We start from the raw sequence: 288,358 nt of genomic DNA on the forward strand, positions 1-288,358 counted from the left end.
TCTCAAACATGTACTTGGAAGCTTCCTTCCCACCCCATTTTTTTTTTTTTTGTATGATTGGCAACAATTTGTGTAGCATGTAAATAATTTGTCACTTGAATGTTTGAAAGCACTTGCCTGTGAAACACTGCCTAAAGCAGACGTATTTTGAGGTACTTTCTGACAGTGTTAAATTGTCTCCTTTTCATTGATCTATTCAATTTTTCAAAGTTCTTGAGTCAATTTACATAATTAATATCTTGTTAAAAATTATTCATTTTCTTGAGATTTTCAAATATATTAGCATAGATTTGAATCCGCTTATACTTTAAACACCTTCTGTGTCTGTAGTTGTATTCATTTTCCCTCTTCTAATGTTTGAGTACTTTCATTGTTCTTGATTAAATTCTCTATAAACCATATCCTAGCTCAGATTCATGCTTTTATCTTTCCTCATCTTTTTTTTAAAGATTTCATTTATTTATTTGAGAGAGAGAACATGAAGGGGGTGGGGAAGAGGGGTGAAGAGAGAAGCAGACTCCCTGCTGAGCAGGGAGCCTGCCTTGGGGGCTGGATCCCAGAACCCTGAGAGCATCACCTGACCCGAAGGCAGATGCTCAACCAACTGATCCACCCAGGCACCCTATTTTTATCTTTTCTTAATTTTTATTTTTCCATTCTTTTCCTAGAATTCTGAGAAAACTTCTCATTTTTCCCCTTTACTCCTTCACTATTCTTAACTATTCAATCTGTTCCACTACAGCAATTACCGTCTTTCGTGAGTTTAAAATCACTTTGACAAAAACGGTTTCCTTTTCTATGTAACGTTTTCTAATTTCACACTATGCCTTCTCTGTAACTATTTCTTTTCATTTCACAGATGAGTTTTTTAGAAAGTGGCATAGATTTCCTCATGTTATAACACAGACGAGTGTAAGAAATACAGTTTCTTCATATTCTTCAAAGTATCTGAATGTCTTCATGAGCCTTCAACTGGTAACAAAGGAAATAAAATTACTGAATTTAGTCTAATCCCAAAGAATATGGTATCACTTATAATTACTGGGTCTTTAGGTAAAACGACTAGTCTTGTAGTTTCTAACCATTTTTTTTTCTCTTCTCCAAGATGGGATCTGAATTATGAGTTTATGTGTATAGAAGAGAGAATATGATATCCACATGTTACCTCTAGTTTTCCCTAATCCCCGGGAGGAGGATCTGTTTCCTATTCAGGTGATCTCTGAGCTACAACCAATCCAGCCCTTGCAGTTCTGCTCCAAAAGATGGTGTTCAGCGTTGTTCAACTTGGGGTCCTACTGTCTGTGTAGTAGTGGTTGCTTACACTAAGAGAATCTAAATTTAAAGTTACTTCCAAAAATAGTAGGTATTTATATCTTGCTGAATTAGAAATTTTCTGTAGTATATTTCTCATTTTTTTCAGAACATCTATTTTTCAGGAATATTATTGTTATACCCATATCTTAAATATGCCTGTGCATGTTTTTTCTCTACCTTATCTTTCTACAGTTTCATTTATGCTTTCTTCAGAAAATGGTTAGGTTATGTCAACAATTATAGCATATCGATGAGATGTTTATTTTCTCCACCCACACACTATCTTCTTGCTTCTAATAGTACAATTTCTTTCTGAGGAAGATTTCATTCTATATTGTGAGGGAAGCATAAGGTTGTCACTATTCCCTTGCCTGCCGTGAGAATGGGTAGTTGACCACAACTGACTGATAATAAGTGTGCCCCATCCTCTTACCCAGAGCAACTTGTACAGGCATGGATCTGCAACCCATAGCAGGCAGATGCAAAGAAGCATCATAACATTTAAGAAAGACATAAACTCAGGGTTCTTGAAGTTATTTCCTCAGCAAAATGGAGAAATTTATCTGCAGAAGATAAAAGGCAACAAACAATGAAAACAAAGTTGCACGGAGAAGAAAGTCAAGTCGGGGGACTTGGTGCTATTATTTGAGCTTCCATCCTCAAAACATCACACCCTAGGTTTGGCACTAAAACCTTATCTATCCACATTCTTTTCAATTTTTTTCTTTTTTTTTTTAATATTTTTATTTATTTATTTAGGATAGTCACAGAGAGAGAGAGAGAGGCAGAGACACAGGCAGAGGGAGAAGCAGGCTCCATGCACCGGGAGCCCGACGTGGGATTCGATCCCGGTCTCCAGGATCGCGCCCTGGGCCAAAGGCAGGCGCCAAACCGCTGCGCCACCCAGGGATCCCTCTTTTCAATTTCATACCAAGGGCACCAGCTTTTCTTTGCAATAAGGTAGTTTTAATTGATTTTTCTTTTTTTTAAATAAATTTATTTTTTTATTGGTGTTCAATTTGCCAACATATAGAATAACACCCAGTGCTCATCCCATCAAGTGCCCCCCTCATTGCCCGTCACCCAGTCACCCCCACCCCCCGCCCACCTCCCCTTCCACCACCCTGAGTTCGTTTCCCAGAGTTAGGAATCTCTCATGTTCTGTCCCCCTTTCTGATATTTCCCACTCATTTTTTTTCTCCTTTCCCCTTATTCCTTTTCACTATTTTTTATATTCCCCAAATGAATGAGACTATATAATGTTTGTCCTTCTCCGATTGACTTATTTCATTCAGCATAATACCCTCCAGTTCCATCCACGTCGAAGCAAATAGTGGGCATTTGTCATGGTTTATGTATACAATGGAATATTACTCAGCCATTAATTGATTTTTCAACACTAATAACCAAGAGAGTTCTCACAAATAAAGTTCTTTTATCTAACTTTTATAGAATAATGTAGGGAGAAAAATTATGATCAAATTTAAAGTCTTTTGCAGCTATTTCACTCAACTGTTTGTAAAATCTGGAAATGAAGTTAAATTGAGAAGGCAGGGCAAGTGGAAATACAGACCTTCAGCACTTTGTTGTATGTATTTTCTTTGTCTCCTTGGTGGAGCAGCCAAGAATTGCCTACCATTCACCTGTATGACTGGCCTTATTAATGACTCAACGAAGAAGATGCCTTTACTGGAGGACACCTAAGAACAAGTTGCCCATGTCAGAACTGGTAAGGAAGTCCCAGTGCAAACTCATTTTCAATATGGCTTCAGCACTAAGATGACTTCTTAGTATATTTAATGACATCAAAATATGCACCACTATTTGCCATGCCCTTGGCCCTCCCTTTGGGTTGTTTCTGAATAGGACTCTCTTGGTTGCCAGCACACTGACTTTTTTTTTTTTTTTTTTTACAGTTGGGTGTTTTCTGACAGGTGCTTTCTTCATGTTCCTTCTTTGCTATACTCTTAAAAACTTAAGTTTTAAAAATATAGAGAGACTTCTTTACAGGTTCACAGCACTGCCACAGATTTCTGACAATTTTTATATTCCATAATTCCTTTCAGTGAACAATTGAGAGAAAAAGATAAAGAAAAAATCAATTGTATCCAGTTTTTTTTTTGCTTTGCTTGGGAGTTCCCTAGAGCATTTTCAAGAACAAGTCTTGAAAAACATTTACAGCTACTTTTATAATTATTTGTCTATTCAGCTTTTTTACTTGTTATTGCAACAATTTGGGCAATTTATGTCTTTTGGGAAAAAACATTTTCATCAGGATTTTCAAATTTAACAGTACAGGGTTGCACATTTTATTTGCCAATGATTTTTGAGTCTCCATATTTATCCTCTGCTGTTAGATAGATAGATACACAGATAATCTGCCTATCTATTGATCAATCGATTGAGCTATCTTACTTTTCGTTTTCTGAAAGTCCCTTATTTCATGTTTGTAGATCCAAGTAGCCAACATGGTATCTAATTCATTAAGTTCTACTAAAATCCTGATCTGGAATTTATTTTTGATTTACATAAGTTTGCAAATTACATTTTTATTTCCTTTGATTAACTTTACTTTGTTTATTTTAAATTTTCTAAGTCTAAAATTAAGTTCCAAACTCCTCCAGTTTTATTCATTGTATAATTTTTATATACATTTTTATTCATTGTATAATTATGTCTTTTAGAGTCAGCTTTTTTTTTGGCGAGTGCCAGCATGAATCCAATTTATTCAACTGATCATCAAATACTTGATCACCTACATCATGCCAACTACACTGCTAGATGTTGGAATTACAATGACAATTGAATGAAACAGAATGAAATAAAATAAAGTAAAATAAAATAATAAAATGGCCTCTTTTTAACATGATGTTTCCGTTTCTGCAAAAGACAGAAATAAACTTATAAAGGACACATTGTTAGACATGTGAAGAGAATAAAGAGCACTATGGTGGGAATAGAGGGCTGGTTCCTAATTTAAATAGAACAATCTTCACATTATATCAGACAGAGGAAAAGTGCTGGCCTAAGGCTTGACCTGGATGGGACCTCCATAACAGAGAATTTTAAATTAGCATAGCTGAGGATGATGGTCAAGGTAAGTTTGCATGAGATGAGTTTGGTAACGTCAGCCAATCCACCTGGACCTTTAGTCCCTCCATGAAAACCCCTTACTCTCCTCTTCCTCATCCTTGATTTTCTACTCCAACATAGTATCTTCCATTATTGTCAAAATAGGAACATCACTTCTTATATATCCCCAGAAACACAGAGACACCAGACAGGACTTCTGCAAATTCCAGTAAGCACACTTGAAAAATGAATATCTTTGTCTCACTTTCTTTCAAAAAGGAGGGGATAGCATCTTGTGTGAAATGCTCATTCCATGTTTGTATGCCCACTTTCCTTGGAAGTCATTTCATCATTTTAGGACCATTTTGTCTTTCTTTCAATAGTCCCTCTCTTCTTGCTCTTTCCCTTCATAGTTAAATATACTAATGTGTCTCTCATATAAATAAAACATTTCTTCAAGTTCTCATTTCTTTCCAACTATTGCCTTACGTCTCTCCTCTCCTTCAGAGTTAAACTTTGTTTAAATAAAATTTTGGGGTATTTTATTAAACTCTCTCACATATTTTCAATATCTGCCCCCCCATTGCTAAAACCATTGGGAAATGTTCATACCTTAAAAATTACTTTATATGTCCATGGCATTTGGCCAACAATTTCTTCAAACACTCCACTCAGCATCTAGAATGCTGAGGATGTTCTACCCACCGTGATTTCTCTTAATTTATCTCATAGAGATTTTCTTCTTGATCACTTTGCCCCTTAAATGTTTGTGTTACTCATGGTTTTATCCTATAATTTATTCTTTTCATTTTTCAACTATTCTTTTCTGTCCACCCTTCTATCCACTAGATGATCTTTCTTCTCCATGGGCTTCAATTTCCATCCTTTTATTAGCACATCCTGCCATCTACTCCTGGATTACTCTTTCCATGCTTCTTTCCTGCTGTTAATTTTCATATAAAAACCTACTTGTATACATCTGAACTAGGTGCTTCTTGGGTACATCTCTCTGGGTGTTTCTAATTTTGCTGGAATCACCATCTTTCCACTACTATCTGCTTATGTTCTGGCATCCTGAATCCCAGTAAATGCCACCTTCATCTATGCTGCTTGTTGCACCAGAACCCTACGTGTTTTTTAAAAAGATTTTATTTATTTATTTGAAAGGGAGAGAGAGCAAGTGACAGAGAGAGTGTACGAGCTGGGTGAGGAGCACAGGGAGAAGCAGACTCCTCCCTGAGCAGGGAGTCCAATGTGAGGTTCAATCCTGGAACTCCAGGGTCATGACCTGAGCCAAAGGCAGATGCCCAAATGACTGAGCCACCCAGGTGCCCCAAGAATTCTGTATTTCCTCTTGCTTCCTTAGCCCACATGGTATATTATAAAAGCCACCCATTCTATTCCCCAAGTCCATGCCACATCACTTTGCAAAGTAAAGACTATAGCAATGTCCTTCCCTACCTTTATCATTTACTGATTACAAAATATTTTTTGAGAGATAATTATGTTCTAAACATTAATCAAATCTTGTGGATCCACACTTTAGAGGGGAGAAGGGGCAGTAGATAGTAAGTATAATACATTATTGAGAAGTACCATAGCACTTGGTAAACGTTACAGAAAATGAAAACAAGGTGGTCAGAGTAGGCCTTGGTGTGTACAGGACATTTGAACAAAAACTTGAAGGTGCAATAGAGTATAACTAGGGGAGTAGTGTAGTAGACAAAGAAGAGCCCATTAAAGGTCCTGAGGTAGAGTGTACCTATTCCACCAAGCCCTACGGAAATATGCTGGGAGCATAAAGGGAATTAGGACAGTAGAAGGAGATGCAGTTGAGAAGTCACAACTATGGGAATAATGGTATTTATAGCTTTTAACCATCATGAGAGTGTTGGACTTTTACCTTGCGAATTATAGGTCATTTCAGGGTTTGAGTGGAGTAGTGACATGACTGTAATTATGCTTTAAAATAATCATGCTCCTTGCCATGCTGAAGATAGATGCAGAGTGGTCAGGGATGGAGCTAAGGAGCCCAGTTGGGAAGCTCCTGTCACAATGCAGGTATGGGAAGATGGGCAGTACCTTGGAGGTGGTGAGAAGTCATCAAATTTGAATGTATTTTGAAGGTAGAGAATACAGGATTTTCTGATATGCTGCTACATGTGCTATATGAGTGAGAAAGAATCAGGGATGCCTCCAAGCTCTGTCCTCAGAAAACAGAAGTTTGCAGCTTCCAAAATTCAGATGGAAAAAAATTCTAGGTGAAATGGGTTCAAAGGAAGCTTGAAGAGCCTGGTTTTAAGTTTCTTAGGTTTGAGGTGCCCCCTTAGCTCTCCCAGTGGACAGGGAAGAAGTGTCTGATTCATGAGTCTGGGGTTGGTGGAAGAAAGGCAGGACTGGAAAAATATATTTGGCATCTTTGTCATACCCAGGTAACTATCTTCACTGCCTAAATCTTCAGGGCCTTCCCCTGGCTCTTGGAAGTAAGACTAAACTTCCTTAGAGTGTTGGCCATGGAGGAAATATCTATATTCTCTACTGCCTTCTCTATCACTGCTTCCATTCCAAAATCTAAACTTCAGACATTCCAAGTTATTTTGGTTCTCAGAGTCTTTGCTCTTTCTCACCTCTAGTTTTGTTCATTACTTTTTCTCTTCTGCCAAGGAGCTTCTTCCCTTAAACCAAATTCCTGTCTTCCACCTGTATGAAAACTCCCACATTTCCTCAGGTCTTGGCTTCCAGCTCTCCCCCCTCTGATTCCTGATATCCTTCTCTGTGCTCTTCTACCTATATGCTCCTGCTCATAGTTCCTCACACATACAGACAAATTGAATTTACAAGCCAGGACAATTGTAACAAGAAAGTGCAGAAGCTGTTTGTAAGAGCAAGATGTTTGCAATGATGGAGTAAAGAATCTTTCAGAAACAGAAAAAAAAAACAAAACAATTTTTAGCTGAATTTTTAAGTTGAAATTAAAACCTAGAATCCCACCAGCAAATCCCCTTAGAGAATCATTTTTAGAAATTAATTATATCGTAATGCAAATGATATTTAAAGTACATGTAAGTTCTTAGAGCATTTCATCTTTAAAAATGGCAGAAGCAATCGCTTTAAAATGATTAAAATGACAAGTAATGCAAGACTGTTTTGTTAAAGGATTCTGAAGGAATGTGTTGAGTGTTAAGGATGCAGAAAATGACAAAAAGTAGGTGTTTATTTCACAGGCAATACTATCGATATTCAAAATGGTGTGTTCTTCCAGAAGCATAAGAGTTCAGTGGCATGCATGCAGGTGTGCACATGCACACACACACACACACACACACACACTTCTCCATAAAATCTCATTATTCTTGTCCAGGCTGAAAGCCAGGCTGATAGAATTAGAATCCCTGGGAGAGTACTTCAAGTGTTAGTTGTTGTTGCTATTGTTGTTGTTGTTGTTGTTTTTAACTCCCCAGTGATTCTGATCTTAAGGTTGAGAACTATTGTGTAAGAGTTCTCAGCCTGTCAGCCTGGGTTTCACAGACCTCCAAAATATTTGTAACTTTGAATGGGGGGGAAAAAGACAATTTTTGTTTTCACTAACTTCTAATGGAAATGTAGCTCACCTTTCCATTACAAACTTAGACAGCTAACCATAGTACTATACCTAGTGTTTTGCTACCAACTGAATTTAAAGATAGATTCTGATTACATTATACAAGTTTTGCAGGTTTCTCGAGATTTTTATACTCATTACTACCCTACTATTTTCTTATTTATGATGCCTGCCACTATACACTTTTATTTAATCCTTTAATAAAGAACTGCACATTTTAATATCTATATAGTGAATTTGTTTTATGTTAACTTTTTGATAGCTGTTTAGACGTGCCTTGCGTCCCTATCTTAAGTATTTGTGCAGTTCTAATGTGCCTTAGTCCCCTATCTTAAGTATTTGTGCAGTTCTAACATTATTTTGAGAAGGGAAGGGAAGGGAAGGGAAGGGAAGGGAAGGGAAGGGAAGGGAAGGGAAGGGAAGGGAAGGGGGTCCATAGTCTTCTCCAGACAATCCAGTCTCTCTCCAGAGAGAGAATATATTAAAAACCACTGATCTGAAGTACTTTCTTTTTCTAAACATTCCTCATTCACAGATGGACTTGACATGGCCACACCATCTCCATCAGCAAAAGCATCTCCAAGCACATGGTAGTTAGCACTCTTGTCAACCCAGGAATCTCTATCTTGGGTTCACTGAAAGTGTTCATGTAAATTTTGCATCTAAATCTTTTTTGTTAAGACCTATTGTCTTAAATCTTTAATCATTTTCTGTGTTTCTTTTACTGGGTACCAATAGTGAGACATGTCCAGGAGACAATACGTATATTTTAGAAGTCAAACCATCAATTTTAATGGTCTGAGTTTGATTTTCAATCTTGTTTAGAAGTTCTAAGCAAATGTATTTTCAGGAATGCTTACGTGGTATTGCATTAGCAAGTTTATATTCCACAGGGCCTCGCTACTCCAAAGAATGTAAATGGAAAACCAGTAAAATTTGAAGCCCACTTTGAACTAAAAAGCAATGTACTTTCACAGACTGGTAGTAATACTGCTTTAACAATGTTTTCCTACATGTTTGATGGACCAGGCAAAATACATTTTTGCAATTTTAATTCTGTAAGGAAAGTTTTACCTTCAATCCCAATGGAGAACATGTCAGTGTGAAATTTTTCAGATGCTAATTTAGGCAAGGCCTCCATCCTTCAAAAGGAGTTCTAGTTCTTATCATTATCATTTGTTTGGGCCTTCTACAAGCTGCCAATATACCTGGGCATGATTTACTCTTCAAATTCTCCATGAACACACACTCACCTTCTCTGCCATGCTCACATGTGAAGTGTCTTCTCTTGGTCTGGGAATTTATAGCAGCCTGTCCCCAGCTTCTGTTTTGAAAAGTAACAAAATTTAATTTATAAATTCTAATGAATTATTAGTACCTTAATGAATAAGTTAATATATATTAATTAGGATTGAAAATGTCTAAACCAATTTCCTAAGATGATCCTTATAGCTGACCATGAAAAGATACTGAAGAAATTCTTTCTTCCTTTTACCTTCTTCCTTTAATAAGTCTCCAATATTTTAGATTCTCTTTAAAAAAACTGAATTCTCTCTTAAAATTAAGTAATTAAAAATATTTTTCCCTAAAGAACTTAATTCTTATCAGATACTAGAGATATGGAAAAGAGGGACAAAATGGCCTAAGGGGAACATACTAAATTTATCTTTAAAGTTTTTACTTGGTGTGATGTTTAATTTTATGTCCTAACTTAAATCATAGTCCAGATATTTGCTCAAACTTCACTCTAGATGTTTCTGAGGAAGTATTTTTTAAAATGAGCTTTAACATTTAAATCAATAGGCTTTGAGTAAAGCCGATTACTTTCCATAATGTGGGTGAGGCTCATGTAATCAGTTGAAGACCAGAATAGAAAAAGATTGATCTCCTAGAAGAAGAAAAGTTTCTGCCTGTAGACTGTCTTCATACTTAAAGTGCAGCATCAACTTTTTTCTGGGTTTCCAATCTGCTTATTTTGAACTTGCCAGCCTTGCCAATTTCATGAGTCAATTCTTTAAGATCTCTCTCATGTGTCCACACACACATACAAACAAAGACACACTTAAACACACACAGTAACTACCTGAGGTGATGGGTATTAATTAGGTTTATGATGGTAATCATTACATAAGTTATATCAAAAACAACAAATTGTTCATCTTAAATATATATAATTTTTTAAAAATATATAATTTTTATTTGTTGATCATACTTGAGTAAAGATAGAAAAATAAAAACAAAAAATAGAACAGAAATCAAAATCCTGTTTGGTTTGGTAATTACAGAAAGAGACTCTGTGGCATATCCTTATCCTCCTGTTAACCTTTGAGTGGTCCCCATTTTAGAGATCCCTATTTCACTGGTCTGCTAATATCAGCCAACTATTCAATTATTCACTAAATGACCACTTATTGAGAACCTCTTATTCTCATGTGTAGGCTCTATTTTTGGGGGTAGTAACATAATGAGATAAATCCAGACATATATTTGTGGAACTTATATTCTAGTTACAAACATAGACATTACCAAATAAACAAATAAGTAAAAAAAAAAAAAAGTAATTAGAAATGATGATGAGTATTCAAAAATAAATAAGCAAATTCCTGGGAGACAGAATAACTTGAAAATACTTTTTTTTTTTTTTTTTTTTTTTTAAGAGAGAGAGAGAGTATGTGTGCTGGGAGTGAGGGACCTAAGGAGAGAGAGAGAGAGAGAGAATCTTAATCAGACTTCATGTCCAGTGTGGAGGCTGACCTGGGACTTGGTCTCATAACCATAAGCTAAAATCAAGAGTCATATACTTACCCAACTGAGTCATCCTGGTGCCCCAACAGTATTTTAAACAGGTTGCTCATGGAAGGCTTATTTAATGGGAAATAAAAGTTAATTACAGAGGATGCAAAAATCCAACCACAAGCAAAGTCAAAGGAAGAACATTCCAGGCAAGTGCAAGGACCCAGGGTGAGGCAGAGCTTGACATACCTAAAGCTGTAGCCAAAAGTTCATCAATGATGGTGGGAGGCAGTGGCACAAGTCACAGGGCATTGTGAGGTATGTCATGTGAAGCAATTGATAGATATAAAGCAAAAAAGAGTTGTGGATCACTGCAAATTTACTCTGACTGCTATATGGACAACAAATTGGAAGAGGTTATGAAAGGGGGTTGGTTAGTTGACTACTGCAATTATCCAAGGAAGAAATGATGGTGAGCTGAGGTTTGATAATTAGCAATGGATTTTTATGGCACTTTTATTCTACAAAGTGCAAAAACTGGGGGAGTCCCAGAAATGCTCCTGCAGAGGTGCTGCTTACTGCTCTGCATAGTGTCACATCCAGAGAAAGTAGCCTAAAATCATGGGAGATACAAGAAGAGTAGACTAGGAGGTGTCTTAAGGCTTTCCTTGATTCAGTTAAATTTAAGGAATCAAGATACAGAATTAATTGATGTGTACTATAAACTTGCAATCTGATTATATCTGGATGATAGGATTAGCCAACCAGTATCAGTTAAGAATATGTCACCCAAAATGTGTGCCAGAAAACTAGTTACAGTGACTTAGACAAATAGATATTGGTTTTCTTATGTAAAATAAAATTCAGAGGTCAGTGACCATTGATTAAGTCAGTAGTTCAACAGTTTTTTAGCCCATGTACTCAGCCTTCCTCTCATGGTTGATGTGGTTGCTATAGCTCCAGTCATCACACCTATGTAAGTCTGTATTCAAATCATGAAAAGGTGGAAGGTGAAGAGGTGGACAACTGCCCATCTCATTGACAAAACTGGTGCTAATTTATCAATGTTAATTTATCAGTATTAAGAAGCTTGCAGAATGATTTCATTCTATTTCAAGCTATTTCAGTGTTCATAACGTTTAACAGAGAATTTTCAAAGAAGAAAAGAGATTTGGGGTACCTGGGTGGCTCAGTGGCTGAGCGTCTGCCCTTGGCTCAGGTCATGATCCAGGACCTCACAGGAGTCTGCTTCTCCTCTGCCTATGTCTCTGCCTCTCTGTGTGTCTCTCATGAATAAATAAATAAAATCTTTAAAAAAATAAGGAAAAAATATTTTAACACAACAAATCTCCAGTTGTCATACTTGAATTGACATTTTACTTCAAGTTAATAGTCCAATTTTGCTGAACTGTGTTTTTAGTATGGGCCACTGAACAAACCAGAGAAAAAGTTAATGTTTTAATAGTGATGGGGCTAGTTGCAAATGATAATCTGAATTTATGCAAATATTTCAACTTTTTCTTTTTCTTTTTTTTTTTAAGATTTTATTTATTTATTCATGAGAGAAGCAGAGAGAGGCAGAGACATAGGCAGAGGGAGAAGCAGGCTCCCTGAAAGGACCCTGATGTAGGACTCTATGCTGGACCCCAGGATCATGCCTTGAGCTGAAGGCAGAGGCTCAACCGCTGAGTCACCCAGGGGTCCCGATATCTCAACTTTTTCAAAAAATAATTCCCTCTCGACTTTAGTGTCTTACTTTACCCATTTTTAATAAGGAATAAAATGTGATTTTTATAACAGGCCTAGAAACCTAGAAACCTATTACTCAATAAATGCTAGATCTATTTTTCTTTTCCATGTTATCTAGATGCATTCCCAGTAATGTGTTTCTATTTTATAAAGCCATGTAGAGTATAAATGTAATAAAAGGCATAAAATACAGTGAAAGACTCAAGCTTAAAAATGGGTAAAAATATGGGTAAAACTCTTTCTGCACATGTTTTTCAATCTTTAAAATGATAAGCCTATGCTCAGCTATTCCTTCAATTCCTGGCAATTTACCTATTTCTAAAAGATTATTTCAAGGCAAGATAAAAGAACACATTTAGGAAGCTTTAGGACAATTGTATCTGGGCAGTGGGGTATAACAGATAATAATATTTGTTTGATGAATTTAATCCTAAATTTCTTGGAATATTCAGTAAAAAGAATAATACATTGTTTGAAAAAGGAAACTTATTTCCTTTGTCTTTGGATGCAATTATTTTTTTACTGAAATTGAATCCAAGTTGTAACAGATTCTGTGAGTCTTTGAACAAAAGAAATGAGAAACAGAGTGGGCAGTATCTTGACTGTATTTTTATAAAACATCAGAATGCGGTGTGATCGAATCTTAAAGAAAATATCCCTAGAGACAAAGAATTATCAAGAAATTGTAATGGAGTAAACACTCACACTGACTAATTCTAAACTTATTATGAAGATACCGTAGTCAAAAGAGTATGGCATAAGGTAGACATATGGGATAGAACTGAGAATTCAGAAATAATCTCATTCATCTATAGCCAATTGATTTTTTTGACAAAACTGTCAAGATAATTTATTGGGGGAAAAAACAATTTTTCAACCAAAGGTAATAGAAAAATTGGACATCCACAGACAAAAACATAACCAAACCAAAACAAAACAAAACAAAAGTAGGACGTCTACCTAACACCATGAACAAATAAACAAAATAACTCAAAATGGATCAACAACCTATATAAAAGAGCTAAAGCCATGAAACTCTTACATGAAAATATAGAAATAAATCTTTTTTTCCCAAATATTTCATTTATTTATTCATGAGACACACAGAGAAAGGAAGAGACAGGCAGAGGGAGAAACAGGCTCCCTGTGGAGAGCCTGATGCAGGGCTCAATACCAGAACCTCAGGATCATGCCCTGAGCCAAAGGCAGACACTCAACCCCTGAACCACTCAGGTGTCCCAGAAGTAAATCTTTATGATCCTGGATTTGACCGTGACTCTTAGATATGACATAAAAGCATGAGCAACAACAAAAAATAGATAATTTGCTTTCATCAAAATTAAAAACTATTTTGGGTATCAAAAGATATTATCACAAAATTGAAAGACAACCCACTGAATGGGAGAAAATGTTACATACCTAATAAGGGGCTAATATCCAGATTATTTAAATAATTCTTACAACTAAAAAATAACAAATACAAAGGATCCAATTAAAAAAATGAGCAAATGACTTAAATGGACAATTACCCAAAGAAGACATGTAAATAGCCCACAAGCACATACAAAGATGCAAAATATCACGAATCATTAGAGAAATGCATATCAAAACCACAACAAGATATCATTTCATACCCACTTGGATGGCCATCAAAAAACTGAAATGACAAGTGTCATCAAGCCTATGGAGGAATTCGGACCCTCATATATTGTTGATGGAAATGTAAACAGTTTAATCTTCTGTGAAGAACTGTCTTATAGTTCCTTAGACAGTCAAACATAAAACTATCATATGACCTGGGCATTGTACTCTTAGGTATATACCCTAAAGAGTTGAAAACAAATTCACAAATACATATATGTACGCATATGTTCATAAAACTCCTATTCACAATAGCTAAAAAGTAGAAACAATACAATATCCATCAATCAATGAATGGATGAACCAATTGTGGTATATACATACAATGGAATATTGTTTATCAATAGAATGAAACCTAATTCTGATGATGTGCTACAGTGCAAATGAATGCTGGAAGAGAACATGATGCCTAGAGTAAGAACTGGGAAGCAAAAGGTCACATATTGTATAATTATTTTTATGTCTTTAATAGGTAAATCCATAGAGACAGAGAACAGGTTGATGGCTCCAAGGTGCTATGTGGAGTGGGAGTAGGATAGCCACTTTGGGGTATGAGTATTCCTTGGGGGCTGTTGAAAATGCTCTGAAGCTTTCGGAACTGATTAGAAGTGGTAGTCATGCAGCCTGTGAATGTCCTAAGTGCCACTGAACTGTTCACTTTAAAATGGCTAATGTTGAATTTTACCTCCACAGGTTCGTTTTTTGCTTTTTGTTTTTTTGTTTTTAATAGGCAAAGGATCTGAACAGATATTTCTCCAAGGAAGAGATGTAATTGGCAAATAAGTGCCTAAAATGTAGTTATTCATTAGGGAAAAGCCAATCAAAATCATGATTAGATATCACTTCCCACTGGTTACTACAGTTGTAATAAAAGGACAGAATTATTAATGTTGATAAGGATATGGAGAGTTTAGAACCCTCATACTTTGTTATGATTATATAGGTAGATAGCCTCCTTGAAATACAGTTTGCTAGGTGCTCAGAAAGATAAACTTTGAGATACCGCAAGATCCAGAAAATCCACTCCAATGATAAACTCAAGAGACCAGAAAGCATAACACACAAAAAAAACACCCACATAGCTTGTACACAAATGTTCATAGCAGCATTATTCCTAAAGGACAACTAGAGACAATTCAAATGTCTATCAACTGATGAATAAATAAACACAATTGTATACATTCATGCAAAGAAATAGTATTCAACTCTGGATGAACTTTGAAAAATATAATCCAAAGTGAAAAAAGCCAGACACAAAAGGCAATATATTTCTTGATTCTGTCTATATTAAATGTCCAAAATAGGCAAATCCATAGCGACAAAATATAGATTAACGATTTCTAAGGCCTTGGGTGAGGGAGGAATGCTGAGTGCTGACTAATGGGGGTCAGGATTTTTTGGGGGGTGATGAAAAGCTTTTATGTTAGATAGTGCTGATGGTTGCACAGCTTTGTGATGAAACCAAAGGTCACTGAGTTACACACTTTCAGAGGGTAAATATTATGGTATGTGAATTATTATCCCCAAGAACATTCTCAAAAGAAAACATGGCACTAAGTCTCACTCAGTGGGTCAAATCCTCTTCATCACTACATTCTGAAATTGTTGAACAGAAAGACATATTTTAAAAATTCACAAGTTATTTGAATTCTGAACCCCTGGTGAGATTCTCATAGACTTCAAGGAAGCTGGCAAAGTTTCACTCAAGTATCCTCTTTATTCTGACTTTGATGATTAGCAGAACTCATTAGTTATGTCCATGTACATAGCACTGAATTGTGCAGTAATTTACCTAAGTACCATAGAATGATAACAATTCATTGAAAACAACAATCAGTGATATGGGGAGAAATCCTTTGTTTCTTTCCAATGGTCCGTACGTTTCCTGGTCAACCCATCCTCTCCGCCACTTCTTTCTCTTCCAGTCCATTGGTTGGGTCTATGGGTTCCTGACTATGCTAACTTATTCCCAGGCTCTGGTTCCTTTTCATTTTGATTCAGGTACCTCAACAGGTAACTGTTCTCAATAATGAGTCTTAGATTAAACACACACACACACACACACACACACACACACACAGAATGGTAGGAAGTCAACAACTGTGTTGAAATCCCTGCTCAGCTCCCTACTAACTGGATGAGTTCAGTGGAAGCTTTTAAACCTCTCTAATACTCCGTGAAAATACCCACCTCATAGACGTGTGATAAAACCGAATGAAATGTGTGTTTGGTCGCTTTCAGGATATTTGGCACACAGATAAATATTTCTCATGCCCTAGATTTACCTAGTTGAGTTCTGTGCAACATACCTAAATCTATGACATAACCAAGTCATAGAGTCGGCCTTATTCCTAATGCTGGTGTGGAAAACCGTATTAGACCTTGAGACTATAAGGAAACCAATGAATGCCCCCACCCTTGCCCAGGCTGTAACAGGACTATGGCCAAATAAACCTTCCTCATTCATCCTGAGGGCACCTCAGGACAATACAACAGAGAGAAGCCAATGGGAAGAGAGACTGCCTGGTCCGCAGCCAATTGTGCAGGAGCAGTTAATTACCAGAGCTGCAGGGACTGAGGAGAGGATGATGTTGATTTAGCCTTGGGAGCATTGCCAGAGTGAAGGTAGAGAAACTGAAGTGAGTTGACGCTTAAATCTGACGAAAGATTTCCATCAGATTAAGTTTCCATCTTCCAAATTTAGCATAAAAAGCAGCATGCTATTTCTCTGAGTGGGCCTTAAAACAGTATGAGTAAAATAAAATTTGCTTCACATCCCTGCCAGCATTCTAGTAGGTGTGAAATAGTATCCCATTTTGGTTTTAATTTGCATTTTCCTGTGGGCTAATTATGTTGAGCACTTTTTTATGTGCTTATTGGGCATTCCTATATTCTTTCTGGTGAAGCACATTTTGAAGATGTCTGACCATTTTTATTGTATTTTCTTTTTCTTTATATCATCCGTTTTCTGCGTAATTCAAAAGAAGTCAGTACAAGTTCTTGGAAATAAACACTCTGTTAATATCTTAGCTTAGTGTGTCTTTTTCACTTTTTCTGCTTTATTTTCTAATTATGGTAAAATACATGTAACATGAAATTAACCATTTTTCCATTTTGAACTGTGCAACTCAATATTAAATATATTGACATTGTTGTGTAATCAATCTCTAGAACTTTTTCATCATACAAATCTCAAACTCTATACCCATTAAACTTACTATTCTATTTTGAATTTTTTTGAAAAATTACCATACTGTTTTCCATAGCAATGTGTCATTTTATTTCCACCAACTGTGAACAAGGTTTCAATAAATACCCATTCTTAACTACACATATTACTTTCTGTTTCATTTTTGGTAACAGCCATCCTGATGGCTGTGAGGTGACCTCATTATGATTTAGATTTGCATTTCTCTAATGACTAGCAATGTTGAACAATTGTATTTGCCATTTGTGTACTTTCTTTGGAGAAATGTCCATGCAAGTCCTTGGCCCATTTATAATTGGGTTATTTGTTTTCTTGTTGTTGAGTTATTTATGCGTTCTGGTTATCAACTTCTTATTACATTATTTGATATATCATTTGCAAAAAAAAAAAAATTCCCATTCCATTAGTGACCTTTTCATTCTGTTGATTGTGTCCTTTAATTCATAGGAGCTTTTAATTTTAATGTAGTTGAGTTTATCTGTTTTCACTTCAGTTGCTGTGTTTTCAGTATCATATTCAAGAAATCATTGCCAAATCCAATGGCATAAAATTCTCCTTTTTTTTTTTTTCCTCTGAGGGTTTTATGGCTTTAGCTCTTATGATTTGGCCTGTGATTCATAGACAGTTTTTGTGTATGGTATAAGAGAAGAGTTCAATTTTGTTCCTTTGAAAATGGATATCCAGGTTTTTAAAAACCATTTGTTAAAACTACTCTTTCCACCATTAAGTGCTCTTTGACTCCTGTTAAAACCATTTGACGATAGACATGAAGGTTTATTTCTGTCCTCTCTTTCCCATTCCACTGGTTTGCATGCCTATCTTTATGCTAGTACCACATTGTCTTGATCACAGTAACTTTATCATAAGTTTTGAAATCAGGATGTAAAACCTCCAATTCTGTTCTTTTCTTTTTTTTTAATTTTTATTTATTTATGATAGTCACAGAGAGAGAGAGAGAGGCAGAGACACAGGCAGAGGGAGAAGCAGGCTCCATGCACTGGGAGCCCGATGTGGGATTCGATCCCGGGTCTCCAGGATAGCGCCCTGAGCCAAAGGCAGGCGCCAAACCGCTGCGCCACCCAGGGATCCCAATTCTGTTCTTTTCTAAGATTGTTGTGGCTATTTGTGATCTTTTACAATTACATATGAATTTTAGGATAAAACTTTCTATTTCTGCAAAATTGCCTGGGGGATTATTATAGGGATTGCATTAGACTTTAGATCACTTTGGGTAATATTGACATCAAAATAATATCAAGTCTTTCATTCCAACAACACTGGATGACTTTCCATTTATTTGTGTCTTAAAATGTTTCACCAATATTTTCTAGTTTCAGTGTATACATCTTTCACTTCTTTGGTTAAGTTTATTCCAAATATTTTATTCTTCTTGATGTTATTGTAAATGGAATTACTTCTTAATTTCCTTTTCAAGTTGTTCATTGTTAATGTGGAGAAACACAACTGATTTGTATATGTTGATTTTATATCCTGAAACTTAGCTAAATTTATTTATTAGTTCTAACATGTTTCTTCCTCCCTTCCTTTCCCTTCCCTTCCCTTCCCTTCCCTTCCCTTCCCTTCCCTTCCCTTCCCTTCCCTTCCCTTCCCTTCCCTTCCCTTCCCTTCCCTTCCCTTCCCTTCCTTCCCCTCCCTCCCTCCCTCCCTCCCTCCCTCCCTCTCTTTCTTTCTTTCTTTCTTTCTTTCTTTCTTTCTTTCTTTCTTTCTTTCTTTCTTTCTTTCTTTCTTTTCTTCTTTCTTTCTTTTCTTCTTTCTTTCTTTCTTTTTCTTTTTATTCATTTATTTATTTTTTATAATAAATTTATTTTTTATTGGTGTTCAATTTACCAACATACAGAATAACACCCAGTGCTCATCCCATCAAGTGCCCCCCTCAGTGCCTGTCACCCAGTCACCCCCACCCCCGCCCTCCTCCCCTTCCACCACCCCTAGTTCGTTTCCCAGAGTTAGGAGTCTTTATGTTCTGTCTCCTTTTCTGATATTTCCCACACATTTCTTCTCCCTTCCCTTCTATTCCCTTTCACTATTATTTATATTTCCCGAATGAATGAGAACATAAAATGTTTGTCCTTCTCCGATTGACTTACTTCACTCAGCATAATACCCTCCAGTTCCATCTACGTTGAAGCAAATGGTGGGTATTTGTCATTTCTAATGGCTGAGTAATATTCCATTGTATACATAAACCACATCTTCTTTATCCATTCATCTTTCAATGGACACCGAGGCTCCTTCCACAGTTTGGCTATTGTGGACATTGCTGCTAGAAACATCGGGGTGCAGGTGTCCCGGCGTTTCACTGCATCTGTATCTTTGGGGTAAATCCCCAACAGTGCAATTGCTGGGTCATAGGGCAGGTCTATTTTTAACTGTTTGAGGAACCTCCACACAGTTTTCCAGAGTGGCTGCACCAGTTCACATTCCCACCAACAGTGCAGGAGGGTTCCCCTTTCTCCACATCCTCTCCAACATTTGTGGTTTCCTGCCTTGTTAATTTTCCCCATTCTCACTGGTGTGAGGTGGTATCTCATCGTGGTTTGGATTTGTATTTCCTTGATGGCAAGTGATGCAGAGCATTTTCTCATGTGCATGTTGGCCATGTCTATGTCTTCCTCTGTGAGATTTCTGTTCATGTCTTTTGCCCATTTCATGATTGGATTGTTTGTTTCTTTGCTGTTGAGTTTAATAAGTTCTTTATAGATCTTGGAAACTAGCCTTTTATCTGATATGTCATTTGCAAATATCTTCTCCCATTCTGTAGGTTGTCTTTGAGTTTTGTTGACTGTATCTTTTGCTGTGCAAAAGCTTCTTATCTTGATGAAGTCCCAATAGTTCATTTTTGCTTTTGTTTCTTTTGCCTTCCTGGATGTATCTTGCAAGAAGTTACTGTGGCTGAGTTCAAAAAGGGTTTTGCCTGTGTTCTCCTCTAGGATTTTGATGGACTCTTGTCTCACATTCAGATCTTTCATCCATTTTGAGTTTATCTTTGTGTATGGTGAAAGAGAGTGGTCTAGTTTCATTCTTCTGCATGTGGATGTCCAATTTTCCCAACACCATCTATTGAAGAGACTGTCTTTCTTCCAGTGGATAGTCTTTCCTCCTTTATCGAATATTAGTTGACCATAAAGTTCAGGGTCCACTTCTGGGTTCTCTATTCTGTTCCACTGATCTATGTGTCTGTTTTTGTGCCAGTACCACACTGTCTTGATGACCACAGCTTTGTAGGACTACCTGAAATCTGGCATTGTGATGCCCCCAGATATGGTTTTCTTTTTTAAAATTCCCCCGGCTATTCAGGGTCTTTTCTGATTCCACACAAATCTTAAAATAATTTGTTCTAACTCTCTGAAGAAAGTCCATGTTATTTTGATAGGGATTGCATTAAACTGGTTCAACACTCATAAAACAATCAATGTGATTCATCATATCAGCAAGAGAAAAACCAAGAACCATATGATCCTCTCATTAGATGCAGAGAAAGCATTTGACGAAATACAGCATCCATTCCTGATCAAAACTCTTCAGAGCGTAGGGATAGAGGGAACATTCCTCAACATCTTAAAAGCCATCTACGAAAAGCCCACAGCAAATATCATTCTCAATAGGGAAGCACTGGGAGCCTTTCCCCTAAGATCGGGAACAAGACAGGGATGTCCACTCTCACCACTGCTATTCAACATAGTACTGGAAGTCCTAGCCTCAGCAATCAGACAACAAAAAGACATTAAAGGCATTCAAATTGGCAAAGAAGAAGTCAAACTCTCCCTCTTCGCCGATGACATGATACTCTACATAGAAAACCGAAAAGCCTCCACCCCAAGATTGCTAGAACTCATACAGCAATTTGGTAGCGTGGCAGGATACAAAATCAATGCCCAGAAATCAGTGGCATTTCTGTACACTAACAATGAGACTGAAGAGAGAGAAATTAAGGAGTCAATCCCATTTACAATTGCACCCAAAAGCATCAGATACCTAGGAATAAACCTAAACAAAGAGGTAAAGGATCTATACCCTAAAAATTATAGAACACTTCTGAAAGAAATTGAGGAAGACACAAAGAGATGGAAAAATATTCCATGCTCATGGATTGGCAGAATTAATATTGTGAAAATGTCAGTGTTACCCAGGGCAATTTACACGTTTAATGCAATCTCTTTCTTTCTCTTTGTTGTTGTTGTTGTTGTTTTGGTGTAGAATCTTGAGCATTTCCTACGTATAAGATCGTGTCATCTGCAAAACTGCAGAAAGAGATAAACCTATGTATCCTTTCTAATATGTGACTTTTATATTTTTCTTTCCTAAAGAAAGTCCTGCTCTGGTCAGGACTTATGATGCTATTTTGAATAGAAGTGGCAAAAGTGAGTATCTTTGTCTTATTCTTAAATCTTTTTTTTTAATTTTTATTTATTTAGGATAGTCACAGAGAGAGAGAGAGAGGCAGAGACACAGGCAGAGGGAGAAGCAGGCTCCATGCACCGGGAGCCCGATGTGGGATTCGATCCCGGGTCTCCAGGATCGCGCCCTGGGCCAAAGGCAGGCGCCAAACCGCTGCGCCACCCAGGGATCCCTCTTTGTCTTATTCTTGATCTTAAAGAAAAAGCTTTTGCTCTTTCACCATTTAATATAATGCTAACTATGAGAATTTTTCTTTTTCATTTTTTAATAGACTCTATTACTTAGAGCAATTTTAGGTCACAACAATATTGGGCAGAAGATACAAAGATTTCCCATGTGTCTCCTGCATAGCCTCCCCCATTATCAGCATACCCCTCTAGAGTGGTATATTTGTTAAAATTGATGAGCCTACATTGATACATTAATGTAAACAGTCCATGGTTTACAGAGGGTTCATTCACTCTTGGTGTTATATGTTCTATAAATTTGGATAAATATATAATGACATGTATTGATCATCATAATATCACATAGAGTAGTTTGTGCAAAAAAAAAAAAATCCAAATAATAAAACAAACAACAAAAATCCTGTGCTTCATCTATTTATCCCTCCCTCTTCCCTAACTGTTGATAATCACTGATTATTTTATTGTCTCTAGTTTTGCCTTTTTCAGAATGTCATATAGTTGGAAATATGAAATATATAGCCTTTTCAGGTTGGCTTTTTTCACTTAGCAATATGTATTTAAGTTTCCTCCATGTATCATGTCTTAACATCTTTTTCACTTTTAAACAATCTTTTATTTCAGCAGAAGTATTAAATTTTGATGAATTACTCATTTTAGATGAATTCATATATATGCATATATGAATGTATATTGTTCACATATATTTCATATGCATACACTAGATAGATAGGCAGGTTTTTGTGTCCTATCTAATGAATCTTTACTTATCCTAAAGGTTATGATCTTATATTCTGTTTCCTTTTAGAAACTTTACTGTTTAAGGTTTCATTTAGGGTTTTGACCCATTGCAAATTAAATTTTGTGTCTGGAGTAAACTAAGGTTCAAAGTTTATTTTCTTCCCTATAGATATCCATTTTTTTTCCAGCTCTAGTTGTTTTTTAAAAAATTAAAATAAAGACTTTCCTTTCCCCATTAAGTTGACTCAAAGTCTTAGTTGAAAATCAATAGACTATATATAGGTGTATCTATTTCTTTACTTCTTTTCTCTCTCACTGAGCTATAGGCCTATTATTCTGTCAATGATACACAGTTTCTATATACTTACACTTTAGCACATTATCTAATACATTTAACTTTGCAGTAATTATTGGAGTATGTTTTTTATTATGCATGTTTTCCAATGTTTTTACTTTTCTTTAAATGTTTTTGATTGTTTTAGATTATTTTCTATCCCATATAAATTTATTTTATTTATTTTTATCCCATATAAATTTAAATACTAATTTTAATGTCAGTTTCTTCAAAAGAGCCTACTTTCAATTGAGATCAATCTGATGATAACAAACTTTTTAACAATATTGCTGTTCAATTTGTGAACATGGTATATTTCTCCCTATCTTTAGGAATTTATTGGTAGTTCTCAGTGTATAGGGCTTACAGAACTTTGGTTGATATCTTTCTCTGCACTTGAAGTTATTATAAATGGAAATGTATTTATTAATTTTATTTTCCAAGTGGTTACTACTAGTATGTCAAAATTAAATTGGTACTTCTTGTATTAATTCTGTATCTTGCAAAATTTACTTATTATTTTAGAGGATTTTTTTAATTTAAACTTTTCTTTTTGAGACAACTTTTGATTCACACACAGTTGTATGAAAAATAGAGTTGTCATTTACTCTTTACCCAGCTTCCCTGATAATATCTTATAAAGCAATAAAATGGTATCATAAATAAGGATATTGACATTGATACAATCCCCTGATCTTATTCATTATTTTCTGTTTTGCTGGGCTATTTACATGTATGTGTAAGTGTGTGCCTGTATTTGTGTGCATCTTTGTGCACTTGATTCTATGCAATTTTATTACACGTGGTGTTCATGTATTCACTCTCACAGTCAGGATGCAGAACTGCTCCAGCGCCACCAGAATCCCTTGTGTTGCTTATTTATTATCACACTCACCCTCTCTCTCAGACAACCCAATCCCAGCCCTAACCTGGCAACCACTAACCCTTCTCATTTCTCCAATACATCAAAGATGTTGTGTATATCAACAATCCATTCCCTTTTCTTGACAATGTGTCACATTTTCCTTCTTCCTCATATATCTGCTACTTCTTATTGAACACTGGGCATTGTGGGGATACATTTTAGATTCTTAATTCAGTTATTCAGTTGTATTTCTCTTGAGTGTTAATATGTGTTATAGAAAGCAGTAAAATCACAAGCTGATGACCTTTAACTTATGGAAGTTTGAATTTATGTTTTGTTAGGGTAAGTCTGTGGAAAGCCCAAGGTGTTTTCCATGCCCCTCTGACTGGGAGAGATGTAAATTTCAAACTGTCATGACTTTAGTGGGCAGTAATTGAACCTCTCCCTGGGTTTCTCTGCCTTTCGGCTGTTTTATTCCACTGTACTCCTTATTCCACTGAATCTATCTCATGTTTGTATAGCTCAGTGCTCAGCCAAGGACTTAGGAGATTTTTCTTTATTCATTTTTGGATTACCTTCCTGTGGCTCCTCTTTTTCTGGAACTTGCTTCCATCCCAATTTGCATTCTCTCATCTCTCTTATCTCCATCCTGATAACTTGAAACAATAGCAACATGTATATGAGCTTGCTTTCTTATTCCCCTTTCAGCATGGGAGCATGGAAGTGCCCTTGGAGTAAAACTGTATGAACATGGCTTTTTTTTTTTTTTTGAACATGGCTTTTGATAAGATAGCTTCTCTTCTTTCTCTCAAGAAGTGGCTTTACGCCTGTTTCTGTTTCTTTTGTGCATTATCTATGATTTAAAATACTTTTTAAAATATTTGTCTAGAATTTATAGTTGTTTTGTGGGTGATTGATTTTGATAAAAGCTACTCTGCTATTATCAGAATTGGAACTCTTAAAAAAAAAGAGTAGAGTTCAAATTTTGCAAACAATTTGTTATTGCCATTAAAAGTTTAAGAACTGTATAAAATAAGAAAAAATTACTCTAATTCTCTTTCCTGAAGATATTATATACATTCCATACCAATTATATAAAGCAATTATATATAATATATTTACATATATATCAAAACAACTTTAAAACTGAAAAGACTTCAGAGATTTTTCTAATCTAAATCTCTAATTCTGTGGAAGATTGAATGAAGAATGGAGTCCTGAAAATATGGACACATTTGTCAAAGGTAACGTAGTAAGTGGAAGGAGAGCAACTTAACTACCAGTTTTTAAACCATTGATTCAGTACTCATTCTTCTGTTCTGGAGTCTGCTTATGGTCTAGTGTCTTCTACCACACAAATTAGACATATACCATCTCACAGAATCCTATGTATTCAGTCTTCTTAACACACAACACGTATATAGTATGGTTAGGGTGATGGGACATTCTAAAGTCATTTCAAATAATTTTCCATGACTCTCCCAGGAAGGGGTGGTGGTGGTTACTACTAATTGATGCTTATCAGTTGAGTATGGAAATGAGCTGAAAGATCTGAGGGAAGAGAAAACAAGGGAGGTCACAAAAAGTGATTCTCTTTTCTCTGTGTCCCTGACCACATAAACCCTTCCGAATAGGTCTGGTGTCAGTGGTGTTTCAGGGCTGTCATACAGACTCATAGAGATTAGCCTAGAAAAGCAGATTATTCAATAAGTATTTATGAAAAAGTTCGTTACAACCTAACAAAAATGAAAAAAGATGTTAAAAGAGAAAAAATATTGAAATTTTTTTTAAAAGATTTATTTATTTATTCATGAGAGACACACATGAGAGACATGTGTGTGTCTTGACTTGGCTTCTTCCGGGAAAAAGGCTGGGATCGAGCCTGATGTGGGACTCAATCCCAGGACCCAGGATCACGCCCTAAGCCAAAGGCAGATGCTCAACCACTGAGCCACCCAGGTGCCCCCTCAAGTGCTCTCCTTAATTCCCATTACACAATTACTCCATTCCCCCACTGAGCTATAGAGTACTTTTGAATGCTATAATCAAATAATATTTCTCTTTTTTGTATTGTTTTGTTTTATTTTTTAGCTTCTCAATTGCCTGGCTGCCTGCTTTTGATATATTGTATTTTACCTGTCTTTCCACCTTCACATAATCAGTGGAACTAGCATTTTCATCAAATTTGGGGGTAGCTAATTTTTACTAACAGAAAAATTACTGAAAATAATAAAAATTATAATAATAGCAGCTGGTATATATAGATCTCTGTAGTTGGCCTTGTCTATGATTTCAGTAAATAATTTCCAGAATCTTATATAGTAGACAATATTAGTATTATGATTTTTATTTTTTTAAAATTTTACTTATGCATTCATGAGAGACAAAGAGAGAGGTGGAGACATAGGCAGAGGGAGAAGCAGGCTCCCTGAGGGGAGCCCAATGGAGAACTCAATCCCAGGACCCTGGGATCACAACCTGAGCTGAAGGCAGACACTCAACTATTGAACTACCTAGGTGCCCCTAATATTCTGATTCTTAAAAAAGGGGAAATAAAAGCATAGTAAAATCTAGATCTTGCCTAACCTGATGGTTGGTGAAAAAGTTGGGACACAAATCCACGTCTTTCTGACTCCAACTCAATGAATCGAACATATGCTGGCATATGTTATGTGCATCCTTAAAACAAAACTTCTAATACCTTTGAATATGCCAGTATCTTGTTCTGACAGATACACAATTTTTTTTTTTTTTTTTTTGGTGATGACTCAACATCTCTCAACTCTTGAATGATGTCAGTTGCTGTCTCTGGATGGTCTTCACCAAAGAGCAGGAGGCAGTCAAACGTTAGTGCTTCCTGACAGACACCTTGATCAATATTCTCTGCAGAGAGCTTTTCAGAGGTAATCCATCATACTGGATTGATGCTCTTTCAGTAGAAGCATTTGTTCAGTGATTTGACCAGGTTGTTATTCTTATTCCTTCTAGCCTTAAGATTCTATGATATTTTAATTACAATGCATTGAATGCAAAGAGCAATTAGTTTCCCTAACTTAATATTTCCAAGCAAATTGATGAAAACACATTAACTCCAGTTGGATTCATTCATGGAGGATATTAGGGTCACTGCAATGTGAAGAGTTTGTTCATATATCATCGGTACAATCTACCAAAGAGGAATGCATATATGTAGATTTGATTGCATCGCTGTGTGCCAGTCACCTGCTCACTTTGAGATTTGTTTCTAACCCTGCTCTGCTCTTTATGACCAAGATGACCTCAGTAGGTGGATTTTCACAGACTCCCTTGGAAACTGAAATCCTTCTGGACCACCAGAAGAGGCACAGGCAGTAGATTGGAAGGTAGTAGAAAAGGAGATATTAGAGTATTTGTCCCCTTTCTTTTGTGCCCTGGTACCATCTCGGGCAGTACCTCTGTCCTCTGTAATTTTAGCACCCCATATGGTAGGCAAAGCCATGAATCCTGAGCTCTGATAACATTGTCTTCTCTCTTGTGCTGTTATCTTGGGAGGTGGCAGGATCTTTCCTAACCTCCAGGTTTCTTCATGCTTCCCTGTGTTCTCTCAGCAATTCTGTCATCCAGGTACCAAATGCCCTATGTTACATTCCTTCTGTTTGAAACTAGTGCAGATCCTGACTTCCTAACTAGGATTGATTTGGTGCACATCGCAGTTAATTTGAAACTCTTGAGTTTGGAGAATACCTGCTTTTTAACTGCCTGAAAGGTAGGATGCATGGCCAGAAAAGAGATGAGGTGGAAAATGGATGGAGCATCTGGAAAGCCAAGCAAAATTGACTTGTCTTTTTCCAGGAAGACTTGTGTTACAAATGTTTTCCTGACAAGATCATTAAGTAGTTGTTTTACTCTTGTAGATGTCCCAGGGCACAGTCCCAGGTGGTGGTGGCAACACCTGCTTGGGGGTGGTTGGTGCCCAATGGCAAAAGACAACAGGGAAAGGAGTGGGAATAGTGGGCCCAATAGTGATACCAAAGAAAGAACTCAGCAGAGGAAGAGAAACTGAAGAGTGACTGGTTCAGTGAGCCAAACTTAGCCTCATTTGAAGGAAAAGATGCTGAAACAGGGATCACAAATGATCATAAGATTGTTCACATTCAGAGTAGAGAAAGTTTAACTGGGGACATATAGGACCCTACAGGGAAGAAAGACCTGGTGCCAATACTTTGAGAAGTCCAGACTTATCAGTGCTTAGAAAGCCTCCATGAATGGATCAGTGTGGCAAGGCTGATGAAATTGGGGGTAAAGTGGGAATTCAAACAGAAAACATGTTGCATTTTGAAGGTCAGGTCCATCCTCCTAGGCTTTTTCTATAGCCTCTACCCTGCATAAGAATGGCTTTTCCATTTCAGCTGCCAATCAGTTGAATATTTATTCCATCTTCCCACTGAATATTATTTTTTAAAGCACTGAAGTATGGCAGGAGTGGAGAGCTTTTAAAATAGATGATTAAGTCCTAGAATTTTAGGAAGGTTGGGAAGTCATTTAAAACTTTCTCCAGAATTATTAATCTATCCCTTTAAAATATTGATCAGTCTAGAGTTTCCTTTGCCAACTGCAGTTCTGTTTCAACAGAGGCACAATTTAATGTGGAGTGCATTAATAATCCACAAATTCCCTCTTCTAGTCTGCACAATCCACATTCCCCCTTCCCTCCCTCCCTCCCTTCCTCTCACTCTCCTTACTACTTCCTTTCCATCCATCAACGATTTAGTACCTACAATGTATTTTGCCTGTAAGGTGACAATTATAAGAATAAATTAAATGATGATCTATTACCTCATGATTTCCACAATCTAAGGGCATGTAAAAAGTTGTGTGAAATGATTATAACATTGAAAAAGATATGCAGTGAAGCAGACACATGGGAAAATGATATAAAGTTATAAGAAAAACAGAGGGGGCTAGAAACTCACATATCTTTATCTACTCTAGCTCTGCACAAAGGCAATGTTTTACTGTATTTTGAACATCATCTTTTTATTTTCACAGTCCTAAAGGAGAAGTAGTATTTTTCCTATTTTGTACATAGAAAACTGAAGATCAAAGAAGCTAATTTTTTATGACTGAATGGAAACAATTGACAGAGCCAGAGTATGATCCTAGGCTATGTGTGGGCAACAAAAATGAATTCAGAGGAGAGGCAAGGTACTAGCCAGATATTGATTAGTATTAAGTGGCCACAAAGGAAAAGCATTCTAGGCAGAAGGAACAGCATCACAAAATGATGCTTTAAAATAGAAGAATGCACTTAGGTTAAAAGAATAGGAAAAATCATGCAGCTGACAAGCAAACATTAATTCTTACTACATTGTAATATGGAGTGGAGTGGGGTTATTTGTGCTTTATTGAGCTGATGATTTAATATGTAATATGATACCAGAAAAAAACTGTTGCCATAAAGAGACAAATGACTTTTGCATTTTTATAGTTTTCAGTCACTGTATTGCCTACAGATCATTCTAGGAAAGCACAGGGAGTCTTTCACTCTCTTGGAGCTTTTCATAAACTCTCCTCTAAATGCATCTTGTCTACTAGGGCCTAGAGCAAAATTGAAAGAAAGTAATTTATTTGCTGAAGCTCGATTGCTATTTAGAGGGAGCTTAATGCAAAACATCGAAATGAATCTCTAAACAAAGTGCTCTCTCATTGTGTTTGTCTATTGCTCCAAAGTTAAGAGTTCCATTCAGAATTACAGCATGCAGTCACAGTCACCATAGGGAATACCTGTAAGCATCTTTGCTGTAAAGTGATTGTATAATCTTTGGTGCCCAACTGCAGTGATTATAGCTGAAATTGAGTACCACTTTAAGATTAAAGCCTAGTGAAATAAAGATGTAATAAGATTTAAAAACAATAGTTCTCATGAATGGAACAACAAGAATGAGTTATGGTGTTTGGAAAAAAAAAAAAAAGAAGAAGGCTGGGAAGGAATTTTAGTGAGGGAACTGGATCACACAAGTATGCAAATTTGGTGTGGAACTATTAAATGCAGAAGAAATGCCACCTCCTGGACCTCCTAGGTCTGTAAGCTTTCTCGGTAAAAGACCAGATGGTAAATATGTTGGGCTTTGTGGGCCAGATGGTCCTGTTACAACTGTTCAACTCTGCTGTTCTAGCATAAAAGCATCCACAGACAATACTTAAATAAATGGGTGTGGCTATGTTTCAACATTTCAATAAAACTTTATTTATAAAAACAGGCCACAGATTGCTGACCCTTACCCTAGGCTACTTATTTCATTTTTAGAAATTTCATTTATTTATTTATTTATTTATTTATTTATTTATTTATTTTTATTTATTTATAAGATTTTACTTATTTACTTATGAGAGAGAGAGAGAGAGAGAGAGACAGAGGCAGAGACACAGGCAGAGGGAGAAGTAGGCTCCATGCAGGAAGCCTGAAATGGGACTCCATCCCCGGACTCCAGGATCACGCCCTGGGCTGCAGGCAGGTGCTAAACCCCTGAGCCACTCAGGGATCCCCTAGAAATTTTATTTAAATTCAATTAATTAACATATAATATATTATTAGTTTCAGAGGTAGAGTTTTGTGACTTATCAGTTGCATATCTGTATGTGCATACATATATACCCAGTGCTCATTACATCCTATGCCCTCCTTAATACACCCCTATTTCAGTTGCCCCCCCACTTCTCCTCCAGCAACCCTCTGTTTGTTTTATATATTTAAGATGAATGAATAAAAAAGACATGGTATTTATATACAATGGAAAATTACTCAGCCATCAAAAATATTAAATCTTACCATTTGCAATGATATGTATGGAACTAGAGGGTATTTTGCTAAGTGAAATAAGTCAATCAGAGAAAGACAGTTATATTATTTCACTCATATGTGGAAGTTACAAAGAAAGAGAATCATAGGGAAAGAGAGGGAAGAATAAAATATGACAAAATTAGAGAGGGCGACAAATCATAAAATAAGCTACATATTTCAAAGCTCATCTGATGCATGCATCTCATTTATGGCACTGTGGTGGGCTGTTACATTCATGGCTCCTGAGGATGCATATCCTGCCCATCCACTCTCTTCTGTATTCCCATCCAAGACTGATTCTAGGTTCGACCAACTCACATAATGGGAATTCAGCAAATATGTCATTAACAAAGACTTAATAACTAACTGTGCATTGGGATTTTTCTTTCTGGAACCTCTCAAATATTAAGAATAATATTAATATCAAGTTAAGCCACTCAATAATGAGAGATGATGTGGATAGAGATGCCCACCTAACACCTACATCAAGACTATAAAATTGATGAGACCATCTTAATTCAAGTGGCCTCAGATGAATCTCCAGATGATGATAGCTGCATGGGTGAGCCCATAAAAGTTTAGCTTGCTCTTCTGAGATTAGCCAACCCACAGAACTGTGAGAAATAAACCACTCAGTTTTGGGGTGGCAGGTTATGTAGTAACAGACAACTGATAAGTAACCAGTTATTATCATGATATTTCATGATAATCCTGAGATCATGTATGCAGCATGAAAATTGAAATGAATAGATCTGAGTTTGAATGTGGGGGCTGAACATCACCAATGGTTTTACCCAGAGTAAGGCTACTACCTCTCTGCCTCTCAGAGTTAGCCCTTAGAGATGTGAGTTTATTTGTAGGATAGTTTTATATAGTTGAAATGACTGGTTCCTGATAATATATAGCTATTTCTATAGATATAGGTGGGTATATTCTTTCTATCTATCTATCTATCTATCTATCTATCATCTATCTATCTATCTATCTATCTATCTATCTATCTATCTATCCTTTCAAATCTTACCGTATGACCTTCCAAAGTGATTATACCAATTTTTATTACAGCCAACAATGTAAGGTTTTCCAAACATTCCCCTTTCCTCTACACCATAAACTGTTTGGAAATATGTCATCCTGATAAGTGAAACATGGTATGTTGAAGTTCTAATTTGTACTTCTTTACATGGATTAACATTCCTTAATATATTCATATGACATTTTCATTTATTTTCTACCAAATTCACTTTTGAGTTCCTCAACACATTTTTGCCTAGGACTGCTGAAATTTCTAAATTGATTTTAAAGAAAATTAACTTTGTATAGATTGCATTGTGTCCCCTCATAATTCATATGTTGAAGCCCTAATGCCCAAGGTGACAGTATTTGGAGACAGGCCTTTGGGAAGTAATTAGGTTGTGATGAGGTCATGAGAGTGGGCCCCTCATGACGGAATTAGTGTTTTTATGGGAAGAGATACCAGAAATACTCTCTCTCTCTCTTTCTCTCTCTCCCTCTCTCTCTCTTTCTCAGTGGATGCACTGAGGAAAGACTATGTGAGCATAAAGTGAGAAGGTGGCCTTCTATAAAGCTAGAAGAGTCTCATCCGGAACTGAATGGTCTGGCACTTTGATCTTGGCCTTCTCAGACTCCAGACTGTGAGGAATAAATTTCTGTAGCTTAAGCCCTTTATACTATGGAATTTTGTAATGGTAGTAGAAACTAGTAGTCATATATATGATAGATAACTTCCCCATTTGATGTTTGTGTTTGACTTGATATTTTGTTCTTTGGACATGCAGAACATTTTATATGTTTTGCAATTGATTTTAGCAATATGTCCTTTTATGCATTTTTTGGCCCTTAGGTTCAGAAAGGTCTTTTCCATCAATATTTGCAATGATTATTCCTTGTTTCATTTTAGCTCTTTTATTATTTTGTTCTTTAATTTTTAAATCTTTTATTCATCTGAGTATTTTTCATGTAAGAAATAAAGGAAGAAAAATAGATTGGGATTCTGATGTTTCATGTATTTATTTTGGAACTTTTGGATACACCCCCACCCTGATAGCAGCTCCTTGTTTCAATGCTATCTGTTCTTTTCTCTACTCCTTATACTTATTTAGAAATATTTTAGGACTTGATATTCTATCCTACTGATCTATCTCTCTATGCCTAAAGTATGAAATTCTTCTAATTGCTGGAGTTTTATCACACTTTTGATAATTAATAGGCTTGTCTTCTCTCACCCTTTTCCCCTCCAATCTTTAAAACACTAATGCCAAGTATAGATTTTTCCATATGAGCTTGAGAATCAAAGCACCTGTTTTCAGAAAAGGAAAGAAAATTATTTTCCTTTTTTATTGTATAGCATTATGTCCACCAATTAGTTTAGAAAGAAATATCATTTTAACGATTTCAACTCTTCCCTTCCAATACCGAAACATGTCATTCCATTCATTTTTGTCTTTTGTTATGTTCCTCAATAGAATCCTAAATTTCATTCATGTGTTTTCTGAATCCCCAAAGTCCTGAAGATATTTGATTGTTTTTCCCCATTGTTGTTGTTGAAATGTGATCTTTTTTATTCTACTTTTGAACAGATTATTATTTTATACAGGAGCACCAGTGAGTTAGTATATTCATTATTTGCCAGACAGTATATTTTATGTTTTATATATTTTATATTTGCTCAGTATATTTTATAATTACTAATATTTGCCCTAATGTCAAAACAGGCAACAAAGTAATTAAAACCCAATGCCCCTATTTCCCTTCAACATAGGGATCCTGCTGCCTCTGGTTCAGTGGTGAGCACTTGAATGAAGGACATGGCCTGCACTCACAATCCTGTCTTTACAATGTGAGTTTCTTAACTTCTCATATGGTTTAGTTTTTTTCATCTGTAAAAAAAGAGGATAACAATAGTACTTGTCTCACAGGATTGCTGGACAATTAAATTAATGCTGGTAAAATATTTAGAACAATACCTTTTTTTTTTAGACAAATTCTTTACATATAATAAAGACTCAGTAGTTGTTCTCTCTGTTGTCTCACATACTAAATCCATAAATCACACAGCAATAGACTTGCAGGTTCTGGTGTCCCTGGAAGGGCAATTTAAAGGCTAAACGACGTGATATAAATGCAAGTGCCTTGCAAACTTACACTATTATTAGAACACAAAAGAATTGTAAACAGCCAGGTCACAAATGGATCCATTCATTCAACTAGCATTTACTATATGGTGGTAGAAGTAGAGACAGTCTAGAACTCAGGTTCAAATTTTATTTCATTTGTTAAGTAAGTGTTTTTTAAAAACACATTTTTTTTATTTATTTATTTATTTATTTATTTATTTATTTATTTATGATTTTATTTATCTATTCATGAGAGAGAGAGAGAGAGAGAGAGAGGCTGTGACACAAGCAGAGGGAGAAGCAGGCTCCATGCAGGGATCCTGATGTGGGACTCCATCCCGGGACTCCAGGATCACAGCATGGGCCCAAGGCAGACGCTTAACTGCTGAGCCACCCAGGCATCCCAAGAAAGTGTTTTTTGTTGTAGTGAAGGCTTTGTTAGAGTTAAGTCCAGAGGAGAGTGCTGAATTCATTCTCAAGATAATGCCAAAGAAACATATTGATGATGATTCTTCTTTTGAATACACCGATTGGCTCCTTGATTGCAGTCTGGTTGTGTAACCAGAGCTGGAAAGAAATGTGTTAACATTAGCTAAGAGGGTCTGGATACACATCACGTGCCAGATACTCTGCCAGCTATTTTATATTCACTAAATTAACTATTTCCACAAAACTTGGTATGTACCAAAAATATCTTTACAGACAAAAAAAAAAACAAAAAAAAAAAAACAAAACAAAACAAACCTTATCAGAGGTTTAAGTAAGTTACATGTCCCAGCCTTATATAACTAGAGGGCAGGGGCCAGGACTCCAGTACTCTGAACCCTGAAAAGCCTGTCCTTCCAAACTGCAGCCAAGAACCATGTAGCCCATTGATCTTATATCAGTGATGAAAAGCAAGAGATGAATTGGGGAGTGAGTTGGGAGAAGTACATTCAAGACAAAATCTATCCCAACTGCCGTACAATCTTGAGAAGGCACACAGTGGTAAAGAAACCTTTTGAGTGGTAAAGGCACCTTGTGAGTGGTAAAGGCTATAAGAAAAAACAAACAACCAGAAGCTGAGTACATCAAAGTTTCCATTATTGGTGGGATTTCTCCCTATATGGATTATCTAATTAAAGTTGTATCAATCATTCATCATAAATAAGGTGCTGTGCAGTAATAATCACGATAATATTTACAGAGAACTTTACATGAAGCACTACTGTCAGCACTTCATATTAATTAAATTGCACAATATTCCTAAGGCCTATGAGATAAGCATTGTTATGACTCTTCCTCATTTACAGATAAAGAAATTGATGTAATTGGCCCAAGGCCACACAGTCAGAAAGATTAAGTAATTGGCCCAAAGCCACATAGTCAGTAAGCTAGGATTTGTACTCAGTTTGTTCTGAGCCAACCGCCGTACCATATGCTTTCTCTTTTTAAGTGGCTTTAGTCTATTGTCTTGTTGTGTTATTGATGGTGATAAGGATGTTTTAAACATCAGCACTTTTGTAAACTATCCAGGTATCCTCGAAGGGAAACTGTTTAGCTCAATTAGATCTAAGTTTTCCACCATGTAATTTGGGTCTTCTTAGTTCTGTGCATTGTTTGGTCATTCACTGAGTATGATAAAATACATTCTACTAATACTGTTTTAATTTTGTAATTTTTTCTTGTATTTCCTGTAGTTTTCTGCAATATATATTGTAATGAATGATGATAATTGGTGCCTAAACATTTGTTAAATTCACCATTCGGTATTATGCCCCTTTTTATATTTTATAGTGTCTTAATCTCTTTTTGAACTGAATTTATCATAGTTAATATCTCATAGTCCTTGTATTCTTAGGGTTTGCCTTATATGTATGATCCAGTTATCTTACTGTGACTTCATCCTATCTATGCATAATTTTTATATGGATTGTCCTTACACTTTGTATTTTTGAGGCAAGAGTGATGACTTTCTTTTCCTTTTTTTTTTTAAATTGAGGAGTAAATCAAACTTAGTATAACATACTGCTGTTAAGTGTACACATTGTGTATACTTGTGTAACCAGACCCTACATCAAAATCCACATTTCTATCAGCCCAAGAAGTACCTGTGTGCCCCTTTCCGATCCATCAGAAGGCATCCTTAAGGCATCCACTATTCTTAAGGCATCCACTATTTTGGTTTCTAGCCCCACACATTTATTTTGCATATTCTTGAACTTATTAAATAGTATCATGCTTGCATACACTTTTGTATCTGATTTCTTTTTCTCACCAAATTGTTTCTTAAGCTCATGTAGCTGTACATGTGGATAGCTTGTAATTTTAAGTTGTTTTTTCTTTTTCTTTTTTTTTCTATTTTATTTTATTTATTTATTTTATTTTATTTTTTTATTGGAGTTCAATTTGCCAACATATAGCATAACACCCAGTGCTCATCCCATCAAGTTCCCCACTCAGTGCCCGTCACCGAGTCACCCCCACCCCCTGCCCACCTCCCTTTCCACCACCCCTTGTTCGTTTCCCAGAGTTAGGAGTCTCTCATGTTCTGTCTCCCTGTCTGATATTTCCTACTCATTTTTCTCCTTTCCCCTTTATTCCTTTTCACTATTTTTTGTATTTCCCCAAATGAATGAGACCATATAATGTTTGTCCTTCTCCGATTGACTAATACCACTCAGCATAATACCCTCCAGTTCCATCCACGTCGAAGCAAATGGTGGGTATTTGTCGTTTCTAATGGCTGAGTAATATCCCACTGTATACATAGACCACATCTTCTTTATCCATTCATCATTCGATGGACACCAAGGCTCCTTCCACAATTTGGCTATTGTGGCCATTGCTGCTAGAAACATCGGGGTGCAGGTGTCCTGGCGTTTCATTGCATCTGTATCTTTGGGGTAAATCCCCAGCAGTGCAATTGCTGTATCTAGGGCACATCTATTTTTAACTCTTTGAGGAACCTCCACACAGTTTTCCAGAGTAGCTGCACCAGTTCACATTCCCACCAACAGTACAGGAGGGTTCCCCTTTCTGCACATCCTCTCCAACATTTGTGGTTTCCTGCCTTGTTAGTTTTCCTCATTCTCACTGGTGGTAAGTAGTAGCTCATTGTGGTTTTGATTTGTATTTCCCTGATGGCAAGTGATGCAGAGCATTTTCTCATGTGCTTGTTGGCCATGTCTATGTCTTCCTCTGTGAGATTTCTGTTCATGTCTTTTGCCCATTTCATGATTGGATTGTTTGTTTCTTTGCTGTTGAGTTTAATAAGTTCTTTATAGATCTTGGAAACTAGCCCTTTATCTGATACATCATTTGCAAATATCTTCTCCCATTCTGTAGGTTGTCTTTGAGTTTTGTTGACTGTCTGTTTGCTGTGCAAAAGCTTCATATCTTGATGAAGTCCCAATAGTTCATTTTTGCTTTTGTTTCTCTTGCCTTCATGGATGTATCTTGCAAGAAGTTACTGTGGCCAAGTTCAAAAAGGGTGTTGCCTGTGTTATCGTCTAGGATTTTGATGGATTCTTGTCTCACATTTAGATCTTTCATCCATTTTGAGTTTATCTTTGTGTATGGTGTAAGAGAATGGTCCCGTTTCATTCTGCATGTGGATGTCCAATTTTCCCAGCACCATTTACTGAAGAGACTGTCTTTTTTCCAGTGGATAGTCTTTCCTCCTTTGTCGAATATTAGTTGACCATAAAGTTGAGGGTCCACTTCTGGATTCTCTATTCTGTTCTATTGAATTTTTTCTTTTTCTGAATGAAGTTCCGTTACACGACTATACCATCATTTTTAAAGTCATGCATTTGTTGATAGACATTTGAGTTCCCACCTAGTTCATGGCTATTTTGATGATTACTGCTATGAACATTTCCATACAGGTATTTCTGTGATTACACACTTTTCTTTCTATTGAGGAATTAACGTAAGAATGGAGTTCTTTGGACAGAGGTAAGTGCATATTTAACATTACAAGAAATTGCCAAGTAATTTTGAAAGGTGATTTTATTTTTTACCTCCTACCACCAACATGTGCAAGTCATGTTGCTTCATTCCTTCTTAACATTTGTTATTGTCAGATTTTCGTTGTAGTTGTGGCTTTTTGCCATTCTATGACTATGAGATATTTTCTTGTGACATTTTTAATTTGCATTTTTCTGGTGACTAAGCAGGTTATATTACCATAGATTTACTGGACAGTATTATATCTTCTCATTGATGGTTTATTCAAGTCTTTGGCCCTTTTACACCCATCTGGGTTGAATATCGTGGTAGACCTGAAAGAGATGCCATTTGATCCCTCTTTGGGTGAAGACATCAGCCAGCTCAATGTTTACTTTAGCTGCAGAGAGCTACCTGGCATGGGAGCACATCCTTCCCAGGGGCAGACTACCTCCAGTGATTGATAGAGTTTAAAGGCTTGACCATTTGGGCTTAATGTATCATATATACTTCAGAGTTCCCTGTAGGACTGGATGAGAATTTTCAGATCTGCATCACAGTTTGGCTACTACTTTGTCCAATCCTTGTTTTTTCTTCCTTCTTTCCACGTGTGTCAATTACTAATATATAACTGTACACTAAAATCTCTTAGCATCTGCAATCAGAGAACACTATCTATGATCACTGGTACCAGGAAGGATTTGAGAAATCAAGGGTGAAGACTGAATTTGAAGCAGAATTATCTGTCACTTAGTTGGTCATAAAGACCCACCATTGGTAGGTACTATAGTGAAAACAAGTGCTGGCACTAAGTAGGTCCCCAGGATTTAATATTCAGAGTAGCTGAGCTCTGGAGAATGTTAAACATGGACCCAATGCAGGTCTGGTGTACTAAAATTAGGATTCTGGTTGTAAAATAATGGCATCTTGATACTAGATTGGGGACAAAGGGTGGATGTCCTCTTATGCTTTGAAAAGTTAAACTCTTCTGAACCTGCCAAAATGGCCCATATGTCTCTATTAAGATCTAACACAAATGAGTGAGATTATATGGTATTCATGTTTCTTTGACTCACTTATTTCACTTAACTTAACTGACTGGAATTTAAAAACAAACAAACAAAAAAGATCTAACACAACTCTGGTGCAAGAAGAGGATGAAGAGGCTTCTCCCTCTAATATAATCTGTACAACAACCATTTTAGGATCTACCCTCACATCCTTCCTGGCCACTGAGTAAACCACCACTGACAGTAAGAAAGGCCATTGTAAAACTAGGATGATTGATAGCAATGGATTCATTAAGATCCTAAAACAGTAGTCACAGATACACTTAACTTCTAGAAACCAGGTAGATAAAATTATCATGAATGGCAGGATTAGAGTGGTATCCAGGAGGCCTGACATACACAAACATGAGAGTGTTCTACAAAATGCATCCCTAGTGGCAAAACAGTGGAATAGCCAACAAGGATCAATACTCAGCTTTTATCATTACAAAAAATTAAAAAGTCATGTCCAGCAGGGTGGGAACTGTTGTCCGATAAAAACAAAGTAATGATTCTATGTCTAAGTTTACAGAAACTAAGTAATGATTCTATGTCTAAGTTTACAGAAACTAAACATTTAGCAGTTTTAAAATCTGAAACATGATGCCTAATAGGGAGTCTAGCCCTCTGGAAGAAGGATCCTGCCACACTATGGTAAAGTGATGTGATGATTTTCCCATTCTTTCCCCACAGGGACCTCAACCATTTATTCAAGTAACTGCCCTCTGGGAAAAAGGGGACTGGGAAAACATTTCAGAGGCCTGAGCTGATATTGGTAACTAGCAACCTGAAGCATTATCTGTTAAATTCTTCTGTAAGAAGAGTACATATTGGGACCAGGTAATAACTGGAGCCCTAGCCAAAGTCAGTGTTACTGGGTCTATGATATCACTCAGTGATCACTTACCCAGTCCTTAGGTAGACAATTGCAATTAGCATACTTGATGGTTGGTGCAAGCTTCACATCAGTCCCTTGGCTGATAGAGAAAGAGTCACTACAGGACACCAAGTAGAATCTAATGAAACTCCACCTTCCTCCTCCTGGCCATATCCTGACTAAGACAGCTAAAATCAGTGCCACCCTTAAGGAACTAAAGGGTACCTAAGTGGTGGACCTGCCATATATCCATGTACTTTGTAAGTCTGGCCTTTGCATAAGAAGGATGATCTAGTATGGCAAATGAGACTTTGCATACATGGTTAGGTGAATGATCCTGACATAGAAGATTATTCTGGGTGATAACTGATTGGCTCAAATGTGATCACAGTGATCCTCCTGAGAGGAAAACAGGAGGAGTTAGAGAGAGAAAAAGAGGCAGCGATGGGTAAATTGTACTGATGGCTTTGAACATGGGAGTAGGGGCATCATAGAGCATAAGGAGCCACAAAATGCTGAAAAGGACAAGGAAATGGATTCTCCTCTGAGAGCCTCCAGAAGGAACCAACCCAACCAACTTTGACTTTGGCCTAATGAAGCTGTGTTCAGATTTTAGACCTCTGGAAGTATAAAATAATACATTTGTGCTGTTTTAAGCCATTAATTTGAGAAAACTTGTTATAGTAGACACAGGAAACTAACACAAGAGGATTTTTGTTTGTGATTCCATTGTTTTCTAGACTGCATTGATGAAACGTCAGCCATTATTCATTTTCTTATTCATTGTATGAAATACATCTTTTTCTTTTTTCTATAGCTGCTTTTAAGATGTTCTCTTCATTTTCGTTATCAGCAGTTTGACTATGAAATGCTCTGGCATATATTTTCTCAATATTGATCCCAGTTGGCTTTCGTTCACTAGAGGTTAGTGGTTTTAATGAAATTGGAAATATTTCATGTAATATTTCTTGAAATAGATTATCTTGCCCACTCTCTGTTATCTTCTGATGGAACTCCACTTCCATATGTATGACATTGTCAGCTATTACCCTGTAACTTGTCAAAATTTTGCTCATTTTCCCAATCATTTCCCTTAGCTTTGAATTATTTAGATTATGTTGACTTCTTATCCATAATCTTTTCTTACACATTGTCCAATTTTGTTGATGCCATCATCTTTTTTTATTTCAGTAATTGCACATTTTAGTTCTACGAGTTTTATTTGGTTATTAAGTATATCTATGTCACTACGAATTCCTCCATCTTTTCCTGAAAACTCTTGAACATCTTTTCCTACAAACACTTTTAAAATATGTCTTATAGTTATTATAAAGTCCTTGTCTTTTAATTTCAACATTTTGGGTATGTTTAGGTCTGTTTTTATTGACTAATTTTCTCTTGACTATGCATCGTATTTTGTCTGCTTTTCTGCTTTCCAGATAGTGTTTTATTCTGTACTGGTATTGTGAAGTATACATTCAGAGATTTGGAGTTCTTTTATCTTCACTTGCAGAGAGATTGATTTGGGTCTAGCAGGCAGTTAAATTATTGATGGATCATCTCCGGTCCTGTGCAACTTGGGTTTAGGTTTTTTGAACTCTATTTAAATTTTCCCTTAATCCTAGGGTTTAAAGCTTAGTTCTGTGATGCCCTTACTCCTGAATCATGGCCCGTAAGGGTTTTGTATGGGAAGTTTGAGCGTTTTATCAAGACCCTCTCCCAAGCACAGGATAACTACTACCAATTCTGCTCAACTCTTTAGTCTCCTTGTTATGGCTTTTAGCTGGATCTATGGAATTGACTGCACACATGCATTTCTGGAGTCTGATAAAAATTGAGATGAATTTATATGCAGACTTTGGGGGCCATTTCTGACCCATCTTCCTTTCTGGTGTATCTTCCCTGAATTTCCAGTAGTTCTGACATTCCCAAAATCTAACCTCTTATTCCTCATCCCAGTAAGATTACTACTTTCTGCTTGAGCTCTATTTTCCTTAAAATAGAGCTTGGCTTAAGCATACTCTCATGTCCCCATGACAAAAGAGTCACAAGCTTAAGATAAACAAATAAATAAACATCTTTGTTAACCTATATAACCAGTTAAGAATAATTTTCTAACTCTCACTAATGCATATTTAACAGCATCTCAGCTTTGTACCTGATAGTGTCATCCAGAGCACATTTCATCAGTAAAGACTGTCAGTTTTTCTTTCTCATTACTCAGTGTCATCCTCCCTTTTGTACATCCAGACGGAAGTTGTAAATAATCTTCAGTTTCCCAAATGGAGCAGTACAGAACCCCATGTTACCCTGCATTGTACATAATCTTTATGTACCACACCATGGTATGTACCATATCATATTTATGATTATGATTATGTCAAAAAGCTTTGACCCAAAATCAAACCATTTTTTCCTTTTATAGAAAAAAGTTATGCTCCCATAAACCTAGAGCTTTACATAGAAAATCAGGTTGATGTGGGGAACAGTGCAAACATCTAGAAACTAGTACGCAATTTCAGTTTTTTTTTCTTTTTTTGGTTTCCATCTGATTTCTGCAACCCATTAGTGAAGATAATCTGTTCTATAATAGGCATAATAAGTGATGATAGTGATAAGTAACTTATATAAATAAAAAATGATATAAAGTTCAGATTTAACCTTTTAAACTTAAGTGTAATATTAACAATAATAATAGCAATGGGAAGAGCTAATGTGTTTTTGATGCCTAGTTTTCAGAACACTCTATTGAGTTTAATCCTCTTATTAAACCTACGAGGTAGTGGGATTTATAAAAATATCAAATAATTATGTATTGCTTTTGTTAAAATATAAAGCAACAGCATGAAATACTATTTGCACACACCTTGTGGTCCATGCATCTCATATACATTTATGGAATGTATTGATCTCTGTGTATACAGAGAATCATAAAACATTCTTAATGAACTCTACAATGAGAGACTGTTACATAAATAAATACATTATTTCTGCAGAGTACAATATGTGCAATTGCATGCACATGGAAAAATCTTACAGATAAAACATGAAAAAATGGCACATGAAGATTCTGACTTTATAGAGAGGAAGAATTAGAATAGCCAGGGAATGCTTCCTGAATTAAGTAAGTTTCATAGATCAGATGATACTTCAAAATATATTCACTTTCTCTCCTATTTCTGCTCTCCATGTTGGATGGTATATATTTCCTGGCCCCATGGTTTTGAGTCTGGTTAACTTGATTTGCTTTAGCAGGTAGTTATTAGCAGAGATGATTGTAAGGGTAAATGGGCCTGCTTCCTTGAGCTCCTGACTTTCATCATGAGAAGAAAAAGTCTCAGCTACTCCCTCATCTGAGGAGAATGACATACATGTGGCACAGAACCAAGCCCAACCTTCATCTTGGAGGCAAGCCCAACTAGCTGTACCAGAATCAACCAAATCTCAGCAGACTGGCAAATGTGCAAGAGACAAGTGAATACTCATGGTACATGACTGATAGAGACTGAATGTTTGTATTCCCCCACCTTGCCCCCACCAAATTCATACTTCAAAGCCTAATCTCCAATGTGATAATGTTTGGAGGTAGGGCCTTTGGGAGGTGATTAGGGTTAGTAGGTCAAGAGGGTAGGGACTTCATCATGGGATTAACACTCTTATAAAAAGAGAAAGAGACATAAGATCTCCTTTAATATATATGAATGAAGACCATGGGAGGACGTAAGAAGATGGCCTTTTGAAAAGAAAAAAAAAAAAGAAGATGGCCTTTTGTAAACAAATAAACAGGCTCCCACTAGACACCAGATCTGCTGGCATCTTTATTTTGGATTTCCCAGCCAAAATTGTGGGAAATTAAAGTTTATTATATAAGCCATCCAGTCTACGGTGTTTTGTGATAGCAGCCCAAACTGATCAAGGCAATGCCATTGACAATTTGTGGTTGTCTGTTTCATAGCAAATCCTGACTGATGGGGATAACCAGTAGATTAATCTTCTTCATCATAATACTTGTTTAATTCAGTATGTTGTTTATTGTGCAAAGGTATCTGCTACACACTTATAATGCTTTTAATCCCACCCCCATTATTGCTTGTGGATTCAAATCATCCTCCTACTATGTAAATGACTTACCTCTGAATGTACTATGATTCCTTTCTTCTTAGGGTGAAGAGAGATATAAAAAAAAAATTTTGCCCAGATGTAGGGTTGCATATGTTTCCATCTATAATGAGCAGGGGTAAGAAAAATATAGGAGAAAAGCATGTAAGGATACATAATCAAAACATCTTATGAGTCAAATTTAGCTTCTATAGAAAAGCTTGGCAATTGGCTCTTATAATATCTGATCACTAGGCATATTTTTCAAGCCATCACCTCTGCCGAGTACAGAAAACACTTGAGGAAAGGAAAAAAAAAAAAGCAACATTTTGCTAATACAACTTATGTTTTTTGTGTGAACACATGTTATTTTAAAATTCTTCATTTTGACAGACTTTTATTTTTCAAAAGGCAATGAAAAGTGCCAAGGGAGCTAATAAATGAATTTCCCTCCCTCCAACTCTCTTTTTCTGACCTTTATTAAAGTCCACTTTATTCTCCTTTGGGGAAGAAAAAGTGATTTGTGTCATCTCCCTCAACGAAGAAAAAATCTGAGGAAAGAACAAATAAAAGAACTTTTCATCTTGTCATAAAACAATAATTAACTCCACCATTAGTAACTTATACAAACCTGGGGTGGGGGTGGGGGGGAATGGAGAAGAAGAGAAATCTTCCTGAGAAATATTCCCAGAGGATTGGTGTTAATCAAAGCCTGTGTGATTCAAAGAAAGAAGAAAGGAAGCTATAGGAAAACAAGAACCATAAAAAGGCCTTGAGTGTAGTACCCTAAGGGGGATGGGGGTTAAGGAAAATACTTTTCAAGGATAGATTCTTTTGTATGGTGTGCCTGGTTAATCAGGTCACATGATGCTTTGTGAATTAATATCAAAGTAAAGTTAGCTTGCAGCCACGATTTATTTATTTATTTTTGCTTTCATGAGAGATTTGCTTCAGGGTGGATAAATAGAAGTTCTGAAGGCAATATGTGATTCAGTAGCTTGTGAGGCCAAGACCCTCTTCTTCATGGTGCATATTCTTAGGTCAGTTGTTTTGATTTCTAGCCCATGATTGGAGCAATTTAACCAGAGAAGGACCTCATGGTTTGGCTTGCTTGTCAGATGTAACCCAAATGTTTGAAGGGGGTGGGGGGCAGTGCTTCCATGATACCCAGAAGCTATGGGTTAAAGAAGGGGTTGCATTGTTACTATTAAAGTTGATGATCTGATCTTTTCTTCTCCATGATTCTTTTAGGAATAGACAAAATAGAGATTAAGGAAGCAGTGAGACAAGTTCCAGGGCAACTCTGGAAACAAAGTAAAAATCATCCAAGATGCTTCTGCAGGGCTGGTCAAGGGCACAAGCAGTCCAGATGAAAAGAAACCAAGAAAAAGACCTTATGGAAACAGCCCTGTTACCTGCCTTGGAGTATTTTTTCCTGATATTTACCCAGTTTCCCTTCTTCCCCTAATAAAGTATAAGGAATATTTACTTGTTCACTGATCTGTTTACTCAACCCAAATTTGTCATCTTAGTCTGTGTTCCCCCAAATGTAACTTTGAGATAAAAATTATATTTGGTGGTTGAAAGAAAACCCAGTACAGGATTGGTAAAGGAAAGCAGAGAAGGGAAGGTGGTCACTGTCATTATTAACCTGGATCCACGGTGGGTGAGTGAGGCTTACACCCACAGGAGAATCCAATCACTGTCAAGACTATTTTCTCTATACGCAGTTGACATTTTATCATTATCCTGCTACTCATTTCAAAATGTATTTGGCCATTGTTAGATAACAGTTTTTAGAGGTTCTTCAATTAAATCAAGTTAAATGACAATATTATATCTCAGTGATGCTGACAGAGATGCTCCAAATTTTAATATTCTATTATGAAATTCCCATGAATTACATTAAAATCCAAACCATATTAAATTCTCTTGTAAGTTAAAGCCCAAAGATTTCAAAATACTACGAACATTATAGCTCCAAATTAAATGTCACCCTTTTCAGTTTAAGTTACAAAGCAATCAAAGTCTTCTCCAGTTTTTTTTTGCTTTGATTAGATTCAGCCAGGGGGTGGAGCTCCTGATGGTTGGGCTGCCTCATCCTGGAAGGGCTATGGTTTCTTCACAGCAGCAGAACATGTTTGCATTCAATGCCAAGTCTTACTTTTAAAGTCAAATGAGGTTTTACTGCATACAAAATTATTATGGTACTCATAACAAAATTTAAAAATAAGATGATCTGCAGACCCTAGAGCTAAATTATATTTGCAGAACCCAGTATTTGGTATTGCTAAATATCTTTTCAAAGAATTAGTGGTATTTGTGGGAAGGACAGTAGAGGGAATTTTGGTTCTGTTTGTTTGTTTTGTTTTATGCTTATCAGGATATCAGCCTGTCTGTATCAGGTTTCCAAAATTTATAAACTACATCCTTTAATTCAGTCTCAGAACTATCCCAGTAAGAGGTTAATTTTGCAGAATTCATTTACCACATCTGAGAGTAGGAAGCAACCTACGCATACTGTTTCTCTTTGACTAAGTGTTGAGAAACTATGGTCCTGCAAAACCACCTGTTTTTGTAAATAAAGTATCACTAGGACACAGTTACACCTATGTATTTACATATTGTAGATAATTGCTTTCTGAGCCACAAAGACGGAGTTCAAGACTACATAGAGAGAACTTATGTTGTGGTAAGCCTGAAACGCTTATCACCTGACCCTTCAAAGAAAAACGTGTTCTGTTTTAACAGCACTGAAAGCCTTTTTTGCTAAGTTTAGAAAATTGCAATGTAGGGGCTCAGGTCACAGGGCCAGAGCCCAGATCAGATGCTTTTATCTCACATCAAGATTATTTAAAACTTATCAGTTTATATTGCCTTGCACATGGTGTGTTTCTAAAGTCTCATTTCTTCATTGAGCATTAACTTGGGGTTATTGGCATAATTTCTGCAATGCATGATGAGCAGGCTTAGACCACTGGGGCAACTGTCAGTAACTCTGAGTGTGGAATAGTGGAATAGCACAGACCCACAAAACTGCCTCACCACACATGGATTGCAGCCAGAGAATCTTGTTCGGTGGATTCTTATAGTTATGCTCCTGAAGCATGTGCCTTGATGAGGGTAGTAAACAATAGCTCATCCAAATGCTCCTCAAGACACTGTCTATCCCATGTTTTTGGCAGTTCCAACCCTCAAGGAGTGCTACTACTTGCCACATCTTTGGGTTTTCCCTTCCCCAGTGACTATACCTCTCTAGTTGCATCTCCCCCTGCTGTTCTACGCCTTTAACACGGGTGTTTATTGGTTCTTTCCTTCTCTAACACATATAGATCTAGTTCTATTTGTCATATCAGAATTTCTTCTATTTCCCCTTTGCTTACTGCCCAGGGCATTTTTGTTTTTACTTTATTCAGTTCATGAGTTCTGAGTCTTGTAAATGCATCTACTGTTCAAATAGATCTTGTCCACCAAGCTGGGTTAGATAACCCCATTAGGAGACTTTTGTCTCATTAGATAAACAAGTAACCCAGGCCAGGACAATTTATTATCATCCAGTACAGCTTCCAGTTAATAACCTTCATCTTTGCTTCTAGTTCTAATGTCATAAATCTCGTAGGCCTAAGGATATATGTCCTATCTGAATGCATACCTATAATACCAGAGCATCACCTTGAAGTCACCCCATAATTCTTTGAGGATTTCTGATCCTAATCCAAAATTAGTCTTTATACATCCCCACCTTGCCCTAAGTGAGGAATGGAATCATGGGAAACCAACCTAGTGCTGCTTAGTAAAGCCTGGTGCTAATAATTTAAAACGAGACCCTCATGACTATTCTTGGGCAGACGCAGGACTCAGGCTCCTATATCTTCTAAGACTGTAAGGCAATCTTTGCATTGGGGTAAGTTCCTACGAAGTTGAAGGTCATTCTGTGGCAACCACTCTAAAAACCTTACCATGTGGTAAGAATAAAGCTGATTTTGTTTTAGTTAAAATGCTTTATAGCAAAAATGACCTCTTACTTTATCAAACTAGGATATTTTTCAAGTGAAGGGGAACTACTGTTATTTATGCAGAAGCATTAGGTATAGATAGACTGAGCTGGATAATACAATGACTGATTACTCTACTTGTAGTAGATGCTTTATAGGTTGAGGCCCTTGCTGTGTCCTAAACTTTTGTGGAATACCTGCATGGCATAATATATATCCTGGTGCTTGTAGTACCATCTCTACAGAAGTAGCTTGATCCCGGTATAAGAAATAGCCTTAGCATTACCCTAGATACAGGCGCATAATGAGAAAGGGAGGTGGGCTACAGCATAGCTGAAGGCTTCCCCCTAGACATTCTTTATCTTTGATGAATGGCCAAGAGCTAGGTAGATTATTAGGAGTGGTTCTTTTGAAGTGATGTGGTAATGCATTCATTTCTTCAAGATAAAACTTGTGAGAAAGAGATTGAGATGAAGTTTAGGAGATGAACATCAGTCATGTCACTCCTATATCTTAATACTGGAGGGACAAGGTCAACCACTGAACCATTTCTTAGCACCCAGATGATAAGACGTAATTGTACAAAATCTCATTGGTTCTTGTGTGGAAAATATATTGTGCTGGGAAAGTGGAGGCAGGGGAAGTAGTTGCAAAGCTTCCATAGCTAGAAGGCTACTGCAGGTGTCTGGCCAAGGATAATGCGGGCTTGAACTAATGCAGCTGCAGAAGACAGAAAGCAGGGCAGGCTCTTATATCACAGATTAAGGGTAGGATTACAAAGAATGGATATGGAATTTTGTTAGATTTTGGGCTTAGTATCACCTACTGAGAGAAAATAGAGGAGGAAAATTGAGTTTTAGCAGAGGCTGTGAGCAGGGAAATGGAGAATAATTATAGATAGAAGAAAAGAATAATATGGAAGAAATGCCTCTCATTTTTCATAATTTTGCTAGGTTCTCCCCAATTTAACCTTGAGTGTGTAAATTTATTAAGTTTTACTAAGCAATGCCACCATCTGAAGTGAAACAAGGTAATTTTTTTTCTTGAATATTCCTTCTCTGAACTGATTCATGGAGATGGGTCAGGATACATTTTGAGAGCTGGGTAAAGATCAAGAAAAAAACTGATTTTGACCCTTGTTTGGCTTTGGACTATTACTCCATTTGCCTAGTCTTGAGTTACTTTATCTGAAAAATGGGATAATAATACCTCCCTCAATGACATCATCAAAAGATAAAAGGAAATATTATATGTTGCATACTCAGTATTATGCTTGGAGAAAGGTAAGAATTTTCTAACTGGTGATTATCATTGTAGATTTTTTGATAATTTATTTCCTGAAATACAAAACAGAAGGATGGATATCAGAAAGAAAGAATATTCTTTAATTATTTATTTATTCAACTAAGACATTAAAATAAAGTAAATTAACATAAGGGACACATACTTCTGGCCATGTTACCTCTTCCCATAATTAGCTAGAAAGCCACATGAGATATATGAAATCACTGTTTTTAGACAATACAAAACACGTATTGTTTGTCAATCCTGAGAGAAAAAATACAATCAAGGTAAATCATCCTGGATTTCTGCCTGGACAGCCCTTCCAGAATGTGATACAGAGAACAGAAGTCCAGTTATGAAGATTACATATAGAAGTTCTGAGAGACTGAATTGGTTAGAATTCATGGCAGACTACTGTAAAAGAGAGTTTCTCTCTCTCACATACACAAACATACACACACACACACACACACTTCGAAAATGTGGACAGGAATTCTATAGCATTTTATGGAGGAATGAACTGCACTGGCATTGAAAGTAATTTGAAAAGACGAGGGAAAGAACCATCAGAGGACTATCAGGTGAAGAGCTACCAGGGATTACCAAAGACTGGCAAAATTTAGTGCTTCTAGGAGCCTGAGTGGAGAGGTCTATCAAATATATATCAAATATTTAAATTAGGAATAACACACAACTTAAAAACAGAGGAGTAGGAGGAACTTCCCAACTCACTTAATGAAGCCTACATTATTCTTACACCCGAACTGGCAAAAAATGTGATAAGAAAATGATTTTGTGACCCAATATTCTTAATAGACACAGGTGTAAAAATTTACCAAAATATTAACAGATCTTATTTGGTGATACATAAAAAGGATAATATGCTCTGCTTACATGAGGGTTGTGCCAAGAATTAAAGTTATATGCTTATAACATTCCAAAAATTACTCAATGTAGTATAACAATTTAATAGAAATGAGAAAATTAAATGATAATTTCAATAGATACAGGACTTTCTTATAATAAGTTCAATATCTATTCATGAATAAAATATTCAGCAATCTAGCAATAGAAGAAAACTTGCTAAAACTGATCAAGACAAACTCTGAAAAACATACAGCTGACATGATACCTAAGAGTGAAAGACAGAAGGCTTTTCCCCAAAGATTATGAACAAGATAAAAAGGCTCCATCCTCATCTCTTTTATTTCACTGGGTTGTTAGTCAATGTAGTAAGTCAACAGCAACAATAATGATATAGGCATTCAGAGTCGAAAGAAACAAAACTATATTTTTGGGGTGTTTTTTTTGGTTCACAGATTTCATGATCCTGTATGAAGGAAATCTTATGAAGTTTATTTTAAAAAGAAATTAAGATTTTAGGTAAATTAGCAGGATTATTGGATACAAGATTAACATAATCAATTCTATTTCTGTATACCAGTAAGAGTCAGGCGAAAATTGAAATAAAATAAATAGTACCATTTGTCATAGCATCAAAAACATTAAATATTTATGGATACATCTGACAACCTATAGACTGCAACATTGATGAGAGAAATTTAAAAGGGTGAAATGAATTGAAAGATTTAATCAATATTTTAAAATATCAATTCTCCATAAATTATTCTATAGTTTCAGTATAATCTTCATCAAAATTCCAGCAGGGCTTTTTGTAGAAATTAAGAAGCTAATTTCAAAATTCATATGAAAATGCCAAGAAGCTAGAATATCCAAAACACAGTTTTGAAATTTAAAGAACAAAATTTGAGGATTTATACCACACGATTTCAAAACTTACAAAACTATAATAATCAGGACAGTGAACTCTGGGCAGAAGTATAAATAAATCAATGAAATAGAATAGAGAAGCAGAAACAGACTCATAAATAGACAGTTGATTTTTCAGAAAGTTTCGATCTTTTGAATGGATGGTACAGGAAAATTTGAATTTTCCTATGGGAAAAAAATAATAAGCTTGGATCTTTACTTTTTATTACATACTAAGATTAATTATAGCTGGATTATAGACCTAAATGTGAAACCCATAGCCATAAAACTTCTGAAAAAAACAACTTAGCATCAATAATGACCTTGGGTTAGGCAGAGGTTTTTAGACACAACATGAAAAACATGATCCACATAAGAAAAAAAATTGATAAATGAACGTTAACAAAATTAAAATTGTACTCTTTGAGGGGATCCTGGTATCTCAGTTGGTTGAGAGTCTCCCTTCAGCTCAGTTCATGTTCTCAGGGTTCTGGAATCCAGGCCTGCATCAAGGCTCCCTGCTCAATGGGGAGTTTGCTTCTCCCTTTCCCTTTGCCACTCCCCCGCCCCCACACTGACTCTCTTGATTAGATAAATTAAATCTTGAAAAAAAAAAAATTCTACTCTTTGAAAGTCATTTAAATGAAAATGAAAAGACAAGCCATAGACCAATAGAAATAATTAGAAAATGACATGTTTGGGAAAGGACTTGAATTCAGAATATATAAAGAAATCTGAACAATCAATAGTTAAGAAAATAACCCAATTAAATGAATGGGCAAATGGTTTGAATAAACACTCCACCAAAGAATACATACATAAGAAAATAAGTATTTGAACAAATACTCAACATCATTAGTCATGAAGGAAATCATACTGAGATGATAGTCTAAACCTATTAACACATCTAACATGAAAAAGTAGGGGGTGCCTGGGTGGCTCAGTTGGTTAAGCGTCTGTCTCTTGATCTCAACTCAAGTCTTGATCTAGGGATCTTGAGTTGAAGCCCCATGTTGAGCTTCACACTGGGCATAAAGCTTACTTAAAAAAAAAAAAAGTCTGATCACCCCAAAAGTTGGTGAGGATATGAGACATGTGCCTTTCATGAATTGCTGGTAGGAATATACAACAGCACACTTGATGTGGTTTGGAAAGTTGGGGTTCAGATGGGACAATGAAGAAAAATTCTTGAGATATCTTGGGTGCAAAAAGGTGGCTTTATTAAAGGAGAAAGACAGAACCTGGGGCAGAGGGTTGTGAGGAATGACTGATTATATACTATGGAGTTGGAGGAAGTAAAGACAAAGGAGTTTTCCAAAAGGACTTTTATATGCTAAAGAGTACAGGACCCCTGAGACCTAGCTATTGTCAAGCTAAGGTTGTTTTTCCCTCTAGCAAAATATTAACATTAAGACAGTTGGCAGTTACTGGAGGAATATTATATTCTGCCTATCTCAAGTAGTTTTCAGTGGGCTGCAAGTTATAAGGAAATTTAATCTCATCTACATTTCCCTCTGCCTCTGTTCCCCACATAATACTCGCCTGTGCAAACAGGGGCAGTTCCTCTAAAAGCTAAACATACAATTACCCTATGAACCAGATATTTCAATTTATGGAATGGGTATCCAGCCACAGCTTTGGTGGTCTCTCCAGAACACACTTGCTCATTATTTGCAATATGGATAGGTTGCGAGTTTTCCACATCTTCATGTTGTGGTTCCTTTCTGCATCATTAGCTGTTCTGTGTTTCTTACACTTCTCGAAATTTTTATATTTTTAAAGATTTTATTTATTTATTTGAGAGAGAGAGAGAGTGCATGAGAGGGAGGGGAAGGCAGAGGGAGGAGCAGTCTCCCCACTGAGCATGGAGCCCTAAGCAGTGCTGGATCCCAAGATCCTGAGATCAGGACCTGAGCTGAAGTCAGACACTTAACCCACTGAGCCACCCAGGCACCCCCTCACTCTTCTCCAATTTTACTGTAGCAGTGAGGAGAAACTTTGCTTCAAAATCTACTCAACTAAATATCCAAGTTTATCACTTATAATTTCTACTTTCCACAAAACAGCAGGACATAATTTAGCTAAGTTTTTTGGCACATTATATCAAGGATCATCTTTCCTTCAGTTTCCAAGAACACGTTCCTCATTTCTACCTGATACTCCATGAGAATTCCCTTGAGTGCCCACATTCCTGGCAACAATCTCTTCAAGGCAATCTAACCTTTTTCTAATGTGAATCTTACCCTGTTCCAAAGTTACTTCCACATTTTTAGGGGTTTGTTATAGAAGCACCACATTTTGCTGTGCCAAAATCTTTATTAACCAGGATTCTCCAGAAACCAACAGGATGCATATGTTTGTGTATGTATAAAATTATATATGTAGAGAATGAGACACATGGACATCACAAAGCCTTGGTGAGTACAAAATCTGATGCTGTGCATATTGTATTATGCAAATTCACCTTAGTTAAGTTGATTTGACAATAGCAATAATATCACTTATCTGGCAGGATTATTTAAGTAATAAATGACTGATGATTTCAGCTCAGTTTCTAACATTCAGGAATTGTTCACTTAATGATAGTTTTTTAAAAACTTATCCTCTGTTTTTTTAAGTAAACCTGACTCCTTTCATTGGCTATCTTTTAAACTTATATTTTCTCCTTAGGCTTTTATATTCCTAAAGGAAACTCAGTCTGTTTTTTCAGAGCTCATGAGGTTAATCAATTCAAATTTTGGGTGGCAAAATTGCATGGAGTCTCAGCATATTTATACAGCAAATGAAAACTTTGTATTCTTGAATGCATTAAATCAATTCAAGGGTTTGATATTATAAGAATTTGGGTTCTGTCTCAGATGGATATTTTTCCCCAAAAAAAATTGATGGGTGCAAATCTGTCTTAGATTTAATGGTTAAAAACAGATGTAGGGATCCCTGGGTGGCGCAGTGGTTTAGCGCCTGCCTTTGGCCCAGGGCGCGATCCTGGAGACCCGGGATCGAATCCCACGTCAGGCTCCCGGTGCATGGAGCCTGCTTCTCCCTCTGCCTGTGTCTCTGCCTCTCTCTCTCTCTCTCTCTGTGACTATCATAAATAAATAAAAATTAAAAAAAAAAAAAAACAGATGTACTTATGAAAGAGCTCACCACCTATGTGTAGTTGGAACGGACTCCACTTCCCCCATTAAACTAAAGGAATAAAAATTAAAAGTACCCAATAAATATTTCTTGAATATGCCTTTTAAGAGCCAAACTTTGTTTTACTTTGATTGAGTAACATAGCACCATCTTCCCTACATTTGTTATGGTATAATTTTATCTGATTCATTTGGAACATGTTGCTATATTAGAAATGGTTCTCCTTTCAAAAAGTTTATAGTCTCAGAGGGACAAAGAGCATGCTTATTTTCAGAATAGAAGCTATGGAAAACTTTATGTTATCAAGTAACAAAATAAGTACTAGGGAAAACAATCTGATGATGTTCAGGAACCACAGATGTCATAGTGGGCTATAGAGTCTTGATGTTTTAACAGTGAAGGGAATACAGATGTCACAAAAGCCATAGTCATATAATCAACTTGAGTATCTTAAAATAGAGTTTCCCTGCATACAACAAATATTTTAAATACAATAGAACCTATTTGCCTAGTTGTATTCTCAGGAAACCCATAATTCATTTTCTAACATTAGGTACTTTGGGGAAATAATGTTTTTTGCAATTGCAAGTTTTAGTTGGCATATTTAGATATTATTCTGGTGGCTTATGTTTTAAAAAAGATTTTATTTATTTATTCATGAGTAACACACAGAGAGAGGCAGAGACATAGGCAGAGAGAGAACATTTCAGGGACTCCAACCCAGGACCCTGGGATCACACCCTGAGCCAAAAGCAGACTCTCAACCACTGAGCCATCCAGGCATCCCTATTCTGGTGGCTTTATAACTTAAGATTATTTTTACTGTTACATGTCTATTGCTTGCCAATATTGCTCCATTGGGATCTGCTCCATTCACTCAGGGATCAGATGATAGATGCTCTTCATGTGACACACTCTGTGTCAACTGGAATTCAAGAGCATCTGGGTCTCCATGACAGAAGAAGATACAGCTGTATGATTGTGCACTAGGTTCTTATATACTTCAAGTAAGAAGTGATATTCTCATCTCTACCCACAGCCCATTAATAAAATGCAGTCACAGTCTTGTCAAAGTAAAAAGAGGTTGGAAAATGTGAGTAAGTAGATAGAATGTGTGTTTAGGGTTACAGCTCTGGCACAGTTTGTTTTTCTGGTCAAATGTTCCTTTATTCTCTTCTCATACAGAGTATAGTCATACCTTTCTCAGGGGAGGCAACTGAAGTTCCAAGTTTGAACCAATAAGCACATCATGGTCAAAGTCTGGAATCCCTACATATTGCAAAAGCATAGTTGCATTAAGTTCAGGTATTCTTAAAAAAAAAAAAAGTTCAGGTATTCTTCTTTTGGTCAGAAGAACTATGAACAAAAAGCCTATTTATCACCTGCCTGGCACCTATCAGAACAGAGAAAGAATAATCATAGTCAATATTCCCATCAGGAAAGGTGATAGTCCTGAAAAATTCTTCAATTCCGTTGGTTGGACTCCATGAATTCCCTCTATCTTTGGTATGGACTTATTTCTTGATTAAGTTATGATTGTGACCTTAAGAAAGATCTGCTTTACCTATGCTTTTCCATGGCCCTTGCTTGACTCTACCTTCTTGTGCTCTTGTTCCCCATTATCCTTCTTGACTGAATTTGAAGAGTATTACACAATATGCCCTCCTTGATCTTTACTGTTTTTTTCTGTTCCCTTCCAGCTCAAAGAATTCTTGAGGCTTAAAAATCCTTTCTTATAAGAATTTTTAGTCTAAGTTTGTTGGGTCTTGCCAGTAAAAATGTCTTTAAATGAAATAGTAAACTTGTTATGTATTTGATTCTAGTCAGGTCCATGGTTCAGTAAGCATTACCAGATTGTCCTTTTGAAGGAAAAGTTCCAGGCTCTGCCATTTTACTGATTTTCTGCCAACTCTCCCTTCCTAGTTCTTGCTTTCTCTCTCCCTCTCTCCTTTCTTCTCCCTCACTTTCTCCCTCCACTGACACTATAGTTTTTGTAAAATAACTCTATTTTTCATTTGACTTTAACCTAATTATTGCCCTAAGTAATTTTTTATCTAATAGAAAAACGTAGCAGGTTGGAATATCCTTTTTTTTTTAGAGAAATTTTATTTATTTATTCATGAGAGACAGAGAGAGAGAGAGAGAGAGAGAGGCAGAGACACAGGCAGAGGGAGAAGCAGGCTCCATTCAGGGAGCCCGACATGGGACTCGATCCCGGGACTCCAGGACTATGCCCTGGACTGAAGGTAGGCGCTAAACTGCTGATCCACCCAGGGATCCCCCAGGTTGGAATATCCTTAATCTGATTTTTGCCATCACACACTCAGCCAGTTGAGATATTTGGGGTGTTATGGGACCTTATTCTAACTTTGCTTCAAAGTTGAATTTATTTATTTTTATTTTACTTTACAGTTTTATTTAATGTATAACTATATACAGCAAAATTTAGAAAGTATAGTTAGTTTACAGTTCTCTGAGTTTTGACAGGCATAAATGGGCATATAACCAACATTACAATCAAGGTATAGAATAGTCCCATCATGCATACACACACATGCGCGCACACACACACACACACATACACGTATATATACATTTTTTAAGATTTTATTTATTTATTCATGAGAGACACAGAGAGACAGAGGCAGAGTCATAGACAGAGGGAGAAGCAGGCTCCATGCAGGAAGCTCAATGTGGGACTTGATCCTGGGACTACGGGATCATGCCCTGAGCCAAAGGCAGATGCTCAACCACTGAGCCACCCAGGCATCCCACATACATACATTCTTATTTCTTTATTCTTTGTCAAATTTTCCCCAATGCCCAGCTCGTATAAATGACTGACCCAGTCTCTGAATCAGTTGTGCTGTTTCACAATGTCCTATAAAACAAATTATACAGCATATAGCCTTTGAGACTGACTCCTTTCATCGAGCACAGTGCATTTGAGATTTACCTGTTTTCTTGCCTCTATTAATAATTTTTTTATTCTATTACATGGTTATGCCACAGATTTTTTGTTTATTTTTTTTCAATTTACTCATTAAGTCAGTTCAGTGGCATTTGGTTTGTTTCCAGTTTGGGATGATTACAAGTTAATCTTCTATAAATATTTGTGTGTATGTTTTTATACGAACATAAGCTTTTATTTCATTTAGATTCTACCTAGAAGTGGAATTACTAGGTTGCATGACAAGTGTATGTTTAACATTAGGAAACAACCTGCCACATTGGCTCCCAAAGTGGCTGACCCATTTTAATCTGTATCAGCAATGTGTGAGAATTCTATTTGATCCACAGCCTTGTCACCATTTGGTATTATCAAGTTTTTATTTCTGTTTTGTTCTGTTTTGCCATTCTAATAAGTTTTAGTAGTATCTTATTGTGGTTGTAATTTGCATTTTCCTAAAGACTAATTATGTTGAACATATTTCCATATACTTATTTGCCTCCCATATGCTTTCTCCAGTGAAGTATCTGTTCACATCATTTACCCATTTCTTACTGAGTTGTTTGTTTCCTGATTATTGAGTTTTGCATACTGAGTTAATTATTATTCCCTTTTTCTTTGCTTCAGGATAGAACAACAAAGTTTTTTTTTAATCTGTTATCTTTTAACTGGAAATTTTTCTATTGTCTGTTGGAAATGAGGCCAATTCATAGTGTACCCTTCTGCTTTAAAGACAGAGCACACATTTTTAGAGGGACACATGAGAATCCACATAAGTAGATCAGATTTTTCATCATTCCTTCAACTAAAAATGACTCTGTGATGAAGCTCTGGCCGACAGGACATATGTAGGGTACCTTGTGGAATGCAGTTAAACCCTGAACAATGAATGCAAAGTTTAGAGGTGTTAGTCCCTGCATAATCAAAAGTCCTTGTATTAACTTTGACTATCCCCAAACTGAACTAATAGACTACTATTGACTGGAAGCCTTACTGATAATGTAAACAGTCAATGAATACATGTTTTGCATGCAATCTGTATTCTTACAATAGAGTAGGCTAGAGAAAAGAAAATGTTAAGAAAATCATTAGGAAGAGAAAATACATTTACAGTCCTGAAATAGATTTATTTAAAAAGTCAATGTGTAAATGGACCCTTGAGGTTCAAAGCCATGCTATTCAAGAGTCAACTGTATATCCTTAAAGAGAGAGCCTGCCTTCTGTTCTATTCACTTTCACATTGGCCAAAATGTAGTCTTAATGGATGGGGCCCCTGCATTAATGCTGGACCCCAAAGCTACCACCTCGGTGTCCATCGAAAGATGAATGAATAAAAAAGATGTGGTTTATGTATACAATGGAATATTACTCAGCCATTAGAAATGACAAATACCCACCATTTGCTTCCACGTGGATGAAACTGGAGGGTATTATGCTGAGTGAAGTAAGTCAATCGGAGAAGGACAAATATTATATGGTCTCATTCATTTGGGGAATATAAATAATAGTGAAAGGAAATAAAGGGGAAAGGAGGAAAAATAAGTGGGAAATATCAAAAAGGGAGACAGAACATGGAAGAGTCCTAACTCTGGGAAACGAACTAGGGGTGGTGGAAGGGGAGGTGGGTGGGGGGTGGGGGTGACTGGGTGACGGGCACTGAGGTGCGCACTTGATGGGATGAGCACTGGGTGTTATTCTGTATGCCGGCAAATTGAACACCAATAAAAAATAAATTTATAAAAAATAATGGTAGCATCTAATGGTAGACCACATGACAGAAGGAAAGGATTTACCACCCTACTTTTGAATATTTACTTTCAGACTTTAATAAGAGATATATATTAGCTTCTTTGAACTAGTTTTTTGTTTGTTTTGGCTTTTCTGTCCCTTGTAATTGAGCCTCATCCAAACCAACAAGAGATTTCATGACATCTAGATCTTTAATTTCAAGGAAATCGAGGATCTCCTCAAGTATAAATAAAACATTATAGATCAGAAAGTTAGAAAAGTAGCAGAATCATTTTAAAGAAAAATCATTAGGGACACCTGCGGGGCTTAGCACTTGAGAGTCTGCCTTCAGCTCAGGGCGTGATCCCGGAGTCCCGGGATTGAGTCCTACATTGGGCTCCCTGCATGGAGCCTGCTTCTCCCTCTGCCTATGTCTCTGCCTCTCTCTGTTTGTCTCTCAAATAAATAAATAAATAAATAAATAAATAAATAAATAAAATCTTGAAAAAACAAAAGAAAGGAAAATCATTAATCAAATACTGAGATTTTTGAGATTATCTATCTTTTAGGAGATAATGTCAGAGGCTTGAAAATGAAAAATTAGTAGGGATGCCATGTACAGAAGTAAAGATAAAGAATAAAATAGCTTTCATTTTTTCTTGGATGCATGATATAGTTTAGTTATGCTTGAGCACTTGACCTACAGAAATAATATTAGTTTTCTGAAACCTTAATATTTATTAACAGGTTCAAGTGGAGGGGAGGAGTCATTTTCTGGCTCAAGGAAAGTCTACATAGTTCACTACTTTAGACAGAAATGTGGAAACAGACATCAAAGCCACAAATTCAGGGCTTTCATTATGGTTATAATGTACACTACTGCACTTCTACTCACCTCTATCATATCCCCCATTAAAACTTTTCTCTTTTTGAACCTTGTTTTCTTTATTTTTACATTCTGAATTACCAGTGCTTGGTGAGATCAGAGAAAACTTGAAACAGTATTTGCTCAATGAATGGAAATACTTATGACTCTCATCTGGACCTCCAGACCTAGCTCTAACCTTGGAATCCATCAGGTTTCTGTTTAATATTTGTTCCTCTTTTTTATGCATCCCAGCCTCAGATGAGATGGAATTCATCCCCATGTCTGGGCCAAGCACCCACAACAGAGTTCTGTCCAATCTTCTCTGTAATCTTTACCTCATCAGAGATCAAGAGAGCAAAGGAAATTCTGACATAGGGTGTCCAAGTGCTAGGCAATGTGTGATCCACAGGGATGTTTTAGTCCTTAAGGATTTAAGCCACTATCCTGAGACAAAGACAGAAGGATATAACCAAAGCAAATCAAACCAACCAAACCAAACCAAACCAAACCAAACCAAAACAAACCAAACCAAAAAGTAAAACTCTGTGACAATGAGAAAAATAAGCAGAATGTACTTTGGTTATGGAGAGAAAATTAATTTAGACAGTTAATGAGATAAGGAAAGCAAAAGTAACAGGTTTACAGTTGGGTAGATTATTTGAAGGCAGATATTGGGGCAACCTACATTCCAGAAAGGTGAACTAGACTGATCAGAGAGGAATAAGGGACAGGAAATTTTCTTATCTTCCTTTTCTTTAGTTATTTTGCTAAGTGAGCCATGTTTATTCAAATGGTACATATCCATTCAAGAAAAGATATAGATGCCTGTAGGCAAGAGCCCTGGATGCTCCTTTCTGGTTACCAGTCGTATCTTTCTCTGTCTTGACCCTCAGCTCTTAGGTATAAACCTACTGTTAATACTTTGAGTGTATTTTCTTAGCATCTGATTTTTTTTTTTTCACTATAAAAAGATTTTAGAGTGAACTCATTCTCTGGTCTTTCTTTTTTATTCTTTTTCTTTCTCTTTCTTTCTTTCTTTCTTTCTTTCTTTCTTTCTTTCTTTCTTCTTTCTTTCTTTCTTTCTTTCTTTCTTTCTTTCTTTCTTTCTTTCTTTCTTTCTTTCTTCTTTCTTTCTTTTCTTTCTTTCTCTCTTCTTTCTCTTTTTTTATGTCCTGCTCATGTTATAGTGTCCTTATCATTTCAGCAAAAACACCTGCTTGAGCTTCAAATGCCAGCTCTTGCATTTTTGCCTGAAAGTTCTGGCTTCTGGAGCTATGAGGAGTTAATCTGTCCCACCTCATGAAGAATATCTCACCGATGCACTGATGGGACTTGAACCATAAATATTCAAAGTCCCTTGATGTTCAGTTAGGATAACTATGAGGCATGTGCTCTCTCCTAGCTTCCAGAGTTTACCCAGCAGGATTAAACTTTAGTTAGTTGCCCATAGCGAAGCTGGCTTGATAGGGCATCCTGAAAGCCTGCCTTCCCTTCCATTTTTCACACCCTTATTTACCACCAGGGGTTTGTTTCTTCAATTCCTAAATCAACAAATTACAATTGAAACTCTGCCTTAGACTCTGATAATCGGGGAACTCAAAATAAGATAATCATGTTAAATCTTTATTCTTCTCCCCAAAGCATTAGATATTAACTCAAGCTGCTACTCATGTCTGGCCAGACCAGGTATTTGGCCTATTTTACATAAATATAGATACAGATAGATATATAAATTACATAGACAATATAAATGTATATAAACATATACATATCTATGACATATTTTTATATATGTAAGTCTGGATTCAGCTCATTCATGAAATTGTAAGTAGTTCAAAGGAGAATCCTATTATTGCTTCTAAGCATCTATGCTTTTGATCTTGTGCAAATTCAGAGAACTTACTTTTTCACTCACCCATGTCTCTAAATCTATTGAACAAAAGTATAATCACATTAGTGTGGAATGCCAAAAGGATCAGATCTAGGTATACACATTAAATTAGAATTCTCACTATGTTGGAAGAAGAAACTTTTGCAGTTTTCCACTTTATTCTTTTCAAAATTTCTTTAAGAGCATTTGCTTCTGGTTGCAAAGTCTGATCAGCATTTTTTTCATTAACTATTGAAGTCTAAGTGAAATTGTTTTCAGTATCTCCGGTTGCTCTGTGTGTATGTTATGTAGAAGACAAAAGAGCTATGAGAGTAAATGTGCATGAAACAATGGAGTTTAAGTCTAATAAGCTACATAGATTATAAGAAGATGACCAAAGGAAAAACTGAAAATAATGGAAAAGCTCAGAAGGTGGTTTGCATCTGAAATCTATATGATGTTCCAAAGGGATTAAATTGATTACTTGACATGCACAACCTCCTGCATTTTATTGCTATTACACGTTAAAGTTATAGAGAAAAAGCATACTGGGATATATCACTGGATTTTGGTTTCATAGTGGCTGGGAAAGACTTGGTTCTTATAAATATGAGGATCACTCTCTGAGCTACCCCAAAATGAATGGCAATGAAGGCAAGGGACACAATACTGCAGTCTCCACTTCATTTTCAGTGACTCTAGGGTGTTCTAAGTGAGAAAAAGGCTAGAGGTAGCTGCTGGGAAACCAATGCTTCTGAAATTAGTGGTCTGGTCTTTCACTTTCACCATGATGCTTTCTAATGTCTTCAGTTTTTTTTCTTAAGGCTGGGCACTCATATTTTCTCCACTTATTTATTAAGATCTGTTTTTCTGCAGATCATCATAATCTGGCCACTTTTCTATGTACTTCTGTCTCCTACTCAAAAAAGAATGCTGATTCCTGATCATACTCTGATGGCAGAGCAAGACTTTCATTGATACCGTCGGTCTCCCCATTTTGCAGTTAGAGACATTGCAGATTCTGTCAGTAATTTTTGAGCAATCATTGGTCACAGAAGAGGTTTCATAGTAGAATGACTTCAATAGGAAAATATAAATATTATTTTAATAAAATGATGCATCACCTTATGTAGGTAGAATTCTAAGCTGTTCCTCAAAATTCTCACCCTCTAGTGTATACACACCTTCTGCCAGTCATTCAATCAAGCACTAATCTAGGTGCTGCTGTGAAGGGATTTGCAGATGTAATTAAGTTCTCAAATCAGTTGGCCTTAAAATAGGATGATACTTGATGGACACAACCAATCAGATGGGTCCTTCAAAGGGACTGGAATCCTTCAGGGAAATGATATATGAAAGGTGAGAAAGGGTCTGAGAAGAAGAAGTGTCTACACTGCTGGCTTTGAAGATGGAGGGGATCACATGGTAAGTGATGATGAGTGGCCTCTAAGAGCTGATAGTGACTGCCATCCACGAGCCAGCAAGACTTGGATCCCAGTTTTACACTTGTAAAAAAAAAATTGATTCTACCAACAGCTGTTGAGTTTGGAAGGAGATTTTTCCCCCAGAGTCTTCACATAAGAATGCAACCTGGTCAATACCTCGAATATGAGACCCAAGAATTTACTTAAGACTTAGCTCAAATTCTGACCCTACAGAACTGTGTGGTAGTAACCAGTGTTGTTTAAGCTACTATTTGTGTAAGTTGTTACAAGGCATTGGAAAATGAATATACTCCCACAACCCTTACCAGACTCAGTCCTTCTCCTGGACCAGCAAAGTTTGTGTCACTTACGTTTACTGAGGTGATTTGTCTGAATGCTGGTTATCATTCTTGTAGCTTGAGGGATCCTACTCTTATAAAGTACACAACCCTGTAACTATGAAGAGCCAGGGTCTAGCAAAGTGTTTTGAGTTTGAATCCTGTCTCTGCCATCTTCTATCTGTAGAAACTTGGATACATTGCTGAACTCCTCTGATCCCCAGTTAGGTTAGTTTTAACATGGGTAAAATGGTAGTACTCACAGCCAAAACACTTTTCCTTATGCACATTCAGTGTTCAGCATGTGTGCTTGCACATGTTAGGTAACTGTCTGAGCCCTGATATAAATATAAAGTATAAATATAAATTAATGCACAACTTGATAGAGTCCAAATTTCAAATCAGTGAACCTTTCATAAACCCTTTCTCTCTGCCAGGCTGTTGGAATAAACATAAGATGGGAAAATGTCACAACCTTTAGTTTCAAAGCTTCTCCAAATAAGTGAGAAAAACTGACACAGAAGCATAGATATCACTGATATCTTTTAACATGGCCAGTGAAAAAGAGACTGCAAGACAGAAGTGGTGCTAGAGAATTATTAGCTCTCAGCTGGGACAGATGGCAGGAAGGGAAGGAAAGGCTTTATCAGGCATGTTGACATTTGATTTGGGTTTTGAAGAATGAGTAGAAGTTGATCAAATAGTCAAAGACTAGAAAAGCATCCCAAGAAGAGCAAGTAGATTTTGCAGTATCTCTGAGATACTAAATATTATAGAGTGTATTAGGTATCATAGAGGTTCCAACAGCAGAAAGAAAGCTTAGCCAGATTAAGCCCACAAGACATTATTTTGAATCATGTGTACAAGGACATCCGAGGGAGAATCTACTTTTAGGCATGATGAAATCCTGATGAAATGTTGTCAGAGATTCCATCTATCAATTGATCAATCTGTCTTCTATTATCTATCTATCTATCTACCTATCAATCTATCATCTATCTTCTAATTATCATTGTCTATCTATCAATCATCTATGTATCTCTCCCCCTCTCTCTCTTCCTTGGCTCTTTTTAAAACTATTTTGGCTTTATTTTTAAATAAATAGGATCACTTCGTATTATGAAAAATATCGTTTGTACTTCAAAGCCTAAATTCTAATGGTTGCCAAGCTAAAAGCAGAAAGATTCTTTTTCACAACCATGTACTACTTTTCAGTGATGACTTAGGCCCATGTCCACTCACCTTGAATCCAATCCCATGACCTGCTTAGACCATATACTTGTTTTTGACAAGACATCGAGATGGACAAGCCTCAAGAAACCACATTAAATGTTTGCTTCTTTTTCCCAAAGGAGTATAGGTGGTTTTGCCAGAAGAAACCAGAAGAACTGCTGGCTATAGTAAAACAAATAGAAAATATAAAAAAAAAAATTGATGTCATTGGATCATAAAAAGTGATGGGTAAAATCTCGATGCATCTTTTTCATACACTAAGGGGTTTCAACTTTAGCCTGCAAGGGATGAGCAATTTGTGAAGGACTTCAGTCAGTGGAGAGGGTTGCTTGAATTTTGTGCTTTCACTCTCTTACACTGAAGTCATGGTGGAGGATGTGCAGCCATGAAGAGCATGGTGGATGGACTTCAAGGTCTCTAAAAGCCACTGGATGCATATGGCTATCACTCAGCGTACTGAGCAATGGAAATCCAGAGACAAGCCCGGTAGGAATTGTTCTGCCTCTCTGGCCTTTCCACTTAGCATTCATAATCCTCAGATGCACGACTGCCAGCAGCCACATCTTCCAACGCAAAGGTCAACATGAAAGAGCATCTTAAGTAGCACGTCAAAATGACATTTTGCGATTTGGCATAATTGCTTGCTTAAGTGCTTGTACATTACATTATCTTGCTTCCGTAAGGCTGATGTTGCTTCCAATTCTCCTATTCTTCAATTCCTTTGCTAAAATATTGCTACTTTCTAATAGTTGAGGGTATCTTGTATGTGAGGCAGCATCCACACTGTCATTACTTTAGTGTTTTGATTTCAGTGTCTGTGCATTATTTTATACCTCAAAAAACATCATTGGAGTTAAAAAAATGCCTCATGAGTTATAACCCCATATTCAACTGTCTGTTAGTTTGTTAATATAGTCAGTCACCAATCTATTCAATATGCTCCCCTGTATATAAGGCACTGAGAAAAGCACTGTGGTATTGGGGGTGGAAACAACTGTGTCCCTGCCCTTTGTGAGCGTAGAGAATAGGGCGAGAGTGGTGATATGTCTCTACTAGCTGCTGTGAAGGGAAAAGGAATCAGGATCAAATCATACAAAAAAAAAGTATAATATAAAAAAGCCATTTCAAGGAAATTTTTTTTATAATGAGGACAACATTGTAGATTAAAAAAAAAAAAAAAAGAGCTTGTCAGACCCATGCTGGACAGCAGACTAGGTTCAAGGCATTTGTTGTCTTCAGGGATTACAATGGACATGTCAGTCTAAATGTGGTCCAGGGAGGTAGCCACTGCCATCCGTGGGGCCATCATCCTGGACAGATCTTCCATCGCCATCGCGTGGGGAGGCTGGTCGGGGAACAAGATTGCCAAACCCCACACTGTCTCTTGCAGGGTAACCCGCCTCTATTGCTCTGTGCTGGTGCACCACATCTCTGCTCCCAGAGGCACTGACATCCTCTCAGCCCCTGTGCCCAAGAAGCTACTGAGGATGGCCAGTATTGACGATGGTGACTCCTTGGCCAGGGGCTGCACTGCCATATTGGACAACGTCATCAAAGCTACTTATGACATTTCTAAGACCTATGTCTCTCTCACCTCTGACTTCTGGAGACTGTGTTCACCAAGTCTCCCTACCAGGAATTTACTGGCCGTCTTGTAAAGACTCCACCAGAGTCTCTATACAGAGAACCCAGCTCCAGCTGTGGCCACCACCCAGTTTTATATAAGAAAAATAAAGTGAAATAAAGCCTGTTAAAACAAATAAAGGGCTTGTGCCTCAAACTTGTTGCTCTCGGCACTGTGTAGATGCTCAGATTCTCACTCAAAATGGTTCACTGGGTTTTACAACAACCTTTTGTAAGTGGCATTCTCCAGGAAGCTGACTCTGAAATGGAGAGTTGAATCCAGGACAGAGACCAGGGGTCTCCTTGGAGTCTGCACCTTGGAAGTTGGAGGAGGAAAGAAGAACTGAGGAGGTAGAGGGTAAGCTGTGATGCCCTCTTACTGGAGGACTTATCCCTGCCAGGAACTCTGCAAATGGGACAAAGAAAAGCTATTCTGTGCTGAGTTATGAGGGTTGGGTCTTCATGCACCTGTTTTGATCAGTCGCTGGATAGCTGGCCAGCCAAGAAATGGTGTGACCTTATGCAAGCAGCTCTCTTAAGGTGAGACAGTCCCCAGGGAGAGCTGACAGCTGAGAGGTTGTATGCTGGAAGCTTCCCAAGCAGCTGGGTGTGAAGCTTTATTTTTGAATAAGGCTCTATACACTGAATTACAGTGTCCCTTATATCACCATTATCTGCAAGACTCTGATAAATGGAAATATTACCTTTTATGGAGACTGGGATCAGTTTTACCTGAGCATTTATTTGGGCTAGATTCTAGGTTGGATGCATAGACAAAAGATGCCCTTGATCAGAAACACCTGCACTGTTATACGAGCAGGATTTAATCTTTCACTATGCTTACCTACTAAAATTAGGAGTTTGTATGGGCAGCCAGGTTTATCCTGATACGGTTTTCTTTTTTCTTTTTTATTTATTTATGATAGTCACAGAGAGAGAGAGAGAGCGAGAGAGGCAGAGGGAGAAGCAGGCTCCATGCACCGGGAGCGCGACGTGGGATTCGATCCGGGTCTCCAGGATCGCGCCCTGGGCCAAAGGCAGGCGCCAAACCGCTGCGCCACCCAGGGATCCCCCTGATACAGTTTTCAATTCTTCCTATATATCAACTGCAATTTAATTCAAAATCTAGTTTTTTTGAGGCTCAACTCTAAGCCAAAATGATACTCCTCCTTCTCGTCTTCCTACTACTATTGCATTATTGCTAACTATATTCATGAAGAATTTTTTTGTATCATAAACTAATCTGAGCAATTTGCATGTAAGAACACATTTCATTCTTATAACGAATCTATGTGGTATATAATATCATCATCTACCATTTTTTAAATGATGAACCCAAGGCACACAGAGGGTAAGCAACTTCCTCAACATTGTACAGATTTTATGTAGAGGAGCTGGACTTTGTACCCAGGTAGTTTGGCTCCAAAGTCTGTGCTTAAATACACTCTCTGCCATTAATGATCTCATCATTAGTGGAGTCTTGCAATTGGCTGATTGCTCTAATTATTCACTTATTATCTGCATCCATGCCCTTTGCAATATGACCCTGCAGTGCTCTCCCATTCCCAGGGGTATGGGCTGCTCTACCCTTTAGCTCTAGATTCAGCCAAGTTACTAGCATTGCCCTAAGTGTCTTTTAAAGTGTGAAATAAGTGGGGTGCCTGGGTGGCACAGTCAGTTAAATGTCAGACTCTTGGTTTCAGCTCAGGTCATGATCTCACAGTTGTGGGACTAAGCCCCATGCCAGGCTCTGTACTTAATGAGGAGTCCGCTTAAGATTGTCTCTTCCTCTGCCCTTCCCCCATTCTCACTCTTTCTCTCTCACGTAAATAAATAAATCTTTAAAAAAAGAAAAGGTGCTTCAAATAGAGACTTGTAAAGTGCATGGAAGACTGAGTTTGTTCTTTCTCATTCTTCTGCCATAGGCAGGGCAACATGCCTGGGATTGCTCATGTTGGAAGTTATTAGGGCAAAGGGCATCGCAGATCAGCTGACAGGTGCTCACTTCCAGCCAGGATCAGCACAGCCTCCTTGCCTACCTGAAGCTGCCCCCAAATGCTTGAGTGAGTCCAGTATAGGTCAGATAAACCCTACAGATCATGAACTAAAAAAAACATTTGCTATTGCATGCCACTGAGGTTGTGATGCAACAGTTGTGTGACAATGTAAATAACTAATACAAATTGAGTTACAGGTGAAAATTAAATTTGATATAAATGCAATGATAAGTACAAGTGCTAGGTGTGCAAGGGGAACATAAGAGCACTGGTAAGGGGAATGTGACAGACAACTTATTTCAGACTTTATACTCAGTGAAGAGTTCCTGGAAGAACTAAAATAAAGGTTCTGGAGAAATCATTTCAAAAAAAAAAGAAACAGGATATATGTCAGGGAAGTATTTCTTACTTATATCTAGGGACCTGTAGTATGCCTGGATCATCCTCTCTGCAACAGCCATGTTTTTGAAAAGTTGTATGCAAATCCAAATATAATACATCTAATCTTATTGTTGCAGCAGCAGAGAGTTCACTAACTAAACAAACTCTGAGATGAAGGTTCTTCTTCTTCTTCTTCTTTTTTTTAATGGAAAGAAAAAAAGCTGGAAAGTGAATTATTTCCAAAAATATCTATTGCATGTTGACTCCAAGTAGATAGGTGCACCTGTATAAAACATAAATATGCGTCATTTAAAATTTTAAGCAGGACAAGTTACTCCTGCTGGTTGCTAATTCACACATGTCTGTATTTTGAATGTTAGCTTCCTACATTTTTATACAAATATTAATTGTAACTATAGCATTTAAAATATTATTCTCCATAATATTTACCTTAAAACACATGTTTGCATTTTTTTTCCAGAAAATATTTCCCTGGGAAAATGCCCAAAATCACCCGTCAGGGTCAGAGTTTTTGTTCCAAAAGCCTGAATTCTTCACCAGCTCCCCAAGAGGCAGGCTTTGAGACGAAAACAATCACATGTAATCACAAAGATGTCTGTGTAATCTTTCTTTATTATTATCAAACAAATTCTTTGTTGTGGCTGGTCCTTTATCTTATTTTATGGGTAGTAGACATGAACTCCACTAAACTCTCTCTTGCCATCAGTCAAGAAAGGCTTACTTCCTAATAATCCTTGGGTAAAGAAGGATTAATTGATTTATTATGCCTAATCTTGCAGCGTGGATTTATTCAGTAAGCAAACACAGCCGTGTTACGTGGGCTCTGTGTCAGGCTCTGGGGATGCTGATGCAAAAGCAATGCACTCTCTGCCCTCAAGAAGCTCATGGTCTGTTCTAGGAGAGAGGTGAGTATGAGGAAATTAAAATAAAATGACAAATACTAGTGGGATCTGAACAGCACTTTGAGAATAAGGAAGAGGAAAAGGTGAAACAATTAATTCTGAAGTAGAGATCAGTAAAATACTTTCAAAGGGGTTTTATCTTATGGGTATTCCTAGGTTCTTTTTATTTACCCTTCATCTACATCAGCGCTTGGCAAATTTCTTTGTGAGGGGTCAGATAGTAAGTATTTTAGGCTTTGTGGGCTGTAGGGTTTCTGTTTTAACTACTCAGTTCTTTCCTTGTAGAGTAAAAGCAGCCATAGACAATATGTAAAAACACGAGTATTGCTGTGGATCAAGACAGTTTTATGTATAAAACCTCAAGGCAGTCTGGATTTGTCCTGAGGGTTGTAGTGTGTCTACTCTTGTTCTCCATGGGCTTTAAATGCTGATGTATCTCCCAAGTACCCAAGTACTTAGTAGGGAGGAACATCCATACATTTATTATTATTATTATTATTATTATTTATTATTATTATTATTTTAAGTAGGCTCCATGCTCAACATGGGGCTGGAACTCATGACCCTGAGATCAAGAGCTGCATACTCTACCCACTGAGCCAGCCAGGTGTCTCTATACATTTAAAACTCAAGGAAAACAGAGTATAATGCTATGTGAAGTCAGTCAGAGAAAGACAAATAACATACAATTTCACTCATATAAGGAATTTAGGAAACAAAACAGATGAACAAAGAAAAAAAGGGGGAGGCAAATAAGGAAATAGACTTAAATGCAGAGAATAGACCTGTGGTTACCAGAGAGGAGGGGATGAGGGCATGGGTGAAACTGATGAAGGGGATTAAGAGTGTGCTGATCATGGGGCACCTGGGTGGCTCAGTCAGCTAAGTGCCTGCCTGCAGCTCGGGTCATGATCCCAGGGTCCTGGGATTGAGTCCTGCATCGTGTTCCCTGTTCAGTGGGGAGCCTGCTGCTCCCTCTCCCTCTGCCTACCTCTCCTCCTGCCTGTGCTCTTTATCTCTGTGTCATATAAAAAAAAAAAAAAAAATCTTTGAAAAAAAAAAGAGTACATTTATCATGCTAAGCAAATCATATTTTAAATAAATAAATAAATAAATAAATAAATAAATAAATAAATAAATCTCTCAATCTTGAGATTCCCTTCTCTGTATTCTTTTCATAGGTGTTCTGTCCCATGATCTCAAATGCTTTCTATTTGCCAAATGTATGTTCCCAGACTTGATTGTTCTTCTGAAGTCCAGAACCACTTAATAGGTGCTTGTCAAGCATTTTTCTCTGGGCTATTTTTCTGTTCTATCAAAATTAGCAGAGTTCATCTTATGGTCTCCCGAAACCTCTAGGCCAGGTCTGGTCCTGAGTAGCTTTTTGCCTTTCCACAAACAATAATCCCATCCACCCATTTGCTCAAGGTGAAACTGGAAGTCAAAAGTAGCACCTCCTTCTCCACTAATCATTTGTGCATTCCCTAAGTTCCGTTCACAGCACTCCTTAAATTTCTCTAGTGGTACCACCTGAGTGTCTCTCCAAGGCCACACCTCAGTCTTGTCAACATCACTTCTTCATGGACCACTCCAATGTCTTTGTATCCAGTCTTCTGGCATCCACTCTTGTGTTCTTCTTGTCTTTATTCATCTACCAAACAGAGGGACTCTTTTAATAAAACCTCCTATCATGTCATCCCTGCTTTCAACCTTGCAAAGGATCCCTGGGGTCTACAGATAAGTACAACATCCTTGTTACTCTTTCCTGAGTCCTGACTCTTACTCTCATGCTGTAGCCTCAGCTCCTACCCATGCATATGAAGATTCATTGCTGCAGTAAGAAATTAGCACAAACTTAGGGACTCAAAATAACACACATGCATTACCTTATCGTTCTGGAGATCTGAACTTTGAAATGGGTGTCACGAAACTAAAGGTATTGGCGGGGCTGTGTTCTTTCTGGAGGTTATAGAGAAAAATTTATTTTGATGCCATTTCCAATCTCAAGAAGCTGCCAACATTCTTGGTTGTTGGCCCTCAGCCAGAAATTGCATCTGGTCCCCACTCCCCCATATCATCTCCATCTCTGACTCTGCTTTTCCTGCATCCCTCTTAGAAGGACCCTGTAATTCCACTGGGTTTACCTGGATAATCTGCAGAAATCTTCCGTCTCAAGATCCTTAAACTTAATCACATCTACAAAGCTCTCTTTGCAATGAAGGCAACATATTCCCAGTTCCTGGGAAACATGGACATCTTGGGTCAAGAGGACATTATTCTGAAAACTATACCACACCTTCTTACTTATCATGCTCCTGACACATTGGCCTTTGGTCTCTCATCTATTCAAAGCAGCTACCTCTTCCTCCTCCAATATCCCCTCTCTCTAGAATTCTCTTTAACTCTATCTTTGGCTAAATTCTTATCTCTCTTAACCCATGAGCATAAATGGTCTTCCTCAGAGAAACTTCATTCAGCCCTTCCCTTCAATATTTTTAAATTAAGTTAACCCTGATTTATTCTCTTATACGCTATACATTTTCTGTTTTAACACTTTTTACTGTTGAACTTAAATAAACCATGACATAATTGTCTCTTTCAACATTAGGCTCCCCATCAGAATGTGAGCTTGCTGAGGGCAGTGGCAGTGTTTTCACTGTTTGTGGTTTACTCTTTGCATTTCACAAAGTGATGAAACCACATACATGTTCACTAAGTGTGTGTCAAATGGATTAAAGGGTTACTGAATAAATAAATGTATTGATAAAAAAATGACTGTTTGATCATGAATTTAAAGAGTATGTGACAGGTGGCAGATGATCAGAGAGATCAAAGTATATGTTAGGGGACTAAAATATATTTTATCTTTTGTAAAAATCTAGGTAAGTGAACATTATATATTGGGGATTATAGATAATTTGAAAGGACTACAAGGTATATTTTCATAGTTAGCAATGGTCAAAGGGGGACTAAGAGATTAATAAAGATTAGATCATAAACTGCCTTCATCATTTAAGAAGTTCTGAGCAACAATGAGTACCTGATAGCCACCCTAATGGGGCCTTACGTAGCGCAGGGTTCTAATTAGTGTCTGGAAGTAAGGATTTCCAAATCCGACTCAATAGTTCAAAGACATTAGGGCACTGGGTTCACATGTGTGTCATTTCCTTGGCTTTTCCCTCATTATTGCAAGATGGCTGCTAAAGCAATGAGCATGATTAGACTGCCCAAGATCAGCATCCCATCTTCGGAGGGCGAAGGTGGGAGGACAAGGGCCCTCTTTTCAAGCTCTCTCTAATGTAAGGAGATAAAATGTATCTAAATTCTCAGTAGATTCTTCTTTTGTTTACAGTTACCAAATTTAGAATTAAAAATAAAATATGCTCAGTTAAATGTGACTTTTCAATAAACAATGAATAATGTTCAGTACAATATACAGGACATACTGATACCAAATGCAGTAGTTTGTTATTCATCTGAAATTTAGGATTTAACCAGGCACTATATATTTCATCACAGAATCCTGCCCTTGTTTCATTAGGGAGGGCAGGGTTACAACTCACCCTTAGACTAGTCACAGATAACTAACTATGGATGCAATTACTATCATTGACTGACTGAGCTTACTTCCCTGGGCACATCGCCAAAATAAGGGTGCCATTAACAAGAATGGGAGGACTGGTTTCATATGAAGAACCAGCTGTGTCAGCCACAGGGTCTGAGTAAATTGGTAAGGCAGATTTATTTTATTCTGTAGATAATGTGGAAGTATCAGAGGATTTGAGCAAAGGAATGATGTAATTAATTTGAAAGTTTTTATAAAGATCTCTGGTTTGGTTTTATGTGAGATGGTGATTAGAGGAAGGGGTATCAGATATGAGGCTATCCCATTAGCTGTGCCACAGAATGATGAGGTGGTGTGAACCTAACAATCATCAGAGGTATTTAGAAACATGTAAGAGAATTCAATATGCCTATTTACTTATTATAGTTGTCAAGATTTCAGACTGTGGAGTTCAAATGTTTGGCGTTATATCCTGACTTTGTTATAAGATGTCTGTGTCACCTTGAGTAAGTTACTTTATCTTACAAGCCTTAGTTTCCTTTATCTGTAAACAAGTAGATAATAAAAACTGTGATTTACTATCGGCATTGAAGGAGGTCATTCAAGTCAAGTGCTCAGCAAAGAAAAGAAACAGTATGCACTGAATAAATCTTAGGTGCTTTTATCAGTTTGGGTGTGACTCTGGGTTTTCTTGTTATCATGGATATGACTGATTGGATGTGGTGTGTAAGGAAAAGGAGTCCCTCGAATCTGCTCCACCCATAACTGCACCCTCTCAGATGAGGCCAATCTCACCCTTCAGTCCTCAACCAAACCCTTAGTGTCAACACTGACTCCCACCCAGTATCCAATTCTCCAGGAACTCCTAATGATGCCACACTAAGCACAACCTTATGCCCAAATCATACGACTGCTCCTTTCTGCTCCGCTGAGCTTGGTCTGAGCTGCCCTTTCTAGTCTTCCTCTCCTGGCTCCTGTGAACACTGTCCTGCTTCCTCCTCCTTCCCCCTCTAGCCTAGTAGTGTATTCTCACACAGCTACCAAGACACCAAACACCATGTCAGATTAAGCTATTTCTTTGCTCAAACCTTACAATGGCTTCTCATTTTACTAAAGATGCCCAAGCACTTCACTTCAGTGGGGACCACTACCCTCTGTAGGGGGCCAGAGGATGCTCTGCTTGGCTCTCTCCACTCCAGACACCTGGACTCTCTCTTTTCTCCCAGTCCCTAATGAGAACCTTGGTCCTGCTTGATCCCCCTTACTTAGGGCATCGTTTCCACAGGTATCCAAATGCTTAACCCTCTTATTTCTGTCAAGATTCTGCTCAAATCAAACCCACTCACTGACATTGACCTCAACTAATGTACCTATAGTTTCAAACTACACCAACCTGGCTTTCAAGATTGGTCTTATCTATTTTGTTTGTTTATTTATCCTATAGCCCTTTTTACATCCTAACGTATAATACAATTTGCTTATTTATTGTAATTATTATTCACTCCTTCCTTAAAATATTAGCCATTTAAGGGCAGACATCTCTATGTGTTTTACTAACTGTCGTATCAAAAAGCCCAAAACAATGCCTCACATATATTGAGTTCAATAATATTTTTAAAATATGTATACTTGGGGATCCCTGGGTGGCTCAGCAGTTTAGCACCTGCCTTTAGCCTAGGGCATGATCCTAGTCCTGGGATTGAGTCCCACATCAGGCTCCTACATGGGGCCTGCTTCTCCCTCTGCCTGTGTTTCTGCCTCTCTCTCTCTCTCTCTCTCTCTCTCTCTGTGTCTCTCATGAATAAATAAATAAAATATTTAAAAAATAGATAAATAAAATAAAATTTATATACTAAATATATATTATATATATACACCAAGCTTTGTCAGACTACATACATGTCATTTATTCTTGTTCTTTACAAATTAAAAACTAATAGCTATTCAATGTGTATTCTGCACCATAGTTTTGATTTCTGTACTTGTCTCATTTCATTGAATCACTATGAGAACTTTGTGGTCTGCATCCTTCTGTAGTGGTACATCATAGCCAAAGGTACAATCAGCCAACAGAGAAAATCTTCGGATCTCAAACTATAAATCAAGGCTTCATATCTCAACTCTGCCACTTACTAGGTGTGATGCCTTGGACAAGTGACAACCCTCTCGCCCCCCACTTTTCTTGGTGCACAGGTTTTTTCATTTGTGATGTGGGGGCACAATATTAGTATGGACTCATGAGATTGTTGTAACTATCAAGGTGTTAACACATGTAAAGTATTAGGATGACATCTGAAACAGAGTGTACATTAAACAAATGCTAGCTATTATCTTTACAATAAATATTTTATCAATGTTATGCATTGTAAACCTGAGGCTCAGAGAATCCAATTAACTTGGCCAAGGTCAAATAGATAATAAGTGGCATTCAGGACTCTGGTTCCCAAATGGTGTTTTTAACCACGATGCAACAAGAAACACAAAAGGAGGAGCCCTTTGGGGGAAAATATAATGAGTTGAATTGTGGATTTCTGTATCTTCACCCCGGGATATTTTCTACCTAAATTTAGACTTCCTAGAGAATATTGAATCTCTGACTATATATTTAATTTTCTCTCCAAGCTGGCATGAAGCAGACTTGATCTTTGGAAGACAGCAGGGTTCATGTGATTATTTTCCCAGCCTTTGCCAAAAGTCAGTCATTTAAAAGTCTTTGTGGCACAGGACCAACTGCTTTACACATCAGCTGCTCTGTGAAAAAGTTGAAAATGTGATAGATTTGCTGACAAGCGTATTTTATGTTTGATGTGCATAAATTTTTTGCAATGATAAAAATAGAAGCAGTTAAGAGTTACTGAGTGGCTTGTTTTTCCTTCTGTCTCTTGAATATTTTGATCTTGAGATAGAGCAGGTGTCTTGCTTGTTTTCACCTGTATTCTCCAGTTTTAACTTCTTCAGTATGCATTACTTCATTTATAAGGAAGTATTCACACCTACTATGTGCAAAATTGAGTTCTGGGTGTTTTGGTAAGACATTTGTTACTACAAATATCGCTTTACAATCCAATAGAAGAAATTGAAAACTATGTATTTCTCAAACCTGGTATTAAGATCCCAGGACAAGTCATAGTCATCCCTCATCTGAGGCATTGCAACAGCCTGTGAATGTTCTCGCTCAGATTATCTAAGTCATTCTGTTCCCAGTAGTCAAAATGATTTTACAATATTGAAAATCAGTATCTTTCTTTCCTATAGAAAGTGGTATACTGGCTTCCCATTGGAGTAAAGTTCAAAATCACCCCATGACCAGGAATGCCATATATGATCCCACCCCTTTATGTCTCTCTTAGCTAACCCCACCATTGATCTTCAACTTCCTCACCTCATTCCACCACAATAGACTTTTCATTCATCCCTCAAACATTCCAAGCTAGTTCTTGAATCAGAACATCTGCACTTACTGTTTCTCTACATTCATTGTATGTTTTCACAGATTTCCATATAGCTAAGTGCTCCTCTTTATTTATGTTAGCTATATTTTCTTCTTTTTGAGGACTTCCCATAATCCACATTTTAAGTTATTGGCAAGGATTTTGTCCCCTTATTCTCTGCTGAATCCTCATTGTCCAAACTATGGGTCACATGGTATGTGATCCATAAGTGACTATTGCTGACTGATTGATCGAATAATTTACTATAAATATATTTAACAAGAGTGAGAAATTAGAAGTGCCAGAAAAGAATCATAGGGAAAATTCTATGGGATGCCATAAGACGGAGCAATCATACTTGAATGGCTATCATGCACTGGTTTATTGAGAAAGAGTTGATTCTAGAATAAGAATTATTTATCAATGCTATTGTTATAGATAATTATACAGTGTTTTCTATGTGTGAAACAGTATCCTAAGTCTGTTCTATAGATAATCTTATTTAGTAGTCATAAAAACCCCATGAGTGGATACTCATTTTATAAGTGACTGGACATGTCTTAATCTCTTTGGGCTACTATAACAAAATGCCAAAGACTAGGTAGCTTATAAATAACAAACACTTATTTCTTGCAGTTCTAGAGGGTAGAAGTCTAGGATCAGGGTGCCAGTATGGTCAAATGAGTCTCTTTTCCACATCACAGATTTCTTGTATTCTCACATAACAAAAGCAGCAAGTTAGCTCTATAGAATATCCTTATCAGGCCACTAATTCCATTCATGAGGGTGCCCCCTTATATGAACCATCTCTCAAAGGCCCCACCTCCTGACACCATCATAAAAGGCATTAGACGGGTGCCTGGGTGGCTCAGCTGTTTAAATATCTGATTATAGGTTTCTGCTCAGGTCATGACTTCAGGGTTTGAGATGAACCCCTGCATCAGGCTCTACACTCAGTGGGGAGTCCACTTGAGATATTCTTTCTTCTTCTGCCCCCCTCCAATAAATAAATCTTTAAAAATAAATAAATGGCATCAGAATTCCAACATACAAGTTTTGGAGGGACACAAACAGCAGGACGGAAGCTCAGAGATGCTAGTAACATGAATAAGATCACACAGCTAGTGAGCAGCAGAGCCGGAATTTGAAACTAGACAGACTCCAGAACGATGCATTCAAAGGCAACATTGTACTCAGTTTGGACAAGTAAGGAGAAAAGAGAAAGTCAATCTAGTTGGAAGGATAAAAATACTATAAAAATACGATCAAAAGCAAGGAAGAGAGAATGTACAAACAGTATTTTGGGAATAATGTCAGGTTAGAACCCAGTGGATGAGCAAAAGGAACAAGCATGCAGTTGAAAAACATGTTGAAATCAAATTGTGAATGCCAGGCAGGGGATGTTGCAGTAATTTTATAAAAAAATGGAAAATCTTTGGGAAAGGAGTTGGCATGATTGACCTGAGCTTTACTAAGATTATGGGGAGAACAATTAGGAATTGAATTAAGTTCAAACAAGAAATAATTGATATTTATTATACTATTAATATTTTCCCAAAGTATTTTGACCTGAAAATATCTCATTTGTTCATCAACAATCTCTATATTATCACAGTCAGTATTACAAACTCTATTTTGCAGATAAGAGTAATCAAATTAAATTTAAAACCATCTGCTCAGAAGGGGTGATTTAAAATGTCCAAGACTGGAGTGCCTGGGTGGCTCAGGGTCTGCCTTCGGCTCAGGTCATGATCCCAGGGTCCTGGGATAGAACCCCATGTTTGACAACCTGCTCCGTGGGGAGCCCACACAAAAGACAATATATCTCAGGAGTGTGAATGCTGGAACCGGAAAACTCTTATAAAGTAAAACAAATACATGATGACTGTTTCATTCGATTGTGCATTTTCACAGATACAGAAAATTGACAATGGTTAAGTCCTCACACCTAAAAAACTTGAGAAAGCCACCTTCCCCCTTCACTGAGAAGAAGGTAAGAGGATGGATGGTGAAGACAGGTGAGGGGTGCCAATACCTTCCAACAGTGACTTCATCAAGGATTCAGTGGTCAGGTCCCAATTAAATCCTTCTCATTGAAGAAGATTCTCCATTGCCCATTCTTACAACCTACCTCATCCGATTTCCTGCTCCTTTCATTGCCCTTTTGATCTGATTTGAGCAGGGATCAAAAGTACCTCCGGATACCAGATCAAAATTCCAGTGTGTCTTTGCAAGCTGTGTGAGCCTGGGAAAGCATCTTCTCTCCATCTGCATTTCATCTCATAGAACACAAGCAAAATGATTTTTAATTTGAAGAATCTTTTAATTAACAATTTATTATATAAATGCATGGAGTGCAGTCAATATTTAATAATAATTGCAGGAATACTAGCAGATATTATTTGTTGGTATATATGGATGCTCCAAATGTTAGGAGAAAGAGGAATCATTAATTTTGGGTGAATGAATGGTTATTTTTGAAACACTGCTAATACGGTTATGCTATTTTTCCCTTTACATTGTTCATTGATTTTCTATTGTTTTATAAAATTCTCTCTTTAGTCTTTCTTCCTGGTTACTTTACGCCCATCCAAGAGTGTTGTCAAAGTTCAATAACATCTAGTAGAGTGTCCAGCAAAAAGCAATCATAAACCAGTAGTTCTGACTTCTGTTAGACAGGTCACATGCACTTGCTGAACCTCAGTATCCTAATCTGGAAAACAAAGGTATTTTTTTTGTAGTGATGTAATAAAGTTTGAAAATCAGTGCATGGAAAACTGCTTCTCACGTACCACAAGCTATTAGTTTCTCTTCCTTCTTATTCTTCTGGCTCTGGATTATTGGAAAATACTATTTCTCTTTAGCTGTCTCAGCAGATATTTTCAAATCTTTTGGGGACTCAATTCCTAACCTGGTGAAGCATCAGCAAATCCATGGGCTAATAGATGAGATAAGTTGGGCTGGATTCAGCTTTTCTACAACCATCAGTAGTCCTTTCACGATGGGCACCTCCTTGCATTTACTCATTCATGTGCATAATTCATGAGTTCAATGCCTTCCATCCTCATTCAAAGTGAAAGTAGTTGCAAGTCCTAAGCAATCTGCAACCACCCTGCTTCCCAAAACCGCTTCCTGAACTCATTTCCTATCACTCCCATTTGCTTGGTGCCAGCCACCTCGTCTTCCTGCCTTTCAGGAATTTTCCCACTTCTGTCTGGAGCTCACCTATTCAGGGATTCCTACACCCTGTCTTCACCCAGAATGTCCTCTGCCCTTTTTCATTCTTACTCTTCTTCATGGGGCTTTCTACCATCTGACCTACTACTTATTTTACATAATTGTCTGTTACCTCTCCTCATCTGTTAACCTGCAAGGCCCATGAAGCCAGGGCCTTGGTCAGTGGGGTTTACTGTGTCTGGTATGTAATAGTTACTCCATATGTAGCTAGTGAATTAATGAACAGATGCATTCAACAGCGTCCATTGACAACCACTCTGTGCAAGTGGCTACACTATGCTGAGTGCACAGAAGCATAGCCCACGGCAAGCTCCATGAAGTTGAAGAGAGTGACATTAAATAAAATAATTACAGGGGCACTTGGGTGGCTCAGTGAGTTAGGTATCTGCTTTGGGCTCAAGTCATGATCTCAGGGTCTTGGGATTGAGCCCTGCATCGAGATGCCTGCTTAGCAGGGAGCCTGCTTCTCCCTCTCCCACTCCCCCTGCTTGTGCTCTCTCTCTCTCTCTCTCTGTCAAATAAATAAATAAGCTTTAAAAAAAATAAACATTATAACAGCCTTTGCTCCTCATGGGCTTCTGCCCCTTAAATCCAGACAAGGACCTGCTCCTGGTCTGCTGTTTGTTGGAGGACGCTGGATCCTGCAGGTCTTCTGCCTGAATGTGGCTGATGCAAGGCAGCAGCAGGAATTTGGAGGGTGTGGGAAAGGGAGGAGCAGGCCAAGTTCCCTTTCCTCTCTGCCTGTGGCAGTGGCTGCATCTCCTCCTGCAAGTGAAACTACTCTTTGCCTTGATTCTTCAATCTGGGGTTCCTAGCTGCTCCTGGCTGGTGATAGTGTGTGCATGGTCTCACTTCCCACTGATTTGATTCTCTGCTCTTGCAGCATTGGTACAACTGATTATCTGTATTATATTTTCTCCTTTGAAATCTGAAGGATTTCTGGCTGTTTGTTTGGGTTTTTCCTTTCCACTTTGTTTCTGGTTGATGCACCATCATCTTTGAGTGCTTCTTCGAGAAAGCACAGAGCCTGAGACAACCCAGGACGGGGAACCCCTGGGCCCCAGGGAAATGTCCAGGGAGAGGCTACCTGGAAGCAGTGGCCTATTACTCCTTCATGGATCATAGAGTGGACTCAACAGGGAAAGCAAAAGTGGTGTGCTTTTCAGGCACATATGAAGGCCCAGTGCCAGGAGGGAGTAGGGACTTTCAAATAACAGAATGAATGGCTCTATATCTGGAGCATAAAGCACCAGATGAGGCAGGAAGCACTGGTCAGCCATCCCGGGTCTTCATCTTGCAATTCACATCTTGCAATTCACACAGTAGGTGTTCATCTTGCAATTCACAGGTTTGAAACATGGAAGGTGAAGGTGGTAACTTCATCTGATTTGCTCCTTCTAAAGGTGTCCCATTACAATGGAAACAGCAAATCAGGCTGCTAGGGGACCAGGAAGGAGGCCACTGCAGGGCAGCAGGAGGTCGTGGTGGTTTGGACCAGGATGGGGACTTAGATGTAGACAGGAAATGAAGAGCCTGACAACAGCCAGGTCTGGACCCCTCTTTTCATACTCCTTTTCACTTTCCCAGACTGCTGACATGCTCTGGTTGTCCCTGTGGTCAGGGCTGCTGCCAGCACCATCGGCTTTATTTTTATGTTGGTGCCTTAAAGACTTCATCTCAGAGATAAGAGGCTCTGAAGACAGTGAGAAAGGCAGCCAGGCGAGCAAATGCTTGCCTTCACTGTCTCCTCTGCACAGACTAACAGGAGCAGAGGTTCCAAATAACATGAAGCTGTGAAGAAAAATTTGCCACACTGCTCCCCTTTCTCATGTGGTGGCAAACCGCTTCCTAACAGGCCAGATATGATTGTTCTCATTTTGGGCGTACTCCATCTTTTCCATGCATGGACTTGGCTCCTCAGGTTTGCTTACGTCTATGTCTCTGGGCATTTCCAGGGTCTCTACAACTGTTCCAGGGCCTTTGGCAAGGACTTTGGAAGTGACTTCCATTGTTTCTTGCAATGTTCCTTGTGGTGCAGGAGCAGTTTGGTGCCAGAGCAGAGAAGTAGGACCAAATGACACCGAATAATAAATAAGGCAATTTCATAGTTGGTAAAAATGCTGGGAGCTCAAAGCCGGTTATAAAAAAGGTTCTTTATTGAGGGCATGCCCTTACTCAGTGACCCCAGAAAGTTCATGGAGAAGCAGAGAAGACTGGCTTGTGGTGTGTAATAGTTACTTACATGTATCAAACAGTAATAGCACAGGTGCCAGGCTAAGACTACTGCACACATTATCTCAATCCTCTCAGGTGACTCTTTTGAGGAGAGTTTTTTTTTTTGTTTTGTTTTGTTTTTTTTGTTTTGTTTTGTTTTTAATCTCCACTCTTGTGGGTTAAGAAAATCACTTCAGAGAGATTAAGAAATAGCATGAAATCACACATCTGACAGATAATTGGGGAGGATTTGAACTCAGACCATCCTACCTATCTTTGTTCTTACTATAACCCCCACAACCTGAGCTAGTATGAGGAACAGGAGGTGTGGAGCCTCACTTAGGATCTCCATCTGACACCTCTTCCTCTGCTTTGCCAGCTGTGTGATGTCAGGCAAACAGCTTGGCTTCTCTGGGCTTTAATCTTCCTTATCTGTGAAATACTACTATTACTAACGTCTGGCTTGAGGTGTGGGATTCTACAAGATGCAAAGTTCTGCAGAAGCTGCTATGAGCTTGGGTAGAGCCTGTACAGCATGGTCCTGTACTCAGTACTTCCCACCTTCCCCATATGTTGACCCAGGCCTTGCCTCTTAAAGAACTGTGTGACTCAAAAAAAAAAAAAAAAAAAAGAACTGTGTGACTCTCAGTGAGTCGTTTAAAAACTCTGAGTCTTACAAGCACAAAGTAACACTAAGCCTTACTTGCCTAGAAGTGTTGTAAGGAGGATTGAAGAGCAAAACTGTAATATAGAGCAATCCATACACCATAGGTGTTTATTTTCCTCTCCATAGGTAGACTTCACATTGTTTCTATTTAAAACATTTAAGTAATAACTGCTCTGTTCTACTTCACTGTATCAGATGAGATTATTCCTTTGATATAATTAACATATACTGGTAAAAAAAAGCCCACAAAAATACTATGTGGTGCTAAGAATGACTATCATTACTAAATTATTTTAATCCTTTGGATAATTGTAAAGAATGAGCAATTAATGCCACGTACTAAATTACTTAGTGCTTTTCAACTTTACTTATTCATGTATTCAGGGCCCTTAATTTTATGATCCATTAATTGTTTTTACATATAAGAGAACAGGGCACTTTTGTCTAGTCTGTTTCTAAGAATTGTTGATCCTAGCAGAGTGGAGACATTTTTTTTTTTTTAAATAAGCTGTAACTAGGGGATGTGAACACAAATTAAGAAACCCTAATATTCATACCACCTCTTCTCTTCATCACATCACAATTATTCCACGTGCTAATGATCAAGCTCCCCATTTCCAGGTGATTGTCCTATTAATGGCATAAAGATGGAAATGGGATTAAATATTTGCACTAGGGGCTATGCTTAATTGAGTTCCTTCTCTGCTTATTGCAAGCTTTGGGTTTTGAAATTAAAGCCAAAAAATGATGCCATTTAGAAATATAGCTAAAATTAGAAGTCTTTTAAATATGATAACAAGTCTATAGAGACTTGGACTTTACATTTCACATTCAGACATGTGGTATAATTTTAGAAACAAAGCACATTCCATTTCTAATATTAAAAAAAAAAAGTATCCAGATTATATTTAGCACTCATGTTGTTCCAGAAACGATCAAACCCTGAGGAGGGAAAAGACAATATATACCCTAAAATAGTTTATTTTTTTATTTTTATTTTTTTTTTCCTAAAATAGTTTAATATGCAACATTATCTCACTTAACTTACAACACATTTTGAGAAAGGCACTACCATTATCCCTAGTGTCAGGGACAAAGCTGCAGTTTACACATGCACTTAAGTCAAGTGCTTATTATGAGATCTACAGGGATATTGGATCTACTGTTTGGCAGGCGCTATTTTTGTGCTTAGGATGTGTCTCTGCACAGAACATGCACAGCCTCTATTCTCAATCTCCTATTATTCTAGTGGTGCAAACAGATCATAAAACGTTAAATATATAAGGAGGCAGACAACCAAATTTGTGTTAAACACTGAGGGCTGAACACAAGCCAGCGATGGGAAGACTCTGGAAGAGCACTGCAGAGGGAGAGACAAGAAGAGAGACAAAGGAACAAGATAGGAGAAACAAAGCCAGAAAATTGGCTGAAGCCAGTGAAGAAGGGGAGCCAGGCAGGGAGTTAGACAGGTGGTGGGTGGGGGGCAGATCCTGCAAGACTTTGTAGATAACAGCCAAAAACTCCCATTGCATTCCAAGCATGTGGGGAAGCATCAAAAGGTTTGAAGCAGAGTGGTTATATTTAATTCTTTCTAAAATTTACTTTGGCTATTATTCTCCAGAAAATGGATGACCGAGGGCAAAAATAAAGACTCTTAAGGTGGCCCAGGAGAGAGATGATGTCAACTTGTTCTAGAATAGTGGGAGCAGAGATGGATCTGAGACTTCGGTAGTTTCCAGAAACAGGGTTAATGTTCTATTGGATTTGGGAGGATGAGGAAAATGAATAAATTGTGGATTTTCTGTGTAAACAATTGGATCTGTGAGAATTTCATTAACTGATTAAAAAAAAAACTGTGGACACAGCAGTTTTTCATTTGTTTGCTTTTAAAAAATATATGGCACAAGAGATTTAAATTGTTCCATTTGAGCAACTTTTTTGAAATATAAAGCTGAGATGTTCAGTAGAAAGCTGGGTATGTATGTTTGAAATTCACAATGTTTGTTTGGCAGATACAATTTGGGTGTTCAACTTAATTTTTTTTTATTTTTAAGATTTTATTTATTTATTCACAAGAGACACAGAGAGGGAGGAAGAGACATAGGCAGAGGGAGAAGCAGGCTTCATGCAGGGAGCCCGATGTGGGACTCGATCCTGGATCCCAGGATCATGCCCTGAGCGAAAGGCAGGCGCTCAACCGCTGAGCCACTCAGGCATCACTAGAGTGTTCAACTTATTAACACCATCTAAAATCATTGGCCGGGATGAGATCATCTAAGAAAGAGTTTATACAGTGAAAAATGGGAAGGAAAAACCTGAGCCATGGGCTGAAAGGATTAGAGAGGATACATAATTTCTCAACATTAAGTCGCTAGTAAGTGGGAAACCTAAACCATCTCTGGCTCCAAAGTCCATGATTTTATTTTTCTTGCCTCTCAGATTATATTTTAAGTGAGCTCTTAAAAGTAAATAGACTTTCGAATGAAGAAATTTTGTCCAGAAAGACTGAAAAGGGTCATACAGGCTAAGAATAAAGTGATATTTATGGTACAAAAGTTAAAGAGGACAGAGATTGCACAGAGAAAGTCAATTGTGTTGTTCAGTATGGTTTCAGTGTAAGACCAGGGAGAGACAAATTCGAGAATGAGTCCATGTTGTATGTAGGGAAAATGGAAAAAAAAAATACAGTTATTGGTCTCCTTCACTGATTGGGGATTCATTAGTGTAAATGACATTTTAACTTAGCAGTTCTGGAATGTAGATGATCGTGCATTTGAATGTTTTACTGTCTCTGTGTATGAATGACCACATGTGACAGAGATTTAGCAATTGTTCTCTACGACTCCCAAAGATAGAAATAAGAAGAGATATTTTTCTGAGAGTCAGGTTCACACTTAATTCATAAAATGGTTCCAACACCGTCTGACCTCTCTAATGGGAATTGTTGCAAGATGTTCCCCATTATCACAAGGGTTTAAACGCACTCAAGATCCAGCATTCAGTAAGAATGGTCCTTTTTTGTTTCTATTTTTCTTTTTCCTTTCAACTTTCTAAGAGAGGACCAGTTCCTTAAGTCTGTTTTGGGTGCTCTAACAAGAATTCCATAGACCGGGTAAATTACACAACATTTATTTCTTACGGTTCTGGAGGCCAGGAAGTCTTGGATCAAGGCACAGATAGATTTGAGGGTCTACTTTCTGGTTCACAGTGGGTGGCTTTCTGTCTGTGTCCTCACTGACAGGAGTGAGAGGTCTCTGAGATCTCTCTCTTTCTCCCCCCACCCCTGCCCCGGTTCCCCCCCCCCGTGTCTTTCTTTTTAATATTTATTTATTCATTAGAAAATTATTTATTTATTTATTGTTTAGAAATAATTGACATCCACCTCTGTATAAGTTCAAGGCATACAACATGATGGTTTGATTTACATATATTGTGAAATGATGACCACAACACATTCAGCTAATATCCATCTTCCCATATAGGTTCCATAAAAAGAAAAGAACAAAGAAAGGGATAAAGAAAAAAGATTCTACTTTGGTAAGAAATTTTGGGGTTTACTCTTAACAACTTTTCCTGTAAGTCATACATCAGTGTTATTTATGATCACCATGTTGTATATGACATTCCTAGCACTTCTTTATCTTATAACTGTGCCTTTGGATCACTCTCCTCCAGTTCCCCTTTTCTTGCCCCTGCCTCCCCTCCCCCACCCCCTAACAAATTTGATCTCTTTTTCGAAGAGTTTATGTTATTTATCATCATTTTTAGATTCTACATGTAAGTAAAATCATATAGTATTTATCTTCATATCAGATTTATTTCAGATAGCATAATACCTTCAAAGTCTATCTGTGTTGTAACTGGTGGGATTTCCTTGTTTTATTTTATGGCTGAATAATAAAAATAATAAATATATATTTATTTATATTTGTATATCTCACAACTTCTTTTTTCAGCCATCAATGGACACTCAGTTTGTTTTTATGTCTTGGCTATTGTAAGAAATGCTGACTATGTATGTATGACTATGAAGATGCAGGTTTCTTTTTGAGTTGTTGTCCTTATCCTTGGATATATTCCCAGAAGGGGAATTTCTGGATCACAGGGTAATTCTATTTTGGATTTTTTGACGATCCTTCATACTGTTTTCCATAGTGGCTGCACCAATTTGCAATTCCACCAACAGTGCACAAGGATTTGCTTTTCTCACCTCTATGCCAGCATTTGTTATCTCTTGTCTTTTTGATGATGGTCATTCTAGCGGGTGTGAGTTGGTATCTCATTATGGCTTTCATTGACATTTCCTTGATATTAGTGATATTGAGCCTCTTTTCGTGTACCTGTTGGCCTTTCAAATATCTTCTTTAGAAAAAAAATATCTATTCAGGTCCTTTGCACATTTTTAATGGGGCTATTTTTAAATTTAAATTATATATATTTTTACTATTGAGTTACAGGAGTTCTATGTTTTCAGTATTAACCTTTTATCAGATATGGAGTTTGCAAATAATTTTTCCCATTCCATAAGTTTCTAAAGCTTCTGCACTTTGTTGATGGTTTTGTTTGCCATGAAAACGCTTTTTTATTTTGATGTTGTATGGGTTATTTAGTTAGTTAGTTAGTTGCTTGTGCTAAATTTAGCTGTCATATCCAAAACACATTATTAAAACCCTTCTCAAGGTGCTTTGTTCCTATGTTTTCTTATAATGGTTTCATGCTTTCAGCCCTTACATTTAAGTTTTTAATTCACTTAGAGTTAATTTTTGTGAGTAGCATAAAATACGGGTCCTGTTTCAATCTTTTACATGTGATTATCCAATTATCACAGCACCATTTATTAAAGAGATTTCCTTTTTCCATTGAGTATTCTTGTCAAATATTCATTGATCATATACTTGGGTTTATTTCTGGGCTCTCAGTTCTTTTCCATTGGCCTGTCTGTTCTTATGCTAATACCATGCTGTTTGATTACTGTAGCTTTATACCATAGCTTGAAATAAGTAGTTGTGTTTCTTCCTGCCTTGTTCTTCTTCCTCAGGACTCCTTTGACTATTCAAGGGTTGAGATATATTTCTAAGGTCATTAATCCCATTCATGAGTGCTCCATCTTCATGACCTGATCACTCCTAAGGGCTCCAATCCTAGTGCCATCACACTAAGGGCTAAAATTTCAACATTCGCATTTGGGGGAAGGACACACATTCAGCCCGTGACAGCCAGCTTTAATCCAAAATGTTCACATTCTTTCTTCTTGCACAAGTTCTTTTTGGAAATACTTGTTTTCTTTCATTCCTTACCAAGCTCCACATCTATACTAATTTCTGACATACAGGAATAGAATAAATTAAAGTATGCTTTTACCTTTACCTCAGTCTTGTGTGTGCATGGCTTTGTAGGTAAAGAATTGCTGAGGAAGAAGTCATAACACAGCATATAACTTTATAACAGTCAGGAAAGGAAATGGACAGAAGGGAAACGAGTGTAGAAATAAGGAAAAGAATAATGGAGATCTGAGTTTCCTTTGATTACGTTTTTAATTTGTTTTTATTGAAGTTCAATTTGCCAACATATAGTGTAACACCCAGTGCTCATCCCATCAAGTGCCCTCCTCAAGTACTCATCACCCAGTTACCCCAACCCCCTGCCCACCTCCCTTCCCACAACCCTTTGTTTGTTTCCCAGAGTTAGGAGTCTTTCATGGTTTGTCTCCCTCTCTAATTTTTTCCAACTCAGTTACTTTCTTTCCCTTATAATCCTTTTCATTATTTTTTATATTCGCTGGATGAGTGAAACCATATGATGATTGTCCTTCTCCAATTGACTTACTTCACTCCACATAATACCCTCCAATTCCATCCACATTGAAGCAAATGGTGGGTATTCATCCTTTCTGATGGCTGAATAATATTCCATTGTATATATAGACCATATCTTCTTTATCCATTCCTCTGTTGAAGGACATCATGGCTCCTTCCACAGTTTGGCTATTGTGGACATGGCTGCTATAAACATTGGTGTACAGGTGTCCCAGTGTTTCACTACATATGTATTTTGGGGGTAAATCTCCAGTAGTGCAATTGCTGGGTCATAGGGTAGGTTTATTTTTAACTCGTCGACAAACCTTGACACTATTTTCCAGAGTGACTATACCAGTTCACACCTTCCCACCAATAGTGCAAGAGGGTTCCCCTTTCTCCACATTCTCTCTAAAATTTGTTGTTTCTTGTCTTGTTAATTTTCCTCATTCTCACTGATGTGAGGTGGTATCTCATTATGGATTTGACTTGTATTTCCCTGATGGCATCTCATGTGTTTGTTAGCCATAGGTATGTCTTCTTCGGTGAAATTTCTCTTCATGTCTTCTGCCCATTTCATGATTGGATTTTTTGTTTCTTGGGTATCAAGTGCAATAAGTTCTTTATAAATCTTGGATACTAGCCCTTTATCTGATATGTTGTTTGCAAATATCTTCTCCCATTCTGTAGGTTGTCTTTTAGTTTTGTTGATTGTTTCTTTTGCCGTACCTAAGCTTTTTACCATTATTAAGTCTCAATAGTTCATTTTTGCTTTTGTTTCCTTTACCTTCATAGATGTATATTGCAAGGTGTTACCGTGGCCAAGTTCAAAAAGGGTGTTGCCTGTGTTCTCCTCTAGGATTTTGATGGATTCTTGTCTTACATTTAGATCTTTTAACCATTTTGATTTTATCTGTTTGTGGTATAAGAGAATGATCTAGTTTCATTCTTCTTCATGTGCCTGTGCAATTTTCCCAGCACCACTTATTGAAGAGACTGCCCTTTTTCCAGTGGATAGTCTTCCCTGATTTGTCAAATATTAGTTGACCATAGAATTGAGGGCCCATTTGTGGATTCTTTATTCTGTTCCATTGATCTATGTGTCTGTTTTTGTGCCAGTACCATATGGTCTTGATGATCACAGCTTTGTAACTTGATATTCAGCATTGTGATGTCCCTGGCATTGGATTGCTTTTTCAATATTTCCCTGGCTATTCAGGGTCTTTTCTGATTCCATACAAATCTTAAGATTATTTGTTCCAACTTTGTGAGAAAGTCCATGGTATTTTGGTAGGGATTGCAGGAATGTGTAAATTGCCCTAGGTATCATTGACATTTTCACAATATTAATTCTTCTAATCCATGAACATGGAATATTTTTCCATCTCTTTGTGTCTTCCTCAATTGCTTTCAGAATTTCGTAGGGCAGCCTGGGTGGCTCAGCAGTTTAGTGGCACCTTCCGCCCGGGGTAAGGTCCTGGACACCTGGGATCATGTCCCACATCAGGCTCCCTGCATGGAGCCTGCTTCTCCCTCTGCCTGTATCTGTGCCTCTCTCTCTCTCTGTCTCTCTCTCTCTCTCTCATAAATGAATAAAATATTTAAAAATAATAATTAAAAAATAAGTATTCTCTAGTTTTTAGGATATACATCCTATACCTCTTTGGTTAGGTTTATTCCTAGTATCTTATGGTTTTTGGTGAAATTGTAACTGGGATTGATTCCTTAATTTCCCTTTGTTCAGTCTCATTGTTAGTGTATAGAAATGTCACTGATTTCTGGGCATTGATTTTGTATCCCACCACACTGCTGAATTGCTGTTTGAGTTCTAGCAATTTGGGGTGGAGTCTTTTGGGTTTTCTATGTACAGTATCATGTCATCTGTGAAGAGGGAGAGTTTGACTTCTTCTTTGACAATTTGAATGCTTTTTATTTCTTTTTGTTGCCTGATTGCTGAGGTTAGGACTTCTAGTACTATGTTGGATAACAGTGGTGAGAGTGGACATCTCTATTGTGTTCCTGATCTTAGGGGAAAGGCTCTCAGTTTTTCCTATTGAGAATGATATTCACTGGGGGCTTTTCATATATGGTATTTAAGATATTGAGAATTGTTCCCTCTATTCCTACACTTTGAAGAGTTTTAATCAGGACTGGATGCTGTATTTTGTCAAATGCTTTCTCTATATCTATTAGAAAAATCATGTATTTCTTATTTTTTCTCCTGTTGATGTGATCCATCACGTTGATTGTTTTATGAATGTTAGATCACCCTTGCATCCCGGGGATAAATCCCACTTGGTCATGGTGAATAATCTTCTTAATGTACTGTTGGATCCTACTGGCTAGTATCTTGTTGAGAATTTTTGCATCCATGTTCACCAGGGATATTGGTCTATAATTCACCTTTTTAATGGGGCCTTTGCCTAGTTTTGGAATTAAGGTAATGCTGGCCTCGTAAAATGAGTTTGGAAGTATTCTGTCCCCTTCTATGCTTCAGATCAGCTCTAGTAGAATAGGTATTATTTCTTCTTTAAATGTTTGATAGAATTCACCTGGGAAACCATCTGGCGTGGACATTTGTGTCATGGGAGGTTTTTGATGACTGCTTCAATTTCCTTGCTGGTTATTGGCCTGTTCAGGTTGTCTATTTCTTCCTGTTCAGTTTTGGTAATTTGTGGTTTTCCAGAAATGCATCCATTTCTTCTAGATTGCCTAATTTGTTGGCATGTAACTGCTCATAATATGTTTCTATATTCATTTGGATTTTCTTGGTATTGATTGTGATCTCTCTCCTTTCATTCATGATTTTAATTTGAGTCTTCTTTATTTTTAATAAGGCTGGCTAGCGGTTTATCTATCTTATCAATTCTTTCAGAGTCAACTCCTGGTTTTGTTTGTCTGTCCCACAGTTCTTCTGGTCTCTGTTTAATTGAGTTCTCCCCAGATCTTTACTAACTTTCTTCTTCTGCTTGCTGTAGGTTTTATTTGCTGTTCTTTCTCCAGTTCCTTTAGGTGCAAGATTAGCTTGTGTATTTGAGTTTCCAGCTTTTTGAAGGGGGCATCTATTGCCATGTATTTCCTTCTTAGCACTGTTTTTGCTGTATCCCAAAGATTTTGAACGATTGTATCTTCATTTTCATTAGTTTCCATGAATCTTTTTAATTCTTCTCTAATTTCTTGGTTGATGCATTCATCTTTTAGCAGGATGCTCTTTAACCTCCATGTGTTTGAGTTTCTTCCAAATTTCTTATTGTGCTTGAGTTCTAGTTTCAAAGCATTATGGTCTGAAAATATGCAGGGGACAATCCCAGTCTTTTGGTATCAGTTGAGACCTGATTTGTGACCCAGTTTATGGTCCATTCTGAAGAAAGTTCCATGTGCACTTGAGAAGAATGTGTATTCAGTTGCATTTGGATGCAAAGTTCTGTGTATATCTGTGAAATCTATTTGGTCTAGAGTATCATTTAAGGCCCTTGTTTCTTTGGTGATGTTCTGCTTAGAATATATGTCATTTGTAGAAAGTGCCATGTTGAAGTCTCCTACTATTAGTGTATTATTATCTAAATATCTCTTTACTTTGGTTAATTGATTGATATACTTGGCAGCTCCCACATTAAGGGCATAAATATTCGTGACTGTTAGATCTTCTTGTTGGATAGACCCTTCAAGTATGGTATAGTGTCCCTCTTCATCTCTTACTACAATCTTTGAGATAAACTTTAATTTATCTGATATGAGGATTGCTGCCCCAGCTTTCTTTTGAGGACCATTTGAATGATAAATGGTTCTCCACCTCTTCATTTTCAGGCTGTAGGTGCCCTTTGGTCTAAAATGAGTCTCTTGTAGACAGCAAATAGATGGGTCTTGTTTTTTAATGCAGTCTGATACCCTGAATCTTTGATGGGATCATTTAGCTCATTCACATTCAGAGTAACTATTGAAAGATATGAATTTAGCATCATATTACCTATTCAGTCCCTGTTTTTGTGGATTGTTTCTTTGGGCTTCTTCTTTCTGTTAAAGGACAACCCCCCCTTAATATTTCTTGCAGGGATCCCTGGGTGGAGTAGCGGTTTGGCGCCTGCCTTTGGCCCAGGGCGCGATCCTGGAGACCCGGGATCGAATCCCACTTCGGGCTCCCGGTGCATGGAGCCTGCTTCTCCCTCTGCCTGTGTCTCTGCCTCTCTCTCTCTCTCTGTGACTATCATGAAAAAATAAATAAAATCTTTAAAAAAAAATATTTCTTGCAGAACTGCTTTGGTGATCACATATTCTTTCAGTTTCTGCCTATCCTGGAAGCCCTTTACCTTTCCTTCTATCCTGAATGACAGCCTTGCTGAATAAAGTATTCTTTGCTGCATGTTCTTCTCATTTAGTACCCTGAATATATCCTGCCAGCCCTTTCTGGCCTGCCAGGTCTCTGTGGAGAAGTCTGATAATTCCTTCCATATAATTTAAGAATCTCTTGTCTCGTGCTGTTTTAAGAATTTTCTCTTATGTTTGAAATTTGCAAGTTTCACTATTAAATGTCAAGATGTTGAATGGTTTTTATTGATTTTTGAGGGGGTCCTCTGTATCTCTGGGATCTGAATGCCTGTTTCCTTCCCCAATTAGGTAATTTGTCAGCTATGATTTGTTCAAATATACTCTGCAGTCCTATAGCTCTCTCAGCCTTTTCTGGATTCTCAATTATACGTATATTCTTCCTTCTCAAGCTATCATTTATTTCCCTAAGCCTTTCCTCATGGGCTCTTCATTGTTTATCTCTTTTTCCTCAGCTTCCTCCCTTGCCATCAACTTGTTTTCTATGTCACTCACCCTCTCTTCCACCTTATTAAACCTAGCAATTAGGACATCCAGTTTGGATTGCATCTCATTTAATCTATTTTTAATTTCGGGTTAATTAGATTTTAATTCTGCAGTAATGAAGTCTCTAGAGTCATTTATGCTTTTTTTCCCAGAGCCACCAGTAGCTTTATAATTGTACTTCTGAGTTGATTTTCATACATCATATTGAAATCCAAATTCTGTAACTCTGTGGCAGAGAGTACTGTTCCTGGTTCTTTCTTTTGTGGTGAATTCTTCCTTCTAGTCATTTTGTCCACTAGTGCAGAGTGGCTGTACGAGCAGGCTGAGTCAAAAATATCAACCACGACCTAAATAAAGTACACTCTAGGTGATTCCAAAGAGGTCAGAGACCAGAAACTAAAAGAAAAATAACAGAACAAAATAAAAGGACCACTAAAGTAAAAACAAATTATAAAACAAAGTAGTACAAATAAAAAGTCAATCACAAAAAACAAAGAAGAAAAAAGAAAAAGGACAAAGAAAAAAGGTAAAGAAAAGAGGAAAAAGAAAAAAATGGGGGATGGTGGTACTGGAAGAAGTGGTAGTGGAGAGAGAATTTAGTCTACCTGAGGCATCCTAGAGGTTGGTCCTCATGGTTCTGAATGTATTTTGTTCTGTATGTTAGAAGATGCTCAGTCCCAAATTTATATAAACCAGCGATTCTTATATAAAGCCCAACATTAGCCACCAAAACATAAACAGGATAAAAGAGGGGGACAGAATGGGAAGGAAGAGAGAATATAATCTCACAAAAAGAACCAACATGGTGGTCCCCTGGATCTGGGTGTATGTTGGTTGTGTTTTAGAAGGTATTAACTTTCAGCATCATAAAACAAAACCAGGCAGAAAAAACAAAAAAAACAAAAACCCATATCTTGTATATCTACCAAAACTAAATTGTGGAAGGTAACCCAGAAATGAAAAATATATGACATGTAATTGTATAAATATGAAAGTCAAAAAGGAAAATACTTAAAAATGAAGAGCTGTTAAAATATTGTTGTTAAGGTGGGGAAAGTGAAAAAATATTAGAAATTTTAAGTGATATAAAAATGAGTCTTAATGGGAAAAAGAAAACAAAAAAAGGGGACCCTCTAGTTGCATAACTATTTTCTCTCAGTCCTGGAGCTTTCCTGCACTGCTTGGCCAGTAAACTTTCTCTTCCCCTGTTCTTCCAGCAATTCTTCTTGGGGAGGGGTCTGCTGATTCTTAGGTGTGTGTATCTGGGGGAGAAGCCCCACCCCCCTGTCATGTCGGGGGCTCAGTGGGTGCTGTTTACCCTGTGAAGCCTTTGTTGCCTCGTCGCCCCACCCCTCCCTGGTAGAAGATGAAACAAAGAGGCAAAACAACAATGGCGGTGGCCAGATTTCCAGCCCTGGAGTCGAGCTCCCCATGAGTAACTAACCTTAATCTCAGTCCACACTGGCTTAGATGCTCCTGGGGCAGCACAGGTGCACTGATCTGCACATCTTAAGAGGCACCCACTGGCAGGAGAGATCTCTTTGTCCTGTGCCCTTACTGCTTCTGCCTGTCCCAGGGAAGGATCTTCTGCTTTGTCTGCTTGGGAGCCCTGGGATCTAGGGTCCTGTGCCACTGGACCCATGCTCCTGGGGACTGCCTCTCTGGAAGGGAATGAGGACAGCCACCTCCACCCAGAACTGGCCACCTAATCGACTGGCTTCTCCCAAATGCTCTGGAGGGCTGAGGCACTCCAGCCCTTTACTAATATCAGATAGTGGTTTGCAGTGAGCATTCCCCCAGATGCCCTTCCTCTTATAGTGTGGGAATCTTGAAGCTTCACTGCCCCTCCTGTGATTCTGCCCGATTTCCCTGGTAAGCACTTTTCTGTCTATCAGGGAAAACTCTGGCGTGGATTTTTAAGGTTCCCTCTTCTTCAGGGCTGGGCATTCCTGCCCCAGAGGCTTTCGCTGGTCTGCTTTAGCTTGGCTACTCATGGTTCCCCTCCCCCACTTTATTAGTTTTTATTTTCATTTTTATTTTTCATCTTCCTACTTTGTTAGAAATGAAAACTTTTCTCTCTGTAGCATTCCAGCTCTTCTCTTTTTAAATCTCAGGTTGAATTTATAGGTGTTCAGGATGTTTTGAAAGTTATCTAGGTAAGTTTGTGGGGCCAGGTGAGTTGAGGACCCCTACTCTTCTTCTATCTTGCCTCTCCCTTCTCCTTTGACTATTATAAACTAGATATGCAATCAGTGCATTATTGTCATCTATTCTTAATGTTGGGTCAGGAATGTGGTAGATGTAGATGTAATATTAATTACAATCATTTCTATGAATTGTTTAACTCATGCCTATACTGATATGCAGCAAAATAGAAACAATTATATTTGTAAACCGGACTGACTTGATTGTCAACTTTACTTGACAACATGCAGCTTTGTTAAGAGCTTCTTAAATATGACAGATTAATATTGGAGAAAGAATACGAGTTTTAAAGTAAAAAAAAAAAAAATTGTTAAGTGCCTGGGCCCATGTCCACAAATTCCTAGCTATACAATGCTCAACAAATAGAGCAACCTGTGAGGCTTGGTTTCTGATCTGTAAACTCAGGATGATAACGGTTACTTGCTTGATCATTTAACAGTGACTTGCTGGAATAGGTTTAGAAAACTCTAAGTTCTGGTCTGAGTTTTGACATATGAATTTGTATTGGAATTGAAGTTAGGGCCACAAAGAACAAAGTGACAATTCAACCTTTATTAGAAAAACAGTAAACTCCAATCCTATGAAATGCAGTGAGCGTTTGACCCTAAAGGCAGCATAAAGGATTGGTAAGGCAGGACAAAATTGGGGGTGAGTTTATCTGAGTGTGTGTGCTTGAGTGTATATATAGGGCTGAGGTTGTGTGAGTGTGTGCGTGTGTGTGTGTATTCAATTATATCAGTGTTTATATGTATGTTTAGTGAAGAGGAGGAGTCATAAAACTCCTGTTTCTGAAAACAGAAACAGAAACAGAAACAAGGTGATACATAAGCTCATGCAGCTAAGCAGTAGTCGCATGGCATAACAAGTGCCATAGGAGGATAGCAACAAACACACAGCTGTGGTGTGATGGAATGGCTTGAGTTCTCATCCTATTACATGTTTTTGAGTTACAGGAAATTTCTTACACAAGTTCAGGCAAAGCAGGAATATAATAACCTATATCCAGTACTGCTGCATAAAGTTGAGACAAATTTACCAACAATGTGGGCACCTAGGAAAGGATAGATGTGGGATACAATTCAGCCTACGACCTGCCTGACAAATCATTGGCCCACCTTCTCTGGATGAAAAAGTGTCTTTCTTTGCTTCTTTCATTTGCATAAGAATGTTCTTTGGGCACCTCATGGCACTGCCCCAGGAACTACAGACCACAGTAAGGAAATGAGAAATAGAAATGTGTTGTCAGAATAGACAGCCCTGCACCTACCTCTTCTTGTACACATATGAACCATGAGTATTAGTTCAAGAGAGAAAGAAAATAATAGGCTAAGAGGGAACAATGTCCTAACTCAGGATGAGTTGGCCTTACTTTCCTTCTCACAATGTCTGTCTTTGTTAGTTCAGGCTGCTATAACAAAATACCACTATCTGCATGCTTTAAACAGACATTTACAGTTGACCCTTGTCCTGGAATAATGCATGGTTTATGGGTGCCAAAGGCCTTCACAGTCAAAAATCCATGTGTAACTTCTGAATCTCCAAAAACCTAAATACTAAGAACTTACTATTGACCAGATGCTTTATTGATAACAGTCAATTAACACATATTTTGCATATGTATTATAAACTGCATTCTTGTGATAAAGTAGGCTAGAGAAAAGAAAATATTATTAAGAAAATTATAAGGAGGAGAAAATACATTTATAGTACTGTACTATAAAAAATTCACATATAAGTGGACCCATGTATAAGTAAATCCATGAAATTCAAACCTGTGTTGCTCAAGAAACTGTATTTCTTACAGTTTTAGGGGCTGTATTTTTGAGATCAGGGTGCAGCAAGAAGTCTAGGTGAGAGCTCTCTCCCTGTCTGCTCACATGGCCATTTCTCAGTGCATGTGCATGGCGAGAAATATTCCTCCTTTCCTTCATGCTCTTGTAAGAACACTAATCCCATTATAAGGGTCCCACTCTCATGACCTCATCTAAGCCTCCCAAAGGCCTCCCCTCCCAACACCATCACATTATGGGTTAGGACTTCAACATATGAATTTTTCAGAGACATAAATATTCAGCCCATAACACCTGAATTGACTTAAATGATCATTGTACACTCTAGGTAGCATGGGACAAAGATTATAGTACCAAACCTCTGAATGATCATGAAGGACATAAAGATCCAACTGGAACTAAAATTCTATAAGCATCATGCTTGGTTTTGACAAGCAAAAATGGATCTTTGCTAACTTGCATTTCTATCCTGGTCTGCAATGTTTTCTCCATTTTTTGCAGTCCATCCTTATAGAGATATATGCAAATGTAAAGTATGTGGCAAACTTCAGCATATAAATGTATGAAGAAAATCATATTTTGTATTCAGATCATTGAATTTTGAACTCAAAAGGACTTAGATGGATTATAAAAGATCAATCGTATTTTATAGATTAAAAAATCAAGGTTAAAAGATTTTATTTATTTTTACTTTTCTGCATACCTAAAGTCTGTTTCTTGGGACATTGAAATCAGAACTAGATCCCTTGGCCCAGATTATAGTCATTCATTATTTCAACGATTATATGTATAGAAAGCCCACTAGGGATCCCTGGGTGGCGCGGCGGTTTGGTGCCTGCCTTTGGCCCAGGGCGCGATCCTGGAGACCCGGGATCGAATCCCACATCGGGCTCCCAGTGCATGGAGCCTGCTTCTCCAGTGCATGGAGCCTGCTTCTCCCTCTGCCTATGTCTCTGCCTCTCTCTCTTTCTCTCTCTGTGACTATCATAAATAAATAAAAATTAAAAAAAAAAAAAAAAAGAAAGCCCACTAAATGCAAAGTATGTGCTCAGTTCTAGAATAGCAACTGTCACTAAGAAAATATGGCAGCAGATATTCCAGGACCAAGACTGGAAGAGAGTGATGATAGCAAAGTAGTCATGGAAGGCAACTGGAAAGTTGAGCCTCAGATACCTCCCTGCTGTTTCATGACCTGAAAGCTCCCATGTACCCCTGTTCTGGATGCACATTGGTAATATGAAGAGTATACAATATTGACTCTAGGAAGAAGGAGTTTATGTGGTTGGAGACAATATTCTAGAGACATTAGAATACTGGGTTACAAATTTTAGATTTGTTTTTCCAAAAAAATTAGATAGAAATATATCATCCATTAATGCATAACAGTTTCTGAGCTTCCTCACAGAGATCAGGACCCACTGCCTTGCTTAACTCCACAGATCACATTTGATTGTTTCAGCTTTGTTTCAGGCTTTGAGACCCAACTGATAGCTTGTGGAGTATTTAAAGAGTATTTTAGTGACTAAGGAGATTTGATGCTTGTTGGTCTCTGACATAAGCTCCAGCCATTTGACTTAGACAAATTCCAATGGCTTAGCCAATTCCTATGACCAAATCCACTTTCATGTACCTAGTCCAGTGGCTGAGTATTTATCTGGGCTTATATCACTGCCCAGTATATTATCAAAATTGTAAAGGGAAATGTAGAGGAAGGAAAGACGAGACCTCCATGACAACAGAGATTACATCTGGACCTCTAGGGCACATAGCAAGTAGCAACTTACATGTTAAGTGTTGACCAAATGATAGATTATGTTTTAAATTGGGGCAAACTACTGCTTTCAGGCTAAATCCAGCCCATTGCCTGTCTTTTTAGACAAAAAAAATCACTTAGTTTCAGGAGTTTTGTGCTGATTCTTTAAATTTCCTACATAGATGATTATATTATCTGCAAACAAAAAAACAGTTTTATGTCTTCCTTTTATTTCTTTTTCTTGCTTTGTTCCATTGGCAAAGACTTCCAGTATGTCATTGGAAAGAAGTGGTAAGAGGAGACATCATTGCCTTATACTTTACCAAGAGAAAGCTTCAAGTTTCTTATTACTATGTATGTTAGCTGTAGGTGTTTTTGTAGATAGTCTACCAAGTTGAGAAAATTGTCTATCCATAGTTTACTGAGATTATATTTAATCATAAATAGGCATTTGATTGACCTATACTTTGTCTGCAACTGTTGGTATTATCATGTGGTTTTTCTATTTTAATCAATTGATATGATAGATTACATAAATTGATATCCAGATGTTGATCCAGCCTTATAATCCAGCAATGAATTGTACTTGGTTATATATAGTTCTTATTACATATAGTATACATAATATATAAAATAATAGTATATTATTATAAGTATATAATTCTTACTCTACTTTTTAAGATTTGATTTACTAATATTTTGTTCAGGGTTTTTGCATCTACTTCCATGAGAAATATTGGCCTGTAGTTTCATTTTCTTGTAATGCTTGTCTGGTTTTGGTATTATGGTACTGCTAGCCTCATAGAATGAGTAGGAAGTATTTTGTTGGCTTCTCTCTGTTGAGAAAGATTATAGACAATTGATAAAGTTTCTTGTTTTTTTTTTTTTGTAAAATTTCTTCTTTTTTTATTTTTTTATTTTTTATTTTATTTTTATTTTTTTTGTAAAATTTCTTCTTAAATGTTTGGTAGAATTGATGAGTGAATTGATCTGGGCCTGGTGCTTTCTTTTCTGGAAAGTTATTAATGATTGATTCAATTTCTGTAATAAATATAATCCTGTTGAGATTGCTTATTTCTTCTTGTGTGAGTTTTGACACATAGTGTTTTTCAAGAAATTGGCCCCATTTCATTAAGATTGTCAAATTTGTGGGCAAAGAGTTGTTCATGATATTTCTTTTTTGTTCTTTTCATTTCCATGGGCTCTGTAATAATGTCCCCTCTTTCTATTCTGATATCAGAAATTTGTGGCCTCTCTCTTACTTTATTTATTTTCTTTAAGTTGGCCTGGCTTGAGGCTAATTGGTTTTATTGATCTTTTAGAAGAACCAGCTTTTGGTTTCATTGATTTTTTTGCTTCCAATTTTATTGATTTCTGCTCTAATTGTTATTATTTTCTTCTACTTACATTGGATTGAATTTGATACTCTTTTTTCTACTTTCCTCTTTTGGAGACTTAGATAATTGACTTTAGGTCCCTCTTTTTCTAATACATGCATTCAATGCTATAAATTTCCCTCTAAGTGCTGCTTCTGCTTGTAGCACAAGTGCTAGATATTAAGCTTTTCGATTATAATGTAAGTGCTTGACATTAAGCTTTTGATTGCTGAGACATTCATTTCAAAGACATCTATCCTGAATAAATGTTATTTCCAGCTCTGACACAGCGACTCACAAAACAACCAGGTAAGGAACCAGGCAATCCCCACCCATAACATTCTCTGGGTGACCTAGGTAACTGACCACTTGAGTGACCCTGCTTCTCTCTTCCCACACTAATTCCAGTTCTCATGCTTTAGGTTTGACAATAAGGAGTGAACACACAAAACAGTAGGTACCTCATCCTCAAACACTAATAAAGGCAGGGCCTTAGGCCTGTGCTTTCTTTCTCTCTATCCATGTCCTAGCTCTGTGGCCTTCATGCATGCTGTGTATTCTCCATGACTTGTGAGTAATAAATCTTGTTCTTCAATGTTCCCTGATAGTTTCTTACTGAAGTGTGTTGTTCTGCAATCATAATAGGAGCCAGAAGGGCCAGTCCAGCCACAATATTGACTCCACCTGGGAAATGTCTTGCCCCCACCACAAGTAATATGGGCCCATGTTAAGTGTCTCAGGCATTCCTAGCCAATAGCAGCATCACTAATGATAGGCTGAAAGTGACACAGCATTGCTGCATCCCACAATTTTTCATGTCACATTTTCATTTAGTTTAAGATATTGTCACATATGGATTATTTCATTTCTGATCATTCAATTTTGATACTTCTTAAAATTTTCTTTTGTGCAATTGCCATTCCTATAATTTCAAGTATAATATTAAGAAATAGTGAGAATGGATACTCTTAATAGTCCCTGATCTTAAGATGAAAGCATTCAGTCTTTTGGCTGTTAGTATATTATCTTGGGTTTTTATAAATTTCCCTTCTTAGGCTGAGGAAGTTCTCTTCTATTTCTAGTTTCTTGAGTGTTTTCTTATTAAAGAAAGCATTCTGGTTTTTACCAGAAGTTTTTTTTATCTATCAGTAGAGATAACCATGTGGTTTTTGTTTGTTATTCTATTGATATGATGCATTATATGAATTTATTTTCAGGTCTTAAACCAACTTTGGATTCCTGGAATAAATCCCACTTTGTCATGGTGAATGATGTTTCTACTATGCTGCTAGAAAAAGTTTGCTCATACTTCATTAAAGATTCTTATGTCTAGGGATGCTTGTGTGGTTCAGTGGTTGAGTGTCTGCCTTTGGCTCAGGGTGAGATTGAGTCCCAGGATTGAGTCCCATATTGGGCTTCCTGCATGGAGCCTGTCTCTCCCTCTCCCTGTGTCTTTGTCTTTCTCTCTCTCTCTGTGTCTCTCATGAATAAATAAATAAAAATCTTAAGAAAAAAAGATTTTTATACCTATATTCATAACTTATATTGTTCTGAAATCTCCTTTTTGTGATGTCTTTGTCTCTTGCTCTTCTCATCAAGTATTAGATTTTCTTGAGTATATTTTTAAAATTTTTCCATATGACCTTATGACAATTTCCATATACTTTAAATAGCTGGAGTTGTTTCCCCATTATTTTCACCAGTTATGTTTATTTCATTGGTGTCAGCACTCCACAGGAATAAGGTCTCAGAGCCTATGCTCTTAAACCAATATGTGATATAGTCCAGTTTTCTCTGGGTACATGATTACTGACTTGAGATATAAATGCATAAATGCTGTTGGGAGTGCCAGATCTATGATGCACATTGAAAGAATTTTCATCTACAATGGCAATGGGGATTTGAAACACCTTTTAATATAGAGTTCAGTAACCTCAACTGTTTTCAAGGTGCTATGTAGCCCAGGTGACAATAAGAACTGAATGTCTGTTGCAAATTTGGACACATCTAAGCATGTCTAGAGGAGAACAATTATCTATGAAGGAATAAAGAGGCTTAGGTGAACAAATCATCACTAAAGGAAAAGAGGGTCATTCAGCAGTTATTACTGGTATCATTTACATGAGCCATGACTTCATGATCTATTGTATTCAGCAGGACAATTTTAAGAATGAAAGAGAATGCTAATTATGAAAGAGAGCATTAATTATGCCATATAATATGCACAAACCATGACTGTTCTTGGCAAACCAAGATGTGTATTTATCCTGTTTATATAGCAGGTTTCATACTAAGCACAACATATACAATAGTGAGTTGCCATCAGACCAAGTTCACACAGATATTACAGCAGAGAGGAGGAGAATATGTTAAGAAAGCACTTACATGAGAATATAATTACAAAATCTGATCAGGACTATGAAGGAAATGGACTGAGAGCTGTGGAAATGTTTTCCAGGGAAATCAAATGTAGGCTGGGGATTCAGGGGAGTTTTTTCTTAGGAGGTTTGAACTAATAGCAAAAATATGAATAGGCATTAATTAAATGAGCAGGGAGGATGAAAAGAGCTCCAAGCAACAAAAGCAGCAGTTGCAAAGCCCCCAAGCAGAAGGGAATTTGACAGATGCAAGAAGAGGTAAAATGGTTTCATATGAGGACAAAGAAATAAGCAAAGATCAGATTATAAAATCTCTTCTATGCCATGTTAGAGCTTTGGCAAACTACTAAGGTGTTTTATTTATAACTGTGTGTGTATATGTGTATGTAGTACAATCAAGATCTTGAAGCAGAGCTCTGAACTTGTAGAAGGATAAAATTAAGTGTTTAAAATATAATTCACCATCACCTGTTTTATAGACAATTGCATAGAGCACAAAGCATTGCTGCCAGGAGCTCAAAATGTCTTCCTGAATTCTTTAGGTTGTTGTTGTTGTTGTTTTTAATGTTTTATTTATTTATTAGAGAAAGAGAAAGAATGCATGAACAGGGGGAGGGGCAAGAAGGAGAGTGAGAAGCAGGCTCCCCACTGAGCAGAGAGCCTAAGTGGGGTTCCCAGGACCCTGGTATCATGACCTGAGCTGAAGGCAGACACTTAACTGACTGAGCCACCCAGGCACCCCCAGTGTTCTAATAATAGGGTCTTTGTGTTTTGTCATAGCCTCCAGTGCCTGTAGGGAGTAGGAGCTAAATAGTAGCATAATTCCCTTTTACTTTTCATCTGATCATTTTCATTGAGCAACATGTGAGCTTGCTTATGACAGGGGCATGAGTATAAATTGTTTTCTAGAAGCTCATTTGTCCTGGTGCCTCACTATGCTTGGCCCATGGACATATCTGGACATGTATGAATCGGCAAAGAATTAACTGCAGAACTCTTTAGGAGCTGTCATTTCACTGAGTTTTATGTAACTGCACCTAGTTTTATCGAAAAATACCCTGGCCATTTTGAATTGGAAAATAAATGAAGGATGTCGGGGACAAGGAATAAAGGGAGAAGTACAGGAGATGTCCCTATTCATTTTCATCTTAGAAAAGACTCTATTAGTGAGCCATTGTTACAATAATACTTCATAACAAACCATCCAAATTCAGCAGCTTTCAATAACAAGCCTTGTTCTCCTGTCCATCTGGTCTAGGCTGAGTGATTCCTCTTTAGATTGTGGGCTACCTGGGTTTGATTCCTGCCCGAGGATTGTGTTCAGGTCTCCTCCATATGACTCCTTATTTTCTTTGGATCAGCTGGAAAAATGAGGAACATTCATCTCCTGGACAATTAGCTGAGCCCAAGATTCCTACATCAACAGGTGGAAAGGATTGCTCTTTCCACAATGGGAGAGGAACAGAAACGAATACTTGCTGAACTATAACCCAAATACTTATCAAGACTAAATCAGGGGATCCCTGGGTGGTGCAGCGGTTTGGCGCCTGCCTTTGGCTCAGGGCGCAATCCTGGAGACCCGGGATCGAATCCCACGTCGGGCTCCCTGCATGGAGCCTGCTTCTCCCTCTGCCTGTGTCTCTGCCTCTCTGTCTCTCTCTGTGTGGCTATCATGAATAAATAAATAAAATCTTTAAAAGAAAAAAAAAGACTAAATCAGTGAATTCCATATGAGGTCTTTTCAACTGCAAAACACATATGGATGCCAAACACATCATGACCATGTTCTCTCACAGGTAGTGTGCTCTAGTCCTCCTGCTAACCTGAAACCAAGTTCCTTAAATTTGAATTTGAAAGGAAGCTTGGAAAACTCATCTTTGGAAATTCAAAATGCAAGACCAGAAAGGGTTGGTGCTGCATTTAAGATCTGTTAATCTCATCCTTCACTTCTTCACATCCTGAATTTCTTTGAAGTACTCAAAATTGCCAAGCTGTTTTACAATCCTTGTCTTGCTTATAATGTGCCTTTTGCCTGGAACATGGTCCCTGTCCACCTTTGTCATTCTGACAGATATATTCTGTCTTTCAAGACTCAGATCAAGGGACTCTTTCCGTGGAATGGTTCCAGCATTTGGCAGTTAGCAAGTGGCCAATAGTTTTGTTGTTGTTGTTTTGTTGTTAAATAAATCATCAACATTCTACATTTAATTAAACTGAGTCCCAGAAAGTAAAAATGACTTATTCCAAATTATAGAGCATATGGTCCCTTTAAAAAAATCATCCAGGGATGCCTGGGTGGCTCAGCGGTTAAGCCTCTGCCTTTGGCTCCAGGTGTGATCTTGGGTTTCTGGGATTGAGTCCCACATCAGGCTCACTGCAAGGAGCCTGCTTCTCCCTCTGCCTATGTCTCTGCCTCTTTCTCTCTGTGTCTCCCGTGAATAAATAAATAAATAAATAAATAAATAAATAAATAAATAAATCTTTTAAAAAATTAAAAATAAAAAGGTAAGATAAATAAAAATAAAAATAAGTCATACAGAAGTGGTGACAGATGCATACTGTCAGTTGCCAGTCCTTAGCAATATGAACTTGTTTGAGTCATTTTAGTAACCAGTTCATGAAGACTCACATTAGTTCTTAGAAAATCAATTGATTCACAGGGTCTTGATTTTAATATCATTTCTTTAATAATTTAAGACCATGGTCCTTTTAAAGTCATCAACCCTCCTTTTTTTTTTTTTTTTTTAAGATTTTATTTATTTATTCCTGAGACACACACACACACACACACACACAGAGGGAGTCCCCAACATGGTACGCCAGGATCACGCCTTGGGCTGAAGGTGGCGCCAAACCGCTGAGCCACCGGGGCTGCCCATCTACCCTCCTTTTTAAGTCATTAACTTAAAGTGGGTTTTATTCTTAATCTTTAATTCCATCAAAAAACATTCTGCAGAAGCACACATCTAAAATAAGCTCAAGAGAAGGACTGGGGCAGATAAGATCTTTTCCTGAATGGGAGCTCTGCAAGGAGGTCTCAGGAGCTTATGAGAGGAGAGTCATGTCAGGCAGGTGGATTCTGGGCTATGGCTGGCAGAAGCATGTGGTAGAGATCCACAGAGTCTGATGGATAAGGGAGAGCCTCAAAAGGGGATCCAGCAGGGAAATATCATCTTAATTCCTACCCTCCCCCAATCTTTTGCATAGTACCTTAGTGTTTATGACACAGTCTTACCTACACTGCATATAATATCATACCTACCAGTGAGGTAGGTATCAATAGTCTCTACAGTCAATACTCAGAGAGATCAATTAAAAAAAAAAAAAAAAAACTGTCCGACCAGGAAATGGTAAATCCAGAAATCTAATCCACACCTTTTGGCTACTAAATGATGTCATGTTCTTTACTATATGACATACAGGAGATGAAGGGAAGCAGAGAGCAGTGAGTCTGAAGACAGAGAGTGGACACTTAACCCTGGGTGTGAACAGAAAGAAAACCTAAGTGGCTCAGTGGTAGACTTCTACTGAGTAACAAAGAGAGAAGCCTAGTTACTGAAACTGAGAAACAAAGTGAGAAACTGGGCACAGAAATATGGCAAAAATGCTCATTTAAAAAAAAATGTTGCATTACTAGAGAGTCTGAGCCAATTTTATTTTTTAGAACTAAAGTATTCAAGATAAGGTAAAGTACCTGTACAGATGGGTACTCGGTACATGCTAATTATTTTTCCTGTAGAGAGAAACAAGATCAATTAAAGGCTTACCACATGTAAAGCGTCAGAAGTAGAATGTAATGCTACATGTTTGAGGAATGACAAGTAGTTCATGTGCAATTAAGGTAAAGCATATAAAAATGTCAAAAACAATGAAGAAATGCTAATTGAGACCAATGTGTAAAAAAAAAAAAAAAAAAGAGAGAGGGAGAGAGACCAGTGTGTGAGAGTACATGAAAACCTTGTTATAGGGATGTGCTGTGTTCTTGAGGAACAGAAAAGAAATTGGTATTAATTACATTTGGGTTTTTTTTTCTTATCCCTTCCCTAATTTTACTCAGTGTTTATCCAAATGAAATGAAAATGGTGCTACACCTTAGCTCAAAACTCTCACCTTTTACCCTGTAGAAAATAGAGAGTAGAGTCATTAAATCACTTACACAGCTTTTCTTTTAATCACTCGCTTAATATATTTTCATCATTCATCAAAGGGAACCTTGGAAACCATTTTCTAACTTGGAGCTACTTGAGACCTGCTAGGGAAAACGTAACAGTTGATCTTCCCAGGAGAATTTTGAAGCTAGTTTTCCTACAGAGCATAGTTCAGGTCTGCCACTGAGAGCCTGTGTGATCTCAGGGAAATCATTTTCTCTTTCTGGACTTGGGTCCCATTACTCCTAAAATAAAGGGCTTAGATTCAAAGTCAACTGCAATAAATGGTCTGTTCAATGGCTAATCCTCTGAGCACCATAGTCTTTAGGAGTAAATGGAGCTTTCATTCTTAAGACACCAGGATTTTGGTGGAGGCATAGAAACATTCCCCAAGTCCCCTGAGTTTTTAAGTTAAAGCCACGTACACTCCTCTCTGGGAAGTAGGTGACATGAGGAATGTGTGCACTAAAATGAACTCACGATGACCCTGGGCCATGGACTTCACTCATAGTTGATGATTAGTGAGAATGCATCTTTAACTTTTGTTTGATTGATTGCTTTTGTCAAATAACTGGTTATACCGTTCATGTGAATGGACATAGATTTGTTAGAACCATGTCACCGGACAGGTTCCTCATTCTCCTTTGATTCGCCAGTACTGCTTCCTGGATTTGAAGGGGGGAGTCCTATAGCTGGAGTCATAAATACACGATTTAATACAAATAAATTGATTTATTAATAAAATGTATATTTACGGAGGTCTCTCCGCCCAGTGTTAAGGGCTAATTATCACTGCTTATTTACTGCCTCTTTAGAGGGTAGAGCCTCCCCACAGAATCATTTGCTTTGGCACTAAACCAGGATGTGTGAGTTGCTCCACTGAAAAGGCATTTGTAACACCCAAGGCATGAAACAAGATTAGGCTAATCTAGCCTCTACAGATGACCTGAAACTTTCTTTCACTTAATATTTATTCCTACCATTTCTGGTTGATTTTGAACATTTCTTTCAGAATTTTACACAAGCTGGTACAGCTTTAGACATAGGACACATATGTAAAAGCACTTCTAACATGTTTTACTGTTTACATAAAGATAGTATAAGCTAGGGCAGCCCGGGTGGCTCAGCGGTTTAGCGATGCCTTCAGCCCAGGGCATGAGCCTGGAAACCCGGGATTGAATCCCACGTCAGGCTCCCTGCATGGAGCCTGCTACTCCCTCTGCCTTTGTTTCTGTGCCTCTCTCTCTCTCTCTCTCATTTTCTCTGTGTGTATCTTTCATTAATAGATAAATAAAATCTTAAAAAAAAAGATAGTGTAGACTATTTATAGATTGACTTAGGGATTTTCCATTTATAGCTCGTGTCAATAGTCCACTATCATCAACCTTTTCCTCTACTGTTATGGGCTGAATAGTGTTTTATTAAAATCCTAACCCCCAGGACCTCAGATGGTGACTGTATTTGGTTATAGGAACTTTGAAGAGTTAAGTAAAGTAAAATGAGGTCATATGGATGGGCCTTAATCATCATGAGTGGTGTCCTTATAAGGAGATTATGACATACACATGTACAGAGGGATAACCATGTGAGGACACAGGGAGAAGGCAGCCATTGCAAACTAAAGAGAGAGTCCTCTGGGGAAATCAAACCTGTTGACATCTTGATCTTGGACTTCTAGCATCCAGAACATAGTCAATTTTCTCTAGAAGCTGGAAGACTGGCATGGAACTGATTCTCCCTTAGAATGAAGCAACCTACTCCACATCTTAATTTTGGATTTGTAGCCTCCAGACTATGAAAAAAACATTTCTGTTTTAAACCACCCAGTTTGTAGGAGTTTCTTATAGCAGCCCTGGGAAACGAATATACAGCTTACTCTGAAAGTATTGTCTAATGTACCCCAAGAGCTTCTGATCTCTTGTAATTAACTCTATCTTGTATAAATGGTAGTGTCATGGACCAAATGCACATGTCCATTCAAAATTCACAATTGAATTACAAAATGAAATCCTAACTCCTGAGGTGATGGGGTTAGTAGGTGGAGACTTTGGGAGCTGATTAATTATAAAAGAGGCTAGAGAAAGATTCCTTATTCCTTCGGCCATGTGAGGACATGTAAAAAGTTGGCCACTTATCTGAAAAGTTCTCACCAGACATCAGAAACAGACTATGCCGGTGTCCTCTTCTTGGACTTCCAGCCTCCAGAGTTGTGAGAAAACAAAACAAAACAAAAACCAAATAACTTCTGTTGGTTAGAAGCTACCTAGCTTATAGTATTTTGTTATTGTTCTGTTGTATAGCAGCCTGAACAGACTAAGACAGATAGCTCCTCTAGTGAATCATTTGTTTCTCTATTAACTCTTTCCTCAAAGTCTAGCCTGTGTTTTGTGCATTCTACATCTTGCCTTGAATTTTGTTTGTTGGTCTGTTTGTTTCTCATGAGCTCTGTGTCTTTTCATGTAAAAATCTATATAAAATCTTTATGAGATTTCTTTCCTCCTCCAGATTTCAGTTAGCGATGAATAGCGTTGCAATTATCTAGTCTATATACCTCCCTCTGTACGTTGCAGACCTTTGTTTAGTTGGATGGAATTGCTAGACCCTAAGGCATGCCAATGTTTTATGTGAAAAGAAAATGCAAACTCTTCTAAAATAGATTAGCAGTGTACATTCCCACCAGCAGTGAAGAGTGAGTTTGAATCATGTTGCACATTTTACATGACATTTACATTTCTCCTCTATGAATTTTCTGTGCATGACCCTTGTTCCCTTTTCTAATAGTTCTTAGGAATTTTCCTGTCATTTTGTTACAATTTTTTTTTATATTAGGAATATGATTCTTTTATGTGGTTATTGCCTTCAAGGTAAGCCTTTGCCTTTCTAAATTACTCTTCATTGCAATGTAGAGAACTTCTCTTTTCATTTTAAGGAATCAGGTATACTGATATTTTCTATTGTGATTAGTTCACTTGATGTTCCCTCAGAAAATATGTCTCCATTCACAAATTGGATCATTAGTTGTGTATATTTTTCCCTGAATTTTCTTAAGTTATTATTTTTCCATTTTTGCCATCTGGGATGTAGTTTGATGTGTGGTGTGGGAGGAAGACCTAACTTTAATGTTTTCCTCAAATAGCTATATAATCATCCAAATTTATTTAGGAATAGTTGTCTCATTCTACATGTTTTTAAAATTTCTTTTTATATACTGCTATTTCCTTGTGCCGGGTTTTATTTTTAACCCATTCCGCTATATCTACCTGCATATCTATTCCTCTACTATCATCAAACTTATTTAAATAATCATTGCTTTATACCAAAGTTTAAAAGCTGTCACTGCTATCATTCTCTTACTGGTCTATTTTCCCACTTCAATATGTCTTAGTGGGTCAACTTTAGGATCATTATGCTAGGATTTAAAATAGATTGTGGGGGCACCTGGGTGGCTCAGTTGGTTAAGGTTCTGATTCTTGGTTTTGGCTCAGGTCATGATCTCATGGGTCATGAGATAGAGCCCCACATGGGGTTCTGTGGTCAGGGGGAGTCTGCTTGAGATTCTCTCTCTCTGCCCCTCCTCACACTTGCACATGCACTTTCTCTTTCTCTCTCTCAAATACAAAAATCTTTAAAAAATTTGAAAAAAATAAAATTGATTGTGTACCACAGTATTTATAATTATAAGTAAAACTATAAAGTAGAAGTGTTATACTGCCAGGAATGTGCCCTAGAATATGGTGAGCCAGTTTGTTGTGTGCATAGCCACATTTTATTTTCTGTTCTGGAAAATAAAACATCTTCTTTTATAAGGTGGATTATTGCTTCTATTTCTATTTTATTACCTCCACTTTTGGAATGTCTTCTCTGGGTAATTTGGACTTCTGTTCTCTGTTCTTTGTACTTATGAGTTTTCTCAGTGCCATGCTTACCTAGTTTCCTGAATATGGGGGGTGGATTTCCCCATTTTTCAGTAGCATCACTAAGTCTGTATTGTTCAGTACTGGCTTGGGTTCAATATGCATTTTACATGTGTTATAGCTACAGCATGTCAATGTCTTTGCAATTTTTACTTTATTTATGGCTATATAATTTTTCTTCCTTACCTTTATCTCAATTGTTGTTATTCTACCCTTATCTGCTTATACCTGCTTATCATCTGACTCACCAGTTTTTTCTCCCTGAGGATAAATATGGAGGTTCATTTGTTTTTTAATAGGCAAACCACCTTGATGCATTTTATTAATGACCATAGGTACATGGTTGTCTTTCCTTTAAATCTTGTATCAGTTTCCTGTAATAAATCTTTTTCTATTTACCTGATATCCCACTAAATCTTCTCTTGATTTCTTTGTTTCTGTTTCACAGCACCCATTCCATGTTTGGTTTTGTTTGATTTTTCTCTTTTCTCCTGAGTATCCTGGATCCATGTTTGCAAACATGCCGGGACCAAGAGTTTGATTGCTTGTAACCCCGGTGACTACAAATCCTGTTCTGTCCACTCAGACCAATTTATTCCTATTTCATGGCATCCTGTCCAGTGTAGAACTTGAGAATTTTTAAATTTCAAATGAGGTGTTAGTATTAATAGTTGTGTGAAGTAAACCAGAATTGGTTTCTTGAATGTCTTCTTTATCCTTTAAGCTTCTGTCCTGACCCCTCTGAGTGTGTATGAGGCTTGTGTAGAATGAGGACAGTTCTCACTCAGTTAAACTGATAAGACACAGCCTTTCCAGGTCAAGCAAATGAATATCTATCTCTCAAGGACAGGTTCCAGGGCAACTCGGTGACATGGCTAAGGACAATTCTTACCCCTTGCATTAGGTGGTGGAAGAAATGTTCAGGGTGGGTGCATCCGCCACCTCGATGCAGCAGGAAATACTGATTGTTTTTACCCTTCCCGTGTGGGTGAGAAGCATAATGTTGTCAGGTGGCAATCCCATGAGTTCTATAGCAAATGGGTAAAGCTATAGGATTCCTATTTGTGAAATATGTACAGAAAATGAATTCTGAGGGTTCCCAAGTATAAGGGTATATAGAGCAGTTCTTAATGTCCTTGCTGCACTGGTTTTATTTCTGTATTAGAGGATATGAATCTAAAAATGTAATCAAGCAATGATGTAATCGGTAGTACTTCTTTTATATTTCAATAAGCTGCTCTGGCAGCATTGAGTGGAAAAATTAAAATGAAAAAGTCTATTTTTAATGAAAAATTAATTTCCTGATTTTCATGTATCAAAAATTTGCCAATGAACCAATAATTTTCACAAAATGCCTATCAAGTATGATCACCCCAAGGCCATGCGGCCATGGTGCACCTCAGCTCATATGAAAGCTGGAAGATGTGTCAACATCTACTTCAAAGAATAGCTTTTCTTTTACAAAAACTGCATCCAAAGACTTCAAATAGAAACTCAGTTAATTCCAGTTCAATGAGTTTTATCTGTATCACAGGATCAAGAAAAGCTTTTGAAATAATTTATTTTAAGAACAAGCATTTCACAATTTTGTGAATGTCACTGTAAATTCAGTTAAAATGCAGTGAAAAAAATGTCATTATGTTTTCATAGTGGTAATGTTAATATAAATTTTTGTAGAACACCACTTCGTGGTAGAAACAAAATTTTTACTTAATTCGGACATCTACAAAGCAGAAATGTAGTTGGAATTGCTTGTTCTACATCTATAGATTGTAATTGTGTCCAAACAAACAGCCACATTTTACCAATTGAAATAAAAGCTATACTTATTTGTCAAAAGTACAAATACGTTTACACAAAACATTTAAGATAATTGCACCATGAAATTTTGTTATGAAACTGGTGTGGAATAAAAGAAATATTTGCTTAACATTAGTATATGTAGTTCCTCTGCTGCTCAGAAATGTTAGAATTCACTTTTTAACTAACTCTAAGCATCCTAAGGTAAAAATGAAGATATTTAAAAGAAATTCTTTAAACTTTCTTTTCATGTTTTCCCAAAGCACTTAGGGATTTTTATCAGTGTTAAATAGTTGGAACTTAAAAAAGAAAACTTCAGATTTTGAGGCTTTTAGCCAACTGTTACCTTACAAACAAAAAACAAAAAATTGAATTTCTACAACACTGAGGGAAAGACTTGACAAAATAAATTACAAGCCTAATACTTAACTTTGATATTATATAATTGTACCTTATGTATTTCAACTCAGGGAGGAATATTTACAAAGAGCTCTTATATTTTATTGGATGATTGATATTCTCCATTGAATGGAATGAATTTTAGAAGGATTCTGATTTTGCTACAGCTAAATTTGATGAAACAAATAACTTCTGGACAACATAGTTAACTATTTATTTATTTTTTAAAAATATTTTATTTATTTATTCATGAAAGACACACACACACACACACACACACACACACACACACACACACACAGAGGCAGAGACAGAAGCAGGCTCCACGCAGGAAGCCCAATGTGGGACTCGATCCCAGGACTCCAGGATCACACCCTGAGCCAAAAGCAGACACTCAACTGCTGAGCCACCCAGGTGTCCCTAGAAAGGATTTTACATTTAAAAACATTTTTTTAAAATAACTAAGTTTGGGGGACCTGGGTGGCTCAGGCGGTTAAGCATCTGCCTTCAGCTCAGCTCATGATGCCTGGGTCCTGGGATGGAGTCCAGCATCGGGCTCCTTGCTTAGCAAACGTCTGCTTATCCCTCTCCCTCTGCCCTTCCCCCCATTTGTGCTCTCTCTCACTCTTCTCACTCTTTCACTAAAATAAATAAATAAAATCTTAAAAAAAGACAATAACTCTAAGTTCACCAACGTAATAAAACCTGCTAATCAATCTGTAAACATAAAAAATATATTTTTCATTCATTATCTCCAAGTGACTCATTTTGAACATAAATCATGCAGTTTGTCACCATACACTTAATTCTCTTATTGTTCACTCAGGGATCAGCAAGTGGTCTTACACTGATGAAAAGCTAGAGATGAGGATTGTGTTTCTCCCCTGCCTATCACACATTTGTGCTGCTCTTCTCTGTATTGACATACAATTTATCTTTTGCTAAACTAGTGTTTCTTAAGGCATCACTCAAGTTAACACCTTCTGTCCAACATCTGAATTATGTGAGAAGCATTATGATTCTAGATTTAGAAGAACTGCTCCAGAAACATAGAGTCAGAATCAGGGTGAGGGATAGAGAATTAGCATTTTCAATGGTCTTGGATGCCTCTATCCTGAGAAGCCATGCTGTCTAGGGCCAGAAAACAAAATGAACAGGATAATAAAAAAGTAGGAATTGGGGAAAGACAGGAAGAGACACTGACATTAAGGCTGGTGGAGAGCAAGACTTCAAACAGACAAAATGTGATGCTTCCAAGGAGAGAGAGAACGGTAAAATGCCATGCTGAATGGTCATTTAGGAATTATCAGTGAGTCTTTTTATTAGATTTTCAAGAAAATATTCAGATTGCAAGAGATTAAAAAGCTTTTGCCTTTCCCTGTGATATAAATTCCCACGCTCCCTGCAGTTTTCCCATGAGAACCCTGGGGATGCTTTTCCTTCCTTGGAATTGACCACCCAAGCTGACGTGGAACCTCCAGGCTTACCCATCATAAACTTGCCCAGATGGTCCTCTGGTCCTTCTTGGCAGAGCTGAGAGCATACCCCTAGTGGAGAAAGTCTAACATCGAACTGCAGAGCACCTTGAGGAGGGAAGGAAGAATCTTGAAATGCCTTTTATTTTATTTTTTAAGGGTGTCTTCACATCTCTGAATAAGGAGAAAAAAAAAATAGATCCTCTGCTGTAAGCGTTTCACTGGGCAGTTTTTCAAATTAATGCAGTTTAACTATTACATTAACTTAATGGCTATTTTCCCCTACTTTAACCATGTTAAATGTGCCGGCAAAAATGAGCTTCATGCCGTCTCTTTCAAGTCTCAGAGGCATCTTTAGAGCTGCTGCTTATCTCCTGGATCATAAAGCTGCATAATTTAGTATTCAAACAATTCATTTAAAACTGAAGCCCTCAGAATTACCGTAAAATTAATCAGAACAAAGTCATCTTAACCCATCAGTTTGGTTTATCTCTGGTTAGCAAATTTGCAAGAGAAATTGAGATAAATAAAAACATTGACCGAGCCTGGGTTTCCTTCTGGTTAGAATCCTCCACTCCCAGAGTTATCAATATAGGTTTTGACGAAGGCTATGGGTCACCATTGTAATGATCCCTTCCTAATTGTGATAAATCAGGACTTTAATGTCGTTCCATGTTGTTAACTCCGGAGCTACTTCTTAGCTATATATTGTATTACTCTCATTATTATTTTCATAATAGTAGCAAACATTTATGGAGAGTTCATAATATGGCAAGTTCTGCTCTCATGTCTTTCTATGTATTAATTTATTTAATCCTCAAAATAGCCCTATGGAGTAGTTCCTAAGGAACCAGGAAAAATTTCCCCTTAGGAAATAAAGGGGTTGAAACACAGAGTGATTGACTAACTTCCCAAGGCCACACCAGTGACAAATCACAGAGCCAGAATCCAGAACTGGGTGGTCTGCCTCAAAGCCAGCAATCCCAACCACCCACTACACTTTTTCTACTTCAGAGGAAAATTTAGCATCTTCCTTCAGAAAATACTTTTCGAGCATTTGCTAAGATATTTTGGCTCTTCTAAATGAGATCATTTTGTCACTCAGAGGCAGTGTTGTGGAGTATAAAGGACCCAGGCTTTGGGGTCAGATGGATCCTGATTGAATCTGACTCCACCTCTCACTGCCTAAGTGACCTCGCGCCACTTAGCATTTCAAAGCTTCGGTCTCCACAATCAAAAAAAAGCAAAGATAATTATACCTACCTCACACATCTATTTCAAGAATAAAAGATGAGTTATAAAATCACAGTGCCAGGGATGTAAGAGGTCTCACGAGTCTTCTTTCTTCTCCACCTCTCCCCTCACCATCATTCAAGGGATTGCATATGGACCCATGCAACCCAAGAACTGTTATTCACAGACTCACTTGAGAAAAAAAGTGGGCACCTTGCCTCTAACACACCTTCCCCTCTCTTTTTCAGTGTCCTTCTTCTCCCCTGGCAGATTGATGTTCTTGTGTCAATTTTTTTTTTTCTCAGGGAGTAGTCATACTTCCTTGCATGTAATTAGTATTGGACTTTCAGATCCCTTTTGTGATGCGGTCATATTTCAGCCTCCAGAAATCCTATGAAGGAAAACACTGTCATTCTGTGTGTCAATAACAAATCTGGGGCAGCCCTGGGTGGCTCAGCGGTTTAGTGCTGCCTTCGGCCCAGGGCCTGATCCTGAAGACCCGGGATTGAGTCCCACGTTGGGCTCCCTGCATGGAGCCTGTTTCTCTCTCTCTCTCTCTCTCTCTCTCTCTGTCTCTCTCTCTCTTGAATTAAAAAAAAAAAAAAATAGCCCTCAACTGAAGTTTAAAAAAAAAAAGAAGAAATCTGACCCTACTGCATAGGTTACTTATAAAACCTACCCCTAAGGAGAGGTGGGCCCAGGCTCATCCAATTTTGCATAACGCCCACCATATCAAAATGGCTTCAGGATTGTCTTTGCCTACTTGATGCTAGGGACTGTGGTGGGTATTATGGCAGACACAAAGCTGGGCAGGAGGCCTTCCTTTATTAAGTTTAAGAAACTTCTCATTACTGTGAGAGTCCCCATTTCTCCCAACCAGTGCTCCTCAGGTACCCTTTGACCTCAGAGCTCTGTTTTACTCTGCACAGAACAAAGAGAAAAATAAAGATGCAAGTATTTACATACATCCAAGTAGAAAAACAATGACAATGCATATACAAACACAAAATAAAAGGGGTGACCAAAAAAACCCAGACAACTTTTCTTTTTTGCCATCTTTGTCAAAAGCATACCCCCCATTCGTTAATTTCCTGGACCTTAAATGACTAATTGGTAGAATGAGAAAGTTGTGTCTTTACCTATTCACAGGGGGAAAAACAGAGGCTATATATTTACCCAAGGCCTCACACATTGTAGATGGTAAAGCTGAAACCATTCTACCTTCTGTCACATTGGAAAGGCTTAGAAAGCCACCAACTCCATCTGCAGAGCCTCCCTTGCTGTGAGGGGTCAGTGTGTACTCAGGGATACCTGGGAGGCAGGACTGGGTCAGAGTCCATCACCCTGGAGCCCAAGCTATTAGTGCCGACTCACAGGACAATGGACAGGTAAGGTCTTCTCACAGCAGCTTATCAGAGTTCCTTCTCCAGCGTGCTCAGCGTCGAGAAGCTGAAGCCCTGGAATTTTCCTCATGTGACTTCCTGATCCCAGGACTCAGATCCCAGGACCCTATTTACTGCTGGGAACTTCTCTTGGAATAGCCCTCCTCGTGCTCATGGAGGCAATAGCAACACTAGGGGATAAGCTTGGTGTCCCTCCAAAGTTGTTTCTTCAGCCTCCCCAGTTTTGTAAGCACCTAATTCTCTGTGTTGAATCTCTTCCCAGTAAATACTTTGGTGGTCTCTCTTTCCTGCACAGAAATCATACACAAATTCAGGTAAGAGATCTTTTACATCTGGACCTCTGGAGGCAATATTTTAATGAATTTCAGACAAAAGGAAAGCTAATACCTAAGTCCATGGAGAAGCAACAATCTACTTTGCATTTTTAAAAAAAAATCAGTTTTGTTCCTATTTAACTTGCTTGAAGAATTTTAGGTCTTTTTAGAAGTAAAGAAAAATAAGGGTTAGAAAATAAAGAAAAACATGTGGGATGTTCCTCTTTGCCCTTGGGTAAAGTACACTCATAATGACCCTTTAGATTTATATATTATATTATGTTTTATGAAGCATTCAGTTCACGCAGCAGGCCTCTGAGGTAAGCATGGGAGCATGGCGGCAGTTATAACACATTCTTCCCATTAGAAAACAAGGACCTTTAGGTGAGGCCATGTTGTTATACCCCCTCCCTGGGGTTGTAGATTTAACACCTGGTGGTGTCCAGCACAGAAGCACATAATATAAGCTTATTGAATTTATGAATCTGTGAATTAAATTCTGGGAAGCAAGGTGTCTTTCCATGATCAGAGTGAGTAAGTGGTAGAACCAAGATTTTAGAATCCAAACCCTATGCATATGCAGTTATAGCTGAGAAAAATCATTAATTACATTCATATGATTCCTCGAAAGCCTACATAATGCTTGTTAGACAGAAGAAAACTGCTGTAGGGCCAGGTTCAATGATCCCATACAAATTCTTAAGTTAGATTCAAATCCTGTCTCCGTCACTTATTAGCTTATGACAGTTTCTACACATATAAAATGACAGTGTTAATTACTTCTTTATACTCAGTAACTAAGAGACTACACATGGGTGTGTCCATTGTTAGCCAGGGACAAATCTCATAATCCTTATCATTTACATTTTTTTTTTTTTTAAAAGCAGCAGTACAGAGCGTGGAATCTAATGAACTGAGTGCTGATTTGGATGCATTGGCATTCTTCCAAAGTCATCATTTACTGTTTATAATTTATATAGAGCACATAACACCCACAGCATTTTTAAGCTTATGCAAATGTAGTTTAAATGTATCTAGTATATGGAGGAGGTTGCTATCTCCCACATGTCTGTCTTACTGTAGCAGGAAAAATCACCCTTCCCTGCCAAGATCTTGAGCTAGAGACTCTGGATGCTATTCACCTTGTAGGGGAAAGTGAGCCACAGGTCAAATGAGGGGGGCATTTGAGTTGGACCCTGAGACAGATCTACTCGGAAGTCTCCAGTAATTCAAACACCTCGTTGGATTGAGATTTCATTCTTTATAAAATGAAAAAGTTGGATTTCATCTCTAAGTTCATGTACTGCTCTGACATTCTTAGATTTTAGATTGTGTGTGTGTGTATATGTACTGTTGCTTTTCTTTTCTTTTCTTTTCTTTTTTTTTTTTTTTTTTTAGGGATACTTTCTAGAGGCCTTCATACAAAATTTGTTTACTTGGCAATCTAAGCTATTACCTGAATCTTACAGCAAGGTAGAAATTCTCACTGAAAGAAGAACTGGAAACTGTCTGAAAATCACTAAAATAGATGGGAGTCCTTTTGTAAAGGTGCACACAGGTGAAAGGCCTTGCCTCGGTTCTCTGAAATTTTCAAACTTGAAGTTGTCTGGAAACATCCCTGGCAGACGTAGCTTGTGTAAGAGCGTACAGGTAGAGACAAAGCTGATCTTCCACAGTGTTACCAGCAATAATCACTAAATCCCAAATAAATGAGGAGGTAAAATTGCCTACAAATATCAAACTCAGTAGTGTCAGATCATAACTTCATTATTTTAGATTTCAGTTTGTCCTCTTTTTTCAGGTAAGAGACTTATTTCAAGAAAACCTCAATGCTGGATATTCTTCTTTTCCTGTTGTAGGTAGGATCATCTCTAAATTCCCAAGTAGATGAGAAGGAGGATTTAATTTAGCATTCAATCTAAATCCCCAAGTCGTATCATGGCATAGGGGAGGAGAGTGCCTCTGGTGGACAGCTGCCTTATTGTCTCACCTGGCACCTGCTGACATGAGAGGTGCTGCCCGGTGCTCTCTCTCCTTCAGCTATTTATGCAGGCATCACCTGAGACTACTGTCTCCCTAACCGTTTTCCTATTTCAGGATGCATGTTGACATCCTCAGGGGGATTACCTTGTCCTAATCACAGAGCCCCTGAAAGGCCACAGATTCTCTCTCTCAGCTAAGTTTTTTGCACCTCCACCAAAGACCTGGAAAAGCTAACTGTGGGTTTGCACTTTCTGGAAACAGAGACTACTAAGCCTAGCTGCATCTTTACATCTACCTGGTGTACTCCCTGGCTGTGATGGTAAGGAGACTTCTGGAAGAACCTCAGGTGACCAGATGGCACTGGTGATTTCTACATGTAGATTCCCATCTCTTCAGGAGATCTCATTATCCTCTCCCACCCTTGGAGCTGTGCTTTGGGGTAGGAATCAGATAGGGAGGAGCAGGAGTCCCATCTGCACACTGTCTATGAAAGTCTGACCTGGTAGCTTCCCAATCTGACTACACCCATGGTCTTTTTTTCTGGAAAGGCTTTATTTCTTTTTGGGCAAGAGAAGAGCTGGCTAAGGAAATATTCCAATTCCATTGCATGAGCCAGAATGTCTGCTTTAGAAATGCAAAAGCCAGTAATTAAACGGTTTTGTTCCTTGGAGAACAAATTCCCCTGAGATAATGGATACAGTAAAAGAAAGTAAAGGATAGGAAACAAAATGATGGTTACTACTTCTCAGTGGTAGCTCACTATACAAGTGACTGGACAATATTTCCTCTTTTCTTCTGATGCTTGGGAAAAAAAGCACTTATGGTGATTGGGGTGAAAAAGATAGTCATAAAATTTCCTTTATCTCCCTGAAATAGTCTAAGGAAATCCTTTAAAAGAGAAAAAACATTAAATAATACATTTGAAGTGGGTGAATTCTAAGCAGTCAGAGAAAGATTGAGAGAGAGAGAGAGGAAGAGAGAGAAAGGTATTTTCTCACTTATTTAATGTGCCATGGGAATTTGCAAATCTGGAAGTCCCTGATTTTAGAGACATGATGGATTCGTAAGTGAAAGACATTAAGTCATATCTCTGAGAAGGTAATATGTGTTGCATATTATTTATCAACATAAATAGTAAAATAAAAATGAGAAGCTTAATATTTAATTATTTAATCAATATTGAGTATGAATATAACTAAACAATATGATACACTTAACAAAAATTATTGTATATGTTAAATAGTATACAAATGATTATTTAATAAAGTGATAAGCTAATAATAGAAAGTAAGTCTTCATTATTTGCCAAACTTACTAAATAAATGTGTCATATCTCTTAATTCTTATAATGAACCTTTTGAATAGTAACTATTTTGGGTATTTTAAATTAAATACAATAAACACAGATAAAAATACAGGTTCAGAAAGTTTAAATGGCTTTGTCCCAAACACACAAGTAGTAAGAAATTTATAAAGTGAGTTTTGCAGTTAAAGCTGTGTGATCCCAAAGCCAGTGCTCTTTTTGTTCCCCCTTGGATGCTGCAGACAGGCTTGGAAGAGAGACCTACCCAAATCTTAATCCTGAAAAAAGATGTTCAGGAATATCAGTACTTTTCCTTTCCAACAAGCAGACCATGACATTTAGCTTAAACCAAGTTTTGCTTGTGAGATTTTAAGTATATTTAAAAATCTGGGCAGTGGGGGCAATTGTGTGGCTCAGTTGGTTAAGGCATTCAGCTCTTGAGTTATCTCAGGTCATGATCTCAGTGTTATGAGATGGAGCCCCTCATAGGGCTTTATCCTCAGTGTAGTCTGCTTGTCCCTTTCCCTCTTCTCCCCCATGTGCACATGTTCTCTTTCTCTCTTTCTCAAATAAATAAATACAATCTTTAGAAATCTGAGCAGGCACATCCCACTAATGGTAATAATGTGTTCTCATGAACTATATGGCCTTTGAGTAGGTCTTTCAGGATTCAATCCTCTACCTAAATTCTTTATCCACTGGGACACTTGAAGAACAATTTGGTCTGTGTTGGGGAGCTGTTCCTTTGTACACCCCTGGCCTTGAAAAAATGTCCAGGTTTTTGTTTGTTTATTTCAGGGAAGTTGGGCTCAGTTCCTGATGGATCCTTTTCCCCCTTGCAATAGTTATCGTGAATAGAAGCTATCCTTATCATGTCCAGTACTATTTATCTTTTACAATAAACAAAAAAAAAAAAAAGGTGAAGTTAATGTTGTTTCAAATCTCTCAGACATGACAATTTTCACAACTGTATTCTATTATGTAGATATCATGGTCCATGGTTTACATAAGAAGAAACAGGTACAGAAAAGCTCAATAACCTGCCAGATATTACATACAGATCATTAACAGTTGGGATTTGAACCTATACAGTTGGATTCCTAGTCTACATATTTCCCACTAATTTTCCCTAGAGCCTTAACTCAAACAGTGCTTGAGAGCAACACAATCATGTGAGGACTTTGCATGTGGTGTTCGATTTTCCACCTTCAAGAGCACTGGCTCCCATGGAGAGCAGTCTCAGTGTAGGGACATGGACAGAAACTGTGCTTTCAAAAGATTTAATAATTGGGAAAGAAAGTAACTGCATAGCAGCTTAGGTATGCAGTATGCCAGACCAAAGGAAAACTATTTGGAGTGCTTGAGTGGCTCAGTCGGTTAAGTATCTACTTTTGGCTTAGGTCATGATCCCAGCGCCTGAATCAGGCTTCCTGCTCAACAGGGAAACTGCTTCTGGGTCTGCCCTTCATCCTGCTTGCTCTTTCTCTCTCTCTCTCTCTCAAATAAATAAATGAAATATTTAAAACAGGGACACCTGGATGGCTCAGTGGTTGAGCATCTGGTTCTGGCATTGAGTCCCGTACTGGGCTCCCTGCATGGAGCCTGCTTCTCCCTCTGCCTGTGTTTCTGCCTCTCTCTCTGTGTGTCTCTCATGAATAAATAAATAAAATCCTTAAAAAATGTATATTTAAAGCAAACAAAAAACAATGGAAGGCTATTTTATTTATTTGCATTTAAGAAGAGATGGATCTCTTCTGAGATAAAGACCATTAAATCCCAATGTATATATGTGACAGAATTGAGGGGTGTAATCAGGATGGATGGGCAGGGGGTGAGTTGCTGCGAAGGATTATTTATACAGCAAGTTATGTCAAATTCTCATTAATAGGGGTTTGAGGAACAAGCGTTGGGAAAGAAACATTTTTATCTATCCTTAAAAATTATTCTGGTTGGTATAAGAATGGAATTGATATGAGACACATTAACCAGGGAAAAAAAATCACATTTGATTATGTATATATACCAGAGCTCCATAAGAATATGAAATCCTCAGATAGTCAGGAAATTGAGGTTTATATGCCCTTCTGAGTTAAAAAAGAGGTAGGTGGTAGGCCCTGGAACTTCAAAAGAAGCAAGACAATTCACAGGAACATGAAAAAAGCAAATGCTTTTAAAAAAAAAAAAAATTTACTTATTTATTCATGAGAGACACAGAGGGAGAGGCAGAGGGAGAAGCAGGCTCCATGCAGGGAGCCCAATGTGGGACTCGATCCCGGGTCTCCAGGATAATGCCTTGGGCCAAAGGCCATGCTAAACCACTGAGCCACCTGGGCTGCCTAAGAGTAAATGCTTTGTAAACAAATGTTTGCTGGGCCATCCAGAAACATGGGTAAAGGGGAGGAATTTAACAAGCAGATTTTTCTGAGTTCCTCCCTGTCTACCACCCCTAGTTCACATTATAATATTGTTTTCTATGGGGATAACTCCCTCCCTGAAGCAAGTCTTCTAAATTCTGTTAGGCAGTTAGGGGAAAGGCAAAAAGAAAGAAAAAAATATTTTGAGTTTTCTATTTCTTAAAAATAATCAGCTTGAATTAATCCTCATGCAAGGAGACACATTTTGGGGTGGCAAATATTGCTCCCTTACAGAAAGAAACAGTCAGTAAATTAATATAGAATCAAGCTAGTAAGGAGATTAAGGTAAAATTAAATCACTAAAGAAAGAAATTGAAGTTAAGATTTGAGAGCTTCAACCATCTTTTACCTAATGCTTTAAGACCTCCCAGATCCATTTTAAATTTAATCTTATTACAATGGGTTTTTTTTGTTCCTTCACTCCATCCTGCCTTTCTTCTCTTCTCTTCTCTTCTCTTCTCTTCTCTTCTCTTCTCTTCTCTTCTCTTCTCTTCTCTTCTCTTCTCTCCTCTCCTCTCCTCTCCTCCCCTCCCCTCCCCTCCCCTCCCCTCCCCTCCCCTCCCCTCCCCTCTCCTCTCCTCTCCTCTCCTCTCCTCTCCTCTCCTCTTCTCTTCTCTTCTCTTCTTCTCTTTCTCTTCTCTTCTCTTCTCTTCTCTTCTCTTCTCTTCTCTTCTCTTCTCTTCTCTTCTCTTCTCTCCTCTCCTCTCCTCTCCTCTCCTCTCCTCTCCTCTCCTCTCCTCTCCTCTTCTCTTCTCTTCTCTTCCCTTCCCTTCCCTTCCCTTCCCTTCCCTTCCCTTCCTTTCCCTTCCCTTCCTTTCTCTTCTCTCTCTTCTCCTCTCTTCTCTTCTTTCTTTCTTCTTTCTTTCTTTCTTTCTTTCTTTCTTTCTTTCTTTCTTTCTTTCCTTTTCTTCTTTCTTGTATTATTTTTTGTATCTTTGTTTTGATTTTTATAGGTCAACTCATCGTATATCAGCAATTTTTGTGTGTGTCATTAGGAATCCTATTTTATAAAAAAATAACCCTAGTATTTTACCTCCCAGTGAATTCTCCCTCACAAATCTACTATATAAAATAGGTAAAAAGAAAGATGGGTGACAGTGAAATCTGGGAACCAGAGCCATTTGTGCTCTGTCATACTTCTATCTCATCATGGTGTAATTTCTGATGGATCTGGTCTTGAAGACTCTTGCAATGGAGACTGGTAGTAAAGAGCTTAGGGTTGAGGAGTCCTGGGTCCGAGGCCTCTGTGTTCTGCTCAGTGACTGAGTGAGTCATGTAGAACAATTTCTTATTCTAAATCTCTGTTTCTTGTGTATAAAATGAAAAAGTATTGAGCAGTCAACTTCTAGGATAATTTTCAGCTTCAAAATGTCATAATCTTTAGTGCAAGTCCCAGGATTGGAGCAATATAGTGTCTGTACATGAATATGCCTTATTGCTGTATAAATTACTTTTGGATATTTCTTCTTATCCTGATTTGAAGGATAACAAATTGGCAAGAACAGTTTCAAATTTCTTCAGAGACTAATTTCAAACCCAAGTATGTGAACTTGGATCCACTTGGAGCCTAGAGACTGTCCTGGCATTAGTAATTGTTTCTATTCTCTGAAATTGGGAGAAAGGCTAATAATATGAGGCATAGTTACATATTTCTTCCAGCTCTATGATTTCACCAAAATTTATTCCTTTTCCTCATTTATCCAAAAACCCCTGTACTTCCAAGTGAAGTTATTGTACCACTCACTTGCTCTTTAATTCTTATGAAACAAAATTTTGCTCTTATGAACAAAATTCTTATGATTCATGTTTTTTTATTTAAACTGCTTTGTGAAAATCCTTAACATCAATTATTGAAATGTCTTTCTGTAAAGTAAAAGAAAAAACCTTCTCTGCTGTAACTTTTCACACTGCATTTGGCAAGTAAAAACATGTTTTAAAGAGGAAAAACTTTGTTACTGATTTCAAATTCAATGTGGACCAGGTTAAAGCTATTTTTTTTTTCTCTCCTAGCCAGATTTGGGATGTGGAGAGAACATTTTAATGAATAATATGTACCTGAGACCCATTTTCAACCCTGGGCTAGTAAACACTCATTTGTACAAATGCATATTTTTCCATACAGAGAATGCATATTATAAGAGTTGTTCTGCTCTATCGGTTATAGCAAAATGTTCTGCAAAATCCCCTAAATCCCCTAAATACCTAATTTTCTGGCAACAGGGACTATCTTATTAAAAAGTCATTTTAGTTTACTGTGTATTGCTAGAAAAAAAATAACACTTACTAAATAAGCAGCTTACTGCTCAGTAGAGAATCCCTTTCAAAATCACAATTAATAGAAGGGGAGAGCTGGGAAGTGCCGGGGGATCCCACAGTCTCGGGGGCTCTCACTGTGATCCTTGGAACACCAACATCATAAAAGACACAGCTGTAGATTCAGTAAATCAGAGCTTGGTTGGATCTTGACAGGTGACATCAGAAAATTTAAGCCACCTTCCATGCACGGGTTTTCTCATGTTCTTTGAAGGGTTTTGTTATTATTGTAATTGGAGTCTTTATATTATTTAATTTTATTTTCTAGGTAATATATTCATGTTTCAAAAAGACAAAATGAATGAATGAATGAATAAATAAATAATATAAAAATATGATAAATAAGTATATATTCCCTCACTGTAGTCCTTTCCCTGCCCCTTATAGTTCCCTTCCCTATATTGGCAAGCTTTCTATTAAGTATCTAAAAGCTTTCTTTAATATTGCATGGATACACAAGGATTTATTTATTTTTCACCAGGATTTATTAAATTAAATCCTATATATGTACCTTTAGGTGGTTTCCAGTCTTTTTTTTTTTTTTTTTAATTTAGCAATGTTGTCAAGAATAACCTTGTTCATACAAGTTCACATATATTACAAGTACATCTGCAGAATTAATTTTTAGAAATAAAATTATTAGGTTAAAATGCTTGTTCACTTGTTGCTTTCATATAATTTTCAATGTACTCTTCATAGTGGTTGTACCAATTTCAATTGTGGCTAGCACTGAGAAAGAATGTTCTCCACAGTGGCCAATGTAATACATTTTCAAACTTTTTGATCTTTGTCAATCCATAGGTGAAAAGCTGGCATGTTAGTGTAGTCTGAATTTGAATTTCTTTTATTTTTGACCAAAATTGAGAATTTTGTTAGCATATGGAAAATCTATTAGTGATTTTTAATTAACAAAGTCTAGTGAGATTCTTTGCACATCTTTGGGAGTGGTTTTTATTTTATCTTTATCAGTCTGTTGGACCTTTTGTATGTTAAGAAAATCAGCCTTTTGTCTGTGATATGAATTATAAATGTGTAATATGCTGAAACTCCCACAATATTTTTTAAAATTTGATATAATTTTAGCAAGTAAATACTCTATGAAACTTTATTTACACAGTAAGAAAGACTCTCCCATTTCAGAAGTTATACAGTGATTATATTGTTTCTTGTATTTAGAAGGACTTTGTACATTTAATTTTTGTTTTCTGTTTGAAAATGTTGTTGGTTAATGTTTAAAGTACAAGCATATTCATTTTGTATTTATTTTCACATGTCTACACAGTCATGCCAAGATGCTTTTAAAGAGCCAACATTTCTTCCAATTATTTTAGAATTTACTTTTCTCATAACTATATTTCTGTATGGACATAGGTCTATTTGTAGGACGATGTTCATTCTAATTATTTAATGACATATGTATGTAGCACATCAACATTGTTTTAGTGGCTTTGTAACAATTTTAATATCTGGTGGGATAGTCTATATTCATTACTATTTTTTACTCATATTTTTCCATGACATTCTTGATTAATTTGTTTTACATTAAAATATTTTTAAACATTTATTTGTTTATTCATGAGAGACAGAGAGAGAGAGAGAGCATGCACGAGAGAGAGAGGCAGAGACACAGGCAGAGGGAGAAGCAGGCTCCATGCAGGGAGCCTGATGTGGGACTTGATCCCAGGTCTCCAGGATCAGGCCCTGGGCTGAAGGCAGCGCTAAACCACTGCGCCACCTGGGCTGCCCCAAAAGAATTTTTTTTAAAGAGTGATCTTGCCTAACTGAATTAAAAAGACAAAAGAGAAGTATTGGTATTTTTCTGGGTATACTATCAAATTATTAAATGTATAGTTTAACTTGGAAAGATTTGACTTATCCACAGTGTTCTGTTCCCATCCCAAATGACAATGTGCCTTCCATTTATTCAAGTTTTCTTTTAGGGTTCTTCAAAGACATTTAAAGTTTTAAAATTTATTTCTAGGTGTTTTAGATTTTAACAGGATTTCCTTAGTACCATATAATTTCTAAGTATCCACTGTTTCTACTCATTTGTATCAACTTTGCATCTCACCATGTTACTGGTTCCTTCATTGGTTGCAGTGTTTTTTCAGTTGATTATTTTTCATTTTCCAGGTAAATAATCATCTTACTTGCCAGCTGTGTTAGTATTAACTTTTACTTACTATTTTAATACTTAAATGTATTTCCCCTATATATTTGTTTGCTCTTCTTCAGGAATATGACAGTTAACTCTCAGCATTTTTGTTCTAGACTTTAGTAAGAATATTCGCTTGTTTTTCTTTTGTGTCTATTGTCTTTGAGGTGCAAGTGAAAAAATATATATATTTTGCTATAAATTCATTATATTCTTGTTTTATTGTATTTTTTAACACTGATATGTTTAATTTTTTTCAAAGATTATTTTAATGTCTGTAAATGTACTTTTTTCTAAGATATAATAGTATGATTGATTATCTTATGATTGATTATATTAAAACATCTTAATTTTGAATAATTCTTATTTTCCTTAATACTATGGAATGATGATTTACTAATTTTTATATGCTGCTAAAATCTGCCTGCTGAAACCAAATTTAAGATTTTTGTGTCAAATCATTTATTTCATTATTTTTTTGTTATTTATTCTCCTTCCTCTCATTACACTAAAAAGGACAGATTTTATCTCTTGTTTTCTGCCAAAAACCCAGCACCTAAGACTGTGCCTCTCCCATAGTAATTTCTCAAAAGTAAGTTAATATTTATTATTTAATAAATTGAGTTTTTTTTTTTTCTATTTTGCCTCTTTTGTTCAATTTCAGTGTCACCTTATATGCACTTCATAAAAAGCTTGGAAACAATTTAAATAGCATTGGAATGATCTCTGCTTTAAAGTTATAATTAGTTTAAATCTGTTGGAAGGCTTACCTTGGAATTCTAAATGTGGTTATGCAGCACTTAGAAATCTATGCATGGCTGGGTTAAGAAACCTTTAGTTGCATTTAACATTAAAAACATTTCTACCTAAATACAGATTATTTGCTATTTTTATATGTAGCCTTTTAAAAAATATTCCTATGTAATATGGAACTCTATTTATCTATCTATCATCTATCTATCTATAAACCATCTAGAAGTAATCCATACCTAATTTAAGAACAACTGTAAAAATCACACTGATGTCTCTCTGTACAATATAGTATTTTTTGTTTGTTTGTTTGTTTGTTTGTTTGTTTTTGTAATCTGTGGAAATGGAATCATACTGTTTGTGGTAATCTGTGATATTTGAGCTCAATAATACTTTTCTAAATCCACTCTTTTTGTGGGCTGTTGTAATTCATTCACTTTCACTGTAGTACGATATTCCACACGTTGGCTCTTTCGTGGTTTCTTGCTAGTATGAGCTGCATTACTGTAAATATGTTTGCCTCCATCTCCTTGTACTCAAAAGAGTTTATAAGTTATTTTCATAAATGAAACTGCTGGTGTGTATTATACTTCCATTCAAATCTGTAACTCCCAATTGTTTGTCAAAATGCTTTTATTAATTTACTATCCCACCAGCAGTGTGCCAAAGTTCAAATTAATGAATATTCACAGCTAATATTTGATATTATCAGACATTAATTTTTTGCCAATTTCATGGTGCAAAATGATTCTAATTGTGATCTTAATTTAGATTTCCCTGTTTACTAATGAACTGGAGTACATTTCATATGCTTTTCTTGACTATTTATGTTTATTGGCCATTTGTCTTTCCTTTTCCATGCAATTTTAGTTAACTACTAATTTGACATTTGTGATGGTTACTTCTTTAAGGGTTTAAGTGTTTTTCAGGATTTCTATTTTTTTTCTTGTGTCAGTTTTAGTAATTTATAATTTCTAGAGTTCCCTCTAATTTTTAAACATATTGGCATATGGTAATTCATACAATATTTTAGGCTTTTTTTCTTGTTTTAATTAGATGGTTCTCTACTTATGGTTTTCTTTTTATCTCTAATTTAATACTTATTTATGCCTGATGTTTTTGTTGATTCTCACCAAAGGATTATTTATATATTTAGTCTTTATTTTTATTTTATGAGAGGATTTGATTTGCTTCTGCTGGGTCTCATGCTGATATTAACTTTATCCTGCTTGAGGATCCCCAGCGTAGTTGAAGAATCTCAAATCACCTTCCAACTTTGCCCAGGGTCAAATGCTCAGGGTCAAATGCTCAGGGTCAAATGCCCAGGGTCACATGCTCACAGCAGTGCTGGCATCCATGAAGATCCTGTCTTAGGTTCCCATGTTCTTGTTTTTTTTTTTTTTTTCTTGGTTATAGTTGTCATTATTGCTTTATTTGTTTTTTAAATTTTACCCTTAAAGATTGTCTTTAATTTCTAATAAGGCAAGGAGTACTCTAGAAATCACAAATTTGTAATTTCTGCATGTACTGGGTGTATTTTAGCAGGAAAGTTCTTCAGAGAATCCAGCCTAATATATATTCTTAGAAATCAAAGTATCCACACATTTATATTCAAACATCTATAAATATTTAATTTATGTGTATCTGTTATAATCATCATAAAGTTGGGTTTTGCTTCACTATAAAATATGAGTTTTTCTTAAAATTATGTTTAGTTCATTTATATTTATGGACATACATATGTGCTGAGGTTTAGTTTTGTGAATTTATTATATATTGTTTGCATGCTCTTTAAAATGTATTACATTATGATGTTTTCTTTTTCTTTTTTTTTTTTTTTTTTTTTTAGTTTGGTGTTTACCTGATATTTGAAAGGTCTATATGTTGGTTAAATAATAATTATAATTTTTGAATGATATCCTTAAATTTCTATTTAGTTTTGTACCTTAAAATTCCTATTTATTAAGACATTTGTAGTTTTTTTTTGGTGTTTTTGTTTGTTTGTTTTTACTGGTTACCTTCAACGAACTATGAGCTCACAATTAAAAATTGCTGAATACATAAAGGAATTGGTAATAGTGAGTGACAATGAGCAAAAAATAATAGACCAGATTTAATCCTCCCTGAGGAATTCAGATATTGGATTTATCAAATACAAAATAGGGAATAATTGTCATGTTAAAGATTGAATAAATAAGCTGGGCTTATTTAGTCCAGCAAAAACTGAACTAAAGAATAAAAAAAAAAAAAAAATTAAAAATGCATGGAAAATATTTTTTTAAAAGATCCAAATGGAATATCCAAAAATTAAAACAATAAAATAAAATTTCTGAAATGACAAATTCAAAGTATATGTAGCAATAGGTGAGATATAGCTAAATAAAAAAGATCATGTTATTTATTTATTTTTTAATTCAAAGTACAGCACTGAGAAATAAGTATGTAGGTAATGTGAAATAAAGATTAGGAGAGAGAGGATAGACGGAGGAGATGTGGCATGCTTTTATTTAAAGTTTCAGAAGGATGGGGCACCTGGGTGGCTCAGCGGCTGAGCATCTGCCTTTGGCTCAGGGCATGATCCCAGGGTCCTGGGATCGAGTCCCACCTCAGGTTCCCTGCATGGACCCTGCTTCTCCCTCTGCCTATTTCTCTGTCTCTCTCTCTCTGTCTCTCATCAATAGATAAATAAAAAGCTTAAGAAAATAGAGTTTCAGAAGGAGGAAATTGAGACAAAATACTTGTGGAGATAAATACTAAGACTTGTATGCATGTGATTAAAAATGTGATTTTGCATACAAAGAATGACAAATACAAAAATAGTCTATTTCTTGGTGCCTTGAAACAAAACCTGAGAATAGCAAAGACCATGAAAATGTGTTAAAAGCAGCTATGAAGGTAAAAATTTATCACATACTTAAGAATGACAATAAAGCTGGACAATAGGCTTATAGCAAGTGGCAGCCACAGGACCCAGGGTGTGTACACTAATATTGCTAGAGCTCTGAGGGAAAACAATGTTCACTTGGGCTGCCCAATATATGAAGATGGATTCTTGGAATTATTGGGGTTTTGTTAACATACTGAAGTCTTTGTGACTTCTATGTTAACATACTGAAGTTTGCATTATTTTTTAAAATATTTATTCATGAGACACAGAGAAAGAGGCAGAGATAGGCAGAGGAAGAAGCAGGCTCCTTGCAGGGAGTCCAATGCAGGACTTGATCCCAGGATCCTGGATCACAACCTGAACCAAAGGCAGACACTCAACCACTGAGCTACCAAGGCTTCCCTGAAGTCTACATTATTTTTAAATGTAGGTTTTGTTTATATACATAACACACTGTAATATAGTAATATAAAACAATATATATAATACACAAATATAACATAAACATAATAAAGAAAATAGGTGAAATAGGACAATGATCTTTTTTGTGGTAGCTAGGTCTGAAATGGCTCCTCATGATCTCTGACTCCTAATAGTTACACATTGTGCTGTTCCTCCTTGTGTTATATCAGGCTGATGAGCCGTAGAATGTAGCAGAAGTGATGGTATTGTTGGTTCTGTTTCTCTCTTTTGGATCACTTACGCTGGGGGAAGCAAGCTTTCCTGTGTGAGGAGATGCTTATTTGGTGGGTAACAAGGCCCTCTGCCAATAGCCAGCAGAGAATGGAGGCTTCTGCCAAACAGACACATTAGTGATATTAGAAATTGATCTGTCAGCCTCAGTCAAGCCTTGACATGGCCGCCAATCAGTGGACATCTAGACTTCAACCTGAGACAGAACCATGTCGGTAAACTGCTTCTGAATGCATGAACCACACACACACACACACACAAATTGTGAGATGACAGGTTCTTGTTCAAGTCATTACATTTGAAGTAATTTGTTGCACGGCAGTAAACAACTAATACATTACTTAGTATGTGTCTTAGTAAGCTCAGGCTACCATACAAAGTACTGTAGCCTGAGTGGTTTAAGCAATAAGAATTTGTTTCTCACAGTTCTGAAGGATAAGTCCAAGATCAAGGTGTCAGCCTATTGGGTGTCCAGTAAGGGCTCCTTTCTGGGCTTGTAGATAGTCACCTTCTCCTTGTGATCCTGTATGGTAGACAGAGAAAAGTAGTGATCATGTCTTTTCCACCATGGTGCACCACCCTCATGACCTCATTTAAACCTAATTACCTTCCATGGGCTACATCGCCCAATGCTGTCACGTTGGGGGTTAGGGTATCAACACGTAAATTTGGGGGAGAAGGCAGCACAACTCAGTCCATAGCACTGTGAGAAAAACATTAATATTTTGGTGGCTGTGTAAGCAGTAACATGAATTGCAGAAACCCTTTCAAAACCACAAAATCATAGATGATGTATTTCAAGATACCTGACATCAAACACAAGGGTGTTCCAGAATCTGTTTGATTTGTCATTCTGAACAGGCTCTTATTTGTACTTCCTTTATTCCCCCTCTTACAAGTGCAGTTAATTTTATCTAAAGATTACCCCATTGCTTTTTCACTCAAAAATGTATTATGAAATTCTTTCTAACTCAGTATAAAAAATAATATGCATCCAATTCTGTACAGGCTGCAGAGTATCCCATTACTTGAATAACCGTCATATATATAACCTATCCAATATTGATGTGCATTTAGCTTGTTTCCATTGCCTTGATTAACAAAACTGAGATGAATATCCTTGTACATTCATCTTTGTAGTACTACTAAATTACTGCCTTAGGAAAAGTTTCTAAAGGTGCATGCAGTAGCTTTGCAGAAGTAATGGGCACCACATTTCACATGATTTATTTTCTTGTTCTGTTTGAAATTCTATGCTCATCTTATTTTGAAATGATATGATTGTCTCTTGCCAATAAAGTGAACCAAGCTAAATCTCTTGATACTTCACCCTAAATGTATCATTTTACTGCTTTTTGATTTACTATCATTGTTTATTTAGACAAATGAAGAGTCATATTTCCATTTCTCTTTAGGTTCCATTTTTTAAAATCAGTATTAATTTAACATAATATTAAACTGATATTTTAGCACTATATTACTTCCCTCAACTTCATTAAATTTACTCTGAATTACAAACGTAATGCATCTTCTCTGTAATAAGGTTAACTATCAAAGTGAAAATTAACTCAAATTTGGTTATAGGCACCTAAAAGCCAGGCTGCCATAAATTGGCCAGTGGGGTACCTTTTCTCCAAACATGGCCTGGACTCTCCAGCAAAGAGGAAAAAAAACTTCTCTGTTTTTGCTGAGTCCTACCCTCATTCTTCTTCTGTCCCTTCTTTCAGAATCACATTATGCATGTTGGTGGGGTAGCAGAGCTCTTGATAGCACTAGACTGTGTTGTCTCAAAAAAGGAAAGATACATACATTTAAACAAGTAGACTGACTCTAGTAGAGAAACACCTGGGAAAGCCCTGAGGAATGGCAATAAACCAACTGCAATCAAACAACCTTGATCCACATTGAGCTGATAAGAGCACATGGGTGATTCTGAACCCTGGACCCTAGCACTGAGGCCATGAGAACCCAAGTGGAAGTCCCTACAGCCAAACTAAGGGAAAAAGATTTGGAGATACCCAGCTATGAGCCCCAAGGCATGTAGTGCAAATAATGGTTCTTTTTCATTTTCTTGGACAACAGAAGTCTAGGAATGGGAGGAGGCCCTTAAAATATCTGATTATCGACTTCTCAACCTTGGGTAGTGAGGACACTGGGAAAATTGAATCTTAATATGTTTTAAGTTTTAAAAATGTGGAATTTATTGCTTCATGGCTACCATGGAATAACTGATGACAGTAAAACTCAGTAAAACTCAGATTGTTTCATTCATTCATGCCTCCAGCAATTTATTGTTCGCCTACTAAAAAGTGGAAGTATAATAATGGATAGACATAGTCACTGTTCTCACAAAACTTCCAGTTGAATGTGGAAATTTAACAATACCATAGAAACACATATGCTATAATAAATTATTATATCCTTCAGATTAAGAAGATGATTTGATAAATCTAAGTCATTATCAACTTTAACCATGGTTTTCCTGCTCAAAATACTAGTTTTAAATCAGTTCTTAATGAAGTAAAAAAAAAAAAAAAAAAAAAAAAGAAGTGTATCTGGTGGTGCTGGAGCAGGAAGGAACTTCACCAAATTCCATGTGAAACAGTGCCTGTGTTAGTCACCTCTTGCCCCCCCCCACCTTTTTTTTTTTACACTTGTCAGTATCCATGTTCTGATTTAATTGCAGTTGCCCCTTTGTTTATAGACTTTGTTCATATCAAATTCCTGAAGGGAGAGACTTTGCTTTATTCACTGTATTTGTATTTGTAGTGGTCAGAAAAGTTCCAAAGACAAAAATTTGCTAAATAAGTAAATAAATCTGAATCAGAGCTGCTTAGGATGTCAATATCCAAGCTATTATATTAAACAGTGTGAAAATCTTGAACAACAATAACATTTATTTCTACAAAGGCCAGATGTCATGAACTGTGAGATATATCACATAAAATTTTGACTTTTCAGTTCCTTCTATTCAAATCCAGAAGCACTGACTTTCCTTCCCTTTAGCCAGTAAGGATGGCCTGACACAAAGATCATATGGAAAACCACAGATTTGGAGCTCTGTGTGTCAGCCTCCTTCTCTCTTATCTAAACCCAACATATTATTCATCCCTTCTTTCCTTTTAGATAGAAGAAAGGATACTGCAAATCCTACTTCTTCAAAGTGCAATGAAGCATTGCTATAATATCAAAGTTCCCATTAAAGAACAGAAGAAACATCCCAGTTCACATGGTGAATATGCCTTCATTAAGAAACCATTTCCCTCTCTTTCCAAGTCTTGTGCTTAGAGGGAAAGCTGTCATTAATTGTGTTGCCACAGCTTTACTTACTTGCTTTCTCATGCACTATCTAATGTTTTGCTGAAATACAAGGATTTCTCCATGTTTTTCTCTCATCACCCCCCAGAAAACTCACTCAATACAGTTGCCTGCTACCCAAGTTCTTCTTTCATACTAAGCTACTATCAAAGGGGAGTCCTTGTTTTCATGGTGGATGTCACCTAAGTGAGATTCTCCTGCTACTTATACTCAAATTACAATTATTTGTGTTGCAACCCTCTGTTTCTCACTGACACTACAGCAGGAATTAAAGCTGTCTGTCTCTTTCTTGCTGAGATCTTAGTGTTTAACTTTTTCATTCCCTTTAGATCAGTATGGTTGTTGTACATACCATACAACAACCATAACCATGTTATATGTACATCATCATACATATAACAGACAGCTTATATTTGCCAAATTGAGGTCAAATGGGACCACTCAGCTTTGATTCTAAATCCTTCTAAAGCTGCTCTTTTCATTCTTTTTTAATTCTCTTCCCTTACTTTTTCCAGGAGATATAGTAATCTTAACCTATCCCTACTTCAGCAAACATGGGTTGGACCTGGATGTCAATGGTCCCAATGGCTCTGATAGGTCGGGTTAGAACGATGCATACCGTATTTTCCCTTTGATCTAATTAATATGAAAAATAAGATAAAAAAAGACAGGGAGACAAACCATGAGAGACTCTTAACTATAGGGAACAGAGAGTTGCTGGAGGGGAGGGTTTTGGGGGATCAGGTAACTAGGTGATGGGCATTAAGGAGAGCATATGATGTAATGAACACTGGGTGTTATAAGCAACTGATGAATCACTGAGCTCTACATCTGAAACTAATATTACACTATATATTAATTAAATTGAATTTAAATTTAAAAAATATATGTGTCCTCAATCTAACCTAGGACATTAGTCACAAATTTTCAAAAAAACAAAAAAACAAAAACAAACAAAAAAAAACCCACCAAAAAACATGAATACAGAGCAGCAATGTATTGATGGTGAATCATTTGAACAGACATTTACAACATGGAGCTATAAATGATTGAACATTTTCAGGAAAAAAGGGAAGGGGTACCTATATTGGTCTTCAGGATTCACATATTATCTTCATCTCTGAGATTTTTCAGACTTTTTAAAGTGGTATATTTCTTTTTTGGAAACAACCAGATTCTGTGAATTATAACAGTGTTTCTGGTTGTAGAATAACTATCTGCACCGTGAGTACAGAGGATTTGTATTTGTGCCATATTGAAGGCTAAGCAAGGTAGGAAAATCCACAGTTGGCTATAATGCCTCTTGACTCTATGAGAATTATGTCCCCTAATGTCTGAGAACTCCATACTGTCAGATGATCTCCAGAGGATTACACCAGAGATACTTAAAATAAACCCATTCAAAGGGATGATTATTATATATAACTCCTCTTCCTTTCCCTTGACTTTATGCACAGTCCCTCTATATTATTCTATCCATGTCAAGAATAATTCAATCTTCCATGGCCTCTTCTCCCTCTTGATGTCTGACTTTTGCTGTCTTTCCAGTCATTAGAAATTTCACTGAGGTAGACAAAGAAAGGGAGTCAGCATTAAAGAAATGGGTAACCCATGTCCCTTAATAATGGGTCCATTAAGGGCAGCCCCAGTGGCCCAGCGGTTTAGCGCTGCCTTCAGCCTGGGTTATGATCCTGGAGACCCGGGATGGAGTCCCGCGTTGGGCTCTCTGCATGGGGCCTGCTTCTCCCTCTGCCTGAGTTTCTGCCTCTCTCTCTCTCTCTGTCTCTCGTGAATAAATAAATAAAATCTTTAAAAAATTATTATAATAATGGATCCATTAAAAGACTTGCTATTATTTTGGATAGCAACTACACAATTTTTAAATATATGTAATGGGTAAAACAGTATGATGAAACTAATAATATGAATAATAACAGTGCTTAAGTTTTCATTCAACAAGTATTGATTATGAGTTATGTGTCAAGCACTAAAAGAGGTACTCAATATAGTATTGAATAAAAATAACAACTGCAACAACAGTAACAATAATAATAAATAGTAACCCACCCTTCAGAATCTTGTATTCTAGTTGGGGAAAACAAGTGAAAAAATAAACAAGCATGAAAAGTGTAGACAAGTATAAATGCTCAAACAGAACAGTAGGATATACAGAGAGAGATGATGAAGGAATATTTCTAATACTGGGATTAATGTCATGTTCTGCATTGAGGTGCAAAAACTCAATGGGATAATTAAAGAATGAGTGTAACCCAACTCAGCATCAGGCCATACAAAAAAATTAAACATAGACTCACCATATAGACTAGCAATTCCACTCCTAGATACACACTCAAAATAATTGAAAATATTTGTTCACTCAAGAACATGCACACAAATGTTCCTAACATCAACATTCATAGCCAAAGAGTGGAAACAATTCAAATTTCCATCAATTGATGCTCAGATAACTGAGAACTATGATATGATATACCCATAGGAGGAAATATGTAGATATACTAAAAACCACTGAATTACACACTTTAAAAGGGTAAATTTTATGATACATGAATTATAGCTCAATAAAAGAGAACTTGATAACTTATGTGTCTACTTGCTAAAAATAGTAATCCATTCAATACCAAACTCTGATTATGTCACTAATCAGTTTAAAATAACAGATCCTGGGCAGCCCGGGTGGCTCAGTGGTTTAGCACTGCCTTCAGCCCAGGGAGTGATCCTGGAGTCCCGGGATTGAGTCCCACATCGGGCTCCCTCATAGAGCCTGCTTCTCCCTCTGCCTGTGTCTCTGCCCCTCTCTCTCTCCTCTCTGTGTTTCTCATGAATAAATAAATAAAATATTTAAAATAAAATAAAATAATAAAATAAAATAATAAAATAAAATAACAGATCCTCTAGACCTATAGGATAAATGTCAAACACAAAGTCAACACGTGTTCTTTATTATCTGATCTCTGCCTGAGTCTCCAGCCTCTTTTGCAGCTATTCCTCTCCAACACTTTCTTGAGTCAAAAATACTCACCTTTGCTTTTCCACACCATGAGCTCTCCTGCATATTATACTCACTCCAATCCCACTACTTGGAATCGTTTACCCACCTCCTTCATCAACTAGTTAATTGCACTTGTCCTTCAAAACCAAATGCAAAATATTACCATATTCATAGTGACCTCCTCTCAGAGCCCTTGTCTCAATTTAGAAATACTTGCCCTGTGGTCCAGTGGAATCCTCTGCATATCATAGACCCTTTTCAACTTGTATTATGAGCTTCTGTTTCCCCATTCATCTCCTTCTTTACATAGTATGCTTTGTGAAAGCAAAAATCATTCATATTTTCTTCTATGTGTCTTCAACACTTTTCAGAGCGAGTGCTCAGTGAAATTGTTGTGACTAGAATACAAACAACATGTTAGTTTTCAGACCAAAGAATTGAATTAAGTCATAACTTAAGAGGATTTTAAAAAATAGGATGTGTTGTGAACCTTGGTAAGAGTGTATATTTAGAGAGAAGAGGGGGAAGTATAGGATACCAAAGTAAGGAAATAAGGTTTGTCAGAAAGGAAAAGAGTTCCCTAACTTATTATATGGGAATCCATTTTTTGAAGGATGTCCATAAAATGTATTATATATACCTAACCATTAATGAAAGCAAAATAGGGTGCTGTTTGTTGTACTTTTTCTGAGCCGATAGGTATACACCAACATGGGAACCAAGATGATGTGATGATATCAAGGATTATTCAGCCATTCTATGGTTGTTGGATATTGGAGTGGTTTACACATTTTTGTTATTATAAGTGTCTTCCCCCCAACCCCAGATATCTCATGACTCACTTGGTCATCTTGTTCAATCTCTGCTCAGGTGTCATCTCTTTGGAAAAGTCTCTCCTGATATCTAAAATAATGACTTTTATGTGATCATATGTTCACACTCATCATTGTCAGACTCCCTAGCTACAAGGTCTACAGAAGAATGGATGTTTGTTTCCAAATCCTAGAACGCTGTCCAGCTCACAGTATGTACTCAAAAAACACGTAGTGAATTAATTAAAAAGTAATGCTATGAATATGAGTCTAAATATTGCCTTTATATTTTTAAGGGCTAATTAATAGAAATCAGATTTTAAAAATCAATATATATTAAGTTTTCAAGAACCATTTCATATTACGTTTTTTTTTTTTTTTGACAAAAGCTACACCAATTTTTCAGTTAAACAAGTTTTCCAGGAATAAAATTTAAGTTTCATCTCACCAACATACTAACCAGTACTTAGTATATTAAATATAATGAGACATTTTTACATAGTGGTCAATTTGTTAGACATAAATAACAATAAACCAATAAAAATGCCCTTTCTAATACATTGAGGTCACACTATGTTGATCACAAATATAAAATTTTAATGCTTTTCAGTTTGAGACTAATTTCATATACATTAACCTTTTATGTATCCATATAAATATAGCTATACATGCATATAAAATAACCAATTCAGGCATTTACATAATTTTAAAGATAAATGCAAATGATTCTTTATGATGACAATTGAGAGGTCAAGGAAAGGTTAAATCAAAATTTATCAAGTAGAAATAAAAAGAATTAAGTTGGTTTATTCAGAAGAATTGTATTGATTTGTCAGAACATGGGGACATAGAAAGAATAAAGTTTATAATAAGTATGAGTGAGATAAACAGGAAATATAATAAAAAGAATAAGCTGAGTTAAGTGACTTTACCAAAACCACACATGCCAGTTTCCCTAGCAATAGAAGTTGCATCTGTCTGTACTTATATTATTTTTTAATTATGTGAAAATGGAGTAAATTGTAAATAAATGATAAGGCATTGTGGAAAAGTAGGGGAAAGGGGTGCGGTGGATGTGAAACAAAGCAAAATTTCATGAAGAAGAGCTTGAGTTATGTATAAACAAAAGTTATCTTGAACTTGTACATGCTAAAAGCTTGTGTGCTAAAAGCTTTGTGTCAAAGTAGGTCTTAGCTCTTCAATTGGATGATAAGAGCTCACAGAATATGTATTACACCCTGTACTCCTTTGTTACCCCTAGTTCTACCCTTACCTCCAGCACAGAGTCACCAGATAGAATACAGATGGTTCTCATGGGCTTCCTTGACCCCATTCAGTCCCTGAAGCCACCAAGATTGTACCTTACAAGACTTGAGGAGCTCCATTCTTATTAGTGAATGGTCTGAGAAGATTGTGAAGTTGTTCATACCCACATCCCTGAATATGGATGCAGAAAATTTAAGAAACCAAGTGTCCACTGAGCTGCCACCTTTCTATGTTAGCCCTATCACAGGAGTCAGGCACCATGACCCACCCCTGGCCTCACCCTGCTTTCTACTTCCCATGGTGGCTTCCTACTAATATGGAGTGTGCCTTGTCAACTCATTCCTTCGTACTCCCTCTTCCTGGCCACAGAGCTAGTGTCTGCTACAAATTCTGTTCTTTAGTGCACGAAGCAAGCTTTCATCATTGACGGCTTGTGGCGGTTTAGAAATCTCAATTTGGAAACATGTAACTAGGGCAGCTCAGTTTGTGAGAGTAAATACACACATCTTATAATAAAGTAAATAGTAGCACACTAAATTAATTTAATAGACACACTTAACTAATTTGCTTATGTGTCTGTGATACGGTGTGTGCATGCTCATGTACGTATGCTTTTTTTTTGCTGTCAATCTTGGAACAAAGTTTTCTCTCTCAAACTGGAGGCACTTCCCTCATTAAGTCAGTAAACAAATGCAAACAATAAATAAAACCTCTTACATTAAGTTCTTCCTTAGTTCTAGAATAAAACTAGAACTTCATAGGGCAGCATGAATTATCCTCCATGGTCTAGCTCTCCCCTAACTGTCCAGGCTTATCTAACACTATAAATATTCTCCTTTCTTCTTTTTTGGTCAGGTATTCCAACAGCCTTCTCTGCTCCAGGTAACTTAAATGTAATAATTAGTATGTTTCCGCCATCCCATCTTCACTCCCATTGTTCTGTTAACCTTTCTGCTCACAACTGTAGCATTCCTCAAGCTCAGCTCAGACCAGATCTCTTCATGGCCCATCTCCAATTTCTTGATTCACATTAATCATACATCCTATGGCTTTTAAAGTTGCCCTGCCAAACCACTGTTCAGAACCCATTTCATGTAATCTTCAAGCATGTTTGCATGTGTGCCTCCTCCAGAGCCTGAAAGTTCTGTGAAATGGTGCTCCATCCACCTCAGGTGTTAAAGTGCATGGAAAGCTCTCAAAAGCCACAGCTGCTCCTGGAGTTAAGCAAATTGAATACAAAGTTCATTTTACAATAAAAAAGAAAACTAATGTTTACCAAGCAAATATAAGTGTCAGACATTGTAAAGTATATTATTTATCTCCCTGCAGGAGTTTCTATTTCTCATTTATATTTGGGAAATATAAGTGATTCTTATGGCATATAAATTGACTAGGGTTAAGAGCTAATCCTGTTTCTTCAATTTCCTCCTCTCATGTTTTTACCATTGGTATTGTCCTGATTCGGCTCTGGTTGAGAGAGAACAGTATGATCTCACACCATTGTTAGAAAGGTCCCTTAATGTCATTTACCTCCCTGATGTGTGGGCTTTTTGGAGCTTTCAGCAGACAGCACTATCTTTATGAAGCTTTCATTATTTTGCTACCAGTGACTCATCTACCACAAATTGTTTTACCCTCAGCAAGAGAGTGAAGGATACAGTCTTCGGGATGTGACAGTGTTTTAGGTGCTGGCTCAAGTCTTTTGTGATCATCTAAGTTGAAACTGAAGCAAGAAGCAGATTTCACACAACGCAGGCGGATTGATGGAAACAACCAAAAGTTCTCTCATTACTAGCAGAACCCACCTTTGTGAGGGAAAGACACAAATGTGTCCATGATCCTCCTGGAGGAAAGTTTTCATGTAACCTAGAAAGCAGAACTGCAGGAAGTCTGTCTTTTCCTAGTGCAGCAACAACTTGAAATTATATGGGGTCTTTCCATGATCTGGCCTCCTTTCAATATCTGCTAGGGTTTTTTTTTTGTTAAGAAAAAAAGATTTGTTAAGATTTTATTTATTTGACAGAGAGAGAGAGAGAGAGAGAGAGAGAGTATGGGAGAAGCAGACTCCCTGCTGAGCAGGGGGCCCAATGACAAGGGACTCTATCCCAGTACTCCAGGATCATGACCTGAACCGAAAGCAGACGCTTAACCAACTTAGCCACCCAGATACCCCTCTGCCAGGGTTTCAAATCAGACATTGCTTTTTGTAATATTGGAACACATTTACTTAAAATAATTGTTGATCTAGTACATGCCAATGTTTTCTACAGAAACAGGATAGAGCAAACACACACATAGCCTCAAGAAGACCTGTGAAATTTTCTATCCCATTATATGACTTGGAGTGCCAGGTGTAGGTTAATCAATGGTTCCATGAAAAAAAAAATAGGGAAATGGAAAGTCAACAGTTTCACTGCCTGATGGTGTAAAATCATAACACATTTTCTGTTTTATGATGGAGAGGTCATGTGGCATTAGTACTCAGTGTCCCTGCCAAAAGCATCAATCCAGATGGGAACATTAATTTATTCGACCAGATGTGTGACAATGTCACTCTGAAAGGTGGTTACAGTATGCTGAACTGGCATATATCATCACAGAAATTGCACTGCTAATAGAATATATCGAATTAGCTGCTCTCTAGTGAGACCTCAATCATTTTGAACCACAAGGAATGTAGGATTTTAGAGTTAAAACAGACTTTAGATCCCAGGTAGTCTGAAAGTTTCATTTGATACAAGAAGAAGCTAAGGCTCAGTGAGATAAAGTATGTTGCATAAACTTTTTAACCTATATGTGGTAACATTGATAATTGATTCTAGACCCCAAGACTACCTAACCAGACCTCTATGCTCTATGACCTTAATCACAGTTTCATATTTCCTCCCATTTTTTTTTTACTCACAAGTTAAGCTTTGAGTACCTACTGTATGATAGGTGCTATCCTAGGCATTCCACAAACAGTGGTGGAAAGATAAGAAAGATTCCTGCTTTTGAGGGAGCTACTTTGTAGTGGTCAGCATCAGACATAAATGAAATGTGTGTGACCAAAGACAAGTGCAAAGAAGAAAACGCAGTAGGATAGTAGAATAGAATAGAAGTAGGATAAAGAAGGATGTGCCAATCCTGTTCATATTCATAACTACCAAAAGGAGCCAACAGAGTGATTAAAGATGCTTTTATAAAGTACAAATAGCAAGTGTAATGTTCATATGAGCTTGGAGAGGAAGAAGAAGACAGTTGATTGGCTGCAGCACACTGAGCAGTGTGGAAGATGCCCAGCTCATGCAAGGCCCGGTGAGTTCAATTTTATTCTAAGTGCAATGGGAAACCATTGGAGGGATTTACACAAAGGAGCAATAGACTCCGATTTTAAGCACCTAATGGTACATGGTCTATCCCAGGACATGTGATTTTTTAGGCTACAGAGCACTCTAGCAGCAGACACTATAGAATGTAACTCCTACCCAATCTTGTATTCACTCAGGTTCCTACTTGAATTAATGGTAAGGTCGAGAAAGCTTTGAACAAACCTCAGTTAAACAATAAAACAATTTTTTAAAAAATTGATAGACTACTGCTTTGAGTAGCTTTAGGTTTACAGAATTGATCAAATAAGGCAGAGTCCTCATATGCCCCCTCTTCCCCTCACATTTCCCCTATTATCAACATCTGACATTAGAATGGTATGCTTGGAACTGATGGAACTGATCAACCAATGTTGACACGCAATTATTAGCTAAAGTCTATAGTTTACATTAGTGTTCATATGTTGTTCTGTACTAGGAGTTTTGACAAATGCACTGCCATTTATCCACCATTATGGTATCATACAGAATAGTTCATTGCCCTAAAAATGCCCTGTACTTCACACACACACTGGTTCTCCCCTACCCCCAAATCTCTGGCAACCACTAATCTTGCTACTGCAACTTGTTTGGACTTTTATAGAATGTCATATAATTGGAATTATATGTAGTATGCAGCCTTTTCAGACTGGCTTATCTAAGTAATGTGCATTAAAGATCCCCTTATGTCTTTTCATGATTTGACACTCACTTCTTTTTTATCATTGAAAAAAATGTACTCTAGTGTATGGACGTACCACAATGTGTTTACTCATTCATCTTTTGAAGTACATCTCAGTTGCTTAGGGGTTTTTGGTGATTAAGAATAAAGGTGTATCTGTGTGCAGTGTTTATGTGGACATAAATTCACAACACATTTGTATAAATACCAAGGAGCATGATTCCCAGATTTTATGGTAAGAGTATGCTTAGCTCTGTAAGGAGCTGCCAAACTGTCTTACACAGTGACGGTACTATGTTGTATGCCTACCAGCAATGAATGAGAGCTCCTGTTGTTCCATATTCTCACTACCATTTGGTATTTTCAGAGTTTGGGGGATTTTACCCATTCTAGTAGATGTGTAGTGGTATCTAGTTGTTTTAATCTGCAACTCTCTAATGTCATATGATATGGGTATTTTTTAATTCATTTGTTCTTAAAGAGTAATGTATAAATTGCTTTTCCTATAATAATACCATATGTATACATATATATGTATAAATATGCATATATATGTTTAGTGTGTATGTGTTTATATATACAAAACTATATATGTGTGTGTGTATATACACAGTTATATATAAATAAATATATGTGTATAAACATATAAAGAATAGAGCATCACCATAATTTTATATATAAAACTGGTGATGGTGATGCTCTATTATTTTAGTTCAACATATACTTAGTAGCTTTGATGCTCTAGTGTCTACACCAGGCACTGAAGAAACAGGTGATTCTGACAGCACCTCCTCTCCTTCTATGACTTCACGGTCTAACACAGAGGATATGTAAGCTGAGCTGTGATAAAAGGAAATATGGAGGCATGAGCACTCTTCATTTCCTTAATGGACTCAGAGAACCTTCTGAAGTAAGGAATCCTAGAACTGAGTTAAAACAAGGCAGAAAAGTTTATCAACTGATGACAGTAATTTTAAGTCCTGGGTCATCCAGCCTGGGCTCTCAGGGAGAGAAGTAAAGTTCAGGAGTATTGCCATAGCAAACATGCATGAGAGATAATCATGGAGGTCAACATAAGCCAGCAGTAAGATCTGACCGATATAAAGAATACTGATGATTATTTGGCTATGAAAGCAATATCCATATCTAAGTCCATTTCCCAATAGGATAGGCTTATTTACTTATTAAGCCTGGTCATTAGAAAAGTTCTTAATATCCATCCATGAAATATAAAGAGTTTTGATGGCAATGCCATGTGGCTTTAGAAATATAATACCATTATATTAGATACAACTTGACTCTTTTATTTTTTTTAACTTAATTCTTCTAAAACAAGTTTAAAAAATTTCTATTACATGATGGAAGCATAACAAAATGCAAACATATTAAAAATTAGGTAATGATCTTAGTCATAAATTATGGTAATTAATATTTTGGTTTATAATATTTCATGTTTTCAATATGTATGTATAGACATTTGTATTAAGAATATTGATCACTAAATGCTCTTTCACTTCATTAAATGGAGGTTTGCAACATCGTTTTTAATGACTTCTGAGTAATCAATCTGTGAAATGAACAAAGCATGATTTATTTACCTATTCTCCTTTGAAGGTTAGTTCAGGCACCTCCACTTTTCCATATTATAAATAGATCTGAGATGAAATTGTGGTATTAAATCTTTGGGAACCAATTCAATTATTTAACTAGGATTCTTCTTTGTGAGGTTAAGTTTCTGGGTCAAAATGTATGCACCTATTTAGTAGGGCTTTGATAAATATTGGTAAATAAGTAAATAAGTCTAAAAATATGATAATAATGAATGTACATATACATATAAATATATGAGTATATACAAGTATGCATATATATATATATATCCATGAGCATTCATTTTCATACTCCTTGTATTATTTATGTTAATGCTTTTCAATATCAAAGACAGAAAATATATCAAGGTTGTTTTATTTTGTCATGATCATCTCTTGCCTGGTCCAAAGTTCTATCTCCTAATTCTGTCTCGCTTCAGTTCTTGTCACTGGGAATACATTCTGTACAGAGCAGCTAAGGGATCTCTTCATAGAGTGAATCCATCCTTATCGCCTTCCTCAAAGTCTTTCATTAAAATTCTGTTACTTCTCATCTTTCATGGAATGGGAGAGACAGAGCTGGACAGCCCTCCTTGCTGGGTTATTAGCTAGAAGATATCTAGCTTTGTTTTAAAATGATGCTAGGTTAGTAGGTTAAATTTTCCCCTCCATTCACGTGTATTTTCTCCTTTCTTCCCACAGGATCTTCATCCTAGAGTAAATTAGAATTAGAATAAAACCTAATTGTTCCTACTAGATAGAGTCTCTTCCTACCTGCCTGATCTAATTTCACACCCTGTCTATTAACTCCCTCCTATGACTCCTGTCATGCCCCACTCCCACTCCCACTCTCAAGCTTTATTGAAACTTCTTTCCTGTTCCTTAAGGTATGGCCCTTCTCCTTCCCTGCCTGGAACATTTCCTGAAATAGCTGTACTTCGGTGCCTTCTCCTGATTCAGAACTCAGCTAACATACCACCCCAGAGAGCCTGTCCCAGAGGATCTGAACCAAGGGAGCCCCAGCTCCATTTCCAGTGACCCTGTAAGATTACCTTGTTTTGTTCCATTAACAGCATCTACTACTATCTGGAAGTATCTTGTATTTTTATTTGATTCCCTTTTGTAAACAGATAGCTGAGACCTTGTCTATGTTCTCCATTCTGCATTAGCACCTAGCCATGTCCTTGACAATAAGTCCATATCGTATGATTGAATGGGTTGAATGTTCTCTTTTTGTTCCTTCTATAATAAATTGTCTATTCATAACAGTAGTCTATTTTTCTATTGGAGTTCATCTCTTCACCTCTTATAAAAATTCTCTGGCATATGGGCAATATTAACTCTTCTCCTGACATTTCTTTTAAATATTCCTCTAAGCAATCACTTACTTTATAACTTTTTAATGATTTCTATGATATAATATTTCTTATGTTTCTACTTCTCAAATCTATTCACATTTTTTTTTCCTTTCTGACTTTGGAGGTGACTTGTGAAATTCTTCCCTACAGATTAACATGCATACATGTCTGTATTTTCTCCCAGAATTGTTGTATACATTTTTCATTAACATGTTAGTCCATGGGGATGCCTAGGTGGTTCAGCAGTTGAGCATCTGCCTTTGGCTCATGGCATGATCCCGGGATCCTGGGATCGAGTCCCACACTGCACTCCCTGCATGGAGCCTGCTTCTCCCTCTGCCTATGTCTCTGCCTCTCTCTCTCTGTCTCTCATGAATAATTAAATAAAATCTTAAAAAATAAAACAAAACAAAAAACATGTTAGTCCATGTGTAAGTTATTGTGGTATAGATATTGAGATACTGATCAAATACTACTTTTTCAGAGGAAACATCATTCCACTGTGTATTTTGGAAAGTCCATTCTTTCCTAGTCATTTGAATGGTGACCTTCAACACATTCTAAATTGCCTGTTTATTTCTGCATAGTTATCATAGAATTTTAATTATTTTAATTTTATAAGCTTTAATAATAGTAAGACAAGGCATCCTATATTATTTCTTTGCATTTCTACTGTTTGCTCTTCCAGAGAAGCTTGAAGATATTTTTGTTAAATATATACAAAATCTCCATTGACATTTAAGTTAATATTTTGTTTGTCAAAAACACATTATTAATTTGGACAGATTTAAAAGCTTTGTCATTTAATTCTTCTCACAGTAAGTCTATAATCTAAACTCTATCTATATTTCTTAATGTATCTTGAATATCCCCAATTTAATGCCTTTTGATATTTAAAATTATGTTTATAGTCCCTGAAGATTTCCTGATCAATTTATTTTTAGTTATTTACATTTTTGTTTCCACTGTGCCACTGTGTCTAGGGTCTTATATTTTGGAGTGATTATAAAGTAATAAAGGAAACTTTTTTTTGTCTTGAAAATTAACCATTTCACTATTATTTGTTAGCGCAAATGTTTTTTTTTTTTTAAGCTGAATCTATTAGAGTTCTCTAGTATGCATTCAATTATTTCCAAATGGCACAGACCTTTTTTTTTTTAACCTTAAATAATTATGTTGTATGGCTTTTTTCTGCCTACTTTACCTAAAATTTCTAGGAAAAAATGTTGAATAACATCAATAACATAGGTGAAAGATGGCTTCCTTTGTATTGTTATTTTAGTCTTAAACTGTCTCATTTTTTAAAAATTGTTTCTCATCAGAACTATGCAGAAATACTTTCTTACTTACTCAAGTTCCTGGTTATAAACTCCATTTGTTAAAATCTGCAGACTTTTTTGACTACTATAGAGCTCTTTTCTCTCCCACTAAATGTCTCCAAGTTTATAAATTTGTAGGTTTTATCCTCCCCTCTTCTTTTAGAACAAGTTATGCTTTCATCCATCTACTATCATCTGTCACAGTGCTCTTGTGATTTTGTCATGCTGCTTCTAAATCCTTTCAAATACTTCTCCGGGTAGAGATGGCTCCCCTGTAATGTAGAACCAAGTGTATGAACAATTGAATGGTATTTACTGCTTGTATGAACTTTAAAAAAATAAACTTCATCTGTTACTGTGCTTTTGCTGGCCATGTTTCTCAGATGTAACCATCAGGCAATGGAGGATTCTTGTGGATACGGGTTGAGAGACATTACTTTAAAGGCAGTTCCAGGGGCACCTGGGTGGCTCAGTTGGTTAAGTGCCCAACTGTTGATTTTGGTTTAGGTCATGATTTCAGGGTGGTTAGATCAAGCCCTGAGTTGGGCTCTGTGCTCAGCAGGAGGTCTGCTTGGGATTCTCTCTCTCTCTCTCTCTCTATCTCTCTCTCTGTGCCCTGGCCCCCAATTCTCCTCTAAATAAATAAATAAAATCTTAAAGGCAGGTCTAGTATCTAGATTCATCCTATACTATTAGAGCCTGACCCTGAATCTGCTCTGACAGAAGAAATAACTATTTATTCTGCCTATTTTCTGTTACATATTTAATAGTTTACCAAAAATGAACTTTCATTGATGGTTTACCAATTAGAGTGTGTGGGAAAGAGAAGCTTGTACGGAATGAACAAATCAATGAAGGAATGAATGAGCCAATGAACAAATGAAGAAAGAAAGAGGAGGGGGAGAAAGGGAGGAATAGAAAACATTCTATTGTTTGAAGGAAGGAAGGAAGGAAGGAAGGAAGGAAGGAAGGAAGGAAGGAAGGAAGGAAGGAAAGAAGGAAGGAAGGAAAGAAGGAAGGAAGGAAGGAAGGAAGGAAGGAAGGAAGGAAGGAAGGAAGGAAGGAAGAAAATAGAGAGAACAAAAATAATGTTTTCATTTGATGCAGAAAATAAGAAGGTCAGTGACTCTACTGAATAACCCTGATAAAATTATCCTAAATAGTTTGAATTCATAAAAAATTAAATCAAAGGAAGTATACAAGGTGTTATATATCTCTGCAAACACACACACACACACATGCACACACACACAGCACAACCATTAGAATTTAAAACTGTGTTCTTATAAAAGAAGCTCTCTGGCTCCACTGCCATCATAATTTATTAAAAATCTTCATATCAGCATCTCTGTTAACCTTCTCTCAGTGGAAGTTTTTTAAAAAGCTTACAAGAGATCAATGCTAAATATGACGACTATTGCAACTTTGTACTTCTCTTTGAGATCTAACAAAATGGGTCTCTAAACAATGAATGTACAGTAGAAACAATGCCAACAGATTTAAACAGCCATCTGGAGTAATTATTCATGCTCCCAAAAATAGGCTGTTTGAGAACGTGCAAAATTCCTTCCCGATATAATTCCATGGTCTCTCCAACAGCACATGAGTTGGCTGGCAAAGTGAGAGTGAAGATGCTTCAGAGGGCAAATTTAACTGTTCAATTTCTATTGTCCTGTAAGAAAACACCCAAAACTTAGATCTCAAAGTCATGATGTGTGTTCCTATCTACCATGATCCAGATCTCTCTACCGGGGCTCTCTTTCCCTTGCTGTCACTTCTGATGATGTGGGTACCTATTTCTTCCAAATTATAAGAGCGCAGATCCCTTACTCACCTCTGACTTCATCACCTACCTCTTCAAGCCCCTGTGCCAGCCACTTACATCGTGCCTGTATTTGAGATGACCTTCTTCTTTGCAATAGCAACATTCTTTTACAATAGAGATGATTTAAGCATTAGACCATGACTTGGCCCCAGTTTTTTAAACAGTGGTAGAGCTCCAAAAAGAATGCAGGTATCCTGACAGTTGTTTGTTTCTAAAGTCACTCCTTCAATTATTTCCATCTTCAGCTTTGTAGCTGACAGCATCAAAATCACATTTATTAAACTAGAGAGGTGGGGTCCTCTGTGAACTGGTTTCAGTCTGACTTCTTATTGTCTTATTAATTCACTCTTATTTGTGCACCTTTGCCATCTACTCTTGCCTATTTTAATTAGTTTAACTGAAGAGACTGAATTCTATAATAGAAACACAGCTTTATTTTCTCAGTTGAGGCCACTAATGCTAAACTCTTTTCTTTCCAGCACAGGCTTCACTACAGCCTAGAATATAGATTGAGGCATGATCCTCTCTTTTACTATCACCTCCCCTTTCTCTATGGTTGGTCCAGTTTTGAAAAGGAGAAAGAAGTCAGTGACATGGTGACGCTTAAACTCAACTGCATGGTGGATGTGACTAGGTATCTGCCTCCTTTACAATGATCTCTATCGAGCATCGCCAGGTTCATACCTCCTGGTTCACTGTAGATGAGTGAGAGCCCTGTTAATGAGAAACTTGTGATTTACCTTTCTTTAGTTATTGATGGTGCTAACAAAACCCTATTTTTGACACTTGTTAAAGAAAGGTAAGGTAGGCTTTTTTGAAGAGGGGTCATCACAACAGCAAAAGGGACCACTGTAATGGTGTTTTGCAAAGTGAGGGAGAGAGTTTAGGCTCAACTTCAAACACAATAAGGAAAAGTGAGTATTAATATTCATAGCCAGGGAGGAGGGAGGGTGGGAGTCAGTGGATGGAGAATTACTAAGCAGGAGCATGATAATGAGTGGTTCATTCAGTTAAGCATCTGACCTTTGATCCTGGCTTAGGTCTTGATATCAGGGTGATGAGTTCTACCAGCACTGGGCTCCACCCTGGGCATGGAGCCTACTTAGGAAAAAGAAAATATTGAGAGGACACATCAGGGGTAAGATGGAAATCTGAATAAAATGGCTTAACAGGATTCTTCTTGAAGGCAGTCCAGGGTTTTCAGGTGGAACCTGGATCCAGGGCATGATTGAGGATGAGGAATTCAATTTCATATCAAGGGTAGCCAGGCACAAAGGATAGAGAATTCTGACTAAACTGCCTTAGTAAGCTTCTTGCTAATATTGGACAAAACAGAGATGAAGACCAAAAATTAGGACTACTTGAACAAACTAGAAGACCCTAAGAAAATGTTCCCACTTCTGGTTTCAGCTTAGGTCCTGATCTAGGGGGTTGAGCCCCACATCAGAGTGTGGAATCTGCTTAGATTTCCCTTTCCCTCTTCCTTTGACCAGCCCTCACTCTTTCTCTCAAATAAATAAAATAAATCTTTAAAAATAAAGAGCCTCAGAAGAGTTTGGTCAAAGAGTATTTTTGCTAGTGGTGCTCTGTAAGATTGGACTGCTTGCTTTTCCCACATTTGCAGTGGTCTGCAGCATATCTGCAGCCCGAGGTTCATCTGTTCACCTGAGTGAATACATCAATAGTGCCTGGGAAATGGCAAAGTATACTTTCCCTGCATCTCAAAAAGCTCAGAGGGTCAATCCATCATACCATCTCTGCTTTCTCATTTTCTCCATCTCCTATAATTACACAGTAGGTGAGCAAATACTGTGGGTCTCTAGCAATCCAATCTCAACTTGGTATGCTTTTTTTTTTCTCTTTTTTTTTTTTATTGGAGTTCAATTTGTCAACATATAGCATAACACCCAGTGCTCATCCCATCAAGTGCCCGTCACCCAGTCACCCCAACACCTGCCCACTTCCCTTTCCACCACTCCTTGTTCGTTTCCCAGAGTTAGGAGTCTCTCATGTTCTGTCACCCTTTCTGATATTTCCCACTCATTTTCTCTCCCTTCCCCTTTAATCCCTTTCACTATTTCTTATATTCCCTAATGAATGAGACCATATGATGATTGTCCTTCTTCGGTTGACTGACGTCACTCAGCAAAATACCCTCCAGTTCCATCCACATCGAAGCAGCATATTTGTCATTTCTAAAGGCTGAGTAATATTCCATTGTATACATAGACCACATCTTCTTTATCCATTCATCTTTCAATGGACACGGAGGCTCCTTCCACAGTTTGGGCTATTGTGGACATTGCTGCTATAAACATTGGGGTGCAGGTGTCTCTATATTTGACTGCATCTGTATCTTTGGGGTAAATCCCCGGCAGTGCAATTGCTGGGTCATAGGGCAGATCTATTTTTAACTCTTGGAGGAACCTCCCACAGTTTTCCAGAGTGGCTGTACCAGTTCACATTCCCAAAAACAGTGCAAGAGGGTTCTCCTTTCTCCACATCCTCTCCAACATTCGTTGTTTCCTGTCTTGTTAATTTTCCCCATTCTCACTGGTGTGAGGTGATATCTCATTGTGGTTTTGATTTGTATTTCCCTGATGGCAAGGGATGCGGAGCAATTTCTCATGTGTTTGTTGGCCAGGTCTATGTCATCCTCCGTGAAATTTCTGTTCATGTCTTTTGCCCATTTCATGATTGGATTGTTTGTTTCTTTGCTGTTGAGTTTAATAAGTTCTTTTAATTTGTCCCAATCCCTAAAAACTCCAGAAGGGACCATGGCTCTGCTAACACCTTGATTTTACCCTGGTGAGACTTCTGACCTGCCAAATTATAAGATAATAAATCTGTTTTGGTTTGAGATGCAAAACTTGTGGTAATTTGCTATAGCAGCAATAGAAAACTAATACATTATTTTAGTGTGACCAATTCCATATAAAGGGATATTGTAGTCCCATTGGTTCCACTACAATGGTACTTACTGGGTAGTGGTATGTGATCCAGATTCCTAGTAGGCACTTCACTGAACCCACAACACAGATTTCTTGATGCCTTTGTTCTGAGATGTGATTTAAAGGTTCCCATCCCAGGAAAGTTCTAATCTTTTTGTACAAAACATTCTCAACATTATTATAGTCTCATCCCAGAATCTTACTTATGATGTTAATTGTACTTGTCAACTGACTGGGTTGTGTTAATTCCCAGGTAAGTTGGTTAAACATTATTTCTGAATGTGTCTGTGAGAGTATTTCTCAGAGATTAGTACTTGAATTGGTAGACTGAGTAAAGCAGATGGTTTTCTTCAGTGGGCCTCAACCAATCCAATCCAGTGTGAGTGGACCTGAATAGAACTAAAAGGCAAGGCATAAGAAGGTTGAACTAATTATGTCCAACTGTTGAGCTGGATCTTCTGTCCTTGGCACTCTTGGTTCTTGGGTCTTCAGGTCTGGACTAGAACCTATACTATTGGTTTTCCTGGCTTTCCAGTTTGCAGACAGTTGATTGTGAGACTTCTCAGCCTCCATATCATGTGAGTTTGTCCCTTATAATAAAACTACTGGTTCTATTTTCTGTTATCTAGAAAACTCTGACTGCTATTCTATCCTTGATCAAACAGAGCATTCTTAAATCTTACATTGCCTGTCTCATACAGATTATTATCTAAATATATGTATTTATTTAGGAAAAAGGTCCAAGTCTAAAACACCTCAAAATGTCCCAATTGTCAAAGAGACTCAGTACAGATATGCAATATTTAATTGCTGAATGCATGAATGAAGAGTGTTAAGCAAGTCCTCTCTTTACTATCCCACTCTTACTCTTGTTAGTTCACACCTTGATAATGGGATTCTCCTGCCTCCTTCCACATCCCTTCCCTCATTGATCTTAATTTTGGTGTCTCACCTACTTTATTTCCAATAGTTTCTCTTAATTTCTCCTTGTCTCATTTACCACTTCTACTGATAGCTCTGGATTTTAAGCATATATATATATATATTTAAAATGTATATGGTAATTCAAAGTCTTAGAAAAATCCAATCTCCTCTCTAAACAATATATTTGTTAAAAGAAAAAAAAAGAAATGGGGATAAGTGCAGGAGGGAAAGAAGGAGGGTGAAAAGGAAAGAAAGCAAAGAGACCACAATAGAGGGAATGATTCGTGTCTCCTGCCTTCAATTTCCACATGTACATAATGAACACATATAATATACTATGCTTTTCTGAAAGTCAAAAGTTTGGACTTTACAAAGTACCTAGTTAAAACACTGCTAGTAATTTTCTCTTTCAGTGCATGTGTATGTTTGTGAGTGTGTGTTTCTTCTCCTAAAGAAAGACAAGATAGATATCCCTAATTGCTTTAGTGACAAAAAATTAAAATAAAGTAAAATAACATAAAACAAAAACAAAAATAGTCACTGGCAGTGGTCTGCTGGTAAACCAGCCTTCCGGGGAAAACAAAAGAAAACAAAACAAAACAAAAAAACCCTGATTTGTAGTGTTTGCTGGCCTCTGTGTTTTCCTCCTTGGCTACTTTCAAGCTACTAATATTTGATATCTAGCTCCCCAAATTCCTAAATGTTTAACAATGAATTTTCATGACCTACAACAAGTGGGTTACAGTAGGCCACTGGAACTTTTGAGTGATATTTTACACAGTACATATGTATATATAATACATATAATGCATATTTAGTACATATATTAAATATTAAAGATATATGTTATATATAATTTATTTAGCCACATTTATTAAATAAAACATCTCACCCAATAGAGATACTTTTTAAGGGCAGAAATTATAGTTCCTTATACAAAAAGAGGTAGTGAGAATTTTTTTCAAACTATTAACTTAAAACTGGTTTTATTTATTTGGTGTAAGACAGAAGAACAATTATAAACATATAAGCTGCTTAGACTCAATAATTTGAATCAAAATTAGGTTATGAAAGCTGAATGGGAACTGAGAAATCAACCCTCTTATTTTAGAGAAAGGCATATTGAGTACCAGATAGATGAATATTTTTGCTTGTAATTGAATGGCAAGTTTACACCATAGTTAAGACTGTAATTTCTAGATATCTGGATGGTTCTTTGTTTACTGTATCAGTAGCTCAAGTAAATAAAATTAAACAAGCAATTTCAGAAAAATAACACCTTAATAATGTTGAATGTTTTTATTCTTCAAATAAGTTTTCGTAATCCATCTTCAAACCATATTCATTCATTCATGAGCTAAGCATCTATTCAACACATATATTATGTACCTCCTGTGTACCACACTATACCTCAGGGCACAGAGCATATACTGGAAGACAAAAGCAAGTGATTTTCATCAATACATCTTACATCTTAGTTTAACAAAAAACAGACAGCAAACTAGAAAACAGAGTGCTATGTTATAAATCCTCAGGAGAGCAAGGGTGGAAGTGCAGAGATCAGTAAGAATATTGTGATAGCCCAAGGATGAAATAAAGCAACATTGGAAATAGCAAAAAATAGTTGAATGCAATCTAAATTAGGAAGATGTAACTCATGGGGTATGGTGAGTATTGCATAAAGATTTTGAAGGAAAGAAGGAATTTGAAGATGACCACTAGATTTTTGACCCGAGTAGCTGATTGGAGGGTGATGCCATTTATTGTGCTAGAAAAAGTGTTGTGTGCAAGGTTCTAACTGACGGTTCTCCTTCGGACATGTGAATTTTGAGGAATCTCTTAAAAATACTAGTGGTGCATTGAGTGTAAAGCTCAGGTGAACGATGATGGGCTGAAATTTAATTTATGAATGTTAAGTGTACAGTTAGTTGTTTTAGAAGCCAGAAACTCAGTGAGATCATCCAGGCAGTGAGGCAGAGTAAAAAACTTTCAAAACATGAGCTCCAAACTCAGTGGAGATCCATGCTCAGTGGAGTGCTTAGAAATAAATTGAATCACCATGAAAGACAAGGGAAACAAAATAAAATCAACATACTCACACACACACACACACACAGGGATGGGGTGGAGACAACTGATCATGTTGTATATTTGTTAGTTTAGGGACAGCACTTTGCTTTATTTTCAGAAGAGCAAATTTTCTATAAAATATAGGAAGCCCAACAAAGCTGACTGAGGAAATTCAGCCAGTAAGATATGAAGGAAATCAGGAGAAATCAAACAAATAAAATACATTAGATAAGGAAGAGGTTAGTTCTCTTAACACCACCAACAGGTCAACTATGTGAGAACTTGAACTTACCACTACATTAGCCATGTTGAAGTTACCAGTAATGTTTTTTTTTTTTTTAAGATTTTTATTTATTTATTCATGAGAGACACACAGAGCAAGGCAGAAACACAGCCAGAGGGAGAAACAGGCTCCATGCAGGGAGCCTGATGCGGGACTCAATCCCAGGACCCTAGGATCACGCCCTGAGCAGAAGGCAGATGCTCAACCACTGAGCCACCCAGGTGTCCGAAAGTCACCAGTAATCTTGACCAAGGCAGTCCCAGTGGTAAATTGGAGGGAAAGAGCAGTTGGGAGTGAGTTCAGGAAAGAAGGGTCGGCATGGTTGGGGAGACAGTAAGTAGGGCTAGGTTTCCTCATCATTTATTCAAAGTCAGCTAGAAATGAGGCAGGTGCTTACAGGTTACAGAATGTTCTGTACAATGCAACAGGGGATATTAGAAGTGATTGAGCAAAGAAATATTGATACTGCAGGAGTGAAAGAGATAATCATGGAAGTGAAATACCTGAGTAAATAATTGCTTATAGAATTTGCTGCATAAATCCAGGATTTACCCTTCACAGGAAGGAGGAAATTAATCTATTGCAGTAGGGAAGGAGGTTAGAATGGGTAGGGAAGGGGATATACAGGTGTAGATGGATGGGTGAATTTGGGGGTGCACAGAATTACAGGGCTCTCTTCCAGTTTGTTAGTGAGAGGCAATGCTTTCTGAAGTGTACGTGAGACTTGGAAGTGTATGTGAGACTATAATGAATTTGGAAGAAGCCAAATCTGAGAAGTCCTCTATGTAGCCTTAGAGAAAGGGCTGGTGAAGAGAGATTAGGAGACCAGGAGATAAAGATACAGGCTTAATGGGGCTCAGCCAAAAGGCAGATCATCAGTTCTAATCACAGCTTCTGTAGGGGTAAGGTGTCTCAGCTGAGGCTTCTGGTGTTGTGACAAATATGGGATGGGGCATCCGCTTGATAAAAGTCAGAGGGGGTTTCTGTATCTACTACCAAATATGCTTAGGAGCAGAAAAAGTTCTCCTTTAAATCCAGCTCTGAGCAGTAATAGGTTCACTGGGAAAGATGGGCTAACCTAGAGCCACTGGAGCTCAAAATTACACTTCTAAAATTTAAACTACTTGAGTCTACTCATCTATGGAAAAGACTGACTGATATTTTACAAAGGGATGCCCATTCCAAGTATTCTCAACTGCCACAGCCATGGTCGGCCCTGCTCTTCACCATGTCTTTCTCCTTCTGAGCAAATTGAGTCTTCTGAATCCTGAACCTCCAGCACTCCGATCGGCCCTACCTACCTTCAGAGTCAGCATGAGAGAAGGAAGCTCCCCTGAACACTGTTCAGCCTTCAGAAAACCTCTACCCTAATATATACTAGACACATCCAGCTCAGTAGACTTCCAAATGAACTCCTGATCCCCTTCAATGCCAACATCCAACTTGCTTTCAGAGTCCTTCTACTCTCAAGGAAGTGCCCCTATCTTTTCCTCAGATACCCAATCTAATAGATTAACTTATTTTGTTGTCTCTAAATTTAAAATAGTTCCATAATCCTCCCCCCCCTTTTTTTTTTACTGCATGCAGCACAACTCCTGGGCCCAGGTCTTCATCATTCCTGGTTCAGATTGCTGTAACCAGTCTCTGCGTTTCTGCTCTAAAGTCCCCAGTAGACTGTTCTCAGCACAGCAGCCTGAGTCATCCTTTAAAGCAAGTTTGGACTGCCTCACATCACTGCTCTGCTCACACGAATGTGGATCCTATCTCATTACTTCCATAAATGCTTGCAAGACCTGTGGCTCTTCCTTTTCCGACCTCAACTGAGCCTCCCTCCTTTGATCACCTCATTCATTTGTACCTGCTCATCCTTCAACCAAGGTAGTGTTTTCCCCCAGAGAGCTCAAGACTAATCCTCTCCCCAGGGGCTAGGTTGCCACTTTCTCAGGCAGTTTCCATCAAACCCTTCCTTCACCCCTCCCACCTGCTAATTCTCTTAACCCCAGCATTTATCACCACTGGTAATGCCTCATATTTAACATACTCTCTGTTTTTTGTTGGTTTCCTGACCCTCAAAGTATATAATAAATTCCATTCTAAGAAAGTAGAGATTTTGAATCGTACTCAGTTGCAGCCTCCTTTGGGGAGCTCTGGGCACATAGAAAGTTCTCAAAAATAAGTGATGGATTCGTGAATTTGCAAACCCTGATCTAAGCAACATCCTTCCCTGAGCCAACTACTTTTGAAAATGTAGTCAGCTTGTAGAGTTCAATTTGATCCAGTTTGTAATCATCTGAGGGAAAGAGTTTCCTTTTGGAAGCAATTGTATAAGCCATCAGCTCCCTCAAGGGCGCTTTTATTAAGCTGAAAGTCAGTTTTGCCATTCATCAGCTGTTTGCAGGAGGGTTCAGCCCACCTCTCTATGCTTGTTGGAACCCCTCCTGCCTCCTCCTGAGAGATAGGCCTTTCCAGTAGGCCCTGTGGCCCACTGCAGAGTGCCCTGCTAGTGGGCCATGCGTCTACAGAAGGGAAGGTGACATTCAGTCACTCACCATTCCAATATGCATCCACTGCCTGTGTTTCTCTCCCTCACTTTTTTTTTTTCCCTTGACCTGAATTAATCCTCTCATTTTCTGCCTCCCGCTTGGATCACATCCCTCTCCAACTTTTGTCCTCATCCTGGCCCTGCATTTGCCAGTCTCCCCAGGGACTTTGCAAAAGCCAGTGCTGAAAGACCACTCTTTCAGACCCAGGCCCAACTGGCAGCCAAAGAAGAGTGAACTCTGTTCTAAGGAAACAGCACTTCGGGATCCCTGGGTGGCTCAGCGGTTTGGCCCCTGCCTTCGGCCCAGGGCGTGATCCTGGAGTCCCGGGATCAAGTCCCACGTCGGGGTCCCTGCATGGAGCCTGCTTCTCCCTCTGCCTGTGTCTCTGCCTCTCTCTCACACACATCTCTGTGTTTCTCATGAATAAATTAAATAAATAAATAAATAAATAAATAAATAAATAAATAAATAAAATCTTAAAAAAAAAAAAAAAGGAAACAGCACTTCTGAGTGTCCCCTTTCTAAAAAATGCCACCTCCTGTCTACAGACATCTAAGCCTAAGGAATAAATAAGAGAAGGAGACTGGCAAAAACTAATATTTGCTGAAATCTTCTTTGTGCCAGGAGTGAGGAGGGATCCATTTTTTTATGGTTTATCTCAAATAATGGCTGTATACAGCCTAAAAATTAAGTAACGATCATCTCCTGTGTAAAATGTCTCATTTTGCACAGGGAATGAGAACATGCAACTCCTATGTTCAGAACTGTTAGGTGACTTCCCATCATCTACAGACAAAAACCCCAAGACCCAGCTGTGGCCACTGGGACCCACACACCTGCCTGACTTATGCTCCACCCCTCCCACCGCAGCCCTTCACTTTCAGGCAATGGCACCTTACATGTTTTTGCACAAACTGTAGTATCTACCATTTGCTGTTTGTTCTTTTCTGTCCCTCCATATAACCACATGGTTCGCAGTTTCTATTTATTCAAAACTCTCTCAACTGTTCTCTTTCCAGAAAGACCTTAACCAGTCACTCTACAAGGTGGCCTCCAAGTCTAGAAACAGAAGGAAATGCATAATCCATGGTTTATTGCCATTGCATTTCAGCACAAGGCAAAATAATAGTATTTGGGTTACCAGTTTTTATGGCCATCTTGTTTTTAAGTTACATTCTTTCACTTATTCGTTGCCTCTCTTTATTTTAAAATATCCTTTACATTTTTAACATCTATATTATTATTTATGTGTTCCATGAGCCTATCTGTCCCCTGAGGCTAGGCCCTAGTTTTGTTTACTGCTAGCTCTCTGGAGTCTGCAAAGATGCTCAAACAGAATTGGGACCAGGTCAAGATGGTTGAAGGAATGCACTGAGCCAGTGGAAGCACAGAAAATGTGAATAATTTGTTCAAGCTTGCAAAGCTACCGAACAAGTTTAGACAAAATTTGAAGTAAATTTTGATTCCAAACCTATACTGTCACTGCTTCAAATTAAACTCACTTTTCTGTCATAGGATCATTTAAATCGTAAAGACACCAGGTGTTGGAAAGGGGTAGCCAACATTGAACCTACGATCAGATCATTGGCAAGATAAAGGGCCTCACTCAGTAGGGGAAGGGCTTTCTCTTGGGAGTCCCAGGGAACTAGGTTGCATGGCTATCTCTTTCACATCCTGGCATTTTGGAACTTGAGCAATTGTGTAGAGCTTCAGTTTCCTCAGCCACAAAATGAAGTTGAGTGATCTGTAAAGTGATCATAACGTACTATGAGATTCAGACAGCCTGCCTTTGAATACTTATATCCTGATACCAACTCTGACCATTGCCAAGTTATTTAAATTTGCTAACCTGGTACCTCTTTGCTAAACCCCAATGTAAATTAGAAAAGTAGTATCTTCATAGAGGTAAGGTAACTGTGAGCTTACCCATATAAATTCCTTAATGTAGCGCTCAATATAAGCAAGGGATTGTTTGCTACTACTAATTTTGTTGTCTCCTCCTCCTCCTCTCCTTTCTCCTTCTCCTTCTTCTCCTTCTTCTTTCCCTCCTTCTCCTCCTGCTCCTCCTTATTCCTCTTCTTCTTCCTGTTATTATTAGTAGTAGTAGAAGTTGTTTGAAGTAGAGGTAAAATCATGGCTCTTTCTGACCAAAATGTCAATGTTTCTCAAAGACAGAGATGACATTGTATGGAAACCCTGTGGCTAATGCTGCACTAGGAGAATTTATGGTTATAAATATATGGTATGTTTACAAATATTTGTGTGTTGATCAGTGGAAAATGGTTGGTAAGATCAATCTAGCTTTTAAATATGGCTTGATACTAGTTGCTGTCTGTGTGTAGACTGGGAAGTTTTAGCTGAGATGCTCTGGTCACTTTTCATGTTCAAACACAAGAACTGGCACTGACTTTTTAAGTTTTAAAATCACCTCTTTCTTCATTATTTTATTGATCCTCAGAAAACTCTGCATGGTAAGCATATGGGTGGCAATTATTTTCTATTTGGTCCCCATGGAAGTCTTTTTGTGCATTACTTATGGCTTCTACAATGGTCTTCCTTATTTTATAAAGCTCTTTGTAGTTATTTTACACATCTGCTATATTTTATAGCCAATACATAGTTACATTGGATAAAACATTTACTGAGCATTTCTTAAATGCCCAGCATGTGGATGGTAGGGATGAGTTAGCACAGAGTCTGAAGCAGGAGGACTTGAATAAATGGTGAGACAGACACATAAACAACATAATTCAAGATTCTGTAGGATGTGCCTGTGTGTGGGTACAGTTGGATCAGTGCAATAGTGAGAGCAGAAGATTCTCCCCAACTCAAGTCCTATCTACAGATTTCACTGAAAAGGTAACCCTAGAGATTCTTAATCTGGGTAGGTCAAGATTATAGGTGCTGTGCAGCTGGACAAAGTAGTTTTGCAAAAGACTAGGCAAGGCATGGATTGGGCTACCTCATGACAATCCTTAAATTTCATGAAAAAGAAGGGTCATTCCTAGGAACAGCATCTCAGTAAAGTGCAAGGCTGCTGTTTAGAAATTGGTTCATCGAACTAAATGGAGGTAAGAATATAGGAATAAAGAGGGATTCCAAGCCTAGTGCTTTCAATGATAGGGAAAGTTAGAGGCAGAGATATTTCAGGCCTATTACTACATCCACATCATTGCTATATAAAAACATTGCCATGTTTCTAACACATTTACACACTCCCCCAGCATGTCTTAACCTAGATGAACACATGTTTTTGTAGACTTAGAGCTTGTAAACATTCCCTTAACAGAAATAATTAGATTGGCAGGTCTCCTGGCACAGTGGTACAAACTCTGAGTTTGAAAGGGCATAGTAAAAATTCCATTTTTCCCAGTCTTTAAGGATGATTCTTACACAGAGAATCCACTAGCAATACATTTGCTCTTAAAATTTGGAAATTTATTGTGTATGCGTGAATGCATGGTATATCTACCCACCAATCAGTGACACATCCAAAATGCCTCAACGGCTAAAAAAGATGGAGACTGAGTGCAGCCACTGAGATAGGATCGAGAGAAATGATGAGGAAGCAAGCCTTTTAAGGCTTATATAATTCAGCAGCCAGTCTCAGATGGTCATGAAAACTTCTTTCCTCCTTCTGAGAATGGTGGTATATATATATTGGAAACATTTAAGGGATTTCACTAGGCAGATGCCTCTCTTCTGTTTGGTGGTGATTGCCTATGACAACCCTCTGCCATCACTTTATGGCATCTGCCATGATGATCATCATTTGGTTTTCCCATCAACTTTGTGACGTGTATTATTATACTAATTTATAAGAGAAGAAAACAGAAGTTCTAAGAGTTTAACAAAATTACTCAAGTTTTCAGAAGATAATTAGTGACCAATTCTGGATTCGAAGCCCAGGCTCTTTTCACAAAGAGCTGTTAAAATCAATAGCATATATTTTCTATTTGTGGGAGTTAGCCTTCAAGAGAGCCCCAGTGACACTTGCCTCCTGATAGAGATAACCTTGAGTGATCATCTGCATCTGAGTGTTGGTTAGACTTAGCGACTCACTTCTCATGAATAGAATGTGGCACAAGTGATAGATTCCCACTTGAAGATTAGATTGTAAAATATGGTGACTTTCATATTAGGTGTTCTTTCTTACTTTTTCGTAGTTTACTTGGTCTGGGGGAAACCCTGCCATTAAGGAGCTCTGTAGAGAGGCCCTCATGAGTGAACTCTGAAGAGTTTTGAAGGCTTTATACCAGCTGAGTGAACTGGAAGGATCTTCCAAGGCCTACCAACAGCCAAAGAAACAGAATCTTCCAGTCAAGGCTTGAGATGACCATGGCCAATACCTTGTTTGCAGACGCATTAGACATCCTGAGCCAGAACCACTCAGCTAAACTACTTTCAAATTTACCATCCATAGAAACTTTGAAATAATAAATAGTTCTCATTCTCAGTGGCTGAGTTTGAGGGTGATTTGTAACAGCCATGGGTAACCAATACAACATTTAACATCACTCAAGAAACTAACTTAGTATTTTTAGCAGTATTGCAGTGGAATTAATAATATGGGTCATTTTCTTTTTTTTTTTTTATTTATTTTTTTTTATATGGGTCATTTTCAAAGAACTTTATCATTATAATATATACAAAATCCCTATGAAGGAATCACTTACCACCAGGTTACAGACAAAATGAATTAACATTTGCAAAATATAGCAGTAGATGGTATGATTTATATAAATCATGACATATATTAGCACTGACATTTTAATTTCCAAGTAAAGATTATTTACCTATGGTGATGGCTAATTTTATGTCTCACCTTGACTGTAAGGATACCTGGACAGCTGGTAAACATCATTCTGAGTGTATCCATGAGGGTGCTTCAAGAAGACATTTGCATTTGAATTGGTGGACTGAGTGTAGATTGATGCCTTCACCAATGTGGGTATCATACCTAATCCACTGAGAGCCTAAATAGAACAAAACTAACACAAATCAGATGTAGAGATCAATAGGGTGGGGCTTATTTCTCTTTCATTTTCCAAATTGTGTCTCACTTGGAAGACTCAAATTGGTTTCTCCTCTCTTTTGTTATCTCTTAAAAAAAAAAAAACCCTGGATTTTAAGTATCATTTTATGGACTTAATAAAGTATGTCCTTTCCAAGAACTTTTGTCATTTCCAATAGGCATCTAATCCCTGTGAGAAAGGTGACTATCTCCACTTTACAGTTATTAAGAATCTACACAGTGAAAAGAAATAACAATTGATATGATTTATATGGATAAAGACAAGTTTAGCAGTGGCTTTTTAATTTCCAATTAAAGATCGTTTATCTCTTATGTATATATATTTAGCATGTAGAATGAATAGTTTACTAATTTACTTCAAACTGGGGATTTGAAGGCCTCTCAAATTATGTTATAGCTTATTTCTTTCTTGGAAATCACTGCTTCTTTTCCAAGCTTTAAGTCAAGCTTTGAAGTCTTCAAGTAAATTAGAATTGAATTGCTATCTCCGGCCTTCTATGCAACATTCTCCTCACCATGCAAATTTTGTCAACCAAGGGCCAAGTCCAAACCCCTAAAACAACTTGCATGGTAATGATTTTAAAGTAAAGAGACCCCCGGCTGGGACAATGTCTAGACGTGGTTACCCAGCTAGACTTGGCTATTTCAATGATTTCTACAATCTTGACAGTTGCTCCTATTGAATCAATTGTATGATGATCTACTTTAGTTGGCAAAGCAATTTATATTCTCAGCACAACCAGACATTAGGATAATGTCATTATTTTTTTTAAGATTTTATTTATTTATTTATTTATTTATTTATTTATTTATTTATTTATTTATTTAAAGAGAAAAAGAGAGGGAGAGCACTAAGGGGGACGGGGTGTGAGGCAGAAGGAGTGGGAGAAGGAGACTCCCTACTGAGTGCAGAGCCCAGCTCAGGGCTAGATTCCAGGACCCTGAGATCATGGCCTGAGTCAAAGACAGCTGCTTAACCTACTGAGCCACCCAGGTGTCCCTTGTCATTATTTTTAATTGATGTTTTTATTGATGTAAAATTGATGTAACAACACTCTCATTTTAAAATGTATAACTCAGCAGCATTTAGTAGATTCACAACGCCATGTAACCACCACCCCTATCAAATTGTAAAACGTTTTCTTCACTTGGAAAAAGACTTCCTAGTCACTAGGCAGTCACTCTCCATTCCTCACTCCTACATCCATCCCCTGGCAGCCACTGATACACTTTTTGTCTCTGGAAATTTACATATTCTGGAGGCTTCATATAAATGAATCCATACAGTATGTGTTTTTTTTGCCTGTTTTTTTTTTCCACTTATAATGTAAAACTTCACATACAACAGTAGAATGTGTCAGTACTTTATTCCTTATTACAGATGAATAGCATTCATTGTATAGGTACACATTTTATTTATCTATTTGTCAATGGACATCTGAGTTGCTTCTATCCTTCGAGTATTTTGAGTAGAACTCTGAACATTTGTGTACAAGTATTTGTATGAGTATGTTTTCCACTCAGAGAAATGCTTCACAGAATTAAAAAAAGATGGTGAGGGATTGTGGGAGAAGAAGTAAGTAACTAGAAGGTTTGGGTTGAATGTACTTTCATATGCTCCTTATTTTACTTGTATTTTTATTTAACTTTTCAATATTGCATTGTCAGAATCTAGAGAGACCCCTGGCATATAGCAGGTGTTCTGCAAATATTCTTGGAATAAATATTACATGCTTCATTTTGCTGCCTGGTGCTACTAATACAACAGTCAATAAATATTTCCCAAATAATTATTTTTAATTTAAAAGAAAAGGAAGTGAGTATATCCAGAAAAAGAATTTTCTAGGATTTATTTATTTATTTTTCTCCCTCTCTTTTATAAGCCTGCACACTTTACTAGTTCACCTACCAACTACTACTCTATGATTTGAAGCTTGTTTTCTTTAAAAGTCTTTGGTATTAGCTCTGAGGGAGGTTTTTAATACTAAGTCAAGAAGTACTGTGACAGGCTTGAGAGAGAGAGAATTCCATATTTCCTGTTATTGTTAGTGATTCTCCGTTATGAGCCTGTTTTATATCTCTCTGTCAATTATGTGTCATGTGTTCTGAATTATACAAGCAGGATTTCACAGCAGCACATATAACAATAGGAGAGTTACAACATGCTGCTCTTATTCTGCAACTGATTTGTTATTTAAACTGAGCCCAGTGGAAAAAAAATCATTTGTATTTTTCCTGTTAGTTTTATATTTTCCTTGTATTCTTGCCGCACCAAAAGATTTCTCTGGAACTAAGGCTATTACTAAAGAAGAAAAATAGCCATAATACTTAAGTTCTTACAAAAATACTTCATTTCACAGTTGTCTTGCAATAAATAACATTTTTCATAATGGTTAAAACTGTGCTTGGTAATTCACTTGAGACATTGAAAAATAATTAATATTCTTTCTGTACTTTGAGTATAAGGGTCTATTTGTCAATTTTTCTTTTCTGGTTTGAATGTAAAGCTTAAACTTAGAAGGGAATGGGACTGAATCTTATGATTTACCGATTCAGGATTCAGGGAACAGGTGTTCATCAACCTGAAATTAAAAAAAAAAAAAAATTCAAAAAGGTAAAATAAAGCTTTTCTTAACACCTGTGGGAAAGCCAACACTCACATTTCAGAAATCTGACAAGAACGATGGATTATGTCTCAAAATACTTAGTTCACTTGTTGAGGAGTGAAAAACAGAGAAAAGGTTGGGAGAGTGTTTTAGATCTTTTTTCCAGGGTCCCACTGCTGCATCTGGGATGTGGTAAACATTTTAACTATGGATGAATAATAATTTGCATATTTCAATGGCCTTGCCAAGTAGAATCTCCATAGACTTTGGTGATGAGTATTTAATTAGCAGAATGAATATGCTCAGATGGTAACTCTTCTGGCCCAAGACCATTCTTGTTTTCTCTGCTTTCCATGGCAAGTTCAATAAGTGTTTTATGAAGAAACAATTTGTCTCAAAACCACTAAGGACACAAAGCTAAACTTCCATCTGTCAGCTTCTGTCTTCCATAGTGAGATGTGTCCTTGGCTATGGAAGAGCTTCACTTACAGGTCCATCCAGGCACTGCAGCAACCCCCACTCACCCTTGAAGAGTACTGTGGAGAGCACCCCATATTCAACTTTGGGTCTTAGAAGTTCTTTGGCTTCTTGACATTCCTTACACTCCCCCCACACACACCTCCTGCTTTGGAGAAAAATGCTAATTTGATTTTAGACCTCTGAAAGATAGCAGTTACAGCTTGCCCAACTTTCCAGAGCTGATAAAAAGGGCAATTATTTCAGTTTCAAATAGACCTGCATATGTCCTCAAGCTCTGTTTCCCAAAATATGAAAGGATCTATCACCCATGTAACCCATCACTTGAAAATCTTATCATTTGTTGGAAAGTGAAGTTCATTCTAATCCTCTAATGGCTCCATGTAAATATGTGAGATTATGCTACCCTTTCCTGGAGGCTCCATGTGTCGCTCATCCCTAATCAGCTTAACCACTACTGTGCCCATTTCCAGTTCATTCAGTTCTTGATATTCTTTCTTGTCAGTGTCCCTGTTGTTTTGAAGTGGGAAAGCTAGGTTCTTATCTCATGGAGTTGAAGGAATACCTGTCAGTTATTCAGTTTCTCAATTAATATCACTAAATATAAGACAGCCTGTCCCAGGCTTCTAGGATAAGTGGCCCTGCAGGGCTGTGCTGACCAACTCAGGGTTGTCAACAGGCCCTGCCACATGATCTGTTCAGAATATTCATTCTTTTCTGGCTTTCCCAGTTTCTAACATGGGTTGATGTGTGGCTCTTTCTATGATAGTTTTCCTTGTCTAGTTGTTTTGATGGTCAGCCCTGGTTATTTAACTTGTTTCCCAAATGTTTCCCCTTACATTCATCTCTCCTCTCCTGCTTCCCATTTAGAAATTGTTTCCCGGGCTTCAGCCCAAGTGAGGATCCAAGCAGTCCTCTTTGCTTGATTCTTGGTGCTACAGAATCATGTTTAACAAGATGGGTCATTTCCAGGGCAATTTCCTTTTCTTGCTTTTAACCTTCTCTTTCTCACTCTCTTACTTCCTTGTATCTTACTTGTATCTTACTTATTTCCTTGTATCTTACTTCCCTATCCTTTAGATGTATAATGAATGATTGCTATGTGCCAAGTACTTTAAAGAGCACTGGATAAATACAAGCAAGCAAACAAATAAATGAAAGCATGATTTCTATCACTGTGATCATCTTGGAGAACCCAAAGTTTAGTAGCAGGAGATGATAAAACTCAACAGGCACTTAGGCCACAAATGCAACACCAGTATGTAGAAAGCATGCTAGGTGCTTAGGCGTTCTTGTGCGAAAAGGTTAAGGAGAGTATAGAGTAGCTCTAACCCACTCTGTTACTGAATTGCCCCCTAGTGGGGAGAATAGAGACAGTACATGGCAACTTAGAGCAAGGTTTTAGAAAATTAATTGTGGTTACAACAGGTACTGAATAGGATCTTAATATGCTGAGATAGATGAGAAATCTTTCCTGAACAAGCTAATATTTAAGCTTAATGTGGAAGAATAAATTGAATTTCATTCACTGGAGGAATATAATATTCCAGGTTTATGATCTTATACACTAGGCAATAGGTTGTAAGATCAACTTATTTTTAAGGTGTTTTAAACTTAATAATTCATTTTTTAAAATGCAGATTGAATGAATGAAATAAAAACAATTTTCAAAAACTTTTATGAGTCTGAACAATTATTTGTTTTTAAACTCTGGACATACACAAAATTCAATTACCTGAAGGACAGCTGGGATACCCTGAGGAAATGAGCATGATTTCTCAGAAATTAAGAGAATTGAGTTGATAAGATTTGCATAAGAAGAGTGGGGCCAGATCTTATCATCAAGAGAAGTTACACCATTGCTACTTACACCGCTAGGTGATCAGTTCTTTGACGTCAAGCTTAAGGAGAAAGTATTTTCATGTCCAGTTTACAGATGAGTAAAGAAAAGCAAAAGAAGGTAATTGATTTGCTGAAGGTTATAAAACTATTCTGGAGCAGAAGTTAAATTAGAACAAGCTCACTCACACAGCAGTGCAATTATTTTAAGACATAACTAATAGCTTGGGACTTTCTTTAGGTTTCTTTTTCTTTTTTTTTTAGACTAGGGTGCCTCTCTACTTAACTCACTCTCACTCTGCTGGGCTGGTGTTAAATCCTTCTGTGTTAATTCTCCTGGAGAACTTTGTATTCTGTTGTATCTCTATGTCTCCACATGACCACAGCTGACTTTTCCTATTCACTATATAAATTAATCCCCGCAACAGTTCTGTGAAGTGGGAAAATACAGTTGTTATTATTCCTGAGATGAATAAAGGGATGTTTGAAAATATTAAGTAACTTTTCCAAGGTCATCATTCTTGTAAGGAACAGAAAAAGGAAAAAGCTAAATACTTTTATTGCAAAATGAATGATTTTTTTTCAGCTTCGTTCATAGCATTAAGTCCTGACCATGTCTTGGAATCATCAGGTAAGTTTTATTTTTTTTATTTTTTATTTTTTTTTTATTTTTTTTTTTTTAAGTTTTACTTTATATTTAGGTCAGCTTTAAATTTACAGAAAAAATGGAAAAATAATAGAACAGGTTCCTATGTCTTGCCAACATAGTTATCCCTATTATTAACTTCTTACATTAGGGTGGAAATTTGTTACCACTCAGACTACTGTAGTTATGTTATGATTAAGTGAAGCCCATCCTTGATTCAGATTCCCTTACTTCTTACTTAATGTGACTTTTCTGTTCCAAGATGCCATATTATATTTAGTCACTTTAAGGCTCCTCTTGGCTATACTTTCTAAGGCTTCAAAATGATTTATTACTGTTGATATTAACCTTCATCATCTGCCTGAGGTAGAATTTTCAGATTTCTTTACTATAGAGTGATTTCTATCTTCTCTCTACACCATACTCATGGGAAGGAAGAGCAGATGCTGCACCTTCTAAGCATGGACAATCTTCATAAGTTACTTGGAATTCTGTTTGAGGGATTTGTCTCATCTCCCCCACACATTTATTCAGTCATATATTTATATCAGTGTGTACTCACAGATTTTTTTTTATACTTTGGGTGATAATTCAATATTACTTTATTTTATTGCTCAAATTGTTCCAGTTTGGGACATTGGTGTTGATTTCTTTTAAAGTCAAACTCAAATTTAATTTAATTTCAAAATCATTCTCTCCTGATATATAAGCAATCAACAGAATTTTCTATATTAAGTTTGTATCCTGCAACCTTGCTATTTTCACCTAGTAATTCCAGGAGCATTTTTGTCCATTTTTTAAAAAATTCTTACATAGACAACCATATATATGAATAAATATTTTGTTTCTGTCTTGAAATTTGTATATTTTATCTTATTTTCTAATCATATTGTGCTATGTAGGACTTCCAGGAAAATCTTGTGTAGAAACGATGAAAGAAGGCATCCTTGCCTTGTTTCTGATCTTGGGAAAGCATCTAGTTTCTCATCCTTAATTAAGATATTATCTGCAGACTTTGTGTAGATGTTCTTTGTCAAGTTGAAGATGTTTGCCTCTATCAGACTTCTGACAGTTTTTCTTTCTTTTTTAAAAAATCATGAATGAAAAAAAAAAAATAAATAAATAAATAAATAAAAAATCATGAATGGCTGTTTTATTTTGTCAAATACTTTTGATGCATCAATTGATATGATCATCTGATTTTTTCTTCTTTAGTCTATTAATTACATTAATTGCTTTCCAAATGTCAAAATAGCCTCACATTTCTGAAATAAAACTCACTTGGTCATATTGTATACTTATTGTTATACATTCTTGGGTTCTGGTTGTTAACATGGGGGGGATTTTTGCATCTATGTTCAGAAGAGATACTGGCCTATAGTTTTCCTTCCTTGTAATGTCTTTATGTGGTTTTAATACTAATGTCATACTAGCCTCAGAGAAAGAATTAGGAGATAAAAATACCTGGGTTTGATGTTCTCTTTCTCTCTTTTTGGAGTTTATTAATTATTGATTCAGTTCCATTAAGATGCTTAGTCCCATATAGATAATCTGTATTTCCTTGTGTGAATTTTGGTAGTCTGTGTCCTCCAAGGAATCCATCCATTTCATACGTTATAATATTGCGTGTATGTAGAGTTATTCACAGCATTCTGTTCTTTTTTATCTTTATCTTTTTTTTTTTTAGGTTGATGAGATCAATAGCAATGATCCTCTTTCACTTCTGATATTGGTAATTAGTGTCTTCTCACTTTTCTCCCCCCCCCCCACCTGGGTTATTTTACTAGAGGTATATAAATTTTATTGATCTTTGGAAAAAAAAAACAGCTTTTGATTATGTTGAGTTTTCTCTATTGTTTTTCTGGTTTCAATTTCATTGATTTTGCTTATTTATTTATTTATACAGTTCCTTTAAGCTTAAATTGATTAGGATGCCTGGGTGGCTCAGCTGTTGAGCCTCAGGGTGCCATCCCAGAGTCTCGGGATCAAGTCCCATGTAGACTCCCTGCATGACATCTGCTTCTCCTTCTACCTATGTCTCTGGCTTTCTCTCTCTCTCTCTCTCATGAATAAACAAATAAAATATTTTTAAAAAAAGCTTAAATTGATCTCTGTATGTATTTTTCTTTTAATTTCAATTGCAAAAAAATGGTATGTGGCAACCCAGACTCCATTAGATTGCAAGTCAATGTTCAGCATTCAACTACATTATCTTCTCCTTTAATCAATGAAGATCACAACCCCAGTGACCAAAGTCTCTTCTAAATTTCTAGAGATTGTATTATCTATTCTTTCTTGGATATGGATTACATGTCAAATCTGATTGTAGTTTTCTATAAATGGGTACTGTCTGTTCTATAAGAATGACCATTTCTTGATTATAAGAAATATTGTACAAAAGTTTGTTGCTTCAACCACACTCAATGTTGTGTTTGGAACATAGAAGATACTCAGTAAATATTATTCAATTATTCTGGGTTTTATACTGTGGTGACCTCAGTATATAATAATTCAAACAGCACTCTCTCCTAATGACAAATAGTGTGTCTGGTCAGCTTTTTCTAGAGGGGAAAAACAAGGAAAGGTTAATGTTGACAGTAAATTTTGTAGAGAATGCTTCCTCCTCTAGTCATAGGAAACATGTAATAGGATGATAAAGCCACCACACCTTTACCCCAGTCAGATAGTAATAAATACTTTTACATAACCAAGAGTTTGTTATGTTTCTTCCACCCTGGTAAGTAAGGCCCACCCTTGGTTATCTGGGATGAATGTGGATCCAAAGTCCACATCCGTTTCCTTTGAGAATAAAAGAGAAAACTCTGGAAGGAGGAAAATCAGGCCATGCACAAAATCAGTGACATTGAAGGGCAGCCTAACCTGGTTTTCTATTTTAAATGAGCACTGCTCTGAACAGAAAAACAACACTTTGTACTAATCTGTACATAGTAATAATGTACTAATCTGTAATAGTGCATACCTGATTACATAAGAACCGTAACAACAGATGAGTTCTTCACAGTAGAGATTCTTATTGAGTCATATTTGTAATTTTAGTATTCCATAACATTACTGAAAGTCCTCTTTTCTGTCTCATCTCTTCATGCAAGAAATATTTACCAAATATGCCAGAGCAGACCCTCAATCCATCTAATATTCCTGGAATATATTAGGAAAACTGAAGGTCCCAGGAGTCATCTTTTTAAATGTAATCACCCAGAAAGATGGTTTCCCTATTTCCCAGTCTCTGTAGGAGGATCGGAGCTTACCTTATAAGCTCCAGTTAGCAAATACAGGTGGTCTAATCACATTGACTGACCTCCTCCCCCAACATCCCTCAGTACTTTTCCATTAGTGCACCCCAGCATATAAAAGGCCTCCTGATTTTGTTTCATCAAAGTTGAGCTCAGTTTATACGAAAGTGGTCTCTGTCTTATGCAGTAGTCTGAATAAAATCTGTCTTGCTATTTTTAACCTGTCACTGGTACAAAATTTTTCTTTTACACTAGCCATCAATATGGTACCTCTTCCCCGCTAGTTTAAACAATACAAGCATAAACAGAGGGTGTCACAAATATTTGTTGTGTAATTTCATAGATCAATTTTTATGTTATTACTTAACACTGTTTCTAGTTAAGTAAAAGCAAAATTGGAAGATTTACCTTTTCTTCCAATTTGAGTTTCTCTAGATAATTAAAATTTGGTTTTGGAAATCAATATGCTGCCTCCTCTCTCTCATTTGGTAGCAACTATAAACATCAGCAGTTTTTACCTTGCAAAGAGGTCCTGCCTCCTACAGAGTGGATTTCCCGCATTTTAGAAGATCAAACAAAATGATTTCCACATTAGTCATTGAAATTAAGCTTATCTGAGTCTTAAGTTTTCTTGACGTTTGAGGCAATCCCATTAACAGGACACAAGGTGGTATATTAGAATGGGGAACTGAGTTGAGATCGAAGGGTTACCTTTAGTTAAAAGACACATGATTGCTTTGCTGTTTGGTTTCACGTTAGGCTTTCTCTGGAAACCCCGGGTATCTAAGCATGGAAACTAGCTGGCTTAGTCTTGGTATGCACATGAACATATTATAGACCATGGGATAAGTCAACATTTCAGAGCAGCCTCTACTCATCATGTATTTCCTGAGTCACTGAATAATGTTGCATGCCAAGCACTCAAATGAACATTAGGGATATAGATGAAAGACACAACCCCTGCCCTCAAGGAAATTGTGCAGTGATGAGAAACAAGGTACATTAGAGAACGATAAGGGTTATGAAAGAAGTAGAAGCACAGAAGATGAACAATCATGTGCCTGAGGGCCTCTGACCTCCTTAACAATTACTGGATAATATCAGATCAACAAGAATCTGCACCTAGAGATTCTTTCTGGTGAAAAAGCAATTATTTCCAACCATCACCCCAGAAGAGGAAAAAAGTACTTTACTTCCTATTAAAGGATAAGGTTGGGACTCCTGGGTGGCTCAGTGGTTGAGCATCTGCCTTCAGCTCAGGTCATGATCCCAGGGTCCTGGGATTGAGTCCCGCATCGGGCTCTCCTTGGGGAGCCTGCTTCTCCCTCTGCCAATGTCTCTGCCTTTCTCCCTGTGTCTCTCATGAATAAAAATTAAAAAAAAAAAAGATAAGGTAGGTTATATATATCACATACACATATATAAGCATTGTATTATACATGTATATATAAGCATGCATCATATGTGTATATATGCATAACTGCTTATTTGTTCATTCTGACTTCAGTCCCATATAGAAAAGGGTCAGGGTAGTCTTCCCATTTGCCTTCTGTTAAAGGCTTTCAAAAGTGACCTGCTGAAAGGTGGGGTTGAGGAGTGTAAATGATCAGTTCTTTAGAATTTATAAATGCACTGAAGTACAACTTTTTGTTGTGGCAAACTGTAGCTATTGAAACCTAGAATTGTAAATAATAGAAATGTGGTGCTCAGAGGGCCCTTGGAAATTATCTGAGGCAATTTTTAAAAATTATTTTAAAGTAGTGGAAACTACTCTTCTAGAAGTATTGATGCTTGGCCCCAAAACTACTGAGAAACAAAACTGGCCGAGATCCAGTATTGGGTGCACCAGAGTGGCAGGAGGAATCTTCCCCACCTGTGATATTTTCTTGCAAGTGTAAGGGCTCCATTAGCATAAACCTCTATCTGCTCTCTGACCCCTTCACCTTCCATTCTTGGGAGATGGGTTGCATATCTGATGGCTGCATGTAAAAGCAAGAACAGGGCATAGATAGCCATGACACTCTTGTTCTTTTTCTTTGGAGCAGTCTGACCTTTGTAGAGTATGAGTTTCAGTAGCACTTGGCTGTACCGTGAGCTTATTAGAGGGTCACCATGAACACCATGGGGATGTTCTCAGTGTTCTAGTGTTCCTAGTTGGCAATGAGAAGTCTATGTGAAAAGTTAAGCATTAGGAAATGTGTTTCCCTAATACTGCCTGCATTAGTAATGACAGCAATATTTTGGTCTCTTCACAGAGACCAAATAGTTAAAAGTGCTGGTAAATGTTCGCCAACTAACCCTCCAAGGAAAACAAACAAACAAATGAAGTTTCCACAGAGTCCCATGGCATAAATAACCCCACCTGGATTTAGTCAATTCCCCACCTATATCACTGAGGAGTTGGGAAATAATGCACATGATTGACCCTCATAAACTAGCACAAGATGGATGCAGCTCAGCACTATCCTTTTTTCATCTTACTTTTACCTCATTTCTCAGTGACTGCAGATCCTGGTTATGGTTATACATAAAGAAGGGTCTAATTACGAGGCTATCTGAAACACTAATATTCAGGTTTCTTGAGTTCCAGTTGAATGTATTTCACATGACATCACAATGTCGCTTGGAAACCAGGGTTCCACTATGTATTATATAACTGGAAAGTAGGGTTCTACTACTTATTTTATAACTGAATACAAAACTATTTTATATATACATGAACCATTATTATATAAATAATATATATACAATTTATAAATGATATATATCTAAATGTCTATTTTATATGTGTATATATATGTGTGTGTAAATATCTCTTGTATATGTGTAGTGTCTGAGTTTAAAAATATCTAGTGGGTGTTATGCTAGTGGTCACACAAACCTTATGGAATACTCAAAATGAATAAATTTGATTTTACATAAATTTTACTTCAAGAAAGCTAGTTTAAAAAAATCAATTTATTTAGTTGGAATGTGAATATTATCTAAACGCTAATAATTCAAATCAGGCACAAAGAACCCATGAGATGATAGTGGTTGACTGTTAACTGCCTCTAAATCTTTACCCTTGTTAATTCCATGCTTTTGCTGTGTGACCTGCTGTTCCCTCTTTGATATTGAGTTCCTATTCACAGCAATTTAGAATAAAGAAATGAAAGAATATACCACCAGTAATATTGCTGTTCAAAAACATAAACCAGGGATCCCTGGGTGGCGCAGCGGTTTAGAGCCTGTCTTTGGCCCAGGGCGCGATCCTGGAGACCCAGGATCGAATCCCACATTGGGCTCCCGGTGCATGGAGCCTGCTTCTCCCTCTGCCTGTGTCTTTGCCTCTCTCTCTCTGTGACTATCATAAATAAATAAAAATTAAAAATAAATTAAAAAAAAAACATAAACCAAAGAGCCAAATTTTGTCCTATCTGTAGGCAGTTGTCTTCTTGAAGCTACACCACACTCCTCAGAGTCCTGAACTGGTATGGCTTAATGGGGCACAATTATGCATAGCTTGTCCTTGGCAAAAAAGCAAATATCCAACAGGTGAAAGTCACATTAGATTTATAATTAAAATATTACTTTGACCTTGAAAGCTCTTGGTAGACTGGATCTCAATTAACTTCTTGAACTTCAGGCATCTTAACTGATCACCTTATTTTTCTCTTTTAAACAAAAGTTTTTAATATTTTTTTCCACAGAGGCTTCTATTTATCTCCTTCCCTTGGGCTATGGTGCCAAATTAATAAATATGTGATATAATATATATCCATTGCTGGGATTATATGAATTATAGCCATTTAGCTTTTAGATACACACACATATATTTCAGGTTTTCAGCCTAACCCATGGTGAATCACAAAATACTTTTACCTAATCTGAAACACCTGTATTTATCTACTATGCATATAATCACCTGATTTTTTTTAAAAGATTTTATTTATTTATTTATTTGACAGAGAGAGAGAGAGCACAAGCAGAGGGACCAGCAGGCAGAGAGGGGGAGAAGCAGGCTCCCCACTGGGCAGAGAGCTTTGAGCCTGGGGCTCTATCCCAGGACCCTGGGATCATGATGAGAGCCAAAGGCAGACCCTTAACTGATTAAGCCACTGAGGAGCCTCTGATCACTTGATATTTAAATTATATTTTTAGTGACATAAAAGTAAATTCCAGAAATAAACATATATAGACACACTCATACATAGGCAGGTATGATTTAAGAAAACTATATATATATATTATTTTTTTAGCATCTACATGAGCATAAGTGCAATCCCTTTCTTAACTGTCCCTATAGTGGGCTGTGCATTCCTATGAACAGGAATGTCAAAGCTGAAAATATTTCTGAAACTGTTCTTTTTGAGAGCTGCCTTTAGTGCTAACTCTTCCCTATACTAACCAGTGACAACTGTTGGCAAAATCTTGGTCCTTTGAGAGTTGACTGAACATCTCCAAACTGCCAAAAGCATTTGGAACCAAGACTAATGAAGATGGCTTGCAGAGAAGCTGGGGACACTGCTTGGAATCAATGACTCAGTGTGACTAACATAATGAGGCTTTATTGTTCTCTGTGGCTTCTAACCTGTGTCTGAAGTCAGGGCCAAATGCAGAGTTCACAACATGCTTAGAGCAAATGCATATGAAATCTCTTCTTAATTACCTAATTTGGCTACACAAAATAATATATAAATATTGCCGGCACGTTCACTCCTCTTTCTAATTTTTTTCCTCTCCTGGAAGGTCCTTATGTAATGTCAGTGAAACATAATGATTCCCTACCTTGGGAAAATGTAATTTATGTATCTATTTTATTTATTTATTTATTTATTTATTTATTTATTTATTTATTTATTTATTTATACATGAGAGACACACAGAGAGAGAGGGAGAGACACAGGCAGAGGGAGAAGCAGGCTCCATGCAGGGAGCCTGACATGGGATTCAATCCTAGGTCTCCAGGATCAGGCCTTGGGCCAACGGCTGTGCTAAACCACTGAGTCACCTGGGCTGCCCCGCAAAATGCAGTTTAAATTCCCTATACCACTTCCATGGAATTGTAAGTTTCTTATTTTATTTACCTTATCTGTGAAGTGGGCACATAACCCTGACATGAGTCTTTTGTGAGGATTAAGTGATATAGCATGTGAAATGCCTATTACAGTATCTGGTCAAAATATATGTATAACACATGTTAATTTTCTTTTCCCTGTCCTTCTGCCCTCTTCCTAACTAATAAATGTTGTAATATTCTAATTTATGGAATGATTTGTTAATTCTACAAATGGTAAATGCTCTAAAACCACAGAGCAAACAGACAAAAATATTGCAGCCAATTTCCACCCATCTTAAGGCAGAAATGTCAAGTATCTTAGGGATATTCACATTCCATACATGTCACTCTTTCACCAGTATAGAAAACTCTTTAGCTTTGTCTGATAAATTCCAACAAAACATTTCAACTTGAAGTAGAACATTTTGTAACATTTTCATCATTTTAAACATTTGTAGGTGATGATAAAATACCAAAGAGGTAGGACCACTTTAGGGATATGAAAATTTACACAGACATTTTTTGGATTAATTGGTTGAAAATAAGATCTTGTTTGTTTTCTTCTCCTCCTCCTCCTTCTCCTCCTCTTCCCTCTTCCTTTTCCTCTCCCTTTTTCTCTTCCTCTTCCTCTTCTTCTTCCCCTTCTTAATTTTAGGAAAAATAAAGAAGAAAGGTAACCAAAGTGTATGCAAAATTTTTCAAATAATACTTATTTTTTGCTCCCGGCAAGCTTAGTTGCAAAAAGAAGGTGCTGAAATGCTAATGATACCAAGTTTGAAATGAGCATGTGCCTGAGCAGAGGTTACAGCCCCAAGGAGCCCCTTGCTCCCATAGTCCTCCATTTGGAGGCAATGTGGACACACTCCACATTGAAGTAGCTACACACTGTGAGCACAAAGGCAGAATGATGGCATTTGGATGAACCTGCTATTCTAAATTACATTTTCTCCCACAGGGTCCATAATAACCATGGAAAAATTCTTCAACCAGACTATTCTATAGATAACTGATAATGCCTCTCCTCTGGAGATGCAACTCCTTTGAATGAATCATTCAATTATACAGTATATATTTTTTTCCAAGTGGGAGGTGTGGTTTTGAGATATCTTACAGAGAAAGTAGACCAGAACCTGTCATTAAAAATAAAGCATTCGAGAATTCTTTAGCAAATGCAATGATTTTGCGTTATGATTTGCATGTATGGGGAGAACATAGAATGATTTCACTACACTCCTACTGAGAAGATCCCCACCACTGATTTTTCATTCTGTATCTTTGCTTTTATGTGTAAGCAGAGTGCCTGCTGTGTCCACCTGCTACATTTATTCTACATCTTTTAGGGGGAGGTCTATCCCTTTATCTTAGTTGACATTGTTCATTACATTTCCTGGAGTTACTTCTGAGACAGTTGAGAAGATTTCTTGGGGTGAAATTTTGGGAAAAAGAGATGGTTTTTAAGAGGCAATGGTACAATTCCTCAAGGAGAATATAGCTGTGGTTAGCAAGCCTCACTGATGAACATTTGGTGTGGAAAGAATCTTCAGGCTAATATCCAGATGGCCTGGGCTTAAGATAAGAAGAACTTGATTGCTATGCATGAAAACATAGATTTACTATAGGTGGTCCAAGCAGACAGAGGTAAAGATTCTCAGAAATAAAGACATGAAAAAAAAAAAAAAATAAATAAAGACATGAAAGAGCTTATGATAAAGATAAATAGCCAAGTGCTAGCTAAGAGGTGGGGATTCTATAAGATAAAGCATCAATGAAGTAAATCTTTGGGCTGAATTCTTTGAACCTACCTAATACTTAATTATTATAAGTCATTCATTGATTGGCTCTTTGCTATTATCTAGTTGGCATTAATCCCAAAATTCATTAAATTCTACTAGGAAAGATAACCCTATCAGTGTAATGACTTGAAGAAATTAAGGCCAAATGTATTGTTTTGTTTTATGTTTTGATTAATATTTGGTACAGAAAAAGGAACAGCCACAGGAAAAATGATAGGAGAAATGTTCAGAATTAAATGGAAGCAACATATAAGATTAAGAAAGAAATATAAGAAATTCAAGATTTTGTCAGGAAATCCCAAATATTGGGAAATTGACAAATAATGTAAATTGTCCACAATTTGTAAATGCAGATTCTTTTATTTATTTATTTATTTATTTATTTATTTATTTATTTACTTTTTAAAGAGAGAAAGCATGCACCCATGAGCCAGGGTGGGGGAGATGTGAGGAAGGGCAGAGGGAGAGGGAGAGAGAATATGATCCTGAGATCACAACCTGAGCCAAAATCAAGAGTTGGACACTTAACCAACTGGGTAAACTGAGGGCCACCTAAGCACCCCTCAATTTGTTTTTATTTAAATGTCATCGCTCAGTATAAGCCCAAAGTTTTGAAGTCATGGGGATATCCAGGGTGCTGACACAAGATGGAAATCTCAGTATCTCCACTCTAGACTTATTAAAATATTTTGTCCAGTTAGCTGTACTTCTTTGGATGTGGGCATGGATCTCCCTAGGCTACAGTTAAATTCCAAATTTCTAAGTATGGTATTTAAGACCATCTACTTCTTACCCACGTTTCATGTTTACACTGTGAGATTTTTCAGTAGACCTGTCTCCAATCAATCAATCAATCAATATAAGAATTGTCCCAATCTGATCTGGAATAAAAACAACCTACAGAAACCTATCATGACACCATTTCTCCAGAAGAGGAAGAGCACCCACCATCCTTGGTGAAGAGAAAGAACTTTTTAAATGGAGAAATTAGTATTCCTGGCAAATGCTAAGTGATTTTCTGTTGAACTTTAACAGGATTAAGTCTTATTCTGGGAACTTTACCCACCCAGTTGACTGTCAGCTAATTGTCAGTCACGAATGCAATGACCTTTAAGGAGATTTTCTTTTCTTTCTGTATCTAATATGATTATCTGTATTTAATAGATAATCCAACAACATTATCTATTCTTTCTCTTGTCCTGTAAGATACCTATGAAGAATAAACCTTTGAATTGGCCCATTAAGGATTTTAAAAAATATCTCTCATGCAAAAATTATAATAAAACTTTGAGCTATGCTTATAACCAAACAGTCTGGAAAGTTCTCTGTAATACACACAGCAGAATATTTTGATTTCCTCAAATCAACCAAATTACTTCTGGAGCCCACATGGTACAGGCAATCAGAATTACATAAAATAGAAACAAACACATAAAACAAAATATATGTATAAAGGAAGAAAATACTTGTGGTTTGTATTAGAATTCCCTGTTGGGAATATAAAACAGACCTGTATTGTCTGACCAAGTAGGTACTGGATGCATATGGCTATTGAGCACTTGAAATGTTACTTGCCCAAAATGAGATGTGCTATAAGTATAAAATACACATTTGATTTTGAAGATTTTATTAAAAAATAGAATGCAAATTATTTAATGTTTATAGTGATTGTATGTTAAAATAATATTTTGAATATATCAGATTAAATTAAATGTATTAGTAAAATTATTTTTACTTGTTTTTCTGAAAATTTTAAATATATCTTCAAGAGAAATTAACAATACATATGTAGCTTGTATTGGTGGCATCCATTATATTTACATTGGACAGTGCTATCAGAGAAAATGGGAGATTTTCTAGTTAGGGGTTTTTACTTTGTGTATTTTGTTCACTTGTTTTTTGTTTTATTTCTAAGTGAGTTTGCCATAAAAAATATGAAAAGTGTTTTGATTCAACATCATGTGGGATAGTAGTAAATGAAGCCTTCCTTACTCATGGGTGAGTAACAAAGTAAATGGTTCCTGGATTAAAGCATAGCAATAATTTTGTGGCTTCATTGGTTTAACAAATATTTACCAAAATTAAGAAATATTACTAAATTACTAACATGTACTGAGCATAGTACTATATCCTAGGAATTTAGTGATGAACAATGCAGGTGTTTTTCTCCCCTGTGTGTGGAGTAAGTAGGTAGCAGGTATCACACTTATAACTATAAGCAAGAGGGTATCATATGGGATTTTAAATTTTAAGTGATGATACGTAGGTAAATAAGCAACAACTACTGATAAATAACCAGAGGATATAACTCACTCTGGAGAGTTTTGAAATGGGCTTTCTGATTTAGTGGTTTTTAACTGATACCTGAAAGATCAATTTATATTAGCTAAGTGAAGAAGGATCCTAGACAAGAATCCTCTTCAGTTCAAAGCCATTCCCAGAGAGGGATTCTTCTGAGAGCCACCATGTGCTGAGGGCTGAATGTCTTGGTCCTGACGGGGGAATCTGGGCAGTACAACACAGCATCCACTACAGAACTTGTGAAGTTTGAGGTGCTCTGAGATACCTAATTGAGGCTGATTATTGGGACTAGAGGTAGATTGATTGTTGAGTTAAGGAATCTCAAGCTTCAGGAGCTTTCCCTGGCATGGGACACTAGCAATGAGTTCACAGGTCTTATATTTTTGTATATTTGCAAAAGTAAGATGTTTTAACCATTGTTTCTTTCCCCTATAACTCTAACTGTCCTTATGTTGAATTGCACTGGTGTGACCACAGGGTATTTTGGGATCTGACAATAGGGAAGATAAAGTAAGAATTCATTACATTTGATCATAGTAGATTGTAGTTATGAAATTCAGAGTCATTTTCAGACTTAGTTATTGTTAGCTACTCAATATAGGAAGCTCTTTCAGGAATAAGTCTGGTGCACATTATGACTCACAAGTGAAGCACCAGGGTCATACAGTGACATAAATTTGCCTTTTGAAACCTAGCACCAGATGCATATGGAGAGTGGAGAGAAATAAAGTTTAAAATGTGAGGAACTAAAATCCGATCTTTAGAAAAGTATTCAAATCATTGGATGTACTACTTGTAAACATCAGAATCAGTTGTCATCAGCACCTACTCATAACAGAAGATCTGCCCTTTCAGGGACATACTCGAATTAGAAATGATCTCAAAGAGAAGACTATTCTAAGGAACATATTGTGTTCTTTAATCCCATTAATGATCTCAAACAAGAAAAGTGATAGTTATAATAACAACTCCCCGAGAGTTTGACCTGAGTTTTCTGGAGTTAGCTGAACATAGGTTGCCCTTTGGTTCTTGCTAAGAAAAGTCTAAATGCAAGATAAAGCTTAGGTGCTCTCCCTTTCTGCTGTCAGAGCAAAAAGGAGAACTGTGATCAAGATACACTTCCTTCATGCACTGTTAGAATAAAGAGCTCATTAGAAAAGAAGTATTGTCCAGATCCAGGAAACTGCACTGAGGTCCCAAGCAGAGGATCTCTGAGAGACCCACTAAAGTCGTCACTGAGCAAAGGAGCCGTCAAAAGGGCATTTGACACCTTAAATGTGGTGTTGCTGACACTCCTGCCAGCCATTTATTGCAAATTACCTCTCCCTCTGAAAGATCAGAAACAGCAGCTGAACTGGATGAGGTGGAAGAGAGAGGAGAAGCCAATTTGACCCACTGCCTGCTAAAACATCCAAGTCTGAGTAAGATCCAGGGCTTTCACCTGGGTAAGAGTTCGGAATGTTTATTATTGTATTAGCCTAAACCAGTCATTTGATTACTAAACCAGAGAGGACTTTGAATGCCAAAAATGGCAGAAAGATAGATGTCATCTAAAACATCATAAATTTTTGAACAGAAATAGGCAAAGCATCTTCTCAGAGACTGGGTTTGAAGGAACAGTGGGAGAAAGAAAAGAAACTAGTTTCTTTTTTACACCTTTTCAAGACTAGCTTGGGCAATAAACTAGTTTCACCTGTTTGGTCACACATGCTTCTCCATGTGGACTCAATCAGATCTTAATTTTTCATCTTTATGTATGGAAAAACTTATTTCAATGTTAGATATATCCTAGCCACACAATAATAAACAAATTTATAATACATTTATAAATAATAAATGAATAAATGCTTCTAATATGTGTGCGTGAATGTGTGTGTGTGTCTGTAATGTAGTATTTGGGGTAGGGAGGTACTAAAACACGCCCTTTCTGGGTCTGGAATAAGTTAAATACTTGAACGCACCAGTGGGGAAGTTGGAAAGATAACCCCCCCTAATTTTTCAGTGTCCATGATGTGCTAACCCCACGTAGAGGGCAGAGGTCCAAGAGGGTGAACTTTCCTACACTTTGTCAACACTCAGGAGTGGATATTTAACAACCAAGCTAATCACAAAGGGTTTACATCATCAGAACTAATGAGGAATTAAAACACTTGAGTGAATCAAGGGAAATTTTTCAAAGTTGTCTGTCAAAGGCTATTGATCCCTCAGCAGCTCATTAAACACCTGTGTGGGCAGGGCAGCAGCGGTGGTGTGGGAAAATTACAGCTGGAACAAGATCCCATCCATCACACATCCTCTCTGTCTCTCTTGCCCACCCCCACTCTCATCCCAGACCTCCTGTCCCACTCTTCCAGTGTTTGTTTTTTAGCTCCTTCTATCATCTCCAGTGATTAATGAAATTGGATAAATAGTTGTTCAGTACAGAAGTTTAGAAATCCTATAACTTGATGGCCCCTGTTCCTAAAGCTGTATTTGATCAGGGACCAAACCGTGCTTTCCATAAACCAGATATGTATTCTTTTTCTAGTTTACCTACCTGTACCCTATACTCCCTAATTTTTGAAATTCCAGGGTAAATCATGGCTCATGTGGAAAGTCATTCACAGGCACCCTGCCTCAGAGCTATATATATATGCACTGTTGTGAATTGCACAATATAGGATTCGTTGGAATACCTGGAAATATAAAAGAAAGGGGAAAGTGATAGTTAAATAAGAATAGAAGCTGAGTGCATTTTAAAAGCTGGTGGAAAAAATCATTTTCCAGGTATAGAAAAACTAATAGACATCGAATATCCTAATTAAATAATGATAGTTAAGTAGTACATGGAAGATAGATAATGCATTTATATTTAAACTTTCTTCTTTTCCCCTGGGTTATTCACCAGTTCACCATATATTTATTAGCCACCAATACAAGTAGGTATAGTGTGCTTCATAATTGAGGAGAGAAGACCAGTAGGAGACAGGCCATGATTTGAGAGATCACTGTCTTTAGATGACAGGTGAACATAGATTCACAGCACAGGTAAACTGAACTCTGATGCAGGCACATTTTGCTTGCCAGGAATCACACCAGAAGGGACATTACCAGGATTGGAAAGTGTTATGAGCTGAACTGTGTCCCTGCAAAATCCATATATTGAAATCCTTACCCCCTATACTTCAAAATGTGACTGTGTTTGAAACTAGGGTATTTACAGAGGTAATTAAGTTAAAATGAGGTCATTAGGGGATGCCTTGGTGGCTCAGGGGTTGAGCATCTGCCTTCAGCTCAGGTTGTAATCCCAGAGTCCTTAGATCGAGTCCCGAATCAGGCTCCTGGCAGAGAGCCTGCTTCTTCCTCTGCCTTTGGCTCTGCCTCTCTCACTGTGTCTCTCATGAATGAATAAATAAAATCTTTAAAAAAATTAAAAATCAAATTAAATGAGGTCATTATGGTAGATCCCTAATTCAATGTAATTAGTGTTCCAGTAAAAGGGTGTCTAAACACAGACACACACAAAGAAAATGTCATTTGAAGATATAGAGAGGAAGCCATCTACAAACCAAGGAGAGAATCTACAGAAGGAGCCAACTCCACAGATGCCTTGATTTTGGACTTCAAGCCTCCAGGACAACGAGACAGTAAATTTCTATTACTTAAACTGCCCAATCTGTGGTACTTTGTTACAGCAGCCCTAGAAAACCAACACAGAGAGAAATGTCCGTGAAGGGTTCCATAAAGACACACGATTATTGAAGCAGGCACATTAGGGGGAAAAAAAGTGTTCCTAGTAGAGAGAATAATACATATAAAAATCTGGGCATAAGAGACAGGGCACAGGAAATTCAAAAATGTCTCTAAGTGTGTCTGACTAGGGGACAGATTGGGGGCAGGATTGTCAGGACAAATCTGAAACTCTCAGCAAGAATCAGATATTAAAGGGTAGCAAGTGACTGGTTAGGAGGAATCACTGACTTTCTAGCAAGAGAAAAGAGTCTTACTCTGTTGAAGATGACACACTGGCAAAGTTGAATTCCATCATTTTCTGCTTCGTAACTCATCACTATCCTCACCTGTAATAAGGAAAGCCACATGGCAGAACCAGGAATAAAGCCACCTTTACAAAAGGAAATTAATTTATTGGCAGAGCTTCTGGGGGCTCTAGAATGGATTGATAACAACAGATGGAGACAAAGTCCCTTTAGGAAGTGAGCAGCTGCAACTGCCTATGTTTCTTTTCCATGATTTCAAATGTATAACAAAGTTAATATAAATTATGATCAGAGATAGATGGCATTTCAAATGCAATGAGCAACCAGGTGGGTGAAACATTTTACTATATATACTATATATGCATTGTGTGTATCTATCTATTTATATTTATACTATATATATACTTACTATCTTTATATATATGTACTATCTAGATAGAATTCATAGTAAATATATATAATATAATTGGTATATTATATGATATATTACATATATGTGATATATATCTTTATGTATATAGGTGAATAGATATATACTGCATATAGAAACATAGTCATTAGTTAAAACAAGAAATGTTCATAAAACTCTGGGATGGATAACTGGATAAACAATAGAACTCAGCTATTGACCAATATTTTTTGATAATACAATTGAGATTGACATATTTTACAAAGCAAGATTTGATCATATCAAGAAAAATGACTAAGTCGTATCATATTGAAAAAGGAAGCACAGATTATTGATCAAGTGCATGGATGACAAAACCATAATTCCGTGGTTCAAATTCTACCTCCACTATTGATTAGCTGTTTAATCTTGGAAAAGTCACACAATCTCTCTATGCCTCAGCTTTCTTATATTAATACCATTTTAAGAATAATGATAGCCAGCATTATGGGATTTCCAGCTACTACAATAAGTTATTTACATATATTAACTTACTGTATCCCAAGATACAATTATGCAAGTATCATCATTGAATCATCAATCCCAATTATGCAAGTATCATCATTAACTCCATTTTACTGATCAGGAAACTGAGGCACAGTGGTAAGGTAACTAGCACAAGATTATAGTATTAGTAAGTGACAAAGCAGAGATGTGAACCCAGGCAATTTCTCTCCAGAGTCTATGCGTCTATGCTTTCATTACAATCTGTAGCTCCATATTATTACTATTATTATTATTATTATTATTATTACTAATTCTTATATATACTATCTGCTCAACATCTAGGACTTTTTCGCTCATATTTTATCTCACCCTCTCCTGAGCCTTGAGCAGATTGTCTCTTGAACTAGACCTTTTGTTCTTATCCTCTCACCCAGAATTGTGTCCAGCACCTTTCTCTGTTGGTGTCTCAATTTTTCTCCAGAATTGGCTCCATGTAGACGCTCATTTGTGCCTGGAATTTAGTGTCTGATCAATGTTTCTCCTGCCTAATTATTTGGTCCTGGATCAGGGACATCTGTGACTTGAATCAGTCACTTTCCTTAAAGCCCCTTCATGTGGGATACAGCCCATCCTCAACTCTGCAGCTGCTTGTTGCCCAATTGATCTTTCCAATTACAAATTTCATTTTCCCCTGCTCTCATGATGTAAAACTTCTTGGTTTCAGACATGGTAAGGGAATCCAGAATTAATAATGAAGGTGAAGTGCAGTGACTGAGGGTCTGGGCTTTGGAGAGGGAGGTCTTTAGCTTTAACTTTAACCCTACCATTTATCAACTATGCAAGCTCAGAAGAGGTCCTTGACTTCTCTGTGACCTAGATAATTCCTCCATGTTGTATGGATGACACTAGCCTCTCCCTTGTAGAGTTGCTTTAGCAATTAAAAGAGACAATGCATGCAAAGTCCTGGGCACAGCTCATAGTATTTAGTAAGCACTAAGTAAAATGGTATATTTTTTATTTTAATTTTGCTTAGTATATTACAATATGTATTATCAGAAATATTGTACACACAAGCAACAAATTCAAAGCATACACTATTGTGAATTTTTCCTGCTTAAAATCTGCAAGACTTCTAATTACCTTCTAAATGGATATCATAAGTTAATATCTCCTTATCTCTATACTCCATAACCAACAACTTCTCCCCTCATGCTTTATTCTCCAATAACAAATTACTTATTCCTCCTCAAAGACACTATATGCATTGCCTTTATATAGTGTATCCCTTAATCCTAGAATCTCCAAATCATTCATTTTCCCACCTGGAAATGACCTAAATCTTGCAAATCCAACTGAGATAAAGATCTCCCTTCCAGTCTTCTCTGAGAGTGCAGCCCCATAATCTCCAATCTCCATTCATTCCAAGCAGAATGAATGTTTTTCTATGTACAGCCTGTGTATATTGGAAGTGCATCTATCGGCTCAGTTGTCCTGGTAAATTCATAAATTATAATGTGTCTTCATCATCCTAGAGCTCAACCAGATTCTAAGCCCTTCATCCCATTCACTGGTGGACCTAGTACAGGCTACCAATACTTAACCGGGAGATCAGGTTGTGATATATAAATTGACACATGGGAACTTTAAAAAAATATATAATTGCCCCAGCTGAGATATAATTGAAATAGAAACTGTATAAATCTAAAGTATACTTCATAATCATTTGACTTAAATATGTTGTGAAATGATTATCACAGTAAGTTTAGTGATAACAGTAAATAAGAACTTTTCTTAAGGCATTGTCTGCTAAGTTCTGTTAGTTGCTACCCGGGATCACACATGGGGGTCTAGGTCTTTCTATGTTTTCATGTATTCAATATAAAGTTTCTGTATTATATAATTTGTAAGTTTAATTTTACATGTTAAGCACATATATGATCTTCATAAAATTGGCCTCAAGTTCCCCTCTATAAAATAACTGTGTGAATAATATCCTGAAATTCCTTTCCTAACATTCTGTAGCCATGTGAAGGCAGCACTCTCAGGTAGAAGGGAGATGTACTGCACTGCTCCACACTGACTTATTTTCTCTGAGACAATTTTTCTTCATCTTTAAAGAGGGTTAATAATCACAACTTGCAAAGCTTTGTTTAAAATTATATCATAGGTGCCTGGGTGGTTCAGTCAGTTAAGTGTCTGCCTTCAGCTCAGATCATGATCCCAAGGTCCTGGGAGCAAGTCTCATATAAGACCCCCTGCTCCACTGGGAGTCTACTTCTCCCGCTACCTCTCCCCCTTGCTTGTATGCTCTCTCTCTCTCATGCCCTCTCTCATGTGCTCTCTCTCTCAAGTAAATAAATAAGATCTTTAAAACCTTTTTAAATAAAATTATAATATTATACATTACTGTGCCAGTAAAATTAGAATTAAATAAATAGAAAATGTTACCCCTATTAAGGTAATTATTGATGAACCTATACTATATATATAATACCTATAGTTGCCACAAAGACAGGGACCACAGGGAAAGTTATTACTGGAGAATGAAAATGTGCCACTGATATTTGTTAGATAAAGAATCACTGAAGTTAATAAAACATAGGAAAAACATAGATCAATAAACGTGCATAAGACACAGAAAAAAATAAGGAGAAATGTTTGCGTACTGGTGAATTTCATCCATGACAGGAGTGAGGTATAAATAACATTGTTGAAGTGCAATCAAATAGTCCAATTGAGTTGTTTTGGCTAAAGGTCATTGTCCTCATGATAATAAGAATGTAATAAAAATAATGAGTCACAAGTAAATTAGGAAATAAACTAAGTAGAAATGAATCATATACTGTCTACTTAGATCTTGAACAGAAACCTGGGAAGGAGCAAAGGAAGGATTTGTGCCATAATCCGGCAGTGAGAGTTTTATAATCAGGAATTATTTAGGTACTTCTTGTTGGCAAGAAACATTTCTTCCCTACTCCTGATGTTTCCTTTCTTTTCAAGGTAGTTCAAATAATGTAATACCCTGGCCTCTGCTTCCTTACCAGTGCACTGAGTGTGGTTGTCCACTTTGTGCACTGCACAAATCCAGGGACACCAGTCACAATGTATTTGATTTAAATATACCCACTGGAATAATGCAGTACATAACTTGTGTAGATGTGCTCAGATGCCTGCCTTCAATTCACTTCATACTTGGGCTGGGGAAATAATTTTTCTCACTAAAATATTGGGTTAGAATGAACTGGAAGTATTTGGCTTTGTTACCCTTCTTATACTCTTGAGAAGGAGCTATCCCAAACATTCTTCCTTGTTCCTTCATGCTGTAACATTTACAGGATCTGCTTCCGTGTAGAGTGATCTGTGGCTGAATCAGTAAGTGTGGCCAATTCAGAGTTTAGCAGTAATAAGTTCAATTGTCCACATCTGCAAGCCTTGTCCTCCAGCCTACTCTTTATTATTAAAAAGGGAATATGTTGGCTCCTGTTTGTATTCATTTCTCAGTCCATGACCCAGGTCATAGCAAAGAGGAGTCTTGTTTATTTAGCACTTTTCAAGTAAGTCTGATATGTGAGCTATGGACCTTGAAAAATGAGCAAGGTGTAAAATTTTGTAGAACAAATTATGTGTGGAATGATTTGGGCTTTTGGCATGGCTTGAACAGATGGTTATAGGCTTTGGTAGTGAATTCCCAAGTATAAACCCTGTTGACTTTTTTTTTAATCTTAATGATTTGTAGCTTGTGTTGCACAATACATGATTTTTCAGTTGTAGAGTTGGCTTTATGAATGTGTGGCTTGGGCCAAAGACTTTGAACCTTCGGACATTTGCAGTATTTTGACCATAGCAGGTTACCACAGCTTATGGTGGCAGTGACTAGAGTTCTGTGGCAGTATTTCTAAAAGGATGCCCAAACAAATGTACAGGGGGCTTCCCAAACCCCAACAAATGTGTGTATTGTCTTAGGATGCAAGTTCCAGCACCTCAACTTCCCTGCACTCAGTTTATGTGTGTGAAGAACAGGGACCATGGTAAATAGGGGCTACCCTGAGAAGCTTTGGTAAAAAAGAGAAGCTGAGGCAGGAATTTGGTTGGACACAACAGTTTGTCACTACAGAACGTTTAGGCAACAGTGGCTGAAGAATATATGCTATATTTAATACAAAAGGGAATTAATTTTTGAATATATTACAGAGCACAAGGGAAATTCTAGCTCTTAACTGTTAGCACCAGCCCTAGGTAAGAAGCTAGATTGGCTGCCCCCAATTTCAATAAGAATTCAAGGCCAAGGAGGGAAATGAGTTAGAACTAGCACTGGCTTACATATAATATCAAGCATCAAAACACTCACCCTTCCAGTTCTCAGCATTATCTGGTGTCAATATGGTTCTGTATTAATTAATTTCTTAAGGGGGGCAGGGGAGTGTAACTCTGTAAAAAGTAAGATTTTTTTAAAATTCCAAAGATAAATGAAGGAGGAAAAAGTCTTAATATTGCAGGACTGAAAACACCTTCTCCAGTGTGGTGGTTTCCACATTTCTTTGTAGAGCCCACATTCAATTAAGCACTTTTATCTGAATCATGAAGCTCGATGCAAACATAAGAAAGCTACGGGAATATCATTCTGAACTTCCAGGTAGTATCCATAAGTAGATTTTATAGATATAGTAAATAGCATCAAAATTAAACTTTTGCAGGGTGTTTCCCAACTGAGCTTAAATTCTAAGTCTCAGTTAACAGAAGAACTGGCATAAGCTGCCTGGTCTCCTAGCAAGGTCCTCGCCAAAATAGCCTTCTCCCTGCAGTGTAATAATAAGTCTCTGCCCCAGTCTTTGGCAACACAGAGGATTGGCTTGGAAATAATTTTGTCTGAGATAACTCTTTCAGGAGCAGGAATTGCTTTGTTTTTCCAATTCTGGGGAAATGATGCTAGTGCTGTGATAGACTCATTTTTCATAATAATTCCTGGGAATCTTTAAAATAGTGGAAACACCGGAGACTCAGTGTTGAATAAATACAATTCTGAGGCCACAGAGGAGGAAATACATATTTTCCAATGAGGAAAGATCCAACCTCCAAATACTGAAAGAGCACTGTCTCTATCAACATGTTAAGAATCCTTCCAACTAAGACTGAATGGATGAAAGCAAATTGTGGAGTACTTTATAAGCTTTGGAATTTTAACTCACAAACATAAGGAAAATTGATTTGGCACCTTAATTCTGTGGAAATTCAATGTATTTCGACTTCAACTGGCAAAGGAATTTAACCTCCCTATTTTAATATTTCCCCAGTAATGTAATAGTAGCAGAGTGTTAAAATTCAAATTTAGGCCATCTCTTTATCGACATTTTGTTATTGGAATACACTTATGTTTCAGTCAAGCTCAAAACCCATCTCATAACAGGCTGTATTGGGCAATGTTGTTGGGAAAAAATATGGACTGGACAATCAACTAAAGATTACATTTTCAGCCTTGGAGTTGATCTAGGCAATGTTGCCTTCTGACTCATTTTAGGGTCTTTGGAGGCAGGGTGTCAGGGGAAGTCAGAGCTGTTTACAGGTGCTCCTGAAGGATACTCGGAGGGTGGGGCGGGGGAGGAGAACTGGCTAGTTAAACTTTTGCTCCCTCCTTCGGCAGGGAAATTACAAAGCTAAGAGGAGAAAATATGGAGGAAGATGGAAGGGAAATGCTTCTTCTCTGTTCTCATGAGTCCTTCCTTATGGAGTGAGATCAATTAGTGAAATGTTCCTAACTTCTATCTGTTCCATTACTCACTACATCATGAAGAAGTTAGTGACTAATCTTGTGGTAGCTTGGAAAATAATGAACTCTACATACTTGTCATGAATGTTTTTCATTTTTTAAAAGTCCAAGTTCTCTTCTGTTCCTTTATTGCCTTGTGAAGTTTTCTTTTCCGAGAGCTGGATTTTTAGGGTCTAGTATACCAGTAGATGGAAACAAGGAGGAAAAAGTATGCAATACCAGGCAGTTTACCTGCCCAGATATATGAACTATAGTTTCCAAACTATGATTTGTCATTAGTAAAGGTAGTATTTTGCTCCCATCTATTATTAACTAGTTTATTTTTGAGCATTATTTCTTCTGCACCAGTCTGCATAGATAGAGGGTTGGAGGAATTTCTGAATCTTTCAGGGAAGGAAAACAGCCTGAAATGAGTGGAGTCTGGTTATCTGGAATGGGCACACCCTGCTGAATGGACAGTAAAGAAAGAGATTGGAGTGGAATTAGGCCAGAATTGTGTAGGATGTGATAATTCTGAAAGCTCTTTCCATCTGGAAATAGATTTGAGTCAGCATCAATTGTCCCAATGTGTCAGGCTCAATTGAAACAATTCTGGGAATGGGGCTGAATTAATCTAATTTCTATGTATGACATCACCTCAAGCTGCCTTTTAGTGAGAAATGAATCCTGAGTCCCTGTCATTGTCATTCCTTATCCCTGTGTGCATTTTAACCATAGATCAAGTTCTGGAGGAGGTAAAACCAGCCCCAATGAGACAGTTCATAGTAAGACATCTTCATGTCTGAACAACCTCATAGACCATTCTTAGGAAAGAACATGGAAATACCAGTGCCACCCTCATCAATCAATGCCTTTCTGCCCAAGTTTGAACTCACTTGAAGAAACAACAAATTATATCTACCTTTGAATACATTAACTACAGACCATAGCTAGTATATTTTGAAAACAAGCTAAACAAAATGGAACCTTTACACATCTCTGCTGGTCTAACAAAGTACAAGAAAAGCAATATTGTCCTCTCTTGCAGTGTAAACATATTTGTCTTAATTCAGCCAAGTAGATCTTCTAAATCTTTTTGTGCGTCCCAATACTAATACAGCCTCTATGTGTAGCAGGAGGAACATTGAACCTGCCATCTTCTGGACTCTGGTCTAGGCTCTGATATACACTATTTCCAATTAGTTTCCTATTGTCTTTAAGCAATTTTCCCATATATATGAGGAATCACCTTAGCCCCATATTTGTAATTGCAAAAGGTGAGGCTATAGATTCTAAAGCCAGATTACCTGGGCTCAAAACCTGGTTCTGCCTCTTAGATAAGCTAAGAAATTAGAACATGCCTCAGTTTCCTTGTGGAGATAACAAATGTATCCTTATATCATAAATGTAAAGTTCTTAGAATAGTGCTTAGCTTGTGATTATTGTCAAAAAATATTATTATCAGTAATGGCAGGATCAAGCCCAAACTCCTTCTGTCTGTCATTGAAGACTCTTGATAATAATTAATAAGTTTGCCTCTTAATGTCTACCATCATATGTACTACCCCAAGTGATATTATCTTCTCTGAACATCATGAGAGCAGGACCATATAATCCCTTATTGTTCTTCCAGTATCTAATCATGGAATCTATATGAATATATGTTGAACTGATGAATTAACATATTATACCCCAATCTACCTGTTCTCAATCTTTGTCAGAGACATCAAGAGTTCATGTTTTATATTCATGAATAGCACTATTCCAACATAAAATCGACCTGTTCTTCAAAGTCTAGTTTAAAAGGTCATCTGTTTAATGAAACTGATAAAGTAACAAGATACTTGAGTTGGAAAAGCCATAATCATTCTGGAGTGAGAAAGAAATGGGGATCAGAAATGTAGCAACTCTCCAAAACTTTTGTTGGAATGGATCTCAGAATCGTGGAGCAGTAACTGCAAGAGAATACAGGGTCCATGGTGGTCCTAAGGATGGCTATGGGGCTTTAGCCAAGGAGATCCTCAGATCTTTAACCCATCCAGAAACTTCCTGTGCTGTATTTAAGTTTTGATGGGAGGAAAAGACAATGTATTAATTTTGAGCAGAGCAACAGAGAAATGATTAGAATACTTTGCTGTTTGTTTTATCTATAAGTCACACTCTAAGTTACAAGAATGTGTTTGATATGCAAATAGAGCTTCAAGACTAGTCCCCTAAATCTTGATCCAACCACATGCCTCCTCTCTGTTCCTCCTACAAAGAAAGTTTGAAACTGCCATTGCTTGAGCACAAGAAACAAACACTTTTAACATGAGATACCTGGCACTATGTTTATATACACATTAAAAAAAGAAAATGTGAAAAAAAAAAGAAAATGTGTTATTACATTATTCCTTTGACTTACATTGGGAAAGTATTAAACCCTCCTTTGTATGAATGAGAAAGGAAGGTATAGGGTCTCAACAAAAAGAAAAAATATAACAAGTTGAGTAAAGGGCAAAAATTTGAAACTTGTTCTAATTATTACAAACTTGTTTTTTTTTATTAACATCTTAATGTTAATGGAAAGTAATTGGTATATTTTAATTTTATGGCCAAGATAATTTAGATGAACGTGTTGCAAATGCTCATTATTAATAACCCACTCATGAATAGTATGAAAAGTATCAGTATTTTTGGCCTGTAGTTATAACTGTTTCCACATCCAAGCTGGCCTTTAATTTCTTAAAACTTTTTTGGGCTCTGAAGAAAAATATAGAAAAAAAATATTGCTTCAGGAAAAAACAAAAAAGTTTAACAATTAGACTATTAACCCATAAGAAAGCTTTGTGTGATTAATCTGAACTTGGGCCTTTTGCCCATATACCCACAATAAAATTAGTTTCTTTATACAGATGAAAAGTACAAAGAGCTGATGTATGAAAAAGTCAATTGTTCCTAAAGATTCTCTAAAAGAAAGAGAAGCCAATGTCTACACCAGCTGAAAACTATTAGATGAGCCTGAAATGGGAAATTTTCTCACTGTTTAAGCTCTAGGTAGTACCAGTGTGATAACTTCCCTTTAATATCATTTTTTAAAGATTTATTTATTTATTTATTTATTTATTTATTTATTTGAGAGAGAGAATGTGTGTGTGAGCAAGCTGAGGCAGGGACAGAGGGAGAAGGAGAGAGAGAATCTTCAGTATGCTCCCTGCTCAGCACAGAGCCCAACATGGTGCTCAAATCCACTGACCCTTAGATCATGAACTGAGCCAAAACCAGAGTTGGCACTTAATTGACTCAGCCACCCAGGTTCCCCAATAATATCCCTTTAGAGTTCATTTATAAACTGAATATTATATGCTAGCTATTATTTTAAATACATGGTGTAGATCCCCCAACAGCCATCTTTTCTATATGTTCCAAACCCCGTTGGCCATACTTGTTGTAACAGAGGTGGATATTTGATCATCTGACCAAAAAGATCTCTCAGGTATTTTAAAAGTGGAACCAAGGACAGAGTGGCAAGTATTTTTCAGTAGTGATAGCTACCTGGTGAGTGGCGTAGGAGGTAGCAACAGACATACATTTCAGCGTGTCTGGAAGAGGTGAGCATGAAGCAGACCTACAAAGTTATCAAAGACAAGAGATATTTAGAGAGATTTCTGGAGTTCTGGAGTTCCTGGGATCTTTTGAATATGATTTCCTTTTTTTTTTTTTTTTTAAGATTTATTTTAGAGAGTGAAAGTGTGTGTATGAGCAGAGGGTGGGGTGGAGAGAAGGAGAGAGAATCTCCAGCAGGCTTCCCAAACGTGGGGCTTGATCTCATGACCCTGAGGACCATGACCTGAGCTGAAACTAAGAGCTGGATGCTCAACTGACTAAACCACCCAGGCACTCTGATAACCCTTCTTATTGAAATACTTTGAGTTTGATTTCTGCCATTTTCAATCAAAACACCCCTTATTTATACAAAAATCTAGGAGGGTCAGGGAAGAAAATGTACTGTATGGGTGGTAACTGCAATATAGAGAGAATCCTAGGGTGCTGGAGAGCTTTAAAGATAATCTCTCATTCCAGCATTGAGGGAAATAAAACCAAACAATTACCTATTGCATCATTGGAGGAAACAATATAACCAGACAGATATAGTAATTGTTTTATTTCGTTTACTTTTATTTGTTTTAACATTTTTTTGATGGTGAAAGTCTGGAAATGTGGATGAAGAAGGATGCAGAATAGACATGAGAGTTTTTGGAAGAAGAGAGAGTTAAAGACAAGCAAAGATGAAAATGTATGACCCACAGGAAGGTTGGAAATGATTTCAAAGGTTAAAGCAGAGATTCATACTGATGAGTGGGAGAAGATGTTTTCCAGACACTGTATCGGATTTCTTATCTGTAAGCCATGTAACTTGATTTATATTGGAATAAGCAAAATGATTGACTTACTTGAAGTATCTGGGAATAAATCTATGTTAAGCTGTGTTAATGATTGATTTGTCTGGCTTCACATCAGTCCCTCCCCACCCCCCACCCCCCCACACACAGATGAACACTGATAGTTCTGGGTGGATGTCTCATCCTCATTTAGACTATCATGAAACATTGTCCATATAGCTCAAGTAATTGCTTAAGGATTGTCAAGTGTCTCTACTCAGATCAGTCTACTTTGGGACTGTTCTAAGAACAGTTCTAAAAGCTTCTTATATTGGAGATCAGGAAAATGTGAAGCTGGCAGCATTTGTCCTCCTTCTCTATCATGTGGAGAATATCAATCTGCAACAGATGAGCAAGAGCCCAGCATGGAGAAAAGAACAAAACTATGAGAAAACAGAACCGCAACACAACCTTTCTTAGAGTCTATGTACCCACCTATGCCTGAGGTGATATTTTCCACATTCTCCTCAGTGATGTAAGCTAATGAAATTCTATTCATGGGCAGCCCAGGTGGCTCAGCAGTTTAGCGCCACCTTCAGCCCAGGGCCTGATCCTAGAGACCCGGAATCGAGTCCCACATCAGGCTTCCTGCATGGAGCCTGCTTCTCTCTCTGCCTAGGCGTCTGCCTCTCTCTCTCTCTCTCTGTGTCTCTCATGAATAAATAAATAAAATCTTATAAAAAAAATAAAACTCAACTCTTTAAAAAAAATTCTATTCTTGTATTAATCCAGTTGAATTGGATTTTTGTCACTGTCAACCGAAAGGATATCAATTGCTTACTGGTTTCTGAAGAGTGTGTTTATGCCTTCACTTTGCAAATCATATTATAAAATGCATTTGAAAACTAGGTGACAACATAGATACTATGTGGGGCAGCTGCCATTGTTTTACAGGTAAGGAAATTGAGGAGTAAACAGGCATGTTACTTGCCCCAATTCAAAAGGTGAGTTGCTGAAAGAACAATCACTTAACTAGCAATTGGGAGGCTATTCTATTACAAAAGTTTATTCATGTTGACATTAAGCGTGTATGATGGCATGCACACACATCAAATTAAATACAATTAGTGCTATCTATTGCTGACAGTTCCACTTGATTTTTGAGTGGTTGTGTGACAGTGAAAACAGAATATATGAGACTTTGGCCTGACCTCATACCAGGGCAGAATGGGGCTTAGTTCAGGTATAGAAGACCCAAAGATACACTTCATATCATTTTATGTATTGCATTTTGCAATTATTTAAGGTTTTTTGTTTTTTTCTATTTGTTTTTCCTTCAAGATAACTCATCAAGGTCCCAGTGATTGCTTACACTCATTATCTGGGGCATCCCATCACTTCTGGGCAGAATATTTCTTTGAGAAATGTCATTAACATGTTCTCTTCTTTTAAGCAGTGGACTTGGTTCAGATTTAGAAATGACGGGGTTTCCCTCCCCCCTCATTTAAGCTGCTTATGATTAGGCAAGCTGGCAAGAATTTAACATTAATAAGCCTCTGGCAGTAAGCACAGAACTTCTTAATGCTCAGCAGTTAACACCAAAAACATCAGCATTTAACAATGGGATCAAACTTTCCTTTGACACCAAGAGGTTATGATGACAACCTAATTGTTCTTTCTCCCCTGAAGATTTAAGGGGCTACTGTTCTGGCCCAGCTGCATGAAGAGGACACAAAGAACTTCAGACCTTATTATGTTCCATGCTTTTATTAAGAAACATTTAAAAAAGGAAATTCAAACAAATTTTTCTAAATTTCAAAATCAAATTTAAAGAACTTAGAAAAGTTGAATTTTCTAAATGTCATAGGGATTTTACCTCAGCAGAAAGAGAAGTAATTTTAAGATAAATAGTCCTAGAATAAAAATAAAATAAAATCTCAGCCTTACCCACCCCCCATTTCTGAACAGTATATTGTTCTCATTTGTCTTAGAATACTCTGAAATCAAAATTTGAGGCAAAGCTTATAGCAGTTATTTCATGGAGGCATGCAGTGTCAGGGAAATAGATGTGAACTAAAGAAATAAAGAAAAATGGTCACTACTTGATGTCAAGCTGATCAGATTGGTTGTATATCGGGCCATCTTCTAATGGCTGTCAATGAACTGCCACTTCTTAGAACAGAACATGGGAAGAGAGCTAGAAAACATTATTCATAGAAGCAGAGGTTATCCGTAGACTCCAGTTTCCTATTGGTTAACTCCACAGAGTGTTAACTCATGTGAACTTCTGGGTTGCCCATGTGTGGGTACGGAGAAGGGCCTGTCATATGTTGGTGACAACATAGAAAAAGTATGCAGCACCAGCAATGGGTGAAGCTGGTTGGATTAGGCCCATAGAAAGTGCTCATAGAGTTCAATCCCTAAATAGTGACCATAATGGAACAAGTAGTCAAATGGTCAAAATATTTGAGGTGGTGCAAGACAGTTATCTATCTGGGGTTTTAAAGAGTTTTTCTGAGAATTAAGTAGAATAACTCATGCAAAAGACTCAATATATAGTAGATATTTTATTCATCTCAGGTAACCAGAATGTTTTGCTTCATCACATTAAGATGAATTGGGGATCCCTGGGTGGCTCAGGGGTTTAGCACCTGCCTTCTGCCCAGGAAGTGATCCTGGAGTCCCGGGATTGAGTCCCACATCGGGCTCCCTGCATGGAGCCTGCTTCTCCCTCTGCCTGTGCTTCTCCTTCTGCCTCTCTCTGTGTGTCTCTCATGAATAAATAAATAAAATCTTAAAAAAAAATAAGATGAATATTTACGTGTCTTTATTTACAGGAAGTGTTCCTCACATACTCCAACTCAAATAATTGCCATCAGACATAGAGAAACATGTTGGGGTGTCTCTGAGGTAGAACTAAGAGAATGCAAAGCACCACTCAGGGGTAACACCAAATATCTACTTGAAACAAGACTGGGATAAAGGGAGGAGGAGAACTTTGGAGATTTCCTGACTGTTCTTTGATGTCATAAAGCTGTAGGGAATCAGGAGTTAAATGAGAATATAAGATGAATGAGGAAATGCACATCTTCATATTTTTAAATTTGTAAATTAAGTTAGAGAATAACTTGCACATTATAAGAAACCCTGAAATGATTAATTATTAATTTTATTATCCTGTACCTTAAAGAACTTTCCTGGAATATTTCCTATGAGTTGAAAAAGTTTCTCTCTTTCCCCATCAATCCTTACTCAAGTATGCTGTCCAGAAAGAACAAAACTCAATTCAAGAAAATATAATAAAATGTGGACAAGCATATTACATATTCAAAACTATTAAGAAGGAAAAAAGAGAAGAGAAAAGAAGGAGAGAAAAGAGCACAAGAGATTAGATACAAAAGAAAGAAAATGCCATTTACACGAGCATGGCAAGCTAGATATCTGAATAGGCCTCCGACATGTAAAACTAAATATCAGAATAATACAAAAATATCTTCAGGTTTATCACTGAAAGAGCAAGATGTAAAAGAGTAAGAGAGAGGAGAGAAGGAAGAGAGGAAGAAGAGGAAGATTCTAACATAGGTAGAGAGAAAAGAGTGATCACCTCTAAAATAAAAAGATAGATGATTAGATAGATTAGATAGATGGATAGATAGATGTTGCGTGCGCTGCGGCAACACGATCAGGATCTTGAGGATAAGGGGATGAGGAAAATAAAAGAAAAGTGAAGATATGGGGACAGGAGGGACACAGTGGATGATGTCCAAGCAGTGCCAGCTTTATTCAAGGTTTTACAACATTTTATAGCATGAGCAAAACAAAGCCAAGAAGGTGTTTATTTTTAGCAGGTTTGTGAAGCTCTCCAAAGTTCCCCTTTCTCAGCATGCAAGACAGACTCACAGGTGCCAGAAGACCTTGGTAAATAGATAAGCTTGTTGCTCCAGATGTGCATACGTCACAGGAATATTAGGTATGGTAAACAGACCAGCAAGGACAGACAGACCCTTATTTACATTTATGACCAGGTCAGAATAAGTTTTATCTATTGTGTTATGTGGGCGATCACGTACGAGCGAGCCCTGAGAACCATTGCTCAAGCCCTTTCTCAAGCGTCTACCAACTATTCACCCTTTAGGCTCCTGAGCCTTTTGAGTGAATGAGGGATGCAAGTCTGGGCCTGGTGTGGTTCAGTTACTCCAGCTAGTTCGTGGTCGCCCATAGATGGATAGATAGATAGATAGATAGATAGATAGATAGATAGATAGATAAGGAGGTGGGGCAACAATTAGACTGATGTAAGAAACCATTGACAGTAATTATTTTCAATTGGGAGACAAAAAAGTAACTTTCACATTAAAATTCCATAATAATGAAACTAACTTTCCAGAAGAGACTGGTAGAAAATCTAACAATTGGAAAAGATGCCTATCATATATTGACCAACAGGATGACGAAATAGGTATATAATAAGAGTAAAAATATTTAGAATAACAAATATTGCTAAATACATTAACATTTTGATATAATTATTAGTGTAGAATAAAAATAATAAAAATTATCTTTCTACAAAAAGGAATAGATTACTATAATAGTGGAAAAATTAATACAATTTTTAGTAATGGAAAAATCAAACAAATAAAAAAATCAACAAAATTACCAAATCAGGACTGACAAGAATGGAGCCAACTAACATCATGTGCCTCCTGACATGATTAATAAGAAATATAAAATGCTGCCTAAGAATTCCATACAATATATTTAAATTGAAAATAATCAAAAGGAAATAATCACAGAAATTCAGAATGTGGGATTGTCTATAAGGCAATTGGCCTCAAGTGTTCAAAAAGTCATTATGATAAAAACAAAAAGAAAGCAATGCAGAATGTCTACATTAAATTCTAGAATAAACTTATACATTAAAAGAACCTCAGGGCCACCTGGAGAGCTCAATTGATTAAGCATCTGACTCTTGATTTCAGCTCAGGTCATGATCTCAGGGTTGTAAGATAAAGTACCCCATTGGGCTCTGTGCTAGGGATGGAACCTGCTTAAGATTCTCTTTCTCTCTCTCTCCCTCAGCCCCTCGCCCCAGAAAAAAAACACATTTAAGACATAACAGTCAGATGATGCTATATGTGAACCTTGTTTGGACCCATAAATGAGATAGATAAAAGCATCTTCAAGCCATACCACGAACTGTGGCAACCTGAGTGCAGAGGGAATGTTAGGGTTCCTTGATTTAGCAAATTAAACTATAGGACATCTAGTTAAATTTGAATTTCATAAAACAATGCATAGGTATTTTTTTAAAGATTTTATTTATATATTCATAAGAGACAGAGAGAGAGAGAGAGAGGCAGAGACACAGGCAGAGGGAGAAGCAGACTCCATCAAGGGAGCCTGATGTGGGACTCAATCCCGGATCTCCAGGATCAGGCCCCGGCCGAAGGTGGCACTAAACTGCTGAGCCACCTGGGCTGCCCTGCATAGGTGTTTTAATGTAAGTATGTTACATTCAATATTTGGTACATAGTTATATCACAATGTGGGAGAGCAAGACCTCAGTGGATAAGAAATAGTAAGAAGAGGTACACACATACATGGCAACAGCTTTATATGTGTGGCAAAAAAACAATTATTTCTGCCGTTGGTTTGCACTGAAAACAGTACACATTGAAAGCAATACATGCTGAAAACAGCAATGATGGTGAATAAGATAGCTAGGCCTGTTGTGGTCAGTTACCCCATCCCCTGCAGCCCCCTAGTTAATGCTCCTCTGAGACTCCTGCAGACAGTCATATATTCAGTTCCCTGCTGCCTCTCACATGTTTCGTTTCTTGAGTTGTTTTTCCTTCCTTTATTCCATATATTTTACATTCTAATGATAATAAAACCTAGAGCCAACCCAGACTCCAGGCTTCACCTAGACACCTGCACTTCTGGGTGATGCCTGGTGGTATAGCTTCTTCTGGCTTCTCTTTGTTCCAAGATATTGGACTGTGAGTAATTATTTCATCTCTTTTCGAAATGCACCATGTAGCACCAAAAAGTTATTTGTTGTTTATCCAAAATTCAAATTTAGCTTGCTATTGTATATTCAATGATACTGTACAATTGTTATTTTCTTAGCTCAGTTAATGAGATTCAGGAGTGATATATGGTGTCTGCAATTTTCAAATTATTCTGAAAAATCATTTTAATACTTAGGATTTATCAATAAAAGTGAAGAAGAGTCTAGTGTTAAATTTATTATTCTATGATGTTTTCTGAAAATTTACCTTTTTAAAATATAAAATTGACAAAAAGTTCATCAACTTGTGATGTCTATTGAATGATTTCTCTTAAAATTAACATGTAATATTGAATTTTTTTCAGTGGTTCTTTTCTGCCACTTGGACAATTAAACCGTTTTAGGCCATTTGAAAGGCAGGGATCACTTCAGGAGAAATTGATTTCATTTGGTAGAAAATGAAAAAAATAAAAGATTTCAACCAAATATTTATTTTTAAAAAGATTGTATTTATTTATTTGAGAGATAGGAGGCCCAAGTGGGGGGAGACACAGGGGGAGAGGGATAAGCAGACTCCCTCTGACTGTGGAGCCAGACTCAAGGCTTGATGCCAGGACTCCAAGATTACAACCTGAGCTGAAGTCAGATGCTTAAACAACTGAGCCACCCAGGTGCCCCAACAAAATATTTAATAGCTTTGGTCTAATTATCAAATGCAGAACTTTATGCATAAGAATTGGTACAACTGAGAATGGTATATACCGGATGGATAGGCATTATTTTCAGTCACTTAAGACACTAGCAAAATGTGATTAAGATGTCTTTGTCATGAAGCAACCATCAACAATACATCCGAATCTATCTTATAGATTATGATCTCTGATTACCAGTACTAACAATGCCACCTTCTCCTAAATAGCTGATGTATCATTAAAAAACGGAAACTTAGAAAACTTTTATAATGGAATCATAAAGAAAATATTTTAGAATAAAATTTCTGAAACGCAGTCAAAGTGGTACTTTGAGGGAGACTTATAGCCGTAATTTCATATATTAAAAGAGAAGAAATGTTCAAAACTAGTAAATTAAATATAAAATTGTGTTTTTGTACTCAACACAATGTCCTTGAGAGCAAACATGTTCCCTTTGTTATATTGTATTCTTCAGAATGCTATTGATGCAGTAAAACAGTAAGTTAATCTAATAGACTGAATTGTGTTCTCTCAAATTCATTTTTGAAGTTCTAAGCCCCATTCTTTAGTATGTACCTTTATTTGGAAATAGGATCATTGAAGTTATAGTTAGTTAAGATGATCTAATCAAATATGGGTTATGGATGTGCTCTTAATCCAACGTAACTGATGTCCCTATAAGAAGGGAAAGTTGGACTCAGAGATACACACACATAAGGAGAACGCCATAGAAAGACAAAGGCAGAGATCAGAGTGATACTTCTACACAACAAGGAACACTAAAGATTGCCAGCAAAGCAATAGAAGCTAAAACAGAAGCATACAGACGCTTCCTCATAGATTCCACAAAGAACCAAACTTGCCAAAAGCTTAATCTTGGACTTCCAGCCTTCAGAACTGTGAGATAATGCCTTTCTGTGGTTCAAGTCATTCAGTGTGTAGTATTTTGTTACAGCGGTTCTAGCCAGTGAATGCAGTTACCTTTCTGATTGTATGTGCCATTCATTGGAAAGACCTTCATCTCTCTAGACTCAATAATTTATTCACTATGATATGTTGAAGCTTCTATTTCCATCATCCCTTTGTAGCCCTTGCCAATTCATGAAATTCTTAACAAGCAATTCCAGAATCCCTTTCTTGAAAGCCTACATCCTATGTTTATCAACTCCTCCCAAATATAGGATAAGTAAAGGAATCTTATACGTAAATAATTTATCTGTCTGGCCTAAGCAAACCATTGTATGGCTGGATAAATTGTTTCTACAGACCAGCATATTAAGTCACTGAAACATGTGTATTTTGTTTGCATAGATATTTTAGACATAGGCAGCTTTTTCAAGTGTGGTTATCAAACTGAATGCAGACCATATGTTATCAAAAGCATAAATTATAAACAAAAAAAAAAGTGTTATTTGAATTACAAGGGAATTTTAGGGTAAGAAATACACATAAGTTAAGGAAAAAAAATCCCCTACTTAAAATATATACATGTTGAAAGGTAACAATTATATGTTATGATTTTTTAAAAATGTGCATTTACTTTGAGTAGCAATTACAATTTTAAATAAACAATTGGGAAGGATAATTTTATCTCATTATGTCAACTGGGCTACTCTAACGAGCTCTATTACTGGATAATAGTGAAAGTAAAATGGGACCCAAATATGATTTAGATAGCAAAATGGTATGTTCAGCTTCTTGTTTTGAACATTTTCTTTTCTTTTTTTTTTTTTTAAAGATTTTATTTATTTATTTATGAGAGACACAGAGAGAGAGATAGAGACACAGGCAGAGGGAGAAGCAGGCTCCATGCAGGGAGCCCGACATGGGACTCGATCCCAGGTCTCCAGGATCACACCCTGGGCTCAAGGCGGTGCTAAACCACTGAGCCACCCAGGCTGCCCTGGTTTTGAACATTTTCTATAGTCAATCATGTTTGGTAGTGATCCATTTAAGTTTGGGAGACATACATCATCTGAAAAACCTAAAAAGAACAATTTATTTTGCATTCAGTTTTTTTTTAAATTATTATCCATAAGAGTAAAGAATTTTAAGTAAAAATGTTAAATTAAAAAGCAGTAAATATAGATAAGGAAAAGAAGCATGGATATACCTATTTGGGTATTTTGGAGGGGCAGACAATGTGCATGAAACCAGAAAGTCATTAAATGACTCTGCACAATATACGTTTTTGGCTCCAGTTTTCTCATCTCTAAATGTGAATAATACATTTTTACTCTCAAATTTGTTTTGATGGTTAAAGGAATTTATAGTTGAAATATGGTTGGCTATAGGTTAGCAACTGGGCACTGTTGGCCTCTTCCTTTCCGTCAGTTTTGAAAAGGAAAGATGGTTCTGGCCTTTTTATGTGACTCTTGAGGACATAAAAATCATTCACATTTCACTTTTTTGGTGAATTACCCCTAATTTGATAAAATAAGGTCAGACCATTTGGGAGAGTGTGCTTACAGTTGTGGCTCAGTTATAATATGGGCAACATGAGTGTCTCCAGGGAAATGTTCTTCTAAGCACTTGTCTCCAGTGGGAAGGTCTTTAGGAGACCCTCTTCTGGGGCCTCCTGTGCTCTTCTCCAACAACACTTTGCAAATATTTAAAATAAGAAACCATTTATTTTTAGGTCATTCTTTTTTAAGTCCTTCTTTCAGAAAGTCATTTTTAAAAATTCTATTGGCTTTCTGCAGATAATGTCTTATAAATCTGTCAATTTGGAGGGAGGTCAAGATGCAGACTTATAACCTGAAGATTTGGATTTATTTCTAATTCAAAGATGAACTTGGGCAAAATTTAACTCCTTCATAATTTTTCTCTCTACTTGAAACATGAGAAGCCAAAGTATCTGCCATTAAGCAATCTCACTAGAGAAATATCAATTCTTAATCTAATCCAATTGCACTTGATTATAGAGAAAACATGAAGTCCCTTCTGTAACATTCACCTAGTTCTCTTAGGCACATGGACTTTCAGTAAGCAGAAGGAATGTTTGATGTGTTAAATAGTCTAATTGACAAATTCCAATTTGAAGGTAGGACTCACTTTATATAGTGTTGTGCTGGATGTTTTAGAGAAGGAAGAATAGAGGAATGAGAATCAAACTTTACCCTGAGGAGTTGATGATAAAAAAAAAAAAAAATCAGTTATCCAACTTCTGATGGTTAATCTTGAAAAACTTAAAGAAGCATGTGTAATGATAGTTTTAAAAATAAAAATAAAAAGATAAAGGTGGTGTTGTGTTGTAACTATATCCATTGGGCTACAGTACATTTAAAGTATATAATAAGATATTTCTAAGTTTAGAAAACAATATTAGAATTTCCATTTATATTTTTGTTTTCTCATCCTTATTATTTTTATTTTGCTTCACTGTTATTTTATGCCACACAGGCTGTATTGATATAATAGTATGCGTATACAAATTTTAAGCAAGTAAAGAAATACATAAGGCAAATATTTTGGGATAAGTGATCTAAATTTGATAGTTAGATATGATCAATGAAAGTTTGGATACCACTGGGTTAAATTCAAAATATTGTTGTAGAGTAATAGATATAAACATTTATTGATTTTTGCAGTGAGAGAGATGGTTGCCAAGATCCTCTTCAAGGCTTCAATGCTCTCTGTTCCAACTGTTTGAAATGTTCTTTCTCCCCAAATCTATATAGTTCCTTCCCAACATCTTCCTGGTCTCTTAAAATAATGCTTTCCTCCTAAGTCATCCTTGTATTCCCTATCTAAAATTTAACAATCGTGTCCCAAAGTCTCATAGACCTTTCTACTCTATTTTTTTCCCTGAGCACTGTCACTCCTTACTCATCTGTTATCTGTTTTACTAATTTTCTACATTACACTATAGGTTGTGTACTCTCTGCCTTCCTATAAGAATGCAAACTGATGAGAGCAGAGAATTTTTATATTTTTTCCATCCATCCCTAGTCTCTATACTAACACCTGGAATATGATAGGTTCTAATATTTGTTGAATAATGTATATAATTTCATTTATTGCTCCCAACCAAGAAAAGGAGATATTATTACCTATGCTTTTAGCTGAATACATGGAGTACATGAATATATTTACTATACTGACTGTATTAACTTATTTCAAACCTTAGAGCAAGTTACAGGCTTCCTCTGAGGAATAAAAACATGAGGAGGGCAGTGAGCTAGATGGATGATAAGTGGTAAGGATTTACATATAGAGTTCAGATTTATTATATGGGGAACCAAGGAATCAGGGTGGAATCAATGGATACAAACTCTGGGAGAGAAATTTCAGATCTTCACAAAGATGAATAGAATTCAAATGTAGGGATCCCTGGGTGGCGCAGCGGTTTGGCGCCTGCCTTTGGCCCAGGGTGCGATCCTGGAGACCCGGGATCGAATCCCACGTCGGGCTCCCGGTGCATGGAGCCTGCTTCTCCTTCTGCCTATGTCTCTGCCTCTCTCTCTCTCTCTCTCTCTCTCTCTCTCTCTGTGACTATCATAAATAAATAAAAAAAAATTAAAAAAAAAAAAGAATTCAAATGTAATTTCTATGGAAAGAGAGAGTTTCTGAAAAATGGAGATGTTCTAGAAAAAATGTATATGATTAGGCTGCCGGGCTGTGTCAATTATAATTAAAGTTCTAGAAGGAACATGGGATTAGATGTTTTTTAAGGATCTTGCATAATTTTCAAATACAAATTTTTAATAAAGCATGGCTTCCAATGATACCAGTTATTGAGCTTCTATGGAAAATGTGCTGGGATTTCAAATAAAAGTAATGAAAAATCATTGTTCTATTTTGAGTAGATAAATCAGCACCAAAACAAAGAAAGCTTGGGCCCAGGGGGAAGGGACAGATAACTTTCACAGAATATCTGTTGTACCAAACAATTAATGAGGCATTCTACTTACCTTTTCTAGTTTTTTTCTGTACAGTATGTTTTCAAGTGAGGACAAGAAGATTCAGAGAAGTCAGATGACTAGATGACTCTCTCCTATCCCATATTTTGCCAACTATACTATAGTTCATTTTTTTAAGTTATGAAATAAATTGGTTGAAAATAGACATAAATTAATAAAGGCCCAAAAGTATTTTTATGACTTAAAGACATCTGAAACTTCTCCATTTAGCTTTGCTTATCCTAGAAGAACAATTTAAAAATATTCAAAGCCACTGTAAGTATGAGTTCTGAAATTCAGGTTAGCATAACTGAAACAAACTAGACCAAGTGAAGCTGGATTGGACATTTTTTTCCCACTTCAGAAAGTCTGAAGAATAATGGCTATATGTTTAAGAATGAAACATTTCAGTGCACTCATAACTTATTATATTTAACAAGATGGGCAACATTCATTCATTCATTTCTCATAAATGAGTTTAAATACATCATCATGGTTTATGAGGTTGTCTCTTTATCTTTGGAATTATTCTCTGATTATAAAATAAAAAAAATTCCTCTTTATGAACTTTGGAAAATAAAGAAATTTTCCTTAAATTACTATAGTTAAAATTCATTATCTCCAGTCATGAAGTATGTAATTTCAGGCATGTTGGCATGATTTTATTGGTCAGCTAATATAACAACAACAATTAGAGTACTTACTCCATGGCTACCCTTTATCTATAGAACTCATTTAATTTGTACCACAACTATAATACATTGTTGGATCTCCATTTGATAAGAGTGAAGAATATTAAATAACTTAACCAGATTTACACAACTAGTGCCTACACTTAACACTTGACTAGCAATTTTTGAAAATTAAAAATTATATACCAGCTGCATCTCCTTTTCTTAAAAAATGAAACCTCTGGAATAACTGATTATTAGATGAATTAAGTGAATGATTCAATCAATCAATCAATCAACTAAGTCATTCATAAAAGAGCTAAAGATCAATACACACTATATAATCAAACACTCTTTTTGTGGTTACTGAATTGAGGCGCTTTGAGATCTGCAGAGAAAAAAATACATAGTATAATTGGTATCTGAGGCAAGTGAGGTAATCTCTAACTATAAGAAAGAGAAAACAATTTAATTCAACATATATAATATTTACATAATGCTTGAAAGCCACTTGACTAGATACTAGGTATATAAAAGCAGTTATGATGTTTGCTGTCCTAAACATCATTCTAGTGGGAGATAAAGATTGATAAACAAATAACTGGAAAAGGATTTAGTTTAAGCAACAATAGAATACAAATAAGATGTAGAAGTGCTATAGAAGAGAAAGTGACAAGGCTGAGTGCTTTTCTAAATGTTTACAGAAAATTCATATAGATATAATTTGTAATTAAATTCAAATTTCCATTCAGGCAAAGAGCCCTGTGTCAGTGTCCTTGTGCTTTACATTTGTTTGAATTCTTTTTTTTAAACTTCAGTGAAAATTGTAACTGAATTTTGTATATTACATCCCATAAATAGGAAATGGACCTTAGCTCAATGCTCAATTTTTCTTAGTTTCTTTCTTAGTTTCTTTCTTTCTTTCTTTCTTTCTTTCTTTCTTTCTTTCTTTCTTTCTTTCTCTCTCTCTCTCTCTATCTCTTTCTTCTTTTTCTTTCTTTTCTTTCTGTGAAGCCAAATGATGTCTATATTGTTACAGTAGTGTTCTGGGATTATTTCTTTAACTGGAAAAAAACGCAGATGCCAAATTTTCACATGGACATTATCAACAAAAACTGCTGATCTCTTTTGACAATAGGTACATTTCAGAAATCTACATCGACTGCAGAAACAAGGCCTCTGCTCTAAACCAGGCTTTTTTGTACCTGTCCACATTTCCCCTTGCAGATCTGCTCATATATATTTGAATATTTTTCATCCTTTAAGAGGATGGGAGATCATTGGAAATTTAACATATTAAGTTGAGATGTGCCTAAAAGACCCAGAACAAACGTTAAGTGTAACATAAGTCTAGCAGGACAATTACTTGCTTAATGATCAGAATTTGTGTCCAGCAATGCATGCTGTGATGGATGGAAGTGTTAAGCACTTACAATGTAGTTTTCAGATGATACCATTACAACAAAAAGTATTTAGACAGGTCTAGAAATCAAAGGATTTTTGCAGGTCATCAAAAATTGAAATGAATATTGCTGAAGTGAGGATTCAAAGTGTCCAGAAATTAGAATTAAGAACTCCAAAGATTCTCAGACAACACAGCTGTCAGGGACAGTCTCAGAGTAGTATAGAAAAGAATTATCCTGACAACTGCTCCTGTCAAGGGCTGTGCTTGGATTACTTTTCTGTTATTAAACAAATTTGGTCTTCCTCTGAATCTGTGATGCTCATCTGGAAATCAATTATGCAGTTTTTAAGAGAGGTGGACCTAGAGAAGAGAATACCACTTTTGAGCTACTGCTAAAGATGGGATTCTAGACTCTTGTCAATGCAGTGAGTGAGATGAGGACACAATGCTCAAGAGAAAGAACAAATTTGAAGACACTCATTTTATACACATAGAGTCACCACATACAATATTACCTACACCTTGTATATGTTTGTTATAGATGTTTCTACCATAATGTAGATAAGTGAAGCCAGACAAAAGATAATTACATTTTTTTTAAAGATTTTATTTATTTATTCATGAGAGACACACAGAGAGAGGCAGAGACACAGGCAAGGGAGAAGCAGGCTCCCCATGGGAAGCCTGATGTGGGATTCAGTCCCAAGTCCCCAGGATCATGCCCTGAGCCAAAGGCATGATCAAGGTGCTCAACTGCTGAGCCACCTGGGTGCCCTGGTAATTACATTTTTATTGCTAAATGCATTCATTAGCTAGGCCTTATTTCCCAAACACAGTTTCTCCTTAGCATGTGAAGACCTCATAAGTAAATCAGATGCCAGTTAAATGAGAGGCTGCCTGTCAAGAGAGAAGGAGCAACTAGGAATCTTATTTCACAGTAAAGAGATATCCATAATAAGAATATGTATACTCTTAAAATATGGGTTTACTCAGATTTTCTTTCTTCTCGATGGAGACTGGAAGTAGGATGTCACCACTTCTCCCCACTTTGGACAGTTCTCTTTCACTGTACTATAGCTGGTGATGTTCATCAGCTCACTTAGCTTTGCTGCCTTCAGAAGTGCACTTCTTTGGATAAGATTCAGAATACTAGTCTTTCAGGGTGATCCCTAATTCACTGGTTGGCAGAGTCCATGATTGGCAGTTCTTTCTGTGTTTCTAATTCCAAAGCCTTTACAACCCACGAACTAGTATAGACAAGGCCCCCAGGGTACAAGCAAAAGCTTTCCTAAGAATCTTGAAACACTTATATGGAGATGAAAGTGTATATAAGTATGGGATTTCCACCAGGTCTTAACTTATGGGTTCTTGCTTCTCTTCTGAATGTGCTCTAGTTTATTTAGGGCTAAACTAAGATCTTGGCAAAACAGATGGTCCTCAAACCAGCAACCACCCAAATTTAGTTCATTTTCTCTGTGGACTCTTCCCATGTTCTTTTACCTTCCACTTTTTCAAGTGTCCATTTTGTCTTTATAAACACATTTATACACTTATACCTCAAAACGATTTTTTAAAAAGTGGGCAAAATAATATCCCTCCTCCAGGTCTCCAAAGCTAAAAATGGACTAAATTAAACTTCAGAAAATATAATTAAAGTCATAGACTGAGCAAGACCTTTATTTTGTCATGCTTCTTCAAATATTCAGACTTTTGCCTTGAGAGTGAGGAGACAGCCTGTTTGGGAAATAAGACAATCATTACACGATGATGTTTATAATGTGCCTTCACATTACAGAAGAATAAAGACCAGACAACTCAGAAGAATGTGTCACCAAACCCTGCATCTTTAAATTTTAAAAAAGTGTAACAGTAATTTAAAGTGCCAACTTTCTTCATTTCCTGGGGTGCATTTCCCTGTAACTCATTACCCTGGTCCCTTTCTACAATAGCAGTAAGTACAACTCATTAAGCAATTGAGGAGTCAGAAAGGCACATTTCTAATAAGGACATCTTAGAAGCTAATATATATTCATTTAGTTTCATGCCAATTTCAATTTTCTCCTATGCTTCAATTCAACTTCTAAATTCTTTATGAGTACTACTACAATGAGTCAAGTGAAGACTACAGAAAAATAGTCACATTCATTTTTAAAGAAAACACTTAACTGGATTATCTGGGTATATGAGATATTTCCTAATGCACATTTTTAAGGGATGCATTACCAAAATAATGTATATATGCATATTTTCACTTAAATTTTTATGCTTTTTGAGGGAAGCATTAATGTATGTTAAAATTCATTGAGAGGTCAGAAGGTCATATTTAAACGTTAACCCTGATAAGAGCCACATACTTTTAAAAAAGCCAATTAATTCCTCTGAAGGTTACACTCTATAAGTTCACTCCCACTTAGCCCTGCCTTCCAGAAACTATCAACAGTGTGTCCTGAATTAAGGCCATACTACCCCTTGGAACATTAGGGAGCTCCCTCATTGATCAACCAAACATAAAATGTGGTCCTCATGCCTTAGATTCTTTCCTATTTTTTTCTGTGTCTATGGAAGGGCTGTTCCTCCATACTTTGGAGGAACTCTGAATCCTAGCTGTATCTTCTCCCCTTCCCTCTGTTCTCTTCTTCCTCTCCCATCTGCCCTTCTTCCTCCTCTCTCTCTCCGTTCTGCTCTCTCTTCCTCCTCCTCCTCCTCCTCTTCCTGCCCCTCATCCCCTTCTACCCCTCTCCTCCTCTTTCTCTCCCTCCATCCTCTCTTCCCCCACCCCTTTCTCCCTTTCCTTCACTCCTCTCCATATACTCTTTCTCCTCCTTCTCCTCCCCTTCTTCCTCACCCTTCTTGTTTAGTACATTTAAGGACCCACACTTGTTCTTTGATACAATTTTAACTGCACACTACAGATTTGGTATGCTGTCTTATTATGATTCTGATCAATATAGTTTGTCATTTCCATTGTGACCTTGTCTTTATCTCATTAGATTTTTAGATAATATGTTTTAGTTCCTTTTCTTTCCTAATTCGATTTTCATTGCACTTATTGGACACGATTCATTGGTTTTTATTTTTAGAAAATAAAAGAGGCTTATTTAATAGTTCAGTCTGTGACTAAAATTTGTATATATCCCGAAAAAACAAATATTCTTCATTCTTTGTGTGAAAGGTTTTCTTTTTTTCTATCTCCTTCTCTGTCCTTCTCCGTTAACATTAGCTCTAGCCCTTGGATTTTATTTTTCCATATTCTTACCTTTTTTTTTTTTCCCTGCTTGATCTAACTATTTCTGATAAAGTTGTATTTAGAAATTGTGATCTGGATCATATCCCGGTGATCTTTGAAAATATCTTCTTGTAAATTATCTGTATATGTGCATATTTAATTTTTTTCTAAGAATAAAATGTAACAAAAAAGGGAAAAATGTCCTTTGGGGCATTATTTTTAGATTTAAACTTTAAGATGTGTGAGGCAAACACAGAATGCTTAGGTCTCTCATTTTGGAGTGGGAGAGCTAAGTTCTTGCCTTACGGAGTCGAAGAATGAATCTCATGGACAAATGAGAGTGAGTAAAATGATAAAAAGTTTATTAAGCAAGGACATAAAAAAAGCTCTCAGAACCCTGACAAGGTTGCCAACAGGAGCCTTCACTGACATTCTTTTATTTAGAACTGACCAGGGAGCTTGTGGTGTTTTGTGATGCTTTAGTTTAAGTAAGGACTGGTGATAATATCTTCAATGGCTTCTTTTTAGAGTCTGGTTATTCTTTATCAGTCACGGAAGACTGTCATAAAAAAGACACCCTCCCCACCTCCCCACCCATACCTAGGGCAAGGAGGTCTGGTTTGTTCCCTTATCTCTTGTTTCCTTACACCTCAGTATTTTGGGAATTCCTATGAGCTTGATTCCGTAGCCCCCTACCTAGCCTCACCTGTCACTTACTCAGTTTGATAAAGAAGATACAAACTTTTGTATTCTCCTAAAGTTCCATTGTGGTTCAGAGGAAGAACTTTTGGTTCCAATATTCCAGTTTCAACCCCAGCTAATTGACTTACTCTGAGACTTAGACGTGTCACCTCATCACCAGACTTCTTAGTTTGTTTTGTTTTGTTTTTTCGTTTTCATCTGTAATATGCAAAGCAAGATAATTACCTCACACATGTTATGAAGATTAATGATTAATAAGTTAATTTATGAACAATGCTTAGTATAGTTTCTAGCTCCCAGTAAGTGCTATTTAAATTACAGCTATTATTGTGATGTGATTAATGGTTATTATTGAGAACAAAGTTACCAGCAATTTCATGGTATCTTGTTTTCATAGCTAGTGTGCGTTTATTCACACAGGAAATCTAGAGAAGTGGGAAGAATAACAGCCTCTATCCCCATTCACAGTCTGAGACTTACCTTGTGGAAGGAGTCTGTTTAATGTTCATTTAAGTAATCTACAATATAGTCAGACTTTGAACTGGGGACATTCGACTGCAACTTAGGGTGTTTTTATCCCAATTTACTGTATTGTAATGCATTCAAATCATTTGTCTTTTGCATTAATAACCTAAAGGTACTTGAGGGAAAAAAGAAAACATTTGCACATAAATGAGATATGTAAGAATATTTAAAAAGTAATTGAAAAACTGAGGTCAAGAGGATGATCGCTAAAGAACAATACACCCATTCAGAGAAATGAAGGGGCAGATCTAGTGACTGCTTTGGAGGCTGGCAAGGAAGGACATGAAATGGAGGCACAAGAGGTCAAGCTTAAAATAATAGATGCCTGTGAGGCTGAGTCTTCATTATTATTGCTATTCAAACAAAGACCCACAGCTGTTACCTGGATCTAGGCCCAAACCATGGGCTTCTTTATATGTTCATTGTGAATTTCACTAAAAGGGCTGTTCTTAAGTAACATTTTTTAAAGGAATAAATGTGAGGGGAAATGGCACTGAATAGAACTCAAATTTGTACATAAGTTTCTTGGATTAATGACTCAATATCTTCAGTTCCCTACCTTTTTCTAGCAAATAATCAATATCAAAAGGAAACCAAAAGACTTGCTACAGATATGAAATGCCAGCCAAGAGTAAGCCCTCCCCTTCCCTACTGTGCTCATGCAAAGACAATTGGTATGAGTTGGAAGGGAAGAAGACAGACGTTTTTAACATCAGACCCTTTATCAAGCGTTCACATATCCTAATCAATGCAATACTTTAAACAACCTTGTGAAGCAGGAAATATTTTCCCTTGAAAGAGGCTGTTGGCATATGATGATCCACAGACCAAATCGTGTCTGCCTCTGTTTTTATAAAGTTTTATTTGAACACAGTCACCTTCAATGACTTAAATCTGATCTCTGGTTGCTTTTTAGCTACAATGGCCTAAAAGCTACAAAAGAGAAGATGTGGACAGTAAAACTGAACACAGTAAGACTGCCATGCGCTGGATAGGGAAACTGAGATTTGGTGAGAATGAATATTATGTTCAAGGTCAGATAGCTCTTGGCCTTGTGAAGGTAGAGAGTGATCTTGAGTTTTCCCAGTTCAACATGAAATGAACCCCAGAAACTTCTCTGGGGCAAGGAAGATGGACTGCTCTTTAAAAGGTACTAATTAGGAACATAATTTTATCTCAGAGAACATGGGTGCTCACATGGAGAAAGTTTGCAGTTCAGAATCTGAAGAATTGATGAGAGGAGCAGGCTCCCTTATACTTGTTAGTGACCCTATCCTATGGCATAAAACTTAAATGAGGGAATGGTAGCAATTATGTTGTGCAAACTAGGCAAGAAACAGGTTTATGCTAATAATGTCGTTCAGTGCCAAGTCAAAGTTTTCTTTCCCTGCTCCCTGTCATAGGATTTCCTTTAATTTTTGACATCTCTTTGAAATTTTTTTAGAAAAATTTCCTATTGCCCTTCCCAGGCAGAAGGGGTGAACAAAGTTTGCTGACTTCAGCCTTCAGGCCGATAAGGAGGAAGAGGGCAGGGCAAACAAGAGGAAACATCTGGTCATAGACCTATGATTTGTGAACCAAGGGCAGATCTCTTAAAATGTTCCTGTTAGTATTTGTCTTGCATTGACAGGTAATATCCCATTGGTTTAGGTGTTTTGGATTTTTACTCCATCTATCATAAAGTCCAAAAATCATGAGATTTCCAAGTTAAGAAAATAACATGATCTACTTGGAAAAATTCACTCAGAAACATAAACTCAAGCCTTGCTTCCACACCAAAGATCCAATGTGATGGCCAGCTACTGAAATCCCAAATGAACCCCCATCTTTATTTGAAAATGGGGGCAAATTCTGCCCCTACTGCCCATAGGTTGTGTAAGAATCAAAGTAGATGATGCATGTGAACATGCTCTTAAACTATTAGAGGCCATGCATGGTAAAAATTACCAGGATCATTTAAATGATAATGGTACAGATGACCAAGTCAGGACATTTTTGAAAGAGAAAGAAGGTGCTATTAATAATTAAACTAAGACAGGCCTTTAAACCAGGATGCCTCCACACAGACTGAAGATACAACTATTGCTGTCCTTAATCATTCCATTTCAAAGCATGTTTAATTTCCAACCATTCTATCTCAGTCTAGGGTGGGAGAGGGAGATTTTATATCCTTTGCCAGGGACATGGCTGCTACAACAAAATCCTGACTTGGAAAGAGAGTGGAAGGGGAGTGCAGGGGAGAGAGGGATCTCAAAGTCTTTCACCAGCACCCTCCTATGGAAAGTCACTTCTGCCCACTGAGTTCTGAGCTCTAGCTGGTATGTCCTTCAGGTGCCTCCAGTCAAGGTACTCAAACCCGACTTCCCTTACCCACAAACTCATCTTTAAAATACCTCTTTCTTACTTTTGAAGTTTTACTGAAGTACATGTTTCCATTAATTGCCGCATTTTTAATTTTTTTATTGCCCCATGTTTTATCTGGCAGAAAATATGTTACTTTATCATCCAAAACTCATTCAGATCTGCTCCCACATTTTCAAACCCACTTCCATTGACTGTCCAGACACTTACATCTCACCTTCACTGTTACAATAGGCTTTATCTGGCTTCTCTGGTTCTAATACCCACTCTTTCATCTACCCTGACTTCTCCATCTCCTTCACTTCCCTTAGAGCTTTGAGCTTATGATTCCCTGCCATGTTCTCTTCAGTACTTGCACAGGATGGAGTAACAGGTGCTTACTGCCTCGTAGTGCATCCTAACCAAATGTGTGTTGCACAGGAAAGTACAACCCCAGACCACAGACATTCCTCAGGATTCATACTGTGAATTGCACATTGTGTGACACAGAACACAGACTCTGTAAATCACTCTTGAGCCCCCCTCTTTTATCTCATTTATGTTTTGGTGGTCAATGTTGAGGCCTTCTACAAATATTTCTGGCTTATATAAATTTGGGACTGAGTATCTTCTAACACACAGAACTTAATATACTCAGAAACAAGAGAATCACCCTCTAGAACCCCTCAGGTAGACTACATTCTCCCTCCACTACAACTTCATCACCACCTCCATCTCTCAGTCCCTCTCCCTTTTTTTTCTTCTCCTTTTTTTTTTTTTTTCTCTTCTTCTTTGGGATTCTTGGCCTTTTATTTTACTACTTTGTTTTAAAATTTCTTTTTCACTTTAGTGGTCCTTTTGTTTTATTTCATTCTGATCTTTGTTTTCAATTTCTGGTCTCTGACCTTGGCAGAATCATCTAGGGTGAAATGTACTTAGGTCGTGGTTGATATTCTTGACTTAGCCCGCTCATAAAGCCACTCTGCACTGAGCAAAATGACTAGAAGAAGGGCTCACTGCAAAAGAAAGAATAAGAGACTGTACTCTCTGCCACAGAGTTACAGAATTTGGATTACAATTTGATGTCAGAAAGCCAATTCAGAAGCACAATTATAAAGCTACTGGTGGCTCTGGGAAAAAAAAAAAGGCATAAAGGAATCAAGAGACTTCACGACTGCAGAATTTAGACCTAATCAGGCCAAAATTAAAAATCAATTAAATGAGATGCAATCCAAACTGGAGGTCCTAACAACAAGGGTTAATGAGGTAAAAGAAAGAGTGAGTAACCTAGAAGACAAGTTAATGGCAAGGAAGGAAACTGAGGAACAAAGAGAAAAACAAGACCATGAGGAAAGGTTAAGGGAAATAAATGATAGCCTCAAAAGGAAAAGTCTACATCTAGTTGGGGTTCCAGAGAATGCCAAAAGGGCCAGAGAGCCAGAAAGCATATTCAAACAAATCATAGATGAGAACTTCCCTAATTTGAGGAGGGAAACAGGCATTCAGATCCAGGATATAGAAAGGTCCCCCCACCAAAAAAAAATCAATAAAAACCATTCAACACCTCGACATTTAATAGTGACACTTGCAAATCCCAAAGATAAAGGGAAAACCGTTAAAGCAGCAAGAAACAAGAGATCCCTAACTTATATGTGAAGAAATATTAGATTAACAGCAGACCTCTCCATAGAGACCTGGAAGGCCTGAAAGGGCTGGCAGGATATATTCAGGATTTAAAATGAGAAGAACATGCAACCAAGAATAATTTATCCAGCAAGACTCTCATTCAGCATAGAAGGAGAGATAAAGAGCCACCAAGATAGGCAGAAACTGAAAGAATATGTGACCACCAAACTTCCTCTACAAGAAATATTAAGGAGGACTCTGTAAAAGAAAGAAGAAGCCCAAAGACATAATCCACAAAAACAGGGACTGAATAGGTATTACGATGACACTAAATTCATATATTTCAATAGCAACTCTGAACATGAATGGGCTAAATGATCCCATCAAAAGACGCAGGGTTTCAGACTGGATAAAAAAGCAAGACCCATCTATTTCCTGTCTACAAGAGACTCATTTTAGACCTAAGAATACTGACAGCCTGAAAATGAGAGGTTGGAGAACCATTTACCATTCAAATGGTGATCAAAAGAATGCAGGGGTGGCAATCCTCATATCAGATAAATTAAAGTTTATCCCAAAGACTATAGTAAGAGCTGGAGAGGAACACTATATCATACTTGAAGGGTCTATCCAACAAGAGGACCTAACAATCATGAATATTTATGGCCCTAATGTGGGAGCTGCTAAGTATACCAATCAATTAATAACCAAAGTAAAGGCATACTTAGATAATAATGCACTAATAGTAGGAGACTTCAACATGGCACTTTCTGCAAATGACAGATCTTCGAAGCACATCTCCAAAGAAACAAGAGCTTTAAATCATACACGAGACTAGATGGATTTCACAGATATATACAGAACTTTGCATTTAAACTTAACTGAATACACATTCTTCTCAAGTGCACATGGACCTGTCTCCAGAATAGACCACATAGTGGGTCACAAATCAGGTCTCAACCAATACAAAAAGATTGGGATTGTCCCCTGCATATTTTCAGACCACAATGCTTTGAAACTAGAACTCAAGCACAAGAAGAAATTTGGAAGAACCTAAAACACGTGGAGGTTAAAGAGCATCCTGCTAAAAGATGAATGGGTCAACCAGTAAATTAGAGAAGAATTAAAAAGATTCATGGAAACTAATGAAAATGTAGGTACGGCTGCTCAAAATCTTTGGGATACAGCAAAAGCAGTCCTAAGAGGACAATACATAGCAATACAAGCATCCCTCAAAAAATTGGAAAAAACTCAAATACACAAGCTAAACTCGTACCTAAAAAAACTGGAGAAAGAACAACAAATGAAACCTGCAGCAAGCAGAATAGAGTTAATAAAGATTCAAGCAGAACTCAATGAAATAGAGACCAGAAGAACTGTAGAACAGATCAACAAAACCAGAAGTTGATTCTTTGAAAGAATTAATAAGATAGATAAACCATTAGCCAGCCTTACTAAAAACAAAAGAGAAAAGACTCAAATTGATAAAATCAAATATGAAAAAGGAGAGATCACAACCAATACCAAGAAAATACAAACAATTTTAAAAACATATTATGAGCAGCTATTGGCCAATAAATTAGGCAAACGAGAAGAAATGGATGCATTTCTGGAAAACCACAAACTACCAAAACTGGAACAGGAAGAAATAGAAAACCTGAACAGGCCAATAACCAGTGAGGAAATTGAAGCAGTCATCACAAACCTCCCAAGACACAAAAGCCCAAGGCCAAATGGCTTCCCAGGGGAATTCTATCAAACGTTTAAAGAAGAAACAATACCTATTCTACTAAAGCTGTTCCAAAAGAAAGAAAAGGATAGAATACTTCCAAACTCGTTTTATGAGGCCAGCATCACCTTAATTCCAAAACCAGACAAAGACCCCACCAAAAAGGAGAATTATAGGCCAATATCCCTGATGAACACAGATGCAAAAATTCTCAACAAGATACTACCCAGTAGGATCCAACAATCCACTTAGAAGATTATTCACCATGACCAAGTGGGATTTATCCCCAGTATGCAAGGCTGGTTCAATACTCATAAAAGAATCACAGTGATAGATCATGTCAAGATCTATCACTAGAAAATCACAAGAACTGTATGATCCTCTCAATAGATGCAGAGAAATCACTTGACAAAATACAGGATCCATTATTGATCAAAACTCTTCAGAGTGTAGGGATAGAGGGAACATTCCTCAGCATCTTAAAAGCCATCTACAAAAAGTCCACAGCGAATAGCATTCTCAATGGGGAAACACTGGGAGCCTTTCCCCTAAGATCGCAAACATGACAGGGATGTCCACTCTGACCAGTGCTATTCAAAACATAGTACTAGAAGTCCTAGCCTCAGCAATCAGACAACAAAAAGAAATAAAAGGCATTCAAATTGGCAAAGAAGGGATCCCTGGGTGGCGCAGCGGTTTAGCGCCTGCCTTTGGCCCAGGGCGCGATCCTGGAGACCCGGGATCGAGTCCCACATCGGGCTCCCGGTGCATGGAGCCTGCCTCTCCCTCTGCCTGTGTCTCTGCCTCTCTCTCTCTCTCTCTCTCTCTCTGTGTGACTATCATAAATAAAAATTAAAAAAAAAAAATAGAAAAGATTGGTCTTAAAAAAAAAAAAAAACAAAAAAACAAATTGGCAAAGAAGAAGTCAAACTCTCCCTCTTCGCAGATGACATGATACTCTACATAGAAAACCCAAAAGACTCCACTCCAAGATTGCTAGAACTCAAACAGCAATTAGGCAGTATGGCAGGATACAAAATCAATGCCCAGAAATCAGTGGTATTTCTATACACTAACAATGAGACTGAAGAAAAAGAAATTAAGGAATCAATCCCATTTATAATTGCACCCAAAACCATAAGATACCTAGGAATAAACCTAACCAAAGAGGTAAATGATCTATCCCCTAAAAACTACAGAACACTTCTGAAAGAAATTGAGGAATACACAAAGAGATGTGAAAATATTCCATGTTCATGGATTGGAAGAATTAATATTGTGAAAATGTCAATGCTACACAGGGAAATTTACACATTCACTGCAATCCCTATCAAAATACCATGGACTTTCTTCAGAGAGTTGGAACAAAGCATCTTAAGATTTGTGTGAAATCAGGAAAGACTCTGAATAGCCAGGGGAATATTGAAAAAGAAAACCAGAGCCAGAGACCTCACAATGCCAGATTTCAAGTTGTTCTATAAAGCTGTGATCATCAAGACAGTGTGGTACTGGCACAAAAACAGACACATAGATCAAAGGAACAGAATAGAGGACCCAGAAATGGGCCCTCATCTCTATGGTCAACTAATATTTGACAAATCAGGAAAGACTATCCACTGGAAAAAGGACAGTCTCTTCAATAAATGGTGCTGGGAAAATTTCACAGCCACATGCAGAAGAATGAAACTAGACCATTCTCTTACACCACACAAAGATAAACTCAAAATGGATGAAAGATCTATGTGAGACAAGAATCTATCAGAGTCCTAGAGGAGAACACAGGCAACACCCTTCTTGAACTTGGCCACAGCAACTTCTTGCAAGATATATCTATGAAGGCAAGGGAAATAAAAGCAAAAATGAATTATTGGGAATTAGTCAAGATAAAAAGCTTCTGCACAGCAAAAGAGATAGTCAACAAAACTAAAAGACAACCTGGAGAATGAGAGAAAATATTTGCAAATGACATATCAGATAAAGGGCTAGTATCCTTTATCTATAAAGAACTTATTAAACTCAATAACAAAGAAACAAACCATTCAATCATGAAATGGGCAAAAGACATGAACAGAAACTTCACCAGAGAAGACATAGACATGGCCAACAAGCCCATGAGAAAATGCTCTGTATCCCTTGTCATCAGGGAAATACAAATCAAAACCACACTGAGAGGGGATCCCTGGGTGGCTCAGTGATTTGGCACCTGCCTTTGGCCCAGGGCCCGATCCTGGGATCCTGGGATCCAGTCCCACATCAGGCTCCCAGTCCCAGCATGGAGCCTGTTTCTCCCTCTCTTCTTTCTCTCTCTCTCTCTCTCTCTCTCTATCATTAATAAATAAATAAAATATTTTTTAAAAAACCACAATGAGCTACCACCTCACACCAGTGAGAATGGGGAAAATTAACAAGACAGGAAACAGCAAATGTCAAAGAGGTTGTGGAGAAAGGGGAACCTTCCTGCACTGTTGGTGGGAATGTGAACTGGTGCAGCCACTCTGGAAAACTGTGTGGAGGTTCCTCCAAGAGTTAAAAATAGACCTGCCCTATGACCCAGCAATTGCACTGTTGGGGATTTACCCCAAAGATATAGATGCAGTGAAACGCCAGGACACCTGCACCCCGATGTTTATAGCAGCAATGTCCACAATAGCCAAACTGTGGAAGGAGCCTCAGTGTCCATCGAAAGATGAGTAGATAAAGAAGCTGTGGTCTATGTATACAATGGAATATTACTCAGCCATTAGAAACGACAAATACCCACCATTTGCTTTGACATGGATAGAACTGGAGGGTATTATGCTGAGTGAAGTAAGTCAATCGGAGAAGGACAAACATAAATGATTTCATTCATTCGGGGAATATAAAAAAAATAGTGAAAGGGATTAAAGGGGAAAGGAGAGAAAATGAGTGGGAAATATCAGTGAGGGAGACAGAACATGAGAGACTCCTAACTCTGGGAAAGGAACAAGGAGTAGTGGAAGGGGAGGCGGATGGGGGGACAGGATGACTGGGTGATGGGCACTGAGGGGGGCACTTGATGGGATGAGCACTGGGTGTGACACTATATGTTGTCAAATCGAACTCCAATAAAAAAATAATAAAAATAAAATAATTTTAAAAATAAAAGTTAACTTAGCTCTCTCTGTACATTTTGAAAATATTTATATGACCAAATAACTTTCTCCTATATTCCCCAGGAATAATATGTAAAGTTTGTTTGGATAAAAATCTGTATTTTAAAAGATGAGTAAATTTCTTAAAGTAAGATTCATTTCATGATAAACACACATAAAGGAACCCAGAATTGAGTCTTACGTCATAGTTAGCTCAATATTCTTTACTTTGTTTTGTTTTCTCCAAACTCGAAAAGACCAGACAGATGACACTTGCAGACTTTCTGAAAATAAATAACAGCAATATCACCTAGCCACAAAGATGGACAATACCAGCCAATCACATAGGCCAGTCCTAGAAATAGAATGAGATAAATCATGGCACAGGACAGTATGACCAAGATTATGGGAGGGTTTGTCAGGGAAAGGCTCTGCATTTCTGGAAGTAGTATATTTAGTGTGAAAAGGAAAACTGATAAGAAAGGTCACCAATGGATTACCTTGTACTGTGGTAAAATCTTGATATGTTGAAAAGAGGCAACATCAATAATTCTGAACGATTTGGATGTGGTATCCAGAGAGGTAACACTGAATCCTAGCTCTGCTCCTTGCAAGCTGAGGTATATGAGGCAGATAATTTACTGTCACCAGGCTCAGTGTTATATGTGTAAGTGAGAATTACATATGTATATAATATATATATATACACAATTATATATATACACATATATATGTTATACAATGAGGAATTGAGGAACTAGCCATATAACTGCTATGTATATGTACCTGTATATAATATTATATGTATAAAATAATATTTTATGTATTAAATTGCCTCAGTGATTTTTTTAGGATCAAAAATATAAAAATTGCTTGGTATCAAAAAAGTGTTGACATGAATAAGTGTAGGAAAAATAGTGATTATTTGTATCATATAGTTGATCTCATTTTGTTTTCTTTTACACTAATGTTTTACACATAGAAATTCTATAGAGAAGGTCAGCACTTAAATACATGATAAACCCACCTTGAGGATGTCAACAACTGGTAATGTAAACTAGACCAGATCTAAGCATTAAAAGATTCCAGAAATGTCCCTTGAGTATGGAAAAGTCACAGCTCATGGATTGCCTTCATCAGAACAATATTTAATTTTATGCCCATTGTATACTGCAGCCTTTCCTTTAAGGAGTCTGAAAATCCCTTTATTTGGAAGTTAGGTCAACATAGCTATTGTGTTTGCTTGCAGCACCTTCCTCCTATGTGCTGTTCAAATTGACAGCAACTCAGAAAATCATCAAACATCGGAAAATGCTTACTGCACACACTAATGTGTCTGCTCCTGCCCTTCGATGGTTTTGTACCTACTAATGCTGTTTTGAGTGCGATGTTCTCATCTCTCATTGGATGCCTGTCTTACAAGAAGTAACTGTGTAAACAGGGAGGAGAGAGAGAGAACAATTTTTCTAATCTAACTACATGGTGCTTTTATTGTGTTTTCACTTCCAATGAATAGAGAATTCAATGAATAGAGAATAAACACTCCTGTGGGTTCCTTTCCCCGAAGAGGAGGGAAATACTGGGTTTTCAAAACAACCTTCACTAGGAGAAGCTGCATGCAGTATCAAGCCCACATTTGGAAGATGTGAGACCTTACCTCCCACCTTGGCTCCAACCTGTATAAGCCACATTACTTTGCTCAAGTGATTTGAACTGTATGAACTGCCGTGGCACTATTAGTAATGTCTGCTTCATTGGTGTGTAAGATGTGAAAATGTTCCATAAACCATCAAGCACAATGCAAACATTAGTTATTATTGTTATGACTTTTTTTTATTACTTCTATAGGGAAAAGAGTGCTGCGAGTTATAAGAATTCAAGTTACTTTACAATCCCATAAACAATATCACGAAAAGCCTTAAATGCTAAGAATAAGGATCATACATCAGGAGAGTTTATATTTATGTTTTCTGTATATATACACATATATATAATAAGATTTTTTTTCAGAGCCAATAATATGGTCACTAAAATTGGCCACAGTTGTAAACACAATGATTATTAGTGTTATAAAGCACACATAAGCTCAACATGTAAAGGAATGGTATGTAATACAAGCTTCCCAGCTACATAATATCTGGAGAGTATTGTGTTAACACACACACACAGGAAATAGCATCAAAAAAAAAAAAAAACATGAAATGTAGTTGCTAATGAGTCCAGCTAAGGGTAATATTTCCCCCCAGTACAGGGGATTTGGTTAAACACTAGGGAGCCAGGGGCCTTCTTAGGTCTAGAGAACCAGTCTACCTTCTAAGGGTTCCCTTAATTCAGGAGAAATTTAACTGCAACAGATCAGATTCCAGATCTACATTTGCCTCTGTAATAAGGATATTTTCAGATACATCTATTCTCCCTTCACCTTGCCAGTGCAGATAAAGTGTGTCCCTGACACTCAACAAGGGCCTAGTTACCTGGCTCTTGAGTATGGCATTGTTGAGCGTGCCACTGGCTGCAGTGACAGCTGTTCCCTCACAGATGTTAAGGCCCAACAATTCCTTAAGTCAGGATGAATACATGAAGTGGGATAATTCTTTGCCACATGGAGTGTTCTGTCCATGTTCACTGTGGGTCCTTTCACTTCACCTTTTCCCACTGTCAAATTCTAGTAAGATCTCACAATAAATTGAAAAAAGTATTCATGTTTCCAAATGCTTCCCACAGAGGAATTAACACCATCTTGAGAACCTCTGGGCTTTGAGTGTATTGTTGTTGAGGATAGATTCTTAAGAGGAATCTGAGAACTCTTCTCTGAACTAATTCTACCCTTAGACCTAGAAGATACATAAAGTTGCAACGGTCAAAAGATGAAGGGCTATGTAGTAGTACACACCTGGTATTTTATTGATTTCCCAGAATCTAAATACTTTGCTTATGTTTACATGATCCCTACTTGTCAATAGATTTGATTTTCCAAGGTCCCAGGGAAAAGAGGGTGAAGTTCTGCAAATTCCCTCAACAGCCCAGAAGTGTGTATCTAGGATCAGTGATCAGAGTGAAAAATTTTGTTTCCTGGTGGGCAGCAGGCTGAGCAAGAACATCAAAGGGCCAGGGTTAGTCCACAACACAGTGATGGTCCTACTTGCAATGCTGGCAGCAGGTGCTACTGCCTTTAGGTTCTCCTTAGACTTGCTCTCTAGCTCTCTTCACACTGGTTCTGGCTAATAAGCTTGCCCTCCTTCCTGCCATTTTCTGAGTCTAGTTCTCCAGTTTTCCTGGAAATCTAGGAATTGTTCTCTATATTTTTAGTAAATATGTTTTCCACTTAAAGTAGTTCTAGTTGGCTTGTATTGTGAACTGCAAGTTTGTGTTTTCACAAAATTTATATATTGAAACTCTAACCTCCAAAGGATGGTATTAGGGGGTGGAGTTTTTGAAAGGCAATTAGGTCATGAGAGTAGAGACCTCATCATGGGATTAGTGTCCTTATAAGAAGACACCAGAGTACTTCCTCCCTTTATGTTCTTGGCCATGTGAGAGTGTAACTAGAAGACCTCCAAAAGTGCAGAACAAGAAGAGAATCCTCACTGGTTCACTTGGTACTGGATTTGCCCATGCTTTGATCTTGGACTTCCCAGCATCCAGAATTGTGAGAAATAAATGTTTGTTATTTAAGTCCCCCCATGTATGGTATTCCACTACAGTAGCTTGGACTTACCTAACATAGCTTGTATTGTTTCCACCTAAAGCCTGGAGTGATGTGGATAGTTGGGGATTAGCAAACCCCTGAAGGGGATTCAGCATATGGCCTTGTACCTTCTAATCCTTCCGTAAATGCTAACTGTGCACCAATATATGCCAGGTACTGTGCTGAGTGCTGTGGATGCAAAAATGACCCAGACTCAATTCATAACATGTTGCTCACCATGTCCAGGGGTTTGGGGGAGGCAGATAAGCAAATGTTTATATTCACCGGCTAGTATTGAGGCAGAGGTAATTGTTATAAGTAGCGAACCCTAATATTTTGTTGGCTGTATGTATTACAAATCCAGTTTATGACCTTCCTTTTCACTTTTTTTTTACAATGTCTTTGTTATAGAGTTCATTATAATTTGTGCTTCTGTATCATGTGTAAAATATCTCTTCCTGAAATCCAAGATTATTAAAATTCTAACCTAAAAATATTTTTTCTCACAATTTTACATTTTCTATTAGTTTTTTAAATTAATTAATTTAGCAAATGTTTCCCCAAATCTGTTGAAGTGATTTTATGATGTATCTCCTTTAGTGAGTTAATGAAGTGAATTACTTTAAAATATTCACTAATATTAAGCCATACCAGCATTCCTGGAATACACTCAAATCAATCTTAATTTTATTCATAAATCATTGAAATCCATTTTCTAGTATTTTGTGTAAATTTTTTTATATCTACATTCATAAGTGAAATTGCCACATAATTTTTATTTACCATTTGTCTCTGCCTGATTGATACCAAGATTATCTCAGCCTCATAAAATGAATTAGGGGGATTACCTGTGTACTAGTTTTCTGGAACAGTTTGCGTAAGCTTGGAATCAACTTTTGATTTTTTGTCAAAACTTGCCTTGTGAAATCTGAGCAAGGGGACTTTTTTTTTTCTTTTTGGTGGCTAGAAGTAGCCATTTCTTTCCTGAAAAATCACTGTATCCCTCTGTAATAGTTACGTATTTTAAAATTTAAAAATGCATGAATGAGGCCATTCATTATTCTGCCCACACACACACACACACACACACATACACACTTTCTCTATTCATTCTAATTATTCCTTTGACTATCTTTCCTCTTTGTGCCCCTTTCAGGTGTTATCTTTTTTATATTACTGTCTGATCTCATTCTGTCCCAATTTGATTTCTAAAGAAATCTCTAGTACCCTGGAGAATGGAGTGTATCAAGGTTCAGTAAATGGTTCTTCAATATTCACAGGGCTCCAAATGTTCCCGTTTTATTAAAACACCCACTATCCAACTCATGAGTCCCTTTGGGGAATGTATGGTCTCTCCTACAAAATCATTTGTAAGCATTTAAAGAACAATCATGGGGCACCTGGGTGACTCAGTGGTTGAACGTCTGCCTTTGGCTCAGGTTGTGATCCTGGGTCCTGGAATCGAGTCCCACATCAGGTTCCCCTCAGAGAACTTGCTTCTCCCTCTGCCTATGTCTCTGCCTCTCTGTGTCTCTCATGAATAGATATTTTTTTTCTTTTTTCAAAGTCACTATGTATCAGACTGAGAGTCAGGAACTTGAAGGAGTAAAACAGTGTCCATACCCTCAGCCCTTCCAGTGAGGTTTCACAGACTTTTTAGGAGATAGACCAATAATTTGAAAGCAATGAGATAAATATGGAGATAAGAACCAAGAAACCCAGAGGAGGTGATGTTTAAATGCCCAGGGATAAGAGCTTGTCACTGTGGAGTCAACTTATTCCTCTAGATCTTGGATGGACAACTCTTTGCCCAGGAACATCCCATTTTTAGCACTGAATGTCTTAACACCTGGGAAACTCCTCAATCCCTGGCAAACTGGGTCAACTGGTCACCCCATCTAGACCTTCAAGAGTCTAGGGCTACACCTGGACAGCAAGAATCCAACCAAAGGGCATATTTGATTGATTGACATAAGACCTGAATAACCACAAACAGTAGATTTTCATCAGGCATAGCACATTAGAGATGGCAGGGCAGTCAGAAGGAACAATGGATGCAGAGGCAGGAGAGAACAGGGTTGTGGTTTGGAAATACAAGTCTTTCTGTGTGACAGAAGGTTCAGTACAAACAGGGAGAGGGTGAGAGATGAGATTGCTAGAGTAGGCAAAGGCTCAAGAGCGAGTCTTGTTGAAGAGAGTTAGCTTAATTTTACCCTTGGTCACTCTGAAGTGATGGCATTAAGGGAGTTGACTCTGAACTAACATGAGCATGATAGTATAGAATCCAAACTATTTCAGACCCTTGTAAATTCAGGTTTGTTACCACGGGTTTGGCAGACTTATCTGCATCTTTATTTTTTTTTAATTTATTTTTTATTGGTGTTCAATTTACTAACATACAGAATATTATAATCAGGATCCAGTGTCATGAAGAAGAAAAAAACCTCAAACTCCTGCACTCATTGGAGTGGGTTACACATTCACTGTGTGACCTCACAGGAGTATCTAAAATATCCCAGCCTTTGTATCTTCCTCCCTAAAACAGAAACGGTGATACTAATTCTATTACTTCTGTAGGGAACCAGGGGGAAAATGTCTGTGGGTGGACTCTAGAAAATGTCAGGCAACTAGCAGATCTAGGTTTGGAGTTTGTAGTTGGAATAATTGCAGAGCTAATAGTGTAAGAGAAATCTGACTGAAAAGAAAAGAAGCAACTGAACTCATTAGCTATTGAAGTTAGCCCTAAATTGTCTGTGCAACTTCAGCGAGGCTATATAATAGGCCTTGAACTTGAGATAACTCAGCAATAGCATAGCTCAGCACAGTGAAAGTCAACTGTATATAATTTGCATGTGAAATGGATCAGCCTGTGATCTCAGTGCAAAGGAAGGCTATATTTAACCAGACTCAGAAGTGAAGCTAACTTATGAAAGAGTTAACAACCATAAGGTTGATAGAGCATTTTAAATTAAATGGCACCTATCAATGTCTTTCTCACTTAATTCCAACAGGGACTGCACATTTCCCTCTGCGAGGTTTAATCTCCCTGGCTCTTAGCACTGCGAACACTCCATTGTTTCTATTTACTTTGAGATACCAACGTATTGGCCCACTGGGGCCTCAGGTGCCATTCTGACCTGCATATCTCTAAGCTTTGCTGTCACCTACATTGCCCATTTCCAAGCTGTCTGCTCCGAACACTGTAAGTGGGGCTGTGATCCTGGCTTGTTTATAGAGGAACTCTGGGTCACCTTTGTTTACCTGATTTACCTTATTATTAGGGTGAGGTTAGAAATGATATTATGTCCATAGATAGAGCTTGCTGAGAATAGCATGAACTCATGGCCCATAGATTGCACAGTGGCTTAGGACTCTTGCGTCCTGGTTTCTAGTCTCTGGTCTGCTGCTATCCGTTGAATGACCCCGGGTGAATCTCTTGAATACTCTGAGTCTGAGCCCCAGCTTTCCATCTGTGAAGTGGAAGAGGGTAATTTTATCTCTTTGACCCAGCTGTTGGGCTACAAATAAAGAACGATAAATGCACCTTTGTAAATTACAATTGCTACCAGGGTTATGAGTCTTAAAAAGAGGAAGGATAAAAGTGCCAGATTTTGACTCAGAAGTTAAAATTCTATTTTGCATTTACAGGTTGGATGATAATCGAGAAGACGGCATCAGCATCTTGGAGTAGTTAAGGGTTTGGCTCTGGAGCTAAAATACCTAGGTTCAAATTCTAAGGCCACAATTTGCCAGATGTGTGTGGCCTTTGGTTCAATTTCTTCACCTCTTTCATCCCGATGATATTAATTGATTATAAGATTGACAAATTAATTTTAATAGGTACTTACAGAGTCTATGCTAAATAGTTGACATTGGAATAACCAAGTTAAAAACCTATAAAGCACTTTGATCAAAGGCTGGCACACTGAAATTTCTTAATCTATGTTAGTCATTATATTTATTTCTGTTACATCTTCAGAAAATGAGTAAGATGTGGCAGCCTCAAATGATACATTTTAAAATACTTTGTCAACTTCAAAGGACAGTTCAGATATCACTGGTGTGTGTGAATAGACACTGGTGAAGTGTACCTTTGCTGTGCCAGGTGGAATTCCTGGGTCTGGGGTCTCTCTCCCTCACACACACCACACTCAGACACAGACACACATAGCTGCACACATATACATTCACACATGTGTCCAAACACTCTAGAACAGTTCTGATTGTTCTCAGTACAAAAGTTGCTCTCTTTCGTCAATGTTGAAACTAAAAGACTAAAAACCAGGACCTTCCAGACAATCCACAACTTACTTTATTTCCAGGAAGTCCCTATCCCCCTGAGGTTATTGATTTGCCAGTCATGGGTCATTAATTTTAAACAAGACCAGATTTTCCTCCTTTCAGGCACTTGGTTACCTCAGGTCTAAGAGGAACTAGGTTACCAGACATGAGTCAGTCCATGAATATTTGTTAACTGACCAAATGAATGATCCTAAAGTAAAAGAAACCATCACTGCCAAGATGTACTTGTTATGGCAAAATGCTTTGGAGTGTGCATTTTTTTCAGAACAAACTCTGTTATGTAAATACTTACATTCCCTAGGTCAGCCCAGTCCCTGTTTATTTTTCTCCTGTAGATCACTGAGTCATCTACAAAAGTCAATACTCGGAATTGAATGTGCATAAAAAACTACACTGGAAAATTTGTCCCTGAGAATCCAAGTCCTGTCTTCTGGGTACTCCCTGTCTCTCATTCATTCATTTTTTTGTTCATCTGTCATTCAGCCATTCAGCCATTCATTAGCAACCTTTTGCTAAGTGCTTTCTCCATAACAAACATCATGCTGGTGACAACAGTAGAAAAATGAAAGTGATAGGTTTCTGACATTAAGAATACATTCAGATGGGAGAGGTGAGAGATACAAAAAAAAAAAAAAAATGTGGCAAAGGCTTTCTGGAGGAGGTGATGGTTGAGCTACCACGAAGAAGAAGCAAGAGTACATCAGGGTTTCTGGGTCTGCTGCCAGTTGGCTGAAGGTTGGCAGCAACTCTGCTCAGCTCTTCTCCATGCATCTGCTCCTTCTGACACCCACACTATGGGAGCATTCCCTACCTGGCCTGTGGGCAGAGAGGCAAGAAGGACTTCACTGACAAATGAAAGATGGTACCTATAGTGTTTACTCAGACATAGAAAACATCAAGTTCATTCACATCCTGTTAACCAAAGTATGTCACATGGACAAACCCATGTTAGAAAGACATGGGTATATACTCCTGCCGTATGGCAAGCCATGTGACAGTCAATGAGACATATTATCCTATTGTATGAAGACAGAGAAGAATTGGGAATACAAATTTAATCTGTCATAGACATTTTATTAAAGCACAGACAACTTATTAGGGCTAGGCACTCTGAATTAAAGAAGATGAGAATGAAGCCTAGCCAGTGGCAATCCTCCTGGTAAAGCCAGTTGATGTAGTTGTAAACCTTAGAGTTCTTTAACTCTTTATTTTCTCTCTTCCCCAAAGTGAATCACTTACTAAATCCCAGATTAATTCCATCTATTTGTGTTATATTAGCAAATACTAGTATTAGTATTATTTGTTATATAATTGATGAATGAATGAATGAATATAAGGTTGAAAAAAATGAAGGATTTGCCAGCCTTCCCTGGCAAAGTCCATTTTAGGTTGGCTCATCTAAGAGCACCTGAGCACCCGGGCTTATCAATTACTGTTAGACCTACTAATAATTGTTAACTTCTCTTCCTCACACTACACTGTGTTGACTGTGAGGTCAGGATGTGTCATCTCTTCTCTCAAGGGCCAGGCACAGTATCTGATATATAATAAGAGCTTACTTATTTGTTCTGATTCCTAGTTGTCATTATCATCATGACGTCATAACCACTTTGCATATGATAAGAAAGGCTTTGTTTAGGATATAAACACTTTGTATATGATATGCACCTAAGAGGGGCTGATTAACCACAGGCTAGCTGTGTCACACGTTGAATAAGTGATGACACTAGAATTTACCAGGTCAGTATGTCTCCAACTCACACGTGTTACACTATATCATGCTGACACCTTAAGATCAGCCACAAGCTGAGAAAAGATACGTTTAATATAAGCAACAAAAAAATACATAGGAACTTGTACAAGCTAATAAGAAAAGTACAACTGCCCAACAGAAATATGAGCAAACAATTTAGAGATCTGTCATAAAATAGAAAACTCAAATGGTTTATAGAATTCAAGGAAATATTCAATCCCATTAGCATAAGATCAAAATATGTTATTATTTTATGCTCATTTGATTAGCAACAATTAAAAAGTGTGACAATACCAAGTTTGGGAAAGTAAAAACACAAAACAAAACAAAACAAAAAAACAACCAAATCACAGCATATCTGGTATATTGCTGATGGATGTGTAAACTGGTTGAATCACTCAAAAATAGTTGGAAATTATTTTAAAGTTGGACATTTTAAAATCATAAAAAATAGCAATTTTATGAATACATGCAGAACCAAGGGAACTTTTTAAACATGTTCACCAGACATAAGTCCAATATTATTCACAGCAGCATCTTTGAAATTAACAAAAACCTGAAAACAACCCAGTGCCCAGAGAAAGGATAACAGAAAAATAAAGTGTTGCATATTTAATTGTACTATATCCCTAAAAATAAATGAGGTACAGCAACAAATAACAATATAAATGAGCCATAGCAATATGTCTAAATGAAAAACTAAGTTGCTAAATATTATGTATAACATAAATTCTTTTTTTATTAGAAAAAGTGAAAATAATTCATTTAAAAATAAGTCATTTCTTGAATGTATAAAAAAAGAAATGAGAAGGAAGAGGAATGATACCCAAAGACTTTGGGATGGTGGGTGACTCTGCATGGGATAAAGTAAGAAAAAGATTCCTCACAGTTTTTGTGAAGGTCTTGCCTCGACTTTCAAAGACGCCTATCACATTATTTCAAGATAATTAATTCAAAGACGCTTATGACATTATTTCAGGATAATTAATTATTTTTAAAAGTTTTAGAAGAGATTAATCTATGGAGCAATGATACAGTCCATGGCCAAGTTTTAGAAACAACACAATTGGACTTGAGGCCCATCAAAAAATAAAAGGAAACAAAAGACCTAAGCATAATCCAAGGACCTAAGCTCAGAATTAAATAGAATATGGGTTTTGAGGAGAAATCTTCCAATCTGTCATAGTCCTCTTCAATTAGTTCAAGTACAGTTGTAACAGGAAGATGGTCAAAAGGGGCAGAAGAGGGCCCCCAGGATCCGGGATACACATACTGTGGGTCAGAGACAAGTGAGACAAACAGGAATCAGGATGCCACAGATGACACCGAGCAGAGCCAGGCAGCCGCTTAACAACCAGAAGGCTGGTAGTCCCCGGTACACCCACGGGAAAGGAGAGGTCAGACGGGCCTCGTGCTGGGTAAATAATCAGGATTTGAAGATTCACAGGAAACAGAGATGCTGAAAAACAGTTAATAAGAGAAGCTGTGCAGTGAACTGGAATAAAGACTAAACTGGAAATTACAAAACTGTCTTTAGTTCTGTTCCTGGCTACTATTAGGCTTTCATGCAAGTCATTTTCTCTGGCTAAATTCCAGTTTCTTGCTAGGATGTCTTCCTCCTTTACAGAGGCTTTTTTTTGTTTGTTTGTTTTTTTCACATGAGAAAACATACAAGGATGTTCATATTTGGAAATTACAAAATGCTTAATAAAGATAAGAAGTTGTTATTATTTTGGTTATTCTGCTCATTAAGGATATTGAAGATTGAGTAACCATAAAAATGCCAGGGGGGTCTCTGATGTTTTTCAAGTGCTCATCATCTGTCTGCCTCCTTTAGTGGATTATAAATTCTTAAAGGATAGCGATATTAACACATTCTCTGACACAACTTTTGCACCTTGCTCATTAGATGGTCCCTGTATTCTGTGAAGTATTGAATCAATTAATGGAATAATTGCAAACAACTCTAGTGGTGACCTTTTTATAACCCAATTGTACAATGACAATGATTTCATAGCTAGATCTTTTTCAGCTTACCCTCTACATAGGTGACACCCCAGCTTGGAAGAAAAATCTCATTTCATGATGCTGTTTAAAATTCCCTTGAACTCCCTCAAGTCTAAAAAAAGAGAGAGAGAGAGAGAGAGAGAGAGAGAGAGAGAGAGAGAGAAGCTCAAATTCCTTAGCATGATATTCAACACTGATAACATAGTTTGTCTTCTCCCTACATTTCCTCTCCTTACCTTCTCTTGTCTTCCGCAAAGGCATACTGAGCTGCTGTGTTCTAGAACCTGTGCCATGCACTTTCCGAGCCTTGCAGCATCTCATGTTCTTCCTCATGCCTGGAATTCTCTTACCTCTCTTAAGTCTATCCTTACCAAGCAAACCACTGTTTATACTAACAGTGGGAGCTCACACATCCATTCTCCTTGTCAGTCCCAGGCGGATTCCCACCTAGTGGTGTGATCTGTTTACGTGTGAGCATTCTCATGGCAGGAAATATACTTCTCTCTTACCTCCAGCACCCACCATGGTGCTTAGAAACAGAGGACCTGCTCAGGGTAGGTTCAGTGCAAGAACAGAAGAAAAGATCTTGCCCACTCCAGTTGAACACCGTAGATATTCCCAGGGACCTTTACATAATGATCCCTATAGAGGGTGGAAAATCAACAGCAACAACAAAGTACTAATATTTTGAACTTCACAAATGTGCCCAGCCCTCAAGAGCTTATTTCCTGTGCCACTTTGACTCTACAGAATTGAGTGTGATTTTATCAAATCATAATTTTTCACATGTGCAATATGTGGAGGTGGGTGATTGATGTAATATCTTAGAAAATTACTCTAGCATGTCAAAAGGACAAATGGATTAGTGAGAATTATTATTTATAGTGGTAAAGGTGGCTTTGCATTAACTCAGCCAAATCAAAGCCTTATGTAAAAGGAAGTTACCTCATACCTGATTCCTTCCCTAACTAAATATTATTACTAGTGAGGCCAATGTAGTGAAATAGCTCAATTGTGTTGAATTTCAGGCCTTACATCTGCTTCCTTTGATTAGTACTTCAGAACATTTTTAAACTATACTCATTTAGAAAAAAATGACTCTGAATATTACAAAGTCTTTATATCTCTAGAAATAAAAATCCCCAAAGAATATAAATACATTTTGCCCAATCTTTTTTGTTTTGTTTTCTGTTTCTTTTTTTTTTTCAAGTCTCTAAGTTACTGTTGTGTACTGAATTGTGACAACTACCCCCAAACACATATATTAAAGCCATTACCTCCTCTGTGACTACATTTGGAGATAGGCCCTTTGAGGAAGTCATGAAGGTGAAATGAGGTGATGAGTGGGGTCTTAATCCAATAGGACTTGTGTCCTTATGAGAAAGAGATGCCAGAGCTCGCTCACACACTCTGTCTCTCTCCTCATGGTCACAGAGCAAAGGCCATGTGAGGACATGTGGAGAAGGCAGCTATCTATAAACAGGAAGAGAGATTTCACCAGAAATCAACTCTGAAGGCACCTTGATCTTGAACTTCTAGCCTCCAGAAATATAAAAAAAAAAAAAAAAAAAATTCTGTTGTTTAAGCCCCACATTCCATGGTGTTCTGTTTCGGCAGCCTGAGCTGATTAATACAGGGACATATACGGCCTTAAAGGGGCATTGCAATATTTTTTAACATATGCATATTCTCATGTAATCCCTGCCTAATCAGGACAGAGCATGTTTTCAACAACCCAGAAAATTCTAAGCTACCACTTTTTAAGAAAATCTGACCTGTATCTCCTACCCAGAGGAAACCTCTGGTCTGATTTCCATCATCATACATTAAGTTGTGCCTATAATAGAAGGAAATCTTACAATATGTATTCTTTTTGGTCTGAATTCATTAGCTCAACTTAATTTTGCTAAGATTCATCCATGTTATTTCATGTATCAGTAGTTTGTCATATATACATAAATATATATAATTATATAGTTATATAGTAAAATACCATGCAGAAATAAATTGTATATACAAATATATATACTTGATATATATAATTTATATATATTATATATACTTGATATATACAATTTATATATACTATATATATACTTGATATATATATATATACACACACACACACACACACACACACTTGACTGGTATCTCTCTGTGTAAATGTATCACAATTTATTTATCCATTGTTCTTTTAATGGAATATTCTATGTTTGCTGAGAGTTTGTATAATTTTTTTCATTTATTGAGATGATTATGTAGTTTTTTTCTTTTTCTTTGTCAATTATAGTGAAGTATATTGATTTACTTTGTAATATTAAACCAATCTTGCATGCTTTGGACTAATCTGACTTGATGATACTGCATTATCATTTATATATAGTCAGAAATTATGTTAGTAATTACTTTCTAAAGGTTTTTGTGTCCATGCATGAGAAATATCAGTTTTGAGATTTTGTTTGTATAATGTATGTCCAGTTGTGATGTCTTAGTTAATGATGCCTCATAAAATGAGTTAGGAAGTGCTTCTTTATTTTCTGAAAAAATTTGTATATTACTTTAAGGATTTGCTTGTGTTCACCAGAGAAGTCATTTATGCTTTGAGTTTCATTTGTGGAAAGACACTTAAATACAAATTAACTTTTTCTAATGGATATAGGGCTATTCAGATCTTCTATTTCTTCCTGAGGTTCTGACAGAATGGACCTTCAGTGAAATTTTTTTTTATTTTATTTAAATAGGGAAGTTTGTTGGCATAGAGGGTTTCTCAATCATCTTTTAGGTCTGTTTTATTATTGGTTGGATTCTTAATGATGTCCTCATCTTCATTCCTGATTGTGCTGATTTGTGTTTCGTCTCTTTTCTTTCTTGATCAGTCTAGTTTTTAGGCTATTGATCTTACTACTCATCTTTCAGATATATCAATTTTGGCTTTTGTTCACTTTTTATTTATCCTTTTTTATGTATTTCTGCTCTTATTTGTATTATTTCTTTCCTTCAACTTAATTTGCACTTGGATTTACTCTTATTTTTCTAGCTTCTTAGTGGTTAAGCTGAGATCATTAATTTTAGACTAACATTCATTTATAATATAATTATTTGAAGCTACAGGTTTTCCTTTAACTAATTCTTAGTTGCATCCCACATGTTGTGTCTTAATATTATAAATATTCATTGCATAATATAAACTATTTTATATTTATTATTTTAAAATTATACTTAGCATGTATTATTTTATCTTCAGTATTATTTAGTATTAAGTAGTACTAAATATCAAAAGGTATTTCTTCTATCCATGGCTTATTTAAAGATTTCCCATCTAATTACCAAATATTTGACTATTCTTTCAGACATTTTAAATTGCTTTTCATACAATTTTATTATGAACAGACTCTTTACAATGTAATTTCTTAAAAATGTACTGAGTTGTTTTATGATCCATTATATGAACTATCTAGGTAAATTTTTGTAACAGTTGAAAACAATGTGTTTTACACGCTTCCAGTTATTCTATAAATATCAATTAGATCAAGTGAGTTAATCATATTTTTTCAGTTCTATATCTCTAATGGTATTTTATCTACTCTATCAATTTTTGAGAGATATTTCAATCTCAAACTGTAATTGCTAATTTTTAAAAAAAACTTTTTACTTTAGTCCTATCAGTTTTTAATCAAGAGTTTTAAAGCTCTTGTATTAGATGCATTTTAGGTTTATTATATCTCCCTGAAAAACTGACACTTTTATAATCATAAAACTCCCCCTTTTATCTCTGGAAAACTCTTTGTTTTAAAGTCTACATTGTCTAACATTACTATAGCCACTCAGTTTTCTTATGATTAATTTTTACAAAGTACATCTTTTCCCATCATTTTACTTTTCACCTATTTGTGTCTATTTAAAGTATATTTGACATAACAGCACAATATTAGGTTTTGTTTATTTATCTAGTCTACTAATTTCTGCCTTTTCCTAGGAATGTTTAATCCATTTATATAAAATATAAATATTAACATAACTGGATTTAGTCTTTCATGTTTCTATTTGCTTATTATTTGTCTCATATTTTTGTTTCTTTGTTATGTTTTGCTTCGCTTATGAACCACAGCCTGTGATCTCTGTTGCCAAGGCCTAAAAACATTTTCATATACTTCATCCAGTTTTTCTCATTGTTGTTGCTTTTACAGACAAAGAATAACTTCAATATCCATTATCCATCATAACCAAAATGGAAGTGCTTTCCTATTTGTTTTGAAATTTAATAGTAAATCATCAGCATTTCCAATGACAAAGTACCCCATAATCTTTGGGCTTTTATCCCAGGAAGAGATGTGCTTTACATTCTGAGTTATCAGCTGTAGGAGTACATGTGGAAAAGAACCCCTGGGTTATGGACTGGCTCTGGAGGAACGGGTGCTGAGGGAAACTGGGTCAGAGGTCAGAACAAGCAATGCATCTGGAATCCCAATTCTAGGCAAGCTTTCAACCTAAAATCAATTGTCACATGTCTTTGAGCTACCTGACTTAGATACCCATTGCCGGGAACAAGAAATTTAATTGATATTGAGAAAACATGTAACAGCAAATTCAAAGAATCTTTTATCAGTGGAGGAGGGAGTGAGACTGGAATGGAAGCAAAAGCTGGCTGAGATGAGGGTTCCTGAGCTACATCCTTCCAAAGCAGAAATCTTTTCTAACGTGTTTGGAATTTTATTTATTATTCATCACTTTGTAACAAACTATGCAAAAAAAAAAAAGTACCAGCTTATAATAGCAAACATTTGTTATTCCTCTTTGTTTCTGTGGGTCAAGAATCCAGAAGTGGTTTTAGCTGGATAGTTTTGGCTGAGGATCAATCAGGAAATTGTATCAGGCTGTTGATTAATGCTACAGTTATCTAGTTTTTGGCACACCTCTGGCTGGTGGCCGGAGACTTCAGTTCCTCACCCCTCAACCTCTCCCTAGTCTACTGTTTTCATGACATGGCAGCTGGCTTCCCATGAAGTGAATGAGAGAGAGAGAAAGAAGACAATGCCATAATACTCTTTATGACCTCATCTCTGCATCACGCACATCACTTTGGCCCTATCCTATTCATTAGAAGTAAGTCATAAAGTCTAGCCCACACTCAATGGGACAGGTTTACTAAGGACATTACTGCCAAGGGGCAAGGGGTCTTGGGGATCCCTGAAGCTGGCATCCTCAGAAGCTGTGATGTTAGTATTTAGGATGTCCTGTTTGCTTCTTGTTTAGGGGTAGGTGTGGCTGTAAGAACTGAAACTACAAGAAGTTCTCAGTGCTTATGGAAGAGAGAGTTGTAGTTGTGTGTAGGCTTACCTATTTTAGCTACTTTAGGCCAACACTTATTTTCGTTATCTGCATACTGGTCATTCCAATCTCTGAGATTATAATCTAAGAGATATTCCTTTCATAATTTCATGTAAACCATATATTTTGTTTTTACCAAGAGGGAATATACTTACTGCTTTACAAACTAAAAAAGTAAAGGCCCTCTTAAATCACCCCACCCTCAGGTAACCATGATTAATGTTTTGATGAGCATTTCAGACATTTCTGTAGCCACATAAACACCTAAACTACATATTATATAATTTTACAATAGTATTGCACCTGCTTCTCAGCAACTATATTTTTCACTTGATAATATGCTATGAGCAATTTTCCATGTCAATAAATATAGCTCCATACCATCATTTTGAGTGACTGCAGTGTGTCCCATTGTATGGATGCTCTATAATTTAGTCTACTAGTTACTTATTATTAGAATATTAAGGTTGTTTCATATTTGTGTTTTTAGAGGAACTGAATGAGCAGCTGTGGGGATGCCCAGCTTAGCACAAACCTAAAATACAGAGCATTTATTATCTTGGTTTTGTTTCCTTTTTCTATGCCTTTTCAGATTTTAGTGGAAATGTCCGTGTTTAACAATTATTTGTGAAGCTGCAGATTAAAAAAAACAAACAAAAACTTCAAGAAGCCACAGTTTACAAAGAAATATGTGATTCAGAAGGGTTTTCCTATTTCCTGGGTAAAGCTAACTTCATTAATTTTATGAGAAGACTCACAGCCCACACTCTCTCCATTCATTCCTGACATGACATAGTGAAGACAGGAAGAAACATTAATCAGAGTTATTGGTGAAATTAGCCCCAAAGGGACAGTTTCAGGGTAAAATCACACTAAGCAAGAACTGAAGTCATGACTACACTTCTATTCCCCCATGTTCATTGCATTCTGCATTCTTCCCATGAAGGTAAAAGAACATTACCCTTAGATCATGTAATACGGATGACTATGTAATTTATAACCTAAATGGGGCACTTTAGGGAATGAAACAAGACGTTATTAACAATTATCTAGGACAATTGACATAAACCAAAACAGTCCCAGGTCAACTGGAACATATGGTCAATGCAAAGACATCAGTTAAGGAAACTCAGATACAGATTGTTGAAATAAATTATCAGCACTGAGAACTAGTAAATTAGCTGAGAATCAAATCAGACTTCTCCTGTGCCAGATCCTTTACATTTCTGTAAATTTCCAGGTCCCAGAATATCTGTACAAGTTTGGTTTTTTTTTTTTTTTTTTTTTTTGGTTGGTGTTGCTTCTCCCTAGGTGAAATCTCACTAACACAAATTTTTATTCATTGGAATTACTTGGAGGATATATTTCTATAGTGTAAATGTATTTATTCTTACCCAGATTCAACAAACATTTAGCTACTTTATATGTCCTGGGTATCTTCAACATCTTACTCCTGTTCTTACAATCTAGGATAAGGCAGAGGGGTAGTTCATAGGTCCACCACTAGAGAGAGTGCTGGCCAAGATTTTGGGTCTATAGCCTGCAAGTTGTGAATAAGGAAGAAAAGGGGAATTTGCTTTCTTTTTTCTCTGAGAGAATGAGATGACTTTTTATACAACCATAAAATCCTAACTCCCACTTCTGCCTTTAATTTTTGCTAATTGTTTTGTTTTTTAGGGTTTTTTTTTTAATCTAATTTTAACATCTATCAGAAACTTTTGCTCCTCTATTTATGGCTTTTCCCCCAGTATCTCCCACTCTATGTTCCTTGTTTCCTGTAACTTCCAGGTTTACCTCTCTCATTTAATTCATCATATTATGTTATAATTACTTATTAATGTTTCTGGGTGCTCATCCTTATCAGTTACAATCTCCTGAAGGACAAGAACTACCTTATTAATTTCACTTTTTCCAGCATCAAGTTGGCACTTGGTTAATGTTAAATGAATTAGTGAAAGGATGAATGAACAAATTAACAAAATGTAAGTATATGATATGATCCAATAGGAAATCTATATTTTAGGATGGCAGTTTCGAGACAAGATGCCACTGACTGGAATATTAAATTCAAATATTAAAATTTCAAAGAAAGAAGGTGAAGCCAAATAAAATATAGCAAATAGCTGGCTTCTTAAGCTTATCTCGCTTTTGACATTCAGTCAAAAGAAAAAGAAAGGGATTATTCCATGTTCCATAAAAGAGAAATCATTCGTGTAAGCCAAATAATCACAGACACTGTCAGGATCTTCAAGAACCTTGATTCTAGCACTCATAATAGTTAACACTTCCTATCATATGTTATCTACAACTTCCATGTATCTGTAATCAGATCATTGTTTAATTAAAATGTTAACTGTAACAGGTTTGACAAGATCCTCAGAGACATCAGTAGGGACCTCTGTTAAGTTTGACATTGATTTATTATGTCTTTGTGCTTTATGCAATCACCTATGAATTAAATTATTGTACTATCATGTAGCCCACATTTCTATTTGCTGGACATGGTGGGACCGTGAGAGTTTTCCCAAATGCCTTCTAAAATCCAGGCAAAATATATCTATCTATTTCTGAGTCTAACACCCTTGTGAAACATGTTTGGTTTGCATGAACTCATTTTCAGTGAACCAATGCTATTTGCTGGTTGGTTGGTTGGTTTGTTTTTGATTCTTGCCTTTTACCTAGGAACCAGTTCATTTAGTCACTCAACAAATTTTTTTCTGATGAATTCTCTGTGATAAATATTATGCTACATACTTGTGTCAAGTCTCTAACTTTTAATATTTTGTATCTATCCTTGGTCTTCTTTTTTACAAATTAAACAATAGTTACCTGACTCCAGTCTTCAAAGATCTATCTGTTCCCCCAGAATTCCAAGCTAATACACTGACAATGTTTCTCTGGAATCAAATTCAAGACTTTTAAATTTTTTCTTGTCAGTATCAGATATGTATTTTTTCTGGCATAGTCTCAGTCCAGACAACTTCAGGATCATCTAAAGCAAGTCTCCGTTTTTAATTCCTTCCTGATGAGTTTCTCTTACTTGGGATCTTGTTTTTCCCATGCTTTCTCCATGGAGGACCAATCTCCTGGTTCTTTGAGCCCCTCTATGACCTACTTAGATTCCTTCTGTCATATGTCCTCAGTTCTGTGTTCTAAGTTGTTTCTTTTACTCTGTAACCCATGTTCAACATTTGGTATTCTTGGAAATGAGAAAAGGGAAGAAAAACGTAGCCCTTTTGGTATTGTCACATTTCTATCTTCTTCATTGTCAGTAACATTGTGCTCCACTCTGACTTTTTATGGAAAAAGTTTGTTATATCATGTGGACACAGTATTTCTAACAAGCCATGGATGTTCTTTCTGTATCTTTCTGTATCTCCACCCTTAGTCCTAGTTAAGGTTGTCTTAGCTACCTATGGCAACTTGTTATTTCAGATCTATTGTAGTTTACACTGATGGCCATGTTAGGATAGAAGACTATAGCATCACAAAAATGTTTAGAGATGAGATTATCTATATGAACCTTCAAAATCATTGGATCGTTCAGTCTTGCATAGGTCCAAATAATGACCAGAAATCATATGTATTACTATAATGCGAAACCCCATGATCTGAAGTTCTTTCTGTATTATTTTTGCCAATATCCCCTGGTAAAATTATCTGTTTTGCTCCCAATTCCTGCCTTTGGTTACATGACAATAGCTTATTTTTAAAAAAATAATTTGCAAAATTACTATGCAAAAATGCTTCAAGCCAAATGCTCTGTAGTGAATATTGATTGAGTGCCTACATTGTAAAACACTGTGTCTTTTCCCAGAAAACTTACTCTGAAAAAAATAGAAATAAAACAACAACAATTAAGATATAAAACAGAGCCAAGAATGAGGACATAGCTCAAAGCCCTAAGGTTATTTTGTTTTGTGTTATTTTCTCCTTTCCTTTAATTTTTCTTTTCATATTCCCTCCTAGGAACCTTGTCTCCCCAGGAGAGAAAGTCCTCATTGTTGCAAGTTCACTGAAAGATTTACAGAAGAATTGGGTTCTTTTGTTTTTGCCCTTCATTCATCTTATTTCCCTTTGCCAAAACAAACACATTTGCATTCTGAAATCAACAGCTTCAGTCAACTGTGTTTGCCATATAACCCCTGTAAAACCTGTCTTTGAACCCTTTGGAGGCTTTGATGCTATAACTGAAAAATCCGAGGGATGTTCCTTTATCCCACTTGGAATTACTTGAGAAATTGTGTTGCTAGAGTTAACACATACCAGTTAGTCTCTTTTTGGCTTATTGCTTTGTGTCAATTTCTTCAGTAGCTGAATTTGTCAAATTGTGCCCATCCTACATGACTTTTGGATAGAAAGCTACTCTTGACTTGCTTCATGTTTATTTGGAACTTCCACTTGAAATATTGCCTTTTTAGCCTCACAGTGCTCCTATGATATGGTCAGGGAAGGCATTTGCATTTGCATTTTTCAGATACTGAAATTTATATTTAATTGAGGTAAGCGATTTACTCAGATTACAAGGTACCTGGCAAAACCGGGACTTGAACTCAGGTTTTGTGATTGCATATCCAGTGAACTTCCCACTTTATTTCCTTAGCATCCAATTAACTGTTAAGTTAGGGGATATTGTTAATGGTAAGCTCTTAACCTAAAAATGTCCCTTCTGACACTGTGTCCTCCTCAAGCCACAACCTCAGTTCCATCCTTCTGTTTGTGATAATATTTTCAAAAGTGTGCAGTAGGAGATAGTACTGGGGAAAATACAGTGGTGGAAACAATGAAGTTTTTGAATCTTTAGAACTCAATTCTGACCATCCCCAGATAAAACAAGGATAAAACAGGGATATTACAATGAAAACCAATGGACAATTCCTACAAAGAACCAGGTGGTTAGTATGTCCTCAAATCTCAAAAATATAAGCAGGTAGTGACAAATCGCCAACAGCTGTGAGACCCCTGTGACATCAGCACCTGTGAAGTGGAAAGCAGAAGGAAGAAAAATGGGGCATCTGGAAGTCCCAAGGGCACAGAAGCTACAAAATCATCATAATATTGTAGTTTATACTCACCCAGAAGGATACAGTGAGGAGAAACGTTTACTGAATAGACATTTACTAATGAGTGATCTTAAGGTCAATGCCTGTGGAAGAGAGAGACACTGGCAGCAGTACTGGGCAGGGGTAGAAGTCCAGCTGTGATACAGCTCTAAAGACAACTTCAGCCCATCTCCTGGGAGGCTCTGGCACTAGAATGGACCTTCAGCTGTGTCCCAAGATCAGGGTGCCTGGGCGTTGTTATAATTTCACATTGATCAGTCACGGACTAGGTGAGTCCTATAAGACAGTATGATCTTTGGTGAAACAGATTTTTTCTGACCATGGCAATCCCCAGAGGGCTAACAGTTAAGGGTCATCTCTGGCAATACTCCTAGCAGACAGGAAAATCAGCCTTCAGTGTCTACCTTCAGGGTAGTACCTCACTGAGTCCACCAAAGGTACTTACTGGAAAGTGTAAGAGTAGGATCCCAAATTGAGAGTGGTTCTCTAGACTCCAGCTTACATGCAAAAGTAAGGGAACTGCAGTGAAGTGCTGGAGCCCTCTGAGCCTGCCAACTTCCTCAGCAAACAATTCAAACCTCTGTTGTAGACTGAAGCCCACACAGAGGACTAACTGTTCTAGGGAACTATGAATTGAGTAAAACAGGCAAACTAGAAACAAAGAAAAAAGAATACCCAAAAACATTTTTTGAGTGTAGTTATCAGAAAGCTTGAAGCTATATGTTTTAACATTTCAAAACAAAAACAAATGTAACAACAATACAGAGGGAGTTCTAGAAAGGTGAAGCTTAACAAAAACTGTCCTTCACCACCATCCTTCTAAAAGTAGAGGAAAACTCATATCATGTAAAAACAAGGAACAGAAGAGAATTATGTATGATGTTATTATAAGAAAAAATAGTATAAGGAGCAGAATAAAATTGGTACAGATAATGAAATCCTGCCAGAATGCATGTCTATGAAGCAGAATGCATGTCTATGAATATCTGTAAACTAATATTTCTAAAAACCTTGAAGATATTGAGAAAATGATAGAAGTTATAAAAGAAACCATATATCAAAAGGAGATAAATTTTATCAATTATGTGATTTGAGGTAAGGAGGATTTGGAAAAAGAGGTGACAACTCACAAAATAAATTTAAAAATAATTTCATAAATGAACACTTACCTAGAAAAAAACACAAAATTAGGTTAAATGCAAATAATATATTTTTAAAATGGAAGAGAGACATGACAAAAAACTTAAAGCCCCCTCCCAAAAAATTAGAGGTAGATAAGACTCAAGGAGAACATGACAACTGTGGAAAATAAACAAAGAAAATCTAATAAACATTTCATAGGGGTTTTATTTGGAAGAAAATTAACAAAAACACATAAATTCTGAGACTATAATTTAAGGTTTCTTGAAATAAAATAAAAATTGACTTAGAACTACATAAATACACACACCACATAGTGAATTTAACCCTGTGCACTCTTAATATAAGATGCATGCAAAGACTATATAAAAGAAAGGAAAATCCTTTTGGCATCCAAGTAAAAAGACCTACTCACTTATACAGGAAAGAATATTAGGTATCCATCAAAATTTTTGACACTAATACTTTATGCCAGAAGACAATGAAGAAAGATATTCACCATTTTTTTCTATTATTTCTTTTTTTTTCTTCCCAAACCTCCTTTTTAAGTTTTTTTTTTTTTTTTTTTTTTTTTTTTTTTTTTTTTTTTTTTTTAAGATTTTGGGGATCCCTGGGTGGCTCAGCGGTTTGGCGCCTGCCTTTGGCCCAGGGCACGATCCTGGAGTCCCGGGATCGAGTCCCTCATCAGGCTCCCGGCATGGAGCCTGCTTCTCCCTCTGCCTGTGTCTCTGCCTCTCTCTCTCTCTCTCTCTATCTGAATAAATAAATAAAATCTTTAAAAAAAATATTTACTTATTCATGGGAGACACAGAGAAAGAGAAACAGGTAGAGACACAGGCAGAGGGAGAAGCAGGCTCCATGCCGGGAGCCCGATGAGGGACTCGATCCCGGGACTCCAGGATCGTGCCCTGGGCCAAAGGCAGGCGCCAAACCGCTGAGCCACCCAGGAACACATACGATATGTGTCTAAAATTCAACCCATCTGAAGTTAACTGCAGTATTTTTACCCTAAATATTTTTGCTCCATTATAACTCTTACTACAGTGAACATCATGAGGCAAAATGACCATAAAATTGAGTACTTAATGTTGTTTATTATAACCCATTTTATGTTGCAAAATAGGCAACTGAATTGCATACAGGAGTTGAGATCTTCCCAAAGTTGTCCAGCTAGTTATTGGCAATGTCCAAGAAACCAACCTGTGTAATTATTAATCCAATATTTTCCTTCCAAAATCCCCTTTTGGCAAATAACTTAAGGTAAATTAATTAACTTTGTTGATATACTATTTGAAATTTATTGCAAATTCAGAAAGATTATGAAAACACACTTTAAACATCTCACAGAGCTATAGAAACTGAGTTTCTTTGTCATAGAATTTATGTAAAAAGTGTGTGTGGACATTAGAAAGAAAAAAATGAAAATTTGCTATCAAGATAAAAACATTTGGCTTCATGGATTACAACAATGCATATTTGCTACAAAGAATAATAGAGCCCACAAAAGAATAGGGTTTCATCAACAAGAAATTCAAAGACTAAATACTATATCCCCTTAGAATTTTTCCCCAAATTTAATCACCAGAAGTGACAAGAAACACACAAAAATCTCAAAGATGATTTTGAGAATGGAAAAGAAAAGTTAAAAATCACACAGTAAAAGAGAATTACCAATATATGTAGACTTTAAAAATATGCCATATGATTTCACTTATATATGGAACCCAGAAAACAAGTGAATAAACAAAAAGTAGAATTAGACCTATAAATACAGAGAACAAAGTGATGGTTTCCAGAGGGGAGGTGGGGGTGCAAAATGGGTGAAGGGGAGTGGGAAATCCAGGCTTCCAGCTATGGAACGAATAAGTCACAGGAATAAAAGGCACAGCATAGAAAATATAGTAAATGATTCTGTAATAGTATTATATGGTGACAGATGGCAGCTACAATTGTGAGGAGCACAGCATAACATATAGACTTGTCAAGTCACTATGTTGTACATGTGAAACTGATATAACGTGTGTCAGTAATACTCAAAGTCTACTGAAACTTAAAAAATAGAATAAGATGAAATGAAATGAAATGAAATGAAATGAAATGCCCATACTTCTCATTTCAAAATGCCTTTTATATTATTGGAGAAGAAAGAGTTGGGTCAGAAGCTTAAATGCGGTAGTGCCTGGGTGGCTCAGTCATTTAAGCATCTGATTCTCGGTTTAAGCTCAGATTCCTGAGATTAAGCCCCATGTTGAACTCTGAGCTAAGTGTGGAGTCTGTCTCTCTCCCTCTGCTCCTCCACCCACTTATGCGCTCTCTCTATCTCTCTAAAGATTTTATTTATTAATTTGAGAGAACAAGAGAGAGAGAGAGCACAAGTAGGAGGGTGGGCAGAGGGAGAAGCAGACTCCTTACTGAGCAGGGAGCCCAACTCGGGACCCAGTCCCAGAAACCTGCGATCATGACCTGAGCTAAAGGTAGACACACTTAACTGACTGAGCCACACAAGTGCCCCATCTCTCTCTTTCTCTTTCTCCCAAATAAATAAAATCTTAAAAAAAAAAAAAACTTTAAATGAAATAAACACAAAATAATGGTAGAATAATAGCTTAAAAAATGGATAAATACGGGAGGGTCAAAATATTCCTTCATTGATGCAATGTCCATGAATGTCCTTTCCTTTTTCCTTCTCCATAGAGAATTAAAACATTTAGATATTACTTAGTATGCCATTCAAGGATCTCTCCAATTTAGTATCAACGTATTTTTTGCTTCCAATAAATTGGTTCTTATATAAAGCTACCAACTTTAGCCAAATTGTTTTATTTATCACCTCCAAACATATGTTCATTTACCCACTTTGATATTCTTTAAATTATTAATACTTATTCTAGTATCTACAAAGTGTTAGACAATGTGCTAAGTACAGAGATTTTGGTCAACTTTTCAATACATGTTGAATGTCCTTCCCTCAGCCTGTTTGCTCCTGCTTTCAGAGTCTATGTTTGCTTCCAGATCCAGATTAAATCTCATTTCCAACATCATTCTCCATCCACCTTGCTCTAAAATGGACTTGTCTCTGAATATCAACAAAAGTTCTTGACCAGACAAATCCTTTACTGAGTAATTTTACATTGATTTGGGATATCTTTGTTTCATGGAGTCATAGATGATAGTTGGAGGTGGAATCTGGCTGAAATGAAAATATGCTTTCCCCTGATTTAATCTACTATATCTCTGAAGGCATTAATCAATCAATGATTGATTTTTTATATCATTGCCATTATCATTTTTTATATCAATGCCATTAGGGATGAAGACCTCACCACTTTTTAAAGTTATGTCTATCCTATCACTGGAGCATTCTGATTGCTTAAAGTTCTTCCTATACTTAGAAGAATAGTCCTCCATGTCTTCCTGTGAATTCCACATATTGGTCCCCAGTTCTGCATATTTGGCAGCAATCAAGGCTGGTAATTTACAGAAACTTCTGTTAGTGCCATTCAGCATCCACTCTCTCTTCTTCTGGGAACTATGCCCTATTTTCCACCAAAGGAAATTTCTTTTCCCAGTCTTAGTCTTTTAAATGAGATTGGCTCCATTACAGAGAGGACATGTTTCCTGTGCTTAAGCCAATCAGTGTATTCACCTACACATGGCAATGATTTCTCTAGTGGGCAAACAGCCTAAGCAAAGTCAATCACAGTGAAGTCTTTCAATTCTGAATATAGTTTTTTTTTTTTTGAGCTCTATGTCTCATAGACTTACTCTTTTCAAATATTTTTCCCATTTCCATTTTCTAGGTGACTTCACTGGAAAATCTACCAAGCATTTAAGGAATTAATATTACTAGTCCTATATAAATTTTTCTAGAAAGTAAAAGAGTTAACAATTTCCAACTTGAGGAAATTGAATTACCCTATAAACAAAACCAGACAGGGGGGCACTTGGCGGGATGAGCACAGGGTGTTATGCTATATGTTGGCAAATTGAACTCCAATAAAAAAAGTATTTATTTTTTTTAAGATTTTTATTTATTTATTCATGAGAGACACAGAGAGAGAGAGAGAGAGGCAGAGACACAGGCAGAGGGAGAAGCAGGCTCCATTCAGGAGCCTGACATGGGACTCGATCTCGGGTCTCCAGGATCAGTCATATTAATAGACTAAATAAGAAAAAATATGATTATCTCTAAAGATGTAGATAAGTCGTTTTATAAATTTCAACACCAATTTATGTTAAAAACTTTAAACAGACTAGAAGGTAAAGTAAATTTTGTCAATCTGATAAAGGTCACCTACAAAAACCTATAGCTAACATTATTTTTAATGTGAAAATACTGAATATTTTCTTCTCAAAATTGAAACACAGTAAGAATGTCTGCTGTCTCAATTCCTATTTAACATCTTACTGGTATTCCTACCAATGCAATAAATTTTAAAAAATGAAATAAAATGAAATCAAATTCATACTAAGTGGAAAATAATAAATAAGCCTATATTCTTTTCAAATAAATGATCATCTACATTGAATACACAAAACTCTCCAAAAAAGCTACTGAACCATTTTACCAAGATTATAAGATATTCGATAAATATGGAAAAATTAATTTTATTTCTCTATACTAGGAATGAACATATGGAATTTGAAATTCACCAGCCTATACCACTTAAATAGCATTGAAGCATAAGAAATTATTTTGTGGAAATTTATTAAAGTATTTGCAAGAGTTATATGCTGAAAACTACAAATAGTGATCAGAGTAACCAAGGTAGATCTAGGAAAACAGAGAAATATACCTTGATCATGGGTTAGAAGACTCAATGTCATTAAAATATCAGTTCTAGGGAACCCTGGGTGGCACAGCGGTTTAGCACCTGCCTTTGGCCCAGGGCACGATCCTGGAGACCCAGGATCGAATCCCACATCGGGCTCCTGGTGCATGGAGCCTGCTTCTCCCTCTGCCTGTGTCTCTGCCTCTCTCTCTCTCTCTCTGTGTGACTATCATAAATAAATAAAAAAATTAAAAAAAATATCAGTTCTACCCAAATTGATCTACAGATTCAACATAATCTAAATCAAAATACCAGTGAGCATTTAAAACAATCAACAAACTAATTTTAAAATTTATGTAGAGAAGAGAAGTAAGGGGCCCCTGGGTGGCTCAGTCAGTTAAGCATCTGCCTTCAGTTCAGATCATAATCATGGCGTCCTGGGATGGAGCCCCACATCCCTGATCAATAGGAAACCTGCTTCTCCCTCCCCTTCTGCCTTCTCTGCACTGGTCATGCTTTGTCTCTGTCTCTCTCAAATAAATAAATAAAATCTTAAAAAATAAAGTAAGTTGAATAGTCAAAACAATTTTGAAAAAGAGGAAGAGGGTTGCCTGGGTAGCTCAGTGCTTGAGTGATCCTGGGGTGCTGGGATCAAGTCCTACATGAGGCTCCTTGCAGGGAGCCTGCTTCTCCCTCTGCCTATGTCTCTGAGTCTTTCTGTGCCTATCATGAATAAATAAATCTTTAATTAAAAAAAAGAAGAAAGTTGGAGAACTCACATTACCTGATTTCAAGACTTCTGTAAAGCTACAGTAATCAAAAGAATGTGGTATCAGTTAACAACAGTTAGCAAAGTATCTCTTTAAAGAGCTAGAGGGTAAATATTTTAGGCAGGCAGGTCATAGGTTCTCTGATGCAACTACTTCACTCACTCATTATAGTGTGAAAGCAGCTACAAATAATGTTTAAAAAATTGAATACAACTATGGTCCTATAAGACAACAGAAACTAAAATTTGAATTTCATATGATTTTCAGGTGTCACGAAATATTATTTTATTTTTTTACCATACAAAAATGTAAAAATCATTCTTAATTTATGGGTTATACAAAAAGAGGCAATAGGTCAGAGTTTGCTGAGCCCTGGGTTAATGAATGCACATAAAATTTTATTTCAATAAAATTGAAATACATCCATTTATTTAGGGTCAATTTAATTTCAACAAATATAAGGCAACTCAGTTGGGGAATTGTTAATCCTTTCAATAGTGATGGAGCAACTGTACAGTAATAAGAAAATAATAATCTACACAAACCTCACACCATATTCAAGACCAAATCAAAATTGATCAGATATATAAATATATAATGTTAAACTATAAAACTCTTTGAAGAAAACAGAAAATCTCTATAACCTAAGGTGCCACCATACCTCAACTAGAAGATGAAATAAATTGGTAATACCAAGTACTGACAAAAATATAGAGCAAGTTAAATTGTAATTCATAGGTGATGGGAAAGAAAAATGGTACAGCAACTCTAAATAATAGTCTGCAATTTTCTTATAAAGCTAAACATACCCCTACAATCTGATGATAATCTCATTTATAGTTATTATACCTAGGATACACAAAAATATATATTTAGACAACAATCTGTATGAGGATATTTATTCATAATTGTCTCAAACTGGAAATAATCCAAACATCTGGCAACTGGTGAATAGATAAAAGAACTGTGGTAAATCCATACAATCTAAAATAACTGAGTAATAGTATAGATACATGCAACATGAATGTATCTCAAACATCACTATGCTAAAAGAAGACTTAAAAGGCTGCAGATTATATGATTCTGTTTACATGACATCATGGAAAAGGAATAGGCACAGACAAAAAAAAAAAATCTCTATCTATCTCTTAGTTCCTCCTATGGACTTGGGGAGATGAAGAGAAACGATTATAAAATGGCACTAGGGACTTTTCTGGATGATGGAAATGTGCTATTATTTCTATTGCAGTGGTTACACAGATATACATATATGCCATATTTCACAGAACTGAGCACCAAGAAAGGGGGGAGTTTTGTATGTATTTGTATGTGTTTGTATTCAAATGATTTCACCGTAAATTTGACTTAAGGGGAGACAGAGACAGAGGTAGCAGGTCTAACTCTAGATCTTTAGAGACTGAGGTCTGAAAAAGGAGAGAGACGAGGGGAAGTGAGTGAGATCAGAGAAGTAAGAGTATAATCTTGGAAGCCAAGGAAAGAAAAGAGTCTAAGGTGAGGTGGACCACTGCATTAGGCTGCTATAGGGCATGTGGCTAAAGGAGTGGATGTTACTGGTAGATTTAGCAATAGAGAGATCATTTGATAGAGTCTGACAAGATTACTTTCATGATGTGATGGGATAACAGTAGGTTCAAGATAAAAAAGAGAGAGGGCAGCCCAGGTGGCTCAGTGGTTTAGTGCTGCCTTCAGCCCAGGGTGTGATCCCAGATCAAGTCCCACATCGGGCTCCCTACATGAAGCCTGCTTCTCCCTCTGCTTGTGTCTCTCCCTCTCTCCTTGTGTGTTTCTCATGAATGAATAAATAAAATCTTTAACAAGAGAGAGTGAGATGAATAGAAAGTAAAGACAACATTTTTAAAGAGTTTTATCGTAATCACACATGGTGAAGTGAGAGAGTAGCCAGAGTCCTATAGGATCAAAATTGTGTCTGGTTACTTTAGGGTGGTTACTGCAGCTTGCATGCTGATTCGAATGACACGATGAGAGGGAAAAAAAAAAAAGTGATGATGCAGGAAAGGGAGAGATCTCTGAAGCCATGTGCTTGAGTAAGTGAGGGAAGACGGTCCAGTGCAGGGTCAGAGGTTCCCATCAGGGAATGTACCTGGAGAGCCTGGTGATCGAGATAAGGCTCTTTCCTTCTTCAAGTGGCATGTCTAATTTGGATTCTGGTTCCTTATCTAAGGAGATGCCAGGGGTTACACCAAGGGGCATGGAGCCCCAGAGAAGGGGGATGATGAGTCCTGAATTGGAAGTCTGAGTCACAGCCAAGTCTTCATTCAGGCAAAACTTGAAAGGTAAATCAGAACTATTATGAATTACTAAAAATGCAAGTACCATATGATCCAGCAAGTCCACTTCTGGGTATTTACCCAAAGAGAACAAAATCACCATCTTGAAGAAATATCTTTACCTTCACATTCATTGTGGCATTATTTACAGTGGCCAAGATATGGAAACAATCTAAGGGTTTGTCAATGGATGAATGGGAAAAGCAGATGTGGCATACATACAATGGAATATTATTCAGCTGTAAAACGAAACAAAACAAAAAACAAACAAACAAACAAACAAAAAAATCCCATCATTTTCAACAATATACATGGAACTCAATGGAACTATTCTAAGTGAAATAAGTCAAAACAGAAAAAGGCAAGTGCTGTATGATCTCACTTTTATGTGCAATTTTTAAAAGAAGCAATCTTATATAGAAACAGAGAACAACAAAATAAATAAATAAATAAATAAATAAATAAATAAATAAATATTTAAGAAAAGAAACAGGAAACAGATTGGTTGTTGCCAGAGATGGAGTGTGGGTACTGGGGAAATGGGTAAAGGTAGTCAAAAGGTACAAACTTCCAGTTGTGCATTCTGGGATGTAATGTTCAGCATGGGGAACAAAGCTAAAAACACCATATTGTATATTTGAAAGTTGCTAAGAGAGTAGATCTTAAAAGTCCTCATCACAAGAAAAATATTTGTAATTATGTGAGATGCTAGATGTTAACTAAACTCTATATAATAAACACTTCATAATATATACATATATCAAATCATTGTATTGTGTACCTTAAACTATTACAATGTCATATGTGAATTATATTGCACTAAGTTGAGGGAAGAAAACCAAGTTTGATTAAGAAACCCAAGGGACAGGGAAAGATCATTTGGACAGGAGTGGGATGATGTGCTCAGAGAGTTAGGATGGATCCCTGGGCATTTGGAGCCATAATCATGGCAATTAACCACATCTCTGGGTTTAGGACACATAATTCCAAACCCCACCTAGCCAAGGATCCTACTATGACTCCAGGCTTTGCTAAGATTGACTTAGAAATCAGGAGACACTGGGCCTAAGGTTTGAAGGTTAAATGTGGTCAGAGCAGCATAAGAAAAAAATAGTCATTGACTTGGTTCTATTTGTTTTGATGGATATGTAAAATATGTGCAAAGTGCAAGTGGATTGATTTTAAATGTGATGAATTCTTTGCTAAAGTAGTAGGGGAGAATAGCAAACACATAAACTATGGATCAGGACAAATAAATCCTTCTTGAACCCAGAATCAAGCCATTCTTAAATATTATTTTTATTCCCTATTTAAGTCAAGATTTTGTTTTTCTCTCTTGGAACACTTCCTTGAAATGGCAGAACTTATGGGGGGTGGGGGGGCAGAGTATGCATATGTGATTCAATAAGCCAAAGTTGACTCTAAGTGTGATTTCTCAGGAATACTAATAACTATCATTTGTACTTTATTACAGGTTGTAAAATGCTTTCAGAAATTTGATCTCGTTATCCTTACAAATAAATGACTTTTGTCCTCATTCTATAAATGCAGACCCAAGACCCAGAGAGATTTAACTGTTTGCTCAAAAACACGCAGCAAACGGCAAAGTCCAAGCAAAATCCAGGCTTTTTTGACACCCAGTCTATTGATCATTCTGCTATGTCAGTATAGTCCTGTGGGGCATGCACAGAAAATTCCTATTCCCAGGCCTCTCCTCAACAAATTCTGATTTGCTCAAGTGGGGCTGAGGAGTCTATTTTAACCACCTGGGCTGCGTTGGAGGTGCCACTCATTACAAGGTTTTTTGTTTTTTTGTTTTTTTAATTGTTTTTTTTATTTATTTATGATAGTTACACAGAGAGAGAGAGAGAGAGGCAGAGACACAGGCAGAGGGAGAAGCAGGCTCCATGCACCGGGAGCCCGACGTGGGATTCCATCCCGGGTCTCCAGGATCGCGCCCTGGGCCAAAGGCAGGCGCTAAACCGCTGCGCCACCCAGGGATCCCTCATTACAAGGTTTATTCCACTCTGCATCTTGGCACATCACAGTCACTTGCCAGCCTCTATCAGGAAGCGCCTTAATACAGAGTATGCATAACTGTGCAGCCCCCAAGAAAGCACCACCAGCCTGGAAACAAAGAAGGGTGGGTCCTGATGTCTGCTCTACCATTCTCCTGCTACACGGCCTCTGGTAAAATAAGTCACTTCTATGAACCTCAGTTTTCTAATTTCTATAAAATTGGGCTACCCTGTAGAATTGCTACAAAAATTAGAACATAGCATGCTCAATCAACACCATCTCTTATAATTGCAAAGAAAGTGTTAGAGATCAAAATTTGGCAAAACAAAAATATATAGGATCAAAAATAACCATCAAAAAGTCGTCAACAGAAGGAACGGGGTGAAAAACAAACGAAATCAGTCATTCATCTGTAAGATCCTTTGGTTTAAAGTCCCATTTTAATTCCGGCACTAAATTAGCAACCCATTGAAAATAGTCTGAAATAACTCACATTCAGAGTTATTAAAGGAGCTTGATGAGTTTCACACACATTCACACACACACACACACACAGGCACACACACACAACCCTGCAGGTTGTGCTTTTTAACAGACCTAAATGTAAACTTCTGGAACCCAAAATAAACTCCAAGTTGGTAACAAGTAAAATTAGCTCCAGTTTGTAAGCGTCTGTGAAAGAGAACCGAGAGTCTGTTCCGAAGATAATGATAATGACTCAAGCCCGGCGTGGAAGGGAGGCCTTCTGTAGAGACAGAAGCTGGCGAGTAATGTGGGGTGCTGTCCTGACAGCAGAGAGCCAGGGTGTCACTCCAGCTGAAGCTCATTAATTCCCTTTGCCCCAAAGTCTATGCTTGATCGATGTCTCCCTCACAGGCAGCTTTACTGGAGGCTCTGTGCCCCTTCTCTATGGTGTGCTCTTCCCTCCTTAAGACACTTGTGTTTTGCAAGTTGAGATGAGGACACCTGCTAATGAATGATTCAAGACACACAGGTGGCCCAGGGCTGGGCCTGGCAGGCGGATTCCTGGAGCGGCGCCCCCGTGAGGATCCTATATACAGAGTGAGAGCCTGCCAGCAGCCAGATTCTTGCTTAGTCAATTATGCATAATGGCTGTCAGTCAAGTGCTCCTCCTTGTGTCCTCATGGAAGCCATGGAGGAGGAATCAACAAGGCTGTTTGCAGCTTAAGGGCAGCATGTGGGCTCTGATGGAAGCAGCAGCAACAGCGCAGGGCTGGTAGCCTGCTTCTTGTCTGCAAAGAACAAATTCCTTAGTGAAGTTACAATACGCTCCATGATTTGCCCTTGTCTGTCTCTCAGAAGGGATTTCCTACAACTCATCCACATGCAATGCGTGCCTCAATGCAGAAAGACTGTTATGGGTTGAATTGTTCCCCCACAAAATTCATATGTTAAGTCCTCACCCCCAGTACCTGAGAACATGGTGGCTGTGTTTGGAAATATGGGCGTTACAAGTGTGATTGATTAGGACAGAGTCATACTGGGGTAAGCTGGATTCCCAATCCAATATGACTGGTATCCTAGAAACGAAAAAAAAAAAAAAAAAAAAAGGAAATTTAGATACAGAATCACACACATCCAGGGCGAAGGCCGTGTGAAGACAAAGGCAAAAATCAGAATGATGCACGGAATGCCAAAGATTGCCAGCAGACCCCCAGAAGCTAGTGGAGTGGCATGGCACCCCTTCTATATAGCTTTCTGAAGGAATCAACCCTGCTGACACCTTAATCTCAGACCTCCAGTCTCCAGAACTGCAAGACAATATATTTTTGTTATTAAAGCCTCTGGTCTGTGGTACTTTGTATGACAGTCCTAGCAGAAGAATGGAATAGTATCTAAAGACTGTCCTTGGGTTTGCACATGTATTTCCAAAATAGTAGAGGAATTAAGGGCACAAGGTTTGGAACCAGAGAGAATTTGCCATGATTTCCACCTTGACCACTTTCTAACTGTGATTCTAAACAACACATTTTGGAGCCTCCACCTGAGAGCTTTGAATCATCATTAAATAACATGACCCTGGACTTCAGATAGACTTGGTTGCAAATTCCTGGCCATTCACCAGCTGATTGATCCTGTAATGTTACTTTATCTGAATGCACCTCCGTTCTGCATCCTATAAGCAGAGGGTACAATACTCCTTTCTCTGCAGGCTGTGAGAATTCAGTGTCACAGGGCACAGAAAATTCCTATCTGCAGCCGAGCCATGGTCTCTACTGCTAAGGAAGAAGCAGGGATTTGCTCCCTTGGGAGAAAGTTCCCTTGTGCTATCTGGACAATTCTATTTTTCCTGCACATGCCACAGAATGGTGGCCTTCTCGGAAAAGTCTTGCTAGTCTGGTTAGTTTGTCTTACTATATCATCAAAACTTGTTCTTAAGAAGCACAAGTACCTGTGCCAACATCCACACATAATTGGATTGTTCTGAAGTAGCTTATGTGCGGAGGCTACTAGACTAGATCTTTTGAGGGAGAAGCTTTGTTTTTCAATTCCGTAGCTCCCCGTTTCTTCACAAAATAGGTTTTCATTAAATATTGGATGGATGGATGGACGGAGGATGGATGGCAAGGCTTTAAGTCAGATTAAGAAAGTTCTAGGTGAGTGTTCTGTCCTTTCTCCTTGGTGTCAGTGGGGTCATACTTGTGGCTTCTTCCCAATGCTGGGACCTCAGACTCTGAGAAAGAGAAGTGGGGAAAGAACCCCCGCCTCCAACGTGGGAAAGATTCTGGCCAGATGAAACAGAAGAGCCCATATGTGGCTTGCCCATTACTTGTGTCTAGATCTTTCCCTTTATAACACTTCACACTACACAACAGGATCATGGGTGCATTCTCACTTAGATATCACAACAATTTATAAGCCAGGCCAGAGAGACTTTATTTTCCTATCTACCAAGGAGGAAACTGAGGCAGATAAGTTTCCCAGGATCATGTAAGCTAATCAGAGACAGACCTGGAATGAGATCACAGTTAGATGGCTTGTGTTCGCTCTTCTTATTAAATCTTGCCAGTCTGACTTCATGGAATTGGTTTCTGAAATAAAGTCTTAGGTTTCTGCCTGAGGACTATTTGATAGACATTTTGTGAAGAGTCAGCAAGCATGGGCTTTATGGACTGGTTTTCCTGGGGACAACATACCATTGGAAGACAGTAACCTGAGCATAATCCATACAAGTTGAGGATAAACTCTACAGAACTAAGAAGGAGAATTCTAGAACATAGCACCAAACAGGAGATGAGAAATGCCTCCATGAAATTTTAGACATGGGCCTGATTACTAATTGGTTGGTAATTCCCTGAGTTTCATCATTCTCATCTACAAATTGAAGATAATATCATCTGCTCTAATGTTGAGCTTTTGACAATCTGTTGTAATACAGACATGAAGGCCACCCCAAGTTTGCAGCAGACATATAAAAGGCCCTTCATCTGGTCATAATTACAGTCAGTTCTGAAGTCAATGCTCAAGATTAAAATTAAATCCAAATCATCCTCCAAAATCCTTTGGAAAAGTCTTAAGTTGAAGACTAAGAATTTCTCATTCATCTAACACATCCTGCTTTCCCTCCAGTGTACAGACAGATTGCTTCTTCCTTCCTTGAGCACAGAAGACATTGCTGACTTGCTTCTATGGAACATGTGGTAGGAAAAATATGAATATTTAATATAAGATTCAGACTCCAATAGCACATTCCTGTCTCCAGTGTCACCCGCAATCATGGAAATATTCAGAGTGGAAAAATGGGGGTAGAATCACCTGCTCTCTGTTCATTATGATTCCATATCCCCCCTTCTTTGTTGTATTTTCTGCCACCCTCCTTCTTTTATTACCATTATTACCAACATCATCATGATTACAACAGTGATTTGCCAGTGTACATAATTGAAACGGGTAAATCAAATATGTGTATTATGCAAGACTGTGGTGGTTAGAAGTCAGAGATTCAAAAGCCCTTCTCTGTAACTGAATTCACCCACTGTGATGGGTTGCACCCTCCAATCATTATTCAGAATCCTGTGACTCAGCACTTGCCACTTTGGATTACCCAGCCCAACCCTATCTCTGAGCAGAATTCCAGGTCTGTAAATGCCATCCATATTTCAGCTTCCCTAAGAAACCTGACTCAGTTCCTGCCTTGCCCTTGTCCCCTTCTGCTGCAGACTCCCAGTGATAATTAGGGAAAAGGAGATGCAGGATCCCAGGAGGGCAGAGTTGAATCTAGAAATTGGCAGGAGTGGCCCGAGCCAAACTTGGCTCCAGCTGTCTCACTAACAGGTTCCATAATTAGCTTACAATGCACAAGGACTTGAGGGTTGACATGACGTGTGTGAGAGTGTGTGCTTCCCTTATATACTGTGTTTCACTAGTCATCTGAAGGTAAAGAGTCAGCAGACATGTGAACTGGGTTCTTCTGGCCATGGGAAGACTCAAGGTGATTTTCCTTTTGATGATATCAGAGTTAGGTTGGATCAGGTTGACTCTTTCCATGCTCCTCCCCACTTCGGCTATTAGAGCTTGGGTAGTTGGAGGCAGGACCAGGGAACATACTAATTGGAGGCCAGACCTAATGAGGCACCAGGCCCTGCTCAAAAGCCACTACCAAGGGGAGGTTTCCCCAGAACCTGATCTCTCTCTTTGCCCTCTCTACTGGATCCCTATCCCCTGTTTCACTTATTCTGGTTCTTAGAGACAGTGGCAGCATGCTCTGGAATCTTCCACTTGCTCATAGTCTCAGCATACTCCAATTCAGCCCCCACACTACAGCCAGAGGTAGCTTTTAACTTGTAAATTTGACAAAGTAATTTACTGCCTAAACCTGTCAGCATCTACCAGTTACCCTTCAAGGCAGCATTCACAGTCCTTAAGAAGGCTTTCAAATCACTTGGCAAGCCAGCCCAAACAAACTCTCACGCTTTATCTCCTACCACACCTTCACAGAGTGCTGCCAGATTAAATTAGGGACAGAGGAGAGGGAAAAAGGCACATAGAAAATATGCAAAACAATGTTCTTTAAATTCTCAGAATCTGTGGAACTCCTGTATAATCTCTTTAACTCATTGCCTCTCCAACTCAGCTCCATTAAATAAGAAAACCCGAAATGTTCGACTTGGTACTGGATCATCGACAATGATGGGAAAGACGTTTCCCCACATTTTGTGAAGTGCAGCCCCTACTCAGCCTTTAGGAATCCAGCTTAAAAAAAAAAAACAAAAAAGCTCAGGGGTAGCACCAGTGGCCCAGCGGTTTAGCACCGCCTTCAGCCCAGGGCCTGATCCTGGAGACCCAGGATGGAGTCCCATGTCGGGTTCTCTGCCTGGAGCCTGCTTCTCCCTCTTCCTGTGTCTCTGCCTCTCTCTGTGTTTCTCATGAATAAATAAATAAAATCTTAAAAACAAAAAAAACAAAAAAAAAAAACCAACTCAGTTAAAGATGGCCCTGACACTCCCCAGTGTCACTATTCTTCTGTATCCTTCAGGAAAAAAGTATCACCTTCAGTGTGCCTGTAATGAATGTTGGGACTTTTGTGCCTCCATCGTACTGGTGCCAAAAGGGATTCTGAGTAAAAGCCTGATCTTTTTTAGCCAGAATGAGTGTTTGAGAGTGTTACATGGTGCTACGGTATCTATGTTTCTCTGCAAAAGGCAATCTGCTTTCACCTTAAACTCAATCTGGCAAGTGCATGACCAATAAAAAAAGAGTGACCCTTGAACCTCATTCCCATTCCCAAAGAGAATCAAAGCACAGAAAGCAAGAAAGGCTCAGAGGGGATTGACAACTACTATGTATCGAGCCGTTGGCAAAGACCACATGGGTGGGCTAACTCTGCAGATACGCCGCTGACAAAGCATGCTCTTGTCAAGTGAACTATAATAACTAAATAAGTAGAATGGGGCATTTTTTGTAAACAGTATAATCAATGGCTCTGGAATAAGCAGGTGCCAATATCAAGTATAGAGAAGCCCAGGGTATATGGAAAAGGATAAACATACCTGGAAGAAAGAAAGGAGAATTGCTTATTCAGGGCAGAGCGAATGCAATTCCCAAGCCATGGTGAGCTGAGGAAGAATATACAAGTGAATATTGAAATTGTAGAAATAATTATATTAAACAGGCTGTGTAGAACTATGCTGGAGTTAAGTGCACAGTATGTGGTTCTCACTCCATAGTTCAGGCCATCTCAATCACTTTTAATGTCTTCATATAATCTTACATATTTTAATTCATGTCTCTACTTTGCTAAGTGATATAAAAGTAATATTTCTGGTCCAGATTCTGAACACTTTAGTGATCAGCTGAGGCAGACAGCAGCACTTCTACCTTTGCATATAGGTCGCATTTCATCCATTCAATTCATTCTACACATGCATATTGAATTTATAATATTTGACAAGCACATTCCTAAATGCTGAGGAGATACTGCTAAACAAATCAGAAAATAAACAAATTGATACCATAAAGGGGCTGACAGGTAATTAAGAGGCAATGATAAGGGAACAAGGTGATTTCAGATCGTGATAAGTACTATAATGAAAAGGAAACAGAGTATATCGAAAAGGGCAGTGATGGCTCATTGAGATCATAGGGGGGAGGAAGGACATATATGAAATATATGAGTGGTTGAGTGAAGAGGACTGCGTGTTTACCAAAGCCAAGGGGGCCTGAGGTCCCAACCAACTCCTCTCCAGCCCCAAGTGAAAAAGAGGAACTGGCATTTCCCCAGAAAGGTACAAAAGATAGCTAAGAGAACAAAGCTGATGTCTTGGAAAAAACAGAAATGGCAACCAAGCGGTTCTATAGAACAAGAGAGATTTCGGAGGGAGTCTAACAGGAATTTCATTAGCTTCTCCTCCTACCAGTAATGTCAGAAAGAATGCAGCCATGATCCTCATTTTATAAATAAAGAACTCAGAGTTGCCAGCTGATTTAACCCCCATGACCAACCAGTGGCAAGGAAACATCTAGAACAGGAGTCAGTAAATGAGAACCTATGGGCTGATGCCAGCTGGCCACCTACTTTTGCTCATAAAGTTTTAACACAGCCTGCTTGTTCATTAAGATCATTGATGGCTACTTGCACACTACAACGGCGAAGCTGAATACTTGCATAGACATTGAATGGGCTGTAAAGCCTAAATTATTTCCTCTCTGACTTATTACAGATGGAAGAAAAAAAATTTAAAAAGCCAACCCATGATCTAAACAGATTTCCTAATTCCTGAGTCCAATTCCCCTTCCTGTAGATGGTGCTTCTATGATTCATGATTGTTCATGATTGTTCCTCTTGATCCTTGGGGAAAAGACTGAGTCCTTAAGGGAGGGACGATATTTTAAGAACTCCATCCTGGGACTTTCAATGAATAGACATTCATTGTCTTGCCTTGATTTAAACTAAAACAAAAACCAAAAAATGAGAATAAGAAATAGAAATTATTTATGTATGTATCAACCTAATATTGATTCCTATAATTCCAGCTATTCACTCATATTATTTCCTACTGCATCCAATTATGTTATCAACACTGAAAAGGGAGGACTAATCTATATGTCTACAGTTATAATGACAGATAAAAGTCTTAATCAGTGTTTCATTTCATCATAAGTACTGCTTCTTAATGACACAGTAAAAAGAAGGCTGCAATGGGAAATTAAGGAAGGGAACTTTAATTCTGTGTCCTAGGGCACACAATTTCTTCCCTAGGAAATTACTTCAAATAGCTAAACATTCCACAATATATGATTAATAATGAAAATATTCATGAGTTCAGCATTAATTATTGCATTCATTCATCAATCCTTATTAGCTGCTTTTCTAGATATCTACTGTTATACGATGAATTTCTCCAAAACTTAAGGCTTAAGATAACAATCATATTCTATTATCTCACAGAATTCTAGGGGTATGAGTAGGTTGAGCTTGGTGGTTCTAGCTTCTCATGTGGTTACAATCAGACCATAGGTAGGATAGCAGTTATGCCAAAGACTTCCTCACTCACATGCGTGCTGGTTGGTGATGGCCATTGGCTAGGAGTCCAGCCGTGGCCATCTGCTAGAGTACCCAGCCATGGCCTTGCTATGTAGCCTGGGCTTCCTCACAGCAAGGTGCCTGCATTCCAACAGCATCCATCCTCGAAGTAGGAAGTGGAAGGGCCAACTTCCTATAGCCTGGACCTGAAAACTGGCAAAGTGTTCATTTTCCTAATCTATCAGAAAAGCAGTCACAGAGCCCAGTGCAAGGGGGAGGGTCTATGGGCAAAGCATCGATGAATGTCAGCGTCTTAAAAACAAATAAACAAAACAACAACAACAACAACAAACCTCTGCAATCTAGTATCCTCTATTGTGGAACTCTATTGTGGAACTCGCACCCAAATTTAGAATACATTCACTCACTTCAAATATCCCACAAGAATATTATTACATCATAGCATCGAGCTCAGCCTCCAGATCCAAATCTTTTAATTTTAGTTGGCTCCTCAAGAATGGTGCCTTAAGAACAGATCCTTGGTTTCTTTATACTTCCAATCTAAAGACTTATAAACTAAAGAGACAACTTATCTGATCCCACAACAACTCAACACACAATGGTGGAGCATTACAGAGTAATGTTACAGAGTTACAGAGTAACATCTACTTATGCTCCTTTAGAACAAGAAGGAAAACAAAGTGCACATGGATGCCACTCATCCATAGCGACTCAGAAATCCAGGAAGGCACATGCTCCTAGATTCTAGTTCCTAGATCTTATGTGTGTTCCCTCCATTGGTTTCTCCAAGTCTTGGACCAAGTGGGTGTCTGCAGCCTTGTGGTGAAGGACATCAGCTTGTCCGGATGTCCTGTATTGTTGAGGTGGGAAACAGTGCCAGATGTGGGTTCCAGTTTGTCCTACCTGTCCTCAATTTTACTTCCAGCTTTTTTCCTGACTGCTGTCCTTGTTAAATCTTCAATGAGTGACTTTTGATCTATTGCCAGATGCTGAGGTAAGAGCCTTCCTTATACTTCTTCACCATCTCCTCCAGTTACCGATGGCTTATCCTTATAAGAAATCCTTTTTTTCCATATTATTCATAATTGACAATGCTTTCTTGATAGAACCCAAATGAATAAGCTAATTATTATCCTGATGATACGTAATAATATGCATTATCATGCACAGATATGTAAAAGTGTAACTAAGGAACACATACAGTTTTCACAGAAGTAACATTTTACCTGGATCCTTTAATTAATAGAGATTTTATCACACAGAGAAGAAATGGTAATGACACTCAATGTAGAACAAACAGTATTGATTCTACTGATTTTAGAGGGACTGGTTTTGAAAAAAAAAACCACTCCTATTGACAGTAGCTGGTAACTTCTTAAATTACATACCTTGATTTCCACCACACTTCCTCTATTTATCCTGTTCATGAACTTTCCATCTAGTCAGGAAAGCTTTGGAATTCGTGACACTTCACAGCCCCTCCTTCTGATTTTTTTCTGAGGTCTCTCAGGAAAGCTGCTATTTATTTCTAGCCATGGCAAGGTCAGGATGGAGAATCTTAATAACTTCCTTGTTACCCCTGAGTTGGCTCTTTGTGGCCCCACTTGATTACTCTATTTGTAGGACATTCCCAGAACTTCAGGCACGCCCATGAACAAATGTGTGTATCTTTAAAAAGCATTTTCTCAAAGGGAACATCAATCATTTCTCAAGCCAAATATAGTCTTGCTGTTATGGAAAGAGTTATATCTGAAATTGCAGTCCTTGAGTTTTAGATTCTATTATGTCACAACTAAACTGTTGGACTCTGAGCATCTCATTTAATTTCCATGAACCTCAATTTCCACAGCTGTGAAATAAGTATGATTGTCCCCCTTTTTCTATGGGGGATATATTCCAAGACCTCAGAGAACACCTGAAACCATGGATAATATCAAACTCTATCTACCTACCCATCTATCTATATCTCCACAGATATATATATAGAGAGAGATATAATGTTTATATCTTTCTATATATACATAGTAGTGTTTTTCCTATATATAAATACCTAAGATAAAGTTTAATTTATAAATTAAGCACAGTAAGAGATTAACAACAACAATGAATAATAAAATTGAACAGTTACAACAAAATATAATAATAAAGGTTATATGAATGTGCTCTCTTTCTCTCAAATACTTTATTTTACTATACTCCTCTTATAGTTATAATGGGAGATGATAAGATGTCTACATATGATATGAAGGAATGTGAATGATGTAGGGATTGTGATGTAGCATTAGGCTACTATTGACCTTCTAATAGTATGTCAGAAGGAGGATCATCTGTTTCTAGAACATGCTTGACCAAGAGGAAGTGAAATCATGGGAAGTGAAATCACAAATGAAGGGGGACTGTTGTAATGTCATTTTTAAGATGTGTTGTTAGGATTGTCAGTGGTACTGGTTGAATGATAAATGCAATTTATCACCTTCTTTGATGCCACCTTTTGTTTCCAACCATTAATATTAGGAAGACTTAACAGTCTAGAGAGGTAGAATTTCATTCTTTAATCTCAGATTTTATTTTTTACAGTATTGTTGAATATTAGAAAGAATGTGTACAACACAGCTCAAGTAGAAGGTGGTATATGAAAGGTGCTCCTTATCAAAGATCTAACAGATGCAATGTAGGTAGGAGATGCTGTTATGATGGAAGAGGTAGTCAGTCCAGGGGACCCAGGAATACTAATATCCTGCTTTTATCAGCCACCTCTGCTCCCTGCAGGCCATTGGAGAGAATAGGAAGGCAAGTAAAAGGCAAGGTAACACTTTACTAACAGCTGGATCTTTGTCTCAAGCAACAGGTAGATTTGAGTGAGCTCAGATGAACCATGTGGACACTCAGTCTCATCTAGTTTAAGACTAGAGTAGCTTTCTCCCCACATAACATCAAACTTACATCTTTGCACTCACCATTCACACTGTGGTAAAAAGTTTCACTGACCACGGATGTGGAAAAATGGATACAGAGAGAGAAACAAGCATGAGAGAGTGCATTTGTGACGGTGTCTAGATCCAGACTGGTCTATGCCTCCCACAATACAAGCAGAAGCCTGAGTCCAGCATTCACTTAGAAGAACAGAGAATGTCTATACAGAAGGAAATGCCCAACATGGCTAGAACACTTGTACCCTTACTTCTCTGTGTGGAAACAAAATTTCAAGGAAACACCATACGTATATATATTTCAACTTATACCTACTTTAAAGCTATATGTTTAAGAAAATGATGCTAATTCAGAGGTTTTAGTTTTAAGAAATCTTCCTCCACTGGGACCAAGAATTTGTACATTTGCACATGATTTATCAATGATACCTTATGAATTGTTATATTGGAGTATTTATTTATTTATTTATTTATTTTTGATGAAACCGACTAAGGCACTGTGGTGTAGATCTCCGTTCTGACATTAGAGAGCCATGTGACCTTGAACATTGTTTCCCTCTGGTACTCAATTTCCACATCCTTAAACAGAGGAGGCGGACCCAATAAGTTTTTAAGTCCTTCACAGTTCTAACATTTTAGTAGATAACCTAGTTATCTATGTTTTTTTTTAATCACTTAAGGAAAAATTAAAAATGCAAGATTTTATTCTTTGGGAAATGATTTTGCATCCCACTTTGGAGTTAAAAATCTCTGCTGCATGAATTTATTTTAACAAACACTAAATCTTCGTGATTTAGCTAAAGCTAAAAATAGTCTCTGCAAAAATAAAAAAAGAGTCACGTTGTTTATAAATAGCAAGTCTTCAACTCTGGGGCTTGTTCGGTCAGAAAGAGCAGCTTAAACTAAAATGCAGAGTCAAAATAAACCTATTTTACTGGGTTGGCAAGAGTCCAGCTGCACGATTTAGCCCTTGATTCAGCTAAGAGAATGGTATGGAGGCAAAATTTGAGAATCATTCTATGTGCTGTGAACAGGTTGATGTGTCTGCTTTAATAACTACCCATTTTACAGAAGAGGAGATGGAGGCTTAGAGGAGTCAACTGTCCAGTCCATAGCCACACCAAAAGGGTAGTGGCTGGGATCAGACTTGACTCATTCTTTCGACTTCATTGTCCTCATGGAAGGCTGACCCACTGATTAATGAATGGATTAACTAAAATAACAGGTTTGGCAAGGACTACACACAGGGTACTATGAAATGAATGTTAGAAGAATCAAAGACACCCTGGATTTCAGGATACCCACACTCCAACAAGATATGATCACATCCAATTAAACATCATAAAGAAATAGTGGCCCAAGAAATACATAATACTCATTTCTTAAATATTCACCAAATGTAATGGCACTTATGTTTGGGTAGTGGTGTTTTATAAGAATTTTAATTTCTTTTTTGCTTTCCTAAACATGTAAGACTTTTACAAATGATATAATATATACAATGTCAATTTTCCAAGGACTCATTTATTCAAGCTTCAGACCATAAAGGCATGCCTGATTTGTTTGTTTAATATACTTATTTTGGTGAATTATTTGGTAGGTTTTATTAATAGAATTTATTTTCTTTGGGCAGTTTTACATTTACAGAACAAATGAACAGAAAGTATAGAGAGTTCTTATATACCCCTCACCACTGCTACCCTGTTTTTCTTATCATTAACATTTTGCAATAGTGTAGTACATTTATTACACTCAGTGAGACAGTATGGAAATACTATTATTAACTAAAGTCCATCATTTACATTAGAGTGCACTCTTATGTTCTATGGGTTTTGATAAATAGATACTAACATATATTTACGATTTCAGTGTCATATGGAATAATTTCACTGCCCTAAAAATTCCCTATGTTCTACCTATTTATCCTTCCAACCCTCCTCTCAACCCCTGGCAATGACTACGTTTTTTAGTCATTATAGTTTTTGCCTTTTCTAGAATGTCATATAGTGGGAATCATAGAATGAAGCCTTTTTCAGGTTGGTTTCTTTCACTCAACGATAAGCATGTAAGATTCCTTCATGTCTGTTTGTGGCCCCATAAATCATTTCTTTTTATCTCAAATAATTATCCATTGTCTGGATGTGCCACACTTTGTGCACTAACTTATTAGAGGGTATCTTGATTGCTTCCAACTTTTGACAGTTATGACTTAGGCTGCTATAAACATTTGTGCACAGATTTTGGTGCAAACATAAGCTCTCAGTTAATGTGGGTAAGTACCATGCAACATAATTACTGAATTGTCTGGTAAAAGTATGCTTATTGTATGATAAGTTTTGTAATAACTGCCAAACTTATTTTGAATTCCCACTGACAATGAATGAGAGTTCCTTGCCAACATTTGGTGTTGCCAATATTTTGGATTTTAGCCTTTTTAATAGGTATGTAGTGGCATGTCACTGTTATTTTAATTAGAAATTCCCTGAGGACATATGATGTTGAATATATTTTCATATGCTTGTTTGTCATCTGTATGTCTTCTTCAGTGAGATGTCCAAATCTTTAACCTATTTTTATTTGGGTTGTCTGCTTCTTATTTACTGTTGCGTTTTGGGAGCTCTTTGTATGGATATGATTCTTTGTTTAGATAATACTCCTTTACAAAATATACAAAATATGTATTTCAAAGGTTTGTTCCCAAGTCCTAGCTTCTCTTTTCATTTTCTTAACAGTGTCATTGGCAGAATAGAATATTTTAATGTTAATGAAGTCCAACTCATTTTTTTTTCTTCCAGTAATCATGCGTTTGGTATTGTACCTAAAATATCATCTCCAACCCAAAGATAATCTACATTTTCTTCTATTATTTTCTGGGAATTTTATTTTCACCTGTTATATTTAGGTCTATGACCTATTTTTTTGTGAAGAATATAAACTCTGTGTCTAGGTATTTTCTTTTCTTCTTATTTTTTTAATGTAGATGTCTAGTTGTGCTAGCACCATTTGTTCAAAAGACAATCCTTTCTGTGTAGAATTCCCTATATTTGTCTGAGTTTATTCTGAGCTGTCTATCCTGTATCATTGATCTCTCAATTTTTTGCCAATATCACACTGTTTTGATTACTGTAGTTTTACAGAAGTCTTGAAGCTGGGTAGTATGTCTTCTCACTTTGTTTTTCTCCTTCAATACTGTGTTGGCTATTCTGGGTCTTTTTCTCACCATATAAACTTTAGAATCAGTTTGTTGATATTGATCCACAAAGTAAGTTCCTGATCTTTATATTGGGATGTTGAATCTATAGATCAAGTTTGGAAAATCTTGATAATATTGAGTGTTGCTATCCACGTACATGGAATGTCTCTCCATTTATTTAGCTCTTTCTTGACATGATTCATTTCCAGACCTAAAGGTAGATGTTGCTTCTATAGATTACATTTTACATTTGCAGTACATGTACATAAATATATATATATATATATGATTCTTGTTATAACTTTTAAAAAGCAAAAGTAAAGTCACAAGATAATAAGTGCTACTAACAGAGATGTACATAAAAAGCCACAGGGTGCAAAGTCAGACAAGATTAATTCTGTGAGGAATTGATGAAGAGAACATCTTCTCCAAGATGATGATGGATGGGTAGCTCATCACCTAGAGAAGTAATAGAAGACTTTTTTAGACCAGACCAGGTGTGTGTGTGTGTGTGTGTTCAGCATAAGAGGCTGAAAATAAATCAATTCAATATATTCATACAATTCAAAGGCATTCTGGAGACGTGAAAGTACTTAAGGACAGGGGTTATTGGTCAGACATTACATATAATCATATAAGGGAAGGGAGAAGAAATGTGTGGGAAATATCAGAAAGGGAGACAGAACATAAAGACTCCTAACTCTGGGGAATGAACTAGGGGTGGTGGAAGGGGAGGAGGGCGGGGGATGGGGGTGAATGGGTGACGGGCACTGAGGGGGGCACTTGATGGGATGAGCACTGGGTGTTATTCTGTATGTTGGTAAATTGAACACCAATAAAAAATAAATAAAAATAAATAAATTTAAAAAAGAAAGGATTGAAATAATCTAAAGAAAGGAAAGTCTCCAGCAATGGGAACACAGAGTGCATGGACAGAGATAATGAAGTGTCAGATTTGTTTAAGTACTGATAAGAAGATCAATTTGCTGTTGTCTAGGAAGACAATTGTGGGTGAGGTAAAAAAAAAAAAGTCCGAGGGAACATCTGCTGCTTTTGCAAGCAGTAGCTCTATTCCTGGCACATTTTTGCAATATTTGTCCTTCCAAAAATATCTCAATAGAGTAAAGCCTCAGAGGACTCAATGATTTATTAATTCATCCAATAATTATGTGAACTACATTGTATTCTGGGTACTATTCTAGATGTTGGTACATACAGGTACGAACCAGACAGAATAAGGTCCTCCCCCAAGGCACATTTTTCTGCTCTCCTTGACAGCCATTTGCCTCCACCCATCACATTACATACTCTAAATGTTTGTGTCCTGTTATTGGCCTCAGTGAGAAATTCAGGTTTTCTTCTCTTGTTTACTGACCTAAACCTTTCTTTAGACCATCTCCCACCCCTATCCACTCCTTCACCACTCTGCTCTTAATTCAGTCTTCTGATTCAAGAACTTCTGAAATATTCTCTTCCATTCTTAGCACCATGAAATGCTAAGCATTGAGGTTCCTGTCCTCCCCCTAGAGTGGGAAATTTGAGTCAGGATATAACATCTGTGTTGTACAAATGCCAGAATAAGGTCAGAATAAGGTCCTGACAGAATAAGGTCCTCTTATTCTGTGGCTTTTCTGTTGATGTTAAAGGTTACAAATACTTCCTTTTTAGGAAATGATGGTATGAGATGTCATGTCCAAATCAACAATTACAGCAAGGCTATGCTGTAATTGATCACCTGGGGGAAAAGAGTGGTTTTCCAATTGGAAATGGGAACTGCTGGAAAAGCCTCGGCAGTGTCTGGAGCATATGCTTTACAACCTCACCATCACACAGAAGGAATAATCACATAAAGATATAACTATTGTTATCCCTCACAAAGGCTCAAGGACATTAAGTAATTTCCCCAGGGCTATAGGGTCTTTTATTTGGCAGAGCTGGGTTTCAGACTTAGGATGGTCTTCTATGGTGTCAAGCTTTTTGTCCATTTGCTTCTCAAACTACCTCCCAAAAGTGGCAGGACATCCAGAATTGAGGTTTCAGTTTAGTTTGTAACACAACAATTATAACAGATTTTATTGGTATCCTGCCCACCTCCTCCTGGCTCTCATCATTCCAGTATCTGCCAACAGTCTCCTACTAAAGACATTAAGGACTCTCTACCTGTGGCTTTTTTAAAGACCTCCACTGTAGGACAGCAGTACTGACAGGTATGTCCCTGTCAGTGTGTCTCCACCATTGACAAGTGGCAACTGAAGGATGAGAAGTCCAACCTCTTCTACCCTAGGCAGGATGACTTAAGGGTATGTTCTACACTGTGTCCCAAGGTTTCCTGGCAAGGCTGAGCTCAGCTTGTCCACAAGATAATTTGATGGAGAACATATCTTTTATTTGCTTCCTTCCCTGCCTTGTCTAACCTTTTCATTTCCCTACTATGGTTCCTGGAATCATGTCCCAACTTTCCAAATAAAACCTTTCACTCAAAGTCTAGTCCCTGGAGCCACTCCTGGGTGAAACCAATTAAAGACCCACCTTTTACCTAGGAAATAACAAATAGGAGAAGAGGCAATGTGAAAGATCTTTGAAATTATAGGGGAACCTGTCTTTATAGGTGAACTTCTCACATTGTCCTGTGCTTTTATTTCTCATTGTCTTTCCTTGGGATAAGTGTAATTCTGACAACACCGAGGCTTGTCTCATATGCATCAAAGGAAATAGAATATTTGAAAAAATGTTTTTCGCAGGGCTAAGATCAAGAATTAGAGCTAAAAGCTCAAGGTGTTTCTAGGCCAGGACCCTGCATCACACTGAGCTGATAGAATAGACCCACCAAGGAAAAACTCAAGTGGCAGGGACCATAGGGATGCTGGATTCATCACCATGCCCTTATCATGCTTTGGTTCAAAGCTGGGAGCATCGGCAGAGATCCAAGAATGTGCTTCTCAAAGGATCTTTACAGATAATGGTGTCCTAAGAAACTACCATCCCCTGGAATTTGGCATGTAGATTCTATTATCCACAGTTACACGTTTTCAATAATTATGTTATTTGAGTGTCTCTGAGGGAAATATTTATTGGAGGGTGAAAGGGGGTCAATCAATCACTCGTGGCAAATCAGCTACCATCTTAACCTAGACAACTAGTAATACCTAGAAATTTAGGTTGGCAGTGAGTGTGATAAATCTGTCTATACATAACAAGACCCTTGTGTCCAGGTTGGGGTAAAAGGTAGGGACTTAACTTTCAAGGGTAGCAATTTGAAAACAAATCTCTGAACCTAGTCAGCCTAATGATAATAATATTAGTAATTGTGTCCATGAGGGAGTAATAGAAGCAGCATGAGTACTTCCCACCTCAGACATAATTAATTCAGTAATAGTGGGATAAAGGGGCCAAGGAGAGAATCTATGAGATAATCAACAAGCAGCAGTGACATGAGCTGACATGAGTGGGGCAATACAGAGGTACTAGGGTTAATTGTCTCTGACAATTCTCAGTATCTCTTCTAGAAGACAATCTGATTAAAGCCACAGAATATGAGTATCAAGCCTTCTCAGGAAGGAATTTGAATTCTGATTTTGAGTCACCAGGAGATATTTCTTAACCTCTCTCCACTTGAATTTCCTAGGCTATAAAATGAGGATCTTAGTATGTGCTGTATATGTTACGGGAATTAAAATGAGATTTTGGACAACCTGATTTAAAAAAATGTACCAAAGACCATAACAGACACTTCATCAAAGGAAAAAAAAATTAAGTGGAGATGCCTAAGGTGTGTGCTTATAAATATTATATATATGTATATATATATACACACACATATATAATATATATAATATACAGTTCAGTGCATATATGTAGTATAGTATCTATAGTATAGTTTATGTGTATATACATATAGTAAATAAGCACATAAAATATATTTTCCATTCTCTATCATCAGAGAAATACAAATTAAAAAAATAATGGTGTACTACTATACTTCTATTAGAATGGCCCAAATCCAGATCACTGACAACACCAAATGCTGACGAGGATGTGGAGCAACAAGAACTCTCATATGCTGCTGGTGAGAATGAAAATGATACAGACATTTTAGAAGATATTTTGGCAGCTTCCTACAAAACTAAACAGTGTACTTAGTTTTATAGGAATCTGCCAAACAACTGTGCTCTTTGGTATGTATTCAAAGGAGTTGAAAACTTACCTCACACAAAAGCCTGCACACAGATGTTTATAGAAACTTTATTCATAATCACCAAAACTTGAAAGCAACCAAGATGCCCTTCAGTAGGTGAACGGATAAAATGCACTACATCCAGATAGTGGAATGTTATTGAGAAATCAAAAGAAACGAACTTTCAAGCCATGAAAAGGAGGAATCTTAGTGCATATTACTAAGAAAAAGAAGCCAATCTGAGAAGGCTACCTACTGTATGGCTCCAATTCTATGACTGTTTGGAATAGACAAAACTATGAAGATAGTAAAAAATCACTGGTTCCCAGCAGTGGAAGGGAAGAGATGAATAGGCAGAGAACAGAGGATTTGTAAGGCAGTGAAAATAGTCTACATGATGTCATAATGGTGGATATATGTCATTAGGCATTTGTCAAAAAACTCATAGAATGTGCACCACCAAGAGTGGGCCCCAGTTGGATGCCAAGTGATTATGATGTGTCTGTTCATCTATCCTTGGTGATGAATGTATCACTCTGGTGAGAGATATTAATAAAGGGGAGGCTCTGCACCTGCAGAGACAGAGGGCATACGGGAAATCTCTACACCTTCCTCTCAATTCATTGGAAACCTAAAACTGCTCCAAAAATGAAGTAAATTTGTTTAAAATGAGATGTATATCAAATTCATGGAAAATTGTAGACAATAGTTTCCTCCTCATCATACACAATAACAATTTTAGCAGAAGAAAAGAAAATCTTTTTAAATAAATTGATTTAACAAGTTGATCAGCTTTCTGGCTTACACACGGAATATCCTAAGTCATTACTTTTAAAAAGCCTAGAATGTAAAGGCAGTCATTGTTTCACTCAGAATTTATTAATGCATACAGTTAACTTCATTAGACAAAACATTCTTCTCCCAGGGAGCTCATCATTGTAGACAGGGTTTATTCTGGCATAAAGGCAGAAGGCTCAGTTCAGGGAAATATGTCTCATTCAAAAGAATTGAATAATTTGATGAAGTATATCTTAGCAATGGGTGGGAACAGGGACCTGAGTTTGCCTGTAGTACCACAGATTTATAAGGAGGAGATTACAAGAGGAAGAAACCTGCAGTTTGCAGATGGAGACAGTGGAGATGCCTGAGGAAGTGCATGATGTCCTGCTAGAACACTCTGCTGGGCGGTAGTGGGGGAGGATCATCCCATCCCTCTGCAGACTTGGCCCAGCACTTCCTGCACATTTCTCAAATGAAGGCATCAATGACATTCTTTTTCTCTAGCCACTTCTTTTGAGTCTTGTGTCAACACCAGGTAGCTGGTAAAATTCCTCATTACGTTCCCTAATTTCAATAAGAATGAATCCAGTCCAATTCCTTAGAGCATCTGAATTCATTGCATTCTGGGAGAAATTAGGAGAAGTCAATCTCTCTATAGTTATTGCTCTGAAAATGAAGCATGCAGCTAGAAGCACTTTTTTTTTCTGGCAGAAAATAATTTTATGAATACAACTCACAGCCTAAATTACTGAAAGAATGAGGATCTATAATGAGTTTTCCAATGCAATTGTTGTTACTGAGAATATAGGTTCCCCCCGCCCTCAAAAAAAAAAAGTAATTACAAAAATAATCGTATTGAGAAATGAAGTGGCCTGTTGCAGGTAAGGTGGTTCCTCTCTCACTGAATGCCAATCACTTGATTTGCTCTTTTACTCTAAAGAGTGAGAGAGAGAGAGAGAGAGAGAGAAAAGAAATTAAAAAAAAAAAAAAAGAAAAAAGTAAAAGAAAAGTTGTTTTATGGTACCATGCATTGTTCCTATAGGAGAAGGCCTTCAGGAAGGCTCTCAGTTGAAGTTCATTGAAAGTTTAATTGAAGTTATTACATGACTGCTTTTGGCAAAAAGGAAGACTGAGTGGTAGTGAGTATAGGCGGTTTTTTTTTTTTCCTCTGGCTATTCCTAGTTTTACCATCTTTGCTCCCAGACTCTTCGTAAAAAAATATAGGGATGATACTTTGACAATAAGGGGTAGATTTCTTTGTTGCTTGCTTTAATGAAAGGTAAATAGAAGATATTAACTGGCCAAAGTTATTACACTTCATAAAATTATACAGGTATCTATACACGTATTATGTGTGTGTGTGAGCTACTACCAGAAATAGCATGTTTTATATTTTTCAACCTGAAACAAAGATATCCTTACACTGACATTGATAGAAGAAAGCTAAACTTTTCGTCTTCCACAAATCATTCTTTTAGATGGGAAACATGTTTTAACCTTGATTCTTGAATAGCCAGAGTATATTCCACATCAGATCATGCTAAACATTGACAGTTACAGAGTTCCTGAACACCTATTTGTGTACGAATAATGCAATGTGCCTTTGGAAAAATGTTCATGAATGGTTAATGAACAAGAAAATATCTGTTAGGTAAATCTGAAAGATAGGGTGAGGAGTCATCCGTGCACTCACAGGCTAGCATCCAGTGATACTTCTGATATCCATGTAACCAAAGGAGTATGCTCCATCGGTGAGGCCGTCCTCTCTGCTCACAGTCCTGGGTCTGTTGGTAAGGCAGACAGCACAAGACTAAAAATGAACGCTTTTGTATTTCCTTTAAAGCAGGATTAGGAATTTATCCTAATTTGGAGATAATTTGAAAGTACTTTAGTCCAAGGACTGGAAACTAGGTATTTAATTTCTTTGAAAAAGTCACTTTTTTAAAGTCTCATTAATCCTAAATTCACCTTCTACCTGGAGGACTATACTGCCTGAAAGTTGAACTTGGAGTTAAAAATTAGGGACACATACCTTTTTTCCTCCTCTTTCCTTCTCCTCTTCCACTCTAATTAGAAAGCAGCTAAACTGGTTATAAACCCAGGTCTCTATCATTTTCCACTGAACCACCCTGACTCTCAGGATTATAAATGTCTTACTCCTGATTTTACACAGCTTCCCCGCATATATGATCTAATTTTATATTTACAGTAACATTTTGAAGTGCATATCAACAGCATTATTTTATAGATGAAATATTTGAAGCTCAGATAGGTTTCTTAGCCATTAATTGGTAAGGCTGAATCTGAAACCACTATTTCTGGGTTTAATTCAATTATGTAACATCTTAGATGTGGCTTTCTTGTGAGTAATTGGCATAACAAAGATGAAATATATTATGTATAAATTTCCTGGCACTTAGAACATTTATAGTGTTTTTTTTTTTGTTTATTTGTTTTCTGCATTGTTTTGTTTTCTTGTAAAAATGCAGTATGGAGTTCTGGTTAATAAAAAGTTACATATGCAATCCAGAATAATCTAGAAAACATCTTAATTAGAAACACAAACCCTGTTAAATAGGTGATGGAGATTAAGTAGTGCACTTGTAGTGATGAGCACTGCATGATGTATGGAAGTGCTGAATCACTATAGTGTCCACCTGAAACTATGATAACACTATATGTTAACTGGAGTTAAAATAAAAACTCAAAAAAAAAAAGGCAATGGAAGAATATCTATGAACCCTCTTTAGGGGCTGTTATTTTAACTGTTTTATCAGAGAATTGGAGGCATTAACTCCAGTTCCAAGACAGTGCCCATCTAACTTGAGTGAAAGTCAGTAGAACCACAGAATCAAGTGAGACAGCCCGCAGACTGACCATGATCCCAACTTGATATGCAACAGGGGATGGGATCAAGAGGTGGGGACATTTGAGGTGACTTAGGAAACAAATGGTTTATGGGTAATGAGGGAGAGAGTTCCCACCAGCATTAAACCCTGGGAGTATTCTTTTTGTAACCAAAACCACAGGGCTTATTCTTCTGTAACACCCCCACAGAAGATATTTCAAAGAAACCAGTCTCCATTTTTTTTTGCAGAATGGTCTTCATGTGTAACAATGCCACAGCTTTATTATTTCCAGAATGTGTGAAATAATGAATAAAACAAAAATAGCGGATCATAATTGTGATAGACTGCAAAACTGGCCACAAAGATCTCCCTGAGCCTGAATGTCTCTGCTTTGCTTTGTGATGGAGTGGTGTGTGTTTCTCCATCCCTTGAATTCGAATCGGTCATGTGACTTGCTTTGGTCAATGGGGCACAAGCAAAATGCCTCAAGCATAACTTTAAAAGCATTTGTGTTTTAGGGCTTGCCCAGTTTCTGTTCTTGGAATCCTGAAATTGCCATATGAAGGAGCCTAAGTCATCCTGCTGGAGCAAGAGAAACTGTATGGAGGAGAACCAAGGCATCCCTGCTGCCAGCCAACCACTGCCAGAAATACAAATATGACCGTCTTAGCTCCAGACAGCAGCTTGTCGCATAGCTAACCACCAATGCATTAGAGAGTCCAGCAGAAATCAGACCAGAAGAAACATCTCTCCAGCCAACAGTATTGTTAAGATCAATATTATGTGGTTTTACACCTCTAGTTTTGGAGTGGTTGATATGCATCATTGGCTGACACACACAGAAAATACAATCCATGAAGACTGAGCCAGTAAAGGAAAATTTCCTATCCTTTAAAAAAAATACCTCAAAGATATTTCAGGCAGAGTGATTGAGAAAATTTTGTGTTTGAAAAGAATACTCAGTAGTAACTGGGTCCTATAGATTTACTCCTATCATGAATCATGAAGAAACAAAACAAGGAAACAAGACTGATGATTTAATGAGGGTGAGGGGCTTATGATTAACACCAGCAATGCAATAAAACAATGTTTTTTCACAATGTGGTAAGTTTACTCTACATAGGTATATAGATCAATCTAGAAGCAGAGACTGAAATTCATTTATTCTAATATGTCTGTTTATGTATTTTCAAAGGACTCTCTTGTTTTCCATTAAATTTTTCCACTAAGATTCTGCACATTTGGGGATTAATTTAATATAATGAATATTCAGCAGCTAAAGTAATGAACCACAGTCATGAATGGATAGATCCTAAAAACATATTTTTAGTGAAAAAGCATCCTTTAAAAGTTACATAAGCAAGGGGCTGCCTTGGTGGCTCAGTTAGTTGAGTTTCTGACTCTTGATTTCCACTGAGGTCAGGATCTCCGGGTCCTGAGATCAAGCCCTGGGTTGGGCTCTGTGCTCAGCACCAGGTCTGCTTGAGATTCTCTCCCTTTCCCTCTGCCCCTCTTTGCTGCCAGCTCTCTCTTTCTCTCTCTCTCAAATAAATATTTTTTTAAAAGTTACGTAAGCAAGTAAATAAGTAAACCGTGTATTTTCTACCACACAGATTATAAAAATAGTCATGAGACATTCGTTTCTATCAAAATGATGATCTAGAGATCCTTTGAAAGAAACAAAGGTGTAGTTTCTTGCTAAAAAACAAAACTTATGGGGAAAGTATATATCTTAATCTATTTAAATGAATAATTGAGATTGCCAGAAAATACTAGAATTTTTCTTGTAACTGAACCAACATGAATTCTCTCCTTGGTGAATCAAAGATACACCAGGTAGGGTTGTTGCACAAAGAAAACTTTATTTGTAGCAAATAAGGAGATCACAGTGAATGACTTCCAAAGCTGTGACTCTTCTAGCAAGGGTCATGGGTTGCTTTTATGTAGGGTAGATATTTTGATAGGGATGCCTTGTGATTGTATGTAGAGGTGGACATAAGACTGTGCATATGCCATAGGAAATATGCCTATACACACTATATATGTGTGCTTGTGCTCCTCCTTGTAGAGCTTTTAGTATTATCATGAAGTGAAGGTAGAGGTTGATCATTCTAGAAGTCACTCCATGGTCTATTTGCTCAGACATGAGGTGGGGCCTTTAGCTCAAACTGGTCTCAGTGGTCTGGGCCACTAGAGCCTTTCCTCTGGGCAGTTGTTGTTGCTGGAGGGGTGGTTTTGTTTTCCATAATGGGATGTCAGGTGTGTAGAGTCCTTTGCTTAAGTTAAGAGATAAACTAGAAACAAGAGCTTAAGGAAAATCTGGGACAAAGGTCAGTGGGTACACGCAGTGGGTACAAGATCAAGTCTTGGAGTCTAGCTGGTGGCAGACACTCTGGGTTCAAGATAGAGTAGGATCCTGAATCTCGAGTGATGAGTTGTCAGTAAAGCTGGTAGCTGTACAGTTGTTGTCTAATCCCTGGTAATTGTGAGCCTCCTATTGAATATGATGCCCACAGGTGACAGAGGCAAGACTCTTTATCTGCTGTAAGTGACCAGCTGAAAAAGAATGAGTGCAGAAACCCAAAACTTTAGAGGGCCACATTCTCAGTGAACAGCTCAGACAAGAAAAAAAAAAATCCAACCTCAATGTTAATGTGACTTGTCTTGCAGCTGAGCAGAAAGAAGAGGAAAAGGATTCTTCCCAGCCCTTATGAAGGAAAATTCTTCTAACTTTTGGAAGAAAATATCATTATTATTATGCCAGTAAGAGCTCATAAATAAGGACTGCATTTAATGTTTCTGAACATGAAGCAGTAAGAAAAAGACTGATAAATTACATAAAATATAAAAGCTTTGTTTATTTTATTAAAATAAACCATCAACAAAGATAGTAGCAGGGAAAAAAAAAAAAACCTTCGAACAGTTTTCACCACACATGTGACCTTTATAAAGAATTCCTGGAATCAGTGAAAAAAACAAAAGTTACCTAACAGAAAAATGGCCCAAAACATCAAGAGCTATTTTGCTAAAAAATGAACACGTCAGCCAAAAAAAAAAAAAAAAAAAAAAAAATAGAGCGAAGATGATCAACCTCATTAGTAATGTGAGAAAAGCAAGCTAAAAATCACAACAAGATACCATTTTACACCTCCTAAATTGGCAAGCAATGTAAAGTCTGACAATTAGAAGGTCTGGTAGAGATGGGAAGCCGTGTGAACTCCCAGACACAAATGGTATGAGCATAAATTGGTATGTTTGATTTGGAGAGCGATTTAGCATTATCTGTAAAAGTATAAGGTACAAATATATAGTGAACCAGCAATTTTGTTCCTAGATAAACTTTGCTTAATGTGTCAGAATAGGATGCCCCCATCCATATTGTTTGTTATAAACTCAAATATCTATTAATATGATAATGGAGCAAAAGTAGTGGGAGAGAAAGGGGAATATTATACAGCAAAAAAAAGGATTCATTACATCTCTAGACCTCAATGGAAATTCATCTCACAGACAGACATGAAGAGTGAAAAAGACAGGCTATAAATAACATGCAGGATGGTACTTAAATGATATTCAAAACAATGTAAAACTCAATACATTGCTTCAAACACAATAGAGAATCACAGCTCACGTTGAGCCTTAGGGTTATGCCTTCCTGGGAAGGAAAGTTTTATTTCTTAACATATATTATCTTTGATATACTTATAATATTCTCCATAAAGATTCCATATGTATGAAATATTGCAATACCAATTATTTTAACATGACTTTGAAAGATTTGCACTAGTTGTACCAGATTTATACTAGTCATTACCCCTGAGGAGGGGAACAAGGAATGTATTTTTTGATTTCCCTTAAATGTAAAGCCTCAGTGTTCAGCCCTGCCGCCTCTCATCCACACACCTTCTCTAAGTGGTTTTGTCTATATTGGTGCCTTAAAGGCCATCTATATGATGATGAATTGCAAACTATACCCCTTGCCTAGCGCATTCCTGGATTTCTAGCCTTTGCATCGACTGCTTATTTATTCATCATTTCCCCTTGGATTTCTTTCTTTTTTTTTTAAGATTCTATTTTTAAGTAATCTCTACACTCAATGTGAGGCTTGAACTCACAACCCTGAGATCAGATCAAGTCTCCCAACTAAGCCAGCCAGGCACCCCCTTCTCCTTGAATTTCTAATAGTCATGGCAATTTTAAGACACCCAGAGGAGAACACATGACTATTTCCCCCGAAAGGGCTCAGTAACCAGTATTCCACATTTTGTGATAGGCACCGCCATCTGGTCAGTTGCCATTCACATATCTAGGAGTCATAGATAATTTATAGTCTGGTTCCCTCTCTGTACTCTGATCTGGCCCATGTCATCAGCAGTCCTGCTAAGGTGAGTCCCAAAACATACCTCAAATCCATCCACTTCTCAGTCTCCACTCTTAATCACCGTAAATAAAGTCCCCACCAACTCACATCTGGACCAGAGCAGTAGCCCCTGCTCACTCTCCCTGCCAGCACTATTGCCTGCCTGCAGGCCACTCTTCTGAAGGCAAAAGAGACTATTTTAAAGGTAAATCATATGATGTCACTTCATGATGGAAACTCTTTGATGACATTGAAACATGGTAGAAAATGTCACCCCCAAGTGTGCCCCTTGGACATCAGTTTCGTTTTGAGCTAAAGGCATGTAAACAACAATGAGTACCTAAAGGGTGCGCTGATACTCCCACTTCTTCCAAAAAGCAGGAAGTGAATCCCCCATGGAAGAGGTCTTCCTGAAACCAGAGGCAAAGTAGCATTCTTATCACTGAGTGTGGGCACCTGAGAGAAATCTGTACAAACATTCATGGACATTCATGGACAACTTCTCCACCCACCGACTACCCTCATGTAAGTGACTTTGCCTTGTCACATTTTCATAGTTTATTACTTTTTGTCCAGTTGGGTCGATTAACAGTCAACCTGAAGTGCTTCTTTGAGACTTCATGTCCTTATGAGGGCTCTCGTGCCCTTGCAAAGCCTACATTATATAAATTTGTATGTTTCTCTCCTGTTAATATGTTTTATGTCAACATAATTCTCAAGCCCAGCCAAAAACCCTAAGAGCATAGGGGTCAAATTTAGCCTCCCCTACAGGATCACATTGCTCTTAGAAATAATATCCAAATTCCAGCTTATCAAGCTCTGTAGGATCTTGCTCACATCTCCACACATGCCAAATCCATGGGGGCTCTTTCTGCCCTTGATACTAGAAGCATTCTTCCCTCTCAATCTGTAAGTACTAGATTTCTTTCTCCTGAGATCCACGAGTGTCCCATCCTGTTCTTTATTCCAGAGCGTGGGTCACCTCTGCAGGCCTACTGGGCAGCCATGGGAGTTAGCCACCCAAACCTCTGGGGTATCTTTTCACTACACTTGGGTTATCCCAGAGCACGTAAACACTGTTACACTGATTTGTGCAAATACTTATTGTCTCTCTCTCTCTTCTCTCTTCTCTTTCCCTCCAGAAAATAAAATCACACAATGTAAACCTTACCATGTGATAGGCTTTGTTTAAGAACTCCAAGTGTGTCTACTCATTAATTACTCAGCACAGCTCTTAAAGGTAGGTGCTACGATTATTCCCATTAGACAGATGAGGGAGTTGAGGCATAGGAAGACTGAGTTACCTGCAGAAGAGCCCACAGTCAGTAAACACCAGGTGCATGGCGTGAGCGTGGACAGGCTGGCTCCAAGATGCACATGCTTCCCCTCCACATCCTGTAGACACCTCCGTGTGGGGGAAAAAAAAAATCCATGCTTTGTGTTCTTTCTTACTTTATTCTCTGTATCACACCACTTAGAAGAGTGTTTGGTGCACTGTGGCTACTTTTAAGAAATGTTGAGTAAATGCATGAATATATAGACTTTAAAGAAAATCCATGCTCACCTTGCTTGTTTCATATGCACACACAATAAAAGCAAAGTGCTCTGTGGCCTTAAGCAACAGAAATTTAGCCTCTCTGTGCTTCATTTGTAAAATGGGAATAACAATAGAACCATAACATAGATTGGTAAGGATTAAATAATTTAATATACAGATGATATTTAGAATAGGACCTGTTATATATATATATATATATATATATATATATATATATACACACACATATATATATACACACACAGAGAGACATATAATTTTATTTTATACATTTTATATGCAATTTACTATATATATTATATATTATATATAATTAATAAATGTTAGGTATGATTATGAACATGATGCATCTGGAAAACAGTTCTTTTTTCCTTCATGTACCAAATTTCCAAATGCATAAATATATCAATATAATTATCTGTATATCTGTATCTATGTCTAATTCCTTTAGGCTTTTCTGAGGAGAATCCCTGAGCTGACTGGCCTTTCTCATATGGTCACCTTGCTGGCTCCTCCACTGCCTAAAGCAAATCTGTGTCTACTCAGCAAGATCTCATTCAAGAGCTGTTAAGCTGGAGCCTACGATGTGCCTGCAGCCCTGTGCTCCCATGTGCTGGAGCAGTCTGTTTCAGAATCAGAGTACTGGGTTTGAAGGCTGATCTGGAAGACTTCCCAAAGGGATACCTGCTTACTTCTCAAATACCAGCAGAATCCTAATAAGAACCACCTGCATTGAGTATGTAGGTGTAGGTCTGCTTCTTTTTCCTCACAGCAAACCTACAACATGGGAAGTAGGACATCCATTGCACAAATGAAAAACTTGAGGCAGAGAGGTGAAGGAACTTTCCTGGGATCACACAGCTGATAAAAAGAACAGCTCCAGAAACCATGCCAAAGGCCATAGTGGAAGATACTGTGCTGATTATCAGCAGATGTCTTGAGGGAAGTATTCACTTCTCAAAGTGCTGATCAAAAATTTTGACCTCATAAACGTTATTTGCATTATTCCTGTATAAACTAAATGAGATGTTTCACATAATATTACTTTATAAACTACCCAGAACCTTAAAATCAGAAAGATGAGAGAGCAAGCAATTATTAATTATAGTTATTTTAATAATATACTGATTACAGAGTTATTATAAATAGTTACCATATAATTATTATTACATCTTATCTAGGACGAGGATGATAACTAGGCTAAGGAATGAGAGCCAGGTGAAAACAAGTGATTTTTTAGAATTTAAATTCAGTATTTTGTCACTGGCAAAACTCCAACCCCCAATGGGGGGGGCGCTTGTGCTCCTTCCTGGTCGGCCATGTTATCATCTTGATAACATCATCTCCACAAATAAGAGTTGGCCTCAACCAGTACAGGATCAGATGGAGCCGAGTTCCACTGTAATCCCAGGAGCACTTTGTTATCCTAACTACGTGTATATGTATTTGCTATTTTCATATTCTTGTGATTATAAACCAGGGGCATTGTTTATTCCCCATAGACAAAGTCTATCAAGATTTCAGCAGAACCTTATCTTTTAGAAAAATTCGGATAATAATTTCTATACTGTTCTAGAGCATGAACTTTGTTTTCATTTAGCAAAATAATTTTTACATTTTCTCACATCAGTTAACATTATTTTAATATTAATATTATTTCATTAGAGGAATGTACCATAGTTGGCAGAATTGTTTTTTTTTTATCAGTTTGAAATGTTAAATTACTTATAATTGCAAATTGTGAAATATATCCTTATTAATACATTTTTGCATATACAGCTTGCAATTTCCCTGGAATAAGTTCCTAGATGTATATGCAGTAGGTCAAAAAGTGTTCTCATCTGTCTTGCCTTGAGTATGCCTTGCCAAAATGCATTGCTGAAAGGTTAAACCAACTTAAACTTAAACTTAAACTCTTCTCAGATGTTTGCAGTTGTGCCCATTTTCTCTTATTTTGGCTCGACTAGAGAATTCTAATTTTTAAAATTGCTGATTAAAAAGTGACACTTTATTTTAATTTGTATTTTAAAAAATGAATGTATAGTTAAGCCTGTCTTACAATGTGCTTATTGACATTGAGGTTCTTGTCTTGTGAATAGTGTTTTCAGGAATCCCAACTACATTTCCTACTGGCTTTCCAACATGCTGTACTATGAGTCAGTCAAGATCTTTGTCCCCAGAAACAATTTTTTATCTTCCTTGCTCCATCCCTGCACTTTTCTCTCCTCTGATTCCCTTCCTTGGTTAATGATACATAAGCATTAACCTAGTCAACCAAATTCTGTTGTGTGTTCATTTTATGCCAAGTAGACACCAAATCTTCATAATATTTCCCTGAAATATCTCTCATACCTGTCCCTTCTGGAACCATCCCCACTGACACCATTTTAGAGGAGTCACTGATCAATACTCAGAGATATTTTTAGTAGCTTCTTAAGAGGAATCACAGGCTCAGACTCACTCTGGCAAATTGTCTGTCACACTTCTGCCAGAGGGACTGTTTCAAAGTGCAGATGTGCTCAGGATGGATCTCCCTCCCTTCCTCTTTGTGCTCCTATGGAGCTTTATCTGTGCATCTTTGATACTGATCTTTCAATGAGTTTAAGATGCCTACCACTGTCTTAGGTGACAAGATTTTAACACATGGATAGACTCTATTTCACTACTTACATGTATTTATTTTAATGCAATAGAAATAACATCATTTGTCCAATGAATAATAGAATATATCATTCACAGATTTCTTATGATCAAATTGATGTAAATGTTTTACAAGCAAATAATAATGAGATTGGTGATCATAAACAAAAAATCTCCAGAATGGAATATTATAACTTCAGTTTGTGGAGCACCGTCTCATTATAGCCACACTCAGAGGGGCATCCCTTGCTAGGCAATGAGCCCCAAGGCACGGGGAGTCCCTTGTTGCTCTCTATCCCAGGCACATTCACAGTGATTTCTGTATTGGGCAAAGCTCAGCTCTGGAAGGAGAAAAATACTCAACTGCTGGCCAAGTTCCCATCCCTGGTATTTCTCTCTGTGAGTCAAGATTCTTTTGGTTGTAAGTGACAGGACAGAAACACAACTCTAACTGCTTTAAGCTCAAAGGAAATTTTTGCCACACGTAATTGAAAAACCCGGTGGTATCTGTGGCTCAGTGGTGGCTGAATCCAGATGCTTAAATGACGCCAATGGGAGCAGTCACGTCTCCCTTTATTTGGACTTAGGCTCTTAAAGAACTTTTTTATTTGTTTGTTTTGGCTTTGCTCTCATGCAACTTCTGATAGCATTATCTATATGATAATTCTGCAGCTCCAGGCTTATGTTATTGTTACAAGGAACAATCAGGAAAGAAAACACCTGTTTTAGTAGTTGCCAGCACAGAGGTAGGATGGGAACTTTTAAATGGATGGTCCATTTGAATATGGATCCAAATATCTCCAAGTTAACCATT

General features: G+C 37.1%; 3 long non-coding RNA genes across 8 annotated transcripts; all 3 read right to left on the reverse strand.

Moving 5' to 3' along the window:
• Positions 1-1,603: 1,603 nt before the first annotated feature.
• LOC140610462 (uncharacterized) lies at positions 1,604-10,982 on the reverse strand. Its single transcript, XR_012012114.1, has 3 exons — positions 10,793-10,982; positions 9,241-9,311; positions 1,604-1,877 (listed from the first exon to the last, which is right to left on the reverse strand). It is a non-coding gene; the product is annotated as an uncharacterized lncRNA (long non-coding RNA).
• Positions 10,983-34,080: 23,098 nt separating this feature from the next.
• Positions 34,081-69,592, reverse strand: LOC140610468 (uncharacterized). Its single transcript, XR_012012116.1, has 5 exons — positions 68,401-69,592; positions 64,381-64,533; positions 44,249-44,324; positions 43,807-43,897; positions 34,081-34,386 (listed from the first exon to the last, which is right to left on the reverse strand). It is a non-coding gene; the product is annotated as an uncharacterized lncRNA (long non-coding RNA).
• Positions 69,593-70,469: 877 nt separating this feature from the next.
• LOC140621128 (uncharacterized) lies at positions 70,470-175,458 on the reverse strand. 6 transcript variants are annotated; one of them, XR_012020869.1, is made up of 9 exons: positions 175,341-175,458; positions 174,047-174,204; positions 163,822-163,972; positions 138,245-138,425; positions 132,124-132,222; positions 116,164-117,174; positions 115,515-115,875; positions 114,264-114,425; positions 70,470-70,946 (listed from the first exon to the last, which is right to left on the reverse strand). It is a non-coding gene; the product is annotated as an uncharacterized lncRNA (long non-coding RNA). The 6 variants fall into 6 exon arrangements; XR_012020868.1 differs by lacking the exon at positions 174,047-174,204 and having other exon boundaries at positions 115,714-115,875; positions 175,341-175,449; XR_012020856.1 differs by lacking the exon at positions 174,047-174,204 and having other exon boundaries at positions 175,341-175,449.
• Between the last annotated feature and the right edge of the window lie 112,900 nt (positions 175,459-288,358).

The sequence above is a fragment of the Canis lupus genome, chromosome 2 (assembly GCF_048164855.1).
Source record: "Canis lupus baileyi chromosome 2, mCanLup2.hap1, whole genome shotgun sequence".
Lineage (NCBI taxonomy): Eukaryota > Metazoa > Chordata > Mammalia > Carnivora > Canidae > Canis > Canis lupus.